This window comes from Eurosta solidaginis, chromosome 5, assembly GCF_040869045.1.
Source record: "Eurosta solidaginis isolate ZX-2024a chromosome 5, ASM4086904v1, whole genome shotgun sequence".
In the NCBI taxonomy this organism is placed as follows: Eukaryota; Metazoa; Arthropoda; class Insecta; order Diptera; family Tephritidae; genus Eurosta; species Eurosta solidaginis.
In genome coordinates, this window is record NC_090323.1 from 213,386,922 (window position 1) to 213,631,468 (window position 244,547).

The 244,547-nt window shown below is 36.3% G+C and overlaps 1 protein-coding gene and 1 long non-coding RNA gene across 9 annotated transcripts; one reads left to right on the forward strand and one right to left on the reverse strand.

The window, feature by feature from the left end:
• Positions 1 to 10,596: 10,596 nt before the first annotated feature.
• On the reverse strand, positions 10,597 to 63,957 carry LOC137252435 (ras-related and estrogen-regulated growth inhibitor). 8 transcript variants are annotated; one of them, XM_067788110.1, is made up of 5 exons: positions 63,796 to 63,957; positions 45,204 to 45,633; positions 30,560 to 30,616; positions 17,707 to 17,780; positions 10,597 to 11,210 (listed from the first exon to the last, which is right to left on the reverse strand). In XM_067788110.1, the coding sequence occupies exons 2-5, from the start codon at positions 45,289 to 45,291 to the stop codon at positions 10,806 to 10,808; spliced, it is 624 nt and encodes a 207-aa protein (XP_067644211.1). In that variant the 5' UTR covers positions 45,292 to 45,633; positions 63,796 to 63,957; the 3' UTR covers positions 10,597 to 10,805. The 8 variants fall into 8 exon arrangements, with proteins under 8 accessions (XP_067644211.1, XP_067644215.1, XP_067644214.1 ...); XM_067788114.1 differs by having other exon boundaries at positions 63,781 to 63,957; XM_067788113.1 differs by having other exon boundaries at positions 63,728 to 63,957.
• A 43,001-nt stretch (positions 63,958 to 106,958) lies between these two features.
• Positions 106,959 to 242,700, forward strand: LOC137252439 (uncharacterized). Its single transcript, XR_010953558.1, has 3 exons — positions 106,959 to 107,529; positions 182,303 to 182,335; positions 242,679 to 242,700. It is a non-coding gene; the product is annotated as an uncharacterized lncRNA (long non-coding RNA).
• The last annotated feature ends 1,847 nt before the right edge of the window (positions 242,701 to 244,547 follow it).

Consider the following 244,547-nt stretch of genomic DNA (forward strand, 5'->3'; position numbering starts at 1 on the left):
CAGGCCATTATTACAAACTTAACAATTCATGTTTTATTTAATAAAAAGACTAATCAACTAAAAAGAAAAAGATCAGAATTTGATTTCATACTAAATTTAGTACAAAAGCAAAAAAAAGTACTATTTTTACTATTATGCTTAAGTCCGAACACCTATAGGAACGGCATGGATACGGAACAACTTTTGAATAACAAGCCTACTAGGTATGTGATAAGCAAAATTAATAATCTACAAAATTGCTGTACTGCGGTAGAAGAAAAGTGGAAATCATTTGAAAAATAGCCCAGTTAATGGCAATTGAAAATAATATTAATTTAATTTAAATTTAATTGGAAAAATTGCAATGAAAGCATATCTACTAACACTACTACTGGGTTTGTTTTTTTTTTTTTTTTGTAAATTCTCTCTATCCGCTCGTACATTCCACAATTAATTATCAAAGTGTGTATGGAGACATACTTCAAACCCAAAACGCGAAACAAAATGGAAATAATGGAGATAGTAAATAACAATTTTGCAAACTCACTTCATTTGATGCAGGAACTCGATGAAGGCCTCCGATGATTCCGCTGCTTTGCTGAAAATTAAAGCTTAGTGCACACACATTATTTTAATTCGATTTTGTTTCATGTCACTTCGTTTCTATATTATTATTTTTAGATTCCACTCTTGACTCTCCCAATACCACTTACATTTGTCTCTTTCTAACAATTCTTTTATCTATTTTATATATCTAATTTTTTTTCTTGGTACATAATTTTAGAATTTTAACATTGTTTTTTATTTCTTAATTTTTTTTTTTGCCTCTTTTCAGCAATCAATTAAATAAATTTTTAAGAAAATATAATAATTAAAACAACAATGCATATGCGCACAAAAATGTGGTTATTGAAATGAAATAGGAAAATTTATGTAATTTTTAAGGTAAATCACAGTTTTAAGTGGGATTGCAATTTTCGCACAAACGGGTATAACCCAAAGCCAGGAAATTCCTGTTCAGGATACCACAGATCCTCATCTTCACTTGAACTTAGTTTTGAAACCATTTCAGGAACAAGGAACACCGCAACCATGAAATATGCAAATCAGGAACACCGCAACCAGGAACACCATTGCAATTTATTTGTAGTTCGAAACGATTTACGCGATTTTTATTTTATTAATTTTTAGCAAAACAAAACTTAGCAAACTAATCTACTTTAAATTTGTCGACATGACTTTTTCGATCGCAAAAAAAATATTTTCCCGAGAGTATACCTTTACTTCAAACTTTTTCCAGGAGAAGCCCCGATATGTCTAAATCCGAAGCTTTTATAGGCACGGAAAAACAAGTCAAAAAGGTCGCGTGATGCGAAACAGAGATAATTAAATGGGGTGGAGATAGATATTTATACACGTTAATCCTTTTTTAATTGTTTTATAGGACATTATATGACGGTAAATTGTATTTTAACCCTTGCATTCCTTAATATCTTTTCCGTGCTACCACCCAATCTTACCGTGTATGTCTTGCAATTGATACATGGGAGTTTCCTTTTGTGGCGAGAACTGTAGCTTTAACAAAAACGTGTGCTAGCTTGGCGTTAAACTTATTCGCTTTGTCGCTCAGGACAAAATTACGCCGATATACATTTTTACCTACACTAAAGAGAGAGTCTTCAGTTGTTCCATGTGCAAATTTTAAGCCGAATTTCAAAAGCAACGAATATTGATGATGATTTTTTGCCTGGGTCTTCAAACAGTGAGGAGACAATAAAAACATTAAAGAAAAATTTATTTTTACATGAATCCGAAATCGTAAAATTTTCGTGGTTATACTGATGATCTTCAAAAAGTCTTCCAACAATACCACCAAATCTGTATCAAATTCCATATTATTTAAATGACTTCGATATCGGTACCGTGAATAATGAGTTTCTGCGATCTGAAGAAGTCAACGAAATAATTTGTCGAGGTCATTAAAAGTTTCCTGTTATTTTTCCACGCGATTGTCATGACGAGGCATTTCCTACCTCGTGACTGGTAAGTGTGGAGTGCCAATAGCAATGCTTTTTATTGCCTACCATGTCGCTGTTAAGCACCAATACTTTAAATCGACCTAAAATTTGCTGTCCTGGCGGATATTCGAAATTCCAGGTATGGAAGAAGCTTTACGATAAACTGCCATCACACGAAAATACTCAAGATCACACTAAATGTTATATTCATTGGCGATCATTACAAAATCTAATTCAAAAGGAGGCTACAATTTATACACTTATCAATAAATAGCTAATAACTGAAACTCAAAAGTGGAAAGAAATTTTATATAGAATTTTGGACATTATTTTATTTTTGGGTGAAAGAGGCCTAGCTTTCAAAGGCGAAAGTATATATCTTGGTGAACGAAACAATGGACATTTTTTGGGCATCTAAAATCTCATAAGAGTTTATGATCCGATACTTAGAGATCATTTGGAGAAAGTTAGGATTTCACAACAGCAGCACAAACTTTTACAAGTTCACTATCTTTCTCCAGACATTCAGACCGAGTTTACAGAAATTTGTGCAAAGCACGTGAGGGAAACTATATAAGATCAAGGAAAGAAAGCCAAATATTTCGCCTTTGTCGTTGATGCTATGCCTGATGATAGTCACGTTGACTACGTTCATTTTGCGCTAACTCCATTTCAATTCGAAAGCGACAAATATAAAAATTCAAGAACGGTTTTTGATTTTGTGAATTGTAACCAAAAAACTGGTCAGAAAACCGCTGATCTAATTTGCCATACTCTAGGTAAACATGAAATCCCATTACAAGATTGTCGTGCACAAGGGTTCAATAACGGCGCCAATATGGAAGAAGTTTACAACTGATGCTCGCCTTGTGCAACCCACAGTCTCAATTTATGTGATGTTGATGCTGCAGAATGTTGTACGGCTGCAATTACTTTCTTCGAAGTTGTACAAAGATGTTTTACTATTTTCAGCAGCACTCCACAACGATGGACATCCTCAAAAAAAAAAAAATGTACCGAGCGCTCTTCATAGTCTTTCAGCCAAAAGCCAAATTTGACTGCGCAAGCATACGGAGACGTTACCGGCATTTTCAAGTACATCAACAAGTTCGAATGTATCTTGCTGTCCTTAATTTGGTTCAAAGTATAGACTACCATATGGTATGGCATATGGTAAACTCTTCTTATTTGTTTTCTGGACATGGGCGTTGGAAATTACGCGAGGAATAGTAAGTGCTATTTCTACGCAGGTGGCGCTTTTGCTTTGAACACAATATCTCACGGGCAGATGTCTCTGTAGTAGCTTTTCGCTATTTCTAGGCAGGTGGCGCTTTTGCTTTGAACACAATATCTCAATGGGAAGATGTCGCTGTAGTATCTTTTCCGCTGATGGCAGATACGCAGATAACATTCGTTTGTATGTCGCTAGATGGCGCAGCAAAGTATTTAACATATTGTTTCGCATTCGGTCGGAGATGTACCGAATTAACATAATTTGGTCGCAAGACGTACCGCATTACATCATCATGGTAGCAAGACGTACCGAATTAACATCAATTTGCGAACGATGTATTAATTAAAAATTTGTATTGTAACGAATTTACTTGCAAATCCTCTTATTTGCAATCCTCTGATAAGTTCGAATCACTAAACTGTTGAATAAATAACTCCAATATTGAATGGAAAAATGGCCTTTATTAAAGTACTTCACAATAACACTTAAACTTTGCTACTCGCTGGCTTAATAACCAAACTGACTGATAACTCAAATGAAACTCTACTATTGGCCGCCAGATCGCGTGCTTAATCAAACTGATTGATAGCTCAACTCAAACTGAATTTCTTCTTACTCGCCTGCCCCGCTTTTATAGTTTACGCTGCATACTTCTAGGCTCTTCCATTTCCAGAACTTACCAACTATATTCGTGTGTGTATAGTTCTCATATAGTTTCTACTTGTTTACAATTGTCTACTTTTTAGCGCTTCTCAGATGTACATATGTGAGTTTGTAGGTTACAGTCTCCCGCACACACATAAGCGTATAAGTAAATTCATCTGTGTGTGACATCTCATCTCTCGCTGCCTTGTATGTAAATGTTGCTCGTCGTAATGTGTACATATGTGTAGACGCAATTATTGATTCGTTTATGTAGATACGTAATGATTGAATTATTGATGTGAATTCACGTCACTGCTTAGCATCGGCCTGGAGATGGCAGCACTCCTTAGTTTTGCTAATATTCGTAACACTGCCCTCCACCTAAGTCTGATCGTCCCGATCAGACAAATCTCCCAATCTAAACGCCGCTAGCATTTCCAAATGTACCACCCTTCTAATCCGTGGTTTCCCAGTGGTTTGTATGCGGTAGATGGTATCACTGATCTTCTTCACAACTTTGTACAGGCCTTCCCAACTGCACCGTAATTTGGCTGGAACACCTTTCGCCGGTGAGGGTTGTTTAACAGTACCAAATCTCCCGCCAAGAAACCTTCCGAATTAAAGTTCTTGTCATGCCAGTGTTTCATCTTACTGCTCCTTACCCTGGGCCGTTCCTTCACACTCTGTTGTTTGGTCAATGAACCACTTCGTAGAGCTTGCGCTGGACGGATTTGCTTTGCATAATCGGTATCGTTCCCACATTTCACAACAGTAGTGCGCTCCGGCTTGAAACTACCCTCGCATTCTTTCTCAGAAATTCGTTGCTTTGTTTTCCTGCGTCTTTTAGATTTTGTCAATGCCAGTGTTTCTCTCGCAGGTACTTTTGATTTTGATTTATTTGGCCCATTCGATCTATCAACCTTTGCCTTTGACTTTCGTGGTCTTTGTCGAGTCTTTTCCACCAGTACCCGATTACTGCTGAACCCTTTTTCCACACTAAAGTTAAGTGGTATGTCCTGGTTCTTATAGCGCATAATTTTTCTCCGCATATCGATCAGGACGTCATGGTCAACCAAGAAGTCCACTCCCAATATGACTTCATCAACGATCTCCGCCACAACGAATTTGTGTAGAACCATGACTTTTCCAATTAATACCTTACATACCACTTCGCCTTGAACTTGGTTATACTCGCCAGTGACCGTACGCAACTTTGCTCCAGGTAACGGTTTTACTCTCCTGTTGACCAAGTCAGATCGGATCAAGGAATGAGATGCGCCCGTATCTACAGTCAGTACTCGTTCTTTGCCATCCACATTCCCTCTGACGGTAATACTGCTCGATTTTCTACCAATTTGCGACACAGATATCACAGGGCATTCAATAGCTGGATCTAGCTCTCTACCTCTTACTCGCTCTTTCTCATCTCCTCCAGTTTTCCGTTTACGGCCACCCACATTGTTGGAACTATTAAGACCAAGATCGCAATGACATGCTATGTGACCGGACTTCCCGCATTTGAAGCATTTGATACCTTTTTCACTTCGCTTTTGCGATCCTTTCAGTGCCTCCAATATTGCGTCTACCCACTCTGGCCTGTCTACTTCCACACGGCGTGCGTTGAAAACTGGCTTACACAGAAGCGACGCTGTTTCCTGAATCAGATCATGTGATACCGTTTCTGCGAATGTTGGCTTTGGGTTTGCGTATGTAGCTCGCTTTGTTTCGACATCCCGTATGCCATTTATAAAGCTTTGAATCTTTACCCTTTCAGTGTATTGCACGGGTGCGTCCGCATTCGCTAAATGTGCTAGCCTTTCAATATCCGACGCAAACTCTTGCAATGTTTCACCAGGCCTCTGGAAGCGGTTCAGCAACTCCATTTGGTATATCTGTCTCCTATGCTCAATTCCGTATCGTCTCTCTAGAGCGTCCATCAATGCTTTATAACAGTTCCGTTCGCCCTCTGGAATGGTTTGTAAAATCTCAGCTGCAGGCCCTTTCAACGCCATGAACAATGCAGCAACTTTATCTTCCACATTCCAGTTGTTCACTGCTGCGGTCTTCTCAAACTGTAGCTTGAAGACCTGGAAAGGAACAGAACCGTCAAAAGATGGAGTTTTTACCTTTGTATTACTCGCTGAAGCAGCCGGCCGATTAAGTTGCAATTCCTGTATACGACCTCTCAACGCATCCAACTCTGCCTCGAATTTTTCTTCAAACTGCATTATTTTTTCGTCCATGCGCGCTTCGAGTTTTGATGATATACGCGCCTCTTGTGCTTCTAGTTGTACTGTTATGCGTGTCTCTTGTTCTTTCAGTTGGGTTGCCATATATGTCTTCTGTTCTTCCATCTTGGATGTTATACGGTTCTCCTGCGATTCCATATATGTCTGCTGTTCTGCCAGTTGAGATGACACTGTCGATGTTTGAGCAGATATTGCAGCTAAAATCATGTTCAAGTCTGTACTGGTAACCGTCTGCGATGTTTCGTTCTTCTCTTCAATTTTTGTTGTCTCCTCGCCATCAAGATGAAAGACATGCTCTTCCACATCAATTCCTTCTGCTTCCATTGCTTCTCGTAGCCGTGCCTGAAGTTCGATCTTATTGCCGGTTGTATTTAATCCACGGTTCTCCAACTCCTTTTTCAGTTGCTGGATCTTCAATTCACTGAACTTTGCCATGTCCAAGTTGAATTCCCTATCTTCGGAATTTATTCAACAATTCCTCTTCTGACACCAATTGTAACGAATTTACTTGCAAATCCTCTTATTTGCAATCCTCTGCTAAGTTCGAATCACTAAACTGTTGAATAAATAACTCCAATATTGAATAATGGAAAAATGGCCTTTATTAAAGTACTTCACAATAACACTTATACTTTGCTACTCGCTGGCTTAATAACCAAACTGACTGATAACTCAAATGAAACTGTACTATTGGCCGCCAGATCGCGTGCTTAATCAAACTGATTGATAGCTCAACTCAAACTGAATTTCTTCTTACTCGCCTGCCCCGCTTTTATAGTTTACGCTGCATACTTCTAGGCTCTTCCATTTCCAGAACTTACCAACTATATTCGTGTGTGTATAGTTCTCATATAGTTTCTACTTGTTCACAATTGTCTACTTTTTAGCGCTTCTCAGATGTACATATGTGAGTTTGTAGTTTACAGTCTGCCGCACACACATAAGCGTATAAGTAAATTCATCTGTGTGTGACATCTCATCTCTCGCTGCCTTGTATGTAAATGTTGCTCGTCGTAATGTGTACATATGTGTAGACGCAATTATTGATTCGTTTATGTAGATACATAATGATTGAATTATTGATGTGAATTCACGTCACTGCTTAGCATCGGCCTGGAGATGGCAGCACTCCTTAGTTTTGCTAATATTCGTAACAGTATATTTGGTTTGCAAAAGCGTAGTGTACAGTGTGGCAAAAAAAATCACTACTTCTAAAAAACTTCGTTTTGTAAAATTAATTTGTTGTTAAAGTCATTTTGCTCAACTATATAAATAAGTTTTGCGGGATAGGGGGCTTTGAAAATAAAAAAAGCGGGAGGTATTCCTGTCGTAAAAGGCAGCTAAAGTTCAAATACCATACCAAGGTTGAGCGCTGGGTTTTGGACGTCCCACGTAAAAACGCCTTAACGCACAGCCGCTGCTGCCACACAGGTTTCCAGCGAGGCCGAAAAAAAAACTGGTAAGTACGCTGAGGAAAGTAATACTGCCTCTGAAATGAAATGACTCTACCTATAAAACCACGCTGTGCACGGTCGCGACAACGCGGGGTGTATCGAAGGATTATCGTTGACCCGAAGAAGAAACATATACACCTGCTTAAATGAAAAAAGTGTGGCAGAACGGCCCAAGAGCGAGGAGCTTTAAATGCTGGCTAATAGGAATAATACCCGAAAAATCCAGTGGAACTACAATTTCTGTAAATGAGGACAAGAAGAGTACCTTTTGGTATCATCCTAAAAAGAACCGGCGCAATCGCGCTATGACAGGCACGTCACAGTTGACACATATAAATCTAGGCTTGTGAAGGACTTAAACTTTCTCGGTACCAGGTTTAACAGCGCAAGCAATGCAAGTTTAGAAATAAAATGTGTGTTATCTACTCTGGACTGAGTAGTTAATTGAAAAGTAATGTGTGACAATTCTTATACCACGGATTTTTTTTTACAAGTTTTGGTGCATAGGTAAAAATCTAGGAATGGCAGATTTACCAAATATGAATCGGGATAATGAATTGCACCTTAAGCATGGTGTTCTTTAATTTAAGGTATGCGGTACTAAGAAGCTGATTCTGCGAAAGTTGGTAGAGTTCACAAGATCTTTTTTCTTGTGTATCTATTGAGCAAAGAACACAGAGTACATAGTTTCCAATCGTCAGTATATCGTTCAACCATATTTTGCATGCGCCTTACCCAACACTCGACGTATTTGGATAGCTCCTCAGGCAAACTATCAGCGATCGCGGGTTTGTCGTTTTTTAATTTGCATATTGCTGTTCTTATCATGTCATAGTCTGGTAAGGAAACATAAGTTCCATGGTATCCGATTATGGGCTTGGATTCAGCACTTTTTTTGGGTGCTTCTTCACTGCTTCCTTTTAAGAGAGCAGAGAGAAGCGTATTTTATCCATAATCATAACAGAAATTGGACAAATTGGCTTGAAGCCTCACCTTCGCCGACACTTACGCCATTCTTTACTATTTGCTTCAATACCTCTTGCTTTCTTCTTCAACAGGCGGTAACGTTTGTCCTCTCTTCTCTATTTATTCGGTCTTAAAATGGCCCTATTGGCAGCGTACTTTACTCAAATGTTTTCATCACAACAGGCCAGCCATCTTCAAGGATAAACCATTTTATTCATCAACTTTAAACCTTTTCACTGCTTATGACGATTAATCTTTCAGTTGGCTCTCTACCTCTAGCACATATCTAGGACATATCATTCTCGAGACTTTTCGGTGGCCATTATATCTTACTTACTAACTTAATTGCCGCTTAACCTTTGAAATGATTATGACCGTCCAACAGGGCACATCAATCGCCTCTTCCTTATATTAACTTGCGCCAATTGGTCACACCAAGGGAATTCAAATCGTTTTCCTCCAGATCCGTTCAGCGGGGTGGAGGCCGCCCTCCTCCACTGCTTTCATAGGCTTGTTCATTCGCATAACATGGCTTAGTCAGCGTAGGTGCTGCGTTTCAATTCCCTGGACTATGTTGATGTCTGCATAAAACTCGTATAGCTCATCATTAAATCTTCTTTCGTACTTGCCATCACCAATGCGTAGAGGTCCGTAAATTTTTCGAAGAACTTTTATCTCGAAGACTTCCAGAGCCGCTTCATCTGATGTTGTCATGGTCAATTGACCATTATATCTACATACATGTGATGTTGAGAGGACGCATCGAGCAGTTGCAACTAAATCGCCCAGCAGTTTCAACGATTAATCCGAAGATAAAAACATCATCTTTTGACGGTTCTGTTCCTTTCCAGGTCCTCAAGCTATAGTTTGAGAAGACCGCAGCAGTGAACAACTGGAATGCGGAAGATAAAGTTGCTGCACTGTTCGTGGAATTGAAGGGGCCAGCAGCCGAAATCCTACAGACGATTCCAGAAGGAGAGCGGAACAATTATGAAGCATTGATGGCTGCTGTAGAACGACGTTATCGAAGCGAGCATAGAAAAAAGATATTCCAAATTGAATTGCAAAACCGCTACCAAAAAGCAAATGAGAAATTGCAGGAGTTTGCTTCAGATATTGAAAGATTGGCTCATCTTACAAGTGCGGACGCAAAATCCAGAACTTCATAAATGACATACGAGATGTGGAAACGAAGCGGGCTACATATGCGAATCGAAAGCCAACATTCGCAGAAACGGTTTCACAAGCTCTGATCCAGGAAACAGCGTCGCTTCTGTGTAAACCAGTTTTCAAAGCACGACGTGTGGAAGTAGAAAGGCCAATATTGAAGGCGCTGAAAGGATCGCAAAAGCGGAGTGAGAGAGTTATCAAATGCTTCAAATGCGGAAAGCCCGGTCACATTGCACGTCATTGCGATCTTGATCCGAATATGAGTGACACTAAGTGATACTCACATCCCTAGTCTGATGCTAAGTAAATGAAGTCAAAACAACAATAAAGCAGACAGTCACTTGTATCTACATAAACGAATAAAACATTATGTTTACACATATTTACGTACACGCAGCAGAGAAGAGATGCACAAACACATGCAGATATCTTATCTGAGAAGCTCCCAAAAGTATGCAGTTGTAATTGTTGAAGTGTCGCTCACAAATACACGCATATGTGAAGCTATATACGTGCATCTGTAGTTATAATTATATAGCGGTAACTAAGTAAATTGTGGAAGCGCCTAGAAGATGCCAGAGTATAAAAGCACCAGCGGTAGTGGCGCTATAATCAGTTTTTGATTAAGCACGCAATCTGTCGGGCAATAGTAGAGTTTCATTTAAGCTATCAGACAGATTGTTTATTAAGCAGGCTAGTTGCAAAGTATAAGTGTTATTGTGAAGTACTTTAATAAAGGCCATTTTTCCATTATTCAATATTGGAGTTATTTATTCAACAGGTTAGCGATACGAACGTTAGCAGAAGATTGCAAATAAGAGGATTTGCCAGTAAATTCGTTACAATATGAATAATGAAGTGACAAAACAGTTGTAGTAATATTACAATTAAAAAATGTTTATTTAATTTTTAGCTAATCATATAAAATAAATATTTGTATGAAATACTACGACTGTACATAAATAAATTAGGATAAAATCTTTATATACTACTATATTAAAATACACTTAAAAAGAGTTAGATTATAAACTATTTTATGACAATAAAGTAACAACTGGTATGCCGCCGTTTGGGTATTGTTCAATAAGCATCAGTCTTTCGGCAAATTACTGTCACTTTTCCCCCGACTGTAGGGTCGTGCACCGCCCAACATACGTTCCAAGAGGCTTTGTTTCGATTTTCGTTTGGACGCCAGCACCTCTTTGCATAGTTCGTGGAATACTTCAGCAACTTGATCAACATGATCCGCCGCTGAGACTTCACTAAATTTACATTCAAAATCTTTAGCTAAAATTTCGCCCTCATCTCGGCTGACTTGCCTTAAATGTACCATATCCACTTTATTCGCTACTAATTGCAGTGGTGTATCGGATTGCAGATCTGATTTTGCACGTCGTATATAATTGAAGGAACTACGATCTGTGATTGAGTAAACAAGTAGAAGCCCATCGGCCCATTGTATTAATTCTGCTGCATTTGGGAATTCGTCATCAGCCTGTGGGGGTGTTGGTTTATTTTTGTTTGAAAGTGAAAAGAGTTTTCAATGACACATTACATCAGCGTAGTTTTTGGTTGCGTATGTTGTTGTTGGTGTGATGTATTACGGTGACATCAGCCAGAATAAAAACGTAAGTCGAAACCAAGGTTGCAATGAAAAGAAAGAAACACAAATGAAACACATTATATATAAGTATGTATATCAAGAAAGACAGGAGTATAATGAAGTATATGCTGATAGTAGTACTTATACAGCCATACATACTATTTGGCGCTTTCATTCTTGCAGCAAAGTGGAAAATTAAGTAACTGTTTCAGTAGTGACACTCATAAACCCTAGTGAACTACTGACGCATACAACAACAATTTACTTTTCCAAATTCAAAAATTTCCCGGTAGTGAAATCAGCAAACTGCAAACTACCTCATCGCAAAGTAGTAGACATGGAACCGAATTTAATGGCGGAAGTACATATTTAGTTGCCTTCCTCTGCTGATTGGATCAATTGGAAAATAATAAGTGCTCTTCAATAGTAGTACTCTGGCCGTTGATGAAGCCAAATTCCTTCTATATGGTTGTTAGTCGGTTGCTGCCTAACACTGTGGACTCAATCAGTCTAATGAGGTCACGTACCGACAAGTTCAACCTAACTGCTGTGCCTCGCAGTTGCAAGGGATACGGGCCGCAGTTAGGTTAGGTTAGGTGGTAGCTGCCCTGATAAGGATAGCTCACTTGGACAACACGAAGGTCCATTGTGATGCCACATACGCCAAAAATAACGGTGACTTAGATCTAACTACTTAGAGAATCGTTGGGTAGCAACGATAAAGCTCTGAATGATACCGATCTCAACTTTGGATAAATCCTCGGGAGATCCAAGTTAGTCGCGACTGAAGTACTTTCGCCTAGTTCTGGCAAAAGCTGGGCAATCAAGCATAAAATGATTTGGTGATTCCATCTCATCATCCTCCATACAGCTGCAGCAGGATGGAGTTTCCAGTATATTGAGACGTACCGCATTGATACCCATGGGACAGTGCAATGTCAAAACCCCAATAACCATTGATAGATGAGCCTTAGTGAACCCAATTATTTCAGCAGACCTCCTGATATCCACTTCCGGCCAGAAAGATCTTGCTACCCTGCAAGACGTGGTTCCGCCCAACGTTTGCTGAGCTGACTCGAGGTCCAGCTGTGGAGGAGCAATCCACAGGTGGCAGCGGAATCCCGAAATCCCTACAACCATCTTCAACCGGTTCAGTTGTACCGATGCGGGCTAAGAGATCCGATTTACAGTTACCCGGGATATCACTATGGCCCGGGACCCAGATAATCTTAATTGTAAAATAATTCGATGCAATCGCAAGCGAGGTCAGGCACCCCCAGACCAACCTCGATCGCACTGTAGTTGACCTCAAGGCCTTGATAGCCGCTTGGCTATCAGAGTAGATGTTAAATTCCCTAACCGTAGTAGCAATGGATAGCATTCCATCCACCGCATCCTTAATCGCAGCAACTTTCACTTGGAATACACTGCAGTGAGCAGCCAACTTAAACTTGCGGCTTACATTTAGCTCTTGACAAAAGACAAAAGAAAGAGAGAGATTGGGTCCCCAGGACAGTTTCTTGTCCAAAACAATCCCCAAATATTTAACCCTATCAGAAAGTACCAACGGTACCCCTCCAATCGAGGGAGTTCTGAAATCGGGCATCTTATATCTCCTTGTAAAAAGAACCAATTCCGTTTTTCCCGAGTTGATCGCCAATCCACGTGCTTCAGCCCACCTAGCCACAGTATCCAGGTAGCCCTGCAGAACATCGCGCAGGGTGCCCAGAAATTTGCCTCTGACTAGGATAGCGAGGTCATCTGCATAGGCAACCACGCGACAACCATTTGCTTTCAGCTCCACAAGAAGCTCGTTGACTACCACAACCCAGAGCAGAGGAGATAGGACACCACCAGTGGCGTGCCCCTTAAGTTTGCTAATAAATTCAACCAGAGCCGCCTCGACTCCTAAACCCACCAGAGCTCTTTCGATTGCCCCCGGTAAGACTTTGTTAAAAGCCCCCTCGATGTCTAGAAAGGCACCCGTGTATGCTCTGGGACCCCTCTATTTGCTTTACAATCGAATGAAGAGCCGTTTCCGTCAATCTGCCCTTACAGTACGTATGCTGTGAAGCCGACAGTAACCCCGAGGTATCCTTTCTCGTAGGTGCAGATCAATCAACCGCTCAAAAGTCTTAAGAAGAAACGACGAGAGAGTGATTGGCCTGAAATCCTTAGGTGATACATGAGAGAGGGCCGGAGTACTCTTATCGTGAGACTGGCTAGATAATTCCACCTCGTACTCCTCGATAAAACTAAAAAAGCTGCGAGTGTCTCGCATAATAAGGTGCACCACATGGACTCCCATTCGGCAGTGCCCTGCAGAAGTCAACAAGGGGAACGAAAGAGATGGTGTCATCCCAGAATTTGCTTACCTGATTCGCAAGCGACCTCACGGTAGCAGAGCTTAGCACTTTGACAGCTGCCTGGTTATCTGATTAGATGTTAAAGTCCCTAACAGTAACATAGACGGATAACATCCTTTAGAGCGGCGACCACCACCTGGCAGATGCTGCAGTCATCGGGCAGCCTAAATTTTCGCCTTATCCCGAGCTCTTGGCAAAATATTCCACCCAGCACCCTCTCGATACTATGTTACCGAGCCTGTGAAACATAATGTGTGCTGAGCATTCGCTCCTGCAAATGATTTAAAAAGGTATGATCCCATTCTCTCGTCGAGAAGGACAAGTTGTTAGTATCATATGATTGGGATAGTAATTCTAAGGATTTATCCCCTAGATCGTTTTAGCAGGCCATATGTTCTTTTGCCACAGCATGTCGGTCATGATTGGTTCCAAGTATACTCCACTCTTCTTTTTCTACTTATAGCGATAGTAAGGATCCTCCAAAAACTTAGGTAGTTTTATTTATATGGATGACCCTCTGCCGGAAAAGCATCACTAAATTACTTGTCTAAACATTGGGAAAAATTTTTGATATTACCACTTTCTACGGTATTCAGAAGCTTGGTGTCGCCAGAGCTTCGTCTACTAAATAAACATGATTTGCCATGGGTAGAAGTTGACAATTGCGTTGGTTGACAGGGGGTTGTGCTTATCCCTTATGTAGGCTAGTGGGAGCAAATTCTGCAGAGAGACTGAGTGAAATAAAATTTTGCAGCGACTGACATAATTAACATGAAAACTCGGGTGTCTTTTTCAAATTAAAATTTCAAGAAAAAATAGATGGTCTCCACATCCACCTCTTATAGTGAGTGAGTTAGTGGTGTTAGGGCACTAGGTCATATCGGCTACAAGAAGCTCAACCCAAATTTACTCCAGAGAAACTATGTGTAGATTTTAGTCCAACTTGCGAAAACCCTCCACTCGCAAAAGACTTCGATTTGTGGATGGTCAAGTTTCATCCTATTCGGACTAGTTAGACCTATATATAAAATTTAAGTTCGAACTTAGTTTTTATTCTGGTTTATTCCTCACTGCCGTGATTTAAGAGGCACACTGACATTCTTCTTCTTGAAGTTGTAAATAAAATTTTTCTGTCCAAACTTGCAATGCATCTATTTGTTTTTCGTCATTAGGGTGGGTCGGCCGTTCAACTTTTATGAACAAAAAACGTCTTTTCGGTAGGAAGATGGTGCAATGAATCTGTACTTAGCAATGTCCAACAAAAGCTCTGAACAGATATCAGCAGTTAGGTTAATTGCCACATCCTTTATTCCCATATGCCTTGGAAAGTCGTTGAATAGCTTCACGGTTGTTGTTTTAACGATAATGATACTCCCTGAAGGTTTTGGGAGTGCTATCAGTGTTGATGGCCACTTGAGAGGTATGGATTCTATATGTTTCGGTAATTAGTATCACTAAGTTACTATCTCATGTTGAACCACCCTCCCAATTCTCTTATTCCATTAAGGGCTTGGGCTTGCCTTTGTTTTGCTTGCTAAATATGTGTAAAATATTGTCAAATACGCTTCAAGTAGGGGAGATTGACATTTGGGTTGGAGAAGCTCTTTTTTAGAGTAAACAGCTGATCTTCTAAGTCAATTTTCCTAATTCAAGCCTTAAAACGATATTTGTATGCCCCAAATTAACAGGGGTATTTTTTTATAGTAATTTTAATAAAAATATGTTTAGTTAAATTGAGTGAAACTCGACAGAGTCAACAAAGGGAAAAGGAATGGAAAGGGGATAGTGGTGCGGAGTAGAACAGAAACGGAGAGAGGGACATGGAAATGCAGAGGTACAAGCAGACACAGGGGAAACGGAAAAGGAGGGGGAGGTGACGAGGGTTTGGAAGGGTATAGGGAAAAGAAGAGTTTAACGATGTGAGGGTGGTATAAGGATATATTTAGGAGAAAAGTTGGGAAAGAAAGCGGAAGAAACGATAGCGGAGGTGGTGAGTAGGTTAGGTTAGGTTGAACTGGCCGGTCCATGAGGACCTCACTTAGACTGATTGAGTCCGTAGTGTTACCGGAAGTTTGTTTTAACGACCAAATTGAAAAACCCTATCAAAAACCAGGACCTATGTTATAAAATAACTCCGTCCTCTTGGCAAATACTAGAAGTTTCCTAGGACTTAAGCCACTTGCTGCTACTAGATCTGACAGCTGTATCACTCCTAATAGCACAGAATGTGCTCGATCGTTTCCTCCTCCAACCCGCACTTCCTGCTTCCTTCCATCTGCTATCACTGACCAAGCCTAATTTAAAGGCATGAGACGCCAGAAGGCAGTGTCCAGTCAGAATACCCGTCATGAGTCTACATTCCTCTCTTTTTAATGATAGAAGCAACTGCGTTAGTCTAAGGTTGTAAGACCTACACATAATCTTCGACACTTCACAGCCCCGCGCTAGAAACCACTCCTTTCTCGCTTGGTCGATCATGTGCACCTCTCGCCTTCGCTTAATCTCGCCCAATCTAATTGGTACGTCTACGGAGCAAGCTTCAAGGGATGCGCCCTTTTTAGCTAGTTCGTCCGCTTTTTTATTCTCATCTATACCCATATGCGCTGGGACCCAATATAGATGTATGCTTCTCCCTGTCCGGATTCTCTCCAGAGACTGCTTACACTCTAACACGCATTTAGATGCTGTGCTATGTGAGATTATTGCGTTAATTGCTGCTGACTGTGAATATAAAAGTTAACACGGTTGCATCTTAAGCTATTCGCTTCCAGGGTTTCTACTGCTTTGGTTACGGCTAATATTTCCGCTTGGAAAACGCTACAGTAATCCGGCAGCCTGTAGGATCTGCTTATTTCCGAATCAGCGCAGTATACCGCAGACCCTACTCCTTCCACTACTTTGGAACCATCGGTGTACACATGTATCGCCTCGTCCGCCATTTGTGCACACTTGCGCCAACTGCCCACCTCTATTGTGGCCTTAAGATCTCCCTCGAATCAGGTACTCTGTTCGTCTTGTGATTGATGCCGCTATACTACTATGGCCATATGGTCGGCGCTCAAGCTGCCCCGCACCACCGAGCCTGGTTGCGGTCGTTAATGCTTTGTTCTTTGCTACCAGGTCTACAGGTGGAATGTGCAGAATGGCATCAGTGCAGCCGTCAGGGTTGTTTTCAACGCTCCCGTAATGTTAAGTATCGATAGTCTGCATACGCCCTCTAATTTTTTGAGGTATGTTGTTTTTTGTGTGGATTTCCACCAAACAAGAACTCCATAGTATAGAATAGGGCTTACAATCGCTGTAAAAACCCAATAAGAAAGAGAGGGCGATAGGCCCCACGTACACCCCAGCATTCTTTTACATGCATAGAGTGCCGTTGAGGCCTTCTTGACCCTCTCCTCCACGTTGAGCTTCCATGAGAGCTTACTGCAAGGTTTCTCCTGTAAGGTCACCCCTCCTAACTTAGGCCTGGTCCAATTTAGGACCTTGTATCTCTTTGTAAACAAGACCGTATTCATCTTCTCCGCATTGACTTTCAACCCCACATCAACCCCGATCCATCAAAGAACTAATCGTTGGAGTAGGACGAACTAAACAAATTATCTTTTCCAAAAAATACCAGTTTCGAAATTAGTTTATCTGATGCCATGCTGCGGGGAATGGTATTTTTTAGATATTAAACCGTTTGTTAACAAAGCTAGATCCATCTTAAAGTCAATCTATAACACACAATTTTCTTGATTGCATTTGTCTCGCCTTACCAATGAAGTAAACATGCAACAGGAATGATTTCATTCAACGCATAGATATAAAACCATAAATATTAATTATAGTATCTACGTAGTTAAATATGTATGTACTTGTACAAAATTAGATAGAGTAAGTTATTGTGTGTGTATAATTAGTTTGTGCGTGTGTGTGCGCGCCATTATGCATGTCCTTGCAATCTCACTTGTCCTTGTTTTGGCGTCAGCCAGTCAGTATGTTTGTAGATATATGAACTCACAGGATAATTTCCTTACCTTGGGGCATGTGTCTAGTAATTCAAATAGGACCGGTTCTCCCTCCACCATCGTTTCGTATTTATATCGATTTTCTGTAATAAACACAAGCATACAAATGCTTTTACATATTATAGTTTAAAATTAAACGTGACTACAGGAATGAGTATTTTTATATAAAAAACAAGTAAAGGTGTCTAAGTTCGGGTGTAACCGAACATTATATACTCAGCGTGAGCTTCAATTGTACATTTAATTTCAGATAAATTACTTTTCTATATAACACGTGGCACCGCCCGTTAAAAAAAATGTCTCCCCATTTCCTCTTACAATGAAACTTGATAAGTGAAATATCATTGAATCAAAACTATTTTTTTGCAAAGTTGCAGCTTACTATTTTCATCTACGACCCTTTTAAAAATCTTTTAAAAAAAGTGGGCGTGGTCTTTAACCGATCTCGTCCATTTTTTCTAGAAATATTTCCTGCTATAGGAGAAATCTGTGTATTACGATCCGTTAATTTTTCTTCGAGTTATAGCTCCAGAAACATAGAAAATTGCTTAGGCATAAAAGGGGCGGGGTCACGACCATTTTTTTAAATTTGAAGTTTTTCCTATTTGTTGTGATAAATAAACTTGGGAAATAAAATACCATTGATATAAAGCTCTTTTTTTGCAAAGATATGGCTTATTTTATTCGTCCACGACACTTATAAAAATCTTTTATATAAAAGTGGGCGTGGTCCTTAACCGATTTTGTTAATTTTTCATTAAAGCATTCCTTATAGCAAAGACAACCTCTCTGTCGAATTTTGTTACGATAGCTTTAACGATTTTTGATTTATATTAATAATATTTGTATTGATTTTATCACAAGTGAGTTTCGGTAATTAGTATCACTAAGTTACTATCTCATGTTGAACCACCCTCCCAATTCTCTTATTCCATTAAGGGTTTTATCATTTTAAAATTTTTTTGCAAATTGTTATCAAGAGTCTCAATATCAGCCTACATGTCAAATTACAACATTCTAGGTGTATTATTTACTAAATAATCAGGTTTTTTGTGTTTTGCAAAATGTTATATATATAAAAAGTGGGCGTGGTTATCATCCGATTTCTCTCATTTTCAACACAAATCTATTCCGGGTCCAGATAAGCTCGTGTACCAAATTTGGTGAAGATATCTCAATATTTACTCAAGTTATCGTGTTAACGGACGGACGGACATGGCTCAATCAAATTTTTTTTCGATACTGATGATTTTGATATATGGAAGCCTATATCTATCTCGATTCCTTTATACCTATACAACCAACCGTTATCCAATCAAAGTTAATATACTCTGTGTGCAAAGCACGCTGAGTATATTTAACATATGCGTATATTGGCTTCCACATACATATCTGTATATTCGAGTAATTTTCACAATTAATAAACAGTCAGGGTCAAAAGAAAGTGTACACACGTGGAAAATAACAATCATAATAAAAACATTAGAAGGTAAAACCATTATCTCTATTCAGCGGCCATAATGGTTTTTTGATTTTTAAAAACATTTTGAAACCTCTCTCCAAAATCTTTTGTGAATGCCAAACCAAAGGAAACATACAAAAATTTGTAAACTTTTTCAAATGTCACAATGATAAAAGAATTGTAATAAATGTATCCAAAGTTATTTTAAAATGGTTACTATTTGGTTTTTGTTTTCTAAATTTGGAGGAAAAACCGTTCGCTTTGTTTAATCAGGTTGCACATGGCCTTGCAGCGAGACCCTACAATGGGGCAGCATACTTGCCATTACCAGCACACTGATAAAAGGAACACCTTTTTCCATTTAAGTCGTAAAACCTGATCTTAATCTCAAGCAGATAACAGCGCTCTAATTACATCAATTTTATCATAAATCGGGTCCTTATCGGCTGCGACAGAACTCTCCGTCCACCGAACTGTTATTGCAAAAAAGGTCCGCTCAATATTCTCAAGAAGCTTCATTCAAGTTTTCTAATGGTTAGGGAAACTAGCAGTCACAACGAGGTTTAGCCATAAAAATTAATTTTTGTATCACATCACAGTTGAATAGGCCCTTTGCGTTATGTGGGGATAATTCGCACAGGAACTGATCTAGTTGAGGCAAGACGACCGGCGTCTTCCGAAGAAGTCGGATTTCCTCTGCAATGTCTGGAAATGTTGACAGAGCAAGACTTTATAAAGAAAACCATTGAAGTTGGGTGCATACATTTGCGAGCCAGCTCCTGTTCTGTTCTAGTTCATATGACTGTCTTGTACATTTGTGGCCTGATGTTAACTCTGCAAGAGTGCAGATTGCTAGCAGGAATACAAGTGGACCAAACCACGCCCTTCATTAAAAGTCCAGCATTATACTCGAATTGGGTCGGGACCTTTTAATTCCTTTGGGAAGAAGTTCGCTTCCTTGCCGCTGCAAATACAACAAAGTCGGCATTTGTGTTACGGGTGTAACGGCTTTTTTCCTTGCAAACACATGAACGCCAATTTGTACATTTTCTCTTGACACTAAACACATTGTTACGAATATTAGCAAAACTAAGGGGTGCTGCCATCTCTAAGCCGATGCTAAGAAGCGCCTTGCATGCACATCCATAGATCAATCATTATGTATCTACTTAACGAATAAAACATTATGTCTACACATATGTGCGTACACGCAGCAGAGAAGAGATGCTCCCAAAAGTATGCAATTGTAATTGTTGAAGTGTCGCTCACAAATCCACACATATGAGAAGCTATATACGTGCATCTGTAGTTATAATTATATGACGGCAACTATGCAAATTCTGGAAGCGCCTAGAAGATGCCACGAGGAAATCACAGAGAATAAAAGCACCAGCGGTAGAGGCGCTATATTCAGTTTCGATTGAGACGACATCTAGAGAGCAATAGCAGTATTATTTTGAAAGTCAGTTCCATTTAAGCTATCAGTTTGGTTATTAAGCCAGCTAGTTGCAAAGTATAAGTGTTATTGTGAAGTACTTTAATAAAGGCCATTTTTCCATTATTCAGTATTGGATTTATTTATTCAACAGTTCAGTGATACGAACTTAGCAAAAAGTCAAATAAGAGGATTTGCAAGCAAATTCGTTACAATATGAAATATTTCCGATTTTTGCATCCATAGCCTTTTTTGTTGTAAGAGTTGTGTTTTTTTCCATTAAAATAGGGAGAATAACATATTATTTAAAAAAAAAATATAAAATTTTCCATTATGTCATGATAACAAAAATGGAGCTAGTTCCATTTAGTATGACGTTAGCCACTTTACTTTTGCGGGGACAATGACAACTTCACCAAAAACAAGCTACCCGATTGAAAAATGTTAATTTTTCTAATTTTGATGATACGACTAAATTATTTTCATAGTTATTTTAAATAAAAAAGAAAAAGATGAGCGCCAAGCGGAAATATTTTAATACAAAATATCAGTCTAGAAAAGGAGGTTTTTCGAGCTCCCGAAAATTTTTTTGGTGGAAGAAAAATGGATCGAATGGAAAGCAAGGGAATATAGCCCTCTTAAGTGTCCGTACGTTTGCTCAGAACATTTTGACAAAACATACACGTTTGTCAATTGCTTGCTCAAAGGAGGTCCTTATAAACCGACACCGTAATTTCTTGATAAATGGGCTACAAGTCCTCATTTTTATTTTTTTTTATTTATTGTATAATTCAAGCGTTGCGCTTTAGGGGGAATTGTTAAACCATTTTAGGGAGAACATTACCCTGAAGCTCTGCAGGTTAGCCACTAGTGATGAGAGTGTTTTTGCCCGTTGTACCAGGGGTCACCTTGGGGCAGCCCCGCCTATAAACATTCTGTGTAGAATTGACATAGATGTGCAGACTTTGGAGGTACACTTTTTCCCAACATGCCTTGAGAAATATCTACTGTAGGGGCATGATAATAGGGCCATGCCAGAACAACAGGATTTTTCGTGTATTTTTTTTCTGTCTAGGGGTCAAGCTGTCATAAAGATATGAGTCATTAACCAATGTATAAGTCGTTATCCATTATTTTTCAATAAAATTGCGTGTTTTACTGTATTCTCAATCGACATATATGCACATAAATCGTGCTAAAGCATATTATTATTGTCTCAGATGACCATTGCGTTTTCATCCTAAAGGAAATTTCCATCTCGAAAAACCACAATTTCGCCTTAAACAGTAACGGTATAGCAACGCTTCTGGCAAAAAACAAATATTATGAAAATTCAAAAATTCCCAAATACGTCAAAAACTTTTGAATGGAACTACCTTCTTTTCTGTATCATGCATTATGTCACCTGAAAAACCTTTAAGAAGAGGTTATATTGATATTTTTTAGCAAGAATACACTTTCTTTTGACACTGACTGTATGAGCATATTAAATCCTCTCACTTTAAAATGAAAGTGAATGGAGCATGAAAACACGCAACTGCTAAAGAGCCTTGCTATGTATGACGACATTAAAATTACACATAAAAAATCCATCATATATGCAGATATATATGAGTTGTTCGTGTGTAGGAAGGAAGTTGTATAAAAACTAGATTTTTTTTGCGTTTCCTAATTCAGTTGCGAGTATATGTGTTTTTTTGCTAAAAATATTAATAATTAAATTTCATGTTTTTGAATTTTTTTACTAAACATTTCTATCACTCATTGCGTTGAAATTTATTCGATTATCTACCACATTTTTATGCTATGCGGAAAGATAAATTGAGTTTAAATATTACGATGTCTCGATCAGTCATTAAAGCGTAAGTGCTATAAAAATTCAATTATTTGAAATGAATTATAAAATAATTATAAAAGTGTTCAGGTGCGACCTTCGCTTTCACAAAAAAGTGGGCATATGTTATATACTATTGACACGTACTATTTGCTATTGTGTGCATTAACCTGGGTCGTTTTGTATGGACAAAAGTTAACCGATATCGCGCCATCAATTTTTCAATAGGATTTGGGCTCAGGAAAAAAAGTTCCACTACGCATACCCAAAAAACTAATTTTCCAGCCTGCGAAAAAAAAAAATGGCGAAAGGGTACATTTTTCGACTAAAACACTTCCCAAAACCAAAATTTTTTTTTTTTTCAAAAAACTGTTGTAAAAACGTTGGCGATAACAGTTTTTGAAAAAAAAAATTTTTTTTTGGCTTTTGGGGAGTATTTTGATTGAAAAATTTACCCTTTCGCCATTTTTTTCGCAGGCTCGAAAATTATTTTTTTGGGTGTGCGTAGTGGAACTTTTTTTCCTGAGCCCAAATACTATCGAAAAATCGATGGCGCGATATCGGTTAATAAATCGACCCAGTCTAGTGTGCATTCAGCATGTGTCAGCCTAGCTGCTGACCTCACTTCTAATAACACCGTAAAATAAAGATAAATTTTATTGAACACACTTATATATCTACAGTACGAGTTTTTTATATTTCTACTAGTCTACATATGACTGCATATTTTTATTAATCTAGTTATTGTATGCATGGAACATGTGAATGAATATAGCTAACCTGACCTAATCTTTCAATAACAAAGCATCATTATTTTATTATTTGTTCTGTGGTTCTTGACCTTTCAGCCTATTATTGCACGTGGATGCTTTTATGCTCCTCAGGCTCTTTACTCCACACCACGAGGGAATTTGGAGTCACGACACCTAAAAATTATAGTATTTGCCTTCCCAGAGCGACGCGTTCACAGGATATGTGAACCGGTGTCTCATTCTCCACAAACCGACCGATTTTTTTGTCGGATAGATTTAACTAACTAAGGTCATATCGCAAATAACGGTGTCTCATATAGTAAACAGTGAGAGTTCGTAGGTCCTCTCTTGTCTTTGTCCTGGGCATTCAATTCAGTGTTGTCTACATTGCTTTGTTTCCCAGTTACTTATGGTTTCACACACTCTGTGCCATGGGATGTTGCTATATTACCCTGATTGACTAGGTAGTCTGCATGTTCTTAACCTTTAACAAATCATTTAGGTCTCCTATGAATTCACTCACTAGCTTGAAAGTAATACTGAACACAGTAAAAAAGAGACACTAATGTATCTGAATTCCAGTACGATTTTTTATACTCAGTTGAGCAGAGCTCACAGAGTATATTAACTTTGATTGGATAATGGTTGGTTGTACAGGTATAAAGGAATCGAGATAGATATATACTTCCATATATCAAAATCATCAGTATCGAAAAAAAATTTGATTGAGCCATGTACGTCCGTCCGTCCGTCCGTCCGTCTGCCGTTAACACGATAACTTGAATAAATTTTGAGGTATCTTGATGAAATTTGGTACGTAGGTTTCTGAGTACTCATCTCAGATCGCTATTTAAAATGAACGATATCGGACTATAACCACGCCCACTTTTTCGATATCGAAAATTTCGAAAAACCGAAAAAATGCGATAATTCATTGCCAAAGGCGGTTAAAGCGATGAAACTTGGTAGGTGGCTTGACGTTATGACGCAGAATATAAAATTAGTAAGATTTTGGACAATCGGCGTGGCACCGCTCACTTTTACAAGAAGGTAATTTAAAAGTTTTGCAAGCTGTAATTTGGCAGTCGTTGAAGATATCATGATGAAATTTGGCAGGAACGTTACTACTATTACTATATATGTGCTAAATAAAAATTAGCAAAATTGGATGAAGAACACGCTCACTTTTTAAAAAAAAATTTTTTAAAATTCATATTCTAACAAAAAATTAAATATCTTTACTGTATATAAGTAAATTAAGTCAAAATTCAACTCCAGTAATGATATGATGCAATAAAATACAAAAATAAAGGAAAATTTCAAAATGGGCGTGGCTCCGCCCATTTTTAATGCCATAAGTCGAACAAAAATTTACCAATCCTTCTCAAATTTGGTAGGGGCATAGACTCTATGACGGTAACTGTTCTCTGTGAAAATGGGCGAAATCGGTGGAAGCCACGCTTAGTTTTTATACACAGTCCACCGTCTGTCCTTCCGCTCGGCCGTTAACACAATAACTTGAGCAAAAACCGATATGTCTTTACTAAACTTAGCCCACGTACTTATATGAACTCACTTTATCTTGGTATAAAAAATGGCCGAAATCCGACCATAACCACGCCCACTTTATCGATTTCGAAAATTACGAAAAATAAAAAAAAATGCCATGATTCTATACCACATACGAAAAAAGGGATGAAACATGGTAACTGGATTGGTTTATTGACGCAAAATATAACTTTGGAAAAAACTTTGTAAAATGGGTGGGACACCTACCATATTAAGTAGAAGAAAATGAAAAAGTTCTACAAGGCGAAATCAACAGCCCTTGGAATATTGGCAGGAATACTGTTAGTGGTATTGCATATATATATAAATTAGTAGTACCCGACAGATGATTTTCTGGATCACCTGGTCCACATTTTGGTCGATATCGCGTGAACGCCTTCACATATACATCTAAGGGCCACTCGCTTTTAAAACCCTCATTAATACCTTTAATTTGATATCCATATCGTACAAACACATTCTAGAGTCACCCCTGGCCCACCCTAATGGCGATATCTCGAAAAGGCGTCCACCTATAGACATAATGCCCGCTCCCTCTTAAAATGCTCAGTAACACCTTTCGTTTGATACCCATATCGTACAAACATTCTAGAGTCACCCCTGGCCCACCCTAATGGCGGCATTTCGAAAAGGCGCCCACCTATAGACCTAGTGCCCACTCCCTCTTAAAATGCTCAGTAACACTTTTCGTTTGATACCCATATCGTACAAACACATTCTAGAGTCACCCCTGGCCCACCCTAATGGCGATATCTCGAAAAGGCGTCCACCTATAGACCTAGTGCCCACTCCCTCTTAAAATGCTCAGTAACACCTTTCATTTGATTCCCATATCGTACAAACACATTCTAGAGTCACCCTGGTCCACCTTAATGGCGATATCTCGAAAAGGCGTCCACCGATAGACCTAAGGCTCACTCCCTCTTAAAATGCTCAGTAGCACCTTTCATTTGATACCCATATCGTACAAACAAATTCTAGAGTCAGCCCTGGTCCACCTTAATGGCCATATCCCTAAATGGCGTCCATCCATAGAACTATGGTCTACTCTCTCTTAAAATAATCTTTAATACCTTCCATTTGATACACATGTCATACAACCACATTCCAGGGTTACCCTAGGTTCATTTTCCTACATGGTGATTTTCCTTATTTTGTCTCCATAGCTCTCAACTGAGTATGTAATGTTCGGTTACACCCGAACTTAGCCTTCCTTACTTGTTTATATTCCTTTTAGTCGAAAAGGTGGTAGTCTTAAGAATGTAAAAGAGTTTCCGAATAGAATGTTTTTAACACGCTTTTATTAGCTTGGCCTGTATGTAACGGAATCTTTCAGCTTAATTTTCACCGGTTTCTAGAAGCCTGATTAATTTGAAACTTTGCACACGTATCAAGGACCGATAACAATGCATTAATGTGGTGGTGCGGTGACATAAGGTCAACGGCCATAAGGCCAATTGGCTTTATTACCACTTTGAATGGCCATATGTTTGATTGAAACTTTGCATACGTATCAAAGCTTGATGACAATGCTTTAATGTGATGGTGCGGGGACATAAGGTCAACGGCCATAAGGTCAATTGGCCTTATTACCCCTTTGAGTGGCCATAAGTTTGATTGAAACTTTGCAAACGTATCAAGGCTCGATGACAATGCATTAATGTGATGGTGTGGTGACATAATGTCAACGGCTATAATGTCAATTGGCCTTATTACCACTTTGAATGGCCAATGGTTTGATTGAAACTTTGCACACGTATCAAGGCTCGATGACAATGCAATAATGTGATGATGGGCTGACATAAGGTTAACGGACATAAGGTCAATTGAACTTAAGACTACCCCAAATGGCCATAGATTTGAAACCTTGCACATAATGCGAAAAACGCATTCCTTTATTAATGATAGAAGTGGATGCATGGCACGTCTACGAAAGAGCATACTGGAGCCCTTTTTAACACGCTTTTATTAGCTTGGCCTGTATCTATCTACGTATCTATGTATCCATGTATGTATGTAACGGAATCTGGAGTGGAGCCGAGAGCCCCGGTAATGCAGAGCTCCGAACTCCGTTGCACCTTTTGAAGCATTTTAAGATAGGTACTTTTAGCTAGCGCATTCCACCAGACCAAGGCACCATAAAGAAGAATCGGGCGCACAATGGCTGTGTAAATCCAGTAGGTCACCTTAGGGAGAATCCCCATGAGGTGCCAATTGCCCTCTTGCAGGTGATTCCTTCTTGGATCGCTCCACTATATTGTCACGCCATAATAGCTTCCTATCCATAATGACTCCCAAATACTTGACTTGATCGCTAAACGCTCAGAACGTACCCCCAATTCTTGGCGGTGTAAGATTTGGTACTTTGTAAATCCTCGTGAAGAAGACAAGCTCGGTTTTATCCGGGTTGACTTCCAAACCTGTGGCGGGTTGTACTCCTGGAGCAACTTCATGATGTCAGCTGGGTCCGTTGGCGTCACTGGAACCCAGGCTCTAGCCCTTGGTCGTGAGGGGATATCACGCGCCTCCACTACCTTGAGGCGCGCGCCCCGATATACCACCCCTATCAGCGTGACGGCGGCCCTGTAGAGGTTTACCGACCTGGCGTCATCACAGGCAGTTAGCTTGACATTGCCCTGGAACCACCCTGCAACGGTGTAAGATGGCGGTGGAGCAGGGATGCCTTTCTTGGCCTTAACGGCCACCGTAGCGAGCGCAGCCTCGATCCACTTCCACTGTTGTTTCGGGATCCTGCCATCTTCGCTGCTATCGTCTATAATGCCAATGAACTGCCGACCCTTGGCAATTTCGGCGAAAGACCGCGTACAGCCTCCCTGCGTCTTGGCCCTTTTCGGTGCCGTGGGGTTGGATTCATCCATGGACCGCTGGCGTTTCGCGGTTTCATCACTCTCGACTAAAATTTTTAAATTACTTGAACTAAAAAATTAAAAATAAATAATAGTTTAAAAAAACTAAAAAATACGCTTTTATAGCTAACCGAACTAAAAAATAGAAAATAATTTTCAATTAAAAAGAGTTTATATAACAGTAGTAGAAGGTCAAACAATCATTTATAGTTAATCACCTCAAAATAAAATTATAATAAAATTTAAGTTATTAACATAATAATTTAGTTCACAGTAAAAAGCGTGTGGTGCTTGATATTGAATGTTACAATCATTCTATTGGCAACTATCTGAGTGGAAAGGTATAAAATGTAGTCAAATTCACCCCACGCTTTTTAATCTGAATTAAATTACTCTGTTAATAACTTAAATTTTATTATAATTTTATTTTGAGATGTTTGACCTTCTACTACTCATATATAAACTCTTTTTAATTGAAAATTATTTTCTATTTTTTAGTTCGGTTAGCTATACAAGCGTGTTTTTTAGTTATTTTAAACTATTATTTATTTTAGATTTGAATGCATGCTAGTTGAGGAAGCTATAGTAAAAGTTATCATTCTCAGTACTGTGGCAGTTCGCTCTAAGATGTGGACAAAGTTGCAAAATAAGCCCCTAAATGGAACTGTTTCAGAAAAGCTGAACATTGGTTCAGGCCAGTCTTCTTTATTTTTCTTTACTTTATTATATATATTTTAATGACCATGACTCATTTAAAAGTATTTAGTCAAGTCATAAAATGACACATGCCTGCGCCAAATTTACATAGAGGTGTTTTTGAATAGTTATGTTGATGAAAACACATTTAATTAAATCCTTTAGCTTCAAAGAGAGTCAAGCACTATTTAAAATTCTTGCCATGCAATCGGGATTTTAGGTTTGATAGTTAAATGCTCCTGAGGAACCACAGAATTTAGACAATTTAGATATCGATCTAGCTCCGTACCTTGGGCTGCTGCACCTATTATCTCTTATCTCTCAAAATATTTTGCGGAACTCTCAGAATAGGGCTTCCCGCATTAAATAAATCCAGATTATATAATCTGTACTATGATGTATTGATGAAAGCAAGCTGTCGATGAGACATTCCTTTCATATCTCTTATGAGGTATTAACTTAGAATTCTCCCCTTCATTTCCCTTGCGGTTGACTTAAAAGGTTCAATGTGGTCATATATTGCATTATTTGAACGAAAATTTATAATTTTCCCTTAGGTACTTTTAGGTACTTTGCAATTAACGTTGCGAAGTGTTGGATTTACATTTGCATATTTCGTTCAAAATAGCGAATAAATATCCGACAAACGATCATCAACGTCAGAACAACTCACAAAAAACTTCTGGAAATCTTCTTATCGCTACAAGAATATGAAGAAGGAACTATTGAGAGCGAAAGCTCTTGGAAATAGATATTACCACCACTCTTGATAATAAGTTTGGAGCTATCCGTAAAGGCAGCTCTGGATTCTGAGACTTTAATTAGACAAGTAAACTCGATACGTATTTTCGGGAAAGGGCTCCAAAATGCTGTCATTGCCAAATTTGATGTCGCTCTGTGTCAGGATTGTATTCGGTCGTACAGAAAGTCTAGTAGGAAAATTTATCTTTATTTCTTCTTTTGCTATTTTTCCTCACATTAGTTCTTCGGTCTCGATGATAAAACAGTTTCTTTTGTGGCCAAATAGCAACTTCGTTAGTCTAAAGGCGTTACAACTTGCTTGAAGTTTACCTTACAAAACTATGGAAGACTGAGCATGATTTTGTGGGTGCGGAGGGAAGTACACTTGAATTATGCACTCCAGCCCATCCTGAAGAGTGTATTGTTTCTTTTGAGTAAAGCGGGTATGCTGTAGAATAAGATGCTCCTCACCTCCTTTTAAAAAATCTTTAAAAGCACATAAAGGGTGTTTACAGTTCCGATGTGGTAAAATGACAGAGGTTAAACCTTTTAATTATAAAAGTGGACTGTAAAATTTAACTTTTAGTAAAAATGAAACTTTTTTAAATACAAAATCCACCCGTTTGATTTTTTGCGTAAATATAAACATAAATACGAATTTTACCTCGCAAAAAATGCGATTAGTCTACGATGAATCAGATATGCGCCGCAAAGAATTACGCGGCTATTGCCAGTTAAAATTTTTTTATAAGGATTTCTTTTGTTTGAGCAAGACCTAAGAAGACACCAGGTGTATTTTTTTCTAAACCTGAACGGGTACTATCAGAAAGGTTTTTTTCTACTCTCCCTTACTGTTTGTAAGGTCTTCTATGTACATTAGGAATAGTGTCGGTAAAAGTCCTATTTGTAATTTACCAATAATATCGAACAGGCTTTCTTTGTATCCCTACGGGTATTGTGGGACAGGTCTTCCTTTTCTGCCTACGTGTACTGTCCGGACAAGTCCTCCTTCTACACCTGCGGGAATATGTCTTTTAAGTTTTAACTCAATGTTTTACATTTTTTTTTCGAATTGATATTGTGGAAAAACCAATAGCACGGTAGTTCCTTAAATAATTTGCTTCAATTCCATTTAACTTATACTTTATTATACCTACTTCATTGCAGTTTTTTTATTGTTCGTTAAAATAGCCTTCATAAAATTTAGGCTGCCTTATCTCACTATACCCAAAAGGTACTAAAGGGGATCTATTATATACCACTGTAGCCAAAAACGATCAAACACAAACCTCTCTCTTTAGGGATTGGGTGCACGGTTTCTTGCAGGGATATTAAAGGCCACTTAAACTCGCAGATTATAAATTTCAAATCTATGAAGGCCTTTCATATATGTTTATCTGTATAAAATGCAGTATTTAATCTGGAAGTAACTTATATAATACTTAGTTTTAAAATTGCTTAAGTTTCGTCAATAAAAAACAATATTTTCTGGTAACTCCTTCTTACCTGTTTGATGATCATATTCACCGATATAACGTTTGGTTAGAAATCGTACAATCAAAGCTGAAAAAGAGGAAGGAAGGTGCTTAATAACTTGTTCGTGCCTAATTAATTAGGGCTGTATTGCTAATGTACATATATCTAACTAAAAGTCTCATAAATAATTAAAGCAATGACATGATATATTTATGTTTGCTCATATCGTGAAGCGGATATCATGTGTCGGTGTAATGTAAATTAAATGAGCAATAAAACGCGTGAACGCCCAGAAAAATTTAGCTGCTAAAACCAAAACTCCTCTAACCATTCACACACCACCTGCCTTAGAACGTTCACCTCAACTAAAAGGAAACATTTTGTTTGTGTCAAGAGAAAAATAAAGTGGCAACCAGAAATTCAGGTCAACTGCTTTGAATTCAAAGAAAAAAAAAAAAAACGGGAGGAGAAACATTAAAGGACAAAACGTTGGGACTTAATTCTCGCAAAATTGAAATGTGAATTTTAGCGTTTGACTTTATTAGAAACACAACTTCATATTTGGAGTTGCTTTAATACCAGTTTAAATGGGAGAGAACAAACACCCAACCTATTTAATGAAGGATTGTGTATGTAAATGTATTCCCTTAAAAGCGCTTATAAAGAGTTGAACACGCCCTGTAGGAAAATGTTGAACTGCGTAACGATAGCTAAATTCTCTCATAGCAACAAAGATGTAAAATAGTCGTCATAAAAGTGTATAGGTTAGAAAAAGAAAAAAATAACACTTAAGTTTAAGTTCACCCCAATTCAATTCCAAAGTTCGAATAAAACTAATAATCACTTGCATATGCTGAGCTTTTCCAAAACGTCTGTCAGTGATGCGGCTTACGCACCTAGAAACTTCTAAACAGTTCATGAAATTTCGATCGTCCAGTTATTACTGTGGCCATCTTTTCCCTGGCTAAATGTTCACGTCGTAAGTGACGAAAGTAAGAATAACATAGTGATATTAGATACACAATAATATTATTTTTATTATTCTTCTTGTAACGATAAGGAGACTCTCCGAAGGTTTGGGGGAGTATTATAGATGTTGGACGTCCTTTGCCGGACGTTGGTTCGACACGCTCCGCAGCAGTGCACAATCAAGATATTAGCTGGAACAAATCGAGAACGATTTGATGTCACTTCGCTGAACATTCAAGTTCATCCAAATCACTCCGTATCTACGGAACGTAGTATTGCCAGGACCTCGTCTGCTAGATAAGCAGAATTTGCCTCGGATATGTTAGTTCGAAGCTATAAATTTTACTGCTTGGAAGAGTTGCGCTACATAACCCCTTGAATATTATTTTCCCTCAATAATTTGGTTTGGTTGCTATGCTGCTCGGATACTAAAGATCTAGGTCCCAATAGGAAGGGAACCACCTTGATGCACTTTTTCCTGTAACAAATTATTACTGAGTTTTGAGGGGCCTTTCATTGCTCCGTTCAAATCAATTGGATCGGTTAATGGACCTGCTCATATCTCCTTTGGAGCAGCTTTGTTTGAATAGTTTGAAACCCAATGTATGCTAGAGGTTGGCATTCGCACAGGTAGTGATTGATTGTTCTTTTGCAGTCCTTCTCACAAAAGCTTGTGCAAATGTTGTAAGTGGGATCACCCAATTCTCTCAGCATGCAGGTCAAGCGGCCAGTGTCACGGGATTGGGGCAATAGTTCTAAAGATTTTTGACCTTGATCTACTAAGAATGTTCTATGCAAAAATCGTAAGTCGGCTATGTTTCCTTGGTTGTCCTGCAGGTATCCTAAGAGTACCAGTTTGATATTGCTTTCTCTTGGAATCTACTTGCATGTTTTTTTGGATTAAGCATCTTGACCGCCTCCCCAGCACCCAGCATCCAGCAAAGCAAATGTCTTGCGAAGTTGTCTGCGTTCTCTTCGCCCTCTGATCAGGAGTCCATATGATATATGAGAATATACCTAAGGTACGAAGCGAGCTCTAGAAATTGCTGTCGACTTTGAAAGATGTGATGAGGCAGTTAAGTGCCAAGAGCGCTGCTTCGTTATCTGAGAAACTGTACGTTTCGCGTCATTTCACCAAATTATCTGACAGGGGTATGCAGATCCGCCCTATACTCTATACTTCTATATGACGTAGTAAGGAATACATACTGAGGGCCACAGCTCAAGTTCCCCAGCAAAGACAGGAACTTCATCGCTGCAGTTCCCTTTAGACATGTATATCCAGACTGAAACTGTTTCCTTGCTATACATCTCGTCGACCTCCAGTCCCCGCTTGAAGGGAACACAAACAAAGGATCCGAAGGATGCTCATTGTAGTTTATTTGCCTTTTTAATGTTGTATTTTTTACCGTTGCTGGCTTCCATAGAATTTCCTCATTCGACGGCAGTATATCTATAGCTACATCACTAGTTTGGGCTTCGACCTCACTTTCTACTGTCGATTCTTTTATTTATAGGAGTAGAACCCATGTGGCTTTTTCCAATCCTACGCTTGACATTTGTTTTCCAACGAAACTCACATACTGTTCTGGATAGGGAGAGGGCAGTAACGTTTAGAGAGTCCAGTAGAAAAGGTGGATTTTTTTTTTGCTGGTAATATAATACTATCTCGGTCTTACCTGTAGTTAGATTATGGCCGCTTTTGGTTTTTCAGACGTGAAGTCTCTGAAACCCCTCCTGTATTTCGCTTATTGTTGAGGGATAGAACTAAAACAGCAATCACGACTTCGTTTGCACAGGCGACTACTCTCATTTCAGAGTGGCGTCCCATAGAGTGAGTTTGCTGATTCCTAACTTACCGTGTGAGTGAAACTGGACGCAAGAGTAGGATTGGGAGTGGGTTAGTTCAATTCGTCACACAAGCTAAAATTAAAATGCCATCTGCTAAAACGAGCTCGTGATATGCAGATTTTTATAATTATCTAAATTTGGGATGTGTGGAACATATATTGTTAGGAATTGAGCAGTCCGGTTCGTCATCAGCGCCAATGAGAAGAACTGAAGGGATACCCACAGTAAGAATTACAGAGGTATACGCTTATCTTGGGAGCCACAAGGTATTTGTCTGAGTTGCTTTTTTGACCTCGTGGAGTGGGTACTTCCAAGATCATGGTGCTTTGTTTCACGATTGCTTTTTATATTGAAGCCTGCTACTACAGATGTCATAAGTTCGAGCAACTGCGGAAGCGATCAACCTGGAAGATAACATAGCAATGGTTATAGGCCTTTAAATGGCTGATGGCCTTGCTCAAATCGAGTTAAAGTCCTATTTTGAAGACATGGTGAGACAGCGATTGATTTCTTTTATATTGTAACGAATTTGCTTGCAAATACTCTTATTTGCAATCCTCTGCCAAGTTCGAATCACTAAACTGTTGAATAAATAACTCCAATTTGTAATAATGCAAAATGGCCTTTATTAAAGTACTTCACAATAACAAACTGTGCAACGAATAGCTTGCTTAATAACCACACTGATTGATAGCTCAATGAAACTCTACTATTCAAAATAGTACTGCTATTGCTCGCTAGATATCGTCTTAATCGCAACTGCTTGACAACTCAAATCAAACTGAATTACTTCTTACTCGCCTGCACCGCTTTTATAGTTTATGCTGCATACTTCTAGGCTCTTCGATTTCCAGAAGTTACTAGTTGTTTCGGCTACAAAATCGCCAGCCACAACTACGTGCACAAATTATTGCTCTCTATTGTGACAACTCAGATAAGATATATGCATGTGTTTGTGCATTGCCGCTCCGATGTTCGTATACGTACATATGTGTAGACGCAATTATTTATTCGTTTTTGTATATTCATAATGATTGAATTATTGATGTGAATGTTTGTAGTTTACAGTCTCTCGAGTACACATAGGCGTATAAGTAAATGCATCTGTGTGTGACATCTCTCTGGGCTGCCTTATATATGTGTATACTTGATTTGATTATTGATGTAAATATCGCTTAGCATAGCCTGAGCATCGCCCTAGTGATGGTATAGCTTAGTGATGCTAATATCCGTGACAATATTATGTGTATGTGTGATTAAAGCAGTTCTTATCTTCTCTTTCTTCTACTTTTAACAATGATTAAAGGTGCGATCGCCAACAAATTGTCATCAACATCTTCTAACATGTGTCCAAGGAAATTATCAGTTTTAAATGGGTTGAACTAAAAAGACATTGGTGTTGGTGGCGTTGATTGGTGTCATGTGGATACCCATAAATAGTTCTTATCGAAGTCCTGAGAATTTTCACTGTTTCGTAGCGAAGGGTCCCACTCAATAACACTAAACGAAAACTAGCATCTACTTCGAGCACCAAAAGAGGTTAAGTCTTCCGCCTTGTTCTTTACCAACTCAGTGTAGGTCCTCTCCTTCAACTGCTGTAAAGTGTGTAAGCGGTTAGATATATTTTTTTAGCCCCATACATCTTTCTTTATATCAGTATAACTATAATCCGACTCATCAAATTTTCCAACTAGACCTACGTTTGCTAAAATTGTGTGTTTATATGTGGTTACCTGAAAGCGAAAGGAATTCACTTTTACAAACAGCTGCTATTATTCAGCCAGCAGCGAAGCCGATTACGATGAGGTTGTTAAACTCGCAACCTAAAAAAGGACATCCGTTTCCAATTTATGCACAAATGCGGGAGAGAGGGTATGATGTTAGTGAATTTCATATTCAAATGTGCATGTCTGTATGTACAAAAGTACTGTAGTATGTGCAAGTTGTTGTAAAGTGTTAGTGCCGGTGAATTGCACCTTAATGTTGCGTGTTTGGATAGCACAAAAGGTGAACACAATACAGACATATGAAAATGATACAAACATATAAAGATAGAACAAGGGAGGTTGTTGCATATTTTAGGGCGTTTGAACGTACATTTGCACGCAAAATTTCGTTCAATACAAAACTAGTAAATATGTAAAATACAGCAAACACACACATAAAACAAAGATAGTTACATGGAAAAAAAGCAGAAAGGCAACAAAAACAACTGAAGCAGTAGAAGAAGCAGAAAAACCAAACAAGTGGAACAAACCCACGCACATTATCACATGAAAATTGGATCGAGTCATACAAAAGCATCTGATATTGTTTAGTATGCTTTTGTGTGGATGAGTGTACGTTTCTGCCTTCAAGCCCAGACTATAGCGTGGACAGTTACACTTTACGTACGTTCATCCAGGCAATTACATACATACATATGTATAAGTTGGTACTGCTTTTATGCAAATGACATTTTGTCCACTTGATTTTGAGTTTCTGGAAGTCCTTTACAGAATGCAACGACTCGCATAATGCATGCGCACATCTCTAAATACATTTACACATATGCACTTGTTTAGTGTAAGCCTTCTGGGCGAATTTTGGATTCATGAGAAGATTGCATGATCGGAAGTGTAGGTGAACTATTTTTGTGGGAAAATTGGAAAAACTTGTAGATGCTTATATGCACTATATGTACTATGTACATATGAACATTTGCAAAATGGGATATACCCGTACGGTATGTAAACATATTCTTTCATTGCTTGTATTTAGACTAATTGTGCTTTTATGCCAAAGAAATTGTCCTAACGGGGCGGAGGTGTAATGTATTTCCGATGTTTGTAAGTTGTCAACATTTTAAAGAGAGAAATTTTGTAAGTTTAGTGTGTCAAAGAAAAAAATGGGACTACTGAGAAAAAGGTCTTGCTTGTGAAATTTGAATTGACGTGAAATTGAGACTTTGTTAGTTCTTTAGATTGAAGTATGTATAATATGCTACTTACTTCCTTTCAGAAGTTTTGTGATTTTTCAAACGTTTACTTATGTACATATGTAGGTTGGGCTTTGTTTGTTTTGTTAGGTTTGACTGGGCCCAGAATTTTCAACCCAGTCCAACACTTAGGCCACCAATGGGCAAATTGCGATGCCCTAAACGGTAAGTAACCATTTCTGTACCAGCTTCCTTGGATCTAATTCATCTCCTTAAATTCAAGCTTGGAAATCTCCGAAGATCATTAAAAAACAGTTGAAAAAGAGCAGCCAAAATCGTTTTACGTAGTGCCGGATAGTGAAACAGAATATGCTGCACGCTTTCCTCCTCCTCAATACATTTGCAGCTGTGACAGTAATTTTCAGATTCTATGCCCATCTTAGCGGCGTGAGTACCTATCAAACCCATTGTGATCATTGAGAGACCTTACCATGTACGAAAACCCTCATTTATTCAGGAATGCCAAACCAACCTAGATGACTCCAACGTAGGGGGCACTGTCTAGAGCATACTTTACCGCCTTTCAGTGTTTGTGCTCGCAAGGAATTTAAAAAGAGCCACAAATATACCTGTGGAATTGTTTTCGGAAAGGATATCGGGAGTCGCACCCCTCGTGGCTCATCAAGCCCACCAGTTGCCTCCAATATCCCTGTGTCTAGGTATCGAAATAAGGCTGATACTGCTCATTGAGTGATATTTGGAAATTCTCATTATGTTCTCGTCTATATGCACCGGTATAAAATTATTCATAGCACCGCGGCGCCGTTGAGGTGTTGTGGTAGTGTGCTCCACCTACCAAACCGAAGATCGTGGGTTCATGCCCCGGCCACAGCAATGTCAAAATTTAAGAAACCAGTTTTTTGAATTAGAAAAAAGTTTTTTTAATCGGGTAGCCACGCAAGCACATACCACTACTCATCTGCCTTTTAGATGCCGTTCGGAGTCGGCTTCGAGCCATTGGTAAATTAGTTGATGGTACTTTGAGCCTCTTTGTTGTAAGGGAATGAAGGCTGTGTAATTCCTTGTGACACTGGAAATGCGAGTATCAGCAAGTACTGGTATTAAAATCTGGGTTTTGGTGCTCATGATCGTAGTATAACCACTTCCTTCATTCTTCCAACTGCCAGTCTCTGGTTCGCAGGGTATGGACATCGACTGTTTTCTTCGCTTTCAAGTACAGTGGTGGTATGTGCCGAATAGAGTTACTCTGGACTCTTTGTAAGCATTAGAGGTTCGTCACCTTTGTAAGTGCCGGCCATCCAACCAGAACAGCATACAGTAGAATTTGGCGTGCAATGGCTTTTTAGATCCAATATACTAACTTGAAAGAAAAATCCAACGAGACACCAATGGATCTCTTAGAGGAGGACCACGCAGTTGTTTCTTTCTTTACCCGATCTGTTATACTTTCAATGCAGAGTAGCCTACTGTGCAGGTTGACTTCCATATACTTGCCTGTATCGGTATAAGATTTACCGATTATATCTTCTTGTGAAAACGGAGGGTTGATGTGGAATCTCGAACTTCTTGTCCAATTATTGTTGATAATGCAAGCTCTATTAGATTGCAGGGAGATTGACGAAGTTTTCATTGCATAATAGCGCAAATATCGTCAGCGTGGGCAATCACCTTACCATGAGTTGCAGTAATCGGTTAACGGTCACCACACAAAGTAGCGGAGAGAGAACACCTCCTTGCGTGGTGCCTATATTTACCACCCTGTGGTAGCGTAGTTCATCCTAGATCCATGTTTATACTTTTGCTAGTAGCAGTTTTGTTTCTAAACTATGCATCAATCGACTCGCGAGCTCGTTTGTTTTAGAAACAAAATGTAATTCATCAGCAAACTAAATCTTATTACAGGGTACAGCCATCACATCTGCTGATATTTCGCTTTTCGCAAGTAATGAAGAAACAAGGTGCTGTTCTATGTACTATCTTGCTAAACTGCGAACCTACTGTAAGCCACATATCGTAATGGACAATCCCGTTAAATAAGCTAAAGGTAGAGGGAGTAAAGTTAGAGAGAAGGAGAGGCGAAGACAAAGAGGGCCTGATGGGAAGAGGAAGATAGAAAAAAATAAGGAAAGCAGAGAAGGTTATGAGAGGTGTCAGCGAGAGAGGTGGAAAGAGAGAGAGAGGGAAGTGTAGAGCAAATGGTATACAATGGTAAAGCGAGAGATAGAAAGACGGAGAAGTAGAGTGTCCGGGAAAGAAAGAGATAGATGTAAATTCTAATAGAATGGAAGAGCTATATCGGATGAGACGGTGAGATGCAGAGCTAAAGAAGGAGAGGGCTATGAAAAGAAACTTCTTGTCAGCAACAACTCCCAGGATAGAGGTGAAGCGAGGTAGAGATGAGAAGTGGTTATAGTATGAGCCGATTTGAATTCCATCAGATCGTTTGTGACAGCTCAGATACCAACACAAGAGGTGAGTAATTTTTTACTTTTATTTTAAGCGAAGATTTGTGTATTTTTAATACGAGTGATGGGCCTATTTTCATTACTGCGGTTAAGGAAAAGGTGTTTCGGTAGGTCTGTTTCACTTGATACCGATAAGGAAGGTTATTTCAGAGCACACTTTCTCCAACCACCGGCGCACACAGTTCTTCTTTGATGAGCCACGTTCTAGTAACTTCCAGTCGTGTAAATTGGATCTACATTTTTATAGGTTGGAAGGATTGCTGTCAGTGGTGTCGTTAGTAGACTCGCTGATATGTGATGCAGCCATCGCTGTGGGCTGCTGTCATTCAAGTTTTTAGGAAAGTCATTAAACTTTTTACGAAATTGTTAAACACCTTAATGTTTAATATAATATTAAATAGGATACATGCACATTCGATTGGAACTGATCGCGTAGACGCCATCGCAAATCAACTTATGCATATGAGACAACCATAAATAAACGAATATACTACACTCTTATTTAGTATTTGCTAATTGCCTGCACAAAGAAATTTGCGAAAGTACTTAAATTGGATAAACATTATTTTAAATGCTTAAGTACACACATTGTATTTGAAAAATTCACGGTCATAGAAAAACAAAAAACTGTATTGTATATATACTAGAGTGATCCCTATAAATAAAATAAACCATTATATCCAGATAATACCAAAAAATGCTTTCTTAGCCGAAGCGTCTTCGTCCATTCGCATAACATAACCTAGCTAGTTATTGCTGTTGTAACGATAAGGACACTCCCCAAACGTATGACCGTTTGAAATTATGAAACTGTAACAAATCGTTTATTTGTTTTCCATAAAGCACCCTAATATGTATATACTTAAGTGTCAAAGAAGATTTCACTTTTAAGGAAATAATTATATCGTCAAGAGACACAAAGAATTTCATAAATAATTGTGCATGATAGCCAATTAGGTGCTATATGACATATTTGAGATTTTAATTGTCGTGTGCAATGAATATAATTTTTAAACTAGGCCACCATTACATCATAATCCCGCTTAGAATGAAAGGTAAAATCTTCTCTCGTCGAACAAAATCACGATAAATACCTCTCTCTTTATCTTAGGAAAAGGTATGGATTGACACCTTAAACGGTGTCGTAAGAAGACATCGTAGCCCAAGGGGTTTACAAGCGTAGCTCACAGCTTCCGTAACCCAATCGTCAACCCCACCTAAGCGAAGCGAATCCCTTTACAAATTAAATGTATCATTCACATACTTAGCAGGCAGGCGAGCACCACCCGACCACCTCGTTTGCTAGGTTAGTACCTTAATAGTGCTTTTTGCCGGAAAGTATCAGATAACGCCATACGCCCAGTACCCCAATATACATGTATAATTCTCCCTATCCCGGTTCTTCCTAGAGATTGCTTGCATTCTAACAAACTAATACACTTTAAGCTATACGAGATTATTGCCTTGATTTATTCTTGGGTGTTAAGAAAAACACTGGCGTTGGATGTGTAATACGGACGTCGGGGTTCTTTTCTCACATTATAATAATAGTTTATAATCCTCTAATTTCTTGATTTTGGTTCAGTTTTGTGTGGATGTCCACCAAGCGAGGCCTTCAAATTCTATGACAGGCTTCACAATCTCTGTAAATGCTCAATTAGAAAAAGGGATCTCATCTCACGCTTATACCATTATTATTTAACATTCACGAAGCGTCGTCAAGGCCCTCTTCACTCTCTCCTCCACTTTGAGCTTCCAAGACAACTTACTGTCGGTAATGATTCCTATAATCATGGCCTTGCAAGACAGTTTTTATCACGCCTGGCACTAGATACAACTTTATTATTTCCTTAACCCGCTGGAACGTTGCTCCTTTCTCTATCCTTTTAAGTGGCTGATATAGGCATGTTCTGAGAAGGATGGCCTATGAAGGATCCCCATTCATACCTTAGTATATCACGTTCAGAGCGTAATGTGATATCATAGAGCATTGTTGCCTCATCACCACGCATTGTGGTGCGCATTTGCATCTGTGCCTACGGTCAACCGCCTTTTGTGGCCTCCCTTTTTCGCTAGCCTCTTGCAGCTTACAAATTATGGGCCAGAGGACTGGATACCAGGATAACTACCTGCTTAATTTTCCCCTCCACGGTCACTACTGCGAGGTTCTCAGTAGTGTTTTTATGCAGCAAATCTTCTAGTTGTTCGCAGTAAACGTCAAACGAAGGGTTAAGAGAAGTTGGGGTTAGGAGGAGTTCACCCGGCGCCACTTTACTGTATTGGAGATTTACCTGTTAGCCTCACATCACAATTCGGCTATTCTTCCAACAAATTCGTCGTGACGTAAACGCCCTCTTTTCACCCTCTTGTTTTCAGGCTTCGAGGTCCCTCTGAATCTCTCCAGCTTCCAACTATGATTTGTATCGTTGGAACGTCCGGCAAAATGTAATATATATTGTGAATAAGTGCGTTCACTTACAAAACTTCTTCCCAAGTGGACATTTTTTTTCTCCATTGAGATAAAACGACGAAAATTGGAAGAAAAGCTCGGCCTAAAATCTCTTTGGAGGTTATTCGCACATTACATTTATTTTATTTTTATAAAAATTGCGATCAGCGGTATGTCAACCATCTCACATTTAAGAGTTTTGGCTTAGAAACGTTGGAAATTTTTCTTTTTCAGTAGCGTATCGATAAACCATTGAGAAGTAATTGTTGAGATAGTTTGTAACCAGTTATTGAAAATGCTACATTACCCCGGAGTTTTCTGTTTTGGCTATTTCTCCGGATCTGAACATGAACAGAGCATGGAGTAGAGCCGTAGCATAAACAAGTGATAGGATTTCTAATGCTCTGTTACGAGCTATGCCGTATTTCAAAGCGTAGCAAATAAGCAGAATAAAAACTCCAAACGAAGAGATATATGTAGTGTAGAGAGGGCAAAAACAAAAAAATTAATGCTATTCGCTCTCTTAGGCATTGTGAGGCAGAACTTTGTTTTTTTTCGCGCTATTAGTTATCTACAACAACTTGCAATGCAACGTGGGAACCCTCCCTCTTTTCCCAGATGCAACAGTGACAATAAAAGCAAGAAGCTACAACAACAACTTAAAGATGGTATAAAACCAAAAGTAGAAAACTCAACAACATCATAACGCTAAATCAGCTCCAACAATAAACAAGTAAGGATGGCAAGTTCAGGTGTAAACGAATATTATATACTCAGCTTTGGAGACAAATGTTGGAGTTGAATGTTGACATAATTTACGTATATACTGTAAAGATATTAAATTTTTTGTTTTTGACTTACAAATTTTTTTTTAAAGTGAGCGTGTTTGTCTACCGATTTTGCTAATTTTTATTTAGAACACATATATTAATAGGAGTAACGTTACGGCCAAATTTCACCATGATATCTACAACGACTGCTAAATTACAGCTTGCAAAATTTTTAAATTATCTTCTTTTAAAAGTGGGCGGTGCTACGCCCATTGTCCAAATTTTTACTAATTTTTCATCGCTTTATCCGTCTTTGGTAATGAATTATCGCACTTTTTCGGTTTTTCGAAATTTTCGATATCGAAAAAGTGGGCGTGATTATAGTCCGATTTCGTGCAATTTGAAAAGCGAACTGAGATGAGTGCCCAGGAATTTACATACCAAATTTCATTAAGATAACTCAAAATTTATTCAAGTTATCATGTTCACGGACAGATGGACGGACGGAAGAACGGACGGACGGGCATGTCTAAACGAATTTCTTTTTCGCCCAGATCATTTTGATATATGAAAGTCTATATCTATCTCGATTAGTTTATTCGGCTACGAGGTACCGTTATGAGAACAAAATTAATATACTCTGTGAGCTCTGCTCAGCTGAGTATAAACAAGTAAGGAAGGTTAAGTTCGGGTGTAACCGAACATTACATACTCAGTTGAGAGCTATGGTGACAACATAAGGGAAAATAACCATGTAGGAAAATGAACCGAGGGAAACCCTGGAATGTGTTTGTATGACATGTGTATCAAATGAAAGGCATTAAAGAGTATTTTATGAGGGAGTGGGCCATAGTTCTATCGGTGGACGCCATTTAGGGATATAGCCATAAAGGTGGATCAGGGTTGACTCTAGAATGCGTTTGTACATTATGGGTATCAAATGAAAGGTGTTAATGAGTATTTTAAAAGGGAGTAATCCTTAGTTCCATAGGTGGACGCCGTTTCGAGATACCGGCATAAAGGTGGACCAGGGGTGACTCTAGAATTCGTTCGTGCAATATGGGTATCAAACGAAAGGTGTTAATGAGTATTTTAAAAGGGAGTTGGCCTTAGTTCTATGGGTGGACGCCTTTTCGAGATATCGCCATAAAGGTGGACCAAGGGTGACTCTAGAATATGTTTGTACGATATGGGTATCAAATGAAGCGTGTTAATGAGTTTTTTAAAAGCGAGTGGGCTTTAGTTCTACAGGTGGACGCCTTTTCGAGATATCGCCATAAAGGTGGGCCAGGGGTGACTCTAGAATGTGTTTGTACGATATGGGTATCAAATGAAAGGTGTTAATGAGTATTTTAAAAGGGAGTGATCCTTAGTTCTACAGGTGGACGCCTTTTCGAGATATCGCCATAAACGTGGACCAGGGGTGACTCTAGAATGTGTTTGTACAATATGGGTATCAAATTAAAGGTATTAATGAGGGTTTTAAAAGGGAGTGGCCCTTAGTTGTATATGTGAAGGCGTTTTCGAGGTATCTACCTAAATGTGGACCAGGGGGATCCAGAACATCATCTGTCGGGTACCGCTAATTTATTTATATATGTAACACCACGTACAGTATTCCTCCCAAGATTCCAAGGGCTTTTGATTTCGCCCTGCAAAACTTCTTCATTTTCTTCTACTTAATATGGTAGGTGTCACACCCATTTACCAAGTTTTTTTCTAAAGTTATATTTTGCGTCAATAGACCAATAAAATTACCATGTTTCATTGCTTTTTTTGTATTTGGTATATAATTATGGCATTTTTTTCATTTTTCGTAATTTTCGATATCGAAAAAGTGGGCGTGGTCATAGTCGGATTTCGGCCATTTTTTACACCAATACAAAGTGAGTTCAGATAAGTACGTGATCTGAGTTTAGTAAAGATATATCGATTTTTGCTCAAGTTATCGTGTTAACGGCCGAGCGGAAGGACAGACGGTCGACCGTGTATAAAAACTGGGCGTGGCATCAACCGATTTCGCCCGTTTTCACAGAAAAGAGTTAACGTCATAAAATCTATGCCCCTACCAAATTTCAAAAGGATTGGTTAATTTTTGTTCGACTTGTGGCATTAAAAGCATCCTAGACAAATTAAATGAAAAAGGGCGGAGCCACGCCCATTTTGAAATTTTCTTTTATTTTTGTATTTTCTTGCACCATATCATTACTGGAGTTGAATGTTGACATAATTTACTTATATACTGTGAAGATATTATATTTTTTGTTAAAATTTTACTTTAAAAAAATTTTTTTTTTAAAAGTGGGCGTGGTCCTTCTCCGATTTTGCTAATTTTTATTAGGCGTACATATAGTAATAGGAGTAACGTCCCTGCCAAATTTCATCATGATATCTTCAACGACTGACAAATTACAGCTTGCAAAACTTCTAAATTACCTTCTTTTAAAAGTGGGCGGTGCCACGCCCATTGTCCAAAATTTTACTAGTTTTCTATTCTGCGTCATAAATTCAACTCATCTACCAAGTTTCGTCGCTTTATCTGTCTTTGGTAGTGAATTATGGCACTTTTTCGGTTTTTCGAAATTTTCAATATCGAAAAAGTGGGCGTGGTTATAGTCCGATATCGTTCGCTTTAAATAGCGATCTGAGATGAGTGCTCAGGAACCTACATACCAAATTTCATCAAGATACCTCAAAATTTACTCAAGTTATCGTGTTAACGGACGGACGGACATGGCTCAATCAAATTTTTTTTCGATCCTGATTATTTTGATATATGGAAGTCTATATCTATCTCGATTCCTTTATATATGTACAACCAACCGTTATCCAATCAAACTTAATATACTCTATGAGCTCTGCTCAACTGAGTAAAAAAAGACAAGGTTCTACATTACAATGCCTAACAGAGCAATAGCATTTCGTTTGCAGTTCATATTCTGCTATTTTCTCGGCTCTGAAACAACGTAGCTAGTGGCAGAGCTTAACAAATGCTATCACTGTTTTACGCTATGGCTCTGTTCTATGCTTTGTTCTTGTTCAGAGCCAGAGCAGTAGTAGAGCATATTTTTCGTTGCTTCTGCTGCTCCGGACTAGCAAATGCAAACAGTGTTTGTAACTAAGGCAATTGGTATAGATTTCTAATAATATAATTGTTAAAGTACTTAAAAACTATTTAAATTCTATATCTTATTAGTATTGACAGCATTTGACTAATAACAACAAAACATACCACTCTTGCCAACGCTTGGCGCTCCAACCACAGCAATTTTCAGTTCTGTCAAAGTTGATTTCTTGCGACGAATTCCTCGTGTGGTCATTACCGTTAAATTATTATGTACAATGTGTAAAACTTAAAAGCCACACACAACAATAAACCACAAAAGCAAACCACAACCAAAATCCACAGATGATTTGCACAAACCGAAATGAGTAAATAAATTAAATGTTTGTAAAAGCGTTAATGTTAAATAAGTAAATAAGTCGCTTGCCGTTTACAAATGTATGAGCAGGTGAGTTTATCCAATACGATAGAAAATACACTTGCAGTTATTCAATGCAGCAATCACTAAATTCAAAATACTCTTCCTTTCACAAGATTTATGCGTTGTACATTTATTTAGTTTTTCTTAAATATAAATGAAGAAATTTGTTGATTTTGGCTGTAACAATAAATAAGGCATTCATTTAATTCACAGATTTTAGACGCACTGATACAACTATATATTACAAATTTGTATATTTGATTTTTAGTTTTTAAGTCGTAAGTTTTATTAGTTTATATTTTTATTTTTTTTTCTCATTTATTTTAAAATTTTAAACGAATACATTTTGTATATTTTTTTATATTTACTACTATCTTAGAAACACTTGGGCCAAACCTATTTGAAATAACTTTGGTATAAAGAGAGTGTACTACTTTCTGAGTCGTTTTAGCGATATGATGCCACAAAGGATGTCTTTACAAGGTTGCCATCTGTTTGAAATTTTTTAAATATTAAATTAATTGTGCCAACTTGTGTATCAAATGAAAAGTATTTTACGTCGTATTTAAATGAAAATATATCTAAGAAGTGTAAATTTATTTATTTATTTATACATTCGTAAGTATCTCTAAAACGATCATCGCCGTTTGTAAACTTTGTAATCTTTCTCTAATATCAATAACAAAAACAATTGTATAAAGTAATATGAGCATGTCTCGCTAATTGAATACAGTTGTAATATTGATATAATAGTGAACAGCGGAAGTACTGCTTATAAAAGCACTACTATAAATCCAATGTTACTAAGCTCTCGAGAGCGCGCCTATATGTATTCCACGCAATTAGGATTAAAAACATATAGAATTAGTATATACCTAATGGTGTATTAAGGAATAGCAACAAAAAGGCAATACATAGAGATCAACTGCAACGCGAGCAGCGGGGAATTCATATGGCTGAGTGGATAAAAGCATCTGGCTTTACAATAGTACAAAGTATGAATTTTGGAGATTTCGAGTTCAGTACTCAGCTCCCCAGAAGCTAGTTGATGAAGAAGTGAAATTCAGAAACATGTCCTAGTAACCACCAAAGTTTGTAAATTTTTAAAATTTTCTCTAATATCAACTAAATAAAAAAAAAAAAACAATTTAATTAAACAAAATAAATTTAAATTAATTTAAATAAAATAAAATAAAACAAGACAAAACAAAATAAGATAAAATAATATAAAAAATAGAATAAAATAAATAAAAATTAAACAAATAAAACAGATAAATAAAATTAAATAAAAGAAAAAAAATTAAAAAAAAAAAAAAAATAAAAAATTTTATTAAACAAAATATGGCTAGCAATAGAAAATTGTTGTTGAAACAAAATATTTGTTGTTTGAAACAAAAGTATTTCTAAGTATTAATATTTGTATTCCTTTGTATATAAAATGCTATCTCGAAAACTGTTTTAAGTGATTTGGGTAAAATTTATAAACTACTATTAACTTAACGGGTTTCGAAGACAGATAACACACTGTCTGGAAGAATCTACTTATTTTTTATTTTTTGCTGGGAAAAGGTGGCACCCACCGAACCCTGCTAGCACTTACTCTTACATTTTCTAGCAGTCATTGTGAATTAAGCGTGACAGAACGCTTAGATGGATTTTGATGGAAATTGGTACACAGATAACCAGTATCTTGGAAAGATTTACACACTATACATTTTTGGAAAAGCATCGCCTCTTATATTTTTTTTGTAATTCTTATAACTTTAATAATATTTAGTATGTATATGTGTCGTTTAGATCGAGGTGTAAGTAATTTTGATAAACTGAGCAGCGGCACCCTAATTCCCCTTGAAATATTTTTATAAACGACTATAACTGAGTTGACTTGCATCAATAATATTTGGTTAAATAGATCCAGGCCTACATAATTCACAGCCACCTACTTCTACTTAGAAGGAATACTCGGCGTTCATTAGGGAGCATTTTAATATTATTTCAAGACTGCTTCGGGATTATGTGGAATCATTTCGGGATAATTTTAGGCAACATATAAGAATTAATGTTGGACCATTAGCACTGTCTCTGTTGTTTTTCTAGATTTTTTCGTGGGTCGTTTTCGAATTATTTCGGGATGTTTTCGGATAATCTCCTGTAATCTGTCTCAATATAACTTCGGGGCAATTTGGATATAACTCGTGCACCTTTTATTGAAATCTTCATTTATAATTGATTGTAAAACAATTTTAAAATACAGCAAAATATGTAACAACAAAATAAATTTTTTATTTAATAATTTGGGGCAAATTTAAACAACATGACATTAGGACGGACAAGGCGACAGCTCTTTCGATTATACCTTGTAAATCTCTTCGAAGCATTGTCTCCCGGAAGTGGGATTCGAACGCACACTCCTACTATGGTTGAAGTGCTACAAACGCATTCAGGCATATCATGCCTTAGTTGCTGTAAACTTATGCCAATTGCCTTATTAAAAATAATTTGTTATCTTATTTCTAATAATAATTTCTACATCTGTTTTTTCTGTTAAAGAAATATTTGTTCATTCATTTGGCACATATTTGTTTTCTTAAAAATTTCTGTATTGGAATTTGTATTGCTTTTGATTATTTATTGCTTCACTTAATGCGTAAGCAATCATCAATTGGTGTCGACCGAGGGGCGAGGTACTCGAATCACTAACACATATTCTATATATAATACATACGTTGATGTAAACACAAAAAAAAAAAAAAACAAACGAAGAAGAAAGTTTTTTCGACGAAATAAAAAGGCTGTGCAAAAGTTTTGGAGAATGTCGTGCTAAACAGCTGTTTATATGTGCTTAGGAGTGGTTATTATATAAGTATATAGTAAATAAATAGTTCGCATTTTTTTTCAAAATTTAAAATTTAATGTCATTCCTGTCGCTATGATAAATGGACCACTGTGCGCTAAGTATAACAATCCTATGCATAATTTTAAAACTTGAGGGTTTTTTTTTGGAAACTGCCACAAAAAATATCCACATTTTAAATATAAACATGGAAGAGCAAAAATTTTTGTCTGCAAATATTTTTAAAACCTTTTGCGTCTTTGGCGGAATTTCAATGTCAAAATGTGATTTTTATACTCAGCTTAGCAGAGCTCACAGAGTATATTAACTTTGTTCGCATAACGGCAATCCGTAACGGCATAAACTAATCGAGATAGATATAGACTTGTATATATCAAAATGATCTGGGCGAAAAAATAAATTCATTTAGCCATGTCCGTCCGTCCGTTCGTCCGTAAATACGATAACTTGAGTCAATTTTGAGGTATCTTGATGAAATTTGGTATGTGGATTCCTGGGCACTCATTTCAGATCGCTATTTAAAATGAACGAAATCGGACTGCAACCACGCCCACTTTTTCGATATCGAAAATTTCGAGAAACAAAAAAAGTGCAATAATTCATTACCAAAGACGGATAAAGCGATGAAACTTAGTAGGTGGGTTGACCTTATGACGCAGAATAGAAAATTAGTAAAATTTTGGACAATGGGCGTGGCACCGCCCCCCCACCCCCACTTTTAAAATAAGGTAATTTAAAGGATTTGCAAGCTGTAATTTGGCAGTCGTTGAAGATATCATGATGAAATTTGGCAGAAACGTTACTCATGTTACTATTTGTGTGCTAAATAAAAATTAGCAAAATCGGATGGCGAACACGCCCACTTAAAAAAAAAAATTTTAATCAAATTTTATGCAAAAAATTTAATATTTCTACAGCATATAAGTAAATTATGTCAACATTCAACTCTAGTAAGGATATGGTGCAACAAAATACAAAAATAAAAGAAAATTTCAAAATGGTCGTGGCTTCGCCCTTTTTCATTTAATTCGTCTAGAATACTTTTAATGCCATAAGTCGAACAAAAATTTTCCAATCTTTGTGAAATTTGGTAGGGACATAGATTCTATGACAATAATTGTTTTACGTGAAAATGGGCGAAATCGGTTGAAGCCACGCCCAGTTTTTATACACAGTCGACCGCCTGTCCTTCCGCTCGGCCCTTAACACGATAACTTGAGCAAAAATCGATATATCTTTACTAAACTTAGTTCACGTACATATCGGAACTCACTTTATTTTGGCATAAAAATTGCCGAAATCCGACTATGACCACGCCCAATTTTTCGATATCGAAAATTACGAAAAATGAAAAAAAGCCATAATTCTATATCAAATATGAAAAAAGGGATGAAACATGGTAATTGGATTGGTTTATTGACGCAAAATATAACTTCAGAAAAAATTTTGTAAAATGGGTGTGACACCTCCCATATTAAGTAGAATAAAATGAAAAAGTTCTGCAGGGCAAATTAAACCCCTTTGGAATCTTTGCAGGAATACTGTTCGTGGTATTACATATATAAATAAATTAGCGTTACCCGACAGATGATGTTCTGGGTCACCCTGGTCCACATTTTGGTCGATACTCGAAAACGTCTTCAGATGTACAACTAAGGTTCACTCCCTTTTAAAACCCTCATTAACACCTTTCATTTGATACCCATATCGTACAAACAAATTCTAGAGTCACCCCTGATCCACCTTTATGGCGATATCTCGAAAAGTTGTCGACCTATAGAACTACAGCTCACTATCTTTTAAAATACTCATTAACGCCTTTCATTTGATTCCCATATCATAAAAGCATATTCTAGAGTCTCCCTGTTCCACCTTTATGTCTATATCCCCAAATGCCTTCCACCTATAGAACTATGGCCCACTCCCTTTTAAAATTCTCTTTAATACCTTCCATTTGATACCAATGTCATACAAACACATTCCAGGGTTACCCTGGGTTCATTTTCCTACATGGTGATTTTCCCTTATTTTGTATCCAAAGCTCCCAGCTGAGTATGTAATATTCGGTTACACCCGGACTTGGCCTTCCTTACTTGTTTTATTTTTTATTTTTTTGGTTGGGCGTCAATATGTTTCTACACGTTTCTACATACGCACTGCTCTTTTTATACTCAGAGTGCTTTGCACACAGGGTATATTAACTTTGATTGGATAACGGTTGATTGCACAGGTATAAAGGAATTGAGATAGATATAAACTTCCATATATCGAAATCATCAGTATCGAAAAAAAGTTTTTCTGGACCCAGAATAGATTGGTATTGAAAATGAGCGAAATCGGATGATAACCACGCCCACTTTTTATATATATAACATTTTGAAAAACACAAAAAACCTGATTATTTAGTAAATAATACACCTAGAATGTTGAAGTTTGACGTGTGGACTGATATTGAGACTCTGGATAAAAATTTGAAAACATTTATTAAAATGGGTGTGGCACCGGCCACTTGTGGACGAATAGAATAAGCTATATCTTTGCAAAAAAGAGCTTTATATCAATGGTATTTCATTTCTCAAGTGGATTTATAACAATAAAATGGAAAAACTTGAAATTTAAAAAAATGGGCGTGGAACCGCCCCTTTTATGACTAAGCAATTTCCTATGTTTCGGGAGCCACTCGCAGAAATATTAATATATCGTAATAAAATTGTGTACACATATTTTCCTTATCCCAGATTACTAGTAAAAATGGACGGGATCGGTTTAAGACCGCGGCAACTTAGATATAAAACAAGTTTAAAAGGGTCGTAGACTAGAATAATAAGCTATAATTTAGCAAAAAATAGTTTTGAATTAATGATATTTCACTTATCAAGTTTTATTGTAAGGGGAAATGGGGAGACATTTTTTTTTAAACGGGCGGTGCCACGTGTTATGTAGAAAAGTAATTTATCTGAAATGAAATGTACAATTGAAGCTCACGCTGAGTATATAATGTTCGGTTACACCCGAACTTAGACACCTTTACTTGTTTTTATTTTTTTTTTAGAATATCTTAAATGTTTTGTTTAGAATATTTTACGTGTTTTATATTGACGCATACAAAATATTAATTTGACACAAAAACAGGCACTATGACTATTACGGCGACCACCTACACACAGACTTTCATATACACCTGCTATGATAAATGAAGCAAAAATGATGAGCAAAAAAAGTCACTCATACGCGGTGTTGTCCGGTATTAATATTTCGTTTTAGCTGAAATCATTTTCGTTTCTTTGACTGGTGGCTTCACATTTTTTAATTAAAAAATAATAATGAAAAAATGTTGGCCCATATTGGCACCGTTTGTGCTTTTATTTACTAAATTTTTTGTAGTTTGTTGTTCAGTTTATGCCGAATTGTTTATGACGGTCTTATTTTCTTTAAGCTTCACACTCTTTGTGCATATTTTTTCTCTACATATGAAGTTCTATGACTACATTGTATGTGTATTGATTAAAAACAGGTGCATTTTTGTATGTATGTGAATTATGGATGATCGTCTGGCAAGGTGTTTTGGTGGTGTGGTATTAATTCGCCCATTCGATGCTTGTGTAAATTTTGTTGATTATGTATTACAAAAGCGATCCACAGTGGGCAGTAATGCAGAATTTCTCTGAAATTTCTATTTCTAGACAACGAAGAGGCCGTGTACAGTAAATCTAAATAAAACGATATTTATAAAAACCAAAAATTCAAACCTTGAACATCCAAAAAATAAACACAAATATATTAATAAAGAAATGGAGAAAAAACAAGTGAGAACGTGATGCCCTTGGTTGTATCTGTTAAATTGGAAAACATCCGCTATACAACAGCAAGTTTTCAAAATAGTAACAACAATATTTTTCCACAGAACGCACAGTGATCGATCTGTCATCGTTGGTCAATTTTTAAAGTTTAATAAAAAGAGAGTCTTCTTGGTTAATGGTACTTCACTTAGGATGTAATCGCCTCGTAAACGTCGGATAACAATACAACCCTCTTTTGATGACGAACCATGCAAACATTTAAAGGCCTATAATATTAGAGTAATCATCTGGAATATTCGTTCCCTGGGTGTTGAGTGTTGATACGCGGCTGGTTGATGTACTCGTGAAAGGAAACATTGACATCATCACCGTCCCAGAGATGCGATGGACAAAATATGACAACAAAGGGGTAAAATAAGAATGACACTTTTACTGGAGTGGAAATGAAAAAGAGCAGTTGCGGTGTCGGATTTATGGTATCTGTCGCCTCGTATTCTCTTTTACCCGCCATTCGCATATATACGACATTTTTCAACATAACGTGTCGACGGAGGAGACGTTAGATGAAGTAACATATGCATTCCTCGGGCGTCTGGAACGCAACGAAGATGTTTTTGGTGCTACACTGGTTAAGCTCAGCCTCCAAAACGAGACCCTCACTAATGTGTGGCTGATCGACTTCATCATTGCCCGAAACATGGTCATATGCGGTACTAAGTTAAATCATAAAAATATACATACATCACGATACTTGAGGGCCCTTGATCGAAATAAAGGCAATCAGATCGACCATGTTAACATAGACGGACAGCATGTTTCCAGTGTTTTTGATATATGCAAGACCCGAGTACCTAATAACCACTCGGATCACTATCTCATTGTGCTAAAATGCGCGCAAGTTTCTTCCCACAAGGAAAGCTAGATGTTGTAAGGCTGAAAGCGTAGCAAAATCTACTCTCACACCTACTCTCTGAGAGCACAAATCTGTCCAACGGAAGGTGGGAGCAGCGCAAACATATCTCTCAAGCACTTCGTACCGCTCTGAATAAAAAATGGTTTATCGACTACCACAGAAAAATAACTAGTACGATGAACCGAAAGAAAGGACGTATTCTATAAAGCAACGTTGAGATCGAACGACACAAGAAGAGTGAGTGGTTAATGCTACCATAAGTTGAAAAACAAAAATATGCGCCTTTCAACAAAAACTTTTCCCGCACATTTTACCAAAAAAATTAGGCAACAGATGGAAGGTTATAAACCCGTGCAAACTGCTGTAAAAATTAAAAAGGCGATCTTAAAACAGATGTCCAGAGTTCTTAGATTATAGGAAGAACAACTGTCCGTCCAGAAAAAATGACGAAAGATCTGGAAAATAAGATTCAATGACGAGTTGTATATGCTTTATTTGGACATCAATATAGTCCAGCAAATCAAACCACAGAGGCAAGGCAATGTTATGTGAATGATAGATGAAGCTACTGCAAAAAAGGTACTCTTATTGGGACATTACTATGTAATCCGGGTAAGACAGCCGTGACCACTTCATTGGAAGAAATGTAACCCAAGATGTAAACCAAGCAAAAAGCTTATTTTTTTACTAAATTTCAACTAATCCGCATCATTAATAAGATATTTAGAACAGGTGGGCCACTCGCTCACTCTCCTGAAAGAAAGGCTTCTCAAGTATGTATCCAGTCAAAGAAGCACCCCTTTATATCTATCTAACTTGTCGGGAAAAATGTGATGTCAGAGGTTATACGTACTAAAATAGTTTTACTAAACCTACCGTGGTAATCGTTACTTTTATTAATATTTTAATAATCAGTATAATGCTTTAAATGTTATTTTTCATATACGAGTTTTGTAATAATTATAAACCCAACGGATTAATACCCTCCAAAGCCCTCCCTACTGACACGAGGGGCGCATCCGCATGACGCACGGATTTTGTTTTTGCGGAGTTGCTGATAGGCGGAGGTTTGTTAAGCGTCGAGATCTAAAACTGCTCAGCTACAGAATAAAAATCATCAGCTGAGTATTGTACAAAAGACTTGGAAATTATACATATAGTAAATTGTTAAATAAGTAACGCTTTTAGCACATAAAGATTTTTTTATTTTAATTTTATTTTTTTTGATTTTGTTACGAGTTAAGATAGGATAGGACAGTTTTCTTTATAGTAAAAAGTGAATCCGTTAGATCAAGTGAATTCGAATGAGAGTTAAAATCATGACACAAACACGGAAAAGGTTCATTTAATTCGAAATTATTTCTGCACCGCTTCAACATAGAAGTTTACTTCGTTCAAGTAGCTTAGCCATAAATAATACGCCTAGCATTTCTCTACGACTTGCGAGAGTTGGAAGATTGATAAGCTTTTATCGACTAGTATAAGGTGGACGATTATACGCAGAGTCCCAATGAAAATTCCTTAAAGAGAAAAGTAAAAATTGCTTCTGTATTGATTCAAGCCTATTCGCACGAACTTGATATCGCGGATTCCAGACTATTGATGCGTATTCTAGTATCGGTCTAACTAATGTGGTAAAAAGGGCTTTGGCTGCATACGGGTCACTAAATTCTTCAGACCATCGCTTCACGAATGATAGAACACCTCTAGCCTTATTCACAGTAGTCATAATATGAGCCTATATATGTATATAAAATGACAACATTATAAAAATATTCCTATAAGAGAGCTTAGATTGTAAAGTGTTGCTGATGTATGTACATGGCGGGAAAAAATTTAAAATTTTGATTTTGATTTTTAGTAGGTGGCAACCTTGCTTGAACATCCTAAGTAGCAACACCCATCTATTAGCTGAGTTATCTTTGAGATAGTAGCGGATATAACTAAAAAATAAATGCAATAAAGATAAGATAACCTACCGAGATTTCAGACCGAGCTTCTCTTTTTATACTCAGTTGAGCAGAGCTCACAGAGTATATAAACTTTGATTGGATAACGTTTGGTTGTACAGGCATAAGCATAAGGGAATCGAAATAGATATAGACTTTCATATATCAAAATCATTAGGATGGAATAAAAATTTGATTGAACCAAGTCCGTCCATCCGTCAGGTTCCTGGGCACTCATCTCAGATCGCTATTTAAAACGAACGATATCGGACTATAATCACGCCCACTTTTTCGATATTGAAAATTTCGAAAAACGGAAAAAGTGCTATAATTCATTACCAAAGACGGATAAAGCGATGAAACTTGGTAGGCGAGTTGAACTTATGACGCAGAATAGAAAATTGGTAAAATTTTGGACAATGGGTGTGGCACCGCCCACTTTTAAAAGAAGGTAATTTAAAACTTTACAAGCTGTAATTTGGCAGTCGTTGAAGATATAGATGAAATTTGGCAGGAACGTTACTCCTATTACTATATGTATGCTTAATGAAAATTAGCAAATCGGAGAACTTAAAAAAATTTTTTTTAAAGTAAAATTTTAACAAAAAATTTAATATCTTTACAGTATATAAGTAAATTATGTCAACATTCAACTCCAGTAATGATATGGTGCAAAAAATACAAAAATAAAAGAAAATTTCAAAATGGGCGTGGCTCCGCCCTTTGTCATTTAATTTGTCTAGAATACTTTTAATGCCATAAGTCCAACAAAAATTTACCAATCCTTATGAAATTTGGTAGGGGCTTAGACTCTAGGACGATAACTTATTTCTGTGAAAAAGGAAGAAATCGGTTGAAGCCACGCCCAGTTTTTATACACAGTCGACCGTCTGTCCTTCCGCTCGGCCGTTAACATGATAACTTGAGCAAAAATCGATATATCTTTACTAAGCTCAGTTCACGTACTTATCCGAACTCACTTTGAATTGGTATAAAAAATGGCCGAAATCCGACTATGAGTACGCATACTTTTTCAATATCGAAGATTACAAAAAATGAAAAAAATACCATAATTCTATACCAAATACGAAAGAAGGGATGAAACATGGTAATTGGATTGGTTTATTGACACAAAATATAACTTTAGAAAAAAACTTTGTACAATGGGTGTGACACCTACCATATTAAGTAGAAGCAAATGAAAAAGTTCTGCGAAATAAAAAACCCTTAAAATCTTGGCAGGAATACTGTTCGTGGTATTACATATATAAATAAATTAGCGGTATCCAACAAATGATGTTCTGGGTCACCCTGGTCCACATTTTGTTCGATATCTGGAAAACGCCTTCACATACACAACTAGCACCACTCCCTTTTAAAACCCTCATTAATACCTTTAATTTGATACCCATATCGTACAAACACATTCTAGAGTCAGCCTGGTCCACCTTTATGGCGATATATCGAAAAGGCGTCCACCTATAGAACTAAGCCCCACGCCCTTTTAAAATACTCATTAACACCTTTCGTTTGATACCCATATTGTACAAACATATTCTAGAGTCACACCTGGTCCACCATTATGGCGATATTTTGAAAAGGCGACCATATATAGAAAAAGGCCCACTCCCTTTTAAAACGACTCACTAACACCTTTCATTTGATACCCATATTGTACAAACGCATTGTAGAGTCACCCCTGGCCCACCTTTGTGGCGACATCTCAAAACGGCGTCCACCTATGGAACTAAGGATCACTCCATTTTAAAACATTCATTCACACCTTTCATTTGATACCCATTTCGTACAAACAAATTCTAGAGTCAAATCTGATCCACCTTTAAGGCGATATCCCTAAATGGCGTCCACCTATAGAACTATGGCCCACTCCCTCATAAAATACTCTTTAATGCCTTTCGTTTGATACATATGTCATACAAACTCATTCCAGGGTTACCCTCGGTTCATTTTCCTACATGGTTATTTTCCCTTATGTTGTCGCCATAGCTCTCAACTTAGTATGTAATGTTCGATTACACCCGAACTTAATCTTCCTTACTTACTTACTTACTTACTTAATTGGCGCTTAACCGTCTAAACGGTTATGGCCGTCCAACAAGGCGCGCCAGTCGCTCCTTCGCTCCGCCAACCGGCGCCAATTGGTCACACCAAGGGAGTTTAAATCGTTTTCCACCTGGTCCTTCCAACGGAGTGGGGGCCGCCCTCTACCTCTGCTTCCATAGGCGGGTTCCGATAGAAACACTTTCTTGGCCGGAGCATCATCTTTCATTCGCATAACATGGTCTAGCCAGCGCAGCCGCTGCGTTTTAATTCGCTGGACTATGTTGATGTCTGCGTATAGCTCGTACAGCTCATCATTAAATCTTCTTCGGTACTCGCCATCGTCAACGCGTAGAGGTCCATAAATCTTTCGAAGAACTTTTCTCTCGAACACTCCCAAAGCCGCTTCATCTGCTGTTGTCATGGTCCATGCTTCTGCCCCATATAGCAGGACGGGTACGATAAGTGACTTGTAGAGTATGATTTTCGTTCGCCGAGAGAGGACTTTACTTTTCAATTGCCTACCTAGTCCAAAGTAGAATTTATTGGCAATATTGATTCTTCGCTGGATTTCAGTGCTGATGTTGTTGCTAGTATTGATGCTGGTTCCCAAATAAACGAAGTCTTTTACTATTTCGAAATTATGGCTGCCAACAGTAGCGTGGTTGCCAAGGCGCATATGCGCTGACTCTTTGCTCGATGACAGCAGGTACTTCGTTTTGTCCTCATTCACCATCAAACCCATCTTTACCGCTTCTTTTTCCAGCTTGGAGTAAGCAGAACTAACAGCGCGGGTGTTTAGGCCGATGATATCAATGTCATCAGCATATGCCAGTAATTGCACGCTTTTATAGAATATTGTTCCAGTGCGGTTAAGTTCTGCAGCTAGTATAATTTTCTCCAGCATCAAATTAAAGAAATCGCACGATAGGGGGTCACCCTGTCTGAAACCTCGTTTAGTTTCGAACGGCTCGGAGAGGTCCTTCCCAATTCTGACTGAGCTGATGGTGTTGCTCAACGTCATTTTGCACAGCCGTATAAGTTTTGCGGGGAAACCAAATTCAGACATAGCGGCATATAGGCAGCTCCTTTTCGTGCTGTCGAAGGCGGCTTTAAAGTCGACGAAGAGGTGATGTGTGTCGATTCTCTTTTCACAGGTTTTTTCCAAGATTTGGCGCATTGTGAAAATCTGGTCGATGGTAGATTTACCAAGTCTGAAGCCGCACTGATAAGGTCCAATCAGCCGGTTCACGGTGGGCTTCAATCTTTCGCACAATACACTTGAAAGGACCTTATATGCGATATTAAGAAGGCTGATTCCACGATAGTTGGTGCATTTTGCAGTATCCCCCTTCTTGTGGACTGGGCAAAGAACACTTAGATTCCAACCGTCGGGCATGCTTTCGTCCGCCCATATTTTGCTAAGAAGCTGCTGCATGCGCCTTACCAACTCCTCGCCACCGAACTTGAATAGCTCCGCAGGCAATCCATCAGCGCCCACGGCCTTGTTGTTTTTCAATCTGGTTATTGCTATTCTAACTTCGTCATAATCGGGCGGGGGGACATATATTCCATCATCATCGATTGCGGGATCGGGTTCTTCATCTCTGCGCGGTGAGTTGCTGCCTCCATTTAGGAGAGCAGAGAAGTGTTCCCTCCATAATCTAAGCAATATCTGGACATCAGTTACAAGGTCGCCGTTTTCATTCCTACAGGAGTTTGCCCCGGTCTTAAAACTTTCCGTCCGTCGCCGTATTTTTTGGTAAAATTTTCGGGCGTTATTCCTGGTGGCTAGCAGCTCAAGCTCCTCGCACTCACGCCTTTCTGCTTCTGCTTTTTTCTTCCTGAAAGGCGTCTCGCTTCCCTTTTCAACTCACGATAGCGTTCACACACTCCTCTTGTCGCGCTCGCTTTTAACGTAGCCCTGTAGGCAGCGTCTTTTCTTTCGGTTGCAACGCGGCATTCTTCATCATACCAGTTGTTTTTTCGTGGCCGCCGGTAACCAATTTTTTCTCGGCGGCGGTACGAAGTGCTTTGGAGATATGCTCCCACTACTCCTGTATTCCTTCAGGATGAGTTATGCCCTCAGAGAGCAGGTGTGAGAGTCGAGTTGCGAAATCATTGGCAGTCTGTTGTGATTGAAGCTTTTCGACGTCTAGCTTTCCTTGTGTTTTTTGTTCCTTGTTTTTAGCCGCGTTGAGGCGGGTGCGTATTTTGGCTGCAACGAGATAATGGTCCGAATCGATGTTAGGTCCTCGGATCGTGCGCACATCTAAAACACTGGAGGCATGCAGTCCGTCTATCACAACGTGATCGATCTGATTGCGAGTATTTCGATCAGGAGACAGCCATGTAGCTTGATGTATCTTTTTATGGATGAACCTCGTGCTTGATATGACCATGTTTCGAGCACCGGCAAAGTCAATCAGCCTCAGTCCGTTAGGAGAAGTTTCATTGTGTAGGCTGAACTTTCCGACTGTAGGGCCAAAAACACCTTCTTTGCCCACCCTGGCGTTAAAGTCGCCAAGCACGACTTTTATATCATGACGGGGGCAGTGCTCGTATGTGCGTTCTAATTGTTCATAAAAAGTGTCTTTCACCTCATCGTCTTTCTCCTCTGTCGGCGCATGTGCGCAGATGGATGATATATTAAAAAATTTTGCTTTTATTCGGATAGCGGCGAGACCCTCGTCTACAGGCGTGAACGCCAGCACTTGGCGACAAAGTCTCTCTGCCACCACGAATCCGACGCCGAAACTTCGCTTATTCGCATGGCCACTCCAATATATGTCACAATTTTTGATCTTTTTTCTTCCTTGCTTCGTCCAACGCATTTCTTGGATGGCGGTGATGTCAGATTTTGCTTTGACGAGGACATCAACCAGCCGGGCATCTGCACCAATCCCATTCAGGGAGCGGACGTTCCAGGTGCATGCCCTCAATTCATTGTCCTTCAAACGTTTGCCATGGTCGTCATCAATAGAGAGTGTATTTATCCGAGGCTTGTTGTTATATTTCATTGGAGTATGGTTTTACGTGGCGGGTCCCAAGTCCAGCGTACAACCCGCTCAGCGGGGGTGAAAATATTACTTGGCACGTTTATATAGCGAGCCGCTTGCTCCAAGACAGACGCCCGCTTGCAGCCGCACCTAGAGGTGTACAGACGCTGCCGATGAGATCTCCCCCGGCTAGCCCTTAAACCGATTATGTCAGAGTGGCCTAGCCAGGTTGTCGCCTTCTCACATTAGCTCACCGCTAAACGGGTGTTTAGCGGCTACCCAGAGGATACTTGGCCGCAAGCGACCGGCAGTAGTGAGCTGCTTGAACCGCATGCAAAAAATCGCTCTGGCCATTCCCAGGTGAATGGCGGTCAGAAACTTTCCCCACTTTCGTGGACTTCTACACACGGCCCACCCTCCAATAAATAGATATTAACATTATAAACATATCCTCACAAGCAAGCCCTTAATAAAAAGCTAAGAATGTATCGTGTGGAAAAAATTCATGCAAATATGTAGGTCAGTCCGCTTTCGACGAAGTGACAGATATATAAATGAATAAATTTCATATGGTTAGGTGGCAACCTCTGGAGGCAGCCTCACTTAGAAATACTTTTATTGAAATACGACGTTAAATACCTTTTAATTGATACCCATATTGGCCTACCTCATTAATGAAAAATAAATATCCAATAGGTGGCAACATTGTGAATATAATTAGTTGGGTAGGTTAAGGAATTGCATACAAAGTAACAACACAAAGTAAGCTTGTTGAGTTCGCTAACCGGTTCGAGCTGAAATCTCTAGAGGAACTGTCAACTAAAAATAAGGGGACTATTGTAAACGAGCGATTGAAAAGTACATACAAGACTGCAGATAAAAGAAAATAACAAAATAACAGTGTGGCGGCAGGGTGACATGCAAACAAACAAACATACACATTCCATGTATTTTATTTTTGTAATCAATTCCCTGGTTAAGTATCAAAAACAGATTGAGCCAGAAGTAGCAATGTCAAAGCAGCTAAAAAAGTACCAATTAGCTGATTTCCTGCCACCACATGTATGGCTCCCCGAAGATGAAAGTGTTTAGCTAGTTGCAGTGTTTTTTTCAAGCTCGCTTTCGAAAAAAAGCAACTATTATTAGTGGCCAAATTTGGAAAAACCGTCTTAGACTGTAACACGCTTCATTCAAATCGGGTGGGCCTTTTTCCAGATCCTTCAAATATACATACATACTAGAGATATACGCCGCCGATTTTGTCGTTTTTCGCACGCCGCCGCCGAATGTCAAAAATATCGGCGCCGCGGCGGCGGCGGCGTCCGGCGCGTTAATATATTTTCTACTCGTTTAAGACTGTTTAGGCCATTTATTGTTCATGTCGAAAATTTGTCGGATATGGTGGAAAGTGGTGTTAACGGATGCGCATCACTGCCAGTTATAAGGAACTAATTGCGAAATTTAACTCTTTCTAACTGTTCAAATGTTATTTAAACAAATTGGCTTTCGATGTCAGCTTAACACGGACTGCATCACCCGATTCACAAAGTTATTAAAACAAGACACTAAAAGAAAAGTTATATAATAGATTTATATGGTCACTTTGCATATTCTTTTTCAAAAAATTAATAATTAGCAATGAATTCAAATAAAATGACCCAAGGTGAACATGTTTTCAAATTGTCCTTTAGTTGTTAAAAAAGCAAAATACCCGAAAAAGGTGCCGATTTTTTTTAGAAATTTTATATTGCGATTGGCTGAAAGAATAAGCGAAATCAGTGATGCAAAATCCTTTAGTAGGTTTTATGGGCATAAAAGCTCCTGAAATGGTCCTGAACTCATACTTAAGTTGGGGATATAGGTACGTATGAGAAGAGTTTGAAAAATCCATGGGCTTTCATTCAAACATCTGTTGCTTATTTGCGAAACTATACAATAGCGTCTGAAATGTTAATTTTGATTTTCACACTTAATCCTTCAACACCCAAGTATCCCGGTTTGACATTTCCTAAAGTTGGCGGCCCTATGCAAAACTAGTCCCCTGGATTGAATCTCATAGATTATAGCCTATCAACCAAGTTTAAATATCACCTACACGTTACGGCTCCTTTTACAAATGTGAATAAGTAGCACATTCCCAAGACAGTCGAACTAATGACTGTGTGTTCTACTACCCTAACGTAGTGGACAGTCGAACTAGTCTGAAAACTGAAGCTACGCGGTCATCCATAATGAGCTCTTATATCATAAGGCCTGAAAACAGCAGTTAACAGCTTTCATCTTAAAATCGGTCGGCTGTCATTCTAAAATATCGTTTTGATTTAACGAAGACTATTGAAATCTATGTTGTGAACACAAACATCTTTAAACTTTGGTCTACATTTTAAAAACTTTATCCAGGGTCCTTGTAAAATTTTAATTATGTAGATGCGTAGAGGATTATACGATTTTCACCCATGATGCAATGACATCCACTTAGACTGCTTATGATTTCGAGGGCGGCATCTTTGGCCGAATAGTCGCTCCTAACATTTCAAGGTATTTCGCTGGCAGCATAGCGCGTAAAACATCCGTTAGAAAGTTTTCGGAGCTACACCTAGAGCTGCTAGGAAAGTGACGTCAACGAAGGTATGAGTTCGAAGTCGCACTCCTATAGCTTCTGTGCTGGCATATGGTGTGAGCGTCAGGAGACATAGTAGCGACTGGTGGTCAGGATTGCTACTGTTCGCATATCGGAAATTGTAGCTCTTAAAAACAGCCGAAAAAAGGCGCCCTGTGCCACGAGAGTCATGAGTATTAATAGACTATTAATAGCAAATGGTTTAAAGAAATTGTGTTTGCGACGATTATTAAAAGTTACCCACAGGTGAAACTACGCTTTGCACGAGATATACGGACAAAAGTGTGACCATTTTATGTATCTCTATTTCTTTTCAGCAGACGCAGCAGTACCAATACCAAAGACCGGCGTTAGGTTCGAAGCCTCTCTGGAGTAAGAGAATGAGGGACAATCCCTCCGCAAGGAGCTACTCCTGAACATTTTTGAACGATCTGCAAAATTTTGAGGCAAAAACCCCGGACATTTCCGAAATGGCCAAAACGCTGATTTCCTTAAATACATACAAACAAAGCCTTTCCTAAATATTCCTTTTTTAAATAGAAAGATCAAGCTTTTTAAAGTAAGAACACTGGCGTACACCGGCGCGGCGGCGGCCTACGCCGCCGCCGCCGATGAAGTGATCGGCGTAAACCTCTAATACATACGTCCATATAAACAAAAATAAAAAAAATTTTCGTTTAAAGTTGTAAGATATGCCTCATTTGATGCCTTTATATACGGTTTTTGAATGAACTTCAAACGACTCCACTGTGCGCCGTATGCTTTTAGTGAAAACTGAAAATAAATTTGTTGCATTCAGTTACTTTTACAAAGACATATGTTGTATATATGTATATATATATATATTTATACATGGGTATGTGCACTAAAAGAGCTCAACGTAACAACATAAATATGTATACAAATTATTGGCATCTTCTTTTTTTAATTAATAAAATTTTTTGGAATAATAATTTCTAGTTGCGATCTTTGTTCATATATTCTTAATTGATTTTGTTATTTTCCGTAACACAACGCACTTCTTTAAATGCAAAATTGATTTTCGGCAACTTTTTTTTATATTTTGCTTTTTTACTTTCTCTGGTTTTTCACTTTATCTGTTTTTATTTGATTTTTATATTTTTTTACACTTTTTTCGTTCACCTTGACCGACGCTTTTCACCGTGTTCTACTTATGACCCACTCTTCAATACTAAAAGGAACATCTCGTTCATGTCTCGTTCACTAACTCTTAAGCATGTTGTTTATCGTCCGTCTGTCTGATCGTATAGCTGCAGTTCGCACGAATGTTTCCACATATTTAAAAAAAAAAAAATATTTTGTTGTATCTTTTCGAAATCACTAGTGTGAATATTCATGCATGTTGTATTTTGAAATGCTATTTTATAAATAGCTCAATGCAGAGAGCTTCATAGTGAGAAATTTTAGTAATATTCTCATTAACGCATACGTGAACGTAATGGGTTGCCATTGAACACATTACAGAAATGGCGAGAAATTTTTGGTAATGACCTTTGAAAACTTATATATATTTGCATTTTGCAATTGCGCTTCCAGATAGATGAGGGGGTAGTGGTCTTGATTCTAACACTTTTTCACTTTATTTCATAGATGGCAGCTCGACTTCATACTTTGACAACAATTAAAACATCAGCTAAGCTTGATGCCACAGAGACACAGCCTGTTGCCATTAACCCTCCTCTTTCCCTTTCGAAGCAGGGATAAAACCAAGTCAATGATGTCATATTCTACAATCTATACAGTGCTAAGGGTACAAAAGTGATGGAGTCTCTTAACATCCCATTTCGGTCAGGTTTATTTAGGTACTCCTAATTTTTGTAGCAACCTTTCGTTGGCTTGACGGCAGATGTATTATTTTTACATTACCTTGCATATGACTAAAGGCATACCTAAGCTTTATTTTTCAGGAATAATCTGTTTGGTCGAACCCTGCCTAGAAATTTTGTGTGCAATACAGTTCCCCCCAGTTTACACGATTCTGTTGGACCATATCTTGACGATCTCGGCGACAGTTTAGTTTTAGTTGAGAATTAAATGATTAAGAGTCAAGGAATTTAACAGTCGTTTGGCTGTCGCTAAAAAATATATATATTTTCCGGCCGACAGAGTGTATTAGTATCCAAGCTGTGGCTTTTATGGCAGCTGCAACTTATGCCTGAAAGGCAATACAAGGATTACGTAGTCTGAAAGGGGATTGAAGGTCTCGCTAATTTAAATATACTCCTCTCCAAACCCTACCGTTTAACTTAGAACCGTAGTTGTATATGGAAAAACTTTCGTCAGCAGCGAAACATTGATCCGAATCCATCCAATCGTCCTTGTTGGGAATGTTAAGCATAAAGTGGCTGTCCGAAAATATTGTGGTGGCGCAGCGGTCTCTGTTTCGAGGAAGAAAACTGAAATTTATTCCTTTTGATTTGTTGATTTTCCAACTGGACGGATATTTGATGGTTACTGGAAAGATTTCCCGTCATTCCCTGTCAAATTTTTTTTTCGAAAAACGACACTGATGATAGCGTAACACCAAAAGCGATTTGTCTTCAAATTGAATTTGACAAGGTGCGACGGAAAATCGTTCCAATATACACCAAAACTGCAACTGTTTGGTATGCTAAAGTGTCCTATGATTTTTTTACTCCAACTAGATGACTTTCTTAAACGCACTACTTACGCTGATATTACTAGATCTGTGAATGTTACCCAATAAGCTTAAATTTAATGTGTTGCTCAAAGCTGGCCACAATACGACTTCCACTACAGCAGCATAGGTCGAATATTCGTGATATAAATCCATCTATATGTTGAGAGTTATCCTCCCAGTTAAGCATTTTGCTCTCAGAAAAATGCCTAAAAGTTTGGCCTTATCGGCTAAGTTAAGGATCACACTATTTAGTTCTAGTAGGTCTAACGGTGGCATTTTGTACCGCTTAGTGTACAAGACAAGCTCCACTTTGACAGAATCGACGCTGAGTCCGCTTCGGGAGTCCGTTCCAGTGGGAGTAACAGTGGAATCGAGAATTGGAGTGGGATTCGGACTGGTGGGTCGCTGAACTGTTATTAGTAAAGCCACAAGCTATGTAATATATAAGCTTCGACGCAACTGGTTTGATACTTAACATGTCAGATGATTTACAATAAATAAAAGAATTTTACATATGCACATTAGTTTTTCTCTCAGCTGCATTATTCAAGGGTTAATAGACTCACTCAACATTAAAATTCTTAGCTAGGAAGATAGAGATGTACTCGCGCTCTCAAAATCGAATCGCGGAATTTCGCTAGGAAAATGTTGACTTTAATTATAGCAAAGAATTTAGTGGCGTTAACAAACTTACATAAACAAAGGAAAACATAATGTTATACATACAAACATATATACAAACAAACAAAAATATATGTACCTTATATAAAGCTTATTTTATTAAATAACAAGTAAAGGTGTCTAAGTGCGGGTGTAACCGAACATTATATACTCAGCGTGAGCTTCAATTGTACATTTCATTTCAGATAAATTACTTTTCTACATAACACGTGGCATCGCCCGTTTAAAAAAAATGTCTCCCCATTTCCTCTTACAATAAAACTTGATACGTGAAATATAATTGATTCAAAACTATTTTTTTCTAAGTTATAGCTTCTTATTATAGCCTACGACCCTTTTAAACTTGTTTTTTATCTAAGTTGCCATGGTCTTAAAGTGATCCCGTCCATTTTTACTAGAAATCTTTTCTGCTATAAGGAAAATTTGTATACCCAATTTTATTACGATCCGTTAATTTTTGAGCCATGGCTCCCGAAACATAGAAATTGATTAGTCATAAAAGGGGCGGTGCCACTCCCATTTTTTAATTTTTGAAGTTTTTCCTATTTATTGTTATAAATTCACTTGGGAAATGAAATACCATTGGTATAAAGCTCTTTTTCGTTAAGATATAGCTTATTATTTTCGTCTACTACCCTTTTAAAAATCTTTATTATAAAAGTGGGCGTGGTCTTTAACCGATCTCGTCCATTTTTTCTAGAAATATTTCCTGCTGTAAGGAAAATTTGTGTACCCAATTTAATTACGATCCTTTAATTTTCTTTGAGTTATGGCTCCCGAAACATAGAAAATTGCTTAGTCATAAAAGGGCGGTGCCACACCCATTTTTTAGATTTGAATATTTTCCTATTTATTGTTATAAATCCACTTGAAATACCATTGAAGTAAAGCTCTCTTTTGCAGAGATATAGCTTATTTTATTCGTCCACGGCCCTTTTAAATATCTTTTATATAAAAGTGGGCGTGGTCCTTAACCGATTTCCTTCTTTTTTCTTCAAAACATTCGTTATAGTAAAGAAAACCTCTCTGCCGAATTTTTTTGCGATAGGTTTACCGATTTTTGATTTATGTTTAATAATATTTGTAAAATTGATTTTATCACAAATGGGCGGTGCCACGCCCATTTAAAAAAAATTTTCAGATTTTTATCAAGAGTTTCAATATCAGTCCATAGGTCAAATTTCACCATTCGAGGTGTATTATTTACTAAATTATCAGGTTGTTTGTGTTTTCCAAAATGTTATATATATAAAAAGTGGGTGTGGTTATCTTCCGATTTCCCACATTTTCAATACCAATCTATTCTGGGTCCAGATAAGCTCGCGTACCAAATTTGGTGAAGATATTTACTCTAGTTATCGTGTTAACGGACAGACGGACGGACGGACATGGCTCAATCAAATTTTTTTTGACACTGATGATTTTGATATATGGAAGTCTATATCTATTTCGATTCCTTTATACCTGTACAACGAACCGTTATCCAATCAAAGTGTGCGAAGCACGCTGCGTATAAAAAGTTTGATTTAAGTGATGATATTTATTGAATATTTGGCAATACTACGCTCCCTCAGAAGAAGGTGCAAAATAGCACCGAAAAGCATCGGAGAAAAAGGGAAACTCAGTTGTTTGCCTTATAATTTGAAATATTGGCCCGTCATCAAAAAAATCAACAAAAAGTTTGATTTAATTTCAACCTTGACATGCTTAGCGTTAAAGTATGCGACAAGCTAAAATATTCAATATTGTAACGAATTTTCGGAAATTCCGCTTATTTGCAGCCTCCTTCTAACGTTCAAATCACTAAACTGTTGAATAGATAACTCCACTATTCAATAATGCAAAATGGACTTTAATATAGTACTTCACAATAACACTTCTACTGCTCAATAGATAGCGTGATTAAATCAAACTGTTTACTCGTACTTCAGCTGCTGCTGCTGCCTTTATACTTTTTGGTTTCCTCGTTGACATATTTCTATGCGTTTCTATTTCTAGAATTTACTAGTTAGTTACCAGCTATACCTACGTTTATAGCTTCTCATATGCGCGTGAATATGTGAATGATACTTGCACAAATTATTGCCTACATTTGTGAGCATCTCAGATAAGATATATGCATGTGTTTGTGCGTTTTCTCTCCGCTGCGTGTACGTACATATGTGTAGACATAACGATTGATTCCTTTATGTAGATACAAGTGACTGCTTGCATTTTTGTTGTTGTGGCTGTATTTACTTAGTGTCAGATTAGTGATATGAGTATCACTTAGTGGCACTAAAATTCGTCACAATATTAATTATTATCAATCAAAATAAGGTCACCTCTACGATATGTTGCTGTTGCTAAAAATTGTAAAAGGCGGCAAAATAAATAACTTCTTATTAATATAAAAGATTTTAGACCTTATTGTACTAATACTCTTTTTGCAATAAATGAAATGAAAAAATTTGAAAAAGTTTAAGGTATATATCAAAAAATAATCAATTTTTTTCGAAAAAACATCGATTTGTTATCGGAGTATTCTCCATTTGTGTTCGAAAAATTTTGATTTGCATTAGACAAGTTATCGACTTACTAAATAAAAAGTATCAATTATTTATGGTAAAGTTATCGATATATTATCAATAAGTTATCGTTATGTTATCAAAATGTTACCGATTTGTTAACGAAAGTTAATCATGTTGTAATCAAAGTGAAAACAATTTGTTATGGGAGTGTTGTCGAAATGTTATCGACCGCTCAATGGTTTGTTATGAAACAGGTACTGCAAAGCCGATAAGTGGCTGCCAACCTGGGACTTAAAGCCAGGGCCTTCGGTGTGCACGCTACCACCACACCATGATGCTAGCTCGATCCGGCTGGTCGATAACAAACCGATAACAAAACAATAAATTGTTGTTACCGACAAGAGGCCGACGACGATCTTTTCAACTAACCCGAATTATTTATTTCTGGTAAAATTAGCTACCTTGTGGTTTTCAACTGCCACTCTTTGGTGAGGTCTAGCTTTTTCAAAGGCATTAGTTTTCTAGACGTATGTATGTATGTTAGCTTATCGAACTTCACGAGTACTGGGTACTCATGCGTGTTTTATTATAGCTTACCCTTTTTGTTGACGGTTATAGGCATACAAAACATGTATAAATATAAATTTTCGTACTGCTTTTACTAAGTGAGAAAATTGTTGAGCTACTAAATACATGAAACAAATTTTCAATGAACGCTTTTTGCGGTAAAACAAGAGTCTTTCGCGCTGATCAATGATCAATAATCAATTGTGGTTTACTCTCCATATGATCCTTCAAATCCACAAGCACACACCGATGGGCATAGTTGGGCATAATGCATTAAGCCAAAAATGTTGATCGAAGTGGAAGCATTATCGTAATAAAAATTTTTATGCTATCATTAAAAATGTAACAGCTTTTAAGTCAGCCTTCTTATATGTAAAGACGTGACAATAGAAGAATTTGCACCGCATTCAAAGTGAAATGCAACAGGCCAAACTATGCCTTTTGTGGGTGGCATCGCGCTTCACTTGCTGAACACAAAATCTGTAAGTAATAACAGCAACAAGCGACAAAGTAATGACAGCTGATAATATGAACACATGCACGCAAAGAAATACACTTGGGAGCAAAACTTTGTCAATAACAGAAAATAATTACTTTTAATATGAATAAATAATTGTTCTTCTAATTTTATAATTTAATAATGGAAGTAGAGGGATAGAGACAGGAAGGATGATATTAATAAGGATGGGTGACAGTGAGAGGAAGATAGAGAGTGATTAAGTATAGGGTGATGGAAAGAGAAAAGAGAAGGGGTGAGGGGAAAAACCTGAGGAAAAGTTATTGAATGAGAAAACAGAAAAGATGGGAGTTAAAAAAGTAATAGAGAGCTATGAAACTCCACTTTATTCTTTTACAATTATGTGAATAAATCAATCATCGAGCATAGCGCTTTTTTGAGGAATTGGCTTGAAATTCAGTACTTATAGGTACCTTTTTACTTTTCTGAGGGAGATATAGAGCGAAGAGTAAAAAAAGTGGGGGAGAGGTAGGAGTAAAACGGTTAAGGTGGGGAAGAGCATAAAAAAGAAGATATATATGAAGGCAGATAAAAAAAAACATGAGGCGGAGGATGCAGTGTAAAACAAGAGGCGATAGAGAAGAAGAAGACTAAGCAATAGACACTTTTTTAAACTTTTTTCAGGCTGGTAAATCGGAGAACGGGAGGGACAATATCTGCTGCTATCTTCAATGAAAGAAGACGAATAATGTGACTGTTGCTGGGAAAGGCGGTAGAGCACGTTTCGTACTAAGAACCCAAAATATCTCAGATATCCCAGGGCAAAAGAAAACCTTTAGACCTTTAAAGAATAATGAAGGTATTCCATTAAATAGGTGCAAAGACTGGCCGCAAAAACATCGATACACCGCAGGCGATGAACTATTTCAGCATTTGCTTAGCTGGTTTGAAGCTCACATATCCAGAAAGTGAGAGCAAGTGGCGAATGGGGCCCAAAGTTTGCACTGCCAGACACGCTCAGCTCGAGGGTGCCTACTCAAGTCAAGAGAAATGACATTTTTCCTCACATCCAGATAATTTCTATCAAAAAGAAGTCATGACTCAATTTAAAAAAATTGGAAAAGGGGTTCGCATTGCCATATCTAATGCAAACTATTAATAGAGATTATTTGGCGAAAGCATTTGCAAAACTACAAGGTCAACATCAGAGGTCCAAGGTACTAAGCTGGGTCCTCTAGTTTCTTTCTTTTTTATTAAATGAACGATACCGGGTAGTCCCTGAAATTCTGCAGCCATCACTTTTATGTCCGGGAATCTTTCAATCGTTTTGAAGATTTAGGAGTTTATATAAACTCAAAAATTTAATTCGAATTCCACAGGAACTAAATAATAATACCTAGGGGACATTCGTGAAAAATTACCAATATGGTATAAATTGCCAATTTGGTGTGTGTTTGTTCCTAGTATAACCCAACAAAGTTTGATCAACTTTCCGATTTTGGTGAAAAAAAAAAAAAAAATACACAAATTTTGAGAAAAATACATGTTTTTGTCGGAATGTCAAAAAATTACCAAAAATTGATATATGCTAAATTTGTATGAATTTTTTGTGCGATCATCGCTATTTTCTTTACACCTTTTCCAGTTTAAGTTCAGAAATTTACAATTCATGTTCAGAAAATTACAATTCAAGTTCAGAATTTCCAACTTAAATTTAGAAAATTACAATTCAAGTTCAGAAAATTGCAACTCGAGTTCAGAATTTCCAATTTAAGTTCAGAAAATTACAACTCAAGATCAAAAAATTAAAATTCAGAAAATTGCAGCTAAAGTTCAGAATTTCCAATATAAATTAAGAAAATTACAATTTAAATTCAGAAAATTACAACTCAAGTTCAGAAAACTACAATTCGAGTCGAGAATTTCCAATTTAAATTCAGAAAATTTAAAATCAAGTTCAGAGAATTACAATTCAAATTCAGAAAAAAACAATTCAAGTGCAGAAATTTACACCTCAACTTCAGAAAATTTTACTTTGCGCTTTGATGATTTTTTTTTACACATGTTCGTAAAAGCAATTGAGTAAAAACTCCTATGATTTTATTTCACTCTGTAAATGCAAAAATACATGTGCGCGGCCGAGAAAACATTTTTTTTTTCATTAATACAAAGTATAATACTTAAAAAGCGAGGCGTAATGAAATCGGAAGACAATTGTGCAATATGCCTGACGACAATCGCCTACTAAAGCGTATGTCGAGCTGTTCCGTGCAGGCATTTGTATCACACAAAATGCGCCGAAAAGTTATTGGTAGCAGTACCGAAGCTGTGTGCAATTCGCGGGGCTGAAATTGATAGTAAGTATTGCATATTCAAATAAATATGCATGTATGTATACATATGCGATTTGAATCACATAAACATATACGGAGTAATTTAAAATGAAAAAGCTCAGCAATTTTTTCAACGTTTAACAATATTAAGCAAATAATGTGATTCTTTGGCATTTAAAGACGATTAACTTCCTCAATTTTTCCCTGTTTTTTTAGCTGGCTTGAGGTCCAGAAAATGTATAAATAAAACACACCTTTTATCCGTTTCCGTATGGCGGCCACCGTGGTGTGATGGTAGCGTGCTCCGCCTATCACACCGTATGCCCTGGGTTCAACTCCCGGACAAAGCAACATCAAAATTTTAGAAATAAGATTTTTCAATTAGAAGAAAATTTTTCTAAGCGGGGTCGCCCCTCGGCAGTGTCTGGCAAGCGCTCCGATTGTATTTCTGCCATGAAAAGCTCTCAGTGAAAACTTATCTGCCTTGCAGATGCCGTTCGGAGTCGGCATAAAACATGTAGGTCCCGTCCGGCCAATTTGTAGGGAAAAATCAAGAGGAGCACGACGCAAATTTGAAGAGAAGCTCGGCCTTAGATCTCTTCGGAGGTTATCGCGCCTTACATTTATTTTTTTTTTTTTTTATTTTTATCCGTTTCTTACCAATATGTTTCGATTACACACGGTTATCGTCTTTAGGTTAAATTCGTGTGCACTTCTGTAGTGCTTGACGTGTAGTTTTTGACAGTGAAATAAGTAAAAAGGTCGTAAAAAAAACTTATAATAATCCACAATTTTAAATAACTGAAAACGTATTATTTCAAAAATTTTTTCAAAAATGCGCAATATGATATAAAACGATATAAAACCAAGATTGCATAAGACGTTAAAATTATTTAAAATTGAGGAAGTTATTCATCTTTAAATGCCAAAAAGTAACAAAATTTGCCTAAAGTTGTTAAATGTAAGTGTCCCACTATATAGGCTTGAGAATTTTTATAACAGTTTTAGCAGGAGCAACAACCGGTCTATACACATTTTATGCCCTTTTAACATTGGCATGTCATTGGAGGTGGCGTGCTGCCACACATAGCCAACTATATATATAAAGGCCTTGAGAAATATCACACCCTTGCCCTTATAGCAAGGGCATCGTGCCACAACCTGCAAACTTTGGCATACACTTTTTCTCAACATACCCAACATTGTAAATACCTTGAGAAATAGGGCCATGAGAAAGTGCTGATCAAATTGAGTACAATTGCTAAGTACATACAACTACAGGGTCTTACTAAAGTTTCCCTTAACCTAAGTATATGGCAATACAAACATACATAGCTTATTTTCGTGTATTCTTTCTTTATTAGTTAAACAATTTTTCGTCTCTCTCTTCCCTAAGTTTATTTTAGCTGTTGGGAATGTTGGTCTCTCTTGCTCTGGTTGTTCGGAGTTTGGAAATGTAGCGAGGTTTTTCTGATATACATATGGAGAGGTTTTTTTTTACATATTTATTTTGGAAAAGCCACATCCCCTTTGAATAGGAAGCTATTTATTTATTTATAAATTAATAATATTAACATATATGTTTTAAAATTTTTTGCATGCACAGATTTCCATTGGATAAAATAAAAAATACCTGAACAATTTTCTGAACTTAAAATGTCATATTCTTTTGTAATTATATATAACCGCAGTGAAATTTATTTAGTTATAATTGTGTTCGATACAAAGTTCAGAAAAGAATTCATTTAATTTTCACAAAATGTCTGACATATTTAACAAACTGATATGTGATTGCTATAACATAAAATTACAAGTATATAAAAAACAAGTACAAACACAAATCACATAAGTTTAGACTCTTACACAATTGTGTAAATCTTCTGTAATCCAAAGACTTCGTAAATATATCAGCTATTTGATTTTGAGTGTTAATATATTCTAATTTGACATTTCCTTTGGTAATGTGGTCACGAATGAAATGATGTTTTATGTCAATATGCTTTGATCTTTTACTTTCTGAATTTTTAGCCATCGCAATACAGCCTGCGTTATCTTCATACATCAGTACTGGTGATTTCGCAGTTATAATATTTAAATCGATCAAAACACCTCGAATCCATAACCCTTCCGCAATTTCTTGACTTAAGGCAATGTATTCAGCTTCACTTGATGATGTTGCAACTATTGCTTGCTTTCGGCTTCCCCAAGATATCGGACAGCCATATACGAAAAATACAAAACCACTTACTGATTTTCTGTCTAATGTGTCTGATGCCCAATCAGCATCTGCATAGCCTGTAAGTTCAGAACAATTAGCTTTCTTGTAAACCAAGTCTAAGTTCTTTGTTCCCTTGAGATATCTGACAATTCGTTTCAATACCTGCCAATGGGTTTCACTAGGTTGTTGTTGGAATCTATCCATGTAACCTACATGATAGCATATGTCTAGACGTACACTTAACATCAGATACATTAAACTGCCTAAGAGTTCACGATATGGTTTTTCAGTTCGTTTTCCATTATCTAACGACATCTGCAAACCTTTCTCCATTGGTGTTTTTGCAGGATTACAATCTGTCATTCCAAATGTTTCCAATATTCTATCAATATGGCTTCTTTGACTCATCTTGAGAACACCGCTCTTCTGCTCATAATCAATTTTTGTCCCAAGATAGTATCGTAAGGGACCACAATCAGACATCTTAAAAATTTTGCCAAGGTCTTTTTTCAGTTGTTCAATTACTTCCAAATTACTTCCAGAAATGAGTATGTCATCAGCATATAAAATTAGATATAATACGTTAGTAGCAGAAATTTTAAAATACAAACAGTAATCATGCTTAGAACGTTCGAAATCATTTGCCAACAAAAATGAATTAAATTTCTCATTCCAATATTTAGGACTTTGTTTTAAACCATAAAGCGATTTTCGAAGTTGACATACCAATCCCTCCGATGCTTCCAAACCTTCGGGAACTGCCATAAAAATGTCTTCTTTTAAAGTGCCGTACAAAAATGCTGTTTTTACATCTAGTTGGTGTAAATAGTAACCCTTTTGCACACTGATCGCCAACACAATGCGGACAGTTGTCAACTTTGCCACAGGAGCGTATGTTTCCTCGTAATCAACACCAGCCTTCTGTAAGAAACCTTTCGCAACCAATCTCGCTTTGTGACGCACTGGATTTCCATCAGCATCCTCCTTCACACGAAAGATCCATTTTGATTTTAGTAACTTAACATTAGGTGGATGTGGAACTAATTCCCAAACACGGTTTTCGTTCATTGAGTTTAGTTATTCATTGAGAGCCTTCATCCACAATTCTTTGTCAGACCTATTTTCGATATCTGCGTATGTAAGTGGTTCACATGGTGCATCGAAAATTGCTAAATACCCAGAAATATATTGCATAAATCTATTTTTGATTCTCTCACTTCGGCGAGGTTGTGATTCGTCTTCTTGAATATTGGAAATACCATTTTCACTATCATAATAAGATTCACCAACATTAGAATCTTCCACATCATCTTCAGGACAGCCACTCCCGTCATCTCTATCGTGATTTTCGTTAATTTTGTCAGGAGAGGAATCAGCATAAATTTCACCTTCCTTACTCAACTAGCTTTTCATAAACTTCCGATTTCTTTTTAATTAAATATATAACCGCGAAATGACTAAAATCGTCTATGAAACTTACAAAATATTTGTACCCATCCCATGCCATCGGATCAAAAGGACCACATATATCTGTATGAATCCTTTCTAGAAAACGTGATGATGTTGGACGACTACCGTTAAATGGACTTCGGCACTGCTTTCCTTGAATACATACATCACAGAAACCAACGGGCATATATGTTTCCAAGCCACGAACCATTTGATTTTGAACAAGATCTTGAACTGAACTATCACTCGCGTGACCCATTCGTTTATGCCACAAGTTACTTTCATTAATTTTACTCAAATGAGACTCCCTTTTACAATCCAGATGCATTTCATAGAGATTTCCATTTTTATATGCCTTCAGTATTGTTACGCCTCCCTTTTGAAAAAAACGCAACATCACCAGAAAATGTTATTGTTATTCCTACAGACGTCAGTTTTGGAACTGACAGTAAGCTATCTCGAAGATTTGGGACATATAAAACTTCCTTAATGGTAACAAAAACACCGTTTGACCAACCATTAATACAACCCACCGAACTAGCTTGGATACATTGCTTCTCTTTTGCTACACTAATAATAACCGGATTCTGTAAATCTTCCAATGTAGAAAAGCACGACTTAGAATTACACACATGATCATTCGCCCCGGAGTCAATCTTAAAAACAACAGTATTTCTCAAAGATTCCCGCTTAGTAGATGATAGAAGTGAAGTCATAAAATATACTGATTTGAAGCTCGATGCCGCGCTGGCTTTGCTTTGCGGCAATTTAACACGGCAGTCCTTTTTCATATGGCCCCGCTTCTTGCATCTATGGCAAACCCCAGTGAATTTCTTATATTCTCCAGAAAATGCTGTAACTTTATCAACATCACATTGCCCATCTTCCCGATCTATACGTTTAGCTTCCTCTGCTAAAAGCCGCTGCTTCACCAGATCAACATTAAGTTCTGCTTCGCTCATATTCTCAAGAGCTGTAACAACAGGATCATAAACCTCGGGTAAGGTTGCAAATAATTGCGCAACAACATCATTCTCTTTAACAGTTGCTCCGGTCGATTTGAGTTTACGTATAAGCTCATCAAAAACCAGAAAATGTTTGCGTAAATTATCACTTTTCTTCATTTTTAAATTGGCTAACTGTTTACGTACCAATGTCTGACTCGAAACAGAGTTCTTCGCAAAAGTGCATTCCAACGCTGCCCACATCTCTTTGGATGTTTCCTTCTCTCGAACATACTCCAGGTATTCATCAGCAATTAAGCTGACCAAAACTGATTTCGCTTTCTTATACTTTTCGCTGAAATGCTCTGCAAAGTTCTGCTCTGCCGGGGGAGCCTCCTTTATGACTTCAAGAAGGTCTAAATGTAGTTGCACGCGAAAACTCCAGTTTTCAAAATTTTTACCATGAAATTGCAAAATTCCATGAGACGAGTCTTTCTTGCCCATAACCTTTTGTAATTATATATAATCGCAGTGAAATTTATTTAGTTATAATTGTGTTCGATACAAAGTTCAGAAAATAATTCATTTAATTTTCACAAAATGTCTGACATATTTAACAAACTGATATGTGATTGCTATAACATAAAATTACAAGTATATAAAAAACAAGTACAAACAAAATTTTCTGAACTTGAATTGTAATTTTCTGAATTTGAATTGCTACTTTCTGAATTTATATTGGAAATTCCGAACTTGAATTGTAATTTTCTGAACTTAAATTGGAAATTCTGAATTTGAATAATAATTTTCTGAACTTAAGTTGTAATTTTCTGAACTTGAGTTGTAATTTTTTGAACTTGAATTGCAAATTTCTGAATTTGAATTGGAATTTCTGAACTTGAATTGTAATTTTCTGAACTTGAATTGGAAATTCTGAACTTGAATTTTAATTTTCTGAACTTGAATTGTAACTTCCTGAATTTAAATTGGAAATTCTGAATTTTAATTTTAATTTGGAGAAGGCGTAGATTTGAAATTGACCGTTTGTTCTTTACCTTCCCATTGAGTCATATCCGATATTTTTATAATGAAAAATACAACAACAACCTTTAATGAGTGGCAACGGGCTGACATGAAAGTCAGAAGCACCGGCTTCTCAAACAATTTGTATGAAACTCAAAAAAATTTTTTCATATTTTTTGTACTTTTGGGTGCCAGAGTAGTGGAGTGTTGAAATACAATTTTTCAAAAAAAAAAAAAAAAAAAAAAGTATATCTGCCTGGCCTACAACATTGTAAAGTCACATACGAACGGTCCTTATAGATAAAGTTTTGCTCTTCAATGTACATACACATGTGTGTATTTTTAGTTATCGTCGCCTCTTTCCAGAAGCATGCATGTGCATTTTAAATTATTATGATATGCAGCGCTTACAGAGTTAACCATTAAGTGTTCTATACTGTAACGAACATTCGGAATCCCCGATTAATCTACGTCTTCTGTTATAGTTCGAATAGCCGAACCGTCGAATAAATAACTCAAATATTCAGCAAAGCAAAGTGTTCTTTATTGACAACACTACTTTGGTAGTACTTTACAAGTTAATTACTCGCTTACTTCACTTATAGCGTGATAAAATCAAATTGACGCATTATGCCTTAGCTTGCGCTGCTTTTAAACTCTCTGTTGCTTCGTTCGCCTATTTCTCCAAAGGTACAGACCTTTCGCGAACAGTCGTCGCGAGCAATTGCTTGTTTATTTCTCGTTTCTGTATCACATAGTTGATTATTTAGCTATACATATGTATATGTGTCAGTAATGTCATCTTCACTCTTAGCTGATTACATGTAAGTGTAACTATTTCCCTTTTTTCGCACTTAGCAGCTTATGACATGTACATATGTGAAATATGAAGTCGCATTTGCAAGCAGAGTAAGAGGATCAAGTGGAAAACGATTTAAATTCCATTTGTTTGACCAATTGGCTGAGCAAATAAGCGATTGATGCGTCTTGTTGGCTGATCATAACTGTTTAATCGGTTAACCACCAATTAAGTAAGTAAGGAAGTAAGTATGTGAGATATTCTCCTCGCTCTTAGCATTGCTGTTAACATTTATGTGTGGCTGCTTGCTTGGCTATTGTGTTGCATTTACTTACTAGCAATATAGTGATGCATAGAACGGCTAATATTCGCAATCATAAAAGAAGCCCATTTTTTACCGTCTAAGTAAGGTACATGTGGAACAAAATATGGATATTTCAAACAAGTAAAGATGCCTAAGTTCGGGTGTAACCGAACATTATATACTCAGCGTGAGCTTCAATTGCACATTTCATTTCAGATAAATTACTTTTCTACATAACACGTGGCATGTCCGTTTAAAAAAAGTCTCCCCATTTCCTCTTAACACTACGGACTCAATCAGTCTATGTGAGGTCCTCATGGACCGGCCAGTTCAACCTACCTCTTACAATAAAACTTGATAAGTGAAATATCATTGATTCAAAACTATTTTTTGCTAAGTCATAGCTTATTATTCTAGTCTACGATCCTTTTAAACTTGTTTTATATCTAAGTTGCCGTGATCTTTAAGCGATCCCGTCCATTTTTACTAGAAATATTTTCTACTATAGGGAAAATTTGTGTACCCAATTTTATTACGATCCGTTAATTTTTCTTCGAGTTATGGCTCCCGAAACAGAAAATTGCTTAGTCATAAAAGAGGCGGTGCCACGCCCATTTTCAAAAATTTTTGTGATTTCCAATTTAATGTTATAATTCAATTTAAAAAGTAAAATTCTATTAATACAAAGCTCTTTTTCGCTAAGATATAGCTTACTATTTTCGTCTACTACCCTTTTAAAAATCTTTTATATAAAAGTGGGCGTGGTCTTTAACCAATATCGTCCATTTTTTCTAGAAATATTTCCTGCTCTAGGAAAAATATATCTAAAATGTATTGGGAAATGAAATACCATTGATATGAAACTTTTTTTGCAAATATATAGCTTATTTTATTCTTCTACGACCCTTTTAAAAGTCTTTTATATAAAAGTGGGTGTGGTCCTTAACCGATTTCGTTAATTTTTCTGCACAATGCATTCCTTATAGTAAAGGCAACCCCTCTGCCGAATTTTGTTACGATAGGTTTAAGGATTTGGATTTATGATTAATAATATTTGTAAAATTGATTTTATCACATGTGGGCGGTGCCACTCCCGTTTTAACATTTTTTTTCAAATTTTCTCCAGAGTCTCAATATGAGTCCACACGTCAAATTTCAACATTCTAGGTGTATTATTTACTAAATAGTCAGGTTTTTTGCATTTTCCAAAATGTTATATATATAAAAAGTGGGTGTGGTTATCATCCGATTTCGCTCATTTTCAGTACCAATCTATTCTGGGTCCAGATAAGCTCGTGTACCAAATTTGGTGAAGATATCTCAATATTTACTCGAGTTATCGTGTTAACGGACAGACGGACGGACGGACATACGCACGGACATGGCTTTATCAAAGTTTTTTTCGACACTGATGGTTTTGATATATGGAAGTCTATATCTATCTCGATTCCTTTATACCTGTACAACCAACCGTTATCCAATCAAAGTTAAGCAAAGCACGCTGAGTATAAAACAGTAAACTTGAAAACTTCATTTCTCAAAATTTAGGTTTTTACATATTCATGTTTCTGGCAAGAGAGTGCCGTAATATAATCTTTTAAACGTTTGTTCAACTTAACGATGCATTTCGTTCGACAACTACCACAAAGTTTTATTGAAAACATCTGTCCGGTTAATTAAAAACCTTTGAACGTACTGAAAGTGATTAATATAAAGCGACTTAACAGTTCGATGAATCAGTTTTTAATACTTGACGATTTCTGTTAAATGCATATGAATGTGACTACTCATTATTGGATTCATGCGCTCGTTTTCAACTTTGTGCTGATGCAATAATTACTGAGCTTTGGTTTGTATGTCAATCTCTAAATAGTAGTGGGTTTTATTGGGAAATGCTGCTGGAAATATTATTTTTTTTTCATGTGCGTATTTGACCTGGGGTATATAATACATCTATGGTATTATAGTGGTTGTATTAAAAGTTATGATTCAACTGGAAAATGATCAAGAAGAAGACAAAGATATTTCGCTATACAATTACGCTATTAAGAAACACCAAGCGTGCGAAATTTTTTGTCCACTTGATCCTAACAATTCACCTGCTGCCACGGTTGGCTTTCGGTTGAGACAGTGACATTGCATAACATATCCGATATTTCAGTATGATATATTATCATTCATCTAGAGAAATGATTAGCAAATCCGGCAGGGCTACCAATACAAACACAGTTTTTTTGTAGTAGTATATGTGCACATACACTCGCAGTGTTTACCAAACTACTGCGGAGGGGCGACCCGCTTAGAAAAACCTTTTTCTAATTGAAAAATGCTTTTTTTATTATTATTTTTGAAGTTGTTTCATGGATTCAGGACCTTCCTACCACCACACTGCGGTAGCTATCTTGTTCTTCTTCTTGAAGCGATCGTTGATGATGGTCCTTTACCGGATATTGAACTGATTCCGAAAACTAGCACCACTAAGCCCGACAACCTCGGGATGTATTTTATATGACCACATGTAATCTTTCTGATTCCCTGATTCCCTATCTGCGCTTCGAGGGCGATCTTAAGGTCAAAATATAGGTGGACGGTTGGCGAAAGGGTGCTCAAATGGCGGACGAGGCGATACATGTGTACACAGATGGTTCCAAAGTAGTGGAAGGAGTAGGGTCTGCGGAATACTGTGCTGATCCGGAAATAAACAGATCCTATATGCTGCCGGATTACTGTAGCGTATTCCAAGCGGAAATATTAGCCGTAACCAAAGCAGTAGAAACCCTGGAAGAGAATAGCCTAAGCTGCAACCGTGTTAACTTTTATATTGACAGTCAAGCAGCAATTAAGGCAATAATCTCGCATAGCACAGCATCTAAATGCGTGTTAGAGTGTAAGCAGTCCCTGCAGGCAATCGGGACAGGGAGAAGCATGCATCTATATTGGGTCCCAGGGTATATGGGAATAGATGGGAATGAAAAAGCGGATGAATTAGCTAAAAAGGGCGCATCCCTTGAAGCTTCCTCTGTAGGCGTCCCAATTAGGCTGAGCGAAATTAAGAGAAGGCCAGAGGTGCACATGATCAACAAAGCAGGAAAGGCGTGGGTTCAAGCGCGGGGCTGTAAATTGTCGAAGATTATGTGCAGGTCTTACAACCTTAGACTAACAAAGTTTCTTCTATCATAAAAAAGAGAGGACTGCAGACTCATGACGGATATTCTGACTAGACACTGCCTTCTGGCGTCACATGCCTTTAAATTAGGCTTGGTCAGTGATAGCAGATATAGGAAATGCGGGCTGGCGGAGGAAACGATCGAGCACGTTCTGTGCTCTTGCCCTGCGCTTGCCAAGCTAAGACTCCAGCTATTAGGAGTGATACAGCTGTCAGATCTAGAAACAGCAAGGGGCTTAAATCCTAGGAAGCTTCTAGTATTTTCCAAGAGGACGGAGTTATTTTATAACATAGGTCCTGGTTTTTGATAGGGTTTTTCAGTTTGGTCGTTAAAACAAACTTCTGGTAACTCTACGGACTTATTCAGTCTATGTGAGGTCCTCGTGGACCGGCCAGTTCAACCTAACCTTACCTACATTTAACCTTCAAGATCTGCGAATTTTAGTCGCCAATTACGACTACCGAGGGAATACTGTATGCCCCTTTGAGGATTGCGCTAAGAAGGCGTAAGGAGTAACTTTGCTTGCAACCACATTCGATCTGTATTGACTGGGCTGGTAAGCTTAATGTGGTTATATTATTCGTTCCCGGGATGATCGTGTTAGTAACTTAATGATGTTTTGGTACCGGAACGTACCGGATCTATATCCGGCAAAGGACCATCAACATCGACAACACTCCCCAACACCTTCGGGAGTGTCTTTATTGTTAATACAACAACATCTGGATTGACTGTGTGATGCCTTCGTTTCTTGTAATTGTTGCTATTATAATAGTATCGATATTCGTAGAACCCTGAAAAATTTAATATGGCGAGTGTGGTGCCGCCGCTAAACTGCTAACGGAGTAGAATCACATCGTCCGATATCTCTCCTTTCGCCAATAGCCAAGCCACATTATGCTGTCCTGCTCTTCTATTTCAGCGCAAACCTGCGGCTTGCCAACCACCAGCATGGCTTCCGAAATTTACAAAGTAACGCCACCGCGCTCAACGCTATAAGAACACAAATAAATTGCATATTAAACCAAGGACAGTGCCATAGAACAGTACCGTAGCATTAGACTTATCAAAAGCTTTTGACACAATTAAGCACTGCGCGTTCGTGGAAAACTTGCAAGGGTATACCCTCCCTCCTAGTGCCAAACAGTGGACTGATAACTAGTTGAGTGATCGGCAGGCATCGGCCTCTTTCAGGAAGGTAGCACCTAAACCAACAAATTATTAAACAAGGGTTGCTACAGGGTGGTGTCCTATTCCAAATTTCCCGTTTCAGTTTTACATATCGAAGGACCCTTTTCCGCCCGAAGAAGCTACCATTGTTTCCTACGCCGATGACTGCACTATCACCGACCTAGTCTTCGGCATCTTTATTTATAACTCGGAGAAGCAAATGTCGACAATACTGGACATCCATGTTGATGGCATTACGTTAGCGACTGTGCGGCATCAAAAATCAATCGATGTGACATTCTATAACGATCTGCGTTTGATCGATGATGATCTGCATTTTTGTATCCGAAATTGTACCAAAAGTTCTGAGCCGTAACAAAATCCTTAAGCATCTCGCTAGCAGCACTTGGACCAAAGGCAAAGAAACCCTTTAGCTACCTATAAAATTCTTGGCCAGCCGCTTGTATGGCTTGCTTCGGCAAAGCATTGCTAGAAGAAGAAGGATATATTCGTAGACAGCTGTAGGATGTGTTGTTGATGCAAACAGTCCTTTTCCGATAAGCTCCAATAATAGCTAGTTGTGCGTACATTAGACTCTCCAACCCAATGTTTAACCTGACTTAGAATAATGCAAATTTGCACATTTGTATTTGTTGAGGCTGTGGTGGTCAACAGGTCCACGCAGAAGGGGGAAGTTCGGCTATCTACACCGTAAGTCGTGGTAATACCAAACAGTTGTTTGGATTGTCTGGCGAATACTTTAAGTTGATAGCTCCGCAGCGCACAGAACTTATTTCGACTGCACTCAGAGAAAAATTGTTCTAAAACGAACGAAACAAGTTCAAAATTAAGAATATTCGTTGACAAAAGTCTGTTAAGTACGTCTTTTCGTAACTCGTGACCGATGGGCTTGTTTTAAGAACGGTTTTTCCAAGCACACCGTTCGTATTTTATGACAAGTTTGGTATTGATGTGTGAACCTTCTGTGCTCATTTCAAGCACTACGTGGGCTTTATTTAAGATCTTTCGTACTCACGCTTTGAGAACGATTTGTGGTTGATTTAAAATTTTTCGGTCTCAATTCAAGAACGGTTTGTACTTGATCTGTATGGGAGGCGAGGGGGGGGGCAAATTTTTTCAATTTGTACCCATTTATTTATTTTTTTTACTAATAATATTTTTTTGTCATTCATAAAAATATTAATAACAAAAAAATATTATTAAAGTCCAAAAATTAAAAAAACGCATAATATGCATTTTTTTATGGATTTCGATTATTGAGAAATTCTTCTTTTTATTGATGTAATCTGAATATATACTTAAAACATTTCATATCAAGTTTGAGAATTACCTGTGCATATGTGAATGGAACTAAACGAAAAATATGAGTTAAAAAAATATAACATAAAAAAATCGTTTTAAAAAACCTCAGAGGGTGTTCGAACTCGCGCCACACAATCGCAATCGCAACAGCATAGCCGCTGGGCCACTACGAATGCTTGGTAGCTTGTGCCAAATATTGTATTTAACATTGTAGTGCGAACTAATTGTACTGTTTCTTTTTTCTTGGGCTTAATTTAAGAACATCGTTCTCATTAATAGAACATTTGTTCATATTTTAAGACCAGCCGTTCCCTTTTCAAGAAAATGGTGTCAGTTCAAGAACAAGGTTTTTGTTTTAAGGACAGGTCATTCATTTTTCAAGAACAAAAAAGTAACAACATGAAAAGTTTGAATTGAGTCTGGTGGTGCTGGATTTTAGACCGCCTTTTTTTGTGAGTGTGCGACTATCGACAATTCTCTGCAAAATGTAATATTACAACGAAAACATTAACAACTGGAACCTGGTCTTACTTGACTGAATTTTGCGAAAGCGATTTGTTTGATCAATCGAACCTCCATACTTTTTTGTCTTCCAAAAGTTGTTTGGAGTTAACGAAGCTGCTTAGAATGAAGAAGTAGAGGGCATTTATAATGAAATGTGGAGACTGTTTTAGTGAAACCCGGCTTTCAAAAGAGTGCTCTCATACAAGACTGTGCCTTTATACTGAGTATAACCTAACCTATACTGAGTATCCGATCATAAAAGCTGGGGGCTTGGCAATATTACATAATCCATTTGCAAAAAAACTTCAAGAAAACAAAATTGGCATAATTCATCAATGAAGAAACAAGGTCATGGATCAAAACGTAGTCTACAAAATCTTTAGAAAATATTTGAGGGTCAAAATGCGCGTACACAGATAACACTTTTTCTTTTAATGCAGATCACGTCAGTGATAACCAGATATGTAGAAGGAGGGATTGGAGACATTCAGTGTTCATCTATTGCGTTCCCAAGAATAATTTTCTGTCTATTAGATGCGGCATACGTTTTGATGAACAACGCAACAAAAAAGCTGGTTCCTATAAAAATTCCAGTATCTGTTAACTGGGCTATAAATATGCTACTTAATTCGGGTTTCCCCAATTCAAGAAAATTCTGTACACTTTCTGACACATTTAGTCTATATTTGGTCTTTGTTGGCAGCCACTTCAAGTTAGGTCCTACTAAGTGCTCCTGTTATCTCCAAAAGATTTCTGCAATCAGAAGGGTGTTTTGATATCGATAAGAAGGCAGTTGACGTCGCTTCCATGTTTATCTTCAAGAAGTTTGCTTATGGTGACAACAACAATGTAGGAATGTAGTGGAGCATATACATATGTCAGGCTACCACATCTTAAGGAACAAACGCCTTCCCCGCATCCTAGTGCTAAACTCACATACCTTCATTTAATTAAAGAAAAAGTCTCATATGCCCTTTTTAAGTTGTCATAAAAAGTATAAGTATGAACGGCTTTTCGATCAGATAAAATTGGTACCCTCCTCCACGAACGTTAACAGCAATATTTGTGATGATGTCAGCATTTGCATTCATGAGGACAGCAACTATGCGGGCAGAGCTATCCTTTCGCTTATAATGGTTCGATATTTCAGGCCCTCAAATAGTATTCCTTAAAAAGATTGCCATGTTCATCTTTGGAAAGGACAGCGTTCACTCGCAAATTTTGCACAATAAGCTGTCATAAAAAATGCTTTTAATCAGGCTTATCATAAGCTCAGCACACCACCTGCACATCAGTAAGAGATTCACTCATTTCAAAAGCGATCCTTTTGCTCCGAGACATATGCGGTTACAGCAACATCGCTTGTAAGGATTAGGTTAGGTTGCACTGGCCGTTCCGTGAGGAGCTCAAATAGATTGAATGAGTCTATAGTCTTGCTAGAAGTTTGCTCTATGACTAAAATGAGTAACGCTCTCAAAAATCAGAAGTTATGTTATAACTTTCTAGACTTTCTAGAGCTATCTAGGACCTGTGCTTCTTTCTTCCCTGCCTCTCTTTCTATCGTGACCCAAGGCACATCTCGCTCCTTCCTGGGTTCCTTACGTGTTCAAGAGTGCACGCACGTGACACTCCAGTGAGGCTGCAAGCGTTGCTCTACGATTTACTTAGATACAGCTGCTAAACTTTTTGTACTAGACGGTAAATATAATTTATTTACATTTATAATTAAATCACCCTCTGACCTAAATCTTGTTCAATCGGCTTATTCTAGGAGCAATTGTGCGGGTATCATTTCTGTTATTAACGAGATAAGCAATATTCGCATATTTTATTTGAAAATCGTGTGAAGTTATATTGAACAGGCGCTAGCGTTCTCTTCGCAGGGATTATTGTAGAAATTGTACATGTATGTGTGTATAAACATACCCATACATACATATGTATGCGCAGACAATAGGTCAATCAGCGGTATATGTAGATACCCAACAACTTTAACGAGCAACTCAGTGTGTTTACATTTTTCTGTATGACCGTTGCGATTTACAGGGCAAAGGTGTGTACAAACATTTTCAATGGAAAATAGGTCAAGGTAATTGTGGGTCAATTAGCGCATGGATAAATCCAGTATCTTATACAATAGGTGCATTGTATATATATTCACAACATAATTAATAAAATGTATGTGTGTACATTAGGGCGGGTCGATTTAAAAATTGCTCTGTGAAAATCGTATTCTAGGGATCAAAATAAGAAACTTTGCCGAAGGAACCATACCTCTAAAACGAATTCTGATGCCCCCCCCCCTTTGGGTCGAACTTTTGGGTGGGGCAATTTCAATTCTACCTGCTGTGTTTTGTGGTGGCGTAAAAAAAACAACACAAGCAATTTTACGATCTGCAATTGTGTCACAGTGATGCCTTGGTTTTAAAAGGGGGTTGTCAAAACGCTAATTTCTAAGAATTTTTTTTAATTTCTTTTCTATTACAAAGTTAAATTCATTTTTTCGTTTACATATGTTCTGACTAAATAAATTTCTAAAGAGAAAAATAAACTCCAAAAAGAAAAAACATAAGCATTTCAAAGTGGGATTTTTCAAAATTTGCCAATACGACCCAAAGGGGGGGGACATCAGAATTCGTTTTAGAGGTATGGTTCCTTCGGCAAAGTTTCTTATTTTGATCCCTAGAATATGATTTTCACAGAGAAATGGGCGATTTTTTTGCCTCCCCACAAATCAACCCGGCCTAGTGTACATACGTGTATGCTATACAATGAATATGATAATGACGATTTATGGTTGTATGGGCTTTAATACCAAGGAACCAATAAGCAAGCCCTTAGATGGGCAATGGAAGGTTGAGCCTAAAGTGTACAGTTCCATGAACATCATTGAAAACTTTGTCACATATGCGACAATCAACTTGTAGTTGGTGCACCGAAGAAGCGGTGGAAGTAATTCTTTGTACAGGGTTTAAAAATTAACTTCATTTCTGTGTCCATATCGTATAAAATACATTCAATGCATTCTGGCGTTTGTTTCTTTTTTCACAGAAATTATTTATTTCGATGCCAGGCCAGCTGCTCTAATCAATTTCTGCGTAAGACGCCTCAGACATAAGAGAGTTCTATTCTGTGACAGAGGAATAGTTTTCGCATGCGTTTTGAGACTAATGGGAGTACAGGGCAAAGATGCTCATCGTTACCCGAAGGGGAAAAAGAGATGCTTGTTTGCCTGCTATAGGGCATTTTAATACCGCTCTAAGATCGCATAGGACAAAACCGACAGCAGTTCGGTACCTGATACCCGTCAGGGTTGGATATTTGCAGAGGAAATAGGTGACAATTTTCCTACAACGCTCTTGGCTGCAACTACTCCACTTATCGTTGAAGAGGATTTCCATTCTTTACGAGAGGATTTTCATTCCTCTCTAAACACATTTCCTAAATTCGCTGTTTTTTCTGATCGAAATCAGGCCACATTTTTTTGGTGATTCTAAATGTGTCCATTGACTACCAATTTTAAAAACCGGTATATCTGAGATCTAACGAATGCACTGACCTTCGCTAGTTCATTTCCGTTAATATTCTCGTGACCCGGTACCCATATGAGTGTAATGGGAGTTAAGTTTGCCTCCTCGCGTAATCGACGGCCTTAAAATTCTTGTCAAATTTCATTTTGGGCGAAACATAATCTGTTGTCGATGCTTATCGGGTAGCCTACTTAGAATACCACTGTGTCATACTGTTTCTCGTACCAGAATGCGGTTCATATTCAAATGGCTGAGCCAATAACTGTAAAGTATGCGTGCAGGTTCAGTTGCAGCTGGTTAAAGTTAACATTTAAAGCTGGCATTGAACACGGCGTAAGTGCTTCTGTTACCCCTGCACAACTCCGCCGCGGAGTTCCGTTACTGTGACTTCATTTTCCCTTCCAATACCTTTGCTGTCGTTTCCGCTTTTCGAGTTCTCTTTCCCCCCGTCCTCAGGTGAAGAAAACTATACTACAAACTATTGTGTTGAAAAGTCCATAAGGACTTCTAAGTAAGTTTTTTTGGTTTCAACTTTTAAGTTTCCAAATTTCTGCATTTCAATACCTTATGTTGTTGTTGTTGTTGTTGTTTTAGCGATAAGGTTGCTCCCCGAAGGCTTCGGGGAGTGTTATCGATGTGATGGTCGTTTGCCGGATACAGATCCGGTACGCTACGGTACCACAGCACCATTAAGGTGCTAGCCCGACCATCTCGGGAACGATTTATGTGGCCACATTAAACCTTCAGGTCATTCCCTTCCTCTCCATGAGGAGCTTGGGGTCGCCAGAGCCTCATCTGTTAGTGAAACAGGATTCGCCGTGGATAGGTTAGGTTGACAATTGGGGTTGGAGAAGCTATACATTGCGTTGGCAACCTGAAGTGTTGCGCTACACAGCCCCTTGAATCTAGTATTTTGGTCGCCTCTTACGACAAGCATACCTACCGCGGGTATATTCTGAACCCATAACCCGCTAGGAGTTTAATACCTTCTCCTACTCCCTCTCGCCTCCGCAAGGCAGAGTTATCGCCTCATGCCTATGGTTTTTTTTCGTCTATTAATTCCATCTCTTCAAGGCGTATGCAATATAAAATAATCGCTTTCGACTTGCTTTTAACACCTCACAGATTTCAGAAGATCGCTTTTCAGATCGGATGGGCTGACCACTACTGTCAACCGCTAGACCATCTATAGTGCTGCCTCGTACTGTTGATGCGCTCTCTTTTCCTCCCCTCTTGGGTATCATAATCCTTTAATCCCTCTCTATTATACTGCTTCTAAAGCCATTATAGCTCTCTATTCGTCAGTGCCTGGCTGACTCGCCCTGAGGTTCTTATCTACTTTTTTATCTCTTGCTTACTCTATTGTCTTATATTTAATGTTAACGTATCTATGAAATCCTAAATTAGCTTCTAGCTTAGCGACCTTTCTGGTGAAGGTATGGTGGTAGCGTGCTCGGTATGTTATATTCCGGTACTCGAAGCCTGCGTCCATAGCATCTAATAAAGACACATTCTCTTGAATGGCTTGATCTTACCTTAGAGCCATTCTAATAAATTCAGGTCGATGTTTCGCCAAATTTTTTAACGTTTTCTACCAACCATGTTTCTGTTTTCAAAAAGAATTCGCGTCGAACCGGAACGCGCATAGGTTCGAAAAGAATTCGAAAATGTATCTCTTTAACCCTTTTAATATATTTCTCAAGAGTTTTCCGTAACCTTAACATAGTCACGTTCGCTAAATAAGTATTCATGTTGGGACATCAAATTTAGATTAAATGCACATAGAGCTACGAGTAAGGCAGATACTCAAACACAGGCTGATACAGGGCACACTTTAAGTAGGTGAATTAAATGTGAATTTTCCAATATTTATTTGCTCGTGATTATCCGCTTCGTCGTATTCTATCCTATAAGAAATATTCAGCTTGCACTACTTTTTGGGAATGAGAATCACCAAGGCCATCATTTAATGCAATCAGTAAGTATCAAGTATCTGTGACTAACAATCGATAGTAAACTCAATTAGAAAGTGCGCACCGATAAGCGGGTAAGTTTCCTAACCTGCATCGCCTCCTATGCCTGTAAGTCGATGCTCGGTAAGAAATGGGATCTCAGGCCAAAGATGGTACTATGGTTGTATTAGGCAATATTGCGACCAATGCTGTCACATAGCTCTATGGTATGGTAGGAAGCTCTTAGTAAGAAATACAATCTCACTAGCCTAAGGAAAGTTCCGCGAAGAGTGTGCATTGGTGTTACAGGAGCTTGTCGCACCTGCTCCTCGGCGGCTTTAGACCCCATCCTTCACCTACTTCTGGCAGACTTGCACATATGCACTCAGGTGGAAAAGATGGATATTCCACATAACTAACACTGCATAAGTTATAGAGACGTAACTAAAAAAGATATTGTGGGCCAATTTTTATTCAATTGCCAGGATCTATAAAACATGTCGCAGCTACTCGGAAGCCCCTTTTTCGAAAATCTACTATCTAAAAATGTTCTTGAAATTAAAAACGTATCGGGCTGGTTGTAGTACATATTTGATGTAGCATTCAGTAGGTGCATACGAATTTATGGCATCCAATCATTAGCTTCTTTGGCGACCTTGATCACAGTCTTTATACATATGAACCTACATACTTTCTAGGGAAATAGTGGCTTTTTTGTGTGCACGTTAAGGTCACAAATAGGAATTTTCTATCCCTATAGTGGAAACCCCGACAGACGTAGAGCTTGATGCTCAACTTATCCCCCGACGGAATACTTGACGGTAGTATCGGGGGTAAATAGTACTTAGACGGTTTGAGGCTAAGTGCGGTTAAAGTTCCACACTGACTTTGAGGCTTTCGATGCTTCCTCCTCTGAAAAAGAAAACCTATGCTGGCTTTAGGATACACAAGTAGATTAATGGATAGGCTTAAAAAGCCTTACTTAGACAGAATAATTTCTATTCCTTAAAAAAACATAAGCATATGTATATGTTTGAAATAATATGGATGATTATATGCCTTGATGACTATCTAACGGCACATTATGTTAAGCAGCCGTTAATGGTCATTCTTGCAATTGCTTGCCCAATAAAATGGTACCTAGTATATACATACATATGTACGCATGCACATATGCACGAGGGTCTTATGTAATCTAAAAATTTGGGGTGGATTCAACTTAAATGCATTTCAAGTGCATTACCAATTTATTTTCATATCCCAAAGTAGCAGCTGACAACTTTATTTGGTCATAGTCGTAACTCAACGCAGTTCCGCCAACAAAGGCATACACGCGCCACGTCATAAGCACATTAAATAAATAAATAAATTTAAAAATAAATTAATATTCAAAAATGAAAAATGCACATTTTTATTACCCGGAAATTGTGTTCAATTAAGAGCGTAAGTACCAAAACAACAAATCTCGAAAAATTTAGAAAGAAAGGAATACAAGGAAACATTTTCATTGTACGTATTTCTACATAAAATTCCTAAATAAATTTTAAATACAGTTTACCAAAGTTTTACATCGAAAGCAATTCCAACAAAATTGTGAAAACGCAATGCACTTCTACATACATATGCATAAACACACGCATAGACACACATACATATACAAACAGTCGCGCATAAAAAAATTACATCATTGCCTAAACATTGTAGAGTTATGTCAGTGATTGCCATACTCACATCATTTGCTATCATCCGGTGGTAAAGAGCCTGAGCCAGATAAATAATTTTGAATGTAAATGCAACAACAACGATTTGTGCCAGATAAATCCAGACAGATGTCTGGTTCAATTTGTGAGCCAGATAATTTATTAATTACTTGTCTTTAGTTTGGCAACGCTGCCTTTAATAAACATACTTTTTCAAAAATAGATGTCGCTGGTTGGCCTTTCGCCGTATGAGTTAAATGCAAAACAGCGGTGACATCTGCTTATCACATTTCACGTGTGCGAAAATATCAAGACATCTGCTTCTCAAGTATCTCAATGATCCAGAGCATTCCCGTGAGAATTAAGCATGAGCCGGAGCTGTAAAACTCACTGGATGACGGCAATTGTCTTCAACAGTCAAAATCAGTGCATTCACACGCACACAAAAAAGGCGTGAGTACGAAGTACTCGTGAAGTTAGATATATAAAAACAAATCGATAACATTTATGACGTACATGATAAAACTTCGATGATAAATCGAAAAAAATATGATATTACATATTATATACTTTATTTCATATTTTACCTTATTTCATTTTAATTATTCTACATTTTCATTTTTTGCCGTTCATTATTTTATTTTAATCTTACCAGATAATGTAAAAGGATGTTAAAACCAACAATATCCTAAAAGGAAATAAATTTCAAATTAAATGTGAAAACCTCACCAGGAGCTTTGTTTTTGTAAGAATTTTGGCTTTAAGCAATAAAAATCGTACACATTTTTTCATGTTTGGCATTATATCTCTGACTCTTTATTTCCAACAAACAGCAGGGTGTATAGCTATTTGCGCAATTGCATGCATAAATATTTTCCTTTTCTTTATTTGTTTTCTTTTCTTTTCACTTTCCTAACTTCCATTTACCATCTTTACCTTTACTCTTCCTTCCTTTCTTTTCCTTATCCTTCCTTTCGTTTCATTTCCCTTCTTTTCTTTTTCTTTTATTTCCTTTACTTTCCACAAGTCGTAATAAACGTTTTAGTTGGATTGTGTAATACTTGTCACATATAAATGACAACTTTCTAAGGGATACTATCATCTCTAAGCCGATGCAAAGCAGTGACTTGTATGCACATCAATAATTCAACCATTATGTCTACACATATGTACGTACACGCAGCAGAGAAGCAACGCACAACCACATGCATAAATCTGAAATCTCCCGAAAGTATGCAATGGTTGTGCAAGTGTAGCTCACACATACAAACACAGGCAGATATCTTATCTGAGATGCTCCCAAAAGTAGGCAATTATAATAGTGGAAGTGTCACTCACAAAAACACGCACATATGAGAAGCTATACACGTGCATCTGTAGTTATAATTGTATAGCAGTAACTAAGTAAATTCTGGAAGCGCCTAGAAGTATGCGAACGCGAAATCAGAGAGTATAAAAGGCAGCAACAGTAGAGGCGCGACAATCAGTTTGATTTAAGACGCTATCTGGCGAGCAATAGTAGTGTTATTCTGAAGTACTCTAATAAAGGCCATTTTGCATTATTGAATAGTGGAGTTATTTATTCAACAATTTAGTGATTCGAACTTTAGCAGAAGTTTGCAAATAAAGGGAATTGCAGTAAATTCGTTACAATATAATATACTACAGAGGCTCTTGAAAAAATATATATAAGACTTTTTGCTGTCCAAATAAAGAGCCTATTCCTATTAAAACGTAGTTAAAAAACAATTTTCGATAAACGAAATTTTCTCTATTAAATTCGTTTTATTCTTTTTTAATGTGCGTGGAAATTAAGCGGCGCTACACTTTTTTTTTTGCCAATTTGATCTATATTGCCGCCCATGGCCGCATTGCGTAGTGCTGCTGCGGTAGGTGTGAATTGCTCCATAAGAACACAAGCAAAGAATATTTTGCCACGTAGTGTAGTGCCGCTAAGTATGTTCTTAGCGTTGATTCCAAAATGTACCGGAAATTTTGCAAACACTGCATAACCGAACAGGAGCTCAGAATTTAAATACAAGCGGCAGCGGTAGCAATTGTACTATCAAACACTCCTCAATAAATGCTACAAAATTTATTCATTTGTGTAACACAGGATACGTAACGCCTATTGGGCTAAATAAATTTGTTTGATCTTACTATACAAGAAATCTTGAATCCCTGGCTATTGTAATCCTTCAAACCTGGAATAAAGTAAGCATTTATGCGTTGGTTTTTATTTCATCCACGTTTGTCAAAATTTTGGGCTCAGCTTCTAAAGTTTGTGATATTAGAAGCGCACTTCGTTGTCTTCCGAAAGGATGTAACTCTCAACCGATTTTTAGTTTAGGTTTTGATTGCTTTAATCGAAGCTATAACGAGCCTGAGACTGAGTCCAAGTTAAGACTGAGGTTTTTTGCTTTTTTGAAAGAAATTTGTTTCGTTAGAACACAAGTGCAGTGGGCACGTATGTGAAATATAACTATACCCTTTAGCAGGTTCTCAACAAAAGTTTATTCCAAATCTCTTAAAATGAGTTAAAAATCAAAATTTTATAAATACAATTTTCTCTAAAGTCCTTTCAAATTTATTTTGTGTGCCAGAAATTTCGCAAACAATGTATCCTTCAATAGGAGCTCAGAAATTAAAAACAAGCGGCAGCGAAAACAATTTCATTACAAAGTGCTTCCAAGTGTATGGTACATATTAACAACGTACAGCGAAAGCAAAACCGTTGCATGCATTTTATATCCTACTGCAACGGTGGAATATAATTCGATCTTGCTTTGATACAATTCAATTTTTATCTTTATTTTTAGTTTCTGTAAATCTGATATCCTCTTTTGGTTCCTTTTTATCTCATTTCATTTATTTTTTGTTGTGTTGTCTCTATCTTTCTACTAGATTTCGATTAATGACTAATCAATATCAGAACCCTGGTCCTCAAAACAAGCAAATGATTGGTAGTTAAGGTAATCTGTCCGTTAACAATAAAAAGAAGTTCGGCATCCAAGAGTTCACCCGATTTATGTAAAAGAGATTAAAAAGACCTTAAGCCTTATCCGTCCATGTGGGTATATTCTTATGGCGAGTTGTGTCCGGTAGGCTCTCTTCTTAGAGTTCACTATCTACTTCCTACATCAAAGGAAAGTGTACCCACAAGTACTCTCGCTTCACCCTGCCTCAACTTCGATCTGAACATTGATACAAGCTAAGCTCTTACTTATCCAGAATCAACCCCGACATTCGTAACGTAATTCATTTAGATTGCGCCTCAACCAACCATGTTTTCAATGGTATTATAGAACGTTCGCCTCTAACACCAATGTCTATGTGCTCCAACTTTACTGGCAGCTATTGCATTGGGCGAAGCACGGAAGAGGAAGATAATTAATTAAATTAGGCACCGAATAAGATGGTTCGCCCTCGAAATTAAGTATAGTATTTGAAGTAGTTCAGAAATGTATTTCAAAACTTTTCTGGCGAATGTTCACCTAAACGACCACAAAAATCCAAGGTTTATTGACGTGAGGCGGCTTCTAAAAATTCCATAAAGAGAAGTCCGGGCCTGGTAAAAGGGGTGATCCGACCACCAATGCAAATTACCCAAACACAATATGAAACGCACCGAAATATTCCATGTTATTGAAGAGAAAATTGATATATATCCTCAATATCAATGAATTGAAATATCAAACATTTTAACAGGTGCCCAGATACGAACGGCAAGCAGCACCGGAAACAATTTGTTCTACTTTGCACTTAAAAGTATGCTACGTTGTTCCAAATTGTGGCATTTCGTTTTGCCGTGCGCCCGATGGGCCTTACGCATAAAAATTAATCATTTTATCAGACTATAGCTTCTGAGTTAAAGATGGGTATTTTGTTTGTGTAGTAAACACCAGCAATCCACCTTTTACTTAAAAACTCGACTCGGCAAGCCACAATGTGCATGCTGATGATAAAAGACGGGGTAGATCGTAGTATCGTTGAACACGGGGTATTGTTGAACGCGATAATTCATCCCATAGTAATTATGAGCATTTACGTTTTGTTTAATTTTGTTTAAGGTGTTACTGTTTAGTTGAAGAATTTATATTTGATATTCTTAAAGGAAGTAAATAACTTTCAATTGATTTTTAGTTTAAATTCTGATTACTTTAATTTTAGGCCACACTTAGTGACCCTAAACTATGCCACACTCTTTTTGCCTATTCAGTCAACTTTGTCGCTCATTGCCGCATCGCATAATGCAGCTGTCGCTAGGTGTAAATCGTTTTATACATGCAAATAATATTTGCCATGTAGTGTAGTATTTAAAAATACCCCGATAAGAGTGTCTATTGATTCCTCGAAGGACCATGTGTCACATAACAGCGTATTATGTAACATAACGCAAAACTCTTACAAACCGCTTTGGCCCATCAGAAATTTTAAGTTTTAATAATAAAAATATATTTACCTCAGTAAAAATTAAAAAAAAAAAAATACCAACTTTTTTAACTACCAAACTGAAATCGAGTATGGGGCCGAGGTAACGGTTCGTGCACACAATTGAACCTGATGTAACAGTGGGTTAGGGGGATAAGAATATACCCGCGGTAGGTATGTCTGTCGTAAGAGGCGACTAAAATACAAAACTGTTTCAAGGGGTTGTGTAGCGCAACCCCCCCAAAGGGTTGCCAGGGCAATATATAGCTTCTCCAACCCAATTGTCAACCTACCCTACCCGTGGCGAATACTGTTTCATAAACAGCAAAGAACCTGGCGACCCCGAACTCCTGATTGATCTAGGGGGTGGGAGGGCGGCTTTGGCCTAGAAGATTGCATGTGGTCGTACCAAATCGTTCCCGAGATGGTCAGGCTATTACCCTTATAGTGCTTGTTACCGGAACGTACCGGATCTGCATCCGGCAAAGGACCATCAACATCGATAACACTCCCCCAAGGCAATCGGGGAGTGTTCTTATCGTTACAACAACAACAACAACATGCAACAATAGAACGCTGTTGGTTGAAACTATTCAGAATTACTATGAATAAAGTTATAGCGTTGTTCAAAAATACTCCGTGCTCAAGAATACACCGATCTACCCTAAATTCTACCATTAGCATGCATATTGCATTTTAAGTAAAAGGTGGCTTGCTGGTTTTTGCTACATACACAAAATATCCATCTTTCACTCAGAAGCTAAATAAATAAATAATTGTAAGGCGCGATAACCTCCGAAGAGACCTAAAGCCGAGCTTCTCTTTCCTCTTCTCTCTAGCCGATGGGCGACCCCGCTTAAACCTTATTTCTAAAATTTTGATGTTGATTTGCCCGGGGTGTGAACCCAGGGCATACGGTGTGGTAGGCGGAGCACGCCACCATCTCACCACGGTGGCCGCTGAAGCTCAGAAGCTATAGTCTGGGAAATTGATTAATTTTTGTGCGTGAGGCCCATTGTACGCTTGGTAAAATGAAATGCCACAATTTGAAATAACGTTGCATACATTTAGGTGCAAAGTATAACAAATTTTTTCCGGTGTTACTTGTGGAGTCGTATCTGGGCTCCTGTTAAAATGTCTGATATTTCCATTAAAGGGCTGTCCACAATTCATAGGACCATAATGGACATGACAGACAGACAACGTGCATTTTTTATGGTTGATTCTGTGTGAAGTAAAAAAGTTCAGAATACAAAGCGCCAAGCCATGAATCAATTTGCTCTTCAAGAACATGGAATATTCCGGTGCGCTTCATATTGTGTTATGATGATTTGCACTGGCGTACAGATGAACCGATTTACCAGGTCCTGACTTCTCTTTATGGAATATTGGAAGCCGGGGGTCTGCGTCAAGAAGCCTTGGACTCTTGTGGCCGTTAAGATGAACATTCGCCAGAAAATTTTTGAACTGCGAGCCTAGGTCAAAAACCGTACATAATTAATTTCTAGGGCGAATCATGTTATTCGGTACCTAATATGATTAAATCCATCCTTCTTTCGTGCTTCGCCCAATGCAATAGCTGTGGAAAATTACGAATTATCATTCATATACTCTGGAGGAACCAAGAAAAGTGGTAATTTCAACAGAGTTGGAGCATAGAGACGCTGGTGTTAGAGGCGATAGTTCTATAACAACATTGAAAACGTGGTTGGTGGAGACACGTATGTCGGGGTTGATTCTGGATAAGTAAGAGTTCAATCTATACCAATATTCCGATCAGGGTAACGCGCAAGTCCTTGGAGGGTACTTATGTAGTAATTGGTTAGTAAACCCTAAGAAAAGGGCTTACCGGGCATTACTTGCCATACAAATTTAACGACCGTGCAAGAATAATGCTGGGGGTCTTTCCATTCTCTTCAAGTTTAGTCGGATGTTCTCTTGGATGCTAATTTCTTCTTAACGTACATGTCTCCTTATTTACCTGAGAGGCGGGGCTGCATCAATCAGTTGCCTGTTTGAGGATCAAGGTTCTAATATTTATTGGTAATTAATCGACGTCTAGTAGAAAGTTAGAGACCACACACAAAAAATAAATGCAATAGGATATAAAGGAATCAAATAAGAAAGAAACGTCAAAGCTAAATCGAATTATGTTCAGCTGTTGCAGCACGATTTAAAATCATGCAACGGAATTGCTTCCACTGTATCTACATTGTTAATATATATCATAAATTTAGGCGCATTTTGTAATGCAAATGTTTCTGCAGCCACTTGCCTTTAATTCCTAAGCTCCTATTAAAGTAAGCAGTGTTTGCAAAATTTCCGGCACAGTTTGGAATTAAAGCTTAGCGCCAGGCATATGTATAATACTTCTATATCAATACCTTCCTATCTTCCTAATGTGCAAATTTTCTGTCAATCATTATTTGCTGAAACTGTGTAAATGTATGTTCTGCGCATGCGTTGGCTTTGTTAGTGTTAGTGAATTGTAGTAGCGTGTGTAAAAAAAGTATTAAAGGGGTTACAATGGGTAACTATCCCCTTAACCCAACTTCTGCATACTAATTGTTACAAAATCTCAGTTTAGTCGATTAAACAACGAAAAGGCCAACAAATACTATACAAGGCTTGATGTATTTATTATTTAAACATGGGCTGCAGCCATACAAAGCACATTATTCACATAAATAGTAAAAAAAAACAAGGCGAAGAATTCATATTTTTGAAATGAAAAAAATTTAAATATACATGTATAAAAATATACTTGTACATACATTCCAAAAAGCATTTCTTTAAGCGTTTTTTAAAAATAATTTAAAATGAATTAGCTTGAACAAACGATATATAAACGTTTTCAAAATTTTACTTATTTTGAGTTTTATAATGAAGTAAATTTTTAATAAAGTAAACAAAATATGAGTACTGGGCTGGCTGCTATAGGTGTTGAAATAATATTGAAATTTGAAAAAAAAAAAATTTTTAAATGGGCGTAGCACCGCCCACTTGTAATAAAATCAATTTTACAAATATCACATGGCATTCCAATAGAATATTCAATAGAAATAAGTGATTATAATAATGAATTGTACTTAGTAGTTTAAGTTTTAGGCCTAAACAGCCGTAATAATAAATAAATCAAATTAAATTAAATTAATCATAAACCAAAAATCGTTAAACCTATCGCAACAAAATTCGGCAGAGAGGTTGCCTTTACTATAAGGAATGCTTTGTAGAAAATTAACGAAACCACGCCCACTTTTATATAAAAGATTTTTAAAAGGGTCATGGACGGATAAAATTAGCTATATCTTTGCAAAAAAAGCTTTATATCAATGGTATTTCATTTCCCAAGTGGATTTATAACAATAAATAGGAAAAACTTCAAATTATAAAAAATGGGCGTGGCATCGCCCCTTTTATGACTAAGCAATTTTCTATGTTTCGGGAGCCATAACTCAAAGAAAAATTAGTTCAGAATAGAACTTTATCTTTATGTATTATTGCGCAGCCTTGTAACACTATTAAGCACACAAAACAAACAACAACAGCATTTCAAGTGTACGGCTGGGTATGTTATGTTCGGTTTCACCCAAACTTAGACTTCCATACTTTTTTTTAAATATTAATACCTTCGCTGAAGTTTCACCCGACTGACTGGTGTCCCGAACAAACGGACGCTTTTTTTCATCACATATTCGAATAGTTCAAGACCAGGTTTCTATTATTATTTTGATATGACCCACACATTACGAATGCAGTTAATACTTTGTCAGTTACAGTTTTTAGTTTTTTTTAGTTAAGGACTAACAATGAAAAAAATGTGTTCGCGTTTGTCCCGTATCAACCGTAGTAGCAATTATTTTGAAGAGCAGGTGGAACATAATCACCTTCGCAGGGTGCTTTTAAGCTGCATCCTTTAACGACTTACCTCTTGAATCTAAGCTCCCTCTAAACATTGGTTACCACTTCAGTTCTCGAATTTGTGTTTTTGATTTTTATATAGAATTAGCAGATCCGGCTGACGTTGTTCTGCCCTAAATTTGGCCTATCTGCATACATTTTAATAAGCTTTTTCCTTCTAACTCTGCCCTACTCTCTAAACTTTTTCCTAATCTTTTTATTCACTCCTCCCTCCATCTTTTTCACTTCATCTCCATCTTCGTCTCATTCTATCTCTTTCTCAGTCTCCTTATCTCTTTTCTCTTCTGTCAAGCTTTTCTCCTTCTTCTTCATCTCTTATTGCTAGTCCCAGAGGGTGGTATGCATTCTGTTCCAGTCCCATTCAGAGTCTCAGTCCCGGTCCCACTCCGAGTCTCAGTCTTAGTCCCAGTCCTAGTCCTAATACCGGCCCCAGTCCGTCTCTGATATACTTCCCGGAAAAAAGCATCGTAGATACTAATATAGGCAAAATTCTATACGAAATTTCAGGCAAATCGAATAGGACGTATGTAAATAGGTATGTGGGTATTATTAATTCTTGTCTTTGTTTCAGCTTCGCATGCATATTTATCAACTTTGCTTTGTTTTGGCTTATATCTCGAGACTGTAGTCACCCAGCAGTGTAAAACGCACTCTGTATTAAAGCATACATCAACAGCTTCAATTTGATACCCATAATGTAAAAACACATTCTAGGTTCCGGGTCCACGTTTTGGGCTATATCTCGGGACCCTAGCCTCCCACTTGTATGAAAATTATCCTGTACTATAGCACTCATCAACAGCTTTCATTTGATATCCATATTGATAAACACATTCTAGGGGTAGCCGGTCCACGTCTTTGGCTATATCTCGAGACCCTAGCCTCCCAGTTGTATGAAAATTATCCTGTACTATAGCACTCATCAACAGCTTTCATTTGATATCCATATTGCATAAATATATTCTAGGGGTACCCCGGTCCACGTTTCGATCTCAAGACCCTAGGCACGTAGCGAAAAAAGTTAGACATTGGCCGATTCTCAGACCTACCCAATATGCTCACAAAATTTCATGAGAATCGGTTCAGCCGTTTCGGAGGAGTTAAGCCTCTAACACCGTGACAGAAGAATTTTATATATGTATTAAATTTTTTCTAAAAAAAAAAATCAAAACTCAAGAATGGCTAAACCGATTTGGGATTTCAAAATCAACTAACCATCACCTCTCCTTTCTGTATCTTTCCTAAAAATTTCGTGGCAATCTTTCTATCCGTTCTCGAGTTATGGAGTGACAATCAAAATGTACACTTCTTTTTATATATATAGAAGTGGGTGCGGTAGTCAACCGATTTTGAAAAGGAAAGATGTTTATAAATAAAATTGCAAAATCTTCAACCGTGTTTGAAGTCGATGCAAAGATTTTCAAAAGATTCGAGCGGCCTTAGTAAGCCCAGCGCTTTTTTTTCAAGATAGTTAAATATAGTTTTTAAGTCAACCTTGCGAAGTTGATCATATAAAATTTTAGAATCGTAGCTTTATAAATGACGGAAATATCCCGCTAATTATTGAATTATCACATAATTTTATTTTATTTCGAAACAAATTTGTTTGCAGTAGCATTAGTCAGTAGTTTGCTAAAATTCATTACAACACTTTTCTCTCAACGATAACCCCACGGAAAAATAGGCTGACGGATAGACCGTTGAATGGATGAGCAATGCTAACTTAAATTTTTTTTCGGTTGAGACTACCCCCCAAAAAAGCCTATATGTCTATGTTTGCTTATTTTAAATAGTGCTGGGAACACAGATCGTTCAAGGAGACCACGTACCATATTCCACCAAAATATCACAAAGTTTCATTTCCCAAATAGACGGACGGACAAGGTTTAATCAACAATATTTTTAACATTTTGGTGTTTCTGCAGTTAAGATGTACCATTTCGCAAATAACATTAATAAACCTTTCGCACACCTAGATCAGAACAGCGATCAACTCAAAAAATGTTAAAGAAAACGTGTTAAGAAAACGCGAAAACTGACTGCCTCTCACACAAATGCCAATGCAATTTTTCATTTTTACAAAGTCTTTTCTCATTGATTAGTGGATGTATTAATAAATCTAGTATACATTCCAGTAGGTATTGAACTAAAAGTACGCAGATATTCATAGCTTTGAGATTACATATTGCTGAGTTAGCTCCCTATTGATCTAGGTATACAATATACTGTATTCTATGTACAGCTACTTAGTTCCCATTCACGGTGCAAGTATTTCAAACGTTACTGTGCACATGTACCCCAACAAAAAATTCATGCACTTCACAATCGGCATACTCAAAATCGTATATATGCAGCATGTACGTCCGCCTCCGCCCGCACCTAGTGACTGAGATCAGTTTGACCCTTAACATTTAAAAAGTAATATTTTATTTTTTTATTTTCCAACCAAATTTTAGACATAGTTTGGGTGAAAAGCATAAACAAATAAATATATTTGAAAGTGCAATTCATTTTTGTTCCGGTCGCTGAATATTAATAAGTGCCGCTTATTCCAACACTTATTTATAATAAACAACTGGTGTCTCACCCTCCGCCTTTTAATAATTGCTTAGACACCCAGCAGTGTGATACTACATACAAACATACTAACATACATATCTAGTACGAGTTTAAATTGGAGAAGTGACAAAACATTTGGTTGCAGCTGCTGGTCGCATGCTGACCTACGAAATAAAATACATGGCTAAATTATTCTTTATAGAATACATTTAGGCTTCGACGAAAAATTGTTGGCGTCGCTGCCTACGTCGACTGTATAACGCTGTCGCGCATTGCTATTCTGTTGATGTGTTTTTAAAAAGCTTTGTGCGATTGTGTGTGTGCTTTTTCTGTTGCTGTTGCTTTGCTTGCCGTTGTTGTTTTTAGCGTTGATACTGGCAACCGTTGAGATGTAGTGAGTCTTGATAACGAGTAATTTCAATGCAGTCGTCGCTGTAGTACGCAGAATGTGTGTGTGTAGTAAGTGTTTTCACTTTCACATTCATTCATTCATTTCAATTTGGTTAAGGATTTTGACTAATTAAACATTTTAGGGTGGATTTTCAGTGTTTTGTTTGCAGCTTCTATTCATTGGTAATAAATTCGTTTTAAAATTGACTCATTAAACTATAACAACGTTTGATTAAGACAATCAAATTCTAAATGTCGATTTATCAATGAGTAAATGGAATAAGTAAAAATGATGGCCACTGATTTAAAAAGTTAATTACCGCAAAACGTGATATATAAAAAGGATATGTAGTACGTATGAAAAAAGCAAATCATTGCAAATGCGTTTCGCAGCGCACAACTTACAAAAAGAAACACGAAACATCGTAACGGTATAAGCGCGAGTTCAATAACAAGACACCTAATTCGAAAAGCACTTTCTCACGGCCGCATTATAAAAGCCTCTTCGGTAGATATATCTCAAAGCGTTTAGTTTAAAATGTTAGGTATGTTGAGAAAAAGTATACCCCAAAATCTGCAGTGTGTGGCGGGCCGCCCTTCTTGAAAAGGCAAGGGTGTTATATTCTTCAACATCTGTAGTTTGCCAGGACACCAGCTCCAATAACATACCAAATTTAGAGAGCATAGATTATGTAAGGACAATTATTGCCCCTGCTACAGCGCGTATAAAAAGTCTCTTACCTAGTGACAGACCTGCAGCGCTACAGAGTGAACCTTTTTAACAGATAAACCATTAAGTACTTCGCAGTGTAGTGGAAAACTCGTCGGTATCTATTCATCTACAAGTCGTGTGAGCGTAGCAAGTACTGAATCAGTTTTCACTTGTACTTCAAGCAGTAAATATCCTATGCGTTCTAGTCCTTTCAACATCATTAATTGGCGCTAGCCGCCCAAGCGGTCTTTTCGTAATCAGTCTTGGCAACTACCCCTGTTTCGCGATATTTGACGTAGATTGAGAGCACAAAGGGTGTTCAAGTGTTCTCCACCGACCTGTTCCATCCAGCTGAGTGGAGATCTCTCCACCTATGCTTTCAAGTGGCGGTTTCGATTGCAATACTTGCACGGCCAATTCCAAAATAACTTAGCCAGCGAAGCTTTTATGGTTTTTATTCGCTGCAAAATCTTCATATCTCAGTAAAACGCATATAGCTCTTGAGCATGTCTGTTTTGCTATTCACCTTCAACATCACGGACAGCAACATAAATCTCCTATATATATTTTTTCTCGAGCACTCCAAAAGCTTTCTCTCGACGCCGTTCACGATTCTGAGCCATACGCTACGATGATCTACTTGAAGAGCATGATTTTTGTTCTCCGAGAGAGACTTTACTTTTCTATTGCCTACTTAGACCAAAGTAGCATTTGTTGGAAAGAGTTATTCACCGTTAGATTTTTAAGCTAACATTATTTTTGCTGTTAATGCTGGTTCGCAGATAAACGAAGTTCTTCCCAAATCTGAATTCATATCGGTCAATACCAAAGTAGCTAGCAAGACGCGAGTACGCAAGTTCTTTTTCTCGGATAACAATAAATACTTAATCTTGTCCTCATTTATCGCTAGACCCAGTACAAGTTGAAGCGATAGCATGAAAGTGAGTCCGTGTCTAAAGCCTCGCTTTATTTCAATTTAAGCTTTGCAGTGAATATATGTAAATTCAGATATCAAAGCAACTGCTTTTCCAGCTATCAAGTGCTGCTTGGAAATCGAAAAAAGATTATGCATGTCGATTCTCTTGACCTGTGACTGTGGCGGAGTCGCCTCTCTTATCGATTGGAGACATGCGCTCTTTGCCAATTCCTCGCCCACATGTTTGAACTCCTCAACGCATAGTCCGTCATTAATTAGCGATTTTTCATTCTTTATTAAGTAGATTCCATACTCACTTCATCAAGGTCAGGTTCCAGAACATGTTTTCCGTCATTAGCTAGCAATGAAAAGAAGTGCTCCCTCCTCAGCTTAAGAACACTATGTATATCAGTTTTTCGGTCGCCATTATCATTCCTGATGAAATGTGTATCGGTCTTTAAACCTCCCGTATCTACACCGCTTTATTTTTCGATAGTTTTCTAGCTTTTCTTTTACTTCTTGCGTCTCGATAAAAATCCCATACACCGCGAGTTGCAGTGCCTTGTACGCAATTTAGCCCTATAGGTATTTTATTCATTTTCCTCCTCGTACCAGTTGTTTTTGTAAGCCTGTTGGAAACCTATGTACGACCGTACGTGATATTTTTCAAATTTTTTGATGTTGCTTTGCCCGGGCAAGAAGACAGGACCGTCGATGTGATAGTCGGAACACGCTACAACTCCAACAGGTGTTTGTATTCTATTGCGCTTGCAGGTATAAATATCTCGAATAGAGATATCAGATCAAATTTACAAAAACCGACAGCGCATTCAGATTCACGAAGGTCTTAAGAAATGTTTAGGTCTCGTAATGTATCGTCCTGTGTAGCGGGACATGTAAACAAGTCTTCCATGGAACCATTATATTTTAGGAACAAAGGAGAACTGGTACCATGAGTCCCATTGTCGTAGTATTTGATTTATTTTTCTAAAACACCAATACGATAAATTAATAAATAATAAAAAAATAATAGAATGGCACGAACTCCCGTACGGATAGAAAAGGGACTTATCCGACAGTACCCGTCGGCGAACAAAAAAGACCCACCCTACTGTAGGGGTACGAAGAGGACAATACCCGTTTAGACATAAACAGTTAAAAAAAGGTATCTCCATAGGATATGCTGAAACAAAAATGATCACTCTAACACGTACATATGTATAAAAGATCAGAACTGGACATAGTCACATACTTTGCAACTACTTTGCGACACATCCCGCATTCATCTTAAACTAATCCCGTTATTGCTCACAAATCTTCTCAAAAAACTTTATTCATACTCATTCATTTATTCACATATGTAAATTCCGTATCTCTTGTATACACACTCATATATTAGTGACATTAGTGCTAAGCCTCAAGTGTTGCCAGCGCCAACGTTACGGTCAGCAGCGTCGCACGCGCTAAAAGCATCTGCGTTCTACAGTGGTGGCGTATTAAAATCTAAAGACATTCGTTTGCAAGTTTAAGTAATTTTTCTGCTTTTACAAACACACATTCACATATTCTCGCACGCACACACTTACATTTAAATACTCTCTTTAGACTTGTTTTTGGAGCACGCGCTTTTTTGTGTACACGCGTGCCTTGTTTTGTTGCCGTTTTTACAAACTTTTTGTTTTCGCTTCTTTCTTTCTCTTTTGGCTTAGCCATTCTTCACTTTAGCAAATGTTTTGTAGCTTTTTTACTTTTTCATATTATTGTAGCTTTTCATCTTGTGTACATTGTTGAATTGATTGCTTGAATGGCTTGTTGTTGTTTTTTGTTGTTATTCTTACGCGCGCGTACGTATACTTTCTTGCTTGGCTTTTGTTTGGCTCTTGCTTATTCTGTTGATGTTTCTGCCGTTCTGCCGGTCGCTCTATGTATGTATGTGTGTATTCGCTATAAAGTAAATTGTGTGTCTGCGAGATTGTTTAGACTTTTAGGTTTTTGGTAATGGTGGTGGTGGGACTGCTGATGACTGCCACTGATGGTGGCGGTAATGATTGCAATCTTGTTGTTTGCGGCAGCAAAGCAATAACAACAATAGTTTCAGTATGCGCGCATTTGATGATGACAGCACGCGAACAGCTATAGCTGAGTACAACACGCCAAGCAAACCAACCAAGCAACCAGCCAGCCAGCGAGCCATCGAATCAGCCATACAACATCGCTGCTTAGCTGACTGGTTTAGTTTTAATTCTGACGGCTAACAGTTGAGTTCATTTCGTGCGCAGAACGCGGAACGTCAAAGCTAAGAAAGCTGTCTTGCCTTGTGTGCCCTTTAACTGACTCTGTCTTCTATGAGACAGTAAATTTCCAATTCTGTATACATATTTGTGAGTGTTTCTGTAAATTTTTTGGTTTTTGCCAAACATAAATATTTGATTTGCGTTGTTTTGAATTTGTAATAAAACGATTAACGCTGTAAAAAATACATAAAAAGTTATTGAGTGAACAAGAATATGCTCTTTTTGTAATTGGGAAATTTTAAAAAATTTATAATAAACAAAAAAACAGTGAAAAATTTAAATTTTGGCAAGAAAACTAATGACAAAAGTAACTCAGAGGAAGCTGACGAAGAAAGAAACACGCGCAGTTCTATTTTAGTTGGTGCGTACATAATTTTATTGTATATAATTTTGTAAAATACAAATATGTACCTATGTATGTATGTATGTAGCTACATATATCTGAAAATATGTATATTTGCACATAATGTGGGTGAAATTTGATTTATTTTTATTAGTTTACATATTCGATATAAAAAATTAAACTTGAAAAAAAAAAAGAAATGGAAAATTTGAACAAAACTTAAAGAACAAATTTTAGGGGAAAAATATTTGTAACAAAAAAAAAATTACTTTAAACCATGCATAAAGATATCTATTGATCAACAGTTAATAGGGTCATCGAAGTATCTTTTAAAAAATTTCACGGCGGCCGCCATGGTGTGGTGCTCCGCCTACCATACCCGAGGTTCCTGGATTAAATTCCTTGGAAAAGTTACATCAAAAATATATAAAAAAGTTTTTCAATTACAAAAAAAAAAAAAAAAAAAAAAAAATTTCAAATCACGGTCGCCCCTCGAAAATGATTTGGCAACCACTCCGAGTGCACTTCCGTCATGAAAAGTTTCTCAGGCCTAAGTCTCCCCATGTTTTTTTTTCACACAATACTAGTACCTTTTTTTCTTAACCTTTTAATTGGAGGTGGTTCAAAAACATGCGTTTAAATTTTTGAAACCATATTTATCTATTAACGTAAAGATCAAGCTTAAAGCCGGATATATTTTTAGGGCCGGGTACTTTTGGGTATCCGGCTACTATTTTGAGCCGGCTACGCGTATCTGGTACTTTTTCAGGCTAAAGGCCGTTTTCGGACCTTGGTACTTTTTTAGAACCGGATCTTATTTCCGAACAGGGTACTTTTAGACTTCGAGTACTTTTGGTGTGAATTTCCAGAACCGGTTAGTTTCCCGTGCGATTTTTTTGAGCAGGTTTTTTCCGGATCCGGGTACCTTTTTAAGTTTAGGTACTTTTTCGGAATCGTGACCTCCTTCGGATCTTTTTATTTTCTTTAAAACAACGTACTTTTTTGAAACCTGGTAATTTTTAGAGCTGGGTACTTTCATAGAGAAGTGTACTTTTTTAAAACCTGTTTCCGAACTGGGTACTTTTCGGATTCGTGTTCATTTTAAGAACCGGGTACTTTTTTGAAGCGGGTAAATTTCCAGAGCCAGTTGGTTTTTCGGGAACTTTTTTCGAAGTGGGCACTTATATAGCCTGGTGCTTTTGCCGATCCGCGTACTTTTTTATAATGGGGTACTTTTTCAGAACTGGGCCCTCTTTCGGATCTGGCTACTTTTCTAGAAACGAGCACTTTTTATATCCGGGTACTTTTAGAAAACTGCGTCCAAACGTCTTCAAAGTGATGAATGTGTTCCACTACAACAGCAATAAGCCAATAGATCTTAATCCAAAAGAGGGGCACATGCGCCCAAATATGCAAATAAATAAAATAATAAAAAAAAATGTTTAAGTTAAAGGGATTTATTGAAAACAATACTTACATGAAGAAATAATAATACGAAAAGCTAGAAAATAATTAGGTAGGTCCTAGGTACTAGTCATCACACTCCTTATCAATTTATGGCGTTGATCAGACAATTAAATAAAAGCGTTGGGCGCGTGAAATTTCTCATTAAGGTTCAGTTGGTTTTACTTATGACTATCAATAGAAATATGGCGCGTCCAACGCTTTTATTTAATTGTCTGATCAACGCCATAGATTGATAAGGAGTGTGATGACTAGTACCTAGGACCTACCTAATTATTTTCTAGCTTTTCGTATTATTATTACTTCATGTAAGTATTGTTTTCAATAAAACCCTTTAACTTAAACATTTTTTTTTCATTATTTTATTTTCAAGTTTTTAGTCTTTATTTAATTGCCTATTATATCTCATTCTATTTAGTTCATTTAGTAACTCATTATTACAAGGATTCTTTCCTGACAATTTGTTACAATCAAAGTCCTCAATACAAAATCCTTCCAAAGACTTTACTCGACTCTGTGCAACGTATGCTTGTCAATCCTCCAACTCCAAAATATTTTGACGTCTCTTCTACCGGACTGTATGTAATATTTGTTCCAAATATGAGCCAAATCCGAGATCAAAAGTCGCTTTCTATTCATGTATGTATTATGTGTTCCAAATATGGATCAAATCAAATCGGACCACAAATATCTCGATCCTTGCGCCACCTAGCGGCGATTTTTTTTGATAGGTCGTTTTCTATTCTTGTATGTATTATGTGTTCCAAGCATGAGCCAAATCGGGCCACAAATACTATTTTTATGGATATCACGATCGTTGCGCCATCTAGCGGCGATTTTTTCATAAGTCGCTTTTTATTCTTGCATGTATTATGTGTTCCAAATATGAGCCAAATCGGACCACAAATACGATTTTTGTGAATATCTCGATCCATGCGCCACCTAGCGGCGATTTTTTTCACAGGTCGATTTATATTCTTGCATGTATAATGTGTTCTAAATATGAGCCAAATCGGGCCACAAATACGATTTTTGTGAATATCTCGATCCATGCGCCACCTAGCGGCGATTTTTTTCACAGGTCGATTTCTATTCTTGCATGTATTATGTGTTCCAAATATGAGCCAAATTGGACCACAAATGCGAATTTTGCGAATATCTCGATCCTTGCGCCACCTAGCGGCTATTTTTTTCTTATTATTGCATTGTCATCGGATTCTGAACTATATTCCAAGTTTCAAGCTTGTAGCTTATCGGTAAGTTACTTAAATTTCAATTACAAAATTCGTTCACAACGGCCGTGCATGCAGCCTGCCTGTCAACTCAAGCTAAATAAAACCGTTTAAAAATATAAATAAACACTTGTCGCGATTGAGCTCCGAAGATACTAATCTTCCAATTCGCACCGTGCTCCTTTTAATTATTCCTACAAATTGGTGGGATGGGACCTGAATGTTTAATGCCGACTACGAACGACATCTGCAAGTGAAAAGCTTATTATGTCCGGAAAAACTGTTACAGCGTACTGTTATGAAAAATAAGCTTATAACTCTGTGCATTTGTTAGGTAGGTACCAATGAGTATAAAAATACAGATTTAGATTTTCATGCAATTTAATGACGATTTCGAATACAATCAATTGGCCACCTCACATTGACAGCTGACAGCTGCTTTGACAGCTAATTCCTAAGGGGCAATCAAAGAAGCTGAAAAAACTGCTCAACTGTTACATTCCGCTGCTAACCCCTATCACTACATATAGTTCGAAAGAGATATATAAGTTCGCATTTGATTTTACTTTCTAATGAATTACTTTAATTTAAATTGAAGTTTATTATTGAAAAGCGCGCCAAATACTAAGCAAGTGATGATGACAGCATCCACACGAAAGAACAAAAAAAAAGTTCGCTTAAAATAAAGCAAAAATAAAAGAAATACGAAATTTGCTTAGTGAATCAGCGCAGTTTTGCATCTATCATCTGTACATAAATATGTATGCATAATGTATAGTAGCAACATGCAGAAACAACAAATTGTTTCTTTTTTGCATTGTTCGTTACAGATTTGTTTTTTTTTTTTTGGCGCTGAAATTCGATCATAAAAAGGGTGATGCACATCATGTTGCATCTGCCGGGCCAAACAGTAGTGGCAAACTTTGCGGTTGTAGAGGATTTGTTTCATGTGCACTGATATACGAGTACACACGCTTAGGCTGGTTGAATGGATGAGCGCATGGCTGATTGACACTATGGAACAAAAATTGAGTTTTTTGTTATTCAACGAAAAATTTGATAATAGTGTAACCAGCTGTAGAATCAAACGGAGACTGGACTGGGTAAGCAATTGAAAAGTAAAGTCCTCTCTCGCCGAACAAAAATTACACTGGACCAGTCACTTATCATACCTGTCCCGTTGTATGGCTCGAAATCATGGACGGTGTCTAGAGAATACGAAATGGCTCTCGGAGTGTTCGAGAGAAATGTTTAATGGAAGATATATGGTCCTCTCCGAAATGCCGACCGCGGGTATCGAAGGAGGTTTAATGATGAGCTGTATGAATTTTACGCAGATATGATAGTGCAGCGAATAAAAATCCAATGGCTTCGCTGGCTAGGACATATTAGGCCGCAGTCGACGCCACAGTTTGGAATCAGAGGAAGGGGGAGTCCTCCAGTGAGTTGGGATAGGCATGTGGAGGAAGACTTGATCTTCCTTGGTGTTCCCAATTGGCGGCAGTTACCGCGAAGCAGGGATAGATGGCTTGATTTGCTACGAAACGGGCAAAATCGCTAAGTCTACTAAGCGCCAATTAATGACTATAATGATACCCAGCTGCATAGCCCTAAGATTGGGAATCAGCACAGATTAGATCATTCAAGGAATGTTTATAGAATAAGAGGGGAAGTTTAAGTTTGTGCGAAACCGAACATTAAAAATCCAATTGTGTGCTCTCACATTTATCAAAATATCACTATTTTTACGCGAGTTATGGTGTTAACGGACGAATGAAAGGACAGACCTAACGCTGTGTCAAGCTTCCAAGCGATTTTGCCTAGCTTTTCAAGAAATTGTTACTGTCCTAAAAACAATGGTTTTATAAAATTTTGTTAGGGTTGCACGATGTTTGTTCGATATATAGCATTAATAATACTACTGCAAGACTAATTAGGAAAAGCGGGACCATGCCCATTTTCAAATATTTTTTATTTCCCTTTTGTTTTCCAACACACTATTTCTATCAGTACAATTTAGTTTATATACCATAAAGATATTAAATTTTTTGTTAATTTTTAGACTTGAACTATTTTTTTTAACTAGGGTAGCAGTCAACATATTTCATCAAGTTTGTCTTAGTGTATATATAGTAAGAAGAAAAATCTCTCTTCCAAATTTAAAAATTATATTCTTAACGGATTTTCATTTACGGCTTGCAAAATTTTCGATTTACTTCTTTTAAATGTAGGCGAAGCCATACCCATTTTCCAAAATTTTATCAAGTTTTACTATTTTGCTTCACAAATTCAACCGAAAATTAATTGTAGAACTTTTTCCTTTGATCGATATTTTCAAAATCTTAAAAGTGGGCGTGGCTATGTTTCGATTTTGCTTATTTTAAATACCAATCTGTTCAGATAAGTAAGTATACCAAACTTCGTTGAGATATTTCAATCTGTACTTTAGTTATCGGGTTAACACTCGGATGGACGGACATGACTCAAGCAAGATCTTTTTATACTCAGCTGAGCAGAGCTCACATAGTATATTAATTTTGTTCGCATAACGGTAATCCTTAACGGCATAACCTAATCGAGATAAATATAGACTTCTATATATCAAAATTATCTGGGCGAAAAAAGAAATTCATTTAGCCATGTCCGTCCGTCCGTCCGTCCGTTCGTCCGTAAGCACGATAACTTGAGTAAATTTTGAGGTATCTTAATGAAATTTGGTATGTAGTTTCCTGGGTGCTCATCTCAGATCGCTATATAAAATGGACTACAACGACGCCCAATTTTTTGAAAAAGGGCGATAATTCATTACCAACGACGGATAAAGCGAAGGAACTTGGTAGGTGGGTTGTCCTTATGACGCAGAATAGAAAATTAGTAAAATTTTAGACAATGGGCGTGGCACCGCCCACGTTTAAAGAAGGTAATTTAAAAGTTTTGCAAGCTGTAATTTGGCAGTCGTTGAAGATAACATGATGAAATTTGGTAGGAACGTTACTACTATTACTGTATATGTGCTAAATAACAATTAGCAAAATGGGATAAAGAACACGCCCACTTAAAAAAAAAAATTTTAAAAGTAAAATTTTAACAAAAAATTGAATATCATTACAGTATATAAGTAAATTATGTGAACATACAACTCCAGTAATGATATGGTGAAACACAACACAAAAAGAGAAGAAAATAAAATTTCAAAATGGGCGTGGCTCCGCCCTTTTTCGTTTAATTTGTCTAGAATACTTTTAATGCCATAAGTCGAACAAAAATTTACCAATCCTCGTGAAATTTGGTAAGAACATAGCTTCTATCCCGGTAACAGTTTTCTGTGAAAATGGGCTAAATCGGTTGAAGCCACGCCCAGTTTTTATACACAGTCGACCGCCTGTCCTTCCGCTCGGCCTTTAACACGATAACTTGAGCAAAAATCGATATATCCTTACTAAACTCAGTTCACGTACTTATCTGAACTTACTTTATTTTGGTATTAAAAATGGGCGAAATCCTACTGTGACCACGCCCACTTTTCGGTATCGAAAATTTCGAAAAATGAAAGAAATGCCATAATTCTATACCAAACACTAAAAAAGGAATGAAATATGGTGACTGTTTTGGTTTTTTGACGCAAAATTTAACTTTGGAAAAAAATTTGTAAAATGGGTGTAATACCTACCATATTAAGAAGAAGAAAATGAAAAAAGTGTGTAGGGCGAAATAAAAAGCCCTTGGAATCATGGCAGGAATACCGGTCGTAGTAATGCATACTATATATAAATAAATTAGCGGTACCCGACAGATGATGTTCTGGGTCACCTTGGTCGACATTTTGGTCGATATCTCGAAAACGCCTTAACATATACAACTAGGGCCCACTCCCTTTAAAACCCTCATTAATACCTTTAATTTGATACCCATATCGTACAAACACATTCTAGAGTCACCCCTGGCCCACCTTCATAGCGATATCTCGAAAAGGCGTCCACCTATAGAAATAAAGCCCACTACCCTTTAAAACCCTCATTAATAGCTTTCATTTGATACCCATATCTTACAGCCACATTCTAGAGTCACCCCTGGTCTACCTTTATGGCGATATCCCGAAATGGCGTCCACCTATAGAACTATGGCCCACTCCCTTCTAAAATACTCTTTTATACATTCCATTTGATACCCATGTCTTAAAAACACATTCCAGGGTTACCCTAGGTTCATTTTCCTACATGGTGATTTTCCCTCATTTTGTCTCCAAAGCTCTCAGCTGAGTATGTAGTGTTCGGTTACACCCAAACTTAGCCTTTCTTACTTGCTTTATCCTGAGAATTTTGAAAAAGGGGGTTATATACATATATCTGGAATCACTTATGCGACTAAATACGTTCATTCGTTATCCAATTAAAGTTATAACTCACTTGTGTGCAAGAACGCGCTTATTTTATGATCAATATATCATTCCTTATTCTCCCTATTTTCCTATTCATTCCCCTAAATTCAAAATCCCATTAGTTCATGCAAACTATCCACAAAAAAAAACTTTTGTTACATGGTGTAACATAAACATGTATGAACCGATGTATAAAAAAGTGTAGGTAGAGGTAATATGTAGCTATGGGGATCTTCAAGTGCTGAATGAATGAAACACTTGGCGGCAAAAATAGTATACCTATTCCTGTTCTTTTATTATTTTTATGTTTTTATTGAAAATCGTGTTTTTTTTTTTGTTTCCTTTTAGAGCTATAATTTTTTTAAATAATTTTAAAAAACGTCATATAAACTTGAAGCCATTGTGGAACAAGAAAAAAGTTGATAAAATCTTATAGAAAGAAAATATAACAATCGAATAATCTTAATTAATATAGATTATATGTACATATATGTATATGTAGAAGCTGTAGTCCATCACTCAGTCAATCTGTCAGTTAATCTGAGTTAGCCAGTGTGCCACCCAACCTAGCAAACCAGCCAGCCAGACAAAATTAGCTAACAGCGGGTTGTCGATGCCCAGCAACGGGTCGAACAGATGTTTTATAAAAATAAATATACCAGCATGGAAAGGGAAACAACTCAACTCATTCGCGCTCTTGTGCACACGCTTCCACGATATGGGCATTTGTTTTTAATTTTTGTGTGCCGTTTAATTGATTTTATGACCAGGACACGCGTCTAATGTACATACGTATATACATAAGTATTTATTCAGAGCTATGGAAAATTAAATTTAGAAGCAGAAAACCACATTAAAACTTTTGTTATTTATTTAACCTTTAGAATTCGAATTCTCGCCTTTAGTTGAATCGGCTTCGTAAGAGTACAATAAAACAGAAAGTGCTACCGATGTATAAGACCTAAATAATAACATACAACGTATACTATATATGTATATATATACCAGTTAAAAGTTTTGTATGTCAGCCAAATTTTCGAGGACTCTTTTTAGCAGCCAACTTCGTAGTTTTATATTGTAGGATGAGATCATCTCACTAAACCAACTTACGTAACCAAAGCAAAGAAGAAGTTGAAAGTGTAGCACCAAAGCACAGAAACTTGAATGATTAAGCATTAGGGTGACGACATTTTAAAACTTCATGGTTTATTCCAAAAATTATGTCTACCATACAAAAATGGTGTTTCTAATAGAAAATTATATTGTTGCAAACAAACCCGTATTTATAGTTCAGAATGGTGAGGAAAGGGATAAATAAGGAGAAAAAGGAAAGAGAGAGAGGACCAGAAAAGGGGAAGGAGGAAGAAAAGTATCGAAAGAGTAAAGTAGATGTATGGGAATGGAGGCTGGGAAAGGGCTAAAGAGAGTAAATTGCGAAATAATCAGAAGAAAGTTTGGAGAGACAGCGAAGAAGGAGCGATGGAAAGCTTTTTACGTTCTTTTGAAATTATCCATGTTAAGTGAAGTTTGAAAAGTAAATTGTTTGTCAGGCCTGCTGGTCTATAAATGTATATAAGCTAGTAGGGTGGGACTTACCTTTCATGAATAGAGCTGAGCAATAATTTTATGTATAAGTATATGACCAATTTCTACGATTTTTTCAGACAACAATAAACTCCATATATATGAAAGCCTGAGGTGAAATTTGAATCTTCAATCTGATAAATTGAAGAAAATTTGAAAAAAACCCTGAAATATCGGTTGTATGGTGTATGTATGGAAATTTCTATTCGAACATTAAAATATACTCATTAACCATATTTCATCACGATATCTCAAAAATTGAGGTACCAGTTAGCGTGCAAACAGTCAGACGGACATGGCTTAATCAAGTCAGATCGCCATACTGATCATTTCAGTCCATCTCTTTTCATATAAAAACTTACAATTCTGAGATTCGGACCAAACTAAATATACCATTTCATTTTCATGAAAGGTATAGAAACGATATTAGTATGGACTCTGAAACTAATCTGCCGATTTCTATAATATTTTCAGAAAAACTTCGGAGAGTGATTCTGTAAAGTTTATTTCCTGGGAAGTGGACCAGGAACCAACCTCTTTCCATAAACTTCATTCATAGTGGGATTTGCTTTTAAGTTTGTACGGAGGTATCTCTTTAGCTTGCTAAGTATTTGCGAAACTTTTATTTTTGAGTGTCTACCAAGGCCCTTATTGGGTTATACGGTCACGTATATAAACCTATTTTCACTAAAACGGTAAATACGAAACTCTCAAACTATTTTTTAAAATTATTATAAGTTGGGGTCTAATGCGTGTCTATGTTAGTAATCCGATTTACCATTTAAGAGCTTCTTGGATATAAAAAATTGATTTCGATCACGGATCGTACATGATAAGGGCCCAGGGGCCGACTTTTTCTAAAAGTGCGAATTTTTGGTACAATTTACTTGAAATTTGTTGCATGTCACCTCTTTGACTAGGTTCATACTTTGGAAACTTTTCTTTCCGGAAAATGGATCAGCGGCCGAACTTTTCTAAAAAATCACATTTTAGGTGCAACTTGTCCGAAATTTGGTAAATAAGTAACTCCGCGCCTAGGTCGACATTTGGGACATGCATTTAACTACGAATTGTATTCACAGTTCGTTATGAAAAGCGAAAGGGAAGATAACCCCCAGCGGGTTAGGGGGTTAGAATATACCCGCGGTAGGTATGGCTGTCGTAAGAGGCGACTAAAATACCTGATTCAAGGGGTTGTGTAGCGCAAGCATTTCAGGTTGCCAGCGCAATATATAGCTTCTCCAAACCCAATTGTCAACCTCACATATCCGTGGCGAATCCTGTTTCATTAACAGCCGAGGCTCTGGCGACCCCGAACTCCTCATGGATCTAGGGGGTGGGAGGGCGGTATGGCCTAGAATTTCGCATGAGGTCATAACAAATCGTTCCCGAGATGGTCGAGCTTGGTACCGGAGCGTACCGGATCTGCATCTGGCAAAGGACCGTCAACATCGTAACACTACCCAAGGCCATTGGGGAGTGTCCTTATCGCTACAACAACAACAACAACAACAAAGGGAAGATAAGAGAAAAACAGATAGGTAAAGGGAGCTGAACGGGGAAAGGAAGACGGACAGGTAAAGGGAAATATGTAGATGGAAGAGGCAGGACAGGGCGGGCACTAAGAAAGGAACAGAGACAGAGAAGGAAAACGCAGATTGAAAGGGAAGGGATAGAGGGATAGATAGGTGGAAATAACGGGGAAAGAAGTTTCGAGCTTCTACTTACTAGAGGTAGAGGAAGGGGAGAATAATAGAAAAAGGCAAAGTAAGGGTTAGTGGCATTGGAAGAGTAATAATCAAGAGTTATAGCTCACTAAAATTTAGAAAAAGGACATCTTAATTCCCTGATATTCCCATTATAATTTTTGCATAAGTCGTATAGAGACAATATGACTCGTATTCGTTGGGCAAGCACCAAATTAATTTCCTGAGTGCTAAAGTGGGAACAACGGGTTTGATTTAATTATCCTTTAAGGTTTTGATTTTTACTTCCTATCGCTTAATTCGATCTAGAATGCGAAGTCTAAGCCTATTACCAACAACTAAAAGCAAATCATTTGGGAAGTTATTAATTAAATTAATCGGATATTTTTGTCCAATAACAAGTTCAATTGTCAAGCTATTTTGTGTTTCATTGATATAAAAAATTCATATTAAAATAATCGTGAAAATATTTTCCAAGAACTATGAACTCCGTACCTACCAAAATTAGCAAAAAGCGGCTAAAAATTAGATAGTCCGACATAATCCAAACAATGTTCTTGCAGACATTTCCTCGCTTACGAAACTTTCTATTCTTTAAAATTTTCTAGCTACAATTTTGGTCTCTATTCCTATTCCGTAAGCCATTTAATATATTAGTCGGCAACTTATATCTCCCAAATCACCCCTTCTGGTCTTACAAATATCTTTTTATCTAAGCCTTTTCATATCACAATAATGCTTATTATCAGGCACCTTACGCTGTAATGCAGAAGGAAAGAAAGGCAAGCCCCAAAGGCTTAAAATCATCTTAATCCTTCTCGTCGTAGTCACAATCTTACTCAGCAAAAACCTGCTGTCATCGATGATAGTCCCTTTAGTGCTGGGTCAGAGTTTTGCCGTACTTAAGAGCAACAATAATATTACTCGGTCGAGTGGATAGACCATTGTCTGTTTGTTTGGTAAGATCTTCTCCAGGCGGAATTTGATTATTATACGATTCGATATCCGAAATGCTGTCCGCCATCAAACACAATTCTTTGTAGATTGCCGCGCGATTTTCGACTATGAGATAGTCATCGCAGAACCTTAAGGGTGATATATGTATATACAAATAAGTACAGAAATTCCATGTTCTTTGGTTTTTTAATCAGATGACGTACTGTCAAAATCCACTGCGCAGAAGTTGAAATGTCAAATCAATTGAAAAAAGTACCAATAAGCTGATTTCCAGCCATCAACTGTATGGTTCCTGTATGGAGATAACCAAGCAGTTTGTTGGATGCCTGAGATTGGCACTACTCTTGACCATATTTCGGTTCGCCATGAAGTTGCTCAGTCTCAAGTAGGTTGCCGTGACGAAGCCAGGCGTCTTATCGAAATATTGAAAAAATTGTATACATAAAGTTAAATTTGGAAATGTACTTAAAAATTTTATGAAATTGCCGGACCGGTTTGTTGCCATTATTCTTTTTATGGCAACAACTTTTTCTAAACCTTTTATTCCAATTCTTTCTGGGGCAGTTAGGTACAGTGAATACTTAATTATCCTAATGTACCAATTTGAAATAACTTTTTATGTTCCTTACTTGGTATTAATTTTATTGCTTTCTGGTGAATTTGTTGGTGCGTGACTTCATTGCAGTTTGTAAAGCTTGAGTCATCCATTGAACTTGAACTTTGATCAAATGTGTATGCATTTGGCAGCCTGAATAGAATTAATAAAGTGTGTGTGTGTGTGGATGCTATTTATGAATGTATGTATGCAGAAATATGAAACTAGGTCAGTTTTATTTAAATTCGTATATTTTCTCCTTACAACTTGCATATAAAAGTTTATTTGCAAAATATAGTGGTGACTCAACTGGATAAAGATGATTTATTTCACCATTCAATTGAAGAAACCCCTATCCCTCTTTACCTGTGTAAATTCAATTAATTTATAGCGGTGATGGGCGTTTTCGAAAAAAAAAAAATAAAAAAAAATAGCACATTCAGCAACCAAAGTCTGAGATATCACGTTTTCGAGATAGGGCGATTTGCTATTTTAGCATGATGCAATAAAAAAGTCGCTTTTCAAGTAACGTGCAGGAAAATAACGCCTGCAGTCTGTTTTTTCTTTTGTGGATGGGTGTTATCTTCTTTTCCTGAAAGGATATGAAACATTTTTGTCGACAAAATGAAATCGCTGTATCTTCAGAATATCATGTTATACACAACTAAGGAATATGGAAACAGACTGTTGATGTCAATGAGATGATTGGCGATCCAAAACATTGTTATGAAGTTGCAGACGGGTATATGAGAGGCTTGTAATACGAAAACATGGAATTGACGGTATACGGTCCCACGACCCAATATTTATCTATGTTAAACAGGAGTCTGTATTCCATAGCACAATTGTGCTCTTATTGCACATAGGAAGGGGCAATCACTTTCAATTTTAGGAAACTAATTATTTAAACCAAGCGTTAAGACGTATGATGATTGAGAAGAAAGAGGTTGCTGCAATAGGGCTTCAAAAAACTAGAGCTTATAGATTTACCAGAGGCAAAAAAGAAATCTGTGGCTTTTCTGAACTTTACTTTAAACATATCTGACTAGCCCTGGTCAAATCCGACAGACGTTGTTCTGACTCTCTCTATATATGCACCGGCCTCTCTTCTATTTCACCCTCTTCTTTCTTCCTTATTTCCCCTCTCCACTGCATTTTTTAGTTTACCTTCTTAATCAGCTCATGCAATTTCTCTATCGCTTTCATTCTTCTTTAAATCTTCCCTCTTTCCATCTTACTCTATCTGCTCTTGCTTCCATCTAAGTATGATTCTCATTAATAATCTTAATTTTATCATTATTCTTCCTGTTAACCTCTTTTTCCTACTTTTTCTCAAACCATTAATTTTATTTTAACTTTCACTATCTCTCATCCTCTTGTTCCGTTTACTTTTCTTACTTCGCTCCAACTTCCTGTACCTTCCTTCACCATATCGTATTTTTTCTTTTCCCTTTCTTTCTATATCGATTTTCCAATGTGCTGATAAATAAAGTTTAGATTTTTTCTGCTCATTACATTAAAATCAGCAATTTATCGGCCCTACTGCTTTAAAATTCATGACCGAGCCGTAAAATTTTTGTTGTTGTACTACTGACTTTGCCGTGAAGAAAGCAGCAGAATTTCTGTAGGGATTGTGCAATAATCTCACACAGTACTTCATAAAGAATGTTGTGGAGTATAAAGAAGCATTGGGAAAACTTCGCTCAGGCCGAACCATACATCTATACTGGGTTCCCGGTCATAAAGGGATAGAAGGTAACGAAAAGACCGATGTGTTGGCAAAGGAGGGTGCAACACTCGCTGAAACGACAATAGACATGCCAGTTCGTTTGGGAGAAATCAAAAGCAGACAGAGTTGCATATCATCCATCAAGCAGGAAAGGCGTGGACAACAGCGCTGCAAAATTTCTAAGATCATGTGCATAGTCTACGATATTAGACTCACAAACTGGCGGATATCTCTGAAGAGAGAGAAGACTTAAGGTTTATGATGGGCATACTATTGAACATTGCCTTTTGGCGTCACATGCTTATAAGTTAGGTCTCGTCAGTAACGGCAGGCTTAGGAAGTGTGAGCCGCAAAAAGAAATCGTTGAGCACGTGGTGGGGCGGCAGAGTTGTCGAGAGTCGAGACAACAATAAAGCTGGGTCCTAGAAACCTTCTAGCTTTTTCCAAGTGGACGGAGTTATTTTATAACATAAGTTCTGGGACCTGATTGGCGTTCTTCCCTTTGGTTTTTGGTTATCAAAGAAATTATGGAAACACTATGGACACATTCATTCTATGTGAGGTCTTCAATGTCTGGCCATTTCAACCTAACCAACTTACTGACTTTACCTGTCTGGTTTTACTGCATCATGGGCGCCGGGATACAAAACAAAATGTAAGGCGCGATAACCTCCTAAGAGTTTTTAGGCCGAGCTTCTCTTCCAATTTGCGTCGTACTCCTTTTTCATTTTTCCTACAAATTGTTGGGACGCGACCTACTTGTTTTATGCCGACTCCGAATGGCATCTGCAAGGCAGACACGTTTTCACTGAGACCTTTTCATGGCAGAAATACGCTCGGAGTGTTTGCCAAATACTGCCGAGGGGCGATCAGCTTAGAAAATTTTTCTTCTAATTGAAAAACTTTGCTTCTAAAACTTTGATGTTGCTTTGCCCGAGGCGTGAACCCAGGATCTTCGGTGTGGTAGATGGAATACGCTGCCATCGCACCATGGCGCCGGTATATTCTTTCAATTTCTACAATTAAAAGTTTTATTTTAAATACGGCATATTTGTTGTTTTGAATAAGTTACGTCTTTCTATAAAAACAAGATGACCTTCAGAGCAATATGTAGATATGATTGATATTAAAAAAATAATATTCTGTTGCGTGTCAGTAATCGCATGGTATCCTTGAAAGTTTTGTATGACCTAAATTTCATCTGTTTTTCTAATACATTTTGCTAGCGCATTGTGAAATGACGAGTGCCAAGATAATTACAAATGTAAGCCATAAAAATACACGCAAAACAAATTCATAAACGTATCAGGATATGCCTGTACATACATAAACACATACATAATAATATTCACATACATATGCAGTTATTTGTTATAACTTTCCACATTGCTTAACTCATAACAGTACATTTTGAGTGTAAAAAACTAAGTATTCACCGTCATACCAGTGATCTCACAGCAAATATATTTAAATTTTTTTGTATAACATTACTTTTTCCAATTTTTCATAGTTCCTAATTCAATAAAAATGCAGTAAAAGGATTTAAAGTTTTTCAAAAAAAAAAAAACAAAAAAAAAAAACCAATTACATAAAATAGTTTTCATTTAACAAGCATGTTTCTGTATGCACCCACCTACCCCACCCAATCCTTAAGCTTGCTGACCTAATACAATGGCTCGGACGCCGTTTGTTGTTGCTTGAGCGGCATGCAACATGCCACATAACGACCACACATGCAACATTTGTAAAAGTGAAAACTTTTAAGTGCAATTAATTTTTATTGCAACCATTTGCTGGAACTGCATCATAGCAATGTTGACATGATGCGACAATTGTTATTATTGTTGTGTGGAATTTTTGTTGCACTTGCTTGTGTATGTATGTAGTCATTGCATATAGCAGTTGTTGTCAATGTCACACAATGACTAAGCGCTGCAAATGGAAAATTTGAAGCATCAAAACGCTGATGTTGCGTATTGTTGTTGCTCTTTTGATGTGGGTGCTTACATCATTGGCCATCAAAAGGCGTGAAATATTTGCACGCAACAACACCGATACAACGCGCAATTGAGGCATCAGCGCTGTTGGCAATTTAAAGTGAAAATCTTTGCATATATTTGGGCCATTCCACATGAGTTAGTAAAGTTTCTTCAATAGCGAGCTCTAATTTTGTACTGAGCTGCTACCTCGCCACTCCTCAATTGTTGTAGTTCAGTTTTAAGTGAAATATTGAGAATTATAAACAGTTGGAATTGGAAATTGTCGGAGTAAGGGTATAGGACTTTCACCTACGACTCCCACAATATGCAAATGCTGAATGATTTCTTTACGAGGACCAGAAGCCGAATCGTAACACACGATCCGTGATCTAATGCCGTTTTTTGTGGACAACGCGTGCTCACTAGATCCGTAATATATTATTAAGTTTTAAATAGTTGGATAGTATAATTTTTTATCGCTTGAGTGGAATTAGTATTCGATTACGATTTTCGTGATCGTATGTTGCGATTCCATAGCAGTTTGACCTTGCAAAACGGCGTGAGTACTCGTTAAGTTCGGTGTGTAAACATACATTTTTATGTATGTCTAGAAAACTAGACAACGGTAACTCTACAAGTAACATACAATTTTAGGCTTTCCGAAAAGAGCTTATTCAGCTTCTTATCTATAACAACGGATACCGATAGCGAATTACTATCATCGAGCTATCGGTTTGTTATCGGGTTGTCATTATCATCGGCTTCTTATTACATTCATATCGGCTTGTATCCGACGTGCAAGAGCTGTGTCATCGATTTTGTATTGGATTTATATCGGTATCTGTTTCATAAGAAAACTTTAAGTTGTCGATAGCAAGCTAATAATAAATGGATACCGTTTTAATAAAATAAAACAATAATAAGTTGATAGCTTTTTGATAAGAAATCTATTCAAGATGCCGATAAAAAAATGGTTCCACTTCGTTAACCAATCGAAATCTTTTTGATAAAAAATCGATAGATTTTCGATAAATTTTTCGATACATTTTCTTCTGAGAATCAAAAACTGTTTTTAACTAAATGACTACTTTCCACCACAAATCGATTACTTGTCGATAATACATCGCTAAATTCTCGCTTAAATCAATAACAAGTCGACAACAAAATGGTAACACCTTTTTAATTAAAAATCGATCACCTTCGAATAATCACAAAAAACTAACTTTTCGATTAAACGCAGGAAACGAATTGGTAATACTGTGTTAAAAAATCGATAATTTTTCAATAAAAACTTTTCAATAATTAATTTTTTTGTACTTTTCAATAATTTTCAACAATTTATTATCGATATCAAATTCAGTGTACATCGATAAAAAGTGGATAATTCGTCTGTAGCACATCTATAACAAACCGATATCTTGTCATAGGAAATGGATAACACACCCATAACCCTTGGATAACAAACCAAACCTCATTCAAAACAAAACGTTAACAGTTTGATAGCAAATTGACAATGCGCCCTCCGGTGTTGGTTTGATTCTTGATATATCTTTTCCTCTCCTTTTTCCTCCTTTTCTCTTTTCCTTTCGTTTCACTTCCTTCCTTTATTATTTCCTATCCCTTACTTTCATTTTCTTACCTTTCCTTTCCTTTCTTTCCCTTTGTTTCCTTTTCCTTCCTTTGTTTCCCTTCCCTTCCTTTCCTTGGCTTCTATCGCTTATATCAACTCTACCCGATATATTTTTCCCACATTATACTACAGCGCAGTGACTATACTTCCCCTTACATTCTATATTCTCCTATGTAGCTTACATTCTGGAGGCCGGTATAAATAACAATCAAATTTGACACGGAATGGCCCAGCTATAAATGTATACACAACTATGTGCAAATGTACTTATGATATCATATGGATCAAAGCTATTTTGTTTTTGTTGCCGTTGTCATGATTTTTTGCTACTTTTTTTAATTAATGGCATATGACAACAACTGCATTTATTCATTTATCGTTTGAATACGTGCATATCAGGGAGGGCCAGCACTGATAGACGCCTGGGCAGCGTAGAATAAGTGCGTGTGAGATAACACTGAAAAAATATTTGAACACGGAAAATTTGCTAGAGGCAGGCTTAGTACCAAAACTTTAACTGTGGCATAAGCTGCACCATCTCATTTGTAGTTAAGAGCAGCAGAATTCCATGTGGCTCACGTGTGCGCAACTGTTGTGTACGCAAGTTCGTATGCGTTTTATTTAATTTACATTTTACGCATATTTTTTGCAAAACTGCAGCACAGAGTTTTAATGTGATAACTGTGAATTTTCTAATTATGCCAAACGCAAACACGCTTCACACTAACGCCCCGATTCTAGTGTGGTAACAATATTCTTCACCACGGTAACGAAATCATGTGGCAACTTTTACACCCTTTTGGTATTCTACCCGCGAAAGTAGCCGGATGATTTTTTACCCACAAAAGTAGGTGGTTACGTCGAAATAACAACACAACAGCTGTTGTTTAGAAAAAGGAAAAACTGAAAAATAAAGAATTGTAAGCGCAATAAGTAAAGATAATAGTAAAAGTGTTGCCTCTTGCTATACATATTTGTTTACATTATGTACTTTCACAGAATTAATTACAATATACCTATGTAGAAACTTATCATGCATAATATGCATATACACATCGTCCCGTTTATTCTTTAACCTCGTATCTACAAGTGAGACATTTTCGGTAAAGCGAACACGGTTGCCACACAATGTTTTCATTTGGGTTCAAAATTCATCGAAAAAAAGGACCAAATTTTTGTTTTATTTTATTAGTATAAAATACAAAATTTTAGGATGTTTTCATATGAAATTTTACTAAACATAGTGAAGACTTTCCTTTAATTCAAGCTGAACAAACAAATATATGTGCATGCAACCAAAAATGGTACTATATTTTGTCATAGGATAAGTCTATGTCTTTTACCAACCAAACGTTGTGAATATAGTTTTGGTCACAAAGCTCTTTGTTCTAGGATTATGTTGTTGATTGCAATGAAATAAAATGTATAGTGCAATTAAGTTTTAGCAAGAAACGGTTCAAAATTTGCGTTCTGGTGTTGCCGAACTATGTATGTGGAAAACTCATTAAATCATAAATGAAACTAGGCAATTTTGTTAGCGATATTTTTATAGATGCTTACTTTTTCCCTTAACGTTTAAACTTGATATCAGATCCTAGATTCAGTAAGTGTGAGTTTTTATCCCAGGCCTCAGGGATTCAGCTAGCCCTACGGGAATAATTTTATACAAAACATTTCTTCCGAAATCAAATCTCTTCCTTCTGTCTTCCATTAAAATATTTCTTGTGCCAAGATACTTAGTTTTCAGTTACCTTGCGTGGCTTAACACCACAATAGTCCTGGAATTCCATGTACTCATTGAGCTGGGTGAGAAAGATTTAAATATCAACAACGTGCCAAACGAGAAGTAATGCATAGAATTTCTCTGTATAAGTTTTGAAAGTGTTAGGCTCACGGCATAGTGCTCGCTATAAGCTATGCTAGGCCAGAAGCAATTTTTATTTTCATATATTTTACATATTGTTGTATAATCGATCGAAATATCTAGCCATTATTAATATTATTATAAAACAAGAGTTTTTTTGGTTAGACGGTTATTTCATCAACAATTAACGACAATGTTTGCCAATACTTTTCTTTTTAATGCTTGGCATAAATTATATCCTAGGTGAAATGTTATTGTTCTTCTACATTTTATTGACTGAGCAATTTTTTATGGTGAGAGTTCCATTGAAGTAAATTCAAAATTATAGGGGGGCTAACGAAAGTGTGGCAAATTTTTGGGCAATATTGTGAATTTTTACCTGAGTGAAAAGTAAGAAAAGTATCAATCGTGGCTAAAAAGGACCAAAATTGAAGAAAAGGGACAAGAGGACCAGATGGGGTTGGAAGGGACCATTTTTGGTCCAAATGGACCAAAGTGGCAACAGTGAAAGCGAAGAAAACTACCTTTCAAATTTCTCCACAGACACTGGTGAGTTTTTCGGTGATGACAGCGTTACCACTTTGGCTAGAATCGCGGATAAAAGCCCTGGTAACGATATTCGGTTACATAATGTTCTGGGTACTATTTTACCGGAAACGCTCAGAATCGGGGCGTAAACGTACAAAATAAATACACATACGATGCGTTTAAAAGTGTGCATGTGTAAGTGCAATGCAAGATTGGTGTGTTGCAAAACAAGTGCATTTATACAACAATTAATGCAATTTTTTTGCTAAATTGCTCGTGCGTAAATCGTTTACGGGACAGTTTGTATGAATCAGTGATGGGAAAACCAACACAGACACATATTGCATAGAAGTAGTGGTGCGATGCGCTATGGATAAATGCCTGACCAGAGACGTTAGCTACGTTAGCGAGACTTAGATAATTTGAAAGCAAAAGATGAGCACCACTGGTAGATTTGTAGGTATTTTGTGCTTATACTACCAATAAAGCTATTGCCTTATTTTATTTCATATGTGATCTACGAACGATGTACGTGATTATGGAGCTGAGGTAAATTAAATGTGGACTTTTATGTAAAGTCCTCAAAGTTATTTCCTGAAGACTTCCTATTGGGTCTATCTCAAAGACATTTTCACAAGATGAATAAACCAAAACCATAACTTCGAATATGCAAAGTTGCAAAGCCCCCATATCAGCTTGCCCTAAACATAGTTAGCGCAATCTCTGGATATCTCTAACATCTATAATAGGATAGGAACTGAGAGGAAGAATGAGAAAAAAGGAATAAGATTCAGAAGAGAAATAGGAATGACAATAAAAATAAGAATATGCCCAGATATAGAAATGGGAATAGGAACAGTAATAACAATGAGAATATTTGAAGGAATGCGAATAGAAATAAAAATATATATACGATAAGGAATGAAAGAAGAGGAAAAGACGAAGAAACAGACTAGCCGCTAGAAGGGAAGAGCAAAGTAAAAAGGAGAAGAAGAGACGACAATCGGTTCTTCTTACCGGAGTGACTCGAGAAAAATTTCTCGATTAAGGGCTATCATTTTACGTGTCACACCCAAACTATCACTTCGGAGCAGCTCCTATTCCGGTAAAGTTTAGTACCCAGCCCGGTCAAAGACAAAAGATCTTTTACGTCTGCCAGTAAAAATCACGCCACGCTCTTCCCCTTTATGCTATGAAAAGCTTCAGAGCGAAAGTTCATCTTTTTCGCAGATGCCGTTCTGGGTTTGCTTAAAACATGTAGGACCCACAAAGAAAGAAAATTAAAAAAATATACGACACTAAAAGAAAAGAACGGCTTTATATCCTTAGAGGAATATTGCCTAAAGTCATTAAATTTATTATTATAATTATTATTTACAGTCTTTAGAGTTTGTATCCTAAAAGGGTCCCTGCTGTCTCTCACAATAAACGGGCTCATCAAGTTCACCGGTCTCCTTTTCATAACTACTCTTTCCCTCGGAAGGGAAAGAGCAAAGCCGAGTATAAGTCCAGTGTTTCTTTTACTGGCACACGCAGTGCCATAAAACGAACTGATGGGGCCTCATTCTATGTGCACCTGTTTCAGCACAGCATACATACAACTACGTCATCAATTCAGCTTAACCCTTGGCTTGTGCCATGGCAAATTCTTGAATCTTACGAACTTAGCATAATTAATGCTGTGACAGATGCGTTTATAGTGCCATTCTGCCAAGATACGCATCTAAGTTTACTAGATGCCCAGTGAATTAGACAGCACACGTGACCAAGTCTTATGCCATCCAATAGCATACTCCAGTTCCTCACGAACGGAGCGGTTAAGATGACCTAAAGCCTGTGAATGTGGTCATATAAGCTGTTCCCCTGTTGGTCGGACCAGTATCTCAATGGTGCTTTTACTCGAACGTGCGGATAAATATCTGATGAAAGAACATCAACATCGATAAGACTCTCTTAAACCTTCGGGGTGTCTCCTTATCGCTAAAAGAACAAGAAGAAATCCGCCTCTAACAGACAGAATCACAACTTTTTTCCAGTTGAACTTCAAAATCCTGCAACTGGAAGATAACTGATTTTATGGACAGACACAATATTTACATTGCGAGGTCGAAAGAGACGAAACTAACGAACATATCGGACGATCAAACATGCAATGTCTGCATCATCCACAGGGCTGAGATAGTATAAATTTAGGAAGTATCGCTCTGAAACAAATGTATTTTTGACGGAAGATGATAAACCTCTCGAAATGGCTTCACTAAACCTTAGTTTCGTGCTGGTTTGTTAGGTGCCCTGCGACCTTGGTGGTATTTACACTAAAATATTTCGAGTAAATTTAAAGCGGTGGGCGTAAATATTCAATTGCCACTCACTGGGAGGATAGTGCCAGAATTTCCCCCTCCACAGTTCTTTCTTCCAGCTGTTATCCATCTGTGAAAAACTTTGTCAGTTCGTTGGGGAAAATAGGGTAACTCGTTTCAGCTAAGGAGGTGTTGAAAATAACAAAAGCTGATTACTGACAAACAGTAATATAATTTTCCCGGTTAGAATGCTGGATCCCCCATAGCTCGCAAGATTCCCATGTAGAGAGCCTACTGCGTACTAAAAGATTATCATAAGAATAATCACATAAATTATTGTCGATCAGAGATCGCAGTTTTAATAACCGATTTTTTAAATTAAATAGATAAGAAATGACCACTCCTTAAACAACTGATAAATCCGAGTACTGTTGGTTTCGGTCTGCCGCAGAGAACAATCGTCTCGCATGCCAAATACATGCAATGGAAGCCGATTACTGAAATGATAAACATAAGTAAATTATGCTCTGTTAAGGTCCTACACACTCTTCAGGAGTTGCTGTGAACGAATAACATATCTACGAAATATTTTATGTTCTTTCGCAAATACGACATGAATTTATAATAGACAAGAGAAGGATGGGGAATAATCGCTTTATCATCGAAATTTTATCGATTTAATATCAAAGAAAAGTTATCGATTTGCTATCGGTTTATTTTCTACAATAAAATTTGACCTAAAACCGATAAATTTTTGACAATAAATCATAATTTTTCGAAATTTTTTTGATAGAAAATCAATATTTGTTCAGTTAAAAAACGATAGCCTCTCTACAAAAAATCGATAGCTTTTAGATAATAAATCGATATATTTTCGATAGTAAACCTATAACCCAACAAAGTCATAACCTTTCGATAACAAATAAAGAGCAAGCAGGAGCAAGACGCAAATTGGAAGAGAAGCTCGGCCTAAAATCTCTTCGGAGGTTATCGCGCCTTACAGTTATTTATTTTTTATTTTTTTATCAGCTAGCTTTGTTGTAGGTGTGTTTTGAACTCGAGATATCCTACATTTATACTAATGTAAAGGCAGATTAATCCATATGAATGCCCCGCTGCATACTTTGTCCTTTGACTCCAAGTGCTGCCGTTTGTTGCTTTTCCTTTTATACACAATAAGGTACAAATATGTATATTAGTATATGCATGTTTTTAATCCAAATTATGGGGAATATTTTTAGGTTCGTTCAACAGAACTTGGTCAATAAAGAAAACAATGGCATAAAGCAATATGAGCCTGTACTGCTAATTAAAAACATACAGTCCCGAAATATTGCATGACTGTTTAATGATCATCATAATTCCTAAAATGTCTCAAACATATATTTGCAGACCATGATTATAACATAATGTGAAGTTAACATTATGTTAATTATAACGAAGAGATAAGAGATGTATCATTCTCAAAACCTAATCCGGTTACAAAACAAAAGTGAAAAAAAAAAAAAATTGTTGGTAATAAGTCACACTAAATGATCTTAACGACAATAAGAGAAAATATTTGAAAAACTTAAAACTTGATCTCAGTGAAAGACTAAAAAAAATCCAAAATAAACACAACCCAGTTCTTGTGCTTAGAAATCGGTTGTTATCCGTGATAAACCGAATTGCCTTTTCTGTTTAACCAATCGCTGTTGTTGTTAAACTGCAATCCATTAAGCTCGATTTCTATTGTTCAATTTTATAATTTCTGAAAATTTTTTTAAATTTATAATTTTATAAATTTTTTCTGAACTCGAATTGAATTTCGCAACATAAATTCATTCACAAACATAAATTAAATTGAAAAGAGAGATTAATAAAATCCCATTTGAATTTTATATTTTTGTAGCAAAAAGTTTGTATAGTTTGATGTACATCTGTAGAAAATAAAATTTCATATAGCCACACATAGCATTTTTGTTTTATTTGATTTGAGTATTTTATGCTATGCTATGCTATGCGCACAAGTTTGCGTACATGCGTAAGCTTTATTTATGTGATATATTTATTAGATACCTATATGTCTGTGTGCATATACATGTTCATATATATTTTTGGTCAACAGCGTAACGTCATAGTTGGAAGCCGAAAAAAACAAAAGTAAAAGTTTTGGTGTCCTACTTTTCACCACAAATACCCCAATGCATAGATATATAAAAACAAACAGAAATAAAAAAATAAAACTAAAACTAATGCATTTGTAAATTTAGAACCACATACCACAAAAAAAAAAAAAAAAGAATTCAATTCTGTCTAGTAAATCATGACAAGTGAATGTGTGGGGAGAAAAGTATCGTATAAATGTAATAGTGTGAATGGAAGCACTTAAAATGCTAGGTCACATCACTTGTCGAGGGATTACACTTTTCAACGGAAGTCAGCATCAAGAATCAGAAGCCAAAATATTTAGTTTTTATCTTCATATATCTAATGTTTATACTATATAATATATAAATACATTTGTTGTCTCATATTGAGTTAAGTAATTTCTTTATTTGTTTATTTATTGTCAGATTGCCAAAATAAAGGTGGAGGGAGGAATATTTTTGATATTCAAGCACTTAAATGTAAGATAAATGTGACAGAATTGATTGCCTTTATGCCTTCTGGGTCAAAAATATTCTCAATAAGATGCTACGGGCTTGTAAAGAGGGGATAGGGGTTGTATATTCTTACCATTAGTAGAAACAAAGGAAAACTAATTAAATATTATGTAGGTTAGATTGAACTAGCCGGTCCGTGAGGACGTCACATAGAGTGAATAAGTATACAGTGTCACCAAAAGTTTGTTTAATGACCAAACAGAGAAACCCTATCAAAAGCGAGGAATGGTGTTGTAAAATAACTCTGTCCCCTTGGAAAATAGTAGACACTTTCAAGGACCTATGCCATTTACTGTTCCAGATCTGATATTTACATCACTCCTTATAGCTGGAGTCTTAGCAAGCACAGTGCACGAGCAAAAAATATGTTCGATCGTTTACACAGCACCCCCCCCCCCCCCCCCCCCCCCCCCCGTTCCCCCTACCCGCTCTTTCTACATCTGCTTTCATTGACTTAGCCTAATTTAAAAGAATGTGTCGCCAGAAATCAATGTCCACACAGTATACCCGGCATAAGCCTATAGTCCTTACTTTTTAATGAAAAGAAAACTTTGGTTGTAAGACCTACACACGATGTTCTACTTTTACAGCCCCGAGCCTGAGTCCAACTGGTCGATCATGTGCCACTTTCACCTTGTTTTAATCCCATCTGTTTGGGACATCCACTGGACAAGCTTAGAGGGATATGCCCTTTTTAGCTAGCTCATCCTATTTTTCATTTCCATCTATTATAATATGCACTGAGACCAAATAAAGATGTATGCTTTCTCCTATCACGACTCTTCCCTGGGATTTTTTACACTATAACCTACTTTTGAATTTTTGCTTTGTGATTTTAAGCTATTTTCTCTCTGCCGCCGTGGTGTGATGGTAGCGTGCTCCGCCGAACACACTGAATGACCTGGGTTCACACCGCGGGCAAAGCAACATCAAAATTTTAGAAATAAGGTTTTTCAATTAGAAGAAAATTTTCCTAAGCGGGGTCGCCCCTCGGCAGTGTTTGGCAAGCACTCGGAGTGTATTTCTGCCATGAAAAGCTCTCGGTGAAAACTCATCTGCCTCGCAGATGCCGTTCGGAGTCGGCATAAAGCAAGTAGGTCCCGTCCCGCCAATTTTGTAGGCTAGGTTATCGCGCCTTATATTTATTTTATTTATTATTCCATCTGCTTTGGTTACGACTATTACATCTGCCTGAAAAACACTACCAGATGCTTGAAGGATCGGTTTATTTCTGGATCAGCACTATATACCGCACACTCTACTCCTTCCATTACCCCCATTACCGTCAAACCATCGGGATGTGTACCCCTCGTTTGCCATTTTAGCGTCCATGCGCCAACCTTCAACCTCTAATTTGGCTCTAAGAGACCCATCCAAGCGCAGGTAGGGAAGAATGTAGTCTGTTCGTCCAATATATTGATAACGCTATACTACTATGGCCGTATGGTCTGCGCTCAAGCTGTCTCGAGGAATTGGTAAAAGTGGTTGGATTTTGTTGGAAATCACACCAACTTTTTTATTTCCAGTCTTCCGTCCATCCGATAATACAAAAATTAAAGCAAATATTTTAATATCTTCACCAATTAAGTACACGAGGTTATCGGAACTCAAAGTATATTTAGTGTTTAAAATGGCAAAAATCAGATAATTACCACGCCCACTTTTTTAATATCGAAAAAGGAAAAACAGAGATAGCGTGCTGTCAATACGTGATAATATGGTGAAACTAGTAGATACAATTGGAACAGAATAGAAATTAAGTAAAATTTTGGGAAAATGGGTGTGACACCGTCCACATTCAGTAAAAGAAACTCTAACATTTTTCAAGCCGTAAACTAAAACCGTCTGTATAATTTTGCAACTTCGCAGTAGTATGGTTAGGTATTATATCCTATTATATCTTGATCAAAGCAAAACCGGTTGATGACCACGCCCACTTTAGAAAAAAGTTAGTAGCACGCTACTAAATTAACAGCGGTGATTTGGTAGGGCAAAGTATGAAAATTTTTTAAGAATCGGGTGCTTTTTTAGAACCTCGTAATTTTCGGATTCGGGTACTTTCAAGGACCCGGTAATTTTTGGAGATCGGGCCCTATTAAGAAATTTTGAGAACAGTCCATTTTTTAAGAACCGAATAGTTTTCGGACCCGGATACTTTTTAAGAAACGCATACTTCTAAGAACAGTTTAGAACAGTCCCGGATAGTTTTTCGGATTCGGGTACCATCTAAAAACCGGGGACTTTTTAGCGCCTGGTATTTTTTCACAACCGAGCACTTTTTGGGATCCGGGTAATTTTTGGTAGATACTCTTACATTGCTAAGCTAGTAAGAGTGTAAAAAAAATAATTTAAGCAAGGTCTCCTATTTGCCGTATGTGCTATGTTGGAAATCAATGGAAACAACTCAAATCTTAAAATTTTGCACGAATACGACACTCTTGTGAATTGCTCAAATATTACAATACTTGTTCAGGCAAACAGTACATTCGATAGCCGCACTTCAGTCTTACATTTACCATTTGCCTATTGAATCATTTTGAAGTTCAACCAATGTTGTTCTATCCTTTGGAATTTATGTTTCTCTCCCCCTTATTGTGTGATCTATCGTCGACAGATTTCCATTAATGTATTCAGCACAGATCTGTTTATTAGTATGTACTTTTAGAATCAATGAGTTTTTCATGTTTTTGTCACATCATTCTTTCCATTGGAATCGTTTGCTGCCATCTTGGTTGTTAACATATCATGGAGCTTTGGTTATTTTATCATACAAAAACATATCAAATCATTGATTTCAATTGTTTGTTTTTATTGTTTTTGTAATGAGATTTACTGTGCATATTTTTACATGCAATATCACCATTAAGGGCCGGTTTTTCAGTACAAGTTGAACTCATTTTGTCAGTTAAACTACGCTTAACCTTCTCTAAAGTCTACTTTAACTGAAGTTTAAGCTGAGCTTAAGCGGCCGAGCTGGCAGCGTTAAACTCTAGTTAACCTATCAGTGATTTGCGTTCGTTCGAACTGGCGTCGAATATACCCAACAAGCATTTGTTATTGAGAATCATTAGAGCTCAAGTTGATAACCAGGCATACTTCTAAAATCTCAAGAGTTGTTTCGAAACAGTGGCTCAACTCGAGAATCATAGCGTATTTATCAAAAGAGGAATTTTTTATAAAGATAAAAATTCTATTACTTAAGTTGAAAAAATTGTATTCCCAACTTGTGGTTCCCTCAATGGACTTGAATGTAAGATTCCATACTACAGTATTTTCACGAAATTTAAATAAAATACATATAATTTATTTTTGATTAATTACGCTTCATTACTGCTATCAACCAGGTGTTTATTTCTCACAATAAACAGCTTTTGGTTTTGGTGGTACCTCCTTGGAAATTTTGTTTCAACTCCACCTCAACTCGATATCGAATGTAGGATATCAACTGGAGAAATGTGTTGGAAATTCATTTGAGAATTGTATATTTCCCAAAATCTTTCAGAAGTTGGGTAATAATTTGATAATGATAATTAAGTTGAACATCAACTCGAGAACTCTAAATTTTAAAAAAATTCTCAAATGTTGAATAGTGTTTGGAGAATGAAGTTGCATATCAACTCGAGAACTATCTGGTATAAGAATAATTAATCAATGTTGTTGGATATCACCTCAGGAACCAGATATATGTATATTTCGCTGTAGAAATATTTTTTCCATATTTGTTGTGTAAACAAAATCCATCTGTTGTGGTATCTACAAATTATCTAGATAATAAAAAACCAATGTAGCCGTACAAAAAAGCTTACCCCAAAGGCGGTGTTAAACGGTGACTGAAAAACTGCTCAGTAGTTTAACTGGACTTTAAATTTGACTAGAATTTAAGCAAACTTAGTTTAAGCTTAGCTTAACCAACTACTGAAAAAGCGGGCCTAAATGAAATTAATGGAAATGTCAGCGCATTTCTTATATATCTACATATGGATCTACTTGTTTGTATATGAGAGGTCTGCGTTTGTATTTAAGATGGAGATTTAAGATTAAGTTGCTGTTATAATATAATAACTTAATTTGTTGTTATTGGTCTTCAAACAAAAAGTATGACTTTCAGACCTTTGCAAAATAAATAAAGTTTAAAAATATCTGCTTTGTCTTCTCGTCTGCTCGAATGATACCTTTCGCTGGGAATGTGAGTCCCGCCACCGCCAACGGATGCAGATTTAAGTTAAAAAAAAAAATAAAACTTCTTTATGAGAACAGTAAATAATTGAATATATTGCGCATGTAAATAATGAATTAATATATTTCGTTTTATTCTTAGCTAGTACTGTTATGTATACATACGTGCATATGTATGTCAATGTTGTCTGTGTCCGCGCTTTTTCTATGCCAGCCAACTTTATTGCCTCTTTTTGTTGTCATTCGCTAATAAAATTATATATGTACATAAAATCAAATACATACATACATATGTATAGATACTTTCATACTTATAAATATACGCCTGTACTATATTCATATTTAGTTTGTAGTTCTTAATGTCTATCGGTGATGTCATCGTCGCTTTAGGTAAGCCACCGGCACTGCGTTCCGCATTATGTATTAGAATTTACACATTTAATTCACTACCTTTTTTGCTGTTGTTTTTGTGTCAAGCTTTGTGGTTTTAGTTTAATATCGGTAGCTATATATTCTTTCATGCTTTATTTTTCCTATATGATTTTAAATTTTTTGAATACCTCCGTCCCAGCGGTAATTGTTGCTAGCACCATTCAACATAATTTTACAGCAAAACAAAAACGCAATTTAATGAAAACTTCACTCAAACTTGAAAGTTTCAAGCTACCGTTATAGAAAATGTAGATATGATTACTTTCTGTCCATACTTTTTGGACCAGGCACTTTTTATTTGTAATAATTTTTAGCGATAATGTTGAATAATTTTAAGAGCAGATGCAAAGAGCCGATATTCGTCTTTGACGGACACAAGTTCATTGAGAGTAAATATCCCATTTGACCAAAATTAATTATACATCCAAGTTTACCAAACATTTGCTTAGAAGTCGGCCTATACTTACTCGGCTTTTGACACTGAAAAAACCAGTAAGAGTCGAACAGAAGTCCTCCAGCTTGTTAGGCGGCTAAAAATATAGCCGCGGTAGGTATGCCTGTCGTAAGAGGCGACTAAAATACCAAACTGATTCAAGAGGTTGTGTAGCGCTACCTTCTCAATGAACCGTCAACATCGATAACACTCTCCAAGGCCTTCGGGGAGTGTCCTTATCGCCACAATAACAACAAAAAACAGTAGAACAGAAGGGCAGTTATTTTTTATTTTCAATCAGCCTCTCGCCGTTTCTCCTGAAGGCGGATTACCGCAAAATAAAAATTTCAATTCAATTCAAAAAAAATTGTTGGCTGGGTCATATGGACTGGCAATTAACCTTAGAAAATGGTAACTGGTTCTTTTAATGATACGGTTTTCTGTCAGGAGCTCATATAAGCAGCAATTTCAAGTTGCCCTATCAGCCAGCATCTTTAAAAGAAGTTGTGGTGGATAAAATGCTGTCCGGTGCTACTCTGGTTAGAGAGTTCAACATCTACCCCATAGCCAAGTTGCTATTAAAGCCCCAGGTTCAACTGTACTACGATTTATGATAGTATGGGAGTGCCTCATCCCGCTTGTTGTTTCGTCGAACTTTTTCAATATTAAGATCTTCAGCGTCATAGGAATAATCGCGGTAATTGTTATTGTTGTTCTTGTTATTGAAGTTATAAAAACGCTCCCTAAGGGTTTTGGTGGTGATATTGATAGATAGATCCGGTACGTTTCGGTAACAAGCACCATTAAGGTACTAGCTCGACCATCTCGCGAATGGTTTAATATGACCACGCTGTACTTCTGCATTAACAGAAAAATTATCCCAGATTAGAAAACAAACGGAGAATAATTTCTGCCAACAAGTACTACTTGGACTGAGTGGGCCATTGAAAAGTAAAATCCTCACTCGACGAACGAAAATTGCGCTCTGCAATTCCCTCGTGATAACTTTCCTGATGTATGGCTGGGAGTTATGAACGCTTTTGAGAGAAAATGAAATTGCTCTTGAAGTGGTCGATAGAACAGTTCTCTGGAAGATTTATAATCTTGTTCGTTATGCCAACGGCGAGTGTTCAAGGAGGTATAATGATGACCTACATGAGCTTTGCGCAGATATGATCATAGTGAAGCAAATAAAAACTAAACGCTTCGCTACCTACGAAGATGCTCCGTCCAAGAAAGTATTCTAGTCTTTTACTAAGTTGAGAGAGGCAGGTGGAGAAGGACGTCGCAGCCCTTGGTGCTCCCGATTGGAGTCAGTTATCATGAAACAGAGATAGTTTGCACGTCTTGTAACGAAATGGCCAAGATCGCTAAGGCGGTTAAGAGCCAATTAATGATAATGATGTCACAGATTTTCTTCTGTGTTTAAAATAAAGATATGCGACATTCGTATGGAAGAAATACCCTTGGGAAAGAAATTATCAAAAAAGAAACACAACTTTTGTGGGACCTATAATTTGTACTTTGTAAAATTAGTTGGTATACCAAACTACATACTCAAATAAAAAAAAAAAAAAAAAATCCAGCATTTCGTTTTAATTTTTTGAATTTTCGAATTTGAATCGAAAACTTTTTGAGATTGGTTTGCATAGTTTTAGTTACGAAATTTAATGAGTGAAGTTTGATAAAAATTGCCACTGCTGCTATCGTGTTCGCTGCTGTACCTACATACATATGTACATATGTATATATTAACATATCTGTTTATAATCCTTTTATTTTGTATGTATGCATGTATATTTATGAGCATTAAAAAATGTCTATTCCATAAAAACTGTATGCGGTCACCTTTAACTCTTTCATCTAGGTACAATGTTACCTTTTATTTCTTTTCTTTTTATTAGCTTCGCATTGTTACTTTGTTGTACCTTTTGCACGCAAACCTCATCCGGTGCAAAGTCAAAAACCATTCATATATAATGTATATGTACATGATTAATTCATTCCGAATCTCACACACGAACTTTTTTGCTCTTACGAAATTTGTTTTCAAATTTCCTTATTTGCTTTTAATTACTCATTCGTTCATGTTTCCAACATACACCATATAATTTTTATTGTCTTCAACTCTGTCTACCTCTAACTTTTTTCTATCTTCTATTTGCCTTTTTTGTTTGTCTACCTCTTCATCTTCATCTAATATTCCTATTTACTTTTGTGTAACCGGCACCTTTTTTATATACATACTTTTTTGTATATTTTCGTTGTAACACCGTCAACCTTACCGCTATCAATTGCCCGTCAGCTTTATGCCACAGACGTTCTTTCGTCCTACGAATTTCCTTGCATATCCATATTCTGTCCTACATTTAATTTCATCTTTTATGCCCGTTGCATATCAAATACCGCTACGCAATTTAACAACCCCTGTGGGCTTTCCAAGCATTTTCCTACAATTAAATGTTTCTTTCTAACGTTTTTTTCCAGCCCACAATTATGCGAGCGTATTTTATTCCTTCGAGAGCTCAATTTCATTCAAATGCCATCAGTTCTGCTGGCTTACATAGTTCAGATCCTTAAGGGTGTCTAAAGCAATTTGTTTTTGTCTGCTGAAGTACTCATACCTTATACAGTTATTTATTTCTGTATTTATGAATGCGTGAACTGTGCGTGTTCGCATTTCGTTGGTGGTTGTTTCTGGTTACTCTTAACATTGCGACTCAATTTTTGCTACCCCTGTTTAGGTGATGAGCCACCTTTGTTTCCTTTCGTGATCCTTTGATTTGCAACCTTCAATTTAGTTTACATTTTGTGAAGACTGATTGTTTGGGTTTCTGAAGACTGATTGTTTGATAATGCAAATAAGCGAATACATGAATATTTTTACCTCTCTAACAGTGGTGACCTTTTTCAGCCGGCATGCGTTCTAAAGTTACGCAATGCTATCAGAAATTTTTCAATTCACCCTTAACATCAACCAGTTAGTATATTCCAAATTTCTTTTTTTGTGTACCGCTATTCAATAAAACGCAGTTACCTTCTTATTATATTGCGTTTATTGTTTCCATGCATATTTACTTTTTTGTTGTTGTTGTACGCGCATAAAAAATCGGTTATTTTTCCAGCAATTTTTCCGAAACCATGCATTGAAATGTGATCCGTGTAACATCGTCTTTAAAGCCTTATCTAAGCAAACAACAACCCGCTGTGCTATTGTCTAATTCTATTTCTATCTTTTGTGTATGTTTTGTAATTCAACACTTTGTTGCTGTCTATATCTTCTCATCATCCTAAATACGCAATTTGTGTGTTGAAAGTGAGTCTAATTTATTGATTTATTGATAACCATGAGTTTGGATTTACTTCTGTCTTATTAAAAATACATTTTTCTTTTTTGCTTGATATTCTAATATGTATGTGTATGTAAGTTTTTTTTTTCTGTGAAAAGGGTTTGGCACTGCCGTGTGAATTTAATTAATGAAATTTGAGATTTTAATAGCAGGAAATTCGGCTGCATAAATTTAGTGTTTTTGTGAACTTATGAAAAAGTTAAGTTTTTGAGTGGGAAAGTTATAAAAAAAGTTATTAATCGGAAAATTGAATACAAAACTTATACTCCCGTGATAGAACTGAAACACGTAACTTTTACTTACGTGCTTTTGTCTTGCTATGGATTTTCGGAATCCCGAGGAAAAAATGTATTAAGGACTTCAACACACTTTTTTTACCTCATTTCTAAGTACCTTAAACTCAAAACAAAATAAAACAACTTTACTTAAAATGTATGAAAACCTTAAAATTGTTAAAGAATCTTCGTTATAGACGTACATATTGCACTTTTGGACACAAAATTACCACAGATCAATTCTGCAATATCCTTAGGAGCTCCACCAAAAGTTTCATTGCCCAATCGGCGATGGGCTTTGAAATTTCGTCTGTTTAAAAATATCCGAAGTTACGTGCTTTTGTTAGGCCCAGTTTTTCAGTAGTTGGTTAAGCTAAGCTTAAACTAAGTTTGCTTAAATTCTAGTCAAATTTAAACTCCAGCTAAACTACGGAGTAGTTTTTCAGTCACAGTTAAAGTCCGCCTTTGGGGTAGGCTTTTTTCTACGGTAACATTGGTCTTTTATTTTCTTGATAATTTGTAGATACGACAACAGCTAGATTTTATTTACTCAACAAACATTTAAAAGATATTTCTCCAGCTAAATATATGTCTAGTTCCGGAGTTGATATCCAACATCATCATCTAGTTATTCTTAAACCAGAGAGTTCTTAAGTTGGTATCATCGTGTAAATTTATTCTACAATCAAAAACCAACCTTTGAGAAATTTTGTAAAATGTATAGTTCCCGAGTTGAACTCCAACGTCATTAGCATTTTCAAATTATTATCCAGCCTTTGAGAGATTTTGAGGAATGTACAATTCTCAAATGAATATTCAACAAGTCTATTATATTATATTATAAACTGTGCCCAGTGCTTCGCTTTAAAATATGAGTTAAATGTATAATTTATTTTTGATCATGCACCCACAAAGCTTTTGGAACGGAAACGAAGCGAAATTTTGAAAGCTCTTATGTCAAAGTTCAAGCTTTTGGCAAAACGTTTTTTTTTAAATCAGGTTTTATAAAAAAAATAAATGCAACGCGCGATTGCCTCCGAAGAGATTTTAGGCCCAGCCTCTCTTCCAATATGCGTTGTTGTCCTTTTAGTTTTTCCTACAAATTGGCGGGACGAAACCTTTATGCCGAATCCGAACGGCATCGGCAAGGCAGTTGAGTTTTTACTGAGAGGTTTACATGGCAGAAATACACTCGGCGTGCTTGCCAAATATTGCCGACGGGCGACCCCGCTTAGAAAAATTTTCTTCTAATTGAAAAACCGTATTAATTAAATTTTGATAGTGCTTTGCCCGGGGCGTTAACCGAGGATCTTCGGTGTGGAAGGGGGAGCATGCTACTATCACACTACGGTGGCCGCCGAGAGATCTCTTTTCAAGAAATATTATTAATTCGTATATTTGTTCTTTCAATTCAGTATCGATACTTTGAATATCGAGTTTTTTTGATTCGATACTTGTAGGACGATATACCCATACTTGATATAAGTACCATACCCGATACTATACTATACAATACCGTGTCAATAATTATCGACAGCGTAACTATTTTGCTCTTTTACCTCCTCCTCTTCTTCTATTTAATCCTCTTAAAATTTATTTCATCTCCTTTATCTTTTCACTTTTTTCTTTATATGTACGTATATTTTCGATTTGTTTTTCTGCTTTCGGAAACTTTCTTTAACTGATTTGTTGTCTGATTTCGCTCCTTTACTTACGCGGCAGTTACCCACCGACGTGTGCCGTACGTAAGGACGTTTGTCGTACGAAGCACGTTTGACCGAACTCTCAAGCCCGTAGGAATCAATGTGTAGTCTGTGTACATGTACATAACATATTTGTGTGTGTATTGTTTACAGATAAGCACTGTTGCCATTGACCATTTTGCATGTATGCTTATGGAAACATCAACTTTTTCCAATTTAATTTTTGATATTGTAAAATGCCGGAATACATATTAAATAAGTATAAATAGATTAAATGTTTATAATCAGCACTTTTACATAATTATTTCGAATTATTTCCACAATTTTTCAAACTTTAATTAGGCGTTTTTGCATTAAATTGCAAACGGTCAAAAATTAGCGCACAAAAGTTTACTAGGCAACTCCGTCTAGTGAGAGAGCGATCAGCTGACACGTTCTTACGCAAAAAATCAAAATTGTTTTGATTTCTACGTTCCGGGCTACGTACGTACGTGCGTTGCACGTCGGCGAGTTTTCGTTTCCATTGCACACTCATAAGATAGGTCGTGTCAGCTGACACATTTTTTCTACATACGTTCGTGGGTAACTGCCGCATTAGCTTCACTTATCTCACATGAGCTCTACATTGTTGCTACATTACTGTTATTGCTTACAATCTGGATTCTCCATACCATGAGCAAAGATGTTTACACATCAAAAATAATCTTTTTGTTCAGGTGCGGGGTCTAAACTAGAATTAGGATTCTGATTCATATGCCATACGCGGCTCTTACTTTGTTGGTGATATTATATTTTTAATATGCAAGCATATGTATGTGCGAAGCGAACACTTATATTTTAATCATATTCTGTTTCATAATAATTATGCAATTTATTAAATATACAATTGTACATGTTAACTTTTACTATAATTTCATAAAGAAGTTTCCTTGTAAATTTGCCTAACGACCATCTACATACATATCAGAGAACAGCAAAAATCGAACACAACAACGTTCGATTACATTCGGCAACATGATCGTGTTCAATGATCCAACTTGCTTAAATGAACATAATCGACATTGATTTAAAATCAGCAAACTTATTGCATGCGTGAATATAATCAATTCAGGCGTTTGTTCGTGTGCCTCAACCGCGATTACATTCTTCGGAATGAAAAGGCAAATATGAAAACTCCATGCGTCTGAATATTTGCATGATCCTTCTGCCCTTATATAACGGCGACAAGCTACATATAAACATTGCTTACGGTTCTGTTTTTTTGCCGAACTAAACGATACTAATTCTCGGGCTTTGATTTTATTCTCCACATTTAAATAATGTTAAATTTACAGCATTTTTTCGAAGTACACATTTCCTATTTTGAAATATAATGCAAATTTGACATTATTTTCCATGTGGAAAACATATTTTTATAATGTAATATCTACATTTTTTTCATATCAAAAACACATTTCAAAAATTTAAAATTGAAATTATATGATAAATGAAAAAATAATGTGTTTTTCACATTTTAAAATGTAAAAAAACACATTAATGTTTTTTCTGTGCAGATATGACTTTTTTAAATTAAATTTTTTCCCTATACTTCGGTTTTTTTTTATCAATTTATCTATGATTAATATTACAGGAATGCGATTCTGTGGCTTTTCCTAATGTTCACATGTTGTTGAAAATCTTGTGTACGCTTCCAGTAACAACGGCAACGAACGAGAGATCTTTTTCAACTCTTCGGCTGATTAAAAACTATTTGAGAAACACGATGAGTGAAACTCGATTGAATGGCTGTGCATGACTCAGCATCAACCGTGATCAAATTGTTACCGTTGATGAAGTTTTAGATGAAATGGCAAAGAAAAGCCGACGCATGTGTTTGAGTTTTTAATGTAACCTTTTTCATATCATATTCTAAATACACGTACTTTAATGTTAAAGCTAAAGACAACATTTTTTTTTTATTTATTTAACTGAAAAAAAAAAAAAAATTTGCTTTTATGAAATACGCGTTTTGCTCATTATTGTTATTTTGTTTGCTATGCCATTGCATCATCACAAATGTTTGAAATAAAAAATCAATGTTTTCTGTTGTTTCTCTTTCTTCTCTTCTAAAAGTTCTAAACAATGATTGCGCATTGACTTAAACACTTTCGGTCAAGTGGCACTTTGAACTCTTAAGCTTCTTAGTGTCATTAGGCTCATAAGTGTAATGGCTTGAACTGCAACTAAAGTTAATAGGATTTTAAGTGTTTTTTGTTCTTGAAAAGTGTAAGCTATATTTAAAAATGTTGTCTTATTTGTAAGTACTCGATATGAAAGAAGTTGAATGTTTGTTTAATGGGACTACAAATATATGCTTTGTTTTTGAGTATTTTTAAGGGAATATATATAAACATACATACCAAAAACTGATATTGAACGATAGTTTCAGGGCTTAAACCAATTCCGAATACGATTGAAAAAACTTTTGCAACACAAGCACCCGTTTCAGACTCCTAAGGCTATTTGTCGAGTTACTTATGTTATATTGTTTGCCAAAAATCAACTGTTGAATATTTATTTCTTTTGGAACAGTTTTTTTTTTACAATTGGAAGACATACAAGAAAATGTATCTCTGCAAGAATCATACTCAATATTTCAAGTTCTTGCCACAGGGTCTGCAAAAAAAAAAATTAGAATTTAAAACAAATACTATAAGCAATAGAAAAAAACAATGTTCGACTCTCATCTTACCTTTATGGCTGTTTGTTTTTTTATTCCTTTTATAGCAGATAAGCAGCTATCCATTCGCGGTTGTACATTGGTGGAAGAAATAATGGAAATATGATTCAATAAACTTTTACTAAACATTTTTATTTCTTTAATTTGACCAACAGTAAGTTTAGTTGAAGTAACTTATATTTTGGTGTTGCTCATTATTTAAAAAGAAAAAATAATAAAAATATTATGCTACTATGTCGACGGTTGAATGAAAAATATCTTTCTTCCCTGCATTTTTGGGTCACGACTTTCATGTGCTCCTGGCAAGTATGCTTTTTTGCTCCCGTCGTAACCATTGAATCCTCACAAACGAAAAGGTTTACGAATGTAATGGATGAATAGATCCAAGATCATAAATTTCCAAAGTTTACACAATTTATGAGCTTTGCGAGAGTGCATGAGTTGCCCTAATATTTAAATTTCCCAGCAGGTAAAGGAGCTAACTACGAACTAACTGTGAGTTAGTTTAAAATAAACGAGCGTGCACTGTTATTTTCGTTGAAAAAGGCTGACTATTTTAATATTACTGAAAAACAGTCAGAGGTGGTTACTCCTGCATTACTAGAAGTCATCGTTCAACTAGCTTCTAGTCATCTAACTTCATTTTAAAAATAAGTTTGCCTATTGTTAACAGTTAAACGCAAGTATGTAAGCGATATAATAAAAACATTATAGTGATCTGCGATGCATCACATCCAAGTAAAAGCTAACCAAAGATGATATTTTTTATAATATGGTTCCATTTGTACTGCACACTACTATTCTTTTCTCTATATTTTTTACCGTACTATACTATACTGTAGTATGTTATAATCAACGTTACGGTCTATCCCTTTTTATACTCAGCTCACAGAGTATATTAATTTTGTTCGCATAACGGTACGCCGTAACTACTACTAATCGAGATAGATATATACTACTATATACCGAAATGATCTGGGCGATAAAAGAAATTCATTTGGCCATATCTGTCCGTCCGAATGAACGAAATCGCATAACCACGCCCACTTTTTCGATATCGAAAATTTCGAAAAACCGAAATAATAAAGCGATAATTCATTACAAAAGACGGTTAAAGCGATGAAACTTGGTAGGTGGTTGATCTTATGACGCAGAATAGAAAATTAGTAAAATTTTGGACAATTGGCGTGGCACCGCCCACTTTAAAAAGAAGGTAATTTAAAAGTTTTGCAAGCTGTAATTTGGAAGTCGTTGAAGATATTATGATGAAATTTGGCAGGAACGTTACTCTTATTACTATATGTGTTCTAAATCAAAATTAGCAAAATCAGATGATGAGCACGCCCACTTAAAAAAAAAATGTTTAAAGTAAAATTTTAACAAAAAATTGAATATCTTTACAGTATATAATAAATTGTGTCAACATTCAACTCCAGTAATGATATGGTGCAACAAAATACAAAAATAAAAAAAAAAATTCAAAATGGGTTTAGCTCCACCCTTTTTCATTTAATTTGTCTAGACATTTGTTGGGGGCATAGCTTCTATGACGATAACTGTTACCTGTGAAAATGGACGAAATCTGTTGAAGCCACGCCCAGTTTTTATACATAGTCAGCCGTCTGTCCTTTCGCTCGGCCGTTAACACTATAACTTGAGCAAACATTGATATATCTTTACTAAACTTAGCACACGTACTTATCTGAACTCACTTTATCTTGGTATTAAAACTGGGCGAAATCCGACTATGATAATTTTCGAAAAATGTCTATACCAAATACGAAAAAAGGGATTCGTTTTTGATGCAAAATATAACTTTAGAAAAAACTTTTGTAAAATGGGTGTGACACCTACCATATTAAGTAGATAAAAAGGAAAAAGTTCTGCAGGGAGAAATCAAAAGCCCTTGGAATCATGGCAGAAATACTACTCGTGGTATTACATATATAAATAAATTAGCAGTACCCGACAGCTGATGTTCAGGGTCACCCTGGTCCACATTTGGGTAGATATCTCGAAAACGCCTTCACATATACAACTAAGGACCTCTTTTAAACCACTCATTAATACCTTTAATTAGATACCCATATCGTACAAACTCATTTCAGGGTTACCCTAGGTTCATTTTCCAACATGGTAATTTTCCGTTATTTGACAAAGTATGAAGGAAAATCGTTCCAAAAAAGGTAACCCTTGGTCTCCAATTTGGTGAATATTTCCCAAAAGTATATGATAAGTAATTAAAAATGACTTATAAACCATCTACGAAACCCTGCCGAACCAACGAAGCTAAGCTCTCAGCTGAGTGTGTAATGTTCGGTTACACCCGAATTTAGCCTTCCTTACTTGTTTAAATTATTTTTTTATTTCTTCTCTGTGCCTATATATTTTATTTATTTATATTGAAAATATGTCTGGTTCTTTATTTTAAAATGAAAATTTTGGGGCTATGCAATTTTTTTTATGTGAGTGACGTCAGTTCTGTCTTAATTAGATTTACATTAAAGCTCTCGAAACGCCCTATCTCAGAAAACGTTTGAACAACGACCGATTTCAGAATTGGTTTCAAAAATGCTCAATACATCTTGATATTTGCTATGGCGTTTATGAAAAAAATTCTGTGATAGGACTTTCTTCAACAAAATTCTGACACATTTTTGAAAAGAGCGTTTTCTAAACGGCAACGGACATAGAATGGTACTGCACTCAGCAATCGACTTGCTTTTTTCTTAACTGCGTTCGTGTCGAGCTCCAGTGGTATATTGTTCAGTTCTACAATTCAAAGTAATGGGTAGAGGACTTCCTTTAGGGAGTACCTCAGCACACTATTCGGGCTGTTGTCACCGACCTTATTTCTGCTTGCAAAATATGCGTTCTGTAGCATTGATTGTGTCCAACCACAAACGTCTTTGTCTATTTCTATCGTTTGAAATGCTTTGGCAAAAGCGCTGGCTCCTACTTATGTTATCCTCTATGTCTTTGACGGCTTATAAGGCATATTGCTTGCAGTGTAGTGAGCTCTACGCAGCCACTGAGCTCATGGAAAGCAGTATCTCTTGACTTGCCCTTCATGTATGCCTGCGGCTCCTTTGATAGGTTTGGCATTGTTATTGTTAATCCAATGTAGATGTCCAAAAGCCTCTGAAGGCCATAAGTTTAAAAGTTTCGAGGCTGACTGTCCTGTTTTTTTTTTGTTTTTGAATTTTCGGGCATTCTTTTGCCTAACTTGGGCAGGAACATTACTTTCGTCAATCTGTGAACTACAAAGATATCATTTCCGACCGATGTAAAACTGTAGATGCTTGTATATCTAAGGTGCAGAAAAAATTTAAAACACTGCATAACATACACAAAACTTGATCAAAAACTCGCCAGAGCTCAATTTGTGGAAATATCGCTTTTATTTGCAATATATAAAAACAACCAGTAACTTTTATTGAACTTGATTTCATTAGGTTGTTCTTTTATTTGTAACACCACTGTATGCCTGTTTGTTTCTCACTTTTTTGTGTTGCAAAAAACCAGTTGTTAGACAATAGAGGAAATGATTTTAATGCGTGACGCCGTTTTAGCTGCCAGCTCAGTGATATACGGTTACTGGAGACTGCAGTTGTTTTTGTTTTACAATCATAGCCTGTCGTATGTTGTGTTGTTATTGGTTTTCATGTTTTTTTTTGTTTAGTTGCATTATTGTTGTAGCATCCACCTTGGTTATCGTTTTCTACCTTTATTTGACTGTCATTGCATTTGTTGTCATTGCATGATTGCTATTGTCATTGTCGTCAGTGTTATGCTCTTGAAATGTCTTTTGTTCTTAATTTTTCTATTTTTTCTACTTTTCATGCTTCTTTTGCTGTTTCTGTTGCCATTGTTAATGTTGCTGTGCTTGTCAGTAATATTTGTCAACTGTTTTCCTATGACTTTTCCAAACTGTTCAGCGTGCTGCTGGCGCCACAAGTTTGTCAACGTTATGTTGTACATAGAATTCTCAATGTTGCAACAATTTTTGTTCTACCTTCTGATTTTTCATTAAAGTCAATGACTACATAAATTTTACACTAATACCTATATTTATTGTTGTATAGAAAACATATTTGCTCAATGTGTTCAGGATGTTAGTGCAACGACCGTAGATTTGTTGCTTGCCCCATCACGCTTTGTTGCAAGCAACTTAATGAATGCATTACTTTTGTTGTCACTTTTTTTTCGTTTATCTTCAAAGCTCAGTGGAAAGTTGCTGCAAATTGTGATGTGATGGCATTGTTGCAACTTTGTCGCGCTGCTAACGTTGTGCTGTCAATCATCGCGTTTTGCTGTTTTGTGAGCGTTCAACAATGAGTTGCTTTCAAGTTAACAACCTGCTAACTTTGCTAGTTTTTGTTTGCTCTAACTGTTGTTGCCGACAGCTTTTGTTGTTTGCTGCAACAATTGCAGGCATTTAGTGCAATAAATTTCTGTGATTTCGCAAAAAAGCGCATGCGATTAATTGATTTGTGGACAGGTGTAACAGGTTGGGGGTATGCGAAGTATTCTACCACATTTTTATGCGGGAAATTGGAGTGTAGTATTTGTAATGAGAGGAGAAGTTAAAATGACAATTAAAAGTAATTATGGCGTAAATTATAAGGGAGCAAGGACTGCATGAAATATCCCTTAGATTCTAAATGCACTCTTCGTGAAGTTCTGTTGAAAGGGAGTTAAGGGAATTCAAAAATTACTCTTCTAACTCTATGATAGATCTTCATCGCAGGGAGAGAACTGTGATGAAAAGAGCAATATCTTGGAGTCAGTTATCATCTATCACCTCCGAATGTGGCAGGAAATGAAGCTAACTGCAAGATAACTAGAATGTTTTCAAACACAAAATAACTTTTAAAAGTTAAGTTTTATTATAAAAGTCGAACATGACAGTTAAAAGTTAATTTTTTTTATAAAAGTCAAAAATAATTGTAAATATTTGTCCTAAAAAGTCAAAGATAAAATATAAAACTGTTGTTCGATTTTTTTTAAATTAGAAATAACTCGGAAGCGAAATATACGGAATATAGCACACTCATAACATACATACATATAAGTAGTATAACGTTTTCACATAAAATATTTAAAAATAATAGTACTTTCATAAGAAGCTAACTAACATTTGTCAGGGTCAAAATAGCTATAAAATCAGCCAGTATGTTTAATTCCTTTCAGTTTTTCCATCATAATAAAATTACAATAATTTAATAAGAGAAATTAATGTGAATACGTCTCAAGCTCATTAAATTTACGAATGCAATAAACGAATATACGGTTACGTCAAAGATGGGGGTTTGGAGTGGTTTCGAAATCATTTCAGAACCCTTTCGGAAGCATCTCAGGCTTTTTCCCAATTGTTTTCAGTGTCGTATAAAGGCTATTCCAATACCTATTTCAACATCACTTCGGAAACTTTTCGGGATTATTATACCCAGCTGTATTTATACACAGGGTATTATAACTTTGATTGGATAACGGTTGGTAGGTATGAAGGAATCGAGATAGATATATACTTCCATATATCAAAATCATCAGTATCGAAGAAAAATTTGATTGAGCCATGTCCGTCCGTTAACACGATAACTTAAGTAAATATTGAGATATCTTCACACAATTTGGTACACGAGCTTATCTGGACCCAGAATAGCCCTGCAAAAATCGTGGGAGCATGTGGTCTACTGGAGTACTTACCATTATACTCCACTGCAATGCAGCAATGGAGCAACTCGTGTTTCTACACGAACACATTGTTAGCCGATCATTGCTCGTTTTTAACGATTGTAATCACTATACGATGTTTATTGGACTGTGGATACTCCATGGATTACTCTGATGTAATGCGGATCTGGAGTATATGGTCCAGTGTTAGGACATCGCAATGTTAATTGGACCATATTTTTTTGTATGAATTGTAGTTAATTTTAGAGAACTCGGTTGGTCCATAACGAGTACTCCATACATGCATGCATGGAGTACTCGCAATTTTTGCAGGGAGATTGGTATTGAAAATGAGCGAAATCGGATGATAACCACGCCCAATTTTTTATATATAGGATACTGGAAAACACAAAAAACCTGATTAGTTAGTAAATAACACGCCTTGAGTGTTGAAATTTGTCGCGTGGACAGATATTGAGACTCTTGATAAAAATTTGAAAAAAAACTTTTTAAAACGGGCGTGGCATCGCCCACTTGTGATAAAATCAATTTTGAAAATATTATTAAACATAAATCAAAAATCGTTAAACCTATCGTAACAAAATTCGACAGAGAAGTGGCCTTTACTATAAGGAATGCTTGGAAGAAAAATTTACGAAATTGGTTAAGGACCACGCCCACTTTTATATAAAATATTTTTATAATGGTATTTCTTTTCCCAAGTGGATTTATAACAATAAATAGGAAAAACTTCAAATAAAAAATAAAAAATGGGTGTGGCACCGCCGCTTTTATGACTAAGTAATTTTCAATGTTTCGGGAACCATAACTCGAAGAAAAATTAACGGATCGTAATAAAATTGGGTGCACAAATTTTCCCTATGACACGAAATATTTCTAGAAAGAACGAACGAGGTTGGTTAAAGACTACGCACACTTTTATATAAATGATTTTTAAAAGGGTCGTAGACGAAAATAATAAGCTATATTTTAATGAAAAAGAGCTTTGTATCAATAGAATTTTACTTTCTAAATTTAATTATAACATTAAATTGGAAAACACTAAAATTTTTGAAAATGGGTGTGGCACCGCTCTTTTTTTGTCTAAGCAATTTTCAATGTTTCGGGAGCCATAACTCGAAGAAAAATTTACATATCGTAACAAAATTGGGTAAGCATATTTTCCTTAGAGCAGGAAATATTTCTAGTAAAAATGGATAAGATTGGTTAAGACCACGCCCACTTTTATGTAAATGACTTTAAAAAGGGTCGTAGGAAAATAATAAGTTAAATCTTAGCGAAAAATATTTTATAACAAGAAATGGGAAAAAATTCAAATCTTGAAAAATGGCCGTGGCACTGCCCCTTTCTTACAATGCATTTCCCAACGTTTCTAAAGCCGTAACTCGACGAAAAATTTGGGTCACATGTATGCGTTTTAACAGGAAATATTTTCAAAAAAATGAGCTAAATCAGTTAAGTCGTCTTATTTTATATACAAGATTTTTTTAAAGTGCGTAGATGCAGGTAATAAGCTATTTCTAGTAAAAGTTGAAAAATTTCGTTAATAACCCTGCCCTTTTTTTGTAATAACGTTTTTTAGTACAATGGCACTTGTGTGTTTATGTTTATTGTTCTGTTATATCTTTATTTTAAACAGCAGAGAAATACCCATATCTGAAGGAAAACTGCAGTATTACCCGCTCAAGGTCATTGATGTTAGCTTCTGTATCCTTTGTGCTTCTTTTAAACGAAAATTTGTTAAGTATAGAACCATATGTATATGGATTATTACGTAGCCTTGTAACACTATTAAGCACAAAAAAAAAAAAAAACAACAACAACATTTCAAGTGTACAGTTGGGTATGTAATATTCGGTTTCACCCGAATTTAGAATCCTTTACTTGTTTTTTAGTTAAATTCTGTGCAATCTAAGGATCATTTCGCGACTATTCCAGGATAATTTCGGAAATATTTACAGACCACTTCATGATCGTTTCAGAATCGATTCAGAGCTATTTCCGGATTAGTTCAGTTTAAATTTGTGGTCCTTCAGAACTTTTTCTGGATCACTTCATTTGGGATTATTTTCTGCACTCTTTCGACGTAATTCCAGGATCATTTAAGTGTTGTTTTCTGGATAATTCTGGTAATATTTCAAGATCATACCAAGATCGTTTCAGGATAGTTGTTGGGACCATTACAAAAGCATTTCAGTACTAGGGGGTATTATTTCGGGCCTATTTTGAGATTTTTTTCACCCGCATAACAGCAGAGGAAATCCCTCCATTTCCAGTGAGGCTTAGACGATAGTTAGAGAAGGAATTTATTCAGTTTTTGCTTCGAATTGCCGTCAGCTAAATTCAGTTTGTTGAAGCGACATAGAATGTTCCTGCTATAAGTCATCCAACTCACAAGGAGGATAAAACTTTTAGACGTGAAGGTTCGAGGAGTCTAAGAAATAGTTACGGCAATGGAGTTCACTCGCGATTTATATAAGAAAAGGCTGACAGCTTCCGAAGATCTTTCAAAACGTTTAGCTCGGTCCTTAAATATAACACGTAAATCGATCATGGGTCAACTTGGAGGGAGATTTATTGAGTATGCAGATATATATTAATCTTTCCTGGCCTCGTCCCTTAGGTTACTGCTTTATTCCTCTTAAAAGTTGTATAAGATTCATACTGAGAATAACAGATACATTATAGGGACATCGAAGTTTCGCATAAACGATATAGTGTTTCGGCAACAAACGAAAAATAGCTATTGAATGGAGTAATTGAAAAGGAAAGTATAAATAAGCAGAAACTGGTTCTTGAAACTAAAAGTGTTAACAGGAAGAAAAAGCTTCGAAAGCCTTTATTATCCATTGATCCATCGAAAATGGCATAACAGCAACAAAATATTCATGAATTACAGTTTCCAAGCTGGTATCTTCCAAACGTTTGCTGCTAGGTATAGAGATGGCCAGTTGGTTCATATTGGAGAGTTCAGTAAGCAGTCAAGAGGTATGCTTATACTCAGACAGCCAAGCAGCGCTCATAGCTTTGGATTTAAGTATGCCCTCGAATAGTTGCAGAAAACTCGGCAACTATTACAATTCAACATTGGTGTCGGCTCGCAGAAACATTGACGGCGATGTAAAAGCGGACGAACTGACAAAGGTCGGTGCATGGTTAGATATCACTGAGCCAGCCACGGTGCAACAGACACTTACATCAATATTATTATCCATCGCAAAAAAGCTGCTTTTAGAAATTGGTACTCTACAGACCCATGTAGGATCACCAAACAAGTTTTTTACAAAAAAAAAAAAAAAAATTACTGCGAATTTTCTTAAATTGCCTAGGAAAGAAGTATTTAGTATAACAGTCACAATTACAACGAACTGGCCATTCGGCCTACAAGCGAAAAGAATGGGATTGCCCTTCAACCACGAGTTCCGGGCGAAAGTGCTTCAAAATGGCTCCTAAGACGCTACTTGTGACCGGACCCGCCGACTGGAGAGCTCAGCAACCAAAAAACCAACAATTTCAAAATAATTGTTAGGTATGACGAAGACTCATCTGCACATTGCTAAAATAGTTTAGTGGTAACCAATATATGAAGTGTGCACAAAAAATAATATGCATAACTGGATTAGATGAATTGTAACTGAACATTCTTAAACCCATTCAGTGTCTTCTTATACCCTCCAACAACAAACTTGTTGTTTATTATATCGAATTTGATTTTATTTATAATTCTATTTGAAGATACATTTATTTAACTGTCTGTGTTGACTGCAAACAAAGTATTTTAGAGTGCATCAATAAAACTTTTTCAGTTTCGAGTACCAAATAAATTCATTTGATTAATTAATATCATTTGAACTCAAATGCAATTAAAACGCACAGCGCATGATGAGAGACAAAAAAAAAAAAATAATGTTTTGCAATTTCCTCTAAAGCCCATTAACCTAGATTCTAGCACACCCTGTGCGCCTACACTTGCTGTCATGCGAATATGGATATGTACTAGGGTGGGACAAATTGTGTGTGGATGCATAAATTAATGAAGTAAGTTAGACCTGAAATGAAATACCTGCGAATAAAAAATGACGATTCGGCAAATAAAGTATTTTCTATCGGAACCCGCATATGCAAGCAGTGAAAGAGGGCGACCAACATGCCGCTGGAAAGATCAGGTGGAAGACAAGCGTGAATGGCTCAACTTCAATTTTCAAATACCCACGGAAAAATATATAGATCGTGATTTATATGAAGACGCATACTCATATCTTCATGAATAGCCGCTTCTTTTGCAAGCTAATTCAAATCAAACGCAATAGATTGGCGAATCGCATAGAAAGCAACAACACAAAGAAAACTAGTTGAGTAGGCTAAGCGGTTAAGATCAAATCGCTTAAATAACAGCCGATCAAAAATAGGACGCTATTGTGAACGAGCAAATTAAATGATAAATGCAGATAAACGAAAATAAAGCAACTAAAAAAGTATCAAACATCGTATTGCCTTCAACCATCTATATGATTCCGCCATGATGAAAATATTAAGCTAGTTGGAGTGCTTTTTTCAAGCTCCCTTGCAAAAAACAGATTGCATACTTTAACTTCAGACTATATTATACGGAAATTTTTACTATCCCCTCGGATAATCATAGAGGTGTACTATACATGTAGTCAATTCACACACAAAACCGTCCAGCAGTGCCGGAGAAAGGCGGACAAGAGAATCAATTTGGTAGCGTCAAGTTGAGGTTACTTCTATGAGTCTATGGAACTGGGATAATAGGAATCTCTACCTGGCGCTACTTTGTAAATTAAGACGAATATGATCTCTTCGATCAAAAACGAAATAATGTGGAAGAAACAATTACGGACATATCTCCTAATTCGTAAAGTAACCTGCGAAAGTGACAGATGAGCATACGAATATTAGTAACACTAAGTGACTCACATCATTAATCTGATACTAAGTAAATAAAGCCACAACAACAATAAAGCAAGCTGCCACACTTGTATGTACGTAAATAAATTAATCATCATGTACACATACATATATGCAGCTGAGAGATACTCACAAACGCACGTCATCATCAGATACTACTACTTCGCTCACATATACACACGCATATGGTTACATACTACAAATACACGCGCGTATGGCTGGTGACCAGGTAGAGGATTCTAGAAGAAGAAACCTGTAGACATTTGGGCAGAGAGTATAAAAGCAGCAGAAGCTGAGTAGTCGGTAAGCAGTTTGATTTAAGTACGCTATCAGTTGCCAAGTAAAGTGTTATTGTGAAGTACTTTCGAAGTAGTCTAATAAAGACCATTTTGAATTATTGAATATTGGACTTATTTATTCAACAATTTAGCAATACGAACTTTAGTAGAAGGTGTAAAATAAGCACAGTTTCCATAAATTTGTTACAATATATTATTGTAAAACATTAAGACGATTACAGAGTCAACTGACGTGAGATCGTCAAAGGGTTCACCTACCGCGCTTTTGTAATTGGTACAATGTTAAAATTGTAACTGACTTTTTGGGGGTAGGTCTCTTAAAAAAAACGAAAGCAACTTAGTTATGTTAGTTAAAAGGTGTATAATTAGTTAAAATAAAAATTAGTTAGGGTGAGGTTTAAGAGGATGCGCATGGGAATTTCCAATACTTCCACTCGGAGACATCGCTAATGCCCCCGGTGAGTGCGGCACATTCCTTCAGCCAACAAAGCAACCAACAAAATTCTGCTCCAAAGAAGAGTCCACCCTAATATGTGCGGCCATATGTTTGTCGCCTTCTTGAAACAAGAAAAAAAAAGAAACAAATCACCATTGTTTTCGCTTCCGTCTATTTCTATTTATTTATTTACCTATTTGACTTCTACTTTCAAGCATTTGCAGCCAAAATAGTTGGCTATTTATAAAACCAGCACACAAACTAACACACATACATACATCCATACCTACATGCATATACTGCTTCGTTAACAAATTGATAAAAAGAAAAAAAATATCACTTGTACATTAAAGCAATTTTAATTGATTGACGATTGTTTAATTAAATTTTAATTCGGATTTAATTATTTATGTGCCGAATATGTTAAACATATTGTTTTCTTTTATTTCGCGTCCCAAATAAAAACGGAAGTTGCTTTTCACTTTTTCCAGACAATTTTGGGGCTGAAGAAGAAAAATGTACATAACTATAAATATTTGAGAATGATATAACGAAAAAAAATTTAAATTTATTACTTTCGCATTCAATTTTACTATGCGTACATACATATGTATAATTGAAAACAAAAAAAAAAATTTCATGTTTTTTATCATCTAAAGTACTTTTTAAAGATAAATATGTTTATAGGTAGATATTTTTAATCAAATAACAATTAATGAAGAATAGATCCAATAAAATAAAATTCAGTGTAAGACATTGAAAAAAAAAAAAAACAAGTAAGGAAGGTTAAGTTCGGGTGTAACCGAACATTACATACTCAGTTGAGAGCTATGGTGACAACATAAGGGAAAATAACCATGTAGGAAAATGAACCGAGGGAAACCCTGGAATGTTTTTGTATGACATGTGTATCAAATGAAAAGCATTAAAGAGTATTTTATGAGGGAGTGGGCCATAGTTCTATAGGTGGACGCCATTTAGGGATATCGCCATAAAGGTGGATCAGGGTTGACTCTAGAATTTGTTTGTACGATATGGGTATCAAATGAAAGGTGTTAATGAGGGTTTTAAAAGGGAGTGGTGGTAGTTGTATAGGTGGTCGCCTTTTCGAGATATCGCCATAAAGGTGGACCAGGGATGACTCTAGACTTTGTTTGTACGATATGGGTATCAAATGAAAGGTGTTAATGTGTATTTTAAAAGGGCGTGGGGCTTATTTCTATAGGTGGACGCCTTTTCGAGATATCGCCATAAAGAATGTGTTTGTACGATATTGGTATCAAACTAAAAGTATTAATGAGAGTTTTAAAAGGGAGTGGTGGTAGTTGTATATGTGAAGTCGTTTTCCAGATATCGACCAAAATGTGGACCAGGCTGACCCAGAACGTCATCTGTTGGATAGCGCTAATTTATTCATAGATGTAATACCTGCCAAGAATTCAAGGGTGTTTTATTTCGCCCTGCAAACTTTTTCATTTTCTTCTACTTAATATGGTAGATGTCACAACCATTTTACAAAGTTTTTTCTAAAGTTATATTTCGCGTCAATAAACCAATCCAGTTACCATCCCTTTCTTCGTATTTGGTATAGAATTGTTGCATTTTATTCATTTTTCGTAATTTTCGATTTCGAAAAAGTGGGCGTGGTCATAGTCGGATTTCGTTAATTTTTTATACAAAGATAAAGTGAGTTCAGATAAGTACGTGAGCTAAGTGCAGTAAAGATATGTCGATTTTTGCTCAAGTTATCGTGTTAACGGCCATGCGGAAGGACAGACGGACGACTGCGTAAAAAAACTGGGCGTGGCTTCAACCGATTTCGCCCATTTTCACAGAAAACAGTTAACGTCATAAAATCTATGCTCCTACCAAATTTCAAAAGGATTGGGAAATTTTTGTTCGACTTATGGCATTAAAAGTATCCTAGACAAACTAAATGAATAAGGGCGGAGCCACGCCCATTTTGAAATTTTCTTTATTTTTTGTATTTTGTTGCACCATATCATTACTAGGGTTGAATGTTGACATAATTTACTTTTATACTGTAAAGATATTAAATTTTTTGTTAAAATTTTACTTTTAAAAAAAATTTTTTTTAAAAGTGGGCGTGGTCCTTCTCCGATTTCGCCACTTTTTATTAAGCGTACATATAGTAATAGGAGTAACGTTGCTGCCAAATTTCATCATGATATCTTCAACGACTGCCAAATTACAGCTTGCGAAAATTTTAAATTACCTTCTTTTAAAAGTGGGCGGTGCCACGCCCGTTGTCCAAAATTTTACTAATTTTCTTTTCTTCGTCATATTTTCAAATCACCTACCAAGTTTCATCGCCTTATCTGTCTTTGGTAATGAATTATTGCACTTTTTCCGTTTTTCGAAATTTTCGATATCGAAAAAGTGGGCGTGGTTATAGTCCGATATCGTTCATTTTAAATAGCGATCTGAAATGAGTGCTCAGGAACCTACATACCAAACTTCATCAAGATACCTCAAAATTTACTCAAGTTATCGTGTTAACGGACGGACGGACGGACGGACGGACATGGCTCAATCAAATTTTTTTTCGATCCTGATGATTTGGTATATGGAAGTCTATATCTATCTCGATTCCTTTATACCTGTACAACCAACCCTTATCCAATCAAACTTAATATACTCTGTGAGCTCTGCTCAACTGAGTATAAAAATGAATTGCTCATGTTTCCCAGAGCCAGGACTCTTTATTTCCAACAAAATAACAGCTTATATATATCTTCGTGGACTTGCATGCATACAAATTAAGGATATGCTCAGAGAATTTAAGATTCATGTAGGCGGTGTGTTTGCCTGGAGTTGTTGTGCGATTCGCTCATATCAACTATACCACGCATTGTTCCTACAATACGTTACAGTGTAGGGACTATACTTGCGCTCCAAAACCACATCCTACCAAAACCACTCACTACGGCTACGCTAACGAGTTTTCTGCTACTTTATACAATACACAATAACCCACCCTACCCCTATATTGATATTCTACACATATATGCCATGTAGCATACCACTTACACAGACTACATTTATGGTTACACCTTACGCTTACTCCTTACACGTTCATTCAGGATTCTCCCATACCGTTAGCAACGATAATTACACATAAAAATATCTCATATCTTATATCTGATATCTTATATTTTAAATCTTATATCTTATACCTTACATCTTATATTTTGTATCTTATATCTTATATCTTATATATTATATCTTATATCTTATATCTTATATCTTATATCTTATATCTTATATCTTATATCTTATATCCTATATCTTATATCTTATATCTTATACCTTATATCTTATATCTTATATCTTATATTTTATATCTTATATCTTATATCTTATATCCTATATCTTATATAAATGTATGACTTACATTATAGATTAGAAACTTTGTAAGTTAGCATGTCGCAACAGCATCATGTCCACTTATTATAAGGAAGTTTGAAAAAGAAAAGTTCAAGTGGTTTGAAAAAGAAATTTAAGAAACAAGATATTTTAATTAGAAGAAAATTTGTCTAAGCGGGGTCGCCCCACGGCAGTGTTTGGCAAGCACTCCGACTGAAAAGTTCTCCATGAAAACTGCCGTTCGGAGTTGGCATAAAACAAGTACGTCCCGTCACATTAATTTGTAGGAAAAATTAAAAGGAACATGACGCAAATTGGAAGAGAAGCTCGGTCTAAAATCTCATCGGAGTTTATCGCGCCTGACATGTTTTTTTTTTCTGAAAAGATACCGCCTCCTTCTTGCAATTATTTCCTTGTATTGCGAATTCCATTTCGCAAATGCCTTATGCATTTTGGATTAAATTTTATTCCTAGGTAGTGTATTGGATTCTAAGGATTTCTGCTTAACTACTGGGGTCTTTGCGAGGTTACAACCTATTTGAAATTGTTTTGAAGACTATCTGCCAATATGTATATCAAGCAAGATATTTTACTCAAAATACCAAAAGGAAATATTTTAAGTAGGGCTTTCATCTGGGGTTGCCACCTAGCCTTAATATATTTGTGGTCATAAGCGAAAATAGTCTAAGTCGATTGTAAAAGAATAGCACCTATGTGATCATGGCTTGTGACCACAGTGACCTTATAACATCCATTTCTATTTTGAAAAAGGCGCGACCAATTTCGGTATAAGGGTAAAGCGGTGTTAATGTGGTGAGTGTGCCGCAGAGAAAACTATATTGGAGTTTTGTTCCTAAAACTCAAATATACAAACTCATGTACTCTCTGGCAACGGCTTTCCCCTTGACCTGAAAATATTAGCCAAAGTAAGCGTATGAGTGACTTGCATTGAAAAAAAAAAAAACATATATAGGAAACTACAATGCTAGGATGAGTAAATCCAACAGATGGCTTTTGGTCATTTCGCAGGGCATATTATCATAATTTTTTTATTTAATGAATAATTTTTCATAGTTTTTATTATTTTAGTAATGATTCAGTAAAATTAAAGATATTTGCTGTTGAATAACCACCTAATTATTTTCAGAGGCTCCTGATTTTTAATCACAGTAAAGTACCGAAGTTCTTTCTATAAATTTTAGTGTTTGTTAAATTCGCAGGCGCTTAGTTTTAAACATTTTTCTTATTTTGAATATCGCGCCATAACCAATCCCTTTCTCTGCGCACATTTACGACCCCAACTATTGTGGGTTCGGGTACCAAAATATAGTAAATATATGTAAATTTTGACTCTAGTTATCGTCTTCATAGAAATCTTCTTCGACACTAATAATTTTGATTTATGGCAGCCAACTGCCACCCGTCTGTTTATAGCCCGCGCAGTCTCGATTACCATGAAATGAGCCCTGCACATTTTCTCTCAAAAAAATAAGGAGGGAAATTGTATCTATTAATAAACAACAACTAATAAATATATATACATATATTGCTATGCATGTGTGTTGGTGTTTGATTTTGTTTATTTAGCCTTAGCCTTATTATCATAATCGTCTACCTTCAGCTGCCCACACATGTAAGCCTAACATTTCAACAAGTCAATACAAAATACTAATTTGTTGTGCCGGTCATTCATTGATTAGTTGCTACAACTTACATACATACACATATGCATTAAATATTCTACATTAAGTATCTACCATCAGCCAGCCACTTATTTAGTTATTTTTAAATCGAATAAGTTGTCAATTGAATTTTCAGAAATTTTTTCATATTTTTATATGTTGCGGGTTTCTTGTTAGTAAGTGACAAGCGTTAAAATGTTAAAAGGTTAGTACTTATAACACTCGTGAATACGTTGAATAAATTATGGTTATGCGAACGTTGGGGTATTAGAAAAAAGTTGTAATGCAAGTTATAAAGAAACAAGTAAGGAAGGCTAAGTATATACTCAGCTGAGAGCTATGGAGATAAAATAAGGGAAAATCACCATGTAGGAAAATGAACCTAGGGTAACCTTAGGAATGTGTTCGTATGACATTTGTATCAAATGGAAGGTATTAAAGAGTATTTTAAAAGGGCGTGGGCTTTAGTTGTATATGTGAAGGCGTTTTCGAGATATCGATCAAAATGTGGACCAGGGTGACCCAGAACATCATCTGTCGGGTACCGCTAATTTATTTATATATGTAATACCACGAACAGTATTCCTGCCAAGATTCCAAGGGATTTTGATTTCGTCCTGCAGAAGTTTTTCATTTTATTTATATTAAATTTATATTTTGCGTCAATTAACCAATCCAATTACCATGTTTCATACCTTTTTTCGTATTTTGTATAGAATTATGGTTTTTTTTTAATTTTTCGTAATTTTCGATATCGAAAAAGTGGGCGTAGTCATAGTCCCATTTCTTCCATTTTTTATACCAATATAAAGTGAGCTCAGATAAGTACGTGAACTGAGTTTAATAAAGATATATCGATTTTTGCTCAAGTTATCGTGTTAAAGGCCGAGTGGAAGCACAGACGGTCGACTGTGTATAAAAACTGGGCGTGGCTTCAACCGATTTCGCCCTATTTCACAGAAAACAGTTATCGTCCTAGAGTCTAAGCCCCTACCAAATTTCACAAGGATTGGTAAATTTTTGTTCGACTTATGGCATTAAAAGTATCCTAGACAAATTAAATGAAAAAGGGCGGAGCCACCCCCATTTTGAAAATTTCCTTTATTTTTGTATTTTGTTGCACCATATCATTACTGGAGTTGAATGTTGACATAACTTACTTATATACTGTAAAGATATTAAATTTATTGTTAAAATTTGACTTAAAAATTTTTTTTTAAGTGGGTGTGGTCGTTCTCCGATTTTGCTAACATTTATTAACGAGATATATAGTTATAGGAGTAACGTTCCTGTCAAATTTCATCATGATATCTTCAACGACTGCCAAATTACAGCTTGAAAAACTTTTAAGTTATCTTCTTTTAAAAGGGGGCGGTGCCACTTTATCCAAAATTTGACTAATTTTCTATTCTGTGTCATAAGTTCAACTCACCTACCAAGTTTCATCGCTTTATCCGTCTTTGGTAATGAATTATCGCACTTTTTCGGTTTTTCGAAATTTCCGTTCTCGAAAAAGTGGGCGTGCTTATAGTCCGATATCGTTAATTTTAAAAAGCGGTCTGAGATGAGTGCCCAGGAATCTACATACTAAATTTGATCTAGATAGCTCAAAATTTACCCAAGTTATCGTGTTGACGGACGGACATGGCTCAATCGAATTTTTTTTCGATCCTGATTATTTTGATATATGGAAGTCTATATCTATCTCGATTCCTTTATACCTGTACAACCAACCGTTATCCAACCAAAGTTAATATACTCTGTGAGCTCTGCTAAACTGAGTATAAAAATAATCGAAAGTTAAGTTATCGATTTTGATGAAAAAGTACCTAAATAGTGAATGTTCCGAAAATAGAATGCAAACTTTTATAGAATTATTTCTCCAAATATATGGTTCGGATAAATATAAGTTAAGCAGTGTTGGATACTATGTTCTATTCTGGTTTTTCTATTGGCTTCTTCATTGATAGAATTTTTATAATTTTCGCTTTATTGTGAATTAGAGAACAAGAGCATCAAAACCAAATATACAGTTACCTTAGTAAAAATAAATATTTGTAATTTAAAGCCGCTAAAACTGTACAAGATCTTTGTACAAGTAGTAAATAGCTATATATTATTATACTTGTGATGACCTGTTTTCAGGTGATTTAGCCAAAAATTTAAAAACGTGTTTTGAGGATAAAAAAAACGACAGGGAAGATGAGAACCTAAATGTAAAGAAATTTACCGATATCAGTGCATAGTTTAGCGAAATATCGAGAGCCAGTATCACAATGATACCGCCACCGTGGTATGATGGTAGCGTGCTCCGCCTACCACAACAAAGATCCTGGGTTCACGTCCCGGGCAAAGCAATATCAAAATTTTAGAAATAATGTTTTTCAATTAGAAGAAAATATTTCTAAGCGTGGTCACCCCTAGGCAGAGCTTGGCAAGCACTCTGAGCGTATTTTTGCCATGAAAAACTCTCAGTGAAAACTCATCTGCCTTAGATGCCGTTCGGAGTCAGCACAAAACAAGTAGGTCCCGTCCCACCAATTTATAGGAAAAATTAAAAAGGAGCATGACGCAACTTGGAAGAGAAGCTCGGCCTTAGATATCTTCTGAGGTTATCGCGCCTTACATTTATTTTTATACTCAGTTGAGCAGAGCTCACAGAGTATATTAAGTTTGATTGGATAACGGTTGGTTGTACATATATAAAGGAATCGAGATAGATATAGACTTCCATATATCAAAATAATCAGGATCGAAAAAAAATTAGATTGAGCCATGTCCGTCCGTCCGTCCGCCCGTTAACACGATAACTTGAGTAAATTTTGAGGTATCTTGATGAAATTTGGTATGTAGGTTTCTGAGCACCCATCTCAGATCGCTATTTAAAATGAACGATATCGGACTATAACCACGCCCACTTTTTCGATATCGAAAATTTCGAAAAACCGAAAAAGTGCGATAATTCATTACAAAAGACCGATAAAGCGACGAAACTTTGTAGATGAGTTGAACTTATGACGCAAAATAGGAAATTAGTAAAATTTTGGACAATGGGCGTGGCACCGCCCACTTTTAAAAGAAGGTAATTTAAAACTTTTGCAAGCTGTAATTTGGCAGTCGTTGAAGATATCATGATGAAATTTGGCAGGAACGTTACTCTTATTACTATATGTACGCTTAATAAAAATTAGCAAAATCGGAGAAGGACCACGCCCACTTTTAAAAAAAATTTTTTTTAAAAGTAAAATTTTAACAAAAAATTTAATATCTTTACAGTATATAAGTAAATTATGTCAAGATTCAACTCCAGTAATGATATGGTGCAACAAAATACAAAAATAAAAGAAAATTTAAAAATGGGCGTGGCTCCGCCCTTTTTCATTTAATTTGTCTAGGATACTTTTAACGCCATAAGTCGACCAAAAATTAACCAATCCTTTTGAAATTTGGTAGGGGCATAGATTTTATGGCGTTAACTGTTTTCTGTGAAAATGGGCGAAATCGGTTGATGCCACGCCCAGTTTTTATACACAGTCCTCCGTCTGTCCTTCCGCATGGCCGTTAACACGATAACTTGAGCAAAAATCGATATATCTTTAATAAACTCAGTTCACGTATTTATCTGAACCCACTTTATCTTGGTATGAAAAATGAACGAAATCCAACTATAACCACGCCCACTTTTTCGATATCGAAAATTACGAAAAATGAAAAAAGTGCCATAATTCTATACCAAATACGAAAAAAGGGTTGAAACATGGAAACTGGTTTGGTTTATTGGCGCAAAATATAACTTTAGAAAAAAACTTAATAAAATAGGTATGACACCTACCATATTAAGTAGAAGAAAATGAAAAAGTTCTGCAGGGCGAAATCAAAAGCCCTTGGAATCATGGCAGGAATACTGTTCGTGGTATTACATATATAAATAAATTAGCGGTACCCGACAGATGATGTTCTGGGTCACCCTGGTCCACATTTTGGTCGATATCTCGAAAACGCCTTCATATATACAACTACCACCACTTACTTTTAAAATTCTTATTAATACCTTTAATTTGACACCCGTATGTACAAACACATTATAGAGTCACCCCTGGTCCACCTTTATGGCGATATATCGAAAAGGCGTACACCTATAGAACTAAGGCCCACTCCCTTTTAAAATAATCATTATCACATTTCGTTTGATACCCCATAATGTACAAACGCATTCTAGAGTCAACCCTGGTCCACCTTTATAACGATATCCCGAAAAGGCGTCCACCTATATAATTAAGGCCCACTTCCTTTTAAAATACTCGTTAACACCTTTCGTTTGATACCCATATCGTAAAAAAATTCTAAAGTCAACCCTGGTACACCTTTATGGCGATATCTCGAAAAGGCGTCCACCTATAGAACTAAGGCCCACTCCCTTTTAAAATACTCATTAACACCTTTCATTTGATACCCATATCGTACAAACAAATTCTAGAGTCACCCCTGGTCCACCTTTATATCGATATCTCGAAAAGGCGTCCACCCATAGAACTAAGGCCCACCCCCTTTTAAAATAATTATTAACACCTTTCGTTTGATACCCATATTGTACAAACGCATTCTAGAGTCATCCTGGTCCACCTTTATGGCGATATCTCGAAAAGGCGTCCACCCATAGAACTAAGGCCCACCCACTTTTAAAATACTCATTAACGCATTTCATTTGATTCCCATATCGTACAAATTAATTCTAGAGTCACCCCTGGTCAACATTTATGGCAATATCTCGAAAAGGCGTCCACCCATAGAACTAAGGCCCACCCCCTTTTAAAATAATCACTAACACCTTTTATTTGGTACCCATATCGTACAATCTAATTCTAGAGTCACCCCTGGGCCACCTTTATAACGATATCCCGAAAAGGCGTCCACCTATAGAACTAAGGCCCACTCCCTTTTAAAATACCCATTAACACCTTTCATTTGATACCCATATTGTACAAACAAATTCTAGAGTCACCCCTGGTCCACCTTTATGGCAATACCTCGAAAAGGCGTCAACTCATAGAACTAAGGCCCACTCCCTTTTAAAAAACTTATTAACACCTTTCGTTTGATGCCCTTACTGTACAAACGCATTCTAGAGTCACCCCTGGTCCACCTTTATAACGATATCCCGAAAAGGCGTCCACTTATAGAACTAAGGCCCACTCCCTTTTAAAATACTCATTAACACCTTTCATTTGATACCAATATCGTACAAACAAATTTCAGAGCACCCCTGGTCCACCTTTATGGAGATATCTCGAAAAGGCGTCCACCTATAGAACTAAGCCCCACTCCCTTTTAAAATACTCATTAACACCTTTAATTTGATGCCCATATCGTACAAACAAATTCTAGAGTCAGCCCTGGTCCACCTTTATGGCGATATCTCGAAAAGGTGTCCACCTATAGAACTATGGCCCACTCCCTCTTAAAATACTCTTTAATACCTGCCATTTGATACGCATGTCATACAAACACATTCCAGGGTTACCCTAGGTTCATTTTCCCACATGGTGGTTTTCCCTTATTTTGTCTCCATAGCTCTCAACTGAGTATGTAATGTTCGGTTACACCCGAACTTAGCCTTCCTTACTTGTTTATTATCACAATGATAAAACTAGCTAATCAATAACATAATTTGAAATCCTTAAAAACGTTGGAAGTATCAAAACAAAGGAAAAGCGGTTGCCAATGGGAATACAAGGAGCACCAAAAATCGATGAAGGTTTTATGAGAAACATTTTTAGTGAAAAAACTGATTTTATGTTATAGGTTTTGCACTTGAAGCTTTAGGACAACTTGTTAGCCACATAAGGGCACTATATCCAAGAAATAAAAACGACGATAAATACAAGTATCATCTGACACCTTTCTATAACAGAATATTGTGTTGGCTTTATTTTGACTCAATTTGGTCTCTGAAAATTTCATCATAGCTGCGGCAGGGTTGCATTACAAAACATTTGAACAGTTAATTAAAAAGAAACGAAGGTAACATGTAACAGTGTTAATGGAACTAAAGTTAATTGACATTATTTCTCTTTGGAAACAGAGTTAATGTCATTGACAGTAGGAATACAAGGAGCACCAAAAGTCTATAAAAGTTTGATGAATGAAAAATTTTATGTGAATTAGAACGGATAATTAAAGCTATGTATAAATGGATGAAAAATGTGTTGTAATTTTAGGCACATCTTCCAGTGTCAGGAACAGAAATTAATGGGAGGTTTCATGAGAAATTAAACATTGGGGCGGAAACAATTTTTCGTATAAAACTGGAGACAGTGTGGATAGTAATGTTGTAAAAACCTTCGGTCGACTAAAAAATTGTAACTTTAACCTTTAAATGAATTTCCAATATCTTTTTTTCCTTTTTTTTATTCAATAAGGTTGTAATAGGCTGTTTTACAACTAAGAACAATAGCTTCCGAAACTCATCAATAGTTAATAGAGCTTCTTAAATACAATTTTATGTTAGAAATATATTCTTATTATTAGATGTATCGAACAGTGTTAGCTTTGTCCCACCCGTGACAGAAAAATTCGAAAGTTGTTATCCAAATTTTTCAAGTCTTTCTCTTATTTCGTATTTGTTATACGATGTTGGAAACTCGTTTGAAATAAATCCAACAATTCAATTTTGACTTCTTTGAAGTTTTCAAGCAATTATTCAACAGTGAACTATGTTCCGTCCTTGACAAGTACGCAGAAACAGTTGTTAGAAATGAGTAGGCATTGTTAATACGCCCCATAATTCTAATAGGGATTTAAACTAATTAGGCTTAGTAAAAATTTTCATCAAAATACGACAACTATGAAATAGGTTTTTTGCATTTCCTTTGAATCTGAGTCAAAGCTTTATAGTGTGATAATTTATTAAGCCCATGAAATGACTCCGTGCCGTGAATCATAGTTTGAGCCTTTGGAATAGTTTATTTACGTTCATAAAAGGACTTTCATTCGAACATGTCCCACCGGTGATAAATGCTGTCGCGCCCGCGACACTTAAATTTTACATTATAGCAATTAAATTATTTAAGAAATATTCAGCCATATTCTGCATTTCGACTTGGATTGGAATTTTTTCGATTTGGCAATTATGGTATCCTGTGTTCCAATCTCTTTTGATCCAACTTCGAATCGTCCGATTTTGTGTATTCTGCATTTCGATCGTAGTTCCGTTTTTCTAAGCTGCAAATTGGTTGGCGGAAAAATATTTCCTTTTTATTTTTTTATTAATTTATAACAGAATTTTAATAAAAACGTAAGTAAAACTTGTTAAGAAACGTAGAAGGCTTGATGATGATTGTTTTTTATATGTTTGCAGGACAAAAACAACATGTCGATGTCGAAATCCTTGGACGTATTTGCCCCGCAAAAATATCTAACACATACTTGAAAAGATCCTTATTTAGTCGAAAGTTTTTTTGAACCTAAATAAGAATATAAGTCATTAAACTTTACCTCTTTTAAGTTCAATTTCTTAAAATTAGTCACTCATCTCAAATGGATTACACAAATCTCCCAATATTTGCCTTTCCATTCTCGCCTGGCCATTTTCGTATGCGTTGCTTTCCAACTCCACAAATAATTCCGCGACTATTGATTTCACTATAGTAGACAGTTATAATTTGTGTCTGTTCGTTGGGTCCGGCTATATGCCAAAACTAGCTGCCGGAGTAGAGGAAGGTGAAGCGAAAACGTAAACAATATTTCCGGAAAGAATAAATAAATCTTTATAAAGTATTTTACGCCAGTGCAATGAAATAAGCATCCATAAAATTCAGAAAATGTTAACCATATTAGTGCAGGAATCCGTTTTAACAAAACTTGGTGGCCGCTGCAGGGAATCGGCCAAAAGAACGACAAAAACACACTTACATTTAACAAAGCACTTCACTCAAAAAAATATAACACTGCGGCAATATATTCTATTGCTTTTTTTTTGTACAAAATGGCTTGGATATAAAATATAAACGTTTTTCAATATTTTTTACAAATTTTCTTTAATTTATTTTGTTCCAATGTTCACACATTCCGTACAAACAGCTGATTTCGAAAAATCATTTGCTCTTTCTCTTCTCGTTACGATTCCGTCGTGATGCAGAATACCAAACTTCGATTAAATCGGAGCGTAGAACGGGAACGTAATCGAAATGCAGAATATGTAGGGGTGATTACTTACTTTTACGCTATTGGATTCCACAATTTCTCTTATATCAATAAAAGTATTTAAATAAAACAAGCTACCTTCATATATTCGAGAAGTTTTTAGAATAATTAACTTCACCGATGGATAGCGTCTTTTTTTTGTCCCACCCGTGAAAACTATAAAATTTATTACAAGTTGCATATACGCTTTGTATTGGGAAATTTTTTTTATAACATTAATGATAGAACGTTAACTCTCTCAACCTATCTATTAGAATAAGAAATTTTTAGCTGGTTTTTTGCTTAAGCATAGATGAAATATTGCGTACAATAGTTCGATGTACATCCCGTGACGATAGTACATCCCTAATGTCAATTAACTTTACTACGCTTGGGGTGTATTTAACACCAGGAAAGAGGAGCTGGGAGTAATAAGATTATGAGTTGCATTGCGGATTTTAGATCATCTAAAAAGTACCGTAGCTGATGTACATATCTGGCTTTTAAGATAGTTATTCGCAATTAATCTGTAAAATTTTCATAATCTCTCGATTTTTTTTAAACTCGACTAAGAGAATCTACCAAACTCTCTTACATGGCACCATATAGTCCTAGTTACTCTGTGAAAATTCATTCATGAAGACTCATTTTTACTAATCATCAACTAGTTTAAATATGAAAGTTGTCATTAGGCGAAAATTGAAAGAAATAGAGTGCGTTAAATAACCAACAAAAAAAAAAAAAAAACGAAGCGTGCACTTCTTTTTCAGAATATTCCCTAAAATAAAAATTATACAATACATATACGCGGCCACCGTGGTGTGATCGTAGCGTGCTCCGCCTACCACACCGTATGCTCTGGGTTCACACCCCGGGCAAAGCAACATGAAAAATTTTAGAAATAAGGTTTTTCAATTAGAAGAAAATTTTTCTAAGCGGGGTCGCCCCTCGGCAGTGTTTGGCAAGCGCTCCGAGTGTAATTCTGCCATGAAAAGCTCTCAGTGAAAACTCATCTGCCTTGCAGATGCCGTTCGGAGTCGGCATAAAACATGTAGGTCCCGTCCAGCCAATTTGTAGGGAACATCAAGAGGAGCACGACGCAAATTGGAAGAGAAGCTCGGCCTTAGATCTCTTCGGAGGTTATCGCGCCTTATATTTATTTATTTTAAAAATTATACAAATATGTATATGCAGTTCAATTAAAAATATATAATATACCTACAAAAAATTAAATATTTGTTGCAAGTAACGATATTTGTGGGCAGAATTTGAAATGGAGGTCAATGCAAATATGCAATGGAATGTGTTTCCAGCTAAATTTTGCCTCACAGTTGTTTTGGAGGGAGCGTTTTAAAGTTGCTTGTAAAGTGTAGAAACACGCTGAAATTTGGTTTACGTAAACAATTATAAAAATTAAATATTGAAAACTTTCAAATAAGTTCGCTGTTTTTTGCGTGAATTTTTTAGATTTCAACTATCAAACGTTGATACGTATTTAAAGACGGAACCGAAGCTTAATAAATTTGTTATCGAAGTGTTTACGGTTGGCTATCGATGTGCTATCTATTTGTTAACACCGGTTTATGAGCATGTCTTCCGTTTCTTATTGACGTGATATTAATTTGTTTGAATGTATTTTTGTAGAGGTAAAAATGAGTTGCCGATTTGCTGTTGAAGTGTAATACGTACTCACTTAATTGGCGCTTGACCGTTTAAACGGTTATGATTGTCCAGCAAGGCGCGCCAGTCGCTTCTTCTCTCTGCCAACCGGCCCCAATTGGTCACACCAAGGGAGTTTAAATCGTTTCCCACCTGGTTATTTCAGCGCAGTGGGGGCCGTCCTCTACCTCTGCTTCCATAGGCGGGTTCCGATAGAAACACTTGGCCGGAGCGTCATCTTTCATTCGCATAACATGGCCTAGCCAGCGCAGCCGCTGCGTTTTAATTCGCTGGACTATGTTGATATCTGTAATAATGAATACGCCATCGATAAACAGGCCATCAATGAGTTATCAATTTTCTGTCAACGAGCTATCGTGTTGTTATATAAAAGTTATTGATTTATTATCGAAAAGTTATCGGTTATTGTGATGTGAGTGACCCATTTGCCATCGAAAATTTATCAATCTGTTATAGAGTTGCTACTGATTTTTTATCGGTGTGTTATTTAGAAATTATCGAAAAGCTATCAGTTTGTTATCAAGAAGTTGCCGATTCACTATCAAAAAGTTGTCGATTTCTTATTAAAAAGCCATCAATAAAGTGTTACCAACATGTTATCAGTGAGTTATCGATTATTTTAACTACGACTTATAGGTATGCTTTGAACCAGATACTTAAACTAAAAACCGATAACGTATCTGCAACCGGTCGTTAACAAGACGACAAAAAACAGGTAAATAGTTCTACTATAGTTATTCGCTATAGGTTGTTAGCTAGAAGAAGCCTAGGAAGCTCTTCTCAAAAAGCCAGACATTTTTTGTTTTTGGTACAGCTGTCTCTGTTGTGGTTTAATTTCAATCTCTGGACGAGCTTTATACAATGTAAAAACATTCATTTTCTAGACGCACCTACATATATTTTTACTTATCTCCGTAACCATCAAAACGATGTTTCAATTTGATGACAAAAATGTCAAATAAAAAGTCTCTAGTGACATCACGAAGCCGGCTAATATAAAACTAGTTGGATGACATCATTGGTCATAAGCTCATGTTTATATGCCACATAAACTTAAAACTTGAATTTGTTTGCATATTCAATTCACTTTTACTTAATATTTCCTTGGCTGTGTCCGACGGTGACGACAACAATGGCAAAGAAATAAAAATTTGATTTATACAAATAATGACAACAAAAATATGATGTTGTTTGTGATTGTCACAGTTTTTGTTGAACAACAGGTTTGTTTACTTCTAAGACAATAATAGATTTTAAAGTACCATACCTACATACTCGTATCACTGTGTTTTAATATGCAAATGTGTGCAAAACGAGAATCGGTTAAAAGTCAAATATAATATTTGCGGGATGTTTATTTTTAGATGTCTTTTGAATTAAGTAATATTTAACATTGGAAACGTACTTGTTAACTATTTCAAGGAAAATTAATTGAATTGTTCTATGACAAACAGTACCCATCATTAACACTGTACAACATCAACTTTGCAACAAAGTAGCGATGTAATTTTTGCGAAAGGTGGCAACGCAGACATACATTTTTCTGAACAAACTTATAGTGCAGCACAATAAGAAACTATTGACACTAAATTAAGTTATTGATAACTATGTCTTTTTACTTCCACCTCACTTTCTTAATAATCCCGAAGGCTTCAGGAAGTTGATACGTGACGGTGCCATTTTCACTTCTGGGTTAAAAAAAACTGTGGAAGAAATGTTCATGGAGATTTGAAGTGTTTATATGAAATGTTATGTTTTGCACACTGAGCAATATTTTCCGAAACGTCAAAGTTGAAACTCATCCATATTTTTAAGAATTCAACCAAAGACCCCTTGTCGGCCCCTTACCTATAGGTGCAAATAAGAAATAACAAAGACATTTTGGACCATGACGCAACACAACTAGACAGGTGAAGTTATTATTACAAAATTGAGTCGCAATTGACAATACTCGCCGCCATAATTCTAAGTGTTGCTTCTTGACTTATTTACGGCATTGATTCTTTCAGTATCATAAAACGATACTGCATGAATGCCTTTTCTACAGGCATGCTTAACCAACGAACCGATGTCATTTCGTTTCGTTTATTAACGTTAAGAAGGTCAAATTAACGAAACGATTTTGTTTCGTTTTCTGCCATATCAAAACGAAATCAAATCGTTTATGTTCATTATTAATTTCAAACTATGCTGGCAATGCTATATTATCCATTTTGATGGCGGAGTCATTAAAGGTGAAAGTATTAGTCAAGCTGATTGCAACTTTTCTCATGAATTTTGACAGTACGAACATTTCTCACCATGGCTATAGTATTGCCAGCAAAATTCAAACATAAAGTGTCACGTTTTTGTTAACGTTTCTAACGTTAACGAAAGCTTTTCGTTTCGGTTAAAAACGAGATACAATTTATCCTGATAATTTCGTTACCGATAATTTTTCGAAGTGTTTCAACAGAGACGGTGGACATTTTTTAATACACGATTAGCTTAACGTTAAGGTGCATCCCTGCTTTTCTGAAATATGATGTAACGTGCAGGAAAACAACGCTTGCGGTCTATATTTATTTTTGTGGGAGGGTTTATTTTTTTTTCTGAGTGGAATTGGAAAGTTTTAGTCAACGCAACTGAATAGCTGTATCCTCAGATTATCCCACTGTCCACAACTAAAAAATATGGAAACAGACTTTTGAAATCAACGAGATGATTGCCACCCTGGAACAATGTAATGAAATAGCAGAAGAGTATCTGGAAGGCTTGTAATACGAAAGTTAGGGATCAGCAGTACACGGCACACGGTCCCGAGGCCCAACATTTATCTATATAAACGAGGTTAGGTTCATTGAGCAAAAATGTTGGCTGGCGTAAAAATATAAAACGGCAGAGGTTTTGCAGCAAACGATGCTTTAAAAAACCAAAACTTATGGTAATTCATTGATGGCAAAACAGAAGTATGTATATGGCCTATCAAAACTTTATTTGCGGAAACGTTTCGACAAACATGAAAAAGCTGAAGGATAAAATCCCATAGGCATGATTTCAACTTTCTCTGTCTATCCACCTGCCTCTCCTCTGGCTAACCCTTTTCATCCTCTCTTATTTCCTCTTCACTCTTGCATTTTCTAGTTTACCTAAATCGACTCATTCAACGTTCTTTTCCCTTTCATTATTCCGTAAATCTTTACGTTTTACCTCTTGCGCTTCTTGCTCTTATCCAAGTCTAACTATCACTATTACTTTAAATCTTATCCTTATATTATTCTCACTTTTCCTGTAAACTTCTTTTTATTAATTTCTCTTAAGGGTTAAATTTTTTTATTTTTTTTTGGACAATTTACGCTACTTATAAGAAAATTAATCCTATATCAAAAGAAACAGAAAAGTTTTAATTTTAAGGAAAATTACATGTTCACAATTAGGGAAGGATTTCTATGGCGAGATATCATAAGTATTCAACTGGGTCGATTTATTAACCGATATCGCGCTATCCACTACGCATACCCAAAAAAATAAATTTAGAGCCTGCGAAATTTCATTTTTTTGACTTTTTTCCGACTTTGATTTTTAAGGTTTTTTTCATGACCTACTAAAAAAATTTTCGTTTGATTGTAAAATTTTCATATACATATACGCTGTCCGACCCAAAAATGACAGGGTATACATATGAAAATTTTTTTTAGTAGGTCATGAAAAAACCTTTGAAAACCAAAGTCGAAGAAAATTAAAAAAAACGAAATTTCGCAGGCTCGAAAATTATTTTTTCGGTATACGTAGTGGAAGTTTTTTTCCTGAGCCCAAATCCTAACGAAAAACCGATGGCGCGATATCGGTTAACTTTCGTCCATACAAATCGACCCACCCTAATGTATATACATCCCAAAGCGGCTGATTCATTAGAGAACCACTTGTGATAACTGAAATGTCTTCTGTATAGGCATGATGTGATCATTCTACAGCTTAACATGAAGCCGATCTGATATATCAAGGCTAGATGTACTCCAATTGAGTTGAGATTCTATCGTGTGTAGTTGATAAGATCATCATCATCATTAATTGGCGCTTAACCGCCTAAGCGATTTAAGCCGCTTGGTAACTTGTCACGCCAGTCATCCATGTTTCGCGATAACTGACGGGGTCTTCCCCTTCCTCTGCTGATGATAATGACTGACATACTTTCTAGACCGGAGCGCATTCGTTCATTCGCATACTAACCCAGCTAGCGAAGCTTTTGGGTTTTCGCTGCACTATCTTCATACCTGCGTAAAGCTCATACAGCTCATCATTATACCTCCTTTGTTACTCGTCGTCGTCACCGGTGAAATTCCATCAATATTTCGGAGAAATTGCCAACTCAATTCAAAGTAATGTTCAAGTAATTTTGGTTCCTTAAGAGTCTTCAATGCATATCCGACAATAGTGACGTGGCTGCCAAGGCGAGGATGTGCTGATTCTTTCATAAATGACAGCAAGTATTTCCTTTTGTCCTCATTTACCGCAAGACTCACTTTTTTGTCTTCCATAATATCAACATCATCAGCATAGGCCTTAATTCTATGCTCTTCTTAAACAAATTTTAAGGTGAAAAAAGAAAGGAAAACATCATAATCATTTTGCTAAACATCACAAGGCAATAGGGATAAGTTTACTACAACTAAGGCATGACGTGGCTGAATGCGTTTGTAACACTTCAACCATCGTAGGAGTGCGGGTTCACATCCCACTCCCGGGAGAAAAGGCTTTTGAAGAGATTTACAAGGTATACTCGAAACACCTGACGCCTTGTCCGCCCTGATGTCACGTTGTGGATTTTATTGTTCAGTCCCTTACTCTGGGTTTGCAAAGGAATTGACTCTCTTAACATGCTTTACAGAAATGCCGAGATAGATGCCTCCGTGGTTTTAAGGTTTAAAGACATATATTAAAGATAACTAAAAAACTAATTTATACTTAATTAAGAGTAAAAGGGGTGACAGCATTAACATTAAGACAAGCGAGGTCAAAAAAGGTATCCCAGAAGGATTAAAATCACTATCCACTGAAGAAATGCATGTGGATCGTTTTCCTTAAAATAAGTTTCTAAAACATGTATGTAAATCAAAAACTTAAACTTAAAAGCTCTGCTGTTTTAAATCTACTAACACCTGCGCCAACACAAAAATTATTGAAAAATGTATATTGGTACAACTACAAATACTTCAAAGATTTGGAAATATTATGCGTTTTGAAATATTTTCCAATATATTTTTCTCTTTTATTCACATACATACAATATTCTTATATATTTACACATTTTTTAATTTTTTTAACACAAAATGCAGCAAAAAAACATAAAGATTTCTCCAACAAAAGCGGGCGCGTTGCCAAAGTTTTGGCGCTAAATTATTATTTATTATATTCAGTCAAGAAGAAAAATATAAGTTTTTATTTGAGTTGCTTCGTTTTGATTTTGGCAAGCAGAAATCTTATTTCATAATTTTATTTTTATTTATATCGCTTCTACCATATTTTACCTTTATATTAAGTCCCCTTCATGTTTGTCCCCTCATTTCCATACGAATTTTTGACCCACGGAAGTCTTATTCGGTAACTTCCCGTTGAGCTAGACGCTTGATACTTAGAACATAGTTCAGATCTGGGAGACACTACAATGCAAGTGAAAAAAATCCGCTAGGTGGCGCACGGATCGAGATATACAGAAAATTAATTTTAAAATGGAACTTTTGCGATTGACTTTTAACTAACTCCTCGGTGATCCAGAGACTTGAAACTTAGCACATAGTTTGCGAGTCGATGGAACTACAATTCGTGGAAAACAATATGCCGCCAGGTGGCAGACGAATTGAGATAAACGAAAATCCCTGAAAATCCCTAAAAAAAAAACGAAGGAAAATTTGCGACCGATTTTTAAGTAACTTCCCGGTGAGCTAGAGACTTGAAATTTGGACCGTGAGTCAGAACCCGGTGACAATGCAATATTTAGTAAAAAAAATTGCGCTAGCTGGCGCATGGATCGAGATATTAAGAAAATTAATTTTGATTTGGGAATCTATCAAACCATTTTTAACTAACTTCCCGGTTATCTAGAGACTTGTAACTTAGCACATAGTTCGAGACCCGGTGACAATACAAGTTATAGAAAACAAAGTTACGCCAGGTGGCGCGCTAATTGAGATAACTACGAATCCCTAAAAAACGAGGGGAATCTTGCGATCGACATTTGAGTAACTTGCCGGTGAGCTAGAGACTTGAAACTTGGGCCATGGGTCAGAACCCTGTGACAATGCAACGTTTGATCAAAAAAAATTCGCTCGGTGGCACGCGGATTGAGATAGTAAGAAAATTAATTTTAATTTGGGAATCTTTCAATCGATTTTTAACTAACTTCCCGGTTACCTAGAGACTTGTAACTTAGCAATAGTTCGAGACCGGGTGACAATACAATTTACAGAAAACAAAATTCCGCCAGGTGGCGCGCTAAGTTAGATAACTACAAATCCGAGGGGAATCTTGCAATCGATGTTTGAGTAACTTCCCGGTGAGCTGGAGATATGAAGCTTGAGCCGTAAGTCAGAACCCGGTGACAATGCAACATTTTATTAAAAAAGTTCCACTAGGTGGCACATGGATCGAGATATTAGGAAAATTAATTTTAATTTGGGAATCTGTCAATCAATTTTTAACTAACTTCCCGGTTACCTAGAGACTTGTAACTTAGCACATATAGTTCGAGACCCGGTGACAACACAATTTATAGAAAACAAAGTTCCGCTAGGTGCCGTGCTAATTGAGATAACTACAAATCCGATAGATTTTTGAGAAACTTGCCGGTGAGCTAGAGACTTGAAACTTGGACCGTGGGTTAGAACCTGGTGACAACGCAACATTTTATCAAACAAAAATCGCTAGGTGGCACGCGGATCGAGATAGTAAGAAAACAAATTTTAATTTGGGAATTTTTCAATCCATTTTTAACTAACTTAGCGGTTACCTAAAGACTTAAAACTTGACACTTATTTAGAGGTCTGGTGACAATAAAACTTATAGAAAACAAAGTTCCGCTAGGTGCCGCGCTAGTCAAGATAACTGCAAATCCTTTAAAAAAAAAAGGGGGGGGGGGAATCTTGCAATCGATTTTCGAGTAACTTCCCTTTCAGCTAGAGACATGAAAATTGGGCCATAAGTCAGAACCGGTGACAATGCAGTATTTTACCAAAAAATTCCGCAAGGTGGCGGATGGATCGAGATATTGAGAAAACTAATTTTTGATTGGGAATCTTGTAATCGATTTTTAACTAACTTCCTGGATATCTAGAGACGTGAAACCTGAAATATAGTTTAAAACTCGGTGAAAGTGCAATGTTTGATCAAAAAATTTGAACTACATAACGCACAAGTCGAACTATTTAGAAGATTAGGCCATACCTTCATGGCTAGCCTCCTAAGTGTTGCAGGCGTTGTAGAATTCCACCTCGTTGAAGGCCCAACTCAATGCATGTCCTTGCATACTTTTAGGCGTACACGAATTTCACCACGATTGTTTTAGACATTTAGACGTAAGCGAATTTCACCCCGATTTTCAGCTGTGCAAATTAAGTAGCTGACAAACGAGGTGGAATTCTCTTGTTATGATGCGAGGTGGAATTCTGTTGTTTTCGCCACTGTTGTCAGCGAAAATTCCACTAATTCTATTAAGTCTTGCTATTTTGAACAAATAAATAAAGGTAAGAATTTTCACTTAGGAATTACTTAAATTACTAATCAAAATTGCCTTTTTGTAGGCAGTACTAAAAAGTTTAAAATAAAAAGTTGATCAAAAATTTTAAGGACTACCTTTATATAAATGGACCAAAAAATGGCAGACAATTTCTACTTTAATACAGACATAGTCTTGTTGAATTTTGACTAAAAAACTTTAATGATAGCGCTTGTAAAAAATTTTTGGGTTTAAAATTATAAAGGTAAAGCGCGTGTTTAAATTTTAAATAATCAATTAGTTAATCCCAAGTACATGGTTTGCCTTAAATTGAAAGAATGCGCTCCACCTTTATAGTTTTTAATCCCAAAATTCTTTTACAAGAGCTATTGTTACAGTTTTTTAGTCAAAATTCAACAAGACTGTGTCTGTATTTAAGGAAAAATTTCCTTCTATTTTTTGGTCCATTTATATAAAGGTAGTCCATAAAATTTTTTTATCATCTTTTTATTTTGTAATATGATTTCACAGTAGCGTTCCTCAAAATGATGATCATTCATAAATAGAATGAGTTTGGATGTGCCGAACTCACAGCAAATATTTAGAGACATATAAAAATGTAACACAAAAGTATAAATAAATCTAAAATTTTAGATCATGATTTGAACGCTACATTTCTTGTTTGTATTTCGTTTAGTCAACAATTTATCCGTTAATCAAAGACAGCCATCCCAACGTAGGGCGCGTAAATGTGGGAGCACTTCGTTAATTTACGGGAAGGTATGGGCCGTGTGCACCTTTGATTATTTCTTTTCGTATTTTATTTTATACGATTGTGCAATATTTACTCCATATAAATTTATCATGGAAAATAATATAGAATGACAACTTTGATTGTGGTAAAATGTGAACAAATTTAGTTAAGTCATTTTCAATTTTAGATATTTCAAATTGGGCGGGTATAGCAGCCTACTTGGTGTTGTTGTTGTTGTAGGGATAAAGTTAGCCCCGAAGACTTTGGGGAGTGTTATCGATGTGATGGTCTTTTGCCGAATACAGATCCGGTACGCTCTGGTAACACAGCACCATTAAGGTGCTAGTCCGACCATCTCGGGAACTTTTTATATGGTCACATTAAACCTTCAGGCCATCCCTCCTTCCCAACCCCCAAGTTCCATGAAGAGCTTGGGGTCGCCAGAGCCTCGCCTGTTAGTGAAACAGGATTCGCCACGGATAAGTGAGGTTGACAATTGGGTTTGGAGAAGCCGCATATTGCGCTGGCAACCTGAAAGGGTTGCGCTGCACAGCCCTTTGAATCTGGTATTTTAGTCGCCTCTTACGATAGGCATACTTACCACGGGTATATCCTGACCCCCTAACCCGCTGTATACTTTTAAGCTTCACCGGTGTCTCCGCTTAAAAAAGCAGATAAGCTTTTCCTATATAATCTAAGCAGTCTCTAAATATCGACTGACAAACCGCCATTTTACTTTGAGCGAAGTCATTGCGGCCTTTAAGCTCTCGACCTAGGTGGAGTTTAGCGGGCGCTATACTTTTTGAAAATCTCCGCACCTACGCATTTTCTGCCCCATCATTTTTCTTTTTGAAAAAGCATATCGGTTCCCTCCTCAACAGAAGGTAGTGACTTCAGACTCTCTTCGTTGAAATCGAGCTCAATGCTTCTCTACAGGTAGTGATTTCACACTCTTCTCGCTGTAATCGAGCTCAACGTTAATGTACGATGAGTGTGTTTCTTACTACTGCAATGTACACAATCTATAGGCATGCTCTCACTCATTCATATTTCGCCGATTGACTTGTGTTCGCAGAGGGCAGGTGTGACAGCCAAGTTGTGAAGCCTTTGTGTAGTTCATTGTGGCTGAAATTTTGAAGTATAGATTTTTGCATTACGGTAACGACGAGAGAATATTCCGGGCCGATGAATGGACGAAATCTATTTACAACTTAATTAGTCTAGTTGCGTGTTTTCCTCATCGGACAGCCTTTTAACTTCATGCATATTTTATGTTTTAACTTGGTGCTGGATATGAGCACTTACTTTTTCATGGCGTGTTTTCGCATAGGAATGAGATGTTAAAGAGTTTTGACTTTATGTGGATTGCACTGAAGGACGCAGTCTCTCTTTCACCATGAATCCGCTTCAGTGAACAGCACAGATTTTAGTGGAAAAATTTGCTTGATCCAACTTATGTATTCAATAGATAGCGGTGATGTGAGCTTTTATCATCCTCACAACAGCCAATCGAATAAAGGCACTATCCTATTAAGGAATCTGGTATTCTAGGTACATGCCCCAATATAAATATTTCCTTACGTATCTGTTCATTAAAAAAGGCTGACTCGTTAATCGAGACTTTTGTTGCTGGCTTTAATAGAGTTCTATTGTGGCGGGTCCTGAGCCAAGTGAAGAACCCGATCTTGGAAGGTACATGTGTTTTTTTCTGTCTAGGGGTCAAGCTGCCATAAAGATATGAGTAATTAACCAATGTATGAGTCATTATCCACTAATTTTCAATAAAATTGAATGTTTTACTGTATTCTCAATCGATATGTATGCACATAAATCGAGCTTAAGCATATTATTATTGTCTCAGATGACCATTGCGTTTTCATCCGAAAGGAAATTTCCATCCCGAAAAACCACAATTTCGCCTTAAACAGCAACGATATGGCAACGCTTCTGGCAAAACAACAAACATTATGAAACTTCAAAAATCCCAAATACGTCAAAAAATTTTGAGTGGCTCTACCTTTTTTTTGTATCATGCGTGGAGCAATACTCATCACACTTTTTTTAAATTCTCCTAAAACTTTTTCGAATATAGATGTTTTTCGAAAACCTTTTTGAAATTGATGTATATTGAAACGATTTTCCGTCATCCCTTTTTGAAATTGGTTTGCATAATTTCAGTGCAGAAATTCAAAGAAGATTTTCCTAAAATTACGAAAAAAAGAATTTGTTGACGAAATTTGATAAAAAATTCCACTGCCATTTTTTCTGTTCGCTGCTAAGTGTTAAAGTTTTTTTCACTGATATTTTCTTTATCTTGCAAAGCACATACAAAATCTAAACTGTTATTATAATTAATTTATTTTTTTCTATTTAACAGGTCACTTGCAATATTTCCAACCCCAACCACAAGGTAGGTCCAATAGAGTCGCATGTGCGTGTTAATGCTCTTAGTGCGTGCTTTTGATCTATAAATTTAGAAAATGTCTGCAGGTACGTGTATCCATGTAGCGAGTGCGTAAAATACATACATAGGTAGTGTAAAAGCTCACAAAGTGATTTATAAATAGTTTGTAACACGTTTTATTTTAAAAAGAAAGAAAAGGGTAACCACATAATATTATGTTTGTCCTATTTATGGGACATAAGTGCTGATATGGAAAAAAGAAAAAAATCATATTATTTTCTAACTCAGCTGGAACGGCGGGGTTTGCGGCAATGCAATGTTTTGATGTGTTTTTTATTCTATGCATAATACCAGGGTGTCAGTCTTCATATAAATATGCATTAAGAATATGAATCTGAAAGTCGAAAACTAAAGATACTACTACAAGAGTACATAGCTTAAATTTATTCTGCATTTTTGCAGTCTACTTTAACTGAAGGTTAAGCTGAGCTTAAGCGGCCGAGCTGGCAGGGCTAAACTCTAGTTAACCTATCGGTTATTTGCGTTCGTTCGAAATCGCGTCGAATATACCCAACGGCCATTTGGACTCGAGTAACATTAGAGCTCTTATTGATAACTAGGCATAGTTCTAAACTCTCAAGAGTTGTTTGGAAACAGTGGCTCAACTCGAGAATCGTAGCGTACTCAGCAAAAGAGGAAATTTTTTATAAAGAAAAAAATGATATTAGATACTTAAATTGAAAAAATTGAATTCCTAACTTGTGATTCTTTAACAGGACTCAAATGTAAGATTCCAATACTACAGTATTTTTACGAAAATAAAATAAAATATATTCATTACTCCTATCAACCATGTGTTTATTTCTCACAATAAACAATTGCTGATTTTGGTGATACCATCTTTGGATATTCTTTTTCAACTCCACCTCAACTCAATATCGAATGTAGGATATTAACTGGAAAAATGTGTTGGATAATCATTTGAGAACTGTATATTTCCCAAAATATCTCAAAAGTTGGATAATAATTCGATAATGATAATTACGTTGGAGATCAACTCGAGAACTCTAAATTTTACAAAATTTCTCAAATGTTGAATAGTGATTAGAGAATGAAGTTGGATATCAACTCGAGAACTATCTCGTTTAAGAATAATTAAATAATGATGTTGGATATCAACTCCGGAACTAGCTATATATTTCATTGGAGAAATATTTTTTAAATGTTTGTTGGGTAATCAAAATAAAGCTGTTGCCGTATCTACAAATTATCTAGATAATAAAAAAACCAATGTTGCCGTACAAAAAAGCCTACCCCAAAGGCGGCCCTAAACTGTGATTGAAAAACTGCTCAATAGTTTAATTAGAGTTTGAATTTGACTAGAGTTTAATTTAGTTTAAGCTTAGTTTAACCAACAATTGAAAAACCCAGCCTAAGTTGGTGATGTGTAACATATCCCACATGATAACATGACATCATTGGTTTTTAGGTTGCGTTAGATACGTTGGGCCTATTCAAAAGTATCTATTTTTCTTCGAAATTTTTTTTTTCAAATCTGATATTATAAGTACGTCTTTTAATAAGAAACCAACTAATTACATGCAAACTTATCCATATTATCTGAGAAAAGACGGGTACCGATGCGTCTACGTAACATTTTTTATATTATTTGGTAAAACAACGAGTAATATACATACAAATATACAAGCTAAGTTAAGATAAGCGTATTAAAAAAGTTGACAGAAAAGTACATTTTACACTGTTTTCGTATTAACCGATTATGGCAAACATAATAATCTAATGTACAAGTTATCATACCAGTTATATATACCGTCTGCGAACTTCTAAAAAGAAAAATAAATAAAAAATTTGCCTAGAGGAGTGTCATTTGTTTGTTTCTATTCACGCATGACTGAAGCGGTGTTATGAAATTGCTTTGGACGAGCTCGCTCATATGGTCCAATGAGAAGTTTTGTGCTTAATTTTTTTGTTGTCCGTATTAATACAGTTTTGTTTATACAAAAAAATGTTTATACAACAATGTTTTCGTAAATATTTACATTAGCATTGTAGAACATGATTTTGATTGACTGTTGACTGCTGCTGATTGTCAGCAAAACAAATTTTATTTGATGCGCGAAATGCCAATCATTGGAATTTGGGGCAAAAATGTGGTTGTACTCACTGGCATAAAAATTTATGTAGTTATTAGGGTATGCAAGCAAAGTTGAGGTTCGTTTTTCTTAAATGGGCCACAAAAAAATTACACTAATAAAAAAAAACTTTTCAAAAATTAGGAAAATTATTTCCTAAACAAATTTTCTTTATATTGAGCAAAATTTAAATTATAATTAAGGATTTCTTATTTGTGTATAAAACTGTTCATTAACTCAAGGAAAAGTTTTTCTTCATTTGTGAAGTTATACATCTTAAAAAAAAAGTGAAAATGCAGTTCTTTTGTTCGTTCGCTCTGCTTTTTTTGGGCAAACTTGCTTTGAGTGAGATGTATGTATTCGAAAAAAGGGATATCAACAAATCAGAAATAGCGCCTCGATTTTTTGTATGTTTGTATGTATTTATGTACATATATACTAACTTTGTGCAATTAGGAAATTTAACCTATATTATATATATATTTGTTTTTATGTGTGCTTTTCACTGAACTCCTCCTAAACGACTAGACCGCTTTACGTAAAATTTTGTGAGTGTCTTCAAGGGTGTTTGAGAATACTCCATTTACAATTGGGTCCGGGAAGTGGACCCAGGCCGACCTTTTAAAATAGTATAGTGTATTTTGCGATTCGCTTAAAATTTAGTATATACTACTTCCATGTATAGTTCATTATTTGAGCAACTCTTCCTTTCCGGGAAGTGGACCAGGGATCGACCTGTTCTAAAAAATTTTATTTATGGCGTAAATCATTTGAACTCCGGTACAGGGGTATATCTTTGACAAAAATAATATTTCAGAAACTTTTTATTCCAGGCAGTAAATCAGGGGCACACTTGTCTACATAAAACAGTTAACAGTGCGATTCCCTTGAAATTTGGTATAAGTGTACTTCCTTCCTTTTCAGAAAGTGGACCAGACTCTGAGCATTTGTAAGAAATCGTGTTAATTGCGCGAACCCGGAGAGTGTTCCTTTGAAGTTTCTTTCTGGGAAGTGAACCAGGGACCGGTCTATTCCAAAAAAATTCGATTCATGGCCTGAAGTTTGGTATATAGGTAACCCTTTTTATCATAAGCCATTGACAACTGAAGATCTGATTCAGTCAATACCGGAAAATGCTACGGCAGTGGACATAATACAAAAATAGTAACATTCTATTAATTCGCGAATTTATGTTACATTTTATGTAAGAAAACAAATATATAATTTTTAAAATTTAAACTGAGCTTTATTGACTTTTTCGAGTTCTTTTATCGTTTTATCATAATGAATTAATAAAGATTTTTTTTTTACACAGCAAGAATAGTAAGTACATTTACATTTTTAATATTTTGAAGCTTACAAGGTAATGTTGTTGTTTTTTTTTTTGATAGTGCTAACGATGTTGATGGTGATTTGTCGGACACAGATCCGATATGTTCCGATAAAAAGCACCATTAAAGTACATATCCGATGCTCCGATAAAAAGCACCATTAAGGTGCTTACATACATATACATATCCGACCATCTCGAAACCGATTTAATATGACCACATTGAACCTTCTGGGCCATACCGCCACTCTCCTCTAGTTCAATGAGGAACTTGGGATCGCCAACGCTTTGGCTGCCAAAGAAAGGTGATCCGCTATGGCTAGGTGAGATTGACAATTGCGTCGGAGAAGCTATAAATCACACGGGAAACCCCCTTGAAAGGTTTGCCCCACACAATCATTGAATCATTTTGGTATTTTAGTAGCCTTTTACGAAAGGCATACCTGCCACGGGCTTCTTTTAAATCCTCTATTTTGATTCGAACTAAATGATGATTATTGTGAGTCATGTGAGCAATGCTGCCCTGTTTTTTAGCCTTCATTTGTTATCGATTCAAAAAAGTAGATACTTGTGTCTTATTAAATTCAATAATCCTTTAAAGCTATGCAATAAATAGGCCACATACGTGAAAAATTCACTTCCCGTTTAGTATTCAGTCCATCACATCCGCTCAATTCTTCTTTTATAACCAAAATTATTTGCTAAATGCCGTGTTTACAACTTAATTTGCAACACTCATAAATTATCGCTTTTCTATTTGAAGTGTCAAATGAATTTATTGCAGCCAGTTTTGATTATTGCCCATAATTGAAGTATAAAATAATTGTTAGTTGCCGGTTAAGGCAAACACAACAAAAAAAAAACTCTAACGCTCACCGAATGCAACTAATGTCTAAAATATTTCCACTAACAACTTGACAGTTGAGTTAATTCAATTCAATCAAGACGCCACTGCATTGGGACATGGCAAAAGCAAGCATTCCAACAAACTATTTTTTATTTCAATAATTTTTTGTTTTTTGCTTTATGCGCTTAATTAATCTGTAGATTTTTTGTGTAGTGTGGAATAACTGTCAACTGAATGTTATATACCCAGTTGTGGGTTTTAAAAGGCTGTAGCATAGCATGTGAGAGTGTTGCTTATCTTGATTAACTGTAACATACCAAAACTCTCTAAAAAAATAATTGGGTTTATAATAATATTTTATAATTATGACGTTCCTTATGACACTATTTCCGACTTTAATCAAGGCCACTATGTTTACAACCAGAAGAAATGCTATAAGATTATGGTAAAAGGTATAATATCAAGAGTTGAACAGAATATCTCTTCAATACAAAAGAGCGCAATTAAAAGCTTTAAAAGCAGTTCCTGCTGGGGTACCACAACATAACAATTAATATACTATGTAGAAAATGGATAAACAAGCGAGAAGTATGGGGCGAAAGAGAGCGTTGAAGAGAGGGACAGGGAATCAGAGAGAAAAGCAGAAAAAGTAAAACAGAGATTGAGAGGCAAATGTAGAGAGGGGAATGGGGATAATGAAAGAAAGGGAAGAGCAGAGAATAGGGATAAGAAAAGGAATAAGGAGAGGAAACGAGAGAGAGAGATGAAATTAGAGAGAGAAGAGGATATAGTGAGAAGGCGACGTGAGGTACGAAAGAGACAGAGTTTGAGAGATGGATACAGAGAACGATATAGAAGAAAAGTAAAATAAATAAATAAAAGCAGAGCGCGATCCCCTCCGAAGAGATTTTAAGCCGACTTTCCCTACTTAATTTCTCCGTGCTCTTTTTAATTTTTCCTACAAACTGGTGTTATGGGGCCTACATCTTTCACACTGACTCTGAACGGCATCTGCAAGGAAGATGAGTTTTCACTGAGAAGCTTTTCATGGCAGAAAGACACTCGAAATTTTGCTAAATCTCTGCCCAGGAGCGGCCCCGCTTAGGAAGACTTTATTTCATTAAAAATATATAATTAAATGTACTTGTTTCCAAATTTTGATGTTAGTCTGCACAGGCTACGAACCCAGTATGTGCGACGTAGTAAGCGGAGCATGATGCCATCACATCATGGCGGCCATTGCCGTGAGAAGAAGAGAGTGTGAGGAAATTATGGAGAAACGGATGGAGGGAATCGGAGACAGGGAGGGTAAGTAAAAGGGAGAAAGAAGTGCTTAAGGTTAAACAAAGTGAATTGAAGAGGCGAAAGCAAAGGAGGAGACAGAGGCGAAGGGGGATTGAAGGGGTTGTGGGGCGCAATTCATAGATTCCGCAACCCAATTTGCAACCTCACCAATACGAGGCAATTCATATATATAATTAGCAGAAAGTCTCTGGTGGTGGTAACTTTCTCATGGAATTGGGGAGTGGCGATGGCCTAAAAGATTCAATATTAAATTGTTCCCGAGATGTTCAGGCTAGTACCTTAATATTGATTGTTACCGGTACGTGCCAAATCTTTATTCAGCAAAGTAACGTCAACATGGATAACACTCCCCACATTCTGCGGCGAGTGTCTTTGTAGTTACAACAGCAACAACAAAAGGGGGAGAAGGATGCTAGAGGGAACAGAAATGGACAAGTTCAACAGAAAAAGGGAAAAGGAAAGAAAAATTTAATGACATAGAAAGAAGTGAAAGGAAAAGTGAAAATAAGATAGGAATGAATACGATTATGCCAAGGGACAGGAAGATGCGGAGGCAGAAGAAGAAGAAGTGGAATGGCTGGGCCATGGCACAGGAAGTAGGCAAGGGCAAAGGGTGAAGAAGTGGAAGCGGAAGAGAAAGTAAGTGTAAGAAAAGGAGTAAAAATAATTAAAAAAACATTTTTAAGTTAAACGGTTTTATTGAAAACAATACTTACATGAAATAATAATAATACGAAAAGCTAGAAAATTATTAGGTAGGTCCTAGGTACTAGTCATCACACTCCTTATCAATCTAGGGCGTTGATCGGACAATTAAATAAAAGCGTTGGGCGCGTGAAATTTCTAAAAATGTGAGGCGTAGCATAACCTGATTAAGGTTCAGTTGGTTTTACTTATGACTATCAATAGAAATATGACGCGTCCAACGCTTTTATTTAATTGTCTGATCAACGCCCTAGATTGATAAGGAGTGTGATGACTAGTACCTAGGACCTACCTAATAATTTTCTAGCTTTTCGTATTATTATTATTTCATGTAAGTATTGTTTTCAATAAAACCGTTTAACTAAAAAATTTTTTTTTAATTATTTTATTTTCAAGTTTTTAGTCTTTATTTAATTGCCTATTATTTCTCATTCTATTTAGTTCATTTAGTGACTCATTATTACAAGGACTCTTTCCTGACAATTTGTTACAACCTAAGTCCTCAATACATAATCCTTCCAAAGACTTTACTCGACTTTGCGCCACGTATGCTTGTCCCTCCTCCAGCTCCAAAATATTTTGATGTCACTTCTACTGGACTGTGTGCAATATTTGTTCCAAATATGAGCCAAATCGGGCATCATAGGTCGCTTTTTATTCATGTATGTATTATGTGTTCCAAATATGGACCAAATCAAATCGGACCATAAATACGATTTTGTGAATATCTCGATCCGTGCGCCACCTAGCGGCGATTTTTTTTGATAGGTCGCTTTCTATTCTTGTATGTATTATGTGTTCCAAGCATGAGCCAAGTCGGACCACAAATATGATTTTTGTGAATATCTCGATCCTTGCGCCACCTAGCGGCGATTTTTTTTTCATAAGTCGCTTTTTATTCTTACATGTATTATGTGTTCCAAATATGAGCCAAATCGGACCACAAATACGATTTTGGTGAATCTCTCGATCCTTGCGCCACCTAGCGGCAGTTTTTTTTCATAAGTAGCTTTTTATTCTTGCATGTATTACGTGTTCCAAATATGAGCCAAATCGGACCACAAATACGATTTTTGTGAATATCTCGACCCATGCGCCACCTAGCGGCGATTTTTTTTCACAGGTCGATTTCTATTCTTGCATGTATTATGTGTTCCAAATATGAGCCAAATCGGACCACAAATGCGTATTTTGCGAATATTTCGATCCTTGCGCCACCTAGCGGCGATTTTTTTCTTATTATTGCATTGCCATCGTGTTCTGAACTATATTCCAAGTTTCAAGCTTGTAGCTTATCGGGAAGTTACTTAAATTTCAATTACAAGATTCGTTCACACCGGCCGTGCGGCCTGCATGTCAACTCAAGCTAAATAAAACCGTTTAAAAATTAGAATAGGAGTGAGAGTAAAAGTAAGAATCAAAGTAAGCGTAAATAAGAGTAAGAGTAAAGGTAAAGTAAAGTAAAGAAAGAGTAAGAGAATGAGAATAGGAATTAGGAAAAGAAAGACAAATTAAAAAGGGAAAGAGAAAACCTCGATGTGTCAAGATTATATATATAATAATATACCTAAAACTAAAAATGATCTCAATGACAATAACAACAACAAGTTGACAACAAGTTGAACGCTTCATTCATAACACGAATATCTAACATAGCTGGTATAGATGCATTTGGGTATAAATATAATGAGGAATATTAAAATATAAAATTTTTAAATGAAGCAAAGAAACTATATTATGTCTAAAAATATCTTGGCAACAAAAACACGTTCGCACGTTCAGAATGAATTTAAAAATGTGTGCGATTAAATTATTAAACGGTTGAACTGATTTTTTTTTGCAACTTTCTTTTATTTTTTTAATTATTCTGTCATGTTAATTTTGATGAAGCAATTTCGCCGAGCGGCAAATAAATAAATTAAGTAATGAACAAAAATTAAATTGCTTTAAAAAATTATTTTAATAAACTTAGAGAAAAATGGCGCTTTCATACATTATTACACAAATGTACCAACAACGACAACAAGAATTAGCGCAAACGGGTAGCAATGACATCATTTATGCAAAATTTGAATTTTTTGTTGTTAATTGCAGCAATATGCAATATTCATTGTATTGTTGCTACAACAAGCGTACAAGTGACAGTCAGGGTTGCCAATGTATATAACAGCCACTGTATGAAATCTAAACTTTTTGCCAATATTCACTCCCATTGCGTTTGTCTGTTCTAATTTTGAAAAGGAAAAAGAAAAAAAGAAACAAATTTGTGCGAAAAAAATTTACAATCAACAACTTCTGTATGCTAATCGTGTTGGAGGTGCTGGAAATTAGAACAAAATGCAATGTCGAGTGCTGCCAGTTTACGCAATTCCATTGCACTTTGTGGCATGGACTTTTTCGAGTTGTTAACTTGTTGTTGTTTGTATGTTGGTTGCAATTGTTTTTCATGTGTAGACAGTGCTTGTCATTGTTCGCATTAACATTTGACTGCATTTCATTAAATACAATTTTTTTTCCATTTTTTTTTAGTGATTTTGCGATAACTTTTTGCTTGCTCTTGGTTAGGCATTTAAAATCGCATTAAAGCGTAATTTTCATTTTGTTGGAAGTTTTTTTTTTTGCGCAGATGCTGGTTAACTAACTTTTTATATTCACCAATTGAGAGATGTGTTTGTTTTTGTGACCATCTTTTCAGCATTACCCAATCGGAAGTTATTTAACTCAGTAAGAATACTTTTAATGATTTACGAATTTTTGTTTTTGTTGTATTAGAGGCAAAGACATTCTCCGAAAATTTTGTGGACTGCTATTGGGGTGTGATTGCCCTTTGATGGATGACCATCCCGTGAACGTTCTGATTTGACGACGTCCAATCTTCTACATCAGCCCTTCCCTACCCTCTTTTCAGTAAAGAACTTGGTGGGCCTCAAAAAAGGCTTGACCGATTTCGATCAATTGTTTCCTTGTTTCGTTCGAAAGGTTGTACTGGCCGGTCAATAAAAACCTCGCATAGACTGAACATGTCCATAGTGTTACCAGAATTAGTTTGACGATCAAACGGAAGAGCCGCAATCAGGTGCTAGGACTTTTGTTATCTCTTGGCAAACACTAGAAGTTTTAAAGTACCTAGATTAATTGTTGCGCCAAGCTCTGGTCACCCTGCCGCGCTTAATAGCTGGAGCCTTGACCTGGCGAGCGCAGCACACGAATACAGGCCGTGTTTAACCGTATCTTCCTGCAGCTCACACTTCTTATACCTGCTGTTATTGACGAGGCCTTACTTATAAGCATACGACGTCAGAAGATAGTGTCCTGTTATAATGCCCATCGTAAGCCCTAAAGCTTCTCTCTTCAGAGATATGAGCCACTTTGTGAGTCTAATAGAGTATGATTTGTAAATTATCTTAGAAATTTTGCAGCCCTGCGCTCTTGTCCATGCCTTTCCTGCTTGAAAGATCACATGAAACTCCGCCCTCCTTTTGAATCTCTAAATGAATTGGGACGTCAATCATCCATTCAATGAGTGCTGCACTCTCCTTTTTCAACTCGTCGGCTTTTTCGCTACCTTCTATCTTTTTATAATCGGGAACCCAGTAAGTATGTATGGTCCAGCTGGAGCAAAGTTTTTTCAATGCTTCTTTGAATTCAAGAACACTTCTTAATGAAGTCCTGTGTGAGATTTTTGCCTAAACCGCCGCCTGTATATATTCACGCGACTGCAGCTTAAGCTTCCTTCCGAATTTTTGCTGCTATAATTGCCGCCTGAAAGACATTGCAGTAATATGGAAGCCTGAATTATCTACTTATTTCTGGACATAGTAAACAGAAAGTAAGAGGTGGGGTCTCCTCTTTCACTAATTTGGAACCATCCATATATACGTGTGTATTATGTTCTGTCATTTCAATTGCAGTTCCAAGATCTCTTTCGAAGTTCGGACACTTGACCATATATTACAAAAACGGTTAAGAAAAGAAAAATTTGAAAGGTGAGTGGGTGTGGGAGCGGGAGCGGGAGTAGGATTGGGAGTGAGAGCGGGGGTGGGAATGGGAGTGGTATAGAAATGGAAGTAGGAATCGGCTCGAATGGGGGACATAAATGGAATTAAGGATGGACAAAATTAAGAAGAAAACTGGAAAATAAAGTAGAAGAGCGGGCAGTGTACGCTAGAACGCTCATGTTTGTAGCAGGACTCGCCTCATCTAGGTAATGTTAACAATTGGGTTGCTGAGCCTGATAAGCTATAAACAACTCCGTACGACCACCGCTAGGTTATCTCTTGAGGAGAATCGAGGAATATAATATCAAAGCAACGGATACACTGTGGACCAACCGGGATTATTGCAAGGTTTCAAGGTTCTCATGGCCATGTGTATATATGTATATTGCGCTATGCCACAGATGCTCCGACAGTGGCGCACACCAACAATCTCCTTCTGCAAAAGCTGTCAGGATGCAGTGTCGATTCATCAAATTCTCTGCGATGTACAGGACAGCAGACAGGATGACTCAGACATCTAGGCGCACGGTTTTTCGACAGTTCTTAATTTCATTGAGTACTATCAGAAAGTAATCTGTTTGGACGAATTTGCCCCAGCCGGCACACTCTGAGGTTATTCACAATGAACAAAAATCTCTCAGAGTGGAAAGGTGGAAGCTCCCATACACACCCTCTTAACCTAACCTTATCTGATGGGTGTAGCCTCTAGGTTTTAAGACTCCTCGTCCTCTTTTCATTGTAACCTAGTGATGTAATTTTTGTTTTTATACAAGTTTGAATTTTCATGTGTTTGTTCGTGTAAAAACTTCGGATGCTCCACGCAGTCACTGCTAAGGCTAAGCCAGCTTGTTGTTGTTGTTGTTTTTGAAGCGATATGGACACTCCTCGAAGGCATTGGGGAGTGTTATGGATGTTAATGGTCCTTTGCCGGATGCAGATCCGATACTTTCCGGTTCCAAGCCCCACCATATCGGGAATGATTTGTTATGACCACATGCGACCTTTTAGGCCATAGCACCCTCCCACCCCTAGATCCGTGAGGAGTTCGGGGTCGCCACAGTCTCGGCTGTTATTGAAACAGGATTCGACACGGATAGATGAGGTTGACAATTGGGTTTGGAGAAGCTATATATTGCGCTGACAAATTTGCGCTACATAACCCCTTGAATGTATTTGGTATTTTAGTCGCCTCTTACGAAAGGCATACCTACCGCGGGTATATTCTGACCCCCTAACCCGCTGTAGCGCTAAGCCAGCTTCGACGATAGTTATTCCGTAATTACACTGTATACACCAAAGTTCACCTTAGAGTTGTCGGTATCGATATGAATACAGTTGTCATAAGGCATCTTGTCCCCTTTTCAGTCATTTCCACTTTCAACGTTCAGCTTGTTGGGATAATAACAAATATTGGCTCTAAATTTTTCCGATGGAAGCAGTTAACTGACTGATCTACATTGGAGATTTATATATATTGGACTTATTTTCCGGCACTCCTTGTCAAATTTCGATTGAAGGCATATTAGTGTAATTTTCGACCGAGAACGTAATGAATCAACAGAAAGCTCCATTTGTTTACATCAGTTATCCACTCCGTCGGATAAACAAGAAAACAAAATAAATAGGCGCTTGCTGTTGATCATACCTTGCTTCAGTGCGGCTTGCCGAGATATGTCCTGAGGTTGTGCAAGTTAATTGGAAGTATGTTTGCAATGAGGTCCATTCGCGATAGGTGAGACTATCTCAAGTGGTGCGATGCCCACCAGTGTCACTAGGAAATATTTTTTCTTCAGAAGATCGATAGATGACTCTAGTCACATCATTATCCTTTTTTTCAACCTTATAAGTGAATGAACTAATCTTCTACATTATATTTGAATGGGCTTTATGCTTTCCCCTACTAAATTTCCTACTGGGTATGTATGCATGCGTGCTCGGCTTCAAATGTACGCATTTATTTGCATGTGTGAGTACGCTTTGACATTTGAACTGTGCGTTTATTTGCTTGCGGCGCGGCACTTAATTGTCATTTTGTCATACGTAAATGTACGTGCATATAAAGTACTCACTTTGTTGGCTGTCTTTTTGTTCTTTTTTTCACTTTACAAGCTATCGCTGCTTTTAATCATCGAATTTATTCTAATCAATTGACACACTTGTTTTGCATATTTGTTGTTGCTACCTATTTGTTTATTTATTTATTTTTTATTTTTTTGTTTGGAATCGATTTTCATTCATTTGCTTTTGCTCAATTTGCTAAATCGCTCTCGAGCACGTCTATTGAAAATAAAGCTGAATATAAAAGTCCTAATGACTCAGTGAGTGCTGGTATTTAGTTGAAAATTTTTATATTTTTGAAACAAATCGGCAATGAAAAGTTTGGAGTGTTCTTTACAATTGTTAAATTTATATTATTGAGCAATAAGACATTTTCGAAAATCGTTTTTTAATGGGCTTTTGCTTTTAAGACCAGCTTTTATGTTAAAAATAGTATAAGTATCTAAATGATTTCAGTCAAGTAGTTTGAAACCAGTATCCAGTATGATGGTAGAGAGAACAGCAGCCTTAAATAATATTAGTAGCGTCCCAACTAATACGATTAAGAATCTTGTTTGAGACAAGTAGCTGAGGGTTCACTTATTCTTCACCTAAGTACAATGTTTGCACTCTAAAAAAAAAAAATTATAATAATAATAATAAAAGATATCGAAATTACACTCAAATATCAATTTCCTTAACACATACCTACAAAAAAAAACAGGCTAAGTACAGAACGAAACAAGTTCAAAATTAAGAACATTCGTTGACAAAAGTCTGTTAGGTACGTTTTTTCTTAACTCATGACCGATGGGCTTGTTTTAAGAACAGTTTTACCAAGCACACCATTCGTATTCTATGACCAGTTTGGTATTGATGTATGAACCTTCTGTGCTCATTTCAGTCACTACTTGGGCTTGATTTACGATTTTTCTTTCTCACGCTTCGAGAGCGATTTGCGGTCGATTTAAAATTTTTCGGTCTCAATTCAAGAACGGTTTGTGCTTGATCATTGATGGGAGGGGAATGTGTTTTTTTCAATAGGCACCCATTTATTCTTTATTAATAATAATTTTTTTGTCATAAATGAAAAATATTTATAACAAAAAATTTTTATTAAAGTCCAAAATTTTACTAAAAAATGCATAATATACATTTTTTCACATGCTTCTCTTATTGAGAAATTATTCTCATTTTAAGTGAATGGAAAAACAAGTAAGGACGGGACTGTCTTCGGCTGTGCCGAAGACTTCATACCTTTCATAAGTGGGGCTGAACAATAATCTTATCCCGTTCGTAATCTCCAAATAATAGGATGTATAAGATAGGAAATATATGATGAACAGATGTACATACCTAAACGATTTTTAAGATAAATATAAAATAAACAAGTAAAGAAGGCTAAGTTCGGGTGTAACCGAACATTACATACTCAGTTGAGAGATATGGTGACAACATAAGGGAAAATAACCATGTAGGAAAATGAACCGAGGGAAACCCTGGAATGTGTTTGTATGACATGTCTATCAAATGAAAGGCACTAAGGAGTATTTTATGAGGGAGTGGGCCATAACTCTATAGGTGGACGCCATTTAGAGATATCGCCATAAAGGTGGATCAGGGTTGACTCTAGAATTTGTTTGTACGATATGGGTATCAAATGAAAGGTGTTAATGAGTATTTTAAAAGGGAGTGGGCCTTAGTTCTATAGGTGGACGCCGTTTCGAGATATCGCCATAAAGGTGGACCAGGGGTGACCCTAGAATTTGTTTGTACGATATGGGTATCAAATTAAAGGTATTAATGAGGGTTTTAAAAGGGAGTGGTAGTAGTTGTATAGGTGGTCGCCTTTTTAGAGATATTGCCATAAAGGTGGACCAGGGGTGCCTCTAGAATGCGTTTGTACAATATCGGTATCAAAAGAAAGGTGTTAATGAGTATTTTAAAAGGGAGTGGGCCTTAGTTCTATAGGTGGACGCCTTTTCGAGGTATCGCAACTTAGACTTTGTTTGTACGATATGGGTATCAAATGAAAGGTGTTAATGAGTATTTTTAAAAGGGAGTGGGTCTTCGTTCTATAGGTGGTCGCTTTTTCGAGATATCGCCATAAAGGTGGGCCAGGGGTTCCTCTAGAATATGTTTGTACGATATGGGTATCAAATAAAAGGCGTTAATGAGTACTTTAAAAGGGTGTGGGGTTTAGTTCTATAGGTGGACGGCTTTTCGAGATATCGCCATAAAGGTGGACCAGGGGTGACTCTAGAATGTGTTTTTACGATATTGGTATTAATGAGAGTTTTAAAAGGGAGTGGTGGTAGTTGTATATGTCAAGGCGTTTTCCAGATATCGACCAAAATGTGGACCAGGGTGACCCAGAACATCATCTGTTGGATACCGCTAATTTATTTATATATGTAATACCTGCCAAGATTCCAAGGGTTTTTTATTTCACACTGCAGAACTTTTTCATTTTCTTCTACTTAATATGGTAGGTGTCACAACCATTTTATAAAGTTTTTTCTAAAGTTATATTTCGCGTCAATAAACCAATCCAATTACCATGTTTCATCCCTTTTTTCGTATTTGGTATAGAATTATGCCATTTTTCGTAATTTTCGATACCGAAAAAGTGGGCGTGGTCATAGTCGGATTTCGTTCATTTTTTGTACCAAGATAAAGTGAGTTCAGGTAAATACGTGAACTAAGTTCAGTAAAGATATGCCGATTTTTGCTCAAGTTATCGTGTTAGGGGCCATGCGGAAGGACAGACGGACGACTGTGTATAAAAACTGGGCGTGGCTTCAACCGATTTCGCCCATTTTCACAGAAAACAGTTAAGTCACAAATTTCAAAAGGATTGGTAAATTTTTGTTCGACTTATGGCATTAAAAGTATCCTAGACAAATTAAATGAAAAAGGGCGGAGCCACGCCCATTTTGAAATTTTCTTTTATTTTTGTGTTTTGTTGCACCATATCAATTCTGGAGTTGAATGTTGACATAATTTACTTATATACTGTAAAGATATTAAATTTTTTGTTAAAATTTTACTTAAAAAAATTTTTTTTCTTAAAAGTGGGCGTGGTCCTTCTCCGATTTTGCTAATTTTTATTAAGCGTACATATAGTAATAGGAATAACCTTCCTGCCAAATTTCATCATGATATCTTCAACGACTGCCAAATTACAGCTTGCAAAATTTTAAATTACCTTCTTTTAAAAGTGGGCGGTGCCACTCCCATTGTCCAAAATTTTACTAATTTTCTATTCTGTGTCATAAGTTCAACCCACCTACCAAGTTTCATCGCTTTATCCGTCTTTGGTAATGAATTATCGCACTTTTTCGGTTTTTCGAAATATAACCACGTCCGATATCGTTCATTTTAAACAGCGTTCTGAGATGAGTGCTCAGGAACCTACATACCAAATTTCATCAAGATACCTCAAAATTTACTCAAGTTATCGTGTTAATGGACGGACGGACGGTCGGACGGACGGGCATGGCTCAATCAAATTTTTTTTCGATCCTGATGATTTTGATATATGGAAGTCTATATCTATCTCGATTCCTTTATACCTGTACAACCAACCGTTATCCAATCAAACTTAATATACTCTGTGAGCTCTGCTCAACTGAGTACAAAAATGGCAAAAACCCCCTTATCTGAACGATCGTTTGTAAGGGATATATATTATATATAGCTCCGATCGAAATGATTTTTACAGGAAATTTTCTATGATATATTAGAATATATGTCACCAAGGTTCAGGTTTTTATATTGGAAATTAATGGAGAAATGGCTAATAATCTTTCTATCTGAACGATCGGTTGTAGGGGCCTATATATTATATATAGCTCCGATCGATAGATTTTTTTATGAAATCGTCTATGATATATTAGAATAAATATCACCAAGTTTAACATTTTTATATTGGAAATTAAGGGAGAAATTGCCAAAAATCTTTTTATCTGAACGATCGGTTGTATGGCATATATATTATATATATATATAATCGAAATGGATTTTTCATAAAATCTTCTATTATATATTAGAATAAATATCACCAAGTTTAACGTTTTTATATTGGAAATTAAGGGAGAAATGGCTAAAAATCTTTCTATCTGAACGATCGGTTGTATGGGCTATATATTATATATAGCTCCGATCAAAGTGATTTTTTCAAGAAATTTTATATAATATATTAGAATAAATATCACCAAGTTTAACGTTTTTATATTGGAAATTAAGGGAGAAATGGCAAAAATCTTTCTATATGAACGATCGGTTGTATGGCATATATATTATATATATATATGATCGAAATGATTTTTTCATAAAATCTTCTATTATATATTAGAATAAATATCACCAAGTTTAACGTTTTTATATTGGAAATTAAGGGAGAAATGGCTAAAAATCTTTCTATCTGAATGATCGGTTGTATGGGCTATATATTATATATAGCTACGATCGATAGATTTTTTCATGAAATCGTCTATGATATATTAGAATAAATATCACCAAGTATAACATTTTTATATTGGAAATTAAGGGAGAAATTGCCAAAAATCTTTCTATCTGAACGATCGGTTGTATGGGATATATACTATATATAGCCCCGATCAAAGTGATTTTGTCAGGATATCTTCTATGATATATTAAAATATATATCACCGAGTTTCACGTTTATACTTTTTAAATTTCGGCCGAAATGACCAAAATCGTCTTATCTGGACGATCGGTTGTATGGGAGATATATGTTATAGTGGTCCGATCCTACCGGATCCGACAAATGTCTAATATAATACAAAAATGCATCCTTGTGCCAAATTTCATTGAGATATCTCAAAATTTTAGGGACTAGTTTGCGTTCAAAGAGACAGACGGACGGACATACGGACATGGCTATATCAACTCAGTTCGTCGCCCTGATCAATTGGGTATACTTAATGGTGAGCCTATCTTCTATATTTCTCAACGTTACAAACATCGGACCAAAGTTAATATACCATTTCATGTTCATGAAAGGTATAATAATTGAACAAAAAATAAAAGTTAAAAATTTTTTTTTTTAAATTTTAGAGTTTGACGATGATCGAGCTCGTGCCACACGATCGCAACCACAACATGATAACCGCTGGACCACTACAGCTGCTTGATAGGTTGTGCCAAATATCATATTTAACATTGTAGTGCACACTTATTGTACCGTTTCTTTTTTCTTTAACTTAATTTAAGGACATTGTTCGCAATTTAAGAACATTGTTCTCATTATTAGAACATTTGTTCATATTTTAAGACCAGCCGTTCTCTTTTCAAGAACCTGTTGTCAGTTCAAGGGCAAGGTTGTTGTTTTAAGAACAGGTCGTTCGTTTTTCAAGAACAAAAAAGTAAGAACATGAAAAGCTGGATTTTAGAACGACGTTTTTGTCTGAGCGTATGAAATTTGTACGAAAACAATATTATTTGACATATAGTATGTATCATAGTACGTCGGATTTTTAAGTTATACTTCTTTAGGCGCGTTATGAAAAATTGATGAGGGAGAAAGCTTAAAAACGTGACGCAATAGTCACAGACTGAAAATGTAATTTGCGTGTATGTTCGCTGTGAATTTTACGAGCAAACTTGCTTTGAGTGGGCTGCATGTATGTATATGGGCGTATGTATGTATATTTTCGAAAAAAGCGACCAACAAAATAGATACAGTGCCTCTATTTTTGGTATGCTTGTATGTACATATGTATGTATCAATGTTTGTGCACTAAGGAGATTTATTCTATCTTATACATATATATATTTCTTCTGTACGTGTCTTTTTCAAAGAACTCCTCCCAAGCGATTGGATCGGTTTTGATAAAATTTTGTGCGTGTGTTCAAGAGGCTTTAGAATGCGTGTGATTCACAATTTGGTCCGGAAAGTGGACCAAGACTGATCTATTTCAAATAATCTTATTTATGATGCGATTTGCTTGACAGGTACAGGGGTACCTCTTTGAAAAAATTAATATTTGAGAAATTTTTCATTCTGGGAAGTGGTCCAGGGGCCGATCTATTCAAAATAAAAAAGTGAATGGTGCACTTTGCTTGAAATTTAGTAAAGTGGTACTGTCTGGGACTATCTCATTATTTGAGGGAATTTTACTTCCGCGAGGTGGACCAATAACCGACCCATTAAAAAAAAAATCGTGATTATGGCGCAGAGTGTGTTCCTGTGAAGTTTCTTTCCAGTAAGTGGAACTGTGACCGATCTGTGCGATCAAATTTTGTCACTGTTCAATTTGCCCTTTTTATCGTAAGCCACTGATATCTGAGGTTCCGATTCAAACATTACCGGTAGATGCTATGGCATGTACATAATTTAAAAATAATAACATTCAATTAGTTCAAAAATTTACGCTAAACTTAATGTAAGAAAATAAATATTTATTTAATTAATTTTTCAAACTTAAACTGATCTTTATTGACTTGGTTTGTATAGCAAATTGTTGCCAGTATTTGTTTAGGGTACACACAAGGAAAGAATGATACATAGCGCTAACATTTGAGCTTCGGTGCTGGCTGTTTTTCTCTAGATTAACGGCTCGCATTTCAGCTACAACATGAATGCTATTCTTTGTTTCCCAATAGAAATTCGAGGCTTCACTATTAGTAAGCATCGGGGTTTTAATATGGGAACACCTTTGGAGAGAAAAAAAGAGAAAAGAACTGGAAAGGGTATATCTAGAGATGCTTAGAGAGGCCCATGTTAATAAGAGGGATTGTTATAGTCAGGCCATTTTCAAATATGTGGCTCGCCCCTTTTTGATATCGCAACTTTGCAAAAACGACCCCATAACCGATTCCTGAAAAATTTTGGATAATCGAAGCTCACATTTTATTGAAAGAAATTGAAACTCTGCACTGATCACTACCCTGCAACCGCTAATTGGTGTTACAACACCTCTTTTTTCTAATCTTCTTATGCTTTTCGTTCAAGCTTGTTCGCTTGATTTGCTTGTCCAACGAAATGCAAGTCATAAATAATTGAGCTCGTATTTTACTAGCTAATTTGAAAACATGTATAGGGTAGCTTGTGCAGTACGCTGACTTACATACAAAACTAATCCAATACATGTTTCCCGGCCTATGAAACGGTGGTTTACGACTGAAAAAAGAAATTGCAAGAAACAGCTGTTAAAGATAAACAACGCATTTGTTCAGTTTCTTAGTAGTTTTTTTGCATTATGAACAGTCATGCCCAAATGGCAAAGCACAAACCAGTTTCTGACCGATATTTTGGCTCCATTGCCATCGAAAAAATGCTATCCAAAAAATCTGAGGATGCTTCACCTGCTACCAAAGTGTCATGGAAAGAACCAAAGGCTTCATCGTCTTTCATTTGTGCCTTATTTCTCTATATTTTTAGTACACTTCTTTACAAGTTAGGACTTTCTAGTTTTCACCACATGAAAGAGCGTCTCAAAAACTATCGAAACCAGAAAAAAAAGTGGAAACATTTTTTTGAGTCATAAGCCACCTTTTCATAGACCGGGTCACATATAGAGTAGTTGCAGGAAAAAAGTTCTGAAAAATTCGATAAGGGCTTGTATATATTTAAAAATGTGACTAAAGAGTGATTCCACTAAAGTCTCTTCGAAAACAACGAAATTGTCTTTTACTCTCAGAATGAGCTTATTTGTGGATTTTTTAGTAGCGCTGAAGACTTGAATATGTTCAATAGGACAACCCAAAATATGCAAAAATTCTATCTAGAGTGCTATTAAAATCTAAAGGAATGGTTAAGAACAACCATTTAAGGTCTCAAAAAGTTGCAAAATATGCTTCTATATTCCAATAGTACCGAGTGGGCCAAAATTAATAACCCAGTTGAAAATCGTATTTACTTTTACAAATGGTACCAAATGTCAATGAATTTGAAAATTGTCAAGTAAGCAAACACAGAACACAAACCTACATGGCTTAATCTTCAAGAGCATGGAATATTGTGAAGGAACCATTTCCGCGTCGCTTAGCCTCTCATTTCTATGGTTTGCACCGGATGCCCAGATCACTCCATTTTAACCGACCCAGACTTCTTTTTTGGGAAAGTCGGTTCTAACGTTAAAACAAGCTTTAGACGCTTGATGCTCTTAAGGCCATTATTCGTCAGAGATCAGAAGATCTGGCATGAAAGTTCTAGCAATAATGATGGGATCAGCATAAAACGGGTAATCAACAATGACAGCTGATGTAATTTGCGTGGCTTGGTGGGATAAATTTTAATTGGTTAAGCGAGCATAGTTCACAAGTAGAACCAAGGGTGAAAAAAATAAATGATAATACGAGCGAATAAATCGATTGTGTCCTCTATATGCCAATTTGGCTCAGACTAAAGACTTTACACAAAAAAAAAAAAAAAACAGAAAAAAATTAATTCCCTAGAACATGAAAATGGGATTTGGTTTATCTTCAGAGACATTTTTTTCTGAATTTAGCGTAGGAGAAAATTTTCGACTATATACGAGAGGTTTCCTTGTTTTTGGAAACATTCCATTGTTTAGCAGAGGAAATTTCTATTGCGAAAACTTGAATATATTAACAAAACTTATATTATAAGCTTGCAAGTCCCTTCTAGTGATTCGTGGGGTTGTTAAGCGCAATACAAATATTCACAGACCCCAGATTAATGGTGCTCGTTACCTGAACGTAGCGGATCTATATCCGTCAGCATTACAAAAAACTATTGCGGAATATATTGCTATAAAATTCAAAAGAAGAAGAAGAAGAAGAGAAAAAAAAAGATATTAGCTGTTTTTATTTTTTACATGTATACACATATGAACTTATATGGACTGTAGAGGGCATAACTTTATCCACACTTGTGAGATTGTTGCGCATAAAATAAGTACTAAAAAATGTGTGTCTCCACTATTTTCCACATTCTATTTCGGTATGTGTTTTAAACAATGACCGAAATGGTTTGCGTCTCTACTATTTCTTCATATACTACTACTATATGTAATTTTCGATGGGTGTTTGTTTTTAGTTGCAAATGTATATGTATATGGGCAAATCCCAAAAACTTTTACCCTTTTGGATACTCGGGTTTTACACACGGGCAAAAAACTTAAGGCCAGAAAAAAGTACAAGGACATTAAGTTTGACCTTTTGAATATCCGATCTGATGATTTTAAAAATCAAGAAAGTTGAAAGTAAGTTTCGCAGAACTTCGAAACGTAAAAAATATCGATTTTTACACTTTTTCAAGCGATACCCTTGACTTTTTTTTTAATTTTTTCGATAAAATTTTGAGGCATCGCTGAAACGCTATGGAATTTAAACTGAATGTTGTTTTACTGACGGAGATTCTAAAAGTATGAGAAAATGAATGTGCCCCTCCAATACTCAAAACTATCGTCAATCAAAGTAGCGATACTTTTTTGTTTGTCATTTTCAATACTGACAGTTTTTTCTTGTAGCTTTTTGAGGCAACTGAGTATTGAAATTTGGATTTTGCACGATAATAGCCTATCAGGGACTAAAAATACCTGGGGCTTCAAATTCGATGTGCCCTTTTCAGTTTTGAAGGTAGAGGCAGAAAAGTGGAAGCACTTGGTTGCGTAAATTTTTTTCAGGAGCATGTTTTTTTGTGGGCACAGCTACAATTTTACATTTATCACTTCATACCCGTTTGTTAATTTTTTCTATACACCACAGTGGTATACCATTATTTGCCGCATCTTGGAATATTCACGCAAGGAAAGTTATTGATGTTTGTACATGGGCAAATATACGAAATTTCCGACAAAAATTGGCAATCGTCAAAAAGTGTAGAAAAATTTTTTTAATTTTTTTTTAAACCAGGTTTTATTTAAAAGTAAATGAAAAGAAACACAAATTTGGTACAAAATTTTTTTTTTACACTTTTTGACAATTGCCAATTTTTGGCCGAAATTTCGTATATTTGCCCCATGTACAAACATCAATTACTTTCCTGGCGTGAATATTCCAAGATGCGGCAAATAATGGTATACCACTGTGGTGTAGAGAAAAAATTAACAAACGGTTATGAAATATTTGACGGTTACCCGGTTTCATATTTTTGCCGATATCTCAAAAACCGGGTTTCGGGTATCAACAAAATTTTACCTAAATATACCCCACATAGATATGTACATCTTGATAAAATTTCAACACAATCGGTTAAGAAGTATTTAAATAAGTAAAAAAAAATTAAGGTTTTCGGGTTTATATTTTTATCAATATCTCCAAAACCGGATCTCGGGTATTAAAACTTTTTTATCTAAACATACTTCGTTCACATATCTATATTTTTTTAAAGTTTCAAAAGAATCGGTGGTAGAAAGGTGTTAAAATAAATTTGTTGCAAAATTTTCAGTAAAAAATATTTGACGGTTATTCGGTTTTATATTTTTACCGATATCTACAAAACCGGGTCTCGTGTATCAAAAAAATTTTACACAGCTAACAGCTGCATTTATCTCCATATTTTGTTAAAATTTCGATATAATCGGTACAGAAATCTTGAAATAAATGTATATTTAACATTGCGACCTCAACTTATATATATTTTGCTCGATCTTTTGACTATATATTTTTGAGGCATTATGTAAGACGAGTAACGGCGATGCACTATAGTTTCAATTTACCCCTCAATGTTCCTAACGAAAAGATATTTGCGTGATACCATGTTTCAAAAAAAATTTTTTTTTTCCAAAAAAATCAAAGTTTGGTGGATTTCCCAATATGCATATAATTTGTAGCAGCGAGTGTTAGGAAATGCCAGGATATAAATATTACTTTGTATTACTTCGCATATTTTGTGTTGCACTGATGATCAATAATTTCATATAAATCTGGTAGAACTGTTGTTAAATCCCATCCGACCTTAGTCATCCATACTGGTTTTATTTAATATGTATATTGGAGAATAAATTACGTACCGGCTAGACTGAGAATAAAGATATAAATGTATTAATTAGTCATTTATGTCTTTAAATATATAGATTTGAAAGAACTACGTGACATTATTTTTTTTTTTTTTTAATTTATAAATAAACCGAAGAGCCAGCCACACTGTGACTGAAGGTGTATGGGTTATCAATTTTATGAATCATGTAAAATTTATTTATTGTAACATCATTTAAAAATAGTTTGAACTAAAAATTCCTCATCCATTTTGCGAATAAAAAACTATAAATTAATTCTTATCGCTTCGGAAGCTTAGGAACCTACGAACCTAAATACATTTTTAGTGTAATTTTGCCAACTTGTTTTAAATATTTTTCTTGATAATAAAAATTGATTTATTGATGTCAGTATTAAGCCTTTAAGCGCCCTTGTATGCATTTGTCATTGAAAGTGTAAAGATTGGAAGGGTCTATGGCTCTGATGTTTTAAATAAAATTCATAAAATTTGCTTTATTAGTAGCTGTAAAGAATTTAGCTACATATAATCTGTGCTAAGAACAAATGTAAAACAATAGATAGTACGTAAAGTTTTTTAGGTATGTGTGAAAGTTTTAGGGATATTGTGGAGCTTCAATTACGAAATATCGGAACTTCCGTTATTTTCACACTTGCATTACTTTCATATACATTTCATATAAGCCGTGTTTTTCAACATGTACATACATCTACATTTGCAACTAAAAAAATGTTCATAGTAGTAGTTTATGGAGAGATAGTGGAGACAAACACTTTTAGGTCATCGTGTATAACGCATACCAAAATTGTATAAACAGATGGTAGCAGTGAATATGAGATGCAAAGGTATGAGAGAAGTAAATAGGCAACTAATCGAGAAGGCCGTTCGCGGAAATTCTGAAACCTGGAAGAAATATGCGTACGATGCAACTGAGAGTATTAAAGCAGCGAATCTAAGGAATAGCCAATCAGTTTGATTTTAGTACGCTATATGTGAAGTACGCGATTACAACAAACAGTGAAGATCTACTACCATAGTAGAGCTAGTAATTAAGAGCATTTTATATAAAGAACATTTGCGTTTCTTTATTGGAGAGCTCAATGATTCGAACGATGCGAACGCGCAAAGCAGTCGAGAATTCTAGTAGCCAGGCTACAAGCGGCACTTTTTGCAATTAGTGTAGTTGTACCTTGTGGTTAATAAAACCCACCTCTCCCTCGCCCCTTCCTCTTTCTCGAATCCCCTCCCTCACTTTTTTTTCTCCTCTGGTTTTGACTCCTGACTTTTCGTGTCCTTCTTCCCATCACTGGCCCACTCGTGTTCCCATCTCTCTCATATAATTTTAATATGTTTTCGACTTCACTTGTTTTTCTTTATCTCGCTCAAATTTCCACATCTTGTACACGTCTCCCTCACTTGTGATAACCTTTTTTTCAATAGGTTAATCCCTGATCCAAGTATTCCCAAGAATAATAACGGCAAATAACGAGCCGCATCTTAACGGATATTTTAACGGACAGGTCAGTCTCTGGTTAATTTTCCGAAGAAATAAATTTTCCAAATAATAACCTAAAGGATAAAGAAAAAGGCACTTACGTATGAATTTTTAAGCACACATAAAAGTGCCAAATCTGAATTGAAATGAAGTTAGTTAGCCCGCCATGCACCCTTTTTTTAACGTTGGTTACTATGGCTATAATCTTCCTCAAAGTGTAAGTAATCCCATCAACGGTTGACAGCTTATATATGCCCGATTGCAGGTGGCACCAGTTCGATAAAGGAGCGTTGCTCCTGCTGCTTGTTTTTTGTTTTGACGCATTCGATTATGTTTTGACTTTCCTCAGACAATTCGCACTTTTGGTTATTTACAATTTCAGTCCCACTTTATTGTTTTAAATTAAACAATTTAAAAAGTTTTTTTTTTTTAAATCACTAGTGAAAATTACTCCCGTGGAAATCTAGGGTATGCCATTCTAATACTTTAATCAGGAAAATCGGGCCAGTAGATCGGCTGTTTTGCTCGAAGGAAAAACGGGACTTTAATTTTATTTATAGTACAGGTTAAGTCTTCATTACGACCTTCCACTGATGAGATGAGTTAAATTTATTTATCGATTCCGTTACCGCTTTCAGTAAACTTACTTTCGTAATATCCCTAGCACTTATGAGTAAAAGCTATTCTCTAACTACATGAAAATGAAATTGCAAAAATTAAGCTGGTAGCAATGACAGCAATAACAATGTTGCATACAAGCATACATACATACAACAGCAATTAGCTAAATGCATTTTTATCGCATCATTGGCTTCAGCAAAGCAAACAAAAAATCTAAACATGAGAACAAACAATAACAAAAGCTTGGCTTCAAGCAAACACACAGCCTAAAAACAAAGTAACAACAAGTGTGTTGTCAATTTGCATGTTTTATTTATATGTGGTCGTGCATATGTGTGAACAGTACACGTTACCGGCAAGTTTACGCACACTTTTTACACAAACATTAAAATATGACGTAATTTTACCATAGCAACTTAAAGTAAACAAAAACAAAATATTTTGTTTCATATTCATTATTATTGCCTCCTAAAATAACAAAAGTTATAAATAAAAAAATAACAATAAAAACACGTTTTCGTGTACATATGCATGTATGTGTGAGTTTAGCTTCGCTTGGCTATGTGAAAATACAAATTAGCATTGAATGTCTGCTGTTGATCGCGGCTGACAGCTGCAAAAATAGACCAGCTGGTTACTGCAGTTACCAAAGAGATGTGCTGCTTATACAAAGTAGAGCTGATGATACACGGCTCGCCGGTTACCCGGGTAATAGGGCACTCGGATAGTTCCAAAAGTAACTGAAGTGCCGATTGATTAAAGCGTGAGAATATTTCTTCCATCCATCCCATCCGCTCATCTGTCAGCCTATTCGTCCTTAGGGTCATTCTTAAATGTATTTTTGCAATAACTTTCATTTAATTAAAAGTTGAGAAAGAAATTTCGACCACGAGTAGTTTTCTCACTAAAAAAGGGCGTACTCTGAATATAACCACTCCCCTTTTTATGTACCAAGTATTTCCAACAAGTTAAATTCTCCGATATTCTAGTGGAAAATAAAGCTTTGGTCTTTAAATTTAGCACTTTGGTTCCCTGTGTAGAGCTTATTCGATTTGAAAAAAAAAAAAAAAAACAAAATAAAATAAAAATGGAAGTTATTTTACTACAGGGTACCTGGGTGGCGCGCATTTAAAAAACAGGGAAAATCACCACTTCTACCTACATACATTTCATGGGTATACAATTTATTAGTTTTGATGAAACTACTTAATGAAAATGGGATAGACCCTAGAACGTTTCAAATACATTATTTGGATATTCTTCGGAACCACGCATAAGAATGTTTTTGAGATGCCGAAATAGGCTTCAGCGTTCAGTAAGGCCCATGAGGCCCTATCGCTAAACTCTTCAAATGATTATTATCAGACACGACAATAGCTGTTCTGCCTTAACTTTCGTTTATATGCATACTTTTTTGCCACTACTTCAAATTCAATACGTGATGTGGTCGAATGTTTCGGCTGAATGCGTGGTTGAATGTTTGGTTCACAGCGAACAAACACACAAACTGCTATTTTAAAAAAGGAATCATCATAGAACGAGTTTCTTCGGGCAGGGCCCCGATGTGACCAAAAACTATGGACTTCTATTGAATAAAACTATACTAGGGGACAGAACTTGGCAGAATAAGAATTCAAACATTGAGTTTGCTTGATATTAAATGCGCTGACTGGTGACCGGTGCTTTGTTATTGTGACCATTTCGGCGAATTTGTCAAAAATCTATCATACCAATTCGACGATACTGTGTAATCTTCAAAAAGATTAACTGGCCTGTTGAATTGACTGAAAGTTTTTACGCTGACTGTTCTACATAAGTCTGCCAAAACAAAAGAACCTTCTACGGCTCAACTTATTGCCTGAGGAAATAAATATAAGCTCTTTCCAGTATAACACTGGGTTGTGTTGGAAAGTTAAATTTTATAGAGTCCGTTGCATGATATGTAGATACCTTTCTAAGAATGGGTGGATGGCATTCTCCGCAAATATTGGACTACTTGTGTTGGTTGAGGGAAGTCGCATGTTCGCTGTCTATCCGTAGTCCGATTTTGAATTTAATATTCACAGCACTCCGCGATTTTTGAAGTACAACCAGACTTAAACTTGTAACTTCTCAATCATAGAAGGTTTTTTATGATAAGGTTTTTTATTATTGGTGACTCTTCAGTGATAAAAGAGCAGGCTAACCAATAATCGCAATCATACATCTCGTCCCAGCATAACAATTATCTGCGAGAATGTGATTTTTGCTGTTATTTTGCTGCTAGATGTCGCAGTAAGCTGCAACCTGGAATGTTTGCAAATCAACCTGAGACCGAGTTGCACTAGTTCCCAAATAACGTAGAATAATCTCTTTCTGTCTCCACGCAGTGCTCTCAGCTGAGACTTTAAATATTGTGATGCCCTACAAAATGGCAATTCTCTCCCTTTTAAGACATTTTGAGCCGGTTTTTAACTGGTTCAGTCGAAGGATGCTGTGAAGTAGTCACTGCCTGTCACTGCATGCGATTAGCACCAGTTCGGATGTAGTAAAAAATATATGTAGTGCGAAACTGTTGCTTTGCGTGACATCTCCCAATATCTGTACTACTTAATCGCGGCGCAAAGCAAGGCGCGGATGCTGTCACACCACACACAGTCAGTGAAGACGACTAGCCAATCATCAGCATGGCTTCCGAAAATTACATAGCACGACCACCGCGCTAAATGCCAGTAGAACTCAGATAAATTGCGGATTAAATCAAAATCACCTCCATAGGACAGTACTCGTTGCGTAAGGCCTGTCAAAAGCTTTTGATACGGTCAACCATGGCACGTTACTGCAAGACCTGAAAGGGTCTCCCCTTCACCCAAGTCTCAAAAGGTGGACCGCAAATTATCTGTCTGGTCGGCAAGCATCGGTGCAATTCAGGAACGTAACATCCAAACCAAGAAGAATTAAACAATGGGTGCCACAGGGTGGTGTCCTATCCCCACTTTCGTTTAACTTCTATACATCAAAGCTACATTCACCACCAGAAGGAGTCACAATAATGGCCGCAGACCCAGGCCACAGATCGATGAACTTTGCAACAAAATAAACGGCTATCTCCCTGATCTCTTCAGTTTCCTCGCCTCGCGAAACCTGACATTGTCACCGACCAAATCATCGGCGACCTTATTTACAACGTGGACGCGCCAAATTTTGATCATATTGAACATCCACGTCGATGGCACCACGCTATCGATTCTCGTACACCCTAAAATCTTGGGTGTGGCGTTCGATAAGGATCTACATTTTGGAGGGCATGCAGGCGCAATTGTACGGAAAATCAAGAACCATAATAAAATCCTCAAATCTCTTGCCGGTAGCACTTGGGGTAAAGATAAAGAAAGAAATTGGCCGGCCGATTGCATGCTACGCGTCCCCGATATGGTCGCCAAGCCTAAAAGTTATTAACTGGAAGAAAATACAGGCCTGCCAAAATACTGCCCTCAGAACCGCTACAGGCTGTCTTCTTATGTCCCCAGAATACCATCTACATAATGAGGCGAGAGTACTCCCCATTAGGAAGATAAATGAAATGCTAACCAAACAGTTCCTGTTGAATACCCAGAAACCTGGGCATCCCAACAGACATCTGATTGACGAGCCAACACCGCCCAGGGGCTTAAGCATTATGAGTAAATACGGCACCTGAGAATAAAGCCGTATGAAGGGAAAAAGCACAAGCAGGTCCTCAGTGATATCCACAGGCAGGCGTCGGACCTCTAAGCCGGAAATTGCCCGGCGATTCCAGTACTTAAAGAAAAATACCCAGAACTAGCAGAGGAGGAACGCAATCTCCCTAGGGAAACGCACGTTTTTCTAGCTCAACTTCGATCTAGGTACTGTAACATGTTAAACTCTTACTTATCCAGAATCAACCCCGACATACAAAATGCATGTTCTGCTTGCAATGTATCCCCACATGACAGCAATCATCTCTTCAATTTTATTGTGGAACCAACGCCTCTGACACCCCTCTCATTATGGTATGTCCCTGTTGAAACAGCAAGTTTCCTTGGACTGTCGTTAGAGGATATTGATGACAATTTGTGATTGGTCGCACCTATTGGATGGGGCGAAGCACTGCTAAAACCACAATAACAAAGGAGTATTTTTGAAAGTTGTCTCTGCGATTGAAAGTGAGAAAACGCTGTAAAGATACTACCTCTTGAAGATAATACTTGCACTAGAGAGATTCTTCTTGTCAGAAGTAATGGCAACCACTTAGCTGATCTCATTTGTACTTGGTGATTGGTATGTTGATGGGTCACTGGTCAACTGGAGTCTAAGCGGTGCCTCTGAAAGAAATTGGAAAAGTTTTCATACTCAGTTATCGTGTATTTTCTATGAAAATGCGATAGTTTGTTTCAGTAGCTCCGCATAATTTTTAAGCAATACGGTTTTATTTCACCTAAAAAATTTTGGAATATAGAAATTCTATACACGTAAGTAGTTATATCGTATATAGATATGTTTGTTAGTTCGGTAGTTGATGTCGATCAGCTACGCTACGTTATTGCAGATACTTTGTTAAACATCTTGTTGGTTTTGTTGGTTAGTTCGTATCTAGTTTGCACGGTAAGAATTTGTACCATTTTTGTTCAGTGAGCTAATTGGTGCATTACAGTTTAGCATGAAAAGCGTGAGCCGTTTGCGTACGTGAGGCAGGCATTATATGTATATTCATGGTAAATAATAGTGCGGTCGCTATGGTAATGAACTTTATATAAAGGTGCGGGTGTAGAACAATGGATGAACAATGGTAAAAGTAGATTATAATAAAACCAAAATATTTCAAACTAAAAAACTTGAATCTAAAACGGTTATTAGAGCATATCACTAGCTGTGGCATTCTTACTCATTTGAAAATTAAGGTCCGCTTCATTTTCGATGCTTTTCGTTGACTATGAGTTGTTTGGGTTGCTGACACCAGGAAGTCTTGCTTGTTTTTATTTAATTGCATGGACGCTAATTTTCATTTAGTTAGTATTTTGAACTTTCCCTTTATTTTGAAAATCATAATTGGTCTACCGCCTATTCGGCGAGCAACATCATATGGCGGTTGCGTTAATTATGTATACACTTTGAAATTTTAAAAGAAGAAGACTCTGAAAACCTACATACATTAACCTAATAAAAGTGATGGTAGGAAAAAAAAAAATATTTTTATCGAATTAATTGTTGCACAAAATTTTGTTTGAAGCTACACCCATATTTGTCGCTCTTACTTATTTCGTTGCAAAGACTTCGTTTGTACGTATTTATAGGCTCATATATATTTTCGGTTAATTGCTTGTGCGTGTTATATATTTTATTTGAAAGCGCTTAAAAAATCCTAAATTGCTGGTGAGATATTATAGATACATGGCGCATGTAGATAATATTGTAGATTTAGTATCTAAGCGACATGAGAATAATGTTTGTATTTTAGGTGATTTCAACTTAGGGTATGTAGGCTGGACAGCCGTGGGTGATAGTTTAGTTTTGTATCCGAATAACGTTATAAGTGTCTCTAAAACATATGTCGTTGATAACTTATTGAACGCGAATCTTGCCCAGGTAAACACCTTTATTAATAACTTGTCTAGGACGTTGGATCTAATTTTTATTAGTGATAACATGACTTTTTCACTCTCCGAATGTCTTGATCCTCTCTCTTGCCCTGGCTTACATCATGTTCCATTAGTTTGGGAATTAGAATTTTATGAGTTTAACAAAATTCAATTAGATATGAACTCAGGAAACTATAATTTTGGAAACTGTGATTTTGATGTTATCAACGCCAAAATGAGCATAATTGATTGGGATAGTATTTTGTCAGGTTTTGGTGTCAGTGAGTGCTTTGATATTTTCAAAGGTAAAGTCAACCAAAGTTATAGTACTTTGATCCCTCGAATGCGGAAAAATTGCCATAAAATTCCTTGGTATACGAAGGAGTTAAAAAAACTTAAGAATTTACGAAACAAATTCTTTAATAAAATTAAAGAAAAAAAAACTTTTTTAAAAATAAGCTTTTATTATTGGTTAATAAAATTAACTAAAAAGTAAACAATAAATTAACTCTAGAGAAATATAACACTTTATAAGTTCATTGTAAGCTTTAACGATAATTAGGCTTTTTCGTCTGCGACAAAATAATTCTATATTGTTCATAATTATATATTTTTAACATTGACATTTTACACCTAAATTATTAAACCTTACAGTTTATATCACAGTTCTAATTGTTCTAATAAAAAACGTGTTGAATTTTGATGGTATAATTAAGAACATTTAGGATCTCCTTTTCTTGCTATCGCAATGTAACACGCTTTTATTAAAACAATTAGGACTGTGATATAAACTGTAAGGTTTAATAATTTAGGTGTAAAATGTCAATGTTAAAAATATATAATTATGAACAATATAGAATTATTTTGTCGCAGACGAAAAAGCTTAATTATCGTTAAAGCTTACAATGAACCAGGCATGCTTAACCAACGAACCGATATCATTTCGTTACGATAATTAACGTTAATAAACGAAACAAAGTCATTTCGTTTCGTTTATTAACGTTAAGAACGTCAAATTAACGAAATGATTTCGTTTCGTTTTCTGCCATATCAAAACGAAATCAAATCGTTTATGTTAATTTCAAAGCTGATTGATGGCGGAGTCATTAAAGGTGAAAGCATTGGCCAAGCTGATTGCAACTTTTCTCATGAATTTTGACAGTACGAACATTTCTCAGAGTATTTTTGACATTGCCACCAACGAATTACACAAACAAACTACATGGAGGTTGTGTGTGTATGTCCGCTTGCTGTTACCACCTTACGGCTTCACCATGGCTATAGCATTGCCAGCACAATTCAAACATAAAGTATCACGTTTTTGTTAACGTTTTTAACGTTAACGAAAGCTTTTCGTTTCGGTTAAAAACGAGATACAATTTATCTTGATAATTTCTTTAGCGATAATATTTCGAAGTGTTTCAACGGAAACGGTGAAAATTTTTTGATAAACGATTAGCTTAACGTTAAGGTGCACCCCTGCAATGAACTTATAAAGTGTTATATTTCTCTAGAGTCAATTTATTGTTTACTTTTTAGTTAATTTTATTAACCAAGAATAAAAGCTTATTTTTAAAAAGGTTTTTTTTCTTTAATTTTATTTTTTTCTTTAATTTTATTATATCATAATCCGAATATATTGGAGCATATTCATAATCGAAATAAAATGTGACTAAGTTAGTTGAAGCATTTTTGACAGAGAGCACATATAAAATTGTGTCAAACAGTGTTAAATAACTTAACTTTGCCTATGTCGCGTTCAGTTTACAACTACTTATTGCAGATCTCTCATCTGTGGGTTAAATCTGTTTTAAAATAAAATTCCTACTTTCGCTTAGCTAAAATTCCATCGCCAAAAATCTGCAAAACAAAATCAAGTGCGCAGAAAAGTATGCAACACTTACCGATAACAGCCTAACGGCGTTAGCGTTGGTTGTATCACAGAATTTTTACACTTTGAAAATGACGGCTGTTGTTTGCAAGGTTGCATTCCTTTGAGTCTTCGTTTTCACCATCTGGATTAACAAAGTCGTGAGCCTGGACATTCGTGCAATTTTAGTGATGTAAATTGCATGGCGCCAGCGCCAATGCGGTGCCAGCTCAATGGTAGCTCATTGACGAAATGACTCCAATCGAATTTTTGACGCTACTTAGTAGTGAGTGCGTAGTACATTTCACTTGCGCTATTGAGTGAAACGAATTTTGTGCGTCAGGCACGAGTTTGGTGTTATTGGCGCTACTGGCAGTGATGACACTGAGCTGATGGCGGTAGCGCTGGTAGTTCAGCTTTTGAATCAGAGAAAGAATTGATGACCCGTGCAAATTATTATGGCTTTGGCCGTGTAAATTATTACGTTGTATTTGCACCAAATAATTGCTGCGGACATAACAATCGGAGTCATTTTTGAGTTGTATATTTTAAATTTAATGCACAATTAATCAGCCCTATTCTGCATTTCGACTTGGATTGGAATTTTTTCGATTTGGCAATTGTGGTATTCTGTGTTCCAATCTCTTTCGATCCAACTTCGAATCGTTCGATTTTGTGTATTCTGCATTTCGATCGTAGTTCCGTTTTTCTAAGTTGCAAATTAGTTGGCGGAAAAATTATTTATTTTTATTTTTTTTGTTAATTTATAAAAGAATTTTAGCAAAAATGTAAGTAAAAGTTGTGGAGAAACGTAAAAGGCTTGATGATGCTTGTTTTTTATATGTTTCCAGGTCAAAAGCAACATGTCGATGTTGAAAGCATCCTTCTTAAGTCGAAAGTTTTTTTTTAACCTAAATAAGAAAATAAGTCATTAAACTTTACCACTTTTAAGTTAAATTTCTTACAATTCGTCACTCATCTCAAATGGATTACAGAAATCTCGCAATATTTGCCTTTCCATTCTCGCCTGGCCATTTTCGTATGCGTTGCTTTAAAACTCCACAAATAATGCCGCGGCTATTGCTTCCATTATAATAGACAGTTATAATTTGTGTCTGTTCGTTGGGTCCAGTTATATGCCAAAGCAAGCTGCCGGAGTAGAGGAAGTTGAAGCGAAAACGTAAACAATCCTTGCGGAAAGAATAAATAAATCTTCATAAAGTATTTTAGGCCACTGCGATGAAATTAGCATCCTTAAAATTCAGAAAATGGCAACTATATTCGTGCAGGAATCCGTTTTAACAAAACTTGGTGGCGACGGCAGGGAATTGGACAAAAGAACGACAAAAACACACTTACAATTATGAAAGCTCTTCACTCAAAAAAATATAACACGGCGACAATATATTATATTCCTTTTCTTTGTACAAAATGGCTTGGATAATAAAATATTAACGTTTTTCACTGTTTTTTACAAATTTTCTTTAATTTATTTTGTTCCAATGTTCACACATTCCGTACAAACAGCTGACTTCGAAAAATCATTTGCTCTTCCTCTTCTCGTTACGATTCCATCGTAATACAGAATATCCAACTTCGATTTAAGCGGAGCGTAGAACGGGAACGTAATCGAAATGCAGAATAGGGGTGAATATGGGTGTGTTTGAGCGGCCAAATAATAACAGTAGTATTGCTAAAGTGCTGCTAAGTTGATGGAATGTCGCTAATTTCCTAGCGATGATCAATAGATTGTCAATATTTCGTTCAACGGACACGCGAAATTGCCACATCTGCTCAAATTTTCCAAGTTTTTCCATTCTTGATTTAACTTAAGCTGTTATGCCAATATTTTTCAGCCAGCTTTTTTCAAATAGGTAATTTTTCCAAAAGCAAAATAAATTACAGAAAAAATTACAGAGTTAAACAGCCTTAAAAATTCAGCTATGTTGGTTATACACAGAAATACAACAGAGGGTTGTGTCTCCACTTTTCGCAAGCGTTGAGATTCACCACGCGTGACACGCGTGATTCACCACGTCCAAATATCACAATCCACGGATAGGTACTGGCGGGTTTGTATGGGACTTAGGCTGTTATGCCAAAGTAAATACAAATCTTTACCGATAACTGTGTTATCGATTAATTTATCGAATTCTAACAGAGTAATATTGCATTGTCATCGGAGTTATACATGTGTGCAAAATTTCAGCTCAATCGGACACCGGGAAGTGTATCAAATTTAACTTGCAAGATTCCATTACAGACAACAAAAGTGAAACTAAATAAAAGCTTATAAAAAGTACAAATTGTGTAACTCGCCTGCTTTTAAGGAAAAATATGTATATTATTCAAAGCAATTTAAATCCCTAAGAAATCGGCTTCATAAAAAATATGTTGAGAAATTTGAATGCGACATTAAGTCGAATCCGAAATCTTTCTGGCGCTACGTTAGAGCTAAAAAGTCATGCTCTAGCATCCCATCTCATGTTTTTATAATGAAACCTCTACATACTCTCTTACTGATGCCGTCAATCTTTTTGCAGATTTCTTCAGCTCTAACTTTGTGTCTGATACTGTTTTGCCTGATGTGGTTGAGCATACTAATGTTAATACTCAAATAAATTTTGGTGAACTTTCCATATCACTTGATGATGCTATTCGGGGAATTTCGGTGTTAAAGTCCTCAAAACAAGCTGATGTGGATGGACTGTGTTCATTTTTGCTTAAAAATACTGTTGCAATTGCTTATCCGATTTTATTAATTTTCAATAAATCTCTAAAGCGGGGAGATTTTATTAATGCCTGGAAAGTAACTTCCATTACTCCTATTTTCAAAAGTGGCAATAAGAGCAATATTGCCAACTACCGCCCAATATCAAAACTTTCCACAATATCGAAACTTTTCGAGATTATAATTAAGGAAAAGATATCGTTTGCGGTAAAAAGTATTATTTCACCCAACCAGCATGATTTTATGTCCGGTAGGTTAACTGTGACTAATCTTGCTGTTTTTACTGAATATTGTCTCTCTGTCTTTAATAATAGAGCATAAGCAGATACCATATACACTGATTTTTCTAAGGCTTTCGATAAAGTTAGCCATAAATTACTACTTTTAAAACTTGCTGAACTGGGATTTCACTCCAATATTCTATCATGGGTGAAGTCTTACCTGGCGGATCGGAGTTGTGCTGTTGTGGTTGATGGTGTCAGTTCTCGTTCTTTTACCGCGACCTCTGGTGTTCCTCAAGGAAGTGTCCTAGGACCTCTCCAATTCGTAATTTTTATTAATGACATACGTCATTGCTTCATTTACTCGAATTTTTTGTTGTACGCAGATGATTTGAAAACTTTTACATCAGTCACAAATCAGGCAGATTCCCTATGGCTGCAGTCAGATTTTGACAGAGTAATAGATTGGTGTAGTAGGAATTGCTTACATTTAAATATTAATAAGTGATTTCACATCTCATTTTCAAAATTCCGTAATGGTATTAACACCTCATATCACATCGGTCTTTCTGTTTTGAAAACTGTTGATGAAATATTAGATCTTGGAGTTATCTTCGATGCTAAATTTCTCTTTCAGAGTCAACTTAACTGTGTTATTGCTAAGTCATATTCAATGCTTGCGTTCATTCGCCGCTTTAGTTCGGACTTCCCTATACGTTAAAGCTACTATATACATCGCTTGTACGGTCTAAACTGGAATATGCTTCCTTCGTTTGGAGACCATACCACGCTTGTCATATACAGCGACTTGAAATGATTCAGAAAAAATATGTGCGTTTTGGGCTCAGGTCATTACGTTTTCAGGATCCTTTACCATCTTACTACTCTAGATGTCTACTTATAAGACTAAAGCCCCTGGATAGTAGAAGATCTATTTTAGCGCTGATATTTATTTATGATTTGATAGGGGGCACGATTGACTCACCGTTTCTTTTGGAGCGTATTCGCTTCAACATACCATCTAGAACACTTCGAAATCATGATATTTTTTTATTGGATAGGGCCAGAACGACATATGTCGCTAATTCGCCTATTGCTAGGGCATTGAAGGAATTCAATCTTCTTACTAATGCCAGGGAAATTGATTTTTCAGTAAATAAATCAAAGTTTAAACTTATACTAAATGACTTGATATGGTAGATAATATTTAAGCTAATAATTTGTAAATAGTCTGTAAGGATATTTTAATTTGTCCTAGATTTACTTTGAAATAAATAAATAAATAAATAAATATATGAAGAATGATTATTTTCAATTGCAAGTGAAAGCAAATTGAATTTGTATTTTTAGTAATTTATAACTACCAATATTAAATCTTTGATTCTAATGGGGACCAAAAAAAAATTATGGTCAATAGAATTTTGATTAAAAGCAGTGGACTAAGAGTTCATGGAACCTTTTTGGTAGCATATTTCACTCACATATTATTGAGCACTCTCGTTATTACTACAAAAATTCCAATCATACATCAGAAAACCTAAGATGTAAATGCGAAATGTAAATGAGAAACCATCAAATGAAAATAAAAAAACCGTAATTTGTAATGAAAAATATGAAAATAGTTTTAAAGATAAGCTATGAGTGTGAAAACGGGCGTATCCTCTAAGTATAATCTTGGAGTGAGAGATAATTTCCATGGAATGATGTTACACGCTGGAATGCTCTCGCGTGGTTGCATATTTCTTTACTCCATCCACTCATTAATCAAAATATTACAGTTCTTGCTCTAAAACACACGTTATTCAGCGATACGATAGTGTATCTTTGCACCTATGTTTTTACTTTTCCCTAAAGAATCTCCATGGAGTTCAGCTTTGGCGAGCACGATACTAAATTCAGCACTTCCGTTTGATAAATTTAAGCAACAGTTACGGCTGACACGAGTCTCGAATGACATGACCGGTTCTCGGCATTAAAAAGGATAAAGGACTCAGTTTAAGTCGTTCGCCTGCTCTTACCATTGTTGAAAAACTGACCTTAATGAAGCAGCGCTTGTGATCAGGCTAAACGCACACCTTCGTTGGTCGATCGACGACTGGAGTGACAGTAACACTGCACCGAATAAATGTATGTACGGGCTTCTTTCAACTACATGCAGCGTTTTGGCGAAATCAGTGTTTTCTTTCTCATTTACACCCGTCTATTCTCATTTCCTCATGAAGCTTACGCATTATATGATACTTTATAATGTACAATTAAGCTGGACATTGGTGCTTTATCGGTAGCCGTATCGGTAACCTTTTAACAGCTGATTCGACCAACCTTATGAGAATCAATGCAATCGATTATTGGTGCCGCTAAGGTCGTAACCGTATCGTAGCCAACCAATTGGGTTTTGGTTTACCGTCGTAACGATAAACAGCTGATTACGTTAGGGATACGGATACAGCGATACGACATACGGCACCAATGACTCCGGCTTTAACTGCTCTCATTCATATATAACGCTTTGGCATTTACATCTGACGCTTTCTCTTTCCCAAATGATTGTTCTCAAATACAAATGACGTGTTCGCATTTTTGGTTGATGTTCTCTCAGCTACAAATAACTTTTCTCATAGCGTAGTGTCGCCTTCGTATTCACAATTGAATATTTTCATTTTCATATGACGCTTTCGCATTTCAATTTAGCGCTTTCTAATTTCAAATAGACTAATCTAATATACAATTAACAAATATTATTTCCAACTGACGCTTTCTCATTTACGAGTAACTATTCTTATTTCCATTCGACGGTTTATCACGTACAATTTTGCGTTCTTATTTTCAAGTAACGCTGTCTCATTTAGAACTGGAATTGGTGTAGATCTCAATTGCTATCAAAACTAAAGGTAGGTCAATATCGCTGGTGGATCAATACCTGCCAAGCTGTTCATCCATAGAGGTGCTCAAATCAGTCCACAAAATATGCTATCTAACAAAAGAACCTAAGCGGAAACGGTATATTTTATGTTGCATATAGAGTTATATCTAGAGTCTTTAGTGAAATGCTCAAATGAATTGTCAAGCTGAATGGATCGCATCAGTGCGGACTCAAACCGAAGAGGTCTACCATACACTTCATCTTAAAAGCAACCAAAATTCTGGAGTAGGATTATTTTGATCGTATTTTCGCCATTCCCCATCAATTTTGGTGTAAGGACAATCTGCTCATCTTCAGTCTGTTATTGCAAACATATATGGCATCCACAGACAGAAAGGTTCGATAAGTCAATAAATTCATTTCAGCGACAATTGGGCTAGTATCAGAAGGTTCTTTGATAAAATCGTACCAAATTGATATCAAGAAATATACTGCCACTTAGTTTTATCAAATAAGAATCCACAGCTAAACTTATACCCAACTTCAAAAACAACAAATCAAACTACAAGAAACTACTTGGACTTGAGACTGAGCTGGAGTCGTCGACATGGTATGTTAAGTCTCTAGCCTCTTCCTCGAGTCAGCATCGCTGCCGTAATTAACATTACATCAGCTATCATAAGGTAAGTTTTATAGCTCTGTACCGCGCTCAATTATAGCGGGAGCTTTCTGTAGCATTTACAAAAGTACTTTAGATGTAACGTCGATATTTCTATATATGCACTGTTAAATGAGTTATTATTGGAACATGCCATTTTTACGTCTCGTTTAACTAATGAGGTGCTTCAGTCTAACGCCAAAGCGCAGCGGTCAATCCTGTTCCGACTCAGCACTAAAACACCAGATAAATTAATATAGCTAGTTTGATTAAGTACCAGTCACTGCAGTAAGTGAACGCTCCAATAATTTACCATCCTTGTTTCGCATAAGAAAAATTTAGTATTTTCTACGCGATGTACATAATTTGGCCCTTACTTAATAGCTTTGTTCGGCCTATTTTGAAATCAAAGGAGAAACCCAATAAAGGGTCACCCTCTCTATAATTTTCACATGCGTTGTACGTGGTTGCGTTTTCAGACATAGCCATAGTGCAAAGAAGCCTAACTGATTCGATTCCCTACCTGTGTTCACCTTTGTGATGAAGAAAATAAATAATTCTTTTAGGTCAACGAATTTACGGCTTGTGTGAATACATAAATACTAATCATGTGTAAAATACTATCCATAAAGTATGTATGGCTCATTTATTCAATTCATTTATTCGAATTTTTTTCTCACCCAATACACTCATTCATGGTTTGATTCGTTGAATTTTCAACAATTTGCTTGATTGGGTCAAATACGTGCTCTGTGTTCGATTTTAATTCATAAATTTTTATTGCGTATGCGTGCCATAGCGCGCTACTTCTACAACCTTATAGTTCACCTGCAAAAAGTGCGATTAGTCTAGAATGAAGAAATACCATTTAGTTCTTCCTGTTTATGTCTGAACGGGTGCTGTAAAACTGATCTTCTTTATATACAAAAGGTTCCGTCCGACAAGGCCTATTTGTACACCACTTTTTACTGATACTGACGGAGAGGCCTTCTTTCTACTCTTCTTTGTATTCTTGCAGGCATTGAGTAATGGCAGCTCTATTCTTACTGGACTTGTGGGAAACAACTAAAGCCCACGTTGTATGTTCCTTAACAGTCGACGGTTGCAAAAGGGTCGAAATTTCTCAAGTGGGCCAATTTAAAATCGTTTCAGTCTTCATTGATTAATACGGTTTTTAATCGGTTTGGAGGTAAAGACCATCTCCCCAAAATATTTTTGCAAACAATTTTTTTACATTAGTTATTAACAGTTGGAGTTTTTGATCGTGTTGTTATCATGTTATTTTGAAAAATCAATAACTCGTGAACAGTTTGTCGAAACTTAACGTTTTCTACATCAAACTTTTCGTCAATTAGTACACTTTGCAATAAAAGAATTGATTTTTATAACAAATTATTATTTTACCAAAAAAATTCTGTTTGTTTTAAATAATTAAAAATTAATAAAACTTCTTCGCCTGCGAAAAAATTTTAACACATATCATTAAATTTTACAATCCCTTAAAAATTTTTTGGTGAAAAAAAGTCATTATTTCGCATTAGGTCAAAAGTTATACTCGCTTTTGTGACCGCGCACCCACCTCCAAAGTGTGAAAGAATATAGATTCTCTTAAAATATATGAACCGTTCTCGAAATAGTCATGGTGACAAAGAAATTAACCAGTGATGCTATACGGGAAAACTTGGAAACATTTTCGAAATGTGAAAAAAAGATTGAGTTTTGAAAAATATACACCATAAAAATTACTTCAAACAATTTTTTAGTAATCCTGCTTTAGAAATGTTTCGAGGATGTTCCGAAATTATTTCGAAGTAACTCCGTAACATTTTCGAAAAAGAACGATTTTTTTGAAATTTCACGGTTCCCAAAAATATCTTTTAAACGGCTAAGTGCCAATTAAGTAAGTAGACAAAAATATAATTTAAAAATATTCAATATTCATGCTACTTCAAGAGCGTTCCGAAGTTATTTCGATATGGTAACGAATCTGAATGTAATTTGAACTTGATAATTTCAGCAAATAAGGAAGATATTTGTAAAATAAAACTATGTGTATACAAATTTTAAAACTCAGGGAGTTGTAATAAATCTTAGCATATTTTCCATAAAACTTATCTCAAAAGCTGCCAATCTGGTGAGCTTAGAGACGACATTTTATTCAAGACACTGGAATTAAAGGGGACCAGGCATCGATACCTATACTCAAATTTTAACTCGAAATGTACCCTAGAATACAAAAAACTTCAAAATTATATAAACTTATAATCGTTTTGACAACTTACCATTATTTAACAGGTCTATCCAACTATTACCCATTGCATTTTGTCCAAATGTGTGACCTTTTCCACCACACCCTCTTACGAATGAAACGTAAAATAAATTTTCGTTACAAACTGTCAATAATTTGGGTCGTTAATAAATTGTACACATAAAACAAAGAATCCTCACTGTATGTTCGATTCATATTTTTCTGATATTGCTCTATAAATAATAAATAATTTTTTATATTTTAGAGTTGGTACGCGCACATATCGTATGTGGATCATCTTTTCCACTCAAAATACTTTGATGTAATTTGAGGTCACCGCATGCAATAAATCACTGATGTTTTTTTTTTTTTGGGTGAGGATCCAACACAAAAAATAATTGTGTGGAACGAAATATGTGCGCCCACTCAAAAAGAAAAAAGAGCGCAACGGGGAAAACAAAACGAAAACTATGCTGAAAATACATTTCATCGAAATTGTACAATGTTTATTTGTATAAGCGACTATGCATCCATTAATAAAATGCACAATTTAAATGAACAAACTGTTTCGAATTGCTATTGTGGATGCGTTAAAAGAAATTTAAAGTGTGGGTGCAATAAAAATCAGATGCAATATTTTCAATTAAATAAATTTGTTTCAAACGTGATGCTTATGCACACAGTTCACTTTATGATCACGCGTTGGCTTAGAGTATAAATCAGCTAAGTGACATAAAAGAAATTGTGCAGGGCAGGCGAACAATTATTTAAATAAACTCAGTACAGAGTTAGCTTGTTTGTCTAATATCTACTAAATTAAGCTACCTTTTGCCTAGTTGATGAAGTATTAGCTGGTCCCAACCCGAATCTATACCAGGTGGTGGCAAAGCGAATTCAACCAATTCGCCGTGCAGAATAATGTCAAGTCAAGAGAAAATTTTCATTGATTTCAACCAACTGACATGTTGCTTTATACTATGTACAAATACACACCAAATTGGCAATTTATACCATTTGGGCAATTTCTTACGCAATTTATCATATAATAAATTTTAATAATAAATTGCCAATTCAAAAAAAAAAAAATTGCGTAATCAGTTATTTCAAACTGCAAATGCAACCTTGTAAAGTGCGTTTATTGAGTAGATTTAAACGTAAGTTACACATGGCTCAACTATATGGTTGGCTCATCTCATCAGCTGATTTAATTTTTTTCATTTAACTGGAGTAGGAATTGTCAAAAGAAGATGGCAAACTCAAAATGAAACCAAAACATTGAACACATTTTCTTACAACACACAAAAATTTCAAAGTTTTATGTTTTCATTCCATTCCATTCGTCTAAAACCAACACGCTGATTTTGACAATCTGAACAAAGGTATGTTGTTGCTGTAGAGGTGAGCCAACCAGCTATCAAATTACTATTTTGTAAGCTAAATTGAGTTGTATGAACTTCACTCAATTTAAATAGAAATCGCCTCAATTTATTTTTCTGTTTGAACATAGTATTACAAGGCGTTGTATGGAAAATAATCAAAAAGAAGTGATAAGCTCTTCGTATAACAACATGAAAAAAGTAATTTTTGACAGATATGTTACTTAGCACTTTTACACTCTAAAGTGACGAAATATATTTATTTTGTTTTCATTTTTGTTTATAGATGTTTAATAATATAAACGTATTAATGCAGCTGTTATAAAGATTTTTCATTTTGCTAATTTTATTTATATTTGTGTATAAACAAAGTCATAAATTGATCTCATGCCATAATGATGGTAAGCATCCCTTGATAAAAAGCAGTCCTTTAGTTAGCCTTATATTTTTTTGTGTGAAATAACAGTGATGCAATAAAAAAGTGCCCGTTTTATTGAGAACATACCGATTCTCAATTTGGGCTTCACGGCAGCAACAACATTGAAGATTGCCATAGCTCTTCGCTTAATCTCAAGCTGAAAGCAATCTAAAATATAACTTAACTTTCGAGAAGGTTAAGAATGGTTAACATTTTTTTTTTTGCATTAAAAAAATTGTATGCAGAAAATAATATTAACTCTGGAACGATGAAATATCCGGAAATTGCTTCCCGACTCCCAGTTCGAAAATGCCCTTTCTGAAAATACTTTTTCAAAACGCCCTATCTCAGAATTCGTTTGAAATACGCAATACATAGAGTTAGAATTGAACCACAGTTTGAAATTAAAAGTAATGTGTTCTAAAAATGTTGCCTTTTAAAAATCTCCAGTGACAAAAAGGCATTAGTGATAAGAACCTTTTAATGCAATACTATTCAGTGGTTGAAAAACATAATATATGTAAGTCACTCGTGACAAATAAAGTCACCTTCTCCAAGAACGTGACGGAAGGTCCTGGAATCATGTCCCTGGCAAAGCAACATCAAAAATTTTGAAAACAGTTTTTTCAATAAGAAACAATTTTTTTAGTAGGGTCGCCCCTCTGCAGTGGTTTGGAAAACACTCCGATTGTATTTCTGCCCTGAAATGCTTCTCAGTGAAAATTTATCTGCGTTGCAGCTACCGTGCGAAGTCTGCATAAAAAATGTAGATTCCGTCTTAGAAATTTGTAGGAGAAAGTTAAAATGGAGCAGGACGCTATTTGGAGAGAAGTTCGACTTAAACCTCCAAATCGCGCCAAGTAGCTGTTTTCTCTTCAGAAAGTTAATTAAAAATCCACATTTTCGAACTTGATTAGTCTCAAAACGTCACTGCGGCTAAAAAGTTTAAAGTTAGAAAAAAATCTCATAGCAAAGGGATTAAAAATTAGGAATGTCATGTTAACAAAATATTTCCTCAATTAATCCGTTTTCGTCACAAGGTGATTACGTGAATGACCCTAGACTGCTCCCAAAGTATTCCGAAAAAAATTTGCATTCGAATTGATTGCATAATGCCCTTGATTAACTTAAAAAGAATATTATAGTTAAAAGCCAAAGATTTGTTGTTCCTTCATGATTCTGACATGTACCTAAACCTAAAGCTAAGGTTATCTCAAATAAATGCAAGTAGCTCCGGTAAAAACGCGTTTAGATCCAGAAATGATCCTGAACAGTCTTTCCGTACTAGCATCTTAAAAGTTTTCTTAAAACAACTACCCCTGCGCACTTTTATGCGCTGTTACTAATAATATCTCATACTATTTGAAATATCTGCCTTGACCTGACTGGAATATTACGCACGTATGAACATGCAAATTGTACCGTGACCCCACTGAAGCATTGCCAACACTGCTTCAAAGTACATACAAAATTTAGCATGCGTGCGTTCCAAATGGCCAACGCTGCTCTATTGCGTACTAAATGACAAAAGCTTTGAGGGAATTAAACCAAAACAAACTTTTGGGACATAACCATCTAGAACCAATACTGGGCATCAAATATTTAGATTTTTCAGTCTACTTTGAAATTTAATTATAAAGTATTATTAGAACAAAAAAATGCTGCCCCTTTAGTATGTGCGTAGTTGAACACAAAGTAATTAATCAAAACTTTTTAGAAAACCAGAAAATTACTTGAAACGAACCAAGATCAAAAAAAAAAAAAAAAAAAAAAAAAAAACTCAACAAATGTAAATTTAATTATAAATAAAATTTTGGAAGGTCATTTTGTAATATGAACAGATTCACAAAAGGCACATACATTTAAACACGTACGTACATTAGGCTGGTCCCCATAAATCAAGTTACTATAGTTACAGTCTTTCTACGCTCACTCGTTCAAGCGGTAATACCAAAAATATCACAAAAAAATTTCTTCCCAGTTGGAGAGTCCTAGAGGCTGTTTCACAGGGGTCAAAAACAAATTTTTTCTATGGATATTTAATAACAAAATCAATAATTATGTAGTGGGCAAAATCACATTTTGGTCTTGATTGGAAGGCTTGTCGAATAGGGGCCACCCAAATATTTACAGATGACTTTGGTAAGACTCAATATATTAAAATCAGAATTTTAACTACTGTGCCGCACCTTTTAAACGTCTTCAAACGGGTCCAAAGTTTACATGTGATATTATTGACCTTGCTGTTACCGGTTGAAGAGGTGATACTGAAAAAAATTGTTTAGTTGTTTTATAAGAACCACCCTAATATATATATGTACAAATAATATGCTGGAACATGTAAATGCTGAGTTTGGCGGCTAATTTATAATTCATGGGGCAGATATTGACATTGAACTAAAATATTGAGCGGTAAATGGTTTTTGAATATATATACATAAATTAACTTTTAGAGCCGATAAAGAAGTAAATAGGTGCGGATAGTATTGAGATACAGGAAGTAAGCAACGATAGATACTTACATAATATATAAGCCCAAATATGAATATCAGACTATGAATAGACTCCGATATTTGGCTATTTATTTATTTCGAGTCTCCAAGTAACAATACAACCATCTCCAAAGCTAGGAAAAAATCAGCATCTCTTAAACTTGTCTACGTGAAATCTGATTATGTAATTACCAACGAGAAGTTGAGTACGAAAATGGAAAATATATACTTGGACTTAGTATCTCTACAGATCAAATTGCATAAATTCTTAAACTAATCGACTTTCAATTACATTTTTCAAAAGGACAGGACTTGCGCAACTGCTTAAGTCTCAACTTACTCCCTGGTGCCCACGATAACTTAGCTTTAATAACGATCCTAGAGCGCAGGGTTCAGAAAAGCTCCTCATTGATAAATTCAACATTTATATCTTTCACTGAATTAAAAAAAAAAAACTCAGGATAAATATATATCTATTTCATCAGTTGGAGTTTAAGAACTTGAGAACTCTTTATTGAAAAGTCATTGAAATAGTCATCACTTATATCGTATTAAAATTTTTGACTTCCTCAAAATAAAATTCATATTGAAAGAGCTTTCAGCTCATTCGCTCACTGGTATTTGCTCATAAAGTACCAGATTAAAATGTCAAAAGGAAAAAAATCTTAAGCCTTTCAGAAAATCTGTCAAAAGTTATGCATTTTGAACTTGTCAAAGTTAGTTTCCATCCTAAATAAAATTAAAGAAAAAAAACCTTTTTTAAAAATAAGCTTTTATTATTTTGGTTAATAAAATTAACTAAAAAGTAAACAATAAATTGACTCTATAGAAATATAACACTTTATAAGTTCATTGTAAGTTTAAACGATAATTAGGCTTTTTCGTCTGCGACAAAAAAATTCTATATTGTACATAATTATATATTTTTAACATTAAAACTTTACAACTAAATTATTAAATCTTACAGTTTATATCACAGTCCTAATTGTTCTAATAAAAGCGTGTTACATTGCGATAGCAAGAAAAGGAGATCCTAAATGTTCTTAATTATACCATCAAAATTTAACACGTTTTTTATTAGAACAATTAGGACTGTGATATAAACTGTAAGATTTAATAATTTAGGTGTAAAGTTTTAATGTTAAAAATATATAATTATGTACAATATAGAATTTTTTTGTCGCAGACGAAAAAGACTAATTATCGTTTAAGCTTACAATGAACTTATAAAGTGTTATATTTCTTTAGAGTCAATTTATTGTTTACTTTTTAGTTAATTTTATTAACCAAAATAATAAAAACTTATTTTTAAAAAAGTTTTTTTTTCTTTAATTTTATTTTTTACTTTTTAGTTCGTTTTATTAACAAGTAATAGAAGCTTGTTCTTATAAAAGCTTTAAATATAAGTATAGGGGGTGAAACAAAAACACATATATCAGTTACATCTGCGTATAATGCGTATTGGAATTTATTAGTACACATTTTATGCGCAGCAACTTCAGAGGTGTATTTAAAGTTTAAAGCATTGTAAATATAAGTACTGAAGTCATGAGCCTGGGCATTCGCGCAATATTAGTGATGTAAATTGCATGGCGCCAGTGCCAATGCGGTGCCAGCTCAATGGTAGCTCATTGACGAAATTACTCCAAGCGAATTTTTGACGCTTCTTAGTAGTGAGTGCGTAGTACATTTTACTTGCGCTATTGAGTGAAACGACTTTTGTGTATCAGGCACGAGTTTGGTGTTATTGGCGCTACTGGCAGTGATGACACTGAGCTGTTGACGGTAGTCAACGTTCAGATTTCACGCTGGTAGTTCAGATTTTGAATCAGAGAAAGAATTGATGACCCGTGTGAATTATTATGGCTTTGGCCGTGTAAATTATTATGGTGTATTTGTATATTTTAGATTTAATGCACAATTAATATTTGTGTGTTTGAGCGGCCAAATAATAACAGTAGTATTGCTAAAGTGCTGCTTAGTTGATGGAATGTCGCTAATTTCTTAGCGATGATCAGCAGATTGTCAATATTTCGTTCAACGGACGCGCGAAATTGCCACATCTGCTCAAATTTTCCAAAGATTTTCCATTCTTGATTTAACTTAAGCTGTTATGCCAATATTTTTCAGCCAGCTTTTTTCAAATAGGTAATTTTTCCAAAAGCAAAATAAATTACAGAAAAGATTACAGGGTTAAACAGCCTTAAAAATTCAGCTATGTTGGTTATACACAGAAATACAACAGAGGGTTGTGTCTCCGCTTTTCGCAAGCGATGAGATTCACCACGCGTGACACGTGATTCACTACGTCCAAATATCACACTCCACGGATAGGTACCGGCGTGTTTGTATGGGACTTAGGCTGTTATGCCAAAGTAAATACAAATCTTTACCGATAACTGTGTTATCGATTAATTTATCGAATTCCAACAAAGTAATATTGCATTGTCATCGGAGTTATACACGTGTGCAAAATTTCAGCTCAATCAGACACCGGGAAGTGTATCAAATTTAACTTGCAAGATTCCATTACAGACAACAAAAGTGAAAGTAAATAAAAGCTTATAATAAAAAGCACCATCTTTAGCGATAAGAACACGCCAAGAACAGTAGGGTATGTCGACTTCGGGAAGTTTTATCGATGTTGATTTTCCTTTTTGGATTGTTGATCCTGTACGTTCCGGCGCCATTAAGTTACAAGCCCGATCATCCTGGAACGAAGAACTGTGAAAATATATAACCTTCAAGCCAATCCCGTCACCCTCCTCCTAGTTCCGTGAGGATCTTCGGGTCGCCAGAGATTCGCCTTCTAAATATGTGTATGATACTTTCATATTTGTTACAGCAATCCCTTCACGTAAGTGAGGTTGACAGTTGGGCTAAGGAAGCTGTAAGGCTATAAAGCTTTTTATCGCGCCTATAAAGCCCTTGAATCCTGCTACAGTTCTACTTAGATCATAGAATGTAGAAGTATGAAAAGGAACACAAAGTATGAAGATTGCATGAGTGCATGTTACAACAGCGAGGACAGCAAAGTAGTAGTTTCTCAAAACGCCAGCATGCAAAAAATACGGAAGTGATGGGAAGAAAGCTGACTTTATCAGCTGTCCATTCCAATTGAACAGAGTCTTTCAATTTCCATATATTTCCAATTAAAAACTCAAAGAGAAAGCCCTGTCGAAACCAGTTTTCGAAAAGAGAAAATATGAAACATGGAAGTAAGGCTTAGGTTAGGTGTATAAAATTAAAAATTCTAACAAAGAGTACCGTCGGAAATGGGAAGATAATTAATCCAAAAGGCACAAATCTTGGGCAACAGACATGTTTTATTTTTAGGAAAATACCGTTTTAATGTATCTTGTGTGTTTGATTTCATTGATATAAGTACCGTCAGTTCATGCAGTTATTATATTCTTTTCTTTGTAGTCATAAATCTAGCTGTCACACAAGGTGAAATGCAAAAAAAAAAAAAAAAAACAGAAGTGATGAAATGCTACATGCACCACATAGGGTTTATCCTTTTGTTTACATTTATTTGACATTATAGTCCCTTACAAAAGAATCATATACAACTGTCAATCAGTATTTGTTAAATTCACTTTGTTCAACTTACTGATCAATTGATATTCAATTTTCAAAAAGTGATAGCTTATCAAGGCATTTTCGAAGCTACCAAGTAAAATTTTGTTTTAGGATCCCTTTAAATTTTTTTCTCAGATTTGAGTCTGTTTGAGCTGTATCAATAGTATTTGGTATCTAGGTCATATATAATGAGTTCCATGGGTTGTGAAAAAGTGAGCAGTGCCGGCTTTTCCTTCCTCTAGCGACTATATTCGCTACTTTTTAAGTTCACTTCCCGTCAGCTTCGAATCCTTACGGAACTTCCTTCAAATCATGTTTTGGAAGTATTTGGGGACTACTATATTATAATCTTGGGATTGTTTTCCGAATCAACTTGGCTTTGTTTATGAATTTTTCGATTTACTTTTGTTTCGGTCGCGATCCGATTTGGTGTTATCTCTCTTGATAATCTGGAATTTTTTCGGTATTGTTTTGGGATACTTTGAGGACCATTTTGGAGCGGTTTATGGGATTAATCTGAGAATGATTTCGGAGCTGTTTCGGGATCATTTCTGCAATGTTTTTGGCCATATCTCGGCGGTATTTCTAGACTATCTCCCAACTATTTCGCAGTTGTTGTGGACCCATTTTGTGTTGCTGTCGGAATAATTTCGAGACTATCTCCAAACAATTTCGAGATTTCTTCTCGTTCTAGGACTGTTTTGGTAAAATTTTGGTACATTTACGTGGTGATTAAGGAATAACTTTATCACGCCAAATGGCATAGAGGCGCTGCAGCTTTAAATAGACGTCTGCTAGGATGACTCGGGCCGTGGCATGTCGGCATGAACTTCTTGCTTAGCATTTATTTTGGTGGCCTCCATAGATTTGATTGAACCGAAGAAGTCGGTAGCATTTTACAAAAGAAAACTAAAAATTAAAAACGCTCTAACAATGCAAAGTTTTTTTTTAGTGCATGAGAGGTATTACTAAGCGTAGGCACACCCAGTTCTTCGTCGTCCTGGCGAGATTGTTCCGTTTAAATATAAGTATTGTGCCTTTCAAGGTTACAAAGATATCACGTCAATTTTGCGTTCAAAGAGAATTTTTGTATTGTTATTTCCGTCCATTTAAGTAAAAGCCTCTCGCGTTCTTGAAAGAAAAAGTTTGTGAAATTTACTTTCAATACCAGTTCTGTTGCTCCTATTGTGTCAACATCTGCGTAGAAGGCTATGGTGACTGCTTCTGATTGAAAATAGTGTATCGAATTGTAGAAATTAAACTCTCACTTCGTTAGCGAATTCTAATATTCCAAATATAGTGAGGAGTTTTGTAAGAAGTGTGTAAGTTTTGCTTATCGTGGCTTTTGAAAATAAGCACTGTATTCGGAGCCAAAGTTCGTTTGACTCTCATTGTTGATGCCAACAATATCCACCAAATTCCACAAAGCCCAAATTACACACGAGGCTTTTCAGAACCCCATCTAGCATTGTATGGCAATCAGTGCATAGATTCGGCATCTTCTTATATTCAAGCTTAGGTATAATAAGAGTGAGAGTGCGTATATTGAATTTAACAATTTATGAGTCATTCGGATGCAATAAAAACAGCGAAGCAAAACTCTTAGTATTTTGCGTGAATTATGATAGAGTTGGATCAAAATCTCACGGAGGCTGTAAATTACATATTAATTGACTCAGCCATATTAATATCTTATTTCTTAAATAAATTTTTATTTACGAAAATGGCATTTCTGCATACAAATTTTATTTTCGCAATTCCACAAATTGAAAAACAAGAGCATAAACGGATCTGTCCGTTCGCCTGTCACTTTGGGCGCTGACAACTGCCGCTTGGTAAGCAGCATCCATTTCAGTTGATTTACTCGCATGGCTTTAGTTGCGTTAATTTCTTTCTGTATTCACTTCGGTTCAAGAATTTATGCATAACTATCCGCCTTCACTCGATGATTCGTCTTTCAGTTTCAATTTAATGTAATTAAACGACTCACTTTTGCTTTTCACTTCTTCTGAATTGAGCTGCTCCGACAGATCAGTCGTACAAACATTCATTCAAGCATACATTTCCATACATATATCAATATTTCTACTGAACACATTACGTTTTATTTCACTTTATTTCATACTGAATTGATTATAATTTCGTAAAGTGGCATTGAAGTTTTTATCTCTTTATGTTCAGCATCCAGTTTCATATCTTTGTTTGTGTGGATGCTCACATTGAACATGAATGCCGGTGTATGCATAGCTACATATGTATCTCAATGGGTCACTCTATCTCAAAACGAACAATAACTAGCATGATTTTTTTTTGATTTTAATGGTTAGGTTAGGTTAGGTTAGGTTGAATTGGCTGGTCCGTGAGGACCTCTTTTAGACTTAGTGAGTCCATAGTGTTACCAGAACTGAAAAATCCTATCAGAAACCAGGACCTGTCGAACCGTCCGAGTAGTTTACTGATGACCAGCGCCTACAGCAGGGTCGACAATACAACGATCTGCGCGTGCTCCTATCCACCGATTTTGTGGCCTCATACAGCGAAGCAATTTTCCTGCAATTAAGCATGCAGCTGGATGTACTTCAATGTACTTAAGACCCTCCATGAACGCCTGTTTAGAGATATTGTTGAAACCTCCGGCAATGTCCAGAATACTTCTAAGGAGTACTCTTTGTATTCCAAAGCTTTCTCGATGTTTATAACCACCCTATGCAGAGCAGTGTGTATGGATCTCCTTAGGAATATACATGTTGTGTTTTGAAGAGGAGTTTTTTATCCATGTTGGACTTTATTTAGACATCTATCAGCCTCTGAAACGTTTGGAGGAGAAATGATGTAAAGTTAATGGGTCTGTCGTGTTTGCGAAGCATATGACTGATCTTCTTCGCCTTCGGTAACCGAAACGAAACGAGCAGTTCCCCAAGAGTTCGGTACTTGATTCAGTCTTTTGCACTCGTCGAATATTGTTTTAAGCCATTGCGCGATCGCTCGCTCGAGATTTGTAACATGGAAGGAAATATACCATCTGGGTTCGGCTAAAAAAAGTGTTTAACGTCCATTCGATATTGTGGTAAGGCACCAAGCTTGACAGTACTCGCTCCGTGAACGAAGTGATAGTGTTGTTACTAGCTCTTCTGCATCATCTCCCGTTGTATTTTGTGCGTCGAGAAGTACTTGAATGCACAATATTTTCTCTAGTTTGGTCTTTCCTTAATCGCACTGTTTCGCTAAGGCACTCAATGTCCGTGCAAAAATTTTTCCATGAGGATCTATCACTTTATGATTTTCGCACTTGTAGACAGATCTATGTACTCAACAGATCCTTTTACTCCCTACAGGCTTCGCTTTCCGCTACCTTTGCCAGCCTGAACATTCTTTTACTTTTTCTCTAACAAGACTCAGCTCCTTGCTCCACCATAACGTCTTTGGTATTCCTCTAAATCTTCCTAGGGGATAAGCTCTGGTGTATCCAGTCAAAAGCATCTTTGATAGGAAGTTATTGGACTTTTCCACCTCTTCTATAATAACAACTTCTTTGGGTTGCTGTAGGAAGGGCCCTCTTCAAACAAATTTTTAGAAAGTACTGTTAAAATAAATATTCTGACAATGGTTTTTGGCGTTAATTGATTTCGGAAGGAATGCACCTTATGCATATGTGCATTAGGGTAGCCCTTTTAATAAGAAAAAATATATCTCTACCATTCACATCCATTTAAATGGTAATAGAAAAATATTTCATGTAAATTGTGGTTGCGGTAGAAGACGGTTGAGGCGTGTCTCAGAATGGAAAAAGTTATTATTTTTTTATGTTATGAAGCCAGCAGTCACACATGTTTTCTTAGTTTGGTGGCTGAACATCGATTAATGTATATCGGCATAACGGGTGTGATGCAAACGTCCCCGATGATGACTCTAGCGCTTTAGTGGGAATACCCCTCTTCCCTTTTCTATACAGAGAAACACTTGCTGCATTAAGACTTTAAAGTATATATTAAAGGAATTCATATACTGACTTTGACTCAGAGGTCTGATTCACATATGGATTAAAGCTTGAAACTAGAAAAGCGGGGGCTTTATTTATGGGCGGAGAAATCGATACCAGCAACGAGAGTATCAGCCAAACTCTTTAATCTAAACAAAGAGGCCTTACGAACTCTAACTGAGACATGGGACACTGTAGTTTGCGATATCACTTACGTAAGTTAAATCCATCGGATATACAATTCTCTGCTAATGCTTCGCCCTGGCAAGGCAGGAGAGATTCACCCATCTGGTTGAGTTACTCTTAATTCCTTTGTGATATGGAGTAAAAAGCTTGAAGAGGTACCCAAGTACCTTAGAAGTCTCCGCAAACATATAGGCTGAAAATTCAATCGCAATAAATCCAAATAAAGGTCGCAGTGCATCGAGGTCTAATTATAAAAATAGTGGTGGAGACTCAAAATATTATAATTATTTATTTAATATATTTGTATCTCATACTCAAAATCGCTACGATTATAGAAGACGAAATCACAAACAAATTTCGTTGGAATTGGAAATGGCTATGGCGAGCTTTATTGAGATCCAATTCAGATTACTACATGAAGATTCAAAATACTTAAATTAAAATTTTAACTCTTCCGAATGCCGGTCTGTACAAAATTTTATATTTTATATCGTCTGCTACAATATAATCGATACAACTAAAATGAGATATAAATAAAATGAGGTAACATTTTTTGAGTATCCATAGAAAAGTCCCAAATTTAAGCGATTTGCGACACTCCTTAACTGTTTTCAACCGGTACCGACATCTACATGTGATATATTTGACCTAAGCATTACCATATGAAGGAATGAGAATCGCTTATTTGATACACATATAAGGGTCACCCCATTGTACATATATAGAAACACCTGCATACGCCAGTACACGTCTTGCCTTAGAGTGGCGTAGACAGTTTTGATAATATGGGGGATATATGTATGTATATCATAGTGGTTCCGAAATATGAGTAATAGTAGATGAAGATCCAGAATATTTAAAATTTGTAGAACTGTATTAACATTTAGAGAGAGATTTTTGCAATATATTTTTTTGGCAAACAAAAATCCGAATCGAAATTTGTTAAGAATGAAGGCAATTCTCTCGTTCTAGTATTCGTAGAAAGAGTGGAATCTTTTCCATATTTTCTAGGCTAAATTTAACACACACAGAGAATGCACCAATTACGCAGGTACATACCTTTAAAATGTTTAGCTGACGACAGAGCGCACGCTAAAAGCTATGCGAGAAGCATCTTTCAGAATTTTCCATTAGAAATGATTTTCATAGCGTTCCGTCTTTCGCTTCCACTCTGTCGTCAGCCTTAGTAGCTGAATCTTTCAGTTTTCGCAAAGTTTGTTAAAATTATAAATTTACTGTTCAAATATACACAGCTTTCACCATTGTATCTTGTTGTTGTGTGTAGAAAATGTGTGACAGTGAAAAGGAAAAGTTTTCTACGTTTTGTACGGATTCAAAGAGAATACCCCTATTGATTTATATATTTGTATTTATTTTTGTGAAATTTCTTTCTATTATTTTCTGTTTGGAGCAAAAACAATTTCCGTTTTAACTCAACAAATAAAAGTGTACCCCATCTCATTCTCTGGCTACGCCACTTTAACTTTAAATCTTATAAACCACTCTTGATTTGTATCTATGGGATATTGATATATGTATGAAATAATGCATAAGTATTATTTGCGCTTATTTATCGCTTATGTTGTAGGCGTATTTATTGCGAGTATCTTCCGTTGATGATGTGATTTCTACATATAAAGTACAAACATATGTATGTATATATATGTAGGTACCGTTTTATTTTTACTCTTATTATACAGATGTGTGTTATATATACAGACAAATTTATATATATAAATTTATAATAACACACGAAATAAACATATGCATTCCCAATCTCGAACTAATCCAAAACAAACCAAAAAAGAAATAGTTCAGTTTTAATAAGTGACAATTTGTATTGGATGAGATTTTGACCTTGAATCATAATTACGAACAGTTCTTATATACAGGCGGCCGCCGTGGTGTGATGGTAGCGTGCCCTGCCTACCACACCGAAGATCCTGGATTCACGCACCGGGCAAAGCAATATCAGAATTTTAGAAACAAGTTTTTCAATCAGAAGAAAATTTTTCTAAGCGGGCTCGCTCCTCGGCAGTGTTTGGCAAGCACTCCCAGTGTATTTCTGCCATGAAAAATTCCCAGCGAAAAGTCGTCTGCCTTGCAGATGCCGTTCGGAGTCGGCATAAAACAAGTAGGTCCCGTCCCGCCAATTTGTGGGAAAAATTTAAGGAAGCACGACGTAAATTTGAAGAGAAGCTCGGCCTTAAATCTCTTCGGAGATTATCGCGCCTTTCATTTATTTATTCTTACCATTTCATTTGCTGGGCAAAGGCGAAAGTCCCTGCAATGCAGAAAGAAATTGCTGATTCCACTAAATATGTTCTCATTCATCCGTACACTTATATCAAATGAGGAGTGCTGATAGTACTTTTGTTTGAAGACAAAACAATTACTCCAAATAATAGGCAGCCGTACTCATAAACTTAGAAGAACTGTGGATTGAATTCAGACAAATTTGTCTATTGTACTTGAATCGAATGAAAGGATATAGGCACAAATATGGGAGAGGGAAGAATTCAAATACTAAAATTTCTCAGAATTTTAAACACATCTTAGAACAATACGAAAAGTCGAGAAATATTCTTCGGCAATTCCCAATACGTGTGCAAATTTCGTAATTTTTCTCTAATAGCAACAACAAAAAAAAAATTGTATTAAACAAAATGACGCGGGGAGCATTGTTTATAATGCACTACTAGAAAGTATAATGTCACTGGTCAAGTTCTTTTTAAAGACCACAAAAATATTCCAAACAAATTGTATTAAAAATATATAGTTAATATGTACCTAATTGTGTATAAAACAAGTAACAAGCACCATTAGGGCACCAGCTCGCCCATCTCGGGAACGATTTAGTATGACCACATGAAACCATCAAGGCCATATTGCCCCTCTACACCCTAGATCCATGAGGAACTTGGGGTCGCCAGAGCCTCGGATGTTAGTGAAACAGGATTCGCCACGAGTAGGTGAGGTTGGAGAAGCTGTATTTTGCGTTGGCAACACCTTGAAATGGTTACACTACACACCCCCTTGAATCAATTGGGTATTATAGTCGCCTCTTACGACATACATACATGCCGCGTGTATATTCTAAGCCCCTAACCCGCTCGGAGCCTAGTCAAATGTTCTTTGACCCGCATATATACGCTTACGTTAGATCGATCATTTTCTTCGTCACATGAATGCTCCACAGGTTTTCCTTTCTGAAAATCATGCCGCCCTCTTGTGTCTTCTCCTATCTCTCGTCGAATGTTGTGTCCCTTTCACAGACAATTTTCCACTTAATACGAAAAGGGATCTCATTACCTACAAATATATTGTAACGAATTTACTTGCAAATCCTCTTATTTGCAATCCTCTGCTAAGTTCGAATCACTAAACTGTTGAATAAATAACTCCAATATTGAATAATGGAAAAATGGCCTTTATTAAAATACTTCACAATAACACTCAAACTGTGCAACGAATAGCTTAATAACCAAACTGATAGCTTAAAGGAAACTGACTTTCAAAATAATAGTGCTATTGCTCGCTAGATATCGTCTTACTCGTAACTGCTTGACAATTCAAATCAAACTGAATTACTTCTTACTCGCTGGCGCCGCTTTTATAGTTTACGCTGCATACTTCTAGGCTCTTCGATTTCCAGAAGTTACTAGTTGTTTCGGCTACAAAATCGCCAGCCACAACTACGTGCACAAATTATTGCTCTCTCTTGTGACAACTCAGATAAGATATATGCATGTATTTGTGCATTGCCGCTCAGATGTTCGTATACGTACATATGTGTAGACGCAATTATTTATTCGTTTATGTAGATACATAATGATGAATTATTGATGTGCATTCACGTCACTGGTTAGCATCGCTTAGAGACGATAGCATCGCTCAGTGCTGCTAACATTCGTTACAATATTATTTTGTATAGCGCTGGGTGAGCTACTTTAGAAGTTAGAAACTAAGATTGCAAAATAAAGGTACATTTTCTTTCTAGAAAAGAAAACGCTATTAGCGACACATTACAAACGATTCAGTGGAGCATTCATCAACCTAACCTTATTATCCACATATCTGCCGTCGTCGGCCTAACCTTATGATCAAAACGGGTAAAAGAATGTTTGACCAGCTCCTAAGAATCGCTTTCCTTGGTACCAATTGCTGATTTGAGTGGACACGTCATCGCCTTCGTGGGGTATCCAATATGAAAGTAGGAGATTTCGAGCTCAAAAGTCAGCTGACGAAAAGATAGCTGATGAGAAGTGAAATTCAGAAACGTGACCAACGCAGTGTGGAAATTTTTAAAATTTCTCTAATATCAATAACTTCTTATACATTGGAGTTATTAAAAGTTGCAGATGATATAATAAATGCAAGAGTTTAATACAGGAATAAGATGCCCAACCATATCGATAGTTTTGACATTGGATACCGATACATAGTACGCGATATTTTTATAACTGTACTCTTTGGCAACGATTATTTCACTGTATCTTTTCGAAGTTTCGGTGAAAGCAAAGAACCAATTGATCGCTATGTATGTTTTTCTCTCTCTATTTTATATATTCCGCGAATCAACTCTTTTTTACTTTAGAACATGGAAATAAAATCAAAGCTGGAACATGATTTCTGCACAAACCAAATGTCACCTATGTATATCATAATATATAAAAATCAAGTGTCACTATGTTTGTTCCCGATGGACTTCTAAACTACTGAACCGATTTTCAATTTGTTTTGCAGCCCGTATGTAGTTCGATCTAACTTGAAATATAGGATAGGTTATATCTCAGTCTATAGTCGCAATATTATTTTATTGCAAATTTTTTTATTTGTTTATACGTAATAATAAAATGTTACGTATACGGACCGGTACTCACATTTTCAGGTGGTGCGGATATCCTTCCGTGTAATTGGTTGATGCTTAATTAAACAACGTGCTTATCAATAAAAAATATTATAGCGAATGACAGCAAGTATAGCACATCACCAGGCCCGCCGAGAAGGTGGGGGGGGGGGGGGGGGAGGGATTATCACCGGGTCCGGGGTTTCTGAGGGGGCCCGCGATTTAGAGGTCCTATGACATTTTTTTTTAATTCAGGAGAGTCTTTAGTTGTTCCATGTGCAATTTTTAGCCGAATTTCAAAAGAAACGAAAATCTGCATTTCGTTTTAATATTATAGTGAAGTGTGAAAAATAGAAATCTATATATATGTATATATAAAGAAAGGCTAAAATGTGTGTTAGTGGGTCGCCGGTGTTTGAAGAGATGCGTCGGCCAATTTTGTTCAAACTTCCACATAAGTTGCGTAAACCTCACGCGGTGGTTACTACATAGGTTTGGTTGCGATCGATGTACAGGATATCGAGATATAGGCCGAAACGTAGACCTGAGTACCCCTAGAATGTGTTTATACAATATGGATAACAAATGACAGCTGTTGATTAGTGCTCTAGTAGAGGGTAATTTTCATACCCCTGGGTGAGTAGGGTCTCGAGATATAGGCCAAAACGTGGGCCAGTGAATGCTTTGACAGTGTTTATACAATATGGATATCAAATGAAAGCTGTTGATGAGTGCTTTAGTACAGAGTAATATATTATCCAGAGACGGACTGGGACTGGGATTAGGACTAGGACTGGGACTGAGACTCGGAGTGTGACTGGAACTGGAACAAAATACACACCACCCTCTGGGACAGGCAATAAGGGATGCAGAAGAATGAAAACAAATTGAGAGAAGAGAAAAGAGAAAAGAGAGAAGAAGATTGAGAAAGAGATTGAATGAGATAGATTAAGCGAAAAAGACGGAGGGAGGATTGAATAAAAGGATTAGGAAAAAGTGAAGAGGGGGAGGGCAGAGTCAGACGGAAAGCGCTTATTAAAATGTATGCAGATAGGCCAAATTTAGGGCAGAACAACGTCTGCCGGGTCTTCTAGTATTTAGTATAGATTCTTTTTAAACCTTGTTTAGCAATACTTGAAATCAGTATGATATCTATACTCAAAATTCGTAATTGTTACCCTAGCAAACAGCTTCCCCCAGCCAAGAGAAATATATCGATTTTCAAATCTAGCCTTTGTTATTGTGTCCTATAATCAGGACCAAATGAGCCGGAAGTTCTCTTCTTTCCAATGAATATATTTTGACATCGCCCTGTCTGGCATCAACCGAAAACACTCGGTTAGTTAAGATGGGATTTCCGGTAGTCGTTCGCTTTTCCTTAAGTTCATATGGAAAGTAAGTGGTTTAATGAGAATAATTTAAGAAATTTCACGAATGCATCCCATGCAGCAACCTTTCATAACGTATTGAGTGCGAAACAAACAAGAACTAAAAGGGTGAATTCGACTGAATATTTAGATCCAGCGGACCAAAGACTTTTCGTATAAGCTCATTTCTCGGTCGGAAATTTTTAAAATTTCGTCGGTCTGTTTTATAAGGAATGCTGTGCTAGGGGTTTTTCCATTTCTATTCACTCGAGTTCACTCTAAACTTTGAAGTTTTAATCGGATGCATTGTAAACTAGTATTTTTTTTACTTGTTAGATATTTTACTCCAGGGTTAGTTAATCTTGTTGTTGTTATTATGACACACGTATTATTGGCATTCAACAATAGCTATTACTCCATCATTAATTATTGTTGTTGTTTGTATGTTATTACTCGTTATGCTTATTTGTGTCTCCTATTAATGATGACGTTATTGCTTTTTATTGTAGTTGGATTATTATTGAATGCATATGGGAATGATGTGATTGTTGTTGTTGATCTTGTTTAAAGGTGTGTATTGTGCGGGCAATTATGCTGATTAACAGTTATACATATGTATTCACCCGATTTACCGCTATTTCAATAAAAAGTTTTGACATAATTTAATATGCAGTTATGCCTGTTGTGTGCAGAAAGCTTAATACCGGCCTAAAAAGACACAGAGATGCATCTTAAATTTGAGTTTCATATTAATTAAATAACTTCAATTGTTTGTGTTGTAATACTTGAAGATATTATTGTTAAATCAGTAACTAAAAAAAATTGCAATAAAGGTTAGGTTGAATTTGATGATTCGTGAGGACCTCAAATATACTGATTGAGCCCATAGTGTTACCAGAAGTTTGCTCAACAACCAAACTGAAAAACGCTATCAGAAACCAGGACCTATGTTTGTAAAACAACTCCGCCCTCCTGGCAAATGCTAGAAGATTTATAGAACCTTCCCTATTTATTGCTTCTAGATCTGATAGTGTCATTCATAAACCCTGGAGTCTTCGCCTTGCGAACGCAGGACACAAGCACAAATCGTGCTCGATCGTTTCCTCCTCCAACCCTCACTTACTATATATGCTGTCACTGGCAAGGCCTATTTTAAAAGCATGTTACGCCAGAAGGCAGCGTCTAGTCAGAATGCTCATCATGAGCTTACAGTCTCCTCTTTTCAATTATAAGAGTAATGCACCGCACATGATCATCGAAAAGCTTCGAGCGATGAGCCCTGTTTAGCTAGCTCAACCGCTTTTTAAATTCCATCTATACCCATATGCCGAATGGAGGAGACATTTGCACTGCTCGTAAAATAAGCATTTAATGTCATTACCTATTTTATTATTTAATTATTAATTTAAATTGTAAGACTGCATTGTTATTAATTTTTATAAGAAAAAAAGTAAAGAGAAAAAAAAATATGCCTAGGGACCCAAAATAGATGTATATTTTTCTCTACCCCATCCCAAATCTTTCCAGGTATTTCTCATTTTCTAAAAAAATTTTAGACGTTATGCTATGCGGGCCGTAATTGCTTCTTGGCTCTCAATGCAAAAGTTGATGCAACTGAAGTTGGAGCTATTTTCTATATGTCGTTAGCAGGTTGCGTAAGCGCCAATACAAAGCTTTATAGCTTCAAAGCTTCCGCAACCCAATTGTCAACCTCACCTACCCGAGGGGAATCCTGTTACAAATATGAATGTATCATACACATATTTAGCAGACGAGGCTCTGGCGACCCCCAGTTCCTGATGGAATTAAGGGGTGGAGGCGCGATTGCTTAGAAGGTTTAATGTGGTCATATTAATCGTCTTCGAGATGGTCTGGCTAGTATCTTAATGGTACTTTGTTACCAGAACGTACCGGATCTATATCCGGCAAAGGACCATCAACATCGACAACACTCCCCAAAAGCTTTGGGGAGTGTCGTTGTCGTGAATAAAACAACAATAACAAAAAGACAAATCAAAGATGCTCAAGTTTTCTTCTATCTGTTTTTCCCAACTCACTACAGGTCTCTCCCTCCTCTGGTTAGCTTCGTTTATCGATTAAAAATTACAAATCCAGATCTCTTTTATCCATTCCTATAACATGGCACAACCACCAATATCTTTGTGCTTTTATTCGCATACAAAATTTGCATATTTATACAAACTCGTACAGCAAGAAATGTACTTGTTATAACCAGCTGTACTTGAATGTAGGGAGAGAGAAGAAAAAAGCATACAAGTTGTCTCAATTTCTACAATAATAGAAAAAAATAGATTTTTTACTAAATATATAACGTAAACAATAAACGATTACTATGACTAGGGCTGTTCAAAAAATTT

Excerpts from the sequence above, each read along its gene's own strand:
- LOC137252435 (XM_067788110.1), bottom strand. The coding sequence starts at position 45,291 with ATGACCACACGAGGAATTCGTCGCAAGAAATCAACTTTGACAGAACTG. Across the intron at positions 30,617-45,203 it reads GCCAAGCGTTGGCAAGAGTG|CTTTGATTGTACGATTTCTA; the intron begins GTATGTTTTGTT and ends CCTCTTTTTCAG. Across the intron at positions 17,781-30,559 it reads TGAATATGATCATCAAACAG|AAAATCGATATAAATACGAA; the intron begins GTAAGAAGGAGT and ends TGTTTATTACAG.